The sequence below is a fragment of the Spodoptera frugiperda genome, chromosome 18 (genome assembly GCF_023101765.2).
Source record: "Spodoptera frugiperda isolate SF20-4 chromosome 18, AGI-APGP_CSIRO_Sfru_2.0, whole genome shotgun sequence".
Classification (NCBI taxonomy): Eukaryota; Metazoa; Arthropoda; class Insecta; order Lepidoptera; family Noctuidae; genus Spodoptera; species Spodoptera frugiperda.
This window is the reverse complement of record NC_064229.1, coordinates 1348268-1632151: the sequence shown is the minus strand read 5'-3', so window position 1 is coordinate 1632151 and position 283884 is coordinate 1348268. Positions and strand designations below refer to the sequence as shown.

Genomic DNA, 283884 nt, shown 5'->3' with positions numbered 1-283884 from the left:
ACAATCAACTTGAATGCCTCGCTGCGGAGACTGGATCTGTGATCTGCTTTTTGTTAGTTTAGCTTTATAATGTAGTTTTTTAACTTTTTTTATATTTCATGGGTCGACGTTTGGCCGCTATCTCGCTTGGTGGTAAGTGATGATACGATTTACGATGGAGCACGTCTGACCATGAGCAACCTGTTTACTTGGGCCTTGAAAACACCCAGGTTATACCCATCAGGAAAGTTTTGTAAGGTTAGGTGGGAGTAATTGAGGGGTAATTCACTTGAGAAGATTTCTGTTATTAGTGTTAAAGTTGAAGGATGATTTCGACGTGTGGTCTTGCGTTCGGTTTAGGGTGGAACTGCATCCAACGACTTCTCCCGCCTTGGGTGAAGTAAGAGGGAGTGTCAGACTCTTACTGACTAAAACCACCCCTTTCCTACTCCTGGTTTTCAAGCCGGAGTCTCGGTAACCTGCTAAGTAGTCTGCAGCTCCGGGTCGACGTCAGCCCTACTAGGCCCCATCTGTGGTGGTCTGATGGCTCATTGAGACGCGCGCGGAACGCGGCGCGATGTACGCACGGGTCTGATTCTGGTCGGGCGGTGAGCTACCCGTGCTCACCGTCCACAGGCCCGTGTTTACAGTGGCCGGAGATCATCTCGCGATTCCCGACGTTTGGAGTATCTTTCGCGACTGGTTTATCGAGTGTATTTATTAAATTTTGCTGTGTTAACAATAAAATAAACTTTCACATAGAAAACGGCTAACGTTTCAGGTTTCAGCATAGAACAACGAAATAATATTTTCAATAAAATAAACAATTCTTTGGATAAACAAATAAAGTACAATCGGAATTGTAATCATTCATATTGAAAACAACAGATCAAATGGATTGGCTCTAGCTGGGTTACTGTCTAGTGATGTGACATGGGACATAGGAAAATCTATCGATAATTATGTAAAATAGATGTCGATGTCGATATTGTTGTATTCTGATAAAGGGTGTCCCAACAAGAACGCAAGATTTAAATTTTAAATAAAACGCAGATATTTTTAAAAAAATCGTGAAAGCTTTATAATATCGTAAAGTAGAGAGTATGAGGTTATCTATGGAACAATACATCGGGCAGATGGCTGCCGCTGGTTTGCTGAAACATACGCGATCTTTCAATGAAATTTTCAATGACCGTTTTACATTAATGCTGCGGTATTTCATTAATACAGCGTCCAATTTCCTTTTAAGGCTTGAGTCGTCGTCGGCTTATTCGCATAAACCATCGAGTTTAAAAAACCCCAAAGAAAAACTAATTGTGATAAATCACATGATCTAGGCGACGAGAACGTTAACACCACCGGGATTTTTAGTTTTAAGTTAGTTTTTATTCCTTTGACAGGTATTTTTGAAGTACATGTAAATATTTCTTCAAGTAATGTGTAATCATAATAAAATATACAGACTACATTTCCTCTCAACTAATTTCTTTCTGAATCACTAGTAATCATTTCTTTAAAGCTGGCAGTGAAATATTTTGACTGCTTCCACAGCTAGTATTACAGTACTAAAGTATTCAAGCTCGAGTTCATTGGCCGTATATTTTTCATTTTCAGTACTAAAAAGTGTAAAAACCTCAACGCAAATTATTACTTTTCTGTTCAAATACAAGTTTTATAACCTCAACCAAAATGATATTTGGAGTTTTCATAAATAAATAAACTATGAATTTTAATTAATATGATTAAAAGTAAAGTCTAAAATGTGGTTGGAAATACCGCAAAATGGCAAAGCTGACAAAAATATTTTTATTACTGAAGGTATTTAAATAACAACATAAAATCTTTTATTGCTAAAGTAATCTGCTGATAGACAAAATACTATTTGGTCTAAACCGGGCTTTGTGTTGTTTGAGAGTCTGAGACTATTTGTGTATCAACAAATACAAACTCATTCATTGTAGGTTTGTATTTTACTAGCCATTTGTTTTATTGAACAAAATCATATTTAAGGTTTCTTTACTTATCCGGAGCTGCGGACAACGTAGCAGGTTACCGGGGCTCCGTCAAAGCAGGAGAAGGAACGAGGTGGTTTTTAGTCAGACACTCTCTCCCGCCTCACCTAAGGCGGAAGAAGTCATCGGATGATTTTCCCCCATTAAAAAGCCATTTGGTTCCTACTCCTATTTTTCGAGTCGTAGCCCCGGTAAACCCGCTAGGTAGTCCGTAGCTCCGGATCTGAGTCAACCCTACTAGGCCCCATCTGTGTTGGTCTGATGGTTTTCCGCCGTCGAAAAAGGCTTCTTTTCTCTAATTACACCGTTCCAGAATTCAAGAGCAATTACCAGTTTACATATATCATCTCAAAAATCGATTACCTACCAATAAATATCGATACATTTCCCATCACTAATGTCATGTGATCGTCGTACGGTTCGACTACAATAATTTGTCTTCGTTGACAAATATTTAAATGTTCACCGATAGCTATCCATCACAGGCCCAAGAGACGTTGACAACTTTGGAAAAAAAATTGAAATACGATACCTAGGGACTGTGGGCTTAAAAAAATAGAAATACCCTTCGATTTTAGACCCAGAATAATTTATTATGCGTATTGAATCTAAGCCATGTTTCTTTTAAATCATATTTGATATAAGTTTTTGATAACATGTTAATATAAAGTTGTATTATTAATAGCTGCTATTATTCTTTTTATAGATGTTATGATAACGGCTATTTTTTTTAAAGATAGCCAGTGATTCAATCATGCATGCATAATGTGTAGAGTGTGGATTTATGAGCACTCATATTTTTTTAACGATAGATATCAGAATCATTTATTTTGGTTATCAAGAATTTGCATTGATTTTTCGAAGTGTAATGCAGACGTAGTGTTTTTAGATTACAGGTCATTTAACGGTGCCTAATGTGACAATGATAATATTTCTTTTTTTATGGTATAATAAAACGTAAATCAGCAGACTACCTGATGGTAGACACCCGAAACACCAGAGGTGTTACAAGTGCGTTGCCGGCCTATTGGTGGTTAGGAATCTAAGGGTTGTTGCATAATGAGGGATTGTGAAGATTAGAAAGGTGGTAATTGGGTCTCCTCACGCTCAAACTCATTTAACGAAATACAACGCAAGCCTTGTTTCACGTCGGTTTTCTGTGAGGCCGTGGTATCACCCGGTCGAACCGGCTCATTCGTGCCGAAGCATGGCTCTCCCACACTTAATAAGGTTTCAGATAGAACTTAGAACCTCGTAACGTACATCAATGAGGTACTAACGAAGTAAAACAACATTTCAAGTCCACTACCACGTTCCAATATAATTATCTTCTCTAATATCTTATTAAATTTTTAAAAGGTACTTATGAACATCGCTTTGGAATAATAATATTAATAGCATTATTTTGTTTTTAAAAAAAGTATTAATGTACAATGAAGAGTTTCTAAAATAGAAGTATAATATTAGGTAATTAACCCATGTTTTGTGGTTTAATAGAGTTGATGAAAATAAATATCTTATTAGATCGCAGTTAAAAAACTCGACAGGAGCATGAATTCTAACCACATAGGCGACATCTTTTCATAAGGGCCACAATTCGGCTCTGAGGGTCCAAATAACGTACGTATAAAATGTAAGGGCCCGTCTATACGGGGTCCCACGGGCCCGCTGACACCATTAATGTGTAGGAAGACTCACATTTTTTGGTGGTTTTTAGGACATAAATTGTTTGAGTTAATTCTGAAGAAATTGTGGAACTTTAAGAAGTGAGAAATAACTTTTCATCGCTAAATAACTGGTCACCTTGTGATTGAGTTGAGAGTTACCGAAGAGAGATTCACTCCCCAAAGCCCGGCGACGCACTTGTAACTCCTTTGGTGTGGCAGGTGTCCATAATAGGTTTTTCATTCGACATCCAGGAGCAGGTAAAATACATACATACATAACCTCACGTCTGTCTTCCATGGAGGCGGAAACAATGGAACGTCAATTACTACGAATCTTACAAACTTCTTTCGCTTCATCAACGGTCATCACTCTTTTCCTATATGCTTGTCGGTTAAGGGCACTTTTAATTTGGCCCTTCTTTAATATATCGCCAATCTGGTCTCTATATGTCCGTTTAGGGCGCCTTCTACCGACGGCCTCATTCATATCCGCAGGTAAAATGTCACTATATTTTATGAATTTTAATTTTGCATCAATAGCATTGGAACGAGCAAATAGCTTCACTAGAGGACTGACCGAAAGACAGACGTTATTAATATTATTATATTTGCTTTGACGTTCAAAAGTGCTTTCCTGGTCTATTTGAAATAAATGATTTTGACTTTGACTTGACTTTTGATGCAGTCAAGTCATTCAGTGCTAGATCCCTTAACAAAGTATCATTACGTGCGACTTACTAACTTACTGGCGACAATCTTCATCAATCTACTATGTACTCTAGATGCAAGTCTGCAACTAGTATTCAAAGTTTGCCTCCATCCATTAGCGCAACAGGAAACGGCTCTCGCGACATCTCTGCGGGTCGGAACTTCGCCATCGGAACATTGAACTTTGATTGTTACTGGAACTCAATAAAGCAGTTTGCTTTAGGAGTCTCTATGGTAAGTAGTCAAGGCCATTCTGCTTGGTAAGGTAACTAGACTAGTTTCTTGTTTGAATGGTTTTAAAATAAGATTTTTTATAAGGTACATAAACAGAGGCTTTCTTGTTCGGTTTCTATCTCATTTATGCATATGTATGACATATAACGACGCTTGAAATGCTAATTAATCTAAGCGACATATTTTTTCATACATCATTGCTAGATTTCACAGAAAAACGGACTTTTTGGCTTACCTAATAGGTTTATTTCGCTTATTTTTCGTGTATTGTCAGCCAAGAAGATAACAGATATATATGTAGTTTAAATGAAATCTTAAAAGGTTTCCCCATTCGGTATACATCCATCTTTTAATAAATTCCTTACGTAATCCAAATGTTCAACAAATAATCAGGAATATCCTCAAAATTGTAATAACATGGTCACAATATTTATGGCCCACAAATCCTAAGATATATCCCGTATCTTATACACCCATCGCAGGATTATAAGATGGGCTTACTTTGGTATATTTGTAACGGACGATCTTCGGGAACCCGCGATCTTAAACTCGATATGTGGCCGCTGTAAATAAACAAGACTTTTATATATTTTGACAAAGCCTCGTTAATACCATGTCCAGTTTTTTCAAGGGTAGGGTAGACAGAGGCATTTATTTTTTGTTATCTATTCCATATACATATAACTGTAGAAGTAAAAATTCAGTACATTAAAATATGCAACGTCACGCCTTTTATCCCCGAAGGGGTAGGCAGAGGTGCACGTTACGGCACGTAATGCCGCTATACAATGTACACCCACTTTTCATCATTTGTATTATTAGTCTCATGTAATAGGCGGTGAACCTATTGCCATATACTGGGCACAATTCCACACTCCATGCTATTGCTACTGAATTTCTTTTTGAAAAACCGAAAATAGCTCAGCAGTACTACTTTACACTACCTAATAATAAATTGTTTAAACGGAAAAATTATATCCGAGTTTTTACTGTTTAAGTGAAGCTCTATAAAACTAGAGCATCATACTTAGTCATTTTAATTAGCATAAAAACGTAATACCTAAGCAATTTACTTTCATTACTGATCCCTCATTTAACACTGTCACAAAATAATCTTAGACCTATAATTTCACAATTAAAGAAGATCATTTGTCTAGAGTCATTTAGCTACCTTATAAAGTTGAATTTTTTACTCTCCATCCCGACCACTAAGCGAGGATTGTCAAACCCCTCTTTTGTAGAGGAGGCCCATTGGCCCATATTTCAGTAGAGTGGACTGTTTATCTATTTGCAGTTCCGTGACTGAGTAATTGACTGACGGTTAGCCAAAACTACTGGACCTAGGAAGCTGAAACTTGGCATATACTCCTTGAGAAGTGTACAGTACACCACATCACAAGAGGATTTTCCTAAATTGCTACGGGGACGGGAATAATGGGAATTATCTATCTATTTATGAAGGATCTATCCCCCATAACATTTTCTTTTCTACACAAGCAAACTCAAGTCCCCTTATTTCAAAATCCACTACCAATCCCCTGGACCAAAGAGACAGCGAGACATATTTATAATAATAACAGTATCGCTGCAACATGTATTGTTACGTGCTAACTGCTAATTGGTCCGGACTCCGGTCAGTTATATACCAATAGCAGTCGGTTGTGAGGGCCATTCTAAGTTGTTTGCGGTTGTTCATTCTGTTTTTGGAAAAACTTGATGGTGTGTCCTTGTCACTAGCAAAGGAGAAAGCTGGATAGCTTTGCTTACCTTAGGGGTTGAAGGATGAGACAAGTTATTTATTATATCAACAACTGTTTGCAATCCATTGAAGGATATTTTGTTTTAATACCTATTTAATTTATTATGTTAAACCAAGATTCTTTCGGTACAGACTTCTGCCAGCTTCTGGATCCCGTCACTCAAGTCAACTCATACCCTGTCTTTAAACCAAATTTTATCAACATCCGTTAAGTAATTTCAGCGTGATTGACGTACAAATAAACAAATTTTCACATTTATAATTTTAGTCCGACACTCCAATGCAGATTGACGCTCATTGCACTCAAGCAGACAAGACAAGTTCCTTTTACAATCAAACAAAAGATATCCTACAAAAAATAAACACTATAAAAAACATAATAACAAGAAAACAATCTCTTTGCAATTAACAGATATAAGCTGTCAGCTCGTTTTTTAGCCGCGATCTCATAAATCATGGCGGAGATTAAGCAGCGACCAAGTTTTAATCTCAGTAAATGAAATTACGTGACTATGGAGCAACTTAGCACTTACAAATACTGATGGAAGCCCACGATGATATATTCGTCGCTTTTTTTCAAATTCTCCTAACGACCTTGACGCCATTTTCAAAGATGGCGGAATAACGTTTCTGTTTTGGCGGCCATTTTGCTTTAAGTTAAGTTATTGATGTTGTTTACTTTACTTTGTTATACTAGTACTTTAGGATATTATTAGATTTAAGGATTTGAGTTCAGATTGTAAGTATTTTTCTGATTTATAGAGTTTTTGAATTATTTATAATATTGGTTTTGAAAGCCAAAATTAAATTTCTTTTTTTATTTGTTTTATGATATAAGCCGATAAACTAGCTGACGGATCACCTGATGGTAAACAATCGCCGCCACCCATGGACATCCGAAACACCAGAAGCGTTACAAGTGCGTTGCCGGCCTTTTGGGGGTTAGGAATTTAAGAATTGTTGGGGAATCGGGGATTGGGAAGACTGGGAAAGGGAGTAATTAGCCCTGCAATAATCTCATTTAAATAACGAAATACAATCATATCACTCCGGTCGAGCCGGCCTATACGTGCCGAAGCATGGCTCTTCTACACTTCTGACATACCTTATTGTGTCTTGTTCAATTAATCACAAAGCAACACACGTTATAGTTTTTTAATTGGTTCGATACCTACTACCTAAGATCGTGAGTTTTCTTTTTAGAAAATCTGTAGTGACTCCTAAATCTTTATGAATATTTAGATTATGTGTTCCTTGGTCTTTCACACACGGGATAGTAAAATTTAACTCAAATTTTAAACAATTTTCTACAATTCATATTTCCCTGACTTACACGAATCATTACCTCTATACGACACCGGTGCACAATAGCTCATTTTCATCTATTGAATATTCTCTTTAGCAGTATTCGATAACCGTTTAGAATCGTGTCACATGAGCAGAATAAGTTACAGTAAATTGTAGTTATTACTATGTACACTAAAAAGCAACTTAATTTTCCCCAAGACTTTACTAGTGAAAAAATCGAAAGAAGCCCAGTAATACTTTGCCCCACCCGGGATTTTTTGTTTTGAGTGGGAAAAATCATCCATTGACTTCTCCCGCTTTAGGCGAGGCGACAGGGAGTATCAGACTCTTACTGACTAAAAATCACCCCGTTCCTGCTTCTGGTTTTCGAGCCGGAGCCCCGGTAAACCCGTTTGGTATTCCGCAGCTCCGTGGGAATCGAACCTAACACCTCTTGTCCGGCAGTCACACTCACGGCCACTCGACCAACAAGGCAACCTAAGACCTCTTGTCTGGCAGCCGCACTTACGACCACTCGACAAACGAGGCAATTAAACAATTAAAAATCTAATCTAATTTCGATGTATATCACAATACATGAAAAGCAATTGCGGAAAAACATAAAAAATGAACAAGACATCGAAGCAGGCCACCGATACAATCATCCGAATTGCAATCCATAGATCACGGGACCCTCAATATGGAAATTAATAAAAAATATTACACCAATGGACAGCCCAGTGTACAGGGTTGCCAGCCCAAAAATATTCACCTGTTTGTGGTCGTTTTTATTTTGCTAATGGGAATGATAAAAATAAATGGACGTTTTGTGTGTTGGCTATAATTTGTACAGGTGATTTTGTCGATTTGGAAGGGAGTTATGTAAAATGTAGCTTTATTTTTTTATGGTATAAGTCGGTAAACGAGTACATGTATCACCTGATGGTAAGCAATCGCCGCCGCCTATGGACAGTCGAAACACCAAAGGGGTTCTAAGTGCGTTGCCTGCCTTTTAAGGTTTAGGAATTTAAGAGTTGTTGGGGAATGGGAAGATTCGGAAGGGTATTGGGCTCCCGGTGACTTCACCCACATAACGAAATCGTTGTTTCATGTCGGTTCTACTTCGGTCTAGGCGACCCATTTATACCGAAGCATATATGGCTCTCCTACACTTAAATACTTCTCTTAAACCACAATTATTTTATAAAATTAACCACCTCCAATTAAATAACAACAAACCCGCCAACCATATACATACATCATATCCCATAAAATAATACGGCTGTCGAGATTCCCCCATAAAATTGTATCAAATGCATAGCTAACGTATTAGGCGGGTCCCACACCTGCGCCGGTACTACGTCAGCAAGCAGACACGATTTATGAAATCCATTGTGTAGACCCACCTTTTATACTATTGTCATGTATGAACTGAAAAATTAAAAAAGGATAAAAGGGATACACTGATTTGTTTCTGTATGTATTCGGTTTTGAGGTTATGGTTTTGTAATGTTAAAATGTTTTGGAATGGAAGCGACAAGATCAACACCATAGTGTTTTTCTTTTTTATGGTATAAGTTAGAAGACGAGTAGACGGATCTATTGATGGTACGTAATCGCCGCTGCTTTTGGACATTAGAGGCGTTACAAGTGCGTTGCTGGCCTTTTGGGGGTTAGGACTGCAGAATAGATTTCTCACCAACCCCAAACTCTTTTCACAGTTGTCATAAGAGTCGGATAAGGGAATAGATATATGACAGTGACTGGTAGTTGTGTAAATCGCTAAATCTCATTTGACGTTGTGTAAATCCAATCCGTCAGACAAGCATGGAGGTTATGGCACACCTCTTATATAAGAAAAACGATTCCCCACACAAGGATTTTCTCCTGTGTCGTGGGTGCGTTTATAAACATACAAGTTCACATGCATATGACACCCAGACCCGAAACAACAATTTGTGGATCACACACGGTTGTCGAACCCGCTACACGTTGCAGGGCAGCCAATTGCCCAGTCACCGCGCCAACCGTGCAGTAAAATAATGATGGCGATATTAATTATTTATGTTCTACTGTGCCATTTCTAGCTCATCATATCTTTAAGATCTCACAAAGATTTCATATTCACAAGAATAATATTGAAAAACGTCTACAACACAAACAGCAGAATTATAAAAAAAAAAACACAACGAAATGTTGCCAGACATTAAAAACCTGTCACACGCAACACAGGTGTTGCCATGTGATTTCAATCAATTCCTAATTACTATAAGCTACGTATTGTGTCTTTTGTTGTTCTTTTTCAATACACAATCGGTTGATTATTTTACAAAATATAAAAAAATAATATTCCGTTAGCAATTAATTTGTGTTGCTTTGTGTTTAAAGAAAGGTTGACGATAATCAATATTTTTTTAATAATAACGCGCACACATGGTTTTTTGTTGATTAATAATTCCTAGTAAATTATCACGCGTATTTTTTTCCTAGAAGAGTTTTTTAAGTAATTAGAAGACATTTTTAGACAATCATGTAGTCGTTTTATGGCGTTTCTAAGTTAAATACCATGCATTTTAAAGAAATTTTTTTTTAACTCTACAAGTACGAAATATTTTCCTCTTTTTAAGGGGGAAAATCATCTAAGGACATCTCCCGCCTTTTGCAAGGCGAGCGGGAGTGTTAGACTCTTACAGACTAAAAACCACCTCGTTCCTACTCCTGCTTTTCGAGCCGAAGCCTTGGTAACCCGCTAGGTAGTCCGCAGCTCCAAACGGAATATTTTGCTTAAAGTCATGATACAACAAATTGTGTTCATTAGTCCAATCATCTACTCAATCCAATTACTTATCGAATCAACTTAATATAATTATAAAATGTCATCTAACCCTAACAATCACAATCTAGCTTCAAACAACACGAAAAAAAACACCCAAAATTTGATGAGCACACACTTATAAAAAGCGAAGACTCTTACCCATCCATTTTGAGGACATGAAAACCGATAGCTTTGTGTTGAAGGGTTATCAACGCGATATCGGAATGTTGAGAGTAAAAATCCGTGGGAGCTCGCTTGTTATCGACTTATCTTCAAATTCGTATGGTGAGGGAAGCATTCCGAACCGAAATCTGATGTTAATGCGATCGGCAGTGACGTATTCCGTGTTAGGAAGACATATCGGTTTTTAAAATATTATGGCTTTTCTTGAAGGTTATTCGGTAACTTCATTGTAAATACGATTGGGTATTTCGATTTAAGGTATCAGGGTGATTCAAAATTGTTTATTTGGAAATTCTAATCAGGTTTGGTTATTTTGAAATTGATAATTTTCTGTGGATTTTTGTAGGAGATTGCACGTTGTAAAGTGTTTGTTGTTATTGTAATAATATTTTTTTTAAGGGGGAAAATCGTTCTATTTCTTCTGCCGCCTTGGGCGAGCCGAGAGGGAATTTCAGACTCCTACTAAATAAAAACTAGCCCGTTCCTACTCCTGCTTTTCGATCCGCAGCCCCGGTAACTCGCTAGACACTCCGCAGCTTTGGGTATACCAAGTAATATTATTTGACCATAAAATCTAATCAAAGATCACACTTCGTAGTACTTCTTCAAACGAAAGTTCATGAAGCGGCATAGGACGTATGTACTCGTACCTACATAATTACGCTGACATATTGCTCTAACTTTATTTATTATTAATCGTGCTACTGATAGTTGAGTCTATTTTTCGATTTTCCAAAATTCTTCGAAGTGACACTGGAGCTATTGTTATCGTGTCTGCCAGGTTTACCTTTCAGGGAAAGACGGCTTTAATAACTCATAGAGTTTGAATTAAAAATATTTACAGACAAACAAATCAAAGTTTAGGAGTGGGAACTTCTAAACTTTGATTCGTTGTATCTACGTATTGTTATCTTATATTATGAAAAAAAAAACAAAAATTATCTAATATTTTTTCATTACCTAATTATCCACTATTATCCACACCATTACTTAATACCGGACTAAATAGATTTTTAATTTTCATACCCCGTCATCAACCCTATTCCTACAAACACAATTTATCGTCAGCTAAACGCCATTTTCTTTAACTTCATCTTTCCAATTATTTAACTTATTTTATCTTTCTTTAATTCACTCAATTTATCTCTCTTTCCCACAGACGTTTCATTATTTGTTCCCCGGCACATAATGTGCTGCAGCTGTACCTGTGTGTATCGACGAATGTAGGTGATTACCTGATGTGTCGGTAATCAGCCGATCGATTGCCGTACACCTGCACGCTACTGCGGGGGTTAGACTTTGTGAAATGTTGTATTTGTGGCTGTGTGATGTGGATGTGTGATGCTTTTTTTTTTTTGGTAGAGAATATCTAGAGAGCCGTGGTGTTGTGTGTGTGAAATTGATATAATGAATGTGAAATCTGTAAAATCATTGATGATGCACTTAATATTTCATTTAAAAAGGGTTTTTTATGAAATAGGGGGCATACGAGCAGCCGTGTCACCTGATGGTAAGCTGACAGCGCCACTTATAGACACCCGCTATACCAGAGGAGGCATGGGTGCGTTCCCGGCCTTTTACAAAGGAATGCAATCTTTTCTTTTCTTGAAGGCATGAAGGTCGTTTTTATTTACTCCTAAATTGAAAATATAACGCGAAAATTTCAAGAGACAACTTTTAATTTAGCGTTTCACGACATCACATAACAAACACACATCAAACCGAATGTTTACATAAAAGCGTCTTTTCGGAACGAAAATCGTAAAAACTAAAAATTCCAACACAAAAATTCGCACCACGGCGCCGGTGTCACCAAACGCACTAAAACCGATCAAACTTCAAAAAATCGACTTCATACCCTCGATACCGGCTATCAATTTCGCCTGGCGGTAAAAAACATTAAAAACTATGATCCAATTTGTCGTGGTGGTATACTCCTGCCTGGCAGGTGTACGGTTGTTCATGGTTTATTTATGCCTTGTCGAGCGGCTATCGATAGTCTGACCTACCGAGGTACAACACTAGCTATAGTATTGTGTGTACACATAAATAGTGATGAGCTATGTTTTATTAACGATCCCTGATTTGTCGGCGGTAACCGAGTTTTGTTTTGTTGATGTGTCTGCAAGAATTTTTGGGCTTTGATTAAATTAAGACGTGCGTCGATGTGTGGTTGAAAGGTTATGGTCGAGTTTCAAGCACGATGGTCCGGTTTTAACATGTATCTAATTATGAATGTGAACTTTTCCTCCGTTAAAGAATCGATGAAAACAAAATTATTTATCTGATAATTATGAGAAACTACTTTAACTGGTCGGATGGTGCAGTGCAGTGGCTGGGTAATCGGCTGCCGCGTAAAGTATAGCGGATTCGATTCCCACTCGGAGCAACTTTTTGCGTGATTTACAAATTATTGTTCCGGTTATAAATAGGTGTCACGTGTATGTTTGTGAACGCACCCACGGCACAGAAAAATAATCTAGTTAGGGACAACGTTTAAGTTAAATAAATAAGAGAAAGCTTTTGCTCAGTAGTTTGGAAGTCAATCATTTTGCGATTTTTAAGCAGTTTTTCAAACAATATTAGCGAAAGTTAATAATATTGACAGTGTTTTTAAAGCAGATTTTCAAACGATATCAACAACACAAGTCTAACCCTACCTCTTGTTAAACAACAGCCTCTACACTACATTGTCTAACAAATCTCTCAGTATAATCTCTTATCAATACAACACTTCCTCAGATTACGGACCTAAGCCTACATTGGCTCCTAATCAGGGTAACAATAGACACATTTGCTGGCACCACACACTCGGAACATAGCCTGCATTAGCTCAGTTCACCCATAGAATTCCTTCACACATGAGCGGGTCGCGCGAATTTGTGCCTATATCCGATTAGGTGTGGACACACCCTAAGCGCTTCGGATGTACGTGATACCTGAGTCTGGTATTCGTGTTAGGAGGTACGGTATGTAGGCCTTTGAGTCTTGGGACTTATGAGTAAGGGTACCATGTAGGGTGAAAGTCGAAGTCAGAATGCTTTATTTCAATTAGACCAGTAGGTACTTTTGGACGTCAAACAAAATAATTAGTGTCTGTCAGTTTGTCAGTTAGGCCTCTAATGAAGCTATTTGGTCGTTCTAAAGGAGAACCAGTTTTTTTAATTAATAATATAAGTTTTTTAACGATGATGGCTCTTGTCTGCTTGATTTTGTAAGATGATTTTTTTGAGGGAGAAAATCATCCAATTACTTCTCCTGCCTTGGGCGAGGCGGGAAGGAGTGTCAGACTCTTACTGACTAAAAACTACCGCGCTCCTATTACTGCTTTTGAACCAGAAGCTTGCTGGGCGTTCTTTGTAAGATGATATATGATCTTGAGTATGTACTCTAAAAAAAGTTAACCTATTTATGATGCGTTTTTTGTGTCATTCGTTTTAGATTCATCATCTGGATCCCATACAGTGACTTTTAGAGCAGGTCCGTAGTCTGTCAGTAAGAAAATAAAGATTGATATGAATGGCAATTTTTCTGCAGATAACTTCTGGATTCTCAATATTTCCCTTATGTCTGGTAATAGCGACATACCAAACTTATTGTTTAACTAGCTTTCGCCCGCGACTCCGTCCGCGCGGATGTCGGTCTTCGCGTGGAAGTTTTATTACTCCACACACATTTTGAGTAACTCTGACAGTAACATCCTATAAATATCTATTGGACCCAAATACGGCGAAGTACATAATAATTAAGGAGATCCCTCTATTGAGCTACTGCTGTTGAGCTCGCGTTCTGTAGAATAAAACTGAAACATATTTTTTTTTCTACGTATTTTTCCAGGATAAAAAGTATCCTTTTTCATGCCCAGGATAATAAGGTATAATTATACCAAGTTCCATAGAAACCGTTAGTTTTCACGTGATGCCTGAACACACAGACAGAAAGACAAAAAAAAAATAGTCACATATTTGAGTTTGGTATCGATCCAGTAACACCCCCTGCTATTTGTTCTTTCAATATTTTCAATGTACAGAATTGACCCTTCTACAGATTTATTATAATATGAATGAATGAATTTGACTGCACGGTTGGTGCGGTGGCTGGGCAACTGGCTGCCGCGCAACGGGTAGCGGGTTCGATTCCCGCACGGAGCAACTCTTTGTGTGATCCACAAATTGTTGTTTCGGGTCTGGGTGTCATGTGCATGTGAACTTGTATGTTTGTAAACGCACCCACGACACAGGAGAAAAACATATCGTGGGGAACGCTTTAAAAAAAAATGATAGACAAATATAATCAGAAAGCTCCGAACTGCTAAGCTATCGGGAGTTATACGTGTTATTGTGAGTCAACCATAAAATATAGACATTTGCTGTCGGGGAATATTTTTTAAACAATTTTAAGGAGAATATTACCGCCGTACATGATTTCTGTGTAGCTTTAACCATTAAGGCTGCACACGCGACGGAAGCTTAAATAAAAAATGGAGTAAGTTCTCCTGTTTTCCCAACATTTCCCTTCTCTGCTCTGCTCCTATTGATCGTAGCGTGATGAAAAGTATACTATAACCTGCCCAGGAGTATGAAGAACAATTGTACCAAGTTTCGTTGAAATCTGTCGAGTGGTTTTTATTTCTATAAAGAACATACAGACAGACAGACAGACAAAAAAAATTCTGATTGCATTTTTGGCGTCAGTATCGATCACTAATCACCCGCTGATAGTTATTTTGGAAATATATTTCATGTACAGAATTGACCTCTCTACAGATTTATTATAAGTATAGATTAGTGGAGCGGCTACCAATCTTGTTTTCAAAGTGATAGTAAAATTTGAAACACTATTTATACCACGGAATATACACAGGAAAGTTTGTCAGCAAAATATATCAGTTGGTTTCGATAGGAAAGGAATTTGGGCGACGAACGACCTACGATTTTATGTCCCAATCAAAATCCATGGTCTTGGCTAGAGATTACAAAAGGGTTCGTAAAAATCTAGGTTTTAATATTGGTAGTTCGGTTTTTACCTCATTGCGACTATACGTTTTATGTAGCTTTTTTATGGAATAAGCCAGTAAACGAGCAGATGGATCACCTGATGGTAAGCAATCGCCGCCGCCCATGGATACTTGAAACACCAGAGGCGTTACAAGTGCGTTAGGAATTTAAGGGTTGTTGGGGAATCGGGGATTGGGAAGATTGCTGGTAGCTTCGGAAAAGTTAAATGATGTGTCGTTGTTCGAATTTCAATAGCGCAATAATTACTGTTCATGCAATTAGTTGCAATATATGTAAACCAGCTGCAATCGTGAAGGTTGAATAAGGTTAAAGAGTTGTAAAATTTGGTTTGGTTTTCATGACAGGAAAACATTCAGTTTTTATGGAAAAGGACTACAGCTTAAACCTGTAAACTTAAAATGGTGGTCACCAGCAGTATCTATAAGGTAACTAAACAGACTAGCTACCTACATAATCTTTAAAAGACTACATACCATAATTAGTACCATGCTTCTTCAACTTAACCTACCTCTACCGAATGAAAACTAAGGTACCCACACAAATATCAGACAAAACGCGCCCTGAGAATAAGTTCTTACTTGAGCGCTATGTAAATCTCCTTGGCCCACTTTTCAAATTTCGCTATCAAACAGAAACGGACTAAACGCCCGCATACAACTTCTGTTGGATTACAGTCAGCAGATTCATCAGATAACCGTCTCAATAAGCTGGGTGATACGGGTTATTTTGTAATCACCGCTTTGAGGTTTCCGCGGGGGCTTTTGACTGGAAGATTTTTTTCTTTGTAAAAGAAATTGAGCCTTATTATTGTTTCTTGGTAATGAGTTATGTGCTTTAAGGTGGTGGAACATTACATACGTGTTTTTTATTTTCTTTCGGAAACAAATACTTTCAAAGATATATTGATTTGAAATATCGCGGGACGTCATTTCTAGGTACGTTTTATACGTAGAAATGACGTATTTGCTCCCACTTCTAAACTTTGTTTCGTTTTATCTAAGTATTGTTATCTTTTTAGGACAAAATAAAAAAAACACATGTCTAATATTTTTTCATTACCTAACTAACGGACTACATAGAATTTGAATTTTCATATCCCGTCATCATCCCTATTCCAATTTCACTCTACAAAACTTTCCTGTACCCAGAATTGATCACAAAGCTACCTATCGACAGTTGCATTCACGATCAATGAGGCTTTCAACAAAAAATACAGCAAGTACAAAACTTATAGCAATAACTTTAACTTCAGAAGACGACGACAAAGCACCAATATATTCTATACAAAGCTTTATTCTAAGCTCCGTTGCCTCGCTTCGCTTGGATCGCTTCGATCGCTTCGAACCGCTTCGCTCACTTCGCCTCACTCGAGGCCCAGGTGTGAAACTGTAACATATTTATTGTGTTCTGTAATCAATGCTTGTGCTATACAAGTTGTATTTTGTTTAGTTATTATTTCAGAAGGTTGATGTCAAAATGTATTTTTAGGTTTTTGGTTAGTGTATTGTATTTAGTAGATGGTTGGTTTTGTGTATAGTGATTGATTGGTTTTTGGTTTATTTGCTTGTAATACATTGTACATAACCTCACGCCAGTCTCCCATGGGGGTAGGCAGAGACAATAAACGCCAATTGCTTGAGGTAATCGTAATTTGTATTGCGGATTTAGTAGTTAGAGTCCAACTGTTAGACACTAAGTAGAAAATCAAGCATCATTATAGAGTTAGCTAAAGTGAATATATGAAAATCTCCAAGTTTTTCTCGAACATGATGAGAAATTGAAGCGTTTCAAAATTATTGTGTTTTAATGGCATTTCGTTAGACATGAGAATTTCATTAGGCCTTTTGGGGGTTAGGAATTTAAGGGTTATTAGGGAATCGGCTTTTAGAAAATTGGGAAGGGGGGTAATTTGACCTGCGGTAACCTTACTTACACAAAGACCTTACGCATAACATAACATCTAAGTGAAGAAAAGTGAGCATTTTACATAAAAAAAATAAACAATTAACAGTGTCGACAACACCTCATTCACGAGAATAACGACAACTATTAACACCGAATTGCTACACACATTTGAAATTTACAAAAACCAACACCAAAAATTTAAAAGGGAGCGATTTAATCAAACACTTGTAGGTATATCACCCTTGTGTATCAACATAGTATCGCATTTACGATACAACAACTTGGTGTGTGGACTCCGGCTATTATACAAATTTGCCGGGCCATAAAGAATATTTATGATAGCACCTTTGCACTGTAATTACCCCAGGTTGTAGAAGAACAATTTATATGTAAAGCAGGTATTGTAATGCCTCTTGGTATATAGGTGTAAGTATGGGGTAGTGGTATCGATAGGGGCCAAGATTGCCACGTTGGTTGCCCAGAATACGGGGTGAAGTGTTGGTGATATATGGGTTTTGATTATTGTTTTGTTACTTTTGTTTTGTTGGCGACAATTGGATTTATATTTTGTTTTTTTTTTGTACAAATAATGTATGAGATATACGATTTGAAAAGCAGACGGATCAACTGATGATAAGTGTACAGTGCCGCCCATCGCTTATGGACATCTTTAAACCTAGAGAAATTATAATTCCAAACCATAATCTACCATGTGCATTTTGACATGATATACATTAATATCATTCGTACATATTATTTTTAAAATTGTTACAACTGTTTGAGGACCGTGCGAGAGTTTGCCTAGTCATTTCACTTTTAGTTAATTATATTCTGACAGTGTGAGCATTTGTGTGGCCGACCCAAATGTTCTTTTGGTAGGTATTGTTCGTCGGAAAGTATACTACGTATTATTCTAGACCATAATCTACCCCTGTTCCAAAATTCATCCCGATCTTTACCGGTTTTGACGTGATTGAGTAATAAATATACATTTATAATATTGGCATTTATTTTTTTAAACTAGTCTAACTGATTTCAGCAGTCGTTTTGAAGCTGATTCATAAACTTTCGCATTTATAATATTAGTAAGATATTTTCTATGCCTAATCTAACTGTTGAATTCTGTCAAGTAATTGCCTTTTATTATATTAATTACAAAAGGCGTAATTCATACATTTTTTACACATTATTTCTATACAAAGTGTTGCCTGATCTCTAGCTCCTTAATGATATAAGAAAAAGCAAGATTTCAACTTAAATATCTTTACTAATGAATCAAAATACGATATCCAATACAACATTACAAGTTGTGGCACTAATTTCTCACAGAGTGGCCATTACAATAATTTCGAATATTTAGACTCGGTACAGGTGAGAGCAGTTCTCCGAAAATAATCCTATAATCGGCCTTTATAGTGCCCACGGGACGAAATTGGGCATTTTCGACGTATTTCACAATCGAAATGAACCTTAGCTGTATATATGTATAGTACAAATTAGCTTCGTATGTAATTTATATATGTCATAATATGTTTGTTAAGAATATGAGAGTGTTTCGTTGACCAAGTGGTATCGAGCTAGTGTTTCCAGGTGTGTTTTTTCGGTGTTTCAGTAGTAGCACCCAGGTACAATAGGGATGATGACGGCGTATGAAAATTAATAATCTATTTAGTTCGTCGGTTAGGTAATTAAAAAAATGTGAGACACGTATTTTTTTTTGTCATTAAAGATAACAATACTTAGATAAAACGAATCAAAGTTTCGCAGAAAATGTAACTAGAAGTGTCGTCACACAATATTTCAAATCAATATATCTTCGAAAGTATTTGTTTTATTGCCATTTAGTAATAAAAAGACATATTGCAACGTACAAAATCAAAATAAATCCTAACCACATAAATACACAGTCCAAATTAGCATGGTATATAATTTACACGTCACATTAAGTACACAGTGATCCAATTGTGTGTGTTGACTAGATTAATTAGCGATAATATATGTATTAGCTGTTCGGTTCTGGTAGTGGTATTGTATGAAATTTGTTGGTATAGTAATTAACAATGTCAGATGTAAATAAATAAATAAAGTATTTATGGTAATGTCTTTTAGTTCCCAATAGACTCACCCCCTATTACTGTGATGGGAGGTTTTTTTACAATAACGGAAAATCATCCTATGACTTCTCTCAAAACCACGTTGACGTGTCTTTTAGTCTGCTTTGTGGCTATCATATACGAAAAAAACTACAGATGGCGCCAATAGTTTTAAGGTAAACACATTTTAACCTTTTAGTGTGCTGGTAATTATTTGAGCTCGAAAACGAAATGGTCATAAAATTTTTTCAAACCCAAAGTAATTGGTAGAAAATAAGCGAAAAAATACTATGGCGACACAAACACATGACAAATGACAGATGACAGAAGTCGCACATAGACGATCGACGAATAAATCAACGGATGACGTCATAAATCCTACATCGCACATATGAAGTTTACATGCGAATAAACATAGATAGAAAATCCCGACCAACAGTTGGGCAGAAAGTCCGCTAGGCACGATCACTTCGCCTGATCGGAGGATCCTCCTTATCCGATCTTAGAACTTTACAACTTTACACTCTGTACCCTTAAATGTCTAAAAGAAAATTGACAGGAAGGAAAGAATTATCAAAACATAATTATACTAATCAGTTCACGATTCTTTATACTTTACAATTACAAAATTGTCTTTCCATTTTATTTAGGTGTTCTTTTGTTAATCCGTGGACATTGTTGTGGGTTATATGTTTAACAACATAATCATGTTAAATATAAACATGCAACTGTATACATATAAAAAAAACTTAACATTTTACCCTTAAAACAGTAGTATACCATTTCAAACGGGCAGTAGTGGGATTAAATTATAATTTTCCTACTACTAGCTCAGTCTCATAGTCGAGTTAACCTAATTTCTACGAATGTGTACCTTTATCGAAGCAAGATAATTAACGTGGCTATTTATGCGCCGCTACACAGTAACCGTGTGGCTATAGGCATAGGCGGTAGCGGGAGCGGTGGGCGGTGTGCGAAGTACAAACGGTGAAGTAGAATTATGACCCACCTAAAACTTATTTTTGTGTGGTTAAGTGGCCATCAGCATCTTACTAGATGCTTATATATATAGCTAGATATATTTATCTAGGGCGCGATTTTTAACTCAGGAAAAGCGTTAAGTGATTTCAGTTTTATTTTAAAGTTTTCATACATAGTTGGGGATCGTTCTTATTGTATGGCAATATACTTACCACCTATTATAAATATGGGACTCATAATAACACTAATAAAATAAGGATGTTGCATAAAATAAGTAAACTTTCGATTAAACTTCTGGGGGATAGAACCTATGTTGTTATGTTACATTCAAATAGATCAAGATTGAAACACGTCGATTGTACATAATTTTCTATTCATTGGTTTAGACCGCTTGTCGCTGTTGCTGTTGCGTTTCTGTGATCAAACTGTTTGTACGGTTGTGTGTGCTTACAGTTAATGTGCATAATTGTTTCATTCGCAGCAGATTGCTTTCCAATTATACTGACAACCGTATTGAAAGTTTTGGTAGCGTTTAGTTCGTGGTTTATTAGTGACTCTGTTGCCGTTTCGATTTGGTTAAAGGATAAAGTACAATGTCAATCCAATTATGTGAGAGCTTTGTTGATATTTGGTTTAATGTTACGTTTTTTTTAGATAATTCTCAAATTTTCTAATGGTTGATAACGTGTGAACTATAGGTTACGGTAACAGTTTTCCAACAGGCGGACCATAATATATTTGTCACTAAAGTAGCAAAAATAAATCTTAGCACGCTAGTTTAAAGTCCAAATCCAACTAATAGAACCCACATCGTAAGATTTTTACAACACTTCAGAATACCAAAATCGATACACCTGTACACCTTTGCTTAACCCTTAAAAGCAGCCCCATTACATTGAACCCATTATACCCACATAATCGAAACTCCATCTTTATAGGCGTAACCTTGCAAAATACATCGTTCATCGATCACCCACCTCCTTAGACCCCATAGCCATTCAAAATTCCACGTCAAAATATATCGATTAACGTTTCCACCCCTGTATTTCGTTTCCCCATTTCATTCTTTCACACTGAACGCAGTTTATTGCGGAACTAACTTCTTTGGAATTGATTTAAATTGACGAAGACTGTAAAACTTTATGTGAGGCCCTTGAATACAAATGTAGTTTTAATTTCTGTGCGTGGCCATTAGGTTTGGTGGTGAATTGTGTTGTGTTAATGTTTTAGAAATTAAGGACATGTCTTATATGAGTGTAGACGCATTAAGTTTCAGAGAAGTCAGATTTTTGGTTCAGATAATTTTAATATTGGTTTTTTACAACATTTTGGCATCTCCATTATCACCTGAGGCTAGATCTCTGTTTCATTTAACTACATATTAGGAAAAAAGCACTAATAAAAAAAAAGATAAAAGAAATGATTAAGAACAATTATGATAAATACTAATGAGTACTTAAGGTAGAATGGAACGCATTTTTCACTACACTTGCTCTTCTTGTGGGTAAGAGCCGATTTACACATTTGATAGAGCAGCAAACCCGCATTGTCCAAGAATGGTGATTATGGCTCAAACCGTGCGAGAAGAGGCCTTTGGTCAGCAGTGGCCACTAATAGGCTGTTGATGTGATGTGTAAGCAGCAGCGCTCTCTGATAAACCTGAAGCTTTTAAACTGCGATACCCACTTGAAGCGAAGCATGAAGGTTATGGAAATTACGATGCCCAACCCATTTGCTGGAGCGTGGACATGTGAAAACCCCTCTTCTTTGGGGAAAGGCTCATGGTCCAGCAGTGAGCTTTCACTGGCTGTTGATGCTGTTAATGTGAGAAACATTTTACATGTAAAAATGTAATTTTGTAACGAAATTCATACAAATGCGAGTCAGCGTACTTCGTGGCCGTACCTAAGACTATTTCTGTAGCATTCTGCGAAGTACAAGGTGGAGTTGTTCCTGTCGTGACGAACGACCGCACTTTTGATGCAATTCCACCGTTACGTACCTCCCGCCCGAGCTGATTGTCCTCAAACTATACTTCAGTTCCTTATTGCAGTAGTGTGTACCTTGGTCTTCTAGAAACAGCTTAGGAGTGGACTATTCTCAACTGATATACTCGTATGTATAATTGTATATAGAGGGAGACTGGTAAAATTAGTGAACGATATTTAAACACGTGATTGTACTCATGATTACAAACAACTTTCCCAAAGAAACTTTTTTCTATACTCATTAGTTTTATTTTTATCACAATAACAACACATCAAAATATCGTCCTGATCAGCTGTTAGCAGCGAGGCGCCCGCGTTATCGGAAGGCTAGTAACTAGGTAGGTATTTTGGAACTTTACTTACTTTATACTTTAATTTGTTACCGCTAGGCAGTCCGCAGATAATATTACTATTAGGTTTTCGTTTCTGTAAGAACATACCTACCTGTAACGTCACGCCTTTAATCCCCGGGTAGGTAGGCAGAGGTGGACGTTATGACATTTAATGCCAATGTACACCCACATTTCACAATTTATGTTGTAAGATGTAATAGGTGGTGAGCCTATTGCCATCTACCGTTCACATTTCCAGACTCCGTGCTACCACAGAAATTTTCTCTCGGCCAACGAGGCAGATATAAAAAAATCCTGTATTAGTTTAGTTTTCTCAACAGAATACTAGCTACAGAACCTCTGAAATAAATCAATACACAGCCATCAAAATCAATTCACTTTACTTTAAAGACAACATTGTTACCTATTTTTATGTCTAACACTAACATAGGTCACAGAACGTAGTTTCAAATTAGTGTTTTCTCAGCGCACGGCACTCAGACACAAATTAAACAAATTGACTTGTACAAGCTGTTTGCCAGTGCCACAGCTAAATTGTGCCCGTAATAACGTTTTACGTTAGTTTTTTTAAACTCACTTGAATTGAGAAAACTATAAAAAGATGCTAGTTTGTAGTTGTAGTGTTTTGTAAGTGGTTGCTTTTTGTAGTCTTAGTATGCAGTTGAAAGTAGTTAAATATGTTAGGTAGAAGTAAAAATAATAGGATTATGATGAAGATGATGACCGATATGAAAAATATCTGTCAGTTTAGATAATAACCACTAAGTATAAGTTATTAATCTAAAAATATTTTTGAAGTGATAAAAACCAAGTTTTTTATCCTTTCCTATCTATGACTATCTCGTTGGTCGACTGGTCGCAAGTGCGACTGCCGGACAAGGTGTCTCGGGTTCGATTCTAGGGTCGGGCAAAGTAATACTGAGCTTTTTTCGGTTTTTCGAAAATATCTTAGTAGTACTTAGTACGGAGTCTGAAAATTTGTCAAGTATATGGCAATAAGCTCACCCTCTATAACATGGGACTTATAACACAACTGGTGAAAAGTGGGTGTACATTGTATAGCGGCATTACGTGCCGTAATGTGCACCTCTGCCTACCCCTTCGGGGATAAAAAAGGCGTGAGAACCAACGACGCAGTCTAGTTATGATATAGTAAAGGTTTAACGCATATGTTAAGTAATTTTTGAGACAGTCACTCACAAATAAGTTTATCAATCTTTCTACGAGATAAATAAAATTACCATCCACGCAAGTATTGACTCCACAATATAACGTATTTAGCGAAGAGTCTAGAATATTCCAAAGCAACTAATCCTCGGGCTATGTAGACAAAAGGCTATTGGATTTAGTGCAAGCAATATTGAAGACTTACCGATCACATAGGGCTTTTGGAAATTCAATTACAGATGTCATATTCGGATTTCTATTATATTTATGTGACAATTTTGTTATTAGTGTGCCCAAACTTGTTTTAGCTGCGGCTTTGCTTGTGAATTTATTACTATGGGTATTTGTTAGTAGGAGTTAGAATTGGGAGATGGTTCAGTAGGAGATTCCAGAGGTATGTGTTAAACGTGGAGGTTTGCTGTGACAGAGTTAGCAAGAGTAGCTCGCAAGCGGACCAGAATCAGACCCGTGTGTCGTGTTCCGGTACAAAGAGCCATTAGACCACCACAGATGGGGCCCAATAGGGCTAATGCCGACTCGAAGCTGCGGACTACCTAGCGGGTTATCGGGCCTCCGGCTTGGAAAGGAGCAGTAGGAACGGGATAGTTTTTAGTCAGTAAGCGTCTGACACTTCCTCTCGCTTCATTAAAGACGGGAGAAATCGTTGAATCATATGTCCCGTACACGAGTAGTATACTACTACAACAAACAACGTAACAAACAAAACAAATTAAACTATTCTGTGTATAAGCGACGATAATAAATTGTGAGTTCAATAACAATATGTTTACAATTTCGAAATAAAAAAATGCTTAATTGAACCCGATATAACACGATTAGCAATCATACTTACGACCAACTAGAATTACAAAACAATCAAATTCAAAACCGCAAACTACTACATACAGACAAACCCCTTTTCACATATAATACGAGTAACAAGATATAACTCATATAATTATGTTTATTTAGGTGTGAAATAGGTTATTTGATTTTTCTATTATAAAATGATTGCGTACAGGTCGGAGTAATGTTAAAGGTTTGTTGTGTAGGCCCCGGTCGCCACTCAACATATTTCGACCCATCGTCTGTTCATTCGTTTTGCGAGCAATTTGGCCTTTAGACATATTTTCGTGTACATATTTAGTTTTAGTTTGTAGTATTATGGGTTTTAATTTATGTAGTGAGGGGTTGAGTTCAAATTAAACTACTTTATTTGTAACATAAGTTTATAAAATAGCTCTAGCTTTTGCTAACGGTTTGGTTCACGGTCTCGTGGGATAAAAAGTGCCCTGTTATTCCAGACAATAATATACCTCTGTTCCAAATTTCATCCATCGCCCTTCAGCCATTTTGGCGTGATTGAGTAGGTAACAAACAAACATACACACAAACATTCGCATTTATAATATTAAGTAAGATAAACTGTAAATCGTGTCTTACGTAATATAACAAATCGCATTTAATTTCTGATTGACGTAGGTCGGGTTTTTATATTATATTTCATTGGATATGGGATAGGGGCATAAAATGTTAAGTAAGCAGAGGGTTTATTAAATGTTAAGTGAAAAATACTGCCTATATTTCTTGGTTGTGATTTTTTTATGGAATATTGGGCATCGACGTGTCACCTAATGGTAAGCGATCAGCGTCGCCCATGGACACCAGAGGAGTCACAGGTGCGTACGTTGCATCCCTTTTTAGTATAAACAAGTCACAACAGAAAACTTTGGGCATTATTCTGCTCAATTTGTATCTAACACTCAATTATAGTTTTACCAATAATTTAATTTCAAATTAACAACCAAATCGCATGTCGAATACCGAACATCACGTACGAACAAATACACTTCAGCGATAGAAAATAATAGTTTCTCATCTCCGTGGGCCTTTAGAAAACGTAGATGATTGGCTAACGATAGGATAAAATGGCTGCTCATATCTCATTTATGTATGAGTATGTATGAATGTAGCAATTTTACACATGACATAAGTGTTCCATTATATCCAATGGTTCAACCAAACCAATTCAATATCATACACTGGAAAAAGGAAATTGAAGGTCCTTTGGAGAAGGTGGGGTTCCAATGATAGCTGAGGTCAAATCTCAAGATTGGTTTTAAGGTTAGGTGCTCACATTCTTCTACAGATGCGGCTCAGTAGGGCTGATGCCTAATTCGGAGCTGCAGACTAACCTAGCGGGTTTATCAGGGCTTCGGCTCGACAAGCAGGAGTAGGAACGGGGTGATTTTTAGTCAGTAAGAGTCTGACACTCCCTCTCGCCTTACCCTTACGAGATGAGTCATTGGAAGATTTTCCCCCTTTAAAAAAGAAAAAAGGTGCTCGTATTCTTGGAATAACTGATAGACGTGTTACATGTGTTGTATAAATAAGTTCTTTAAATAGGGTGGCGGTTTGTAGCTATGAAATTGATAACGTTGAAAATTCTGAGATTTTTTTATATGGAATGAATAATGTTATAATCTACATAATATATTGTTTGTTAAATATCAGGTTACAAAGTAATTTCGGAATCAAAAAGCGTTTGATCTATGTTATAAAAATAGATTGGAGTGGCTAAAATTTGGCATAGGTTATGTTAGAATAATTATATAAATTGTTTTCTCGTTTCCAGCGTAAACGAGCAGACGAATCACCTGGTGGTAAGCAATCGCCGCCACCTATGGATACCCAAAACACCAGAGGTGTTGCAAGTGCGTTGCCGGCCTTTTGGGAAATAAGGAATTTAAAGGTTGTTGGGAAAACGGGGATTGGGAAGATTGGAAAGGTAAACTTATTCAAATAATGCAAGCGTTATATCACGTGGGTTTTCTGTGAGGCCGTGGTATCATTCCGGTCGAGCCGGCCCATTCGTGCCGAAGCATGGCTCTCCCACACTTTTTTACATGATTTTCATGGTATGTACAGACGAATCCCCTGATCCTGATGGTATGCAATCAGAACCGCGCACGGACATTTGCAACACCAGAGACGTTACCGGTCTTTGGTTGGGGAATAATGACGTCCAAACATCATCAGATAAAATGCCACCTCAAAAATAAATATGAAAAAGGAACTACAAGACTGGCTACCGTGCCGTGCAACGTGTAGCGGGTTCGATTCCCGCACGGAGCAACTCTTTGTGTAATCCACAAATTGTTGTTTCGGGTCTGAGTGTGATGTGTATGTGAAATTGTATGTTTGTAGACGCACCCACGACACAGGAGAAGATCCTAATGTGGGGCAACGTTTTTGAAAAAAATAAATAAAAAAAGACAAAAGAATTTCTACGCTAACACAGGAACCCCACAAATAAGCATTTGTTTGTATGAGTCGAGAGGAAATGAAACAGACGATGTTGCCGGCCAATCCGGATTGTAGGGGCGGGCATTTAGCGAATCTACATGAGATTGGAATACTTTCACCGATATTTGGGAGAAATGATTGCCTTCATAAATATATCGCGCGGCTGTGGCTTCCACTGACAGGATTGGTACTGTAGATATCTAATGGTGTGTGATTGTGTTTGTTTATCGATGTATTTTTTTTTTGTTAAAAGTGTGTACATGTTCATGGTGTTGTTTTTTTTTAGGTCGGAAAATTATCCAATGACTCCTCTCGCCTTAGTTGAGGTGAGAAGTAGTGTTAGACTCTTACTAAAAACCACTCCTACTCCTGTTCCTACTCCTAGTTTTTGAGTCGGAGCCCCAGTAAACCCGTTAGGTAGTCCGCAGCTCCGGTGTAGTTTATTTAGATTTCCAATGAAAATTTCATTATTAATGTTAATTTCATTGACAGAATCTTTGGAATGTGAGCGAAGTATCACTTTACATTATTATAAATGTGAAAGTTTGTTTCTTTGGATGTTTGTCCGTTAAACATGCTGAAACTACAGAATGGATTTAGATGAAATTTGGTATACAGACAAAGTATGAGCTGACTTGGATGATGGAATACTTTTTATCTCATGGGAGCGAGGGTGAAATGGTTCTGACAGGAGCTAGTATTTAATATAAAAGACTCTTTACAGAACGATCATATAATTAGGGTACCACTTGCAAACATTTTAGAAAAGTCTATTCTCGTTAGTGCTCTAAAATCAAGTAAATTTTTAAACGCTAATTTGATCTAAAACTCAAGCTTCCTAAAGTATCATTCTTACACTTTAATATAATATTACGTTATTTTGTTATACATAATTCTCCGAATTAAGGTATTATAAATTAAAATACCTGATATTAAAATAATACCTGGTCAAGTGAGGATTGGCTGTATCATCGAGGAAGCCGTAGATACTTGTTTAATAAAAAATAATTGATAAAGTAAGCTTAAATGATTAATGGCTACACAATGGTACCCATGGAATAGAAAGAGTAAGAGAGGCAGACCACAAAAAAGATAATCAGACAAGTGGCGGCAATAGTAATAAGGAAGATTTCCTTTGCCAGGTCCAGAAAGCACTGTCAAACGGGCATACAGAAGTGAAGAAAGAACACAATGATAACTTAAAATAGATTTTGTCATGTCCGAATAAAAAGCCTATAAAGAAATATAACAAATAAATTAAATGATAACTTATTAAAGACCGCAAGGAGCTGCTGGATGCAAGCTTCCAACCGGCTAATGTGAAAGTCACTGTCACTGGGGAGAGGATTCCTTTATTCAACAACCATATCTTGTAGCTGATGATGATGAGAAATGATGAAACCTAAATGTTTATGACAATCGATGTGTATAACTCGATATCACATAGTTTATACTTGGAAAAAGTAAACAACACATCGTGTGTTTGCAGTTTTTGTGTAAAGTATGCAACTAAGAAATTGGTCCGTCCTACACGGAATCCTAAAAAAATATGTTTATAAGTGCTTATTTTTATTTAATTTATCTTAAAATTAAGAGTCCTCGGAGAGTTAGTTAATATTAAATTATTATTTATTAAATGAGGAAATAACTTTATCAAAATAAGTTCATTATTTCTTGCCGAGGCTTTTTTTAGAACCTTAGTAGATACGAGTTTGCTTTAAGTTGAACGAAAACGAAATGGGAGATCGTTTGGCGCTCTGATTGACCAGTGCGAATGAACTAACCAAATCTCGTCAAAAATCTCTTGTTTCGATCTCGTTTAACGTAAGACTGTGACTAAATTTCATGAAAAAATATTAAGGGGTACTTTTCTTAGCGTTGATAAGTCTGCGTTTGGCCACAAACCCGCTTACTGCCAGAACGGCGAAGCGAAGATGTGAATGCTTATACGTACATGCTTACTATATTACTATTTAAGGCCGGCAACGCACCTGTGACTCCTCTGGTGTTGCGGGTGTCCATGGGTGGCGCTGATCGCTTACCATCAGGTGACTCGTTTGCTCGTTTGCCACCTATTTCATAAAAAAACCTATCTTAATATCATCAATACAGAAAAAAATGGGTAATATTTTGATTCATCATCATACGTCCACTGCTGAACATAGGCCTCCCCTAATGACTTCCAGATAGGCCGGTTGGAAGCGACCTGCATCTTTGAATAATCATATTTTTTATTAATTAAAATCCACGCTACACATATATGTGCTGCCCCAATTACCCACGCGAGTACATAACGTATTACCTACTGCGTTAATAATGTAATTAACAGTAAAACACCAATTTCCCGGACACAATAGTTTCACAACTAATTGTACAGTCGACGGCAAAATATCTGCATATTTAATGAAGTCTATCTTTAATAGGGTAGTAGATAGAGTATGAAAATAAAATCTAATTAGTCCGTCAGTTAGATCATTGAAAATATTAGATAGGTAAGTATTTTTTATTTGGTAATATACGTAAACAATTGTTAATTACCGAAGTAATTGTTGACCTGATATAGCGTCTAAAAGGGTTGAAATTAAACCACGTATTTAGTGCTTGATTTGCTGGTTCGTATATTTGATCTGTTCCGATCTCAACACAAGAACATATACAACAAAAAGAAATTACACTCTTATGTAACCATAGCTATAGCTCGATTTTAATTGCGGCAACGCCATCTAGTTGTAAAATTTGAACTAAAATTAATTAATATGAATATTATGGTTTCGTTACTTCGTGTTGGGTTTTGGTCATCAACAAGAATACTTTATACAAAAATGAGTTTTGGAATGAGTCGTTGCTTTATGTTACTCTATAAAAATACCCAGTACTCGTCAATCGTGACGTCACACGATATTTTAAATCAATATTTCACTGAAAGTATTGAATTCTATGAGAAAAGAAAAAATACGTGATTAAAAGTCTACATCTGGTAGAGATTTTTACATTAAAAATAATATATTTCCCATACCGTGAAAAAATATATCTTCAATTCTTCGTAAAGGTATCTTCTTGAAGGGTGAGGTAGCTTTCTTTCTGACTTTCGATACTGACTGTACCCTCAAAGGCAAAGGTAAGTGAACCTCGTTTGTTTACCGCTGTTTTTTCAAACACAAAGTTTTACACTCTATGTTGTTTTACATAAAGTATAAAATTAAGCAAATTACACGCTGGACTCCCTTTCTTTGTCTTTTATTTCCAGGATAGTTAAAGTTAAAAAGAACTTGTGTTTGGTACAAAACTATGATTACAGTTCCGACCCCTTTTAATAGTATTTTTAAAGTATGGTGGTAGAAATGGGTTTTGCAGTAGTTATGTTTTTAAGAAGTCGTATGGTAAAGGAGTAGAATACACATTTGACTCTCTTTCTCTTGTGGATATTGTAAGAGTTGACTAAGAAACAGTCGTGGTGGCCCAGAGTGGTGCACAGTCCGAAATCTACCAACGCCAAGTACCAATGTGACTTCTTCCGAGTTATATGTACTTCCTAAGATTATTTACATACTACTGACAAGGAGTAAAAGTAAACGTCGTGAGGAAACTTGGGCTTATAATTTGTATTTATAAGTTTGAAATCACCATTCTGCATTGAGCAAGCGTTAATGTTTAAACCTTTTCTATGTGAGAAGAAACCTTTCATCAGTGGCCACGTACCTAGAGGCTGTTGATGTGTGTGTCTAAGAAACTACACATTTTGACAAAGGTAGGGTAGCAGTGTTCTCTAATAAACCTGAACCGTTTAAACTGTGATCTTTAACCTCCTAAGCGTTAAGATTATGATAAAATATCTTACATACAATTAGTCTGCAGACTAACAAGAACAGCGGACTTTACAACCAGTAAGTAACCTGTAAGGTACCAAATAATATTTTACCAAAAACTAACATCAAAAGTATTGGCTAACGAAAAATTATCACCTCGTTTCCAAAGGTGACTTGGTTAAAATTAAAAAAGGTCCGTATACAGTACAGTATATAGCTGTCCCTGTCACATAGGTACTGGGTTATACTGCCGTCCTTGTCACAAAGCTGAAAGAACATAAGAGCGTTTACATGACACGGTTTTTCATACAAACTCTGAAGTTGAAATTCACGGAAATAATTTACTGATTTTAGTGAAACTTGTGCAATATGTCTAGTGTTATAAAGTTAGTTAAAATGTTTTAATAACCGCTACACATGATTATAAGTTAAAATGGTCTCTCTCTGTCTCTCTAAACTCTTTAAAAAATTTAACTATATTTTTAATAGATCAAGACATATTGTATTGAGCAAGTGTGGTGGATAATGTTCTTTCCTAAGTTGCGAAATACTATGCTGAAAACTACATCAAAATCGGTTCAGCGAAACCCAAGTTGATCGCGCACAAACAAACATACACACATACAGGTCAAACCGTTATTTGAAGTTGTTTAAAAATTGATTTAATACCCTTAGTATGAGTATGCTTTACGTTTTAAGATTACTTAAAACGTAAAGCACTTTTCGATTACGAAACGAGAGTGCGTTTTAACTGGCCGGCACGAATGAACCAACCAATCAGAGCGCCGAACGCGCTCTCATTTCGTTTTCGTTCAACATAAAGCAAACTGGAAAGGGTAAGGTTTTTCAAAAATTTGTACTTGAAAGTTTGTATGGAAACTCTCGCCACGAAAAATAACTTAATTAAAGTCGTTCAGTTGGTTTACTGCGTTTCTACATTACTTTGTTTTGCGTGATATTGGGGAACATTAATTATGAGTTTTTATTTTATTATTCCTGGTGACACCGAGTGTGGTGTTTCGGATTCATGGCTTCATGGGCACATGAAAATGTCATGTGGAATTAATTCATTTAATTTACTCATGTTGGGCAAATGGTTGCAAGCGGGTCTGTTGAATGAAAGAGCTTTCGGTTCATATTAGTCAGTCGATAAGATCATTATTAACTCATAGTGTGCATTTGTAGTGAATTAGCACTACGGGGATTTTCTCTTAAATTTCTAATTTGTTTAGTAGGTAACAGAAAAGTGTCTTTTTTATTATTTTTTTTTAAAGGTGGCAAATCATCCAATAGCTTCTCCCACGGACGAGGCGAGGGGGAGTGTTAGACTCTTGCTGACTAAAAACTACCCCGTTCCTATTCCTGTTTTTCTTGAGCTGGAACTTCGCAACGGATTTGGATGCGGTTCTTTTTAATAGATGGAATGATTCAAGGGGAAAGTTTATATGTATTATACATGCATATTATATCACCATTGCACCCATATGAAGCACATAAAACGACATTATATGCTATGCTTACCCACCTACTTCTTCACGTAGTAAAATAAAAGTTAAGATGTAAGAACTGTTATGTTATGTAAAATAGTTGTACCTAGTTTACAGTATAGCGATCCTATCTAAAAGTCTAGGAAAGTTATCGAAGTATCGAGCGGCTAGGTACAGGGTGTACCATGCATGTAGGTACGAATGGCTATTGTTTATATACAGCGTGTCCCAACTGCATCGTTTGACTACCGGCGCCGACTCTCTGACGCTTGGTTTGATTCATAAGCTTTGTGATATTTTGTTGTGATTGACTTGTGGAGATAAAAATGAAATGTCAACGAATTTATGTTTTTGATTGCTGTTTCTGAAAATGGAATGCAGAGTTGTAGATTAGTAGTCGTAGTAGTTTTTCGTCGCTTATTTACATAATAAGTGCTAATTAAGAGAATATTGGCAATATGAAGTTACTCCACCAGCCGCCAGTCAGTTAATTATTGAAATTGATTATATTAAAACATCACCTGCTTGATTTTGCATATTATATATTACTTATGTCCAGTAATCTACTTACTTAACACATTGCCATAACAGCACTTTTGGTGAGTTATTCTATGAGACATATAAAAATCATAATTATGATAACCACGTGATAATTACCAAAAAAAAAAAAACACAAGAACGCAATTTCACACCAAGACAACTGAAAAAATCGTAATATAACACTAATCATATTTATTAAGCCTGCTTAGCGGTCGAACCTAAACTTATTTAAGTAATATATTCAATCTGTTTACAACTTAGACCACACCCCAACAGCCGTACCGTTATCTCGGCCATCGATCATTTACCATCCCCCTGTGAATACGCTCCGATGTACTGAAAATCATCGCCTAATTGTTTTAATACACATCTATATTATACCAGCGGCCATTTTACATTATTCAATATTGTCCAACGCATTAATATTCGTTGTAAAGTTAATTAAATTATTGGTATTAACGCATTGCCTGGTTTTGTGTTATTTGGCTTAATTATTATTTAAATGTTTTATAATATTTTATGATATTGCTGTTGCTACACGGATACGCTTGTCCGGATTGTGTTTTTAATGATCGCTTCGTAATTCTGTTGAATTATTTATTTGTAGGTTATTGGGTGAATGGGATTTTAAAATGTCATTTGAATTAAATTATTTGTTGTTCTTTTATATGATAATAAAACTAAGCGGGGACTTGTGGATTGCCTAGCTGGTTACCGTGGCTCCGGCTAGAAAAGCAGGAGTAGAAACGGGGTGGTTTTAGTCAGTAAGAGTCTGAGGTTTCCTCTCGCATCGTCCAAGGCGGAAGTAAATATTAATTAATATTCCCCATTTAAAAAGGGTTAAATTAATTAATATAAATTTGATTAGATTACTCACGTATCTGCTTAATGAGGCTGCTTGAATAATTTCAACTCACGCTAATGTCCCATAATCACATGAAAACATGTACTTTCATGCGACTTTCCGTTTATTAGTAAGAGACGCATGCATTAATGAATGATATAGCGTTCTAAGTGTTTGGACAAAAAGCCATACATTATAGTGTTCATATTATCATGACAAAAACAGTTTATCATGATCTTGCTTTGTACAATCTTTCCGTACATTCAACGGTCAATTTATATTGGTTTTGCATAGCTTCATGTGTAGCCACATGTAGCAGTACCAGGTACCACTACTACTGGCAAGTTATAACAAAAATTCCTTCCTTTTATGATCCACCGATCGCCATTTCCACAAGGCGTCACTATCTGCGAAGGCTTTATGAAAGTACGAACAAAACAAAACTGTTCACGAACTTTTGCTTTCAGGCGTTATCTCAATGGTTCTTTTTAACTTATACCGGGAACAATAAATTTTTGGACGTGCCTCGAATCTTAGAACTGCTCCAGTTATTTATACTCTAACGGTGATGGAGGAATTTTGTGAATAAAACAGTTTACTTTGTAACGCTTTTAATGTAAACAAATACAACGGATTTTGGTAATGAAATGTTGTTCTGTGTTTTTGGGTGGTTTTATAACTAGTGGTTTGGTTTAGTTAGGAGGGATTGATATGAAACATGTGTTACGGTTTATTTCGCTTTTTATCTTAGTTTAGGTTAGTAATTGTAATAAGTCGGTAAATGAGGAGACGGATCACCTGATAAGCATCAAGTACCCAAAACACCAGAGGCGTTACAAGTACGTTGCCGGTTTGGGGGTTAGGGATTAAAGGGTTATTGGGGAATCGGGGATTGTGAAGAATGGAGAGGGCAGTAATTGGGCCTCCGGTAACCTCACTCACTCAAAGACTTAAACCAAAAGTGACGCTGTAATTTGAGTCGCAATTGGTGACACAATCACGACACAAGGTACTTGTTACTTACCATAGAATTTCTAAAACACAAAGAAAAGGTGTAAATGCACTAAAACCTCTTTGCCAGTAATATTTATAGCCGGTACTGGGCAATTCTACCAAGTATTACAAAAGCGGAAGTAATTACACAACAATCTAAGTAGCACCAAGTTGTTATTCCTCCACGAATCAGAACAAAACTTTGATCTCTGTAAATCCCCTTGCTAACAAGAGGCGTGATAAACAGGGTTGAAGAAATTAAATGAAACATTACTACTGTGGACTTGAAGAAATATTATCCCAGTTGTATATTAATAGAATGTAAATGTTTGCGTTTCACCCAATGATAATATCGAACAACTGTTGTACTGTTTGCAGCGGAGGGTGATAGTTTACGTTGTATGTCTATTTAGTTTTTTTTTTGAGATTCAAGAGTGAAGTTAAAATGCTGTATGCTGTAGTAATTGTTAGTTAAGATAGTGGCCAAACGTCGACCCATCAAGTATAAAAGAAAAGTTTTGTTAAAAAATGAGGATCACCTTCTATTTTCTTTACCGCCTGCATTTTTTTAATCTGGTAATATCCTTAAAACCTTCTCCTGAGTCTGAAAAATACTATGCAGAGAACCACATCAAAATCAGTTCAGCCAAACGCAAGAAAATCGCGCACAAATATACATACAATAAGGTCAAACTTACCTATTAAAAAGGATACGCCATAAACTCAACGTTTTACAAGTAGGTACAGATTGCAGTTTGAAAGGTTCTGTCTTTAATTATGTGCAGTCTCTTATTCATATAAGAAGAACAGTGGCAGTGGAACAGAGCCGTCATTTTACGACCACTACAAATAAAAAAAGTTACAAGGATTATGAAAATCGATATTATATCAATAGTAACAAGGTTCCTACGAAAATGTCACGTCACAACACTTAAAAACACAATTTGTCATGTGTCGTACGCAGTAGCCATTATTCCATCAAAGAACTGTTTCTTTCTATATCTAAAAATATTTTCGGGCTAATGTCCGAGAACGATCGAAAGTTGAAGAATAATTAAGAAGTCTATATAAGGTGTTCTAAAATTATCTGCCACGGCTTTAATGGGAGGTCGTGTTGTGTTTGAAGATTACAATAGTGAAGAAATTTCGTACCCCGGACCAGGTAATTCAATTTGAGAACATAAAGAAATTTAATAAACTTTTGACTGCACGGTTGGTGCGGTGGCTGGGCAACTGGCTGCCGTGCAAAGGGTAGCAACTCTTTGTATGATCCTTAAATTGTTGTTTCGGGTCTGTGTGTCATGTGCATGTGAACTTGTATGTTTGTAAACGCACCCACGACACAGGAGAAAAACCCAATGTGGGCCAACGTTTAAAAAAATATGACTTTACTCTGCATAAAGTTGACCACAAATACGTATGATACGTGTCACTTGAATGAAAACAATTGTTTTCATTGACGAATCGTATTTTAATTCTTTATTTTCTTAAATTCAATTAACTGGTTAGGAGTACGAAATTTCTTCACTATTGTAATCTTCAAACACAACACTACCTCCCATTAAAGGCATGGCAGATAATTTTAGAACACCCAATATAGAGCCAAATTGGTAAGTTTTAATGGATGTTTTCTTGTAAATATTTAATTTTACTTTTTAGTTTTTGTTTCTTTAAGTGGGTTTACAAATACTCTTTCTTGACTAAGCACTTTAAAAAGTTATTAGGTACATACATCTATACCATCACTGGTGAGTTCGTTCACTCGAGTACTCAGTGACCCTATTTTTTTGAGTAGTGGAAGTAGACTAATACCATACTAGACTAGACTTTTTTTTTTGTGACGTGGGGAACCTTCAAAAGGCGCCTAGCTTTTTGGGGATCCCAGTAGGGCTGATGCCTGATCCGGAGCTGCGGACTACATAGCGGGTTTACCGGGGCTCCGGGTCGAAAAGCAGGAGAAGGAACGGGGTGGTTTTTAGTCAGTAAGAGTCTGACACTCCCTCTCGCCTTAGGCGGGAGAAGTCATTGGATGATTTTACCCCCTCAAAAAAAAAAAAAAAGTTTTTGGGGATAAAAGACTAGAGAGTGTGGGATTTTTACCTCACTAAACCACCCCGGTGGCCACCCTCAACACCTGTAAGGGGCACCGGGTCCTCTTAATAGACCTGCTTCGAAGAGACTAGACTAACAACAACCACAGTTCTAGTAGGTAAGAGTCCGACATAACCTGCTGTCTGACGCAAATCGTAAGACAAAAGGTATCCATGAGGATTTCCACACGTTAAAAGATTCGTCTATATCTGAACTTTTCTGAAATCCCTTTAGCTTTTGACTGTTTATAGCAATCAGCTTCATCATATCAGCCATAAGATCCACCCTTTGCTGAACATAGACCTCCCCCAAGTCCCCAATGACTTCGTAATAGGCCGCTTGAAAGCGACATGTAATCAGTTTGCATCTTACTAATTACTGAATTTTGAAAAGTTAATATACTTTCTATCAGTTTACTCATGGAATAGAAAGAACTAGAGTTTACTTTTGATTACATCTTCAGAGTCAGAAGAAGACTAAGGGGTTTGCCGAGTCCAGCAGTGAACGTCTTCCAGCTGTTGATGATGACGAGAATTTTCAGGGAGAAGTGCATTGAAGATCTGACTGAAACACCTGAAAATACAAAAAAAATACAGAGCTAAAAAACACTAAAAATAAATAACACCAACACATTCTCAAGTACATCAACAGACGCCATTTTATATTCCATCTCTGCGATACCACGGACAATACATAAAAATGTAATAATTCCAGATTTCAACATTCAACGGTCGGATTTATTCGAATAATGACGTTAAGTGTTGCCATAAACGAATTATGAATATAATAAATATTTTATTGGCAACCGCAGATTTTACGAGTATAGGTACCGTATCGGAAAATCAACAAATTCGCAAATATTTAAAATTTTATCATGGCATGATTTTGTAATAAATTCCTGTCATTTTATTGCGGTGCATAAAATATGTCGTTGATTTCATCTGTTCAAGGGATCATTTTATTAATGCCGTGTGCACCTGTGTATTGCCAATTAGCCTTTTTGAAACTAATAAGTTGATTCCAATGTTTCCACTAATACTTATTTAAGCAGAATGAAATAAGTTCTTGGAAAAACTGTTTATTATAATTAGTAGTATCCCATTTTTTACTTTCGTATTTTTTCTTTTCGTACATAATAATTAGCGTTCTTTTTTAATCGATTTTCTTCTCTGAAGTCGATTATTTTATTTTGGAAAAAGGTTTTTATTTAAAAATGGAATGTTTGAATGATACCTAACTCTCAAAAAAATTTTGGAAATTTGAAAAGTGATAAAAAAAATCTGGCGGTATCTCCACTACCCATTTTTTTATGACGGTGGAAAACCTACACACTACGACTAGCTTTTTGGGCATAAAATAAAAAGACTAGGGAGTGTGGGATTTTTAATTCACTAAAAACACCCCGGTGGCTACCATCTTCGCTGATGCCACTGGATTGATACCCAGAGTCTCCACTCTATACACCCGTAGCCCCAAACATATCTCCACTACCGGTCTGACAGCAAATACCACATAAATTGCACTCCATAAATATGCTAAAATTATTCTCTTAGTTACGACGTAGATAAAATGGTAATAGTTTTAAATACGGCCAGAAATAAATACCATCCTAGCTTTAAAATAAAAAAGAAAAACAAAAAACCATCGCTACCCTTACTTCATAACTGTCTATTCTTGGCATATTAAAGAAAAAAAAAAAAACAACCAACGGACGTTTAAAAATTCTATGAATGCAATTCATATTTAATTTTATGCTCGAATAACGTTTTTTGTGCCGACGGTACGTCTATTTACGGTAGCGTCAACAATAAAACTGACTGTAGGAAAATAAACAAAATTCTGTTGTCTCTATACAAGGAAAGCTCGGTGTTGCCAGTTTAGATAAATAAGCTATCTTCGATTATTCTTATTTTGTTATATCGTGCGGCGGGGATCTGTCAGTGGTTTGTGTTATTGGAACTATTTGGTCAAAGAATGCGTTTGTTTAATGCTGGCAACATTAATGGCTTCCGTACAGATCAATCGCATAGCAAAGTAAATAGTGCAGCCGTTGAATATTGAAATAGAGATAGAATGCATTTGTGATTATATAGGAAATATGCATTCTATTTATAATAGGGCGTTATACTCGTAAATGCGTGTTTACATTTTTGGTTGCTTGTTACGCAATTATACCAAACGGCCGAACTAATGTTGATGAAAGTTACTTATCAGATAAATATTGTATGCTAGATTTTAAGTTGTGTTAAGCCGTACTCAGAGACATTTAATGATTACTTAAACTATTTCTTAGTAACGATTTTGTTTGGAAAACAATTGCTAAGCACTGGGTTAAGTAATCATTAAATGACTTTGTATTAAGTATCTTTATTCTCTTATTTATCTTTTTATCTATTATTAAGTGTCTACCGGTTTGTGAAACTGACGTAATTTTACGTTTTTATACAGTAACGAGGGCAGTTATAGTTAAAGTTACTATCGGAAGTTGAGTAAGTCGTAAAAGCCCTGACGAAATACAGACGAAAAATCAGTATTACAATTAGATACTTTTTTGGTAGGTAATATTTTTAAATGTAAATATAGAACAAAAGTTCGAGTCACGACTTTAGAATTGTAGACTAAGGTCTTAAAAGGGCAGGTTTAAAAATAGGACCTAAACATGACCTAGGCAAATCTAAATATATCGGACCAATCCTTTCCCACCTTAGTCATTCTGACACTAGTTTTTTCTTATCAGATTTAAAAACTAAAACAATAAAATAAAACAATTCCTATTAATTGTTTTTATTAACGAAGCGACACATAGTACGTATTTGTGAACCCCTTTATGCAGAGTAGAGTCAATGTCTATTTAACTTCTTTATGTTCTAAAATTGAATTAATCATTCGGGGTACGGGATTTCTTCACTGTTGTAATCTTCAAATATAACACTACCTCCCATTAAAGCCGTGGCAGATTTTTTAAGAACACCTAATATGTATAAGTTGCTATCGGGCAAGTAAATATTATAATTGTGTAACATATTTTCAGTCCAATATGTTTATACCCCTTCTTTATAATAATGTTACGATAGAAAAGACGCACAGACACCCAAAAATAAACTAGAATACCTTTCTAATAATAGTTCTGTGTATACATTACTACTACGGGAAATAAGTCATAAATAAAGGTATGTATCAGATGTTTGCTGTCTTTCGAGTCGTTATAGTAAAAATAGAAGCGCAGACTGTGATGCAATTCATTCAGTTTGACAGTTGAATTAGTACCTAAACCCTTTTGCTTTGATACGTCTTTGATTTAATTTTGAAATGAGTGTTGGTGAGAGACTTGTGTAGAGCGGGAATAATGATTGAATTGTTTTTATGTTTTTACCGATTTCCTTTTGAAAATCACTGTAACTTTTTCATAGTATTTAACACTTTTGACTGAATTCCTAGATTTAAATTTATAAACTCTGCCCGGTAGATGGTACTACAATTAAATTTTGCTACGATAGGGATGATTGCGCTACTGACTGCCGCGCAACGTGTAGCGAGTTCAATTCCCGCACTTAGCAACTTTTTGTGTGATCCACAAATTGTTGTATCAGGTCTGGGTGTCATTTGTAAGTGAACTTGTATGTTTGTAAACGCACACACTACACAGGCGAAAATCCCGTTCGAAAAAAAAAGAAAAATATACAATACGTACAGGATTCCCAGAAATCTAATTTATATTTCATAGAAACTTTACCAATTTGAAACACACCTAAATCCATTTCGTGATCACAAATACAACTGACGAGTCGGGTAAAGTATGTATCGGTTTTTAAATATTATACGTAGCATGGATATTTTAATTGTGCTCATATACGACAATAAACACACAGATGAAAAGTCGCAATGCCATGGTACATTTCCAAAAATCAAATTCAAAAACAACATGTAAAACACCAAAAGCCACAAACGTGTCTATTTCTGTCCATGCGATTACCGCTCCGCCGTGTCAACCCCATGAGGGGACGTGCCTCGGAACTAGTCAACCTGAACGGGTCTCTTAGACCGCACTGCTATGGAATTTTCAATAAAACCTGTCCGATGATTGAAGGTTAGCACACCGGTATGTAGGGACAGTCAAACACACGTTTTATCGTACCGTGTGACACATACCGTCTGTAATATATAGGTATTAGGGACGTTTTTTGTGTGTCAAAATTGGTGATGTGAAAGTGCGATGATTCTTTGAGATTTATATTGTCAGACTTATTAAGCGATAAGTATTATTTCACGCTTCAAAAGCCGCCAATAAGACCAGTAGGTAAACATTATCAACAGCCTATAAGTAGCCACTGTTGACCAAAGGCCTCTCCTCACACGGCGAAGGTTTGAGCATTAATCACCACGCTTGCTCAATGCGATTTGGCGATTTCAAACTTATAATTAGAAATTATAAGCCCAGGTTTCCTCACGATGTTTTCCTTCACTGTTTGTCAGTAGTGTGTAAATAATCTTAGAAAGTACATATAACTCGGAAAAAGTCACATTGTTACTTGCCGTTGGTAGGTTTCGAACTCGCACCCTCATGCATGAGAAGCGAGCGTCTTAAACCTCCAGGCCACCACGACATTAGGTAATACATATACAATATGACTAAATGAATAGATAATAGACACAGCGATATGTTATTTTATCATTTTAATAAACACACAAATGAAAATAAACATATTTGGTTGAATGGTGTGTCTATAAAAATATTGATATAAAGTGATCGTTATACCGTTTGTGTAATGTATTTTGTTTGGTAGCGAGCTATTTTTTTTTAAATCAATAATACATGTTTTACTTTCTTACTAGCTTCTGCCAGCGGTTTCGCCTCGGTCCCATGGGATCAAAAATGTCTTATGTGTTATTCCAGACCATGATCTATCACTGTTTCAAATTGCATTTCGTTGCCGGCCTTTTAGGGGTTAGGAATTTAAGGGTCTATGGGTAATCGGGGATTGGGTAGCTTGGAAAGGGGCCAATTGTAATTGGGAATCTCACTCGCACAACGAAACACAACGTAAGCGTTGTTTCGCGTCGCTTTTCTGTGAGGCCGTGGTATCACTTTCCTAACCTTTTTGTACTTGCTTCATAACCACAAGACAGCAGATCAGAACAGTTAGACATTACAGAAAAACACGACTTCAATCTTCGAAGGTAATCGACAAGAAGTCACCTATCGACAGCCTGACTTACAAAGTAATCAATATATAAAATTTTCTTAGACATTACGTAATTGTCTACGTACTGCACACCTCCGATATTTCATGCCGTGATAAAAAGATTAGGTCCGAAACGTGCCGGCCTGCCGGGCCGTAGGTGTGCCGGACGACCGGACAGCTAACCGTATTGCTCAAAATCTATCTACTAACTAGTTTACCGTTATTCGACTAGACACGTTTTTTTTTTAATATAGCACAGACTTTAACCATGCTAGACGTGTTTGGATACGTTTTACCGACGTATTTAGAGTCTTTTAATGGTTACTTAATCCAGTCCTTAGTTTTTTTTTTGGAACGAAATTGTTATTAAGGAATAATTTAAGTAATCATTAAATTTCTCTGAGTACGGTTGTTAGACGAAAAATGGTTTACGTACTTATGTGTTTCGTTAATATAGATCTGCACTAAAAGGTAAGTCTATTGGCGACACGGCAGACAAAGTAATGGTTATCGCCACGTCTCCTCTTCCCGTGGGTCAGAGAAAAGTCTTCTCACGGGCTGATGATGAAGAAGTCTGCATAAATAATATTGTAACTAGTGTTACTTAATATTTCATTAGGGCTTTTTGTCTGGCATTCGAAAACATGACTTCGTTCACAAAACACATTATTACGGAATAGTACTCGACTAAATTAATGATAATAATTATTAGTCGACAGTAAATAAATTTCTTTACAAACAAATTAATTTGAATCTGATTAACACTCAACATAATATTTTGTTATTTAATTAAAAATTTATTTCGTTTTGTTTCCCAAATAAATTCACTACATCATACCATTTCTAACCATGATTCGAATTTTGAATACTGTTCAGAGATATAGTTATTTTTTCTGCTGTACATATCCATAGATAAAGAAACAACGTTATTTTTTTATAAAATATCTATTATGGCTGCGCTTTCAATTCAAATTTGGAATTACAAATAACAAATATTTTGTGCCAATATTATATTGAATTTCATATTGTTCTATTATTTCAAATTTAATACATCGATACCTTTTTAATGAATAATAATAAAAAAATATTCAGCTGTCAAATCACATAACTAGTGATATTATTGGTTGTTTGTCTAATCCAACCTTTGATAGAATATCTGTTTTTTATACAATACAAATTTTATACATGACATATTTTTGATCAGCCTTATAGAAATAAAAGAAAACTAAAGGACGTTTGTATAAGAATACTGTAAATACAATCACACTATATTATATATATGTACTACATATAATCGTGAAAGTTTATTTATTTGGATGTTTGTCCGTCAATCACGTTGAAACTACTGAACGGATTTTGATGAAATTTGATGTACAGACAGGGTATGAGCTGACTTGGGGATAGAACAATTTTTATCTTACAGGAACGCGAGCAAAGCCGCTGGCTGAAGTTAGTGAAATAATAGTACCAAGAAGATCCTATGAACATAATAAGTACACAGCTCAAAATTCCAAATATCGCAACACTTTCGTCAATTTTCAAAGTTCCTAGAATACCATGGCCGAGTCAGTAATCGATCCTGACTTTGACTGATCCTATTCAATTACATTCAGCCAAGTATTGACATCGATCCTAAGAAAATAACCATGTCATAAAATGATTTTCCCCAAACCTGTGTGGAAAAACGCCGTAGATCTAAAATTCAAGTTAAATTTCCATAGCTGGGCTATACGAGAAAGCCTCATGACAGGCGTTTGACAGACTATATTTTCTTTTAATACCCGTTTTCCCGCGAACCGCGAAACGTGGCGTATTTTTACTGGTATCGGCTCGAACCATACCGGTTTCCGTATTAAATGGCGTATACAGTTAAAATAGTTTGTCTTTTTTTTTGACTGAAATGCATATTATAATTTGAGTAGTTTGTAACTAAAAGATCATGATGTGATGTTATAATTTAAGTGAAGAAGTCAAGTTTGTGTGTAAAAGTGTTATGAGATGTGATGTGATGTTATGTATTAGTACGTATTTCAGTAGATTTTTTTTTCTATCAGCACGCAATGGTTTTTTGTGACCAGTGCGTGTTGAAAATACGATTTAAAATATTCAAGTTTACCATTTTATTATAACATCGTTAACTAATTCGATAATGTGTAGGTGTTTTTTTAATTTGTCTATTTACAGGACTTTTATCTGAAGACATGCCAGTCTTATTGATACAAATCGACAAAGCCCTTAAGATAGTTAAAATTTAAAATAATAATAACGGTAAAAACCCTTAATAAATAACAACAGAACTAAAACTAGACTATCTAGAATAAATTTAACAAAATATTAGTATAGGTAAATGAAGATAGGAATTTGCAAATCGTAAAATATTCAAAGAATGTTTTGGACATAATTTTACCGTAATGTAGATGTGTACCAACATCAATCAATTTTCAACATCTTTCGCAGACTCTAATGACCCTAATTCCACGGCTACCTACCGATCCCAAAACATCAAAAAGGACGATATCACAATCATGCCGTTGCATCTGATTTGCGGCCATCGCTGCGGTTGTTGGCAAATGATCGGTTCTAATGATAGCCCACATTATGGTCACTATCACAGAATCTAATTTCCACCTGTGTGTACTAAACTAGAAAAAATTCAAGCCATGTTTACTTTTCTACCTAACGAGTCTAGGAAAACTTCCATTGCAAACCCACCTATGTGTGTATAACCCAACTTATTTGAAAAGTTCTCGGGCAAAGTTAGAGGGTGCGTTGAATGTGGATTCGTAACTTAGACGGGTAATACTACGGTACAGCATGAAGGTGCAAGCTATTCGAGTATTTTATTTCAGTGCGCAACGGGACGTCGCCGGGGGTGGGCGCTTTGCTCCCGATTTTCCCCGATTTTCCGATCGTGTGTGAACTTTTAGTGATTGCGAATTTTATCTGTGAATGTGTTAAAGTTTATTTGAGTTTTATCAAAGGGATGTGGTTTGCTGATTACAATACTTTTATGTAAGTAGTTACGAACTTTTAATTGTCAATTTGGAAAAGAAGTCCATCGTATTTTTTTAAATTAAGATTATATTATTCAAATTTCGAATTTCAACCGTTTGCGAGTAATATTAATTCTATTGTTATTTATGCGAGAAAAATGACATCTACCTCAACAATTATAACTTTTTTTTTAAATAAAAATAATTCGATACTGATTAGTTCGGTTATTAAGAAAATTACTTCTATCACTAAACTTTTTAATTTCAATACGATTCAAGGTACAACTTCGTAGAGGTTTTAAAAAGCCATATCATAATTGATTTCATCGAATCTCTTTATGATTTCTTTCGAAACCTTACCAGCCAGGCAATTATATAATTTTCCTGAGTGCTGAGTACATTTGTGGAAAGATTGTTATTAAGCAGATTTCATTTGGTTTCGTTACTTAATATTTTTTTATTCAATTGCAGAAACCTTATCGAGTATCTGTAGGCATATCGGTAATTAATTTATGGAGGATTTCATCAGTTCATATTTTGAGATTCGTATTGATAACAATTTTTACCGATAATTTATAGTCAGGGCTGACTTTACGGGGACGATATTGGATTTACACACAATTATTTAATTAGTTTTTTTTTAATTATAACTTTTGTCAGACATAATAAATTGATTATTATGTTACCGGCTTACTCACGTAACTGTTTGACGAGGAACTCTTGCTATCCAACAGTAGCAACGTGACAATCGCCGCATCATGTGTCGCGGCTGCTCATAAATATGAGCTTCTAGTATGGCTTGAAACTAGTCGAGTTCCTCGTCAAACAGTTACATGAGTAAGTCGGTAACATAATAATTAATTAGTTTTTTTTCACTAACAATACTTGATGAATTTTTAGTTTAGTTAGTATTCTACAAACGAAATGAAAACTAAAAATTCATTATATTTCATTCTATTGTTACTATAGCATAGATTTCCGCAAAGTATCGTCTAATCTCTATTCTATATATTGGTTTGTTTTTCAAATTAATTCTCCATATAATCTCTGTATTCATAATAAACCATTATCTCTTTAACTTGCACTTAGACATGTGTGTATAAACATGTCCGTCAGTCTGTCAGTGATAAAACAAAAGTTAAGTGGCTATTTCAAAGTATACATACATTCGAATGGAGACGATTGAGTAAGAATCTATTATAACCCTTCAGTTTAAACTAGGTTTTATTTGCGGGTTTTGCCGCAGTGAAAAGGTACTAGGTAGCCTATACTTTTCTCCGTACTTTCTACTTGATATTAATGTGTAAATCTATACTAATATTATAAAGCTGAAGAGTTCGTTTGTTTGTTTGAACGCGCTAATCTCCGGAACTACTGGTCCGATTTGAATAATTCTTTTTGTGTTGAATAGTGCATTTATCAAGGAAGGCTATAGGCTATAAAACATCACGCTATGACCAATAGGAGCAGAGCGGGTGAAACCGCGTGGATGTAGCTAGTAAATAAAGAATATCGGTCGAGTAGATAAAGCGTAATATATGAAACAAACAGGGTCAGTGGGTCATCTTAGGGTACAGGGTCAGACTTATTATCGTACTAGCTTCTACCAGCGGCTTTGTCCGCGTTTCCTTGGGATAATAAGTATCCTATGACCCAAGTCAGCTAATACCAGATTTCATCTGATTCCGTTCAGTAGTTTTGGCGTTATTGACGAATAAACATACAAAAAAACGATGTAACGATAGTTTTGCATTTATAATATTAACGATAGTTAGAATTTAATTCGAAGTTAGAAGATGTTTGTTATGTGGTATTGTGGTAGACGAATTTGTAAAAAAGGTCTTTTGAACGAAGAATATTTTCAGTGATAGCGTGAACGGTAAAAATAGTAGAAGAATAAAGGTCCCCTTATTATTCTTTTAATTGACTGGTTACTGGCACTTATAGCGAGAATTTATCACCTAAATAAATTCTGATGAATTTTCGACATATTCACGTGTTGCAAGCGCTAAGCGGATGATGTGATCCTGGCATAATTACTATGTTAAATTATCCCGTTATACATTCACTAGATTAGAATATATAAACTTAAGCTCACCTGTATCTAGGTACTCCTTAATATAAATACCTATCTTACTACTATGATATATGTAGAGATTAGTTTCAAAATATCTGATAAGGTTTTTATATCTTCGTAGTATAATGATTATCGTGTGACATACAAAATTAACTGAACGTCACGTAAATATACTAAAAAGCTCTACTTTTTTAAAGTCACAGAGGGACTCTTCCACGTAGCATTTTTATGAGTTCGGTTAATTTGACGTATTTTTAAAAACAAAATGTGTTAAAGAAAATTTAATAAACTTACTGTCGTACTCAGAGTCATTTACATTCACTTAACCCAGTCCTTAGCAATTGTTTTAGATACAAAATCGTTACTAAGGAATAGTTTAAGTAATCATTAAACGTCTCTAAGTGCGGCAGTTAACCAGACATTGTGAAAGACCTAAAAATCTTTCACACTTCACTAGTTTCTCATATAAAATGCACCAAATACTTCATAAGGTCTTCATATTATACCAACCCTCCACCGTTTGAAGTTAGCGGTCCGTACAGCCTATGTTTAACAAATAAACAATTCTGGTTCGCTCCAGCAGTTTGGGGGTTAAACCGTGTCAATGAGCCACCGAAAATACCAATAAATTAAAAAAGAATGGCCCACTGACTGTCGCCTTTGTCATCGTGAATGAAAAAAAGGTTCTTTTTTATTTTAAAAAGTTACGCGTACTATGGATAGGTGTATTTTTTTCAGTGTTGCCAGTGAGTTTGCATTAAACATGGTATAAAAGGTCTTACATACAGAAATTTGCTCAAACATGTTTAGCTTAAAAATAAAGCATGCAAAATTTTAATCACAAGCAAGTACAAGTTGCAAGTGTTGGAGTTGTAACGTTATTATTCTAAGTACTCCCTAATACTGTAAAAATTTTTTTCATTCAACCACTTATACAATTTAAATTTAAATAGTCTACAATTTAATTCTTTTAATGTCTTTGGCAAGTAAACAATACTCGACTAACAACTGCGAATATTGTTATTGTAACTCCTCTATATGTTGGGTTTTAAAAGTGTACTTTTTGTATTTTAGCTCCACAATTCTTTTATTACCTTTTTTCATTTTTGAAAAAGCGTTACGCTACACTAGGATTTTCTTCTATGTGTGCGTTTACAAACATACAAGTTGATACACGCATGACACACAGTCCCGAAACAATAATTTGTGGATCACACAAAAGTTGCTCCGTGTCAATCGAAACCGCTACACGTTAGGCGGCAACCGGTTGCCCAGCCACCGCGCTAAACGTGCAGTTTTTCTTTTAAAAGTAACGAAATATAACAAAATAAATACCCTATATTTACTATAGCACCTCAGTCAGAAGCTTCATGTGCAAACCACACAACTAGACCTCTTCACAAATAGGGGGCTACAGGTTTCGAATTACGAATGTTAGGTCACTCTAGTTTGCGACACTACGACGTCACTAGAAACATTCCTAAGCTAGCTCTTTAGGTTAGGTAGTGTATAGTGAGACACCGCCTTCTCTGTGTCGTACGTAATTGACAAAAAGACTAAGGTTTTAGTTAATTAAATCTTGTGATATGGGTATTAATTTTATTTTGATACTAGCAGTAAGCGTCGCTTCGCCGTCCTGGCAGTAAGCGGGTTGGCGGTCAAACGCAGACTTATCAACGTTAAAAAAAAAGCTGGAGCCCACGACTTCGTCCGCGTAGAATATGACTTCTAACAGAATTTGAGGTTTTGTTTTTTTATAAAATAAAAGTAGCCTTAGTTACTCGTTACCTGCGAATAAAACTCGTCAAAATCGGTCCAGTCATTTCAGAAATAAGCCAAAATAAATAAACACACAGTCAGACAGACAACAATTGTAAAAAAAAGGAAAGTTTCAAAAATAATAAAAATATTAAAAACAATGAAAGGAAGGTTTATTATTATTAATATTTTCGATTTTAAAACGCACGCGAGAAGAGACGCGGGCGAAAGCTATACCACACTAATACACTCAACTAATAAGCTACAACATAACACAACTACATTGAAAAACAAACTGTAATTCAATTTTCCTAAAGCAACAATTCGATTGAACAAGCCAACCATCCAGCCATCTTGAAATGTAGGAAAGGAAATACCAAGTGCATTAGACGATTGTTCGCAGTCAAGAGCCAATCGAGAGTAGCTGGCCACTTGTAAACAATGGGATGGGAGGTCTCTAATCATAATTACGATGCAATTACAATACAGACAGCATCATACTTTCCTCTCTTTCTTTTTTCTGTTTTTTTCTGTAGCTGGGAAGCGAGGTATGTTGTGTTTGTGGGGGTTTTGCTGGGTTGATGATGGTAAAAGGTGATTTAGAGTTGATTTGGGTTATGTGTTATTGGTATTTTGAGATTTATTGGTTCGGTTGTAATTATCATTAATAGGCTGTGTCTACAGCCTATGTCAGACAATCAATCAGCCAGTGTTCTAGTGTCACCGATAATCGGCTATGGGCCTCCTCTTGGTACATAAGAGGGATTTGGCCTGATTTCCAAGCTTCGAGTTGGATTTAGCAGTTTAAAAAATTCAGTCTCCTGTTAGTTGTGTAGCTCCTTAGATGGTTTTTAACCTTACGCCTGTCTCCCATGGGGATAGGCAGAAAATTATGAAACGAATCAAATGCTACGATGCTACTAATCTTAATACTACATACCTTTAATCTTACATATCTCTTTCGCTTCATCAACAGTCATCATGCATGCTCGTCGGTTAAGGGTACTTCTAATTTGGCCTTTCTTTAATATATTGCCAATCTGCTCAATATATGTCCGTCTAGGGCGCCCACTCTATATACTTCTTTCATAAATCTGCTTTCATCCATCCTTTCTAACTACATAATTATGTGTGTATGTATGTATGTAAGTCTATTTAATCCTTGTTAGTCCATAGTCGTGTAGTTCACAGCTGACACAGTCTTATTGCGAATTCTTGACGAGTACTCGGCCATTAGTAGAACGGGACCCTTCGATGTTATACATACAGCTTGTTTTATTAAGGTTAACAGCTGAACATATGTAAACTGGCTAGAAGGCCGAACAGTGGGTATAATGTTTGATATGTACATATTAGTAAGTACATATCCTTAAAGACTGATGTTATGGTTTATGTAGGGTAGATGACTAATTTTCATTCTAATGCCCGTCTTGTTGATTATTTTAAAATATTAGACACGTATTTTTTATTTTCTTTCGGAAACAAATACTTTTAAAGATATATTTATTTGAAATATCGCGTAACGTTACTTCTGTGTACGTTTTTTTACCTAGAAATGATGTATTCGCTCCCACTTCTAAACTTTGATTCCTTTTATCTAAGTATTGTTATCTTAAAAATATTAGACACGTGTCTAATATTTTTTAATTACCTAACGGATGGACTGAATAGATTTTTAATTTTCATACCACGTCATCTTCCCTATTATAGTCACTTTTCGCTAATTGTGCAATATGAATAAGCGATCATCGTGCCAATACCAAAGACTGAATAATTATTTATAGACGTGCTTTTTTAAAAATATATGCATTGTCACGCCTTTTAGGCCAACGTAGGCAGTCCACCTACGCATTATAGCACGTAATACCGCTATACAATATTCACCCACTTTTCACCATTTGTGTTGTAAGTCCCATGCAATAAGGGAAGAGCCTATTGCCATATACTGTGCACAATTCCAGACGTCGTGTTACTACTGAGAAATTGTCGAAAAACCGAGTAAAGCATAGTAATATTTTGCCTGACCCGGGTCAACGAACGAATCAATGAATTGAATCCGAGACCCCTTGCCCGGTAGTCTCACTGTCTCACTTGTCTCACCACTCGACTATTGAGGAAGTTTTTAGCTTTTGTGTACATGTAAAAATATAAAATTTATAATATTTTTATCAAACAGTTCAAACCCAGTAAAATTGTGTATTCCAGCTTAAATAATAACTGAACAAAATATATATTTATATTTTACATTTTCTATGTAATAAAACTGTGTATTAGCTTTTCTCGTTACTAAACTATAAATCGCCCACAAAAAGAAATCTATTTTTAAAGCCCAAAAAACACGAGTCATCTCAAGAATTGAGATCCGCACAAGGGTCGGTGGACCTAAACAGTTTCTTACGGCACGGCTCCATTAAGATAGGCATTTTATTATTTATAGGGGCATTATAATGACAAAAATATTAGCCATTCAATAAGTTCGGTGTATCTTGTAAAAATGGTGGCATTTGGCAACAACTGCATTATTAGTGTCGCCGGCGCCGACTGTGCCAAATAACGCGAGACTCGAAACGGCTACTTGAAACGCAATTTAGATAACTTTTGTATTACCATACTCTAGTTGCACTGAGCTAGGAATGAAAACGAACGTTTTCTGCGTATGTATGTATGTAGTTGATTTTTCATAAAATGTTATCTTGCTTTAGTGGTGCAGAGAAGTTTTGTAAATTGGAAAATACGGTAATGTGTTCTATAAAAAAATTTTGGCTCACACTAAGATTTTCTCCTGTGTCGTGGGTGCGTTTCAAAACATACACATGACACCCAGACCCCAGAACAATAATTTGTGGATTATACAAAGAATTATTCCGTGGGGGAATCGAACCTGCACGGCAGCCAGCTGAATAGCCACCGCGTCAACCATGCAGTCAATTCAGTTTATCAACAATATCAAACGGTTACATTCAATCACAGATCAAAATGAATACAATAAATATAAAATGTAATCCATTAAGCATTAAATATATGTATTTTGAACAAACAAAACAAATAAAAAGTATTATTACAGACCAAAAAAACTGAATCCGCATTCAAAATTAATTCATTTCCTGAACCCAAAACAATCCCCCTTTTTTCGTAAAATACTGGTTTTCACTCAAAAAACTTAAACTGACTAACTAAAAAAGTTGGCCATTTAAAAAGTGAGACCAAACACTATCACAGACAAACTTGTGACGACCATAAAAATATGAGAAGAAAAAAATCGCATATATGCAAAAGTGGAACTAACCTCGATGAATGTACTCATAAAGGATTGCCTGATAAGCGTGTGGCGTCACTGAGAGCGGGGAGCGGGGAGCGGAGCGGGTTGCATATTAATTTATTATATTTTTAATGTCTTTAAAGGTATTTTTAAGTTCTAAATATTTTAGTTATATGTAGTTACTAGTACTAGTTTTATGTAAAATGTACTAGTAGAATGTAAAATGTTTATTTGGATGCTTTTTATTTTGAAAATAAAATAATTTAACCTAACTTTAGTCGGGTCAGTCGGCTATGCGATGTAACATAGGTCATAAACTTGGTCATGCGTTGTTTAAATCGTGAATTCTAATTAATCCTTAAAACCGCAATTATATAAAAATCTGTGACAAGTAAAGTATTTTTAATTTTTGGCAATTAAAATTTTGAAAAGTTGTTATCACCTAAACTGTTATCGCAATTACAAAATGGAGTAAAAATATAAGAAAAATCCTTAAATCCTGCTATCAAAGAAAGCTGATAGAAATATTATAAAACGAAGGAAAGTAATAAAAAAATCAAAAGGAATATACTGATGTGTTTACGTAGGTATCGAAGTTAACGATATTTTATGAGTTTATGTCGTTCAATCAAATATTTTATGGCCAGCTTATAAGCTGAAACTGTTTCTGCTGACACTATCTATATTTTATGACATATAATAAAAATGTGTCTTTCAGAAATACTTAAAGTAGTTTTAGTCGATTTGAAAATGAAACATATACATAACTAGCTTTTGCCCACGGCTTCACTCATGTTCCTGAAGGATAGAAAGTAGCTTATGTGTTATTTTAGAGCACAATATATTCCTGATCTATTTTTTTCCGAATCCTTTCAATTTTGTCGTGATTGAGTCCCAAACATATACATAAACACACAAACTTACGCATTTATAATATTAGTAAAAAATATATGCCTACGTTCAGGTTGGATGTACTTTTCTTTCATTTTCATATTTTATAATTCCGGAAGCCAGAATGAATCATACAAAAATAAAATTAATACTTTCTCAATCACATTTCGTAACTTTTTAGGTTTCCCAATTATTAGGTAATTGATTGATAAAAATACGATTCACGTAGGCAGCAAACCAATGACATTTAACTTAACATCCTACCTTTTGGAGACAACCATAATTTTCATTTCAAACCAATCACCTAACAGAAATATTAACACAACCTACATTTCAAAAAACCACACATCAAAGCTTCAAAAAACACTACCAATTGATTTCACCGTCAAAAAAACAAGATGGCGACCAGTTTACCGCTATCACTAGCACCCCACCCTACGTCCCCCGAGTCCGTAGCGTATTCGATACAATGCAAATAACACTTCGCTGTTGGACAGTGATAGGGGGCATTAACATACATTGGGCTGTGAGTATTTTACCCCAGTTAATCTGACCATGAATGGACTGTCGCAAAAATCTATGAAAACGGGTCAACTGTTTTTACAGCTCACTTCGAATGTTTGTGGTACCAGTTTTTTCTGCACGGCTGTGTAATCGTTTCATTTGTTAGACGTTCCGATTGGTTGTTTAGTGTGATGCGTGGTGGTGCAGGAGTAGTTGGCGCCTTGTAATAGAGTTTTATATTAAATTACGATTTGTTTTTTGTCTAAGACTTTATTAAGACGAATATTTTTTTTATGTAATGTTGGTAAACCTTACGATGTGGTATTTAAGTTAATATAAAAATTATAAGCTTAGGTTTCCTCCTGAAATTTTCCTTCACCGATTGTCACAGGTGTCTTAATAATCTTAGAAAGCACATCATATAACTCGGAAAAATACACATTGGTACTTGCGGTTGGTAGGTTTTGAACGCGCATCCTCATGCATGAAAAGCGGAGCGTCTTTAATTCCCAGGCCCTATGACCTCTACCTATACCCTCAGGGAATGTAAAGCGTAATGATATATTACGTCTATTTGTTTACAAGGATATGGAAATGATTCCAAACTCGTGTAAACTCGACATATCGAGCTAAACAAAACCAATATAAACTGACCGTCCAATGTACGGTAAGGTCTTACAAAGCGAGACCAAGATAAACTGGTCTGTATAGCTTGATGTGTACCCACAGTTAATTTAACTTCCGTTACCTGACTCCGGTTAACTGAACTTAGTTTGTGATTACTTTAATGTTTATTTGGTTGTAATTTTCACGATTGGTTCCGAGATTTTGGTGTTTGATTCTTTTTTAATTTATTCGCTGATTTGTATTAATTAATCTAATTTTTTGGTGAAATCTCATAGATTGTATCGGGTAGTTTTTGGTCGATTGGATAAAAGTCTAAAGGATTAGGCGAAGTATTTATGTTCTATTTGAGTCTTTAAATTATCGATTGTACCTTAGTTCCGTTCACTTATTAAGGGAATAAATAGCGTCTAATCCGGAGCTGCGGACTACGGGCTCCGGCTCGAAAAAGAGTAGGAACGGAGTGGTTTTGGTCAGTAAGCAACTGACATTCTCTCAGTAACTCATTGTTTGATTTAATTAGACCTATATAAGATAATTAAGATTTAATTCATAAAATCATTTTTAAATCACTGGTCTACTTAAAAAACCAAAGCTCAGTTGTTATTAATTTATTACCATTCAATAAATCAAAAACTAAAAAGAAAAATCGATAAAACTCTAAAATAGATACAATCTAAAATAGAACTGAAAAATCTTTAAATAGGACACAATGTTTTTACAGGAACGGAGCCTCAAATATAGCGCTACCCACGGACCTTGTCGGCGGCGTAATGCTCTTAATTCACCACGAAATATTTTCATGTCATGAACAAAATATTCCACGTACAGTCACCTACAGAACGTCCTTGTTACTTCAAATATTGGACGGGAATTAAAAGAGGTTATAACTACTGATGGACAATTAAATTAGGCCACTTCTCATTATGCTTTCTGTCAGTACTGTGATTTATTTAATAGAAATTTAAAATCATGTTTTAAACTTTTGTTACGACATTTAAATTAATTAAAGAAGTTACTAAACGTTATGTATGAATCAAACATGATAAAAAACTTTATGATTTGACGTGTTCAAAATAAATAAAATAAAAAATACTGCATTCTTTGTCTAGTAATCGCAACTGTGGTTGCTGAGGAAAAGATTACAAGCTTAATTTTTAAGTCACCCCCTATTACATGGAACTTATTGCACAAATGGTGAAAAGTGGGTCTAAATTGTATAGCGGCATTACGTGCCATAATGTGCACCTCTGCCTACCACTTCGGCGATAAAGGGTGTGACGTTATACATATTAATTTTTATAACACTAATTTTGATAGTAATAGCACAAAATCATTCAACTCTCCAAAAATTAATCATCTCTAAATTCAATCTCAATTAACCGCAAAACCTCTAAAGAATGAAACAATTTAGTCGTTCACTGTACAATGTCGAAACCGATTAACTTTTTAACCTTGGCTTATTCAGAAACGTAATTAAGAACAAAGTTAACTATGTTACAAAATTATGGCAGTAATGTGTTCGCCTTATTGGGTATATAAAGCTTATTTTATATTGGAGTGCTGAACAGGGGCGGACTAAAACGTGTAGAGGCCCCTAGGCGATAGGAATCGATCGGGTCTTAGTATCAAGTATCGCGTTGCGGACTACCTAGCTAGGTATCGAATAGCAGGAGTAGGAACGGGGTGGTTTATAGTCAGAATCTGACACTCTCTCTCGCCTCATTCTAGGCGAGAGAAGTCTGATCAGGAGCTGCGGAATACTTAGCGGGTATACTGGGGCTCCGGCTATAAAAGCAGGAGTGGGAACGTGGTGGTTTGTAGTCAGTAAGTCTGACACTTCCTCTCGACTCGCCCAGAGCAGGAGAAGCCATTGGATGCTTTCCCCCCCACCTTAAAAAAAGCGGGAGAAGTAATTGAATGATTTTGTCAGCTCTAAAAAAATAAGTATCATGTTAGGAGTAACTTCATAGTTCATAGTCAAAGATTAACATGCCCGATCGTTTTTTCTCTGACTAGCTGACTCGGCAAAACTTCGTACCGCCTCCAAAACTTTTTCTCACCTTTAAAACCTTCCCTGGACTTCCACAAATGATTCAAGACCAAATCGGTTCAGCCGTTTTCAAGTTCGGCCCTGTTTAACCCTTGATTTGACTACAAGGTCATGTCAGAACTAGTTAAATAGGTCTTATCTAGATTTCATATTAGAGCTATGATTTAGTTTTCATTATGATGTTTAACTTATATTAAAACTACGCTTGTTTTAATTGACGGGCGAGGCATTAGTAAGTCTTTATTAACTCTACATTTTTATATTGATATCTTATTTAAATAGATGTAAACAAATAAATGAATGATTATGTGTTTATGTTTGCTGCATTGCAGAATCGTTCGTCTGATTGCGATAAACTTGAGGAAATTATTACTTCTACCAGCGCAAATGTTAGGTCAGTGTGTATTGTTAGAGCGCCTGATATTTTTTTATGTGGTTTTACTATTGACACTGCCCTAGACGGACATATATCGACCAGATTGGCGATATATTAAAGAAGGGCCAAATTAAAAGTACTCTTAACTAACGAGCATGTCTCTTAACTGAAAAGACTGTTGACTGAGTTGATGGAGCGAAAGAAGTATTTAAGAATCGTAGCAATTGGCGTTCCATTGTTTCTGCCTACCTCCATGCAAGACAGGCGTGAGGTTATATATTATGTATGTTAGTACTCAGAAATAAAAGAAGAATGTATGGATCGTATTTGGTGGCATTCTGTAGTTACTTTTTGAGGGGGTAAAATCATCCAATGACTTTTCCCGCCTTGGACGAGGCGAGAGAGAGTGTCAGACTCTTACTGACTAAAAACCACCTCGTTCCTACTCCTGCTTTCCGAGCCGGAGCCCCGGTAAACACGCTAGTTAATACGCAACTCCGGAATTCTGTAGTTACTTAGGTACTGGTTTTCTACCAACAAGGGATCAAGTTGTGAGTTCATGTATTGTGCCAACTTCAAATAATTATACAAATTCTTCAATAACAAGCCAGCAATAGGGAATCACGTGAAACATTTTAATTCGGACTTTTATTTTCTCGCCAACAAATTATTATGGCGGCCAAGGGCGCGTTATTTTTAATTTTATAGTGAAACTAACCTTTATGTAGGTAAGGTTAGGGTGCATGTTAACTAATACTTAAGTCCTTACCTGTGGTTACTGACCTGGCCTGGCGGCCGTAAAACATAATACCTTGCTTTCTCCTTAAAGTGGGCACACTTACATCGATCTTGTAAGTGTTGACGGGATTTCTTGATAAAATAAGCTTACTAATAGTCCTAAAACTAACTAAAAATCACGGTTTACTCACGTAAATTAATGGAGAATAGCTTTTTAGTTTAATTTAGTATGTCTCACGATAGTTAGTGTAAAAATATATGTACTCCTAAATTTCGTACTCTTGAGATGCAACACTAACGAATTGCATCCGTATTGCATGGATGGATATTAAATAAACTAAATGGTATTTGGTTTACTTTCTAGTACTCTTCAGTACTCTGAATTTTAGGTGCTATTTTAATATTTTTTTTGTTTTAGTTCAGCTACGATTGGGGTTGCATATTTTTGATATTGAATAATTATTGACATTTTATAGCTTTGACATTAGTTTCACAGTTTGTATGAACACATATCAGCGCCCCTCAATGGGTAAGGGTCCGGAGAAAGAATGATTCCGTAGACATTTCTGAGATACCAACCAAATTATAAGCAATAAGTTTTGGTCAACAATTTACTTGAATTGAAGTTTACTAAAGTTTAAAGTAACGATTTATTAATAAGTATAAATAAGTTAATATCTGAAAATGTTTTGAGTGCACTTTAACTAATATCTAAACTGAGGGATATATACTTTAGCTTAATAGAACTATAGATAGATTATGAAGAGTTGAAACTAAGTTATTATTTAAGAGAATAGCTTAATTATTTACTTCGAGTTTTGTTTGGAATGAAACGAATGCGTCATAAGACTAGTGGTGATAAATATGACTGTTGTACTCGAGTATCCCCAATACTCGTTTGACAAAATATATTTTGTTATCACACTTATATTATAAATGTGAAAGTTTGTTTGTTTGTCCGTCAATTACGCTGAAAGTACCGTTCAGTACTTTCTTATTTTGATGTTTGGTATACAGACAGGGTATGAGTTGACTTGGGTTATAGGATACTTTTTATCCCATGGGAACGTGGGCGAAGGCGCTGGCAAACGCTAGTATGCTATAATATTTTATCAGTTCAGTGTGCGGCAATGTCTTGCATTTCACTATTGATGATCGGAAAAATCTATAAAAAGACACATTGTAGGTAACAATCGACAGTAGTTTTCTCCTCTTCATTTCTTAAAATAATCTTTTTTTATTTCCAGGTAAAATCCTTCCCAGTGAGACAATAGACAATGTAGAAGAGTGTGTCAAAATGACAGTCCGTCATTGAAAGCAAGATGGCGGGCAGTTTGGGCGGGAAAGTGGCGTGGCGCGCGCTTCTATTTGCAGTGCTGTTGGATAACGTGATCTGTCAAGTCGGCTGGACGGAGACGAATGAAGACTTGGGTGAGTTGGATTGGTTTTTAAACTAGGCTATGAAAGGAGATTTCATTTCTGGCTATTTTTAAAAGTTGATCTAAGAACTTAAGAGAACACGTTGAGCTGTGAGTCTCTTCTGTCATAAAACTTTTTTTAAACGTTGCCTCACTCTAGCATTTTCTTCTGTGTCGTGGGTGCGTTTACAAACATACAAGTTCACATACACATGACACCCAGATCAGAAACAATAATTTGTGGATCACACAAAAAGTTGCTCCGTGCGGGAATCGAACCCGCTACCAGTTGCGCGGCAGCCAGTTGCCCAGCCACTGCATCAATTGTGCAGTAAAAAACTGTCAATGATAATCGTTAGAAATTGGCAAAAGTCTAGAAATCTGTAAACGGGTAACAAAAGTAATCTTGACTTTGAAAACCTTAACATTACTTATCCTATAGCAAAATAATAAAAAGAGATTACAAAGAGTCCGGAACTTACATAATGTATGACAAAGAGTCACCAAGTTCAAGACAAAATGACAGTTAATTTAAAACAAAACCCAAAAATGTCTCAAACTCTTATAATACCTGTTTTATAATTAATCCGTGGTTAATTATGTCCGTGGCAATGGAACTTTTATTTATTTAGATACACCCTGTGTTGAAAGGTTATGTCAAAATTTGTTTAATTTTCTATTATAAGGTGACCTTTATATTTTGACTTTTAAACCTTGTGGATATTGAACACGTGTTAGGTATCTATTTATGTGGTCCAGTTTCTGGGAATTAAAAGGACTAAGGTAAAACTGAAGGGTTAGGCTAGATAGGGATATTTTTAATAATTGAGCTAATTTTGACCGGTACTATATTTTTACTTGAGAGAACCATGCTTCGGCACGAATGGGCCGGCTCGACCGGAGTGATACCACGGCCTCACAGAAAACCGGCGTGTGATAACGGTTGCGTTGTGTTTCGCCATGTCAATGCTGCTATCGGTGGCCCAACCGTGCCTAAAGGAGGTAACACACTTATAATTTCTCTGGTGTTGCGGGTGTGCGCAATCTGTCTCCTCTAAGACATGAGATACAGGTGGATTAAAATATGAGATACGGGCACCTAAAAGGCAAATAACTCTCAATAAAAATATCTACGTCTTCCAATAAAAATTTAGGAAAAAAAGGTAAAATTGTTTTAAGTACCTAATTCGTATATTTGTCTACGTCGAGAGAAGTAACGAAATTATTTGAAACGTTCTCCAAAATAGAATTATTTCGAGTCGTCAGCTACGCAAATTGATAAAGTCTGATTTTATTACTGATTATTTTACAACTAAAATGTTGGAATCCTTTTATTATCGAGGCCTTATTTCAATACTAATTTAGCAGGATTTTGGTTAAGGTAAAAAGATACGGTACTTGTTATTCCTTCTTGGCTTAATTCTTTGGAAGTATTTCTCAAAAGTGGAATTAAGGTTTCACACCTCACCCATGTTTCCATGGGTGTAGAGAGAGTCAACGCCAATTACTACGAATCTTACACACCTCTTCACCTGATGGTGAGCAATCGCCGCCGCACATGGACACCCGATGCACCAAAGACGTTATAAGTGCGCTACCGGCCTTTTGGGGGTTAGTAATTTGAGGGTTATTGGGGAATCGGGGATTAGGAACATTGGACAGGGTAATTGGGTCTCCGGTAACCTCACTCACACAACGAAATCGTTGTTTCACGTCAGTTTTCTGTGAGGCCGTGGTACTAGTATCACTCCGGTCGAGCCGGCCCATTCGTGCCGAAACATGGCTCTTCCACATTTAACTGTTGATGTGATTTGGTATTAAAATTCATAACCATTCTGTAACTACAATAGGTCTATTTATAGTTTATGAATTATGAATAATAAGGGAAATAACAATCTGGAAAGTTCCACGCATAGCTCTGAACTGAGCATTATTAAATCAGTGCTATTAAACATAGTTTATGGACACAATCCGGTACAAATATTTATTTATTGATGCTATGCTAGCATCATGATTATTAACAGCTTTCATTACTTCGTACATATATGCAAGTAAATTGATTATGATTTCCATGTATTGTTTATTTTATTGTTAGCTTTTGTCATGTGTTGATAGCAGGCTAGAATGCATTTTGTTACAAGCTCACTGCCTTTTCCTGCGGGTATTGTAAGTGCCGCCTAAGGGACTAACATTTGACATATTTTTTGAAAAGAGTAACGATGGAGTTTCCTGCTTGTTTTCTCCATTCAAAGCTACACTTTGGAACGAGCACCTAGCTTCACTGACAGACGGACTGACAGACTATTATTTATTTCTTTCTTTGTTGACGTTTCAAAAGTACCTAAGTATATGGTTTAATTGGAATAAATGATTTGACTTTGATTGATTTGTCATTTTACTAAGAATTTGTAGTGACAGAACTATTTAGTGAAACTGCATTAAAATTGAGTGACGTGGTGACATTAAGTATATTTGACCATATCAAAATTTGGCCGTTGTTTTTGACATAAAATTATATTTTTGCACGAGCATTTATTGTCATTTAAGCTGCAAACGTTTTAAAATTACATCGTTGGTTTTGACATAAGCAAGACAAGTATTTAAAGTAAATTTAAAGTTTATACAAGTAATAGCACAGATTTGTAAACTATTCTACTATGTAGCTATTAAATGCCCCGTTTTTACATTTGTCTAATAACATACGTAAACGAAAAAGCGTATAAAAATTATACTACTTACTGTCTTCCACAGGTTTGTATGTATGTAGGTACATTTTTGACACAAAATTCTACACAATTATTTAAAAAAAGTGGTCAAAATACTGTACTGTGATGTTGCGTAATAATAGAAAATGTGACAGCAATTATCTGTCTGTCTGTATGTAAACATTTGTCCGTCCTGTCATCAGAATTAAATGGGCGTGACAATATATTTTATGAAGGTACAAATTGTGGGGCAACCTGTACCGATCTGTCAAACTTATTAAATACAATCTGAACTTTATATAAAATAATAAAACGAGCAGATGAATCACCTGGTTGTAAGCAATCGCCGTTGCCCATGGACACCCGAAACACCAGAGGCATTACAAGTACGTTGCCGGCCTTTTGGGGGTTAGGAATTTAAGGGTTTTTTGAGGAATCGGAGATTGGGAAGATTGGGAAGGGGGTAAGGCAATTAGATTACTGGAGTAACTTCACTCATAAAACGCAAGCGTTGTTATGTTGTGGAATACATGTAGTTACTCGTATATCGTAAGATCGGGTCATAAGGAACTGTTCTCTTAGAACACTGCGATTTCTAACCTTGTAAATAAATGATTTTTCTTTCTTTCATTTAAAAGGTATTAAGTGTGTGACACAATACTTTTATTCTAAGAAGAACAGCAGATTAACTACTATCTGAGCCATTTCTTTAATGAATTCTCAACCTTATGGTTCAGTAGTAAAATCCAGAATCTTTACCAGCAAATCCAGTATAGATAAATATATAATTCGTTGCGTTGTACCCAGTGATGTCCCTTTGAATGATTAACTAACTGCGTGCGTGTTCGTTCACGCAAAAAGTTTTCCATTTTTGTGGGTAAAAAAGTTTTCGGATCAATCTATGTTTGAAAACAGTTTAATTTAATAATGTCCTGTCGGCTATTAATGCGGTTCGGAATACAATGGGGAAATAAATTTAAATAACACGTTATAGGTTTGTTTTTTCCTAAATTATGGCGAGTTTTTTTTATGGGGATGTTTTCCCCATATTATTATTCCATATTTTGACACATACATTAGTAACTGCAAGTTTTGTAATTTAGAATCTAAAGTTATAATCTTTATACATTGGTTATCCTGCTCAAGTATAATGGAATCCCTGCAAAGGTAAGATTCTTGTAGATTCCAGAGCTGCGGACTACCTAGCGGGTTTACCGGAACTCCGGTTCGAAAAGCAGGAGTAGGAACGGAGTGGTTTTTAGGCAGTAAGAGTCTGACACTCCCTCTCGCCTCATTCAAGGCGGGAGAAGTAACTGAATGATTTACCCCTTTCAAAAAATAGATACAAGAAAACAGTGAAATCAAACTTTCAGTGCGTAGAAATCTTCAAACCAGCCACGTTGTGGCCTTGACACAATTTTCACATCTTAACGATAAACCTAAAGAACCAACATTGAACAGAATTCAAGGGAACAAAAAGCCGTCGATACATCTTCTATCAGAATTTTCGCTTACACAACACACCTTCCAGCTGTCCCTTCAACTACCCGTGAATATAAAACAAAATATACTAAAACAACTGTTTGTCTAAAGTAGGATAGAATGGCCGACACTATGTAGGGTCCACTACGTTTAGACACACATCACCGGAGATTGGACAAGCTCCTTTATAAGCCTACTCGATCACTGATCACATAGGTAATGTTGTCAACGGATTTTAGACTTATTACTTGACGGGACAAGGTTGGGTATTTTTTGACACGTTTTTTTAAGGAATACTGCTTATGGTATTTGTTTGAACGTATGTATCTATGTGTTGTTAGCAGGTGTGTAAGACGGTTTTAAAAAAATGATGCATTGTGATTGTTTTTAATTGCTACGCCGTGTACTGGTGCCATAGTAGAATTCTATTCTACACAATTAAACTCTTTCTGTGGGTGATGTAAGATCCCATCACAGATACTAAAAAATAGCATTGATTACTGATAAATCAGATTATCTTCTTAAACGACTATTTTTACCCGCCTACCAAGCATGCATTATGTAATGGAGGTCCATGTATTACTTCACCGTTTGTCAGTGGTGTCTATATGATGAGAAAGCATATACAACTCGGGAAAAGTCTCAGTGGTACTTTGCCGTTGGTAGGTTCCTATCCTGCACCCTCATACATGAGAAGCAGGCGTCTTAAGCCTCTGTACCACCAGGACATCAAGAGTATCATCATTAAACACAAAAGCAATCAACCTTTAGAATGAAGTTATCGATTCAAATTGAATGGAGCCTGTAACCCAAGGTCACGTTCCATGAGCTCAGTCTTGGAATAATTCAATGGCTCAAGATTGGCTAAGTTTAGACCACTGCGGTTTGGACCTCAGAATAGATTCGGTTCTTACCTTCCGGGTCCCGTTAGAGAACGAAATTAATTTTGAAATTGTTACAGGTTGCTATTGGAGGAAATGGTTTAGTAACATTTATTTTTGGATTCGTTCGTTTAGAGGCTTTTAACGTAGCTGGTGATTTAAATTTAGCAGGCGGCGGATCGTAGGTTAAATGGTTCAGGTTTATCAGAGAGCTTTGCTGATTGCTACCCAGTCTCTGATAAGTATTTTAGTTAGCATTTGCCACACCCGTAAGAAGAAATGTCGTGGTTCGGATGACGCCTGCACCTTATGCATGAGGGTGCGGCAAATACCAATGTGATTTTTTCCGAGTTATAGGTACTCTCTAAGATTATTTAGACACCAGTGACAAACGGTGAAGGAAAATCATCGTGAGGAAATGTAGGCCTAAAATTTCTAATTATAAGTTTGAAATCGTCAACCCGCATTGAGCAAGCGTGGTGATTAATTTTCAAACCTTCTTCATGCGAGAAGAGGCTTTGGTCAGCAGTAGCCACCAATAGGCTGTTGATGTGATGTGATGTGAGAAAATTAGGTTTAGTGGTCTTACTGTCTATTCTTGTTTCAACACATGGTAAACAGGTTAGACAAGCCTAAACAAAATGTTTGCTCATAATACCATCCCAAACATTAAAATCCAACTACGGAATTAGGTCGTTCAACCAAATTGGAGTTTTGTTAGTAATATTAAGTTAAGAACTAATTTATATTTAATTACTTGTAGTAACTAATTCTAACATGGCGAAATATATACGGGAAAGTAGTTCAGGGAGGTCGCTTCCCTCACTATTGAGGATAAACGGAGCAAGGAGGTTCTAATTATAATATGTCATTAGAACTGAACTTATTTCTGTCTCTGTGACTTTGTTTACGCGAAAATCATCTCTGAAGTCTCATTTACGTATATTTTTGACAAAATTCATCACAATTGGTTTAGCAGTTTAGGTGTGAAAGTGTAACAAACAATTAGGTTTTGCATTTGTACGTATAGGTGTTTTTGCTCATTTACCTCTGTCCACAGTAAGAGTGGACATGCACAATATAAATGAAATTTTAGAAAATTGTGGATTTTGGGATTGTCTGTTTTAATAATTATCTTAGAAATGCAAGCCATTATGATCAACATTCGTTAATTACTTTATTAGTCATAAAGAATCAAGGAAACAAACATCAAAAAGTTTCGTTGTGTGAGTGAGGTTACCGGAGCCCCAATAACCCCCCTCCTAATCTTTCCAATCCCCGATTCCCCAACAACCCTGAAATTCCTAACACCCAAAAGACCGGCAACGCACTTGTAACGCCTCTGGTGTTTTGCGTGTCCATGGGCGGCGGCGATTGCTTACCACATTAAAAAACCAATTTGGAAATCAAAGGCCCCAAAATAACACAACCCTGGAAAAAATCCGATCAACAAGGTCTGTAGTGATCTTTTTAATTATTTACGTTGACATATAAGAGGTATTTTCTATAAACAATACGTTGAATCTTTCATTGAATTACACCGTACTGAGGTGTGTTGCACGCAATCATATGGAGACACACGATTTTATGCCTTTTGTGAATAACATAACTTTTGTTTTTCAATGAAAATGCTTTTTCGGTATGTATTTGTAGGAAAAATGTGTTTTTAGAATGTTGTTGTGGAATGTAGTGTAGCATAGAGTTATATTTTGAAAATTAGGTAGAATGTGTATGCAGTACAATCTATTTTTCGTCAATTACTTACCTAAATTCCAATTGTTATATAGGACAACTCATAAACCAATCACTACTTCTAATTCGGGTTTCAATCCTAATCCTTTGGTTCCCGATACGGTATCACGGATGACTTAACAAGTTGCCGGAACTTCGGTTCGAAGAACAAGAGTAGAACGAGATATTTTTTAGTTAGAAAGAGCCCGACACTCTCTTTCTCCTCACCTAATTTTTCCATTCAAAGAAAATAAAATCGGTTGGTTTTGACAACCAACTTATATACATACATAACTTCACTACTCCCATGGGGGTATATAGAGACAATGACCCATGGGGAGTAGGCCTCTGCCTACCCCCATGGGTCTCTACAATGGAACGCCAATTGCTACGAATCTTAGCCATCTCTTTCTCTTGATCAACCGTTATTTTTTGTCGTCGTAGTCTTTGTCAATCTTCGTTGATAAACAAAGGTGCTTGCTTACCGAAATTAAAGTAATTTATGTTTTTCTTAGAAATCACTACTATTATGAGTAAAAATCAAAAATAATTAACCACACTTCGCCAAACCCGAAACCCAATACCAAGACTTAGTTATAACAGTCACGCTTCTACTTCAATCAAATACATGGCTGACAAAATACAGAAAAAAAATCCATTTTATATTTTATCCCCTAGGCGGTACAATTTACACAATTTCTCAGAACTTTCTCAAAACTACGATTTGTCTATATTTCGGCCTAACACGTAGGTAGACTGAAAATGTAGCTATAAAACATTTTTATCGCTGTAATTTAGTTTTGTCTGTCCACCTTTTCATCTTGGAAAACATTATTAAACATTTCATTTGTGTTGGTAAATCAATTTAGTTGTACAACTTACTCTGTATTCTTTAGAAACCAGGTCAGACCGTGATGTTGATTGCTGTTGCCATCGGCGATTACCGTAATTATATTTTGATTTGGATTGAAAAGTACTAATGAGATAATTTTGCTATTTCTTTCGTATAAAATAAGTAATTACACATTAGTACTATAACTGTAGGTACTATTGATCTAAGTAAAAACATTGAATTTCATTAAAGTTATTTTTAATGTATGATTTTCATACTTTATTGACACATACACAAAAATACATTTACATTGTAATAGTAATTTGAGTACCATGCGTGGTCTTATCACAATACTTAGAGAAAACGAAACAAACTTTAGAATTCCAGGACCAACCTTTGGAATATCTACGTATAAAATGTATCTAGGAATGACGTAGCGCGATGCACATTATATCGAAATATCTTCGAAAGCACTGATAACACAATCATAAGAAAAATACATACGTGTCTAAAATTTTATAATAGTCTACAAGACGGTCATTAAAACTAAAAATTACCTTTTACAGTTTGTGTTCCGTCACAAGTAAAAAAAAATATATGTTACGCCCAGATTTTTCTAGAATAAAGAGAAACATGTTTAAAATGATACGTTACCAATACTAGGGTCATGTTTTGGATGACCGAGCACGTTGATCCCTGGGGTATGTTCCACCTAATCACTACTCAAGCCCTTTTCAACCCCAGCTCGAGTGGGATGAATTCCTAAAAGAAATACCTGAATACATGTGTCTCTGTTCTGTTAACATTTTATTTCTACGTCATACACCTTTAATGCCAAGTTTAAGGGTCGGTTCACACAGACCGGCTCGAGGAGTAGAGCAGATTTTTGTCACGTTGAAAATGGAGTTTTTAGTATTGATATTAAGGTTTATTTTTTCATGTGCACTGCTTTTGTCATTAAGAATGCTTGAAGGCGCTTGGTGTGTATCATACCAGGAGCTGACCGGCTCCGAACGCGTACTTTTTCTCGATCGTGCAGCCGATTGGTTCAGATTGCGTGCTCTTTCTCGATCGGCCAGCTGATCGCCTCCGAGCGCATCTTCTTTTTTATATGTTAAATGGGCCGACGTTTGGCCGCTATCTCGCCTGATGGTAAGTGATGATGCGGCCTACGATGGAGCACGTCAGCCCATAAGCAACCTATTCACTCGGGCTTTGAAGACACCCAGGTTATACCCATCAGGAAACACATACTCCGGCAAGGAGTTCCACTTCTTCACTTTCAGGTCGCTTCTAGCCAGTCTTTGTGAAATAGTTAGCGACTTCGCTACGACCAACTCCAAGCGTATACGATCAGGTCTATGTAAAAGAAAAATGCGCGCCGATGCTCTCCGACCCGGTATGTGTGACCGGACCCTAATAGTGAATACAAGACCATTTAAGTTTATATTAGTTCCATGTGAATTTATCATCGTCTAAGTGCTTCTTACGACGTATTTAGGGAGGTCAGGTGCCGGACCAATCGTTTATTGTGCTTTTTGCGTTTCAGAATAGAAATGTGTTTTCTCCGAGACAAACTCGTAATTGTAATTATTTGGAGAAAAACACGGATGTCATTTTCTACCATTCTATGGTTCACATATTATTATGTGCACTGTGCTATTAAATAGTTTACAGTAATCAAATAGTCAAAGTATACATTAGATATTGTTAATGTAGATCATCATATTGTAAGTGTGGGAGAGCCATGCTTCGTCACGAATGGGCCGGCTTGATCGGAGTAATACCACGGCCTCACAGAAAACCGACGTGAACCAACGCTAGCGTTGTGTTTCGTTGTGTGAGTGAGGTTACCGGAAGTTCAATTACTCTCCTTCCCAATCCCCGATTCCCCGACAACCCTTAAATTCCTAACCCCCAAAAGGCCGGCAACGTACTTGTAACGCCACTGGTGTTTCGGGTGTCCATGGGCAGCGGCGATTGCTTACCATTAGGCGATCTGTCTGCTCGTTTACAAGCTTTTAACATAAAAATATTTATTACATTAAAATAGAAAAAATAAAACACCCAAACAATACATCATGATAAAAATCCAGATAGATTTGTTATCCAGCAGTGGGCGTTGGGGCGTTGGGCGTAAGTTGCATTTGAGTAATTTGCCGTAAAATCCATTCGGAATGGTTCCCGCCATTAGCTGAATGAGTCAATACCAATAGTAATGAATAAAAACATTAAAGTATATAAAAAAAAGAAACAGTGAAAGCCGTTAATCCATTCGCTTCAGCAATAAATATGGTTGGAAGCTAAAAAAACGACACTTGCATATTAATTAGCTTAAAACGCTTTTCTTTGATTTACATTTTTGTTATTCGTGAGTCGGCTGTTTCGGACTTTTTAATACAATTGGGGATTAGTTGCAGTTTTCAATGTTGTTGTGTAAAAGTATAGAGACATTTTTTTCATCTTATAAGCTGGTAAACGAGCAGACGGATCATCATGGTATGCAATCGCCGCCACCAGAGGCTTTACAAGTGCGTTGCTGGCCTTTTGGGTGTTAGGAATATAAGCGTTGTTGGGTAATTTATCCTCCGATAATCTCACTCACACAATGCAAGCGTTGTTTCACGTTGGTTTTCTGTGAGGTCGTGGTATCACTCCGGTCGAGCCGACCCATTCGTGCCGAAGCATGGCTCTTCCATACATTGACTGCATTATTGGCACAACGGGCTGCTGCGATTTGCACCTTCTTTAAATAATTAAAGAATTGAGAATAATTAAAGAATACATAAGTAATATACAATTGTTTTACGTTGTATTGTAATTTGTGAATTCATGCGTAACGCAAAAAACGCATTCATGTCACAGGAGACGACTCAAGTAAATGTTTTTTTAAAGAATGACAATAACTTTACTGATAAGACTTTAGTTGCGAAAATTCATATCTTCAGGGAGTAATTGACGTTACTTTATGATCACATTTTTGAGTCTAGAATTTTTATTTTACAGTTTCTAGTCTAGAATTTTTATTTTACAGTTTCTAGTCTAGAATTTTGTTTTAGTTATTTTTATGATGACGCAAGTCACAAGATATATCATCCTGATTACTTTTCATGTAGCATTAATAACATAGTTACTAGTGCGACTGCTATGCAAGGGGTCCTGGGTGAGATTCCTAGGTCGAGCTGAACGTTTTTCGGATTTTCGTAATTGGGCCTCCGGTTACCTCATTTACACAACGCAAACGTTGTTTCATGTCGGTTTTCTGTGAGGCCTTGGTACCACTTCGGTCGAGCCGGCACATTCGTGGCGAAGCATGGCTCTCCCACACTAAAATTTAAATGATTTTAAAACTGTAAAACAATAATTCATAGAAATTATTATAAGGGTGATTAGGGCGATTAATCGCACTTGAGAAAAACCATAATGCGGTCTTGGCTTAAATCTTAAAATAAATTGTGTAAAATCAACAAAACCTCCGATAGTTTATTATATCCATTGATAAATTTATTCATAGGTGCCCACGTATCGCCTACAAAGGGTCTATTTCAAGCGATCCGTATTAAAAGTGTGTTAGCAAACATTATTTTGGGCGAACATCAATCTTCCAGCGATTATTGGCTGGAATTATGTACTGTAATGCGCGAATTATGTATTGGTAGTTGTTATGTGTATGTACATAATAATCTGATTACATGAAAAAAAATGGCTTGGCTGCGGAATATACTTTCTTGGTTTGGATTCATGGTTTTTGAAGGTATTATTGGTGTTGGTACATATTTTAATGAATTTTAGTATCTAGTATCAAGAAGTCTGAAATAATACGAATAATTCTCTCTCTGAGCACTTGTAAGTGCACTTGTGCTCAGAGAGAGAAGTATTCTATAATATTCAGTTATACAAACATACATACAGTAGTAGGATGTATTGAAGCATGAACCCATGGCATTTGGATACAATACAGGCAATTCAATAGATTCAGCGCATCCTGCTGTTTGATTTGAAACTCTATAGATATAGAAAGTAAAATTTAAATTGTTTAGTTGTTATTGACTTTATTTTTGGATGCTAAACTTCCAAAATTACTGACAGACTTTGAAAATTCCACCATATCACTATATTTTATTGAATGTTATTATACAGATAGAAGTAAACTCGAATGTAGTATAATTTTCTGTATGTAATTTGTTACGAGTTATTACGTAAGTCGAAAAAAAACAACTATATTCATATGCCAAATATCCTATACTACTTAATACAACCTATAGAACTTAATATATTGGCTACAAAAAAAAAATAGCCACACAAAGCCATACTGCCGCTACTTGAAACTTATTGGAACCAAACACAACAGCTTAATATATCTTTCTCAACCAACACCAACAGCAGTGCCAAACCCAAGATTTTCCGGCACATTCTCACAATAATTTCTCTCAAATTAAAATAGAGTACAGACCTACTTAGCCCGATCGTTGCGTGCTAACTTGCAGGATAATTTGTAGGCTAATGAATGCTCGGCTTTAGCCCGTAAACAGTTTCATATTACTGCGGGAACCAATTATTTCAAAATATTGTTCCCAGCAGGTTAATTTCATGAGGTACGGCGGATTATTTCAACTTAACCGGCTTAAAATAATTAGTGGGTATTGTGTTTTGAGTTATTTTTATTGTTTTAATTGTTAAATTGCGGCAATTAGCGGTGTGTAATCGAATTTATTTAATGTGTTGCGATGATTATGTGTTGGTGTTCCAATAAATTGTTGGTGAAATGCTAATTTTGTTTCGTTTGCTTTCTTTCTCTAGAATGAGTTGTTTTTTTAATGTGGTTACTCTATATTTGAGTTTAAGAAACGCAACCAGATCACATTAGGAAACTAATGCCGAAGTTCTCCTAAATTTAAAAGAACCCTTAAACTAACATAGGTGTCGGTCGTTAAATCGTTAACACGGAAAAAGTGATATCGGTACTTGCCGTTGATAGGCTTAGAACTTGCACCCTCGTGCATGAGAAGCAGGCGTCTTCTCCTCAAACGTCCGGGCCACTACGCCGTATATAGGAACATATAGCTAGTAAATATATAGTTAGCTACGTACCCCAGCCCTTTACACAGGGGAAAACGGCCATAGGCGAGGAGTGTTGATGGCACGACATACTATAAACAGTGCCTTACTTAAAGAACCTTTGTGTTTAGGGTTCGCTGTATTACAACCTTAGGGTGCTTTGGCTATGTAGCTATGTTGCAAAGATGTAATAGCTAAGCTGTGAAACTATGTGACCGTTTCCACTGATACTAAGCGATGTAGTCGTGCGAGTAAGATGTGCTATGAAGATGCGCCGAAGTAGCTGTGTGAGGAAGATACGTTGCTCTACTATACGACGTATTGATAGTAGGGAAGCTATCCATAGCATATATCTATAGCACGCATCCATAACACACATCTTTCCATATAAAAAACCTAGCTTAGCTGAGTCCGTTTCCACCAGTGCTAAGCTATGTATACCAATAAATATGATTGGTGGCAGCCAAACGCATCCACAGCAACGTAGCATAGCACATCTCTGGTGGAAAAAGCACCCTTATACTCGTACCCTTTTGTCGTTATCTTGAGGATCTTAATATTCATTGGTCGAGTGGTAAGAATGTGTGGTAGTATAGGTTGAGGATACTGGTTTGTTCTGTGAGTGACTTTTTTTAAGGGGGAAAATCATCCAATTACTTCTCTCGCCTTGGGCTAGGTGAGAGGGAGTGTCAGACTCTTACTGACTAAAAACCACCCCGTTCCTACTCCTGCTTTTCGAACCGGAGCCCCGGTAAACCCGCTAGGTAGTCCGCAGCTCCGGATCAGGCATCAGCCCTAGTGGGCCTCTGTGAATGATTTAGTTTTAGTTTTTCTTTTGAGTAGTCTTCAAATCCCGAGTGAACCGGTTGCTCATAGGTAGGCGTGCTCCATCGTTGCTTACCACCTAGCGAGATGGTGGCCAAACGCCATAGCGTAGTATAGGTAGGTGCGTAGTGTAGGTTCGGTTCGTAAGTGATTTAATTTTAGTTTTTCTTTTGAGTAGTCTTCAAGTCCCGAGTGAACAGGTTGCTTATAGGTAGGCGTGCTCCATCGTTGCTTACCACCAGGCGAGATGGTGGCCAAACGCCGTCCTATTAAGTACAAAAAAGGGTATTGAAATTCAGGTCTAGTCTAGACAGACATGTATTTTCTTAAAGGGCCAGTCGAATAAATTGAGTCAAGGTAAGCGTCGGGCGGAGCAATATTGGATTTTTTCAGTTTTTCGTAAATTGTTAGTGCTTGTAGTAAACACTGAGTCTAGAATTATATTGTGCCCAGCATGTGGTTAGGCTCTCCCTCTAATACATGAGACTCATAACTTTAATAGTTTTACTGCATAGTTAGCGCTTTGGGTAACGAGTAGCGGGTTCGATTTCCACTCGGAGTTAGCTCTTTGTCTGATCTGCAAAATGTTGTTTCGGGTTTGGGTGTCTGTGAACTTGTATGTTTGAAAACGCACCCACGATACAGAAGAAAATCCTAGTGTTGGGTAACAATTTTCTAAAAAAGATAAAATATAAAAGAAAAAAATGGTTACAAGTGAGAGGTACATTATTCACCTCAACCTATTATACTTATAAACAAGTAACAAACCAATCAACATTCTCAAAAACGAATCTAAAACTTCACAACAAACAAACAAATAAATAAATAAACGAACAACGAAAAAAAAAAACAATAATTTCTAGAAAGTTCCACAAAAGAAAAAGTGTGTGCTAACTAACGTGAGAAACATTGTTACACTTTATTTTACATAATGATACAGGCAGTTTCAAAACACGTAGCGAAACTTCACCACTGATATATATTATACAATATAATATTATTATATAATATATATATTTTATATTATTATCGATATAGAACGTGCAGACATCGGTTTAATCTGTATCGGTATTCTTTGAGTCGATGTTAGTATTCATTGCGGCTAGTGAGAACATACTGTGAATATCTAACGCCTCTAGAGTATTTGTAGACGAGCAACTCTTTTGATAGACGGCAATGAAATTGTTGCCGGCAACTGTTGACTGGAATGTAATTGGTTTTGTTCTGTTTCTATTCGTTTTTAAGAGGCAGTCGGTTTGGTATTGATGAATGTTACCTATTGTATTATAATTTTCGTGAGACATACTAAATTAATTGTTATGGTCACACGAGTAGCTTGTAGTGGAGTTCCTTGTCAAACAGTTACGGCGTATAGTGTATTTAATAAGATTTGAATTTCTTTATTATATTATTGTCTTTTGTCTAGATCTACCTCACACGATGTCAATCTTTCCAAAACAAAAAACATAACGTTGTAAGTCAACGTCATAATCAAAATTATTTATTTCAAAAAGAGGAACTCACTTTTGAACATTAAAGCAAATTGAGTGAGAAATATGAGTCACATTATTCACACATTAAATTATTAACTTTGCCTAAACAATAGGTATCGAAAAAAACTACCTAAATAAAATCCATAAAACAAATATATAAAAAATAAATGATTTTGCAGAAACTGCCTAATTGATAGTTGTAATCCAATAGAAACACTCGATTCCAGAAATCGGATTACAGTTAGCAAAACAATCACAAATAAAATTCCATTTCAAAATAAATTAAAAATAATTTGACTGCCTTGTTGGTGGAGTGGTCGCAATTGTGACTGCCGAGCATGGATTCTCGGGTTTCAGTCCCGGGTTGGACAAAGTATTACGGGGTTATTTTCGGGATTTCTCAGTGGTAGCACGGGTTCTGGAATTGAGCCCAGTGTATGGTATAGGTTCACCCCCTATTACAAGGGACTTATAACACAAATGATGAAAAGTGGGTGTACATTGTATATTGGCACTATGTACCGTAATTTACAGTTGCACCTCTGCCTACCCCTTCGGGGATAAAAGGCGTGACGATACGACGACGAACAATCAAATTTCAAAACGAACAACGGTTCATATTAAACGTAATAATATTTCTGATATTCAATTCAGTTTCATTGAAAAATATTTTCCCGTTCAACTTTTTAATGTTTAAACTGTATTTTGTACTGGAACTGACGTATTTTAATTAAATATGCAGTGTTGCTGAACTTACAGTTTTGTCGTTATATTGAAAGTGGTGCGCAAACAAAGTTTACCCCATATATCGTAATTTTAATAACTAGGTACCGAGTACCTGCTATTAATTTGTTGCCGTAACTTTTGCAAACGAGACAATAACGTTGTATTTTGAATATTTTAAAGTTTCTGATTATTTAGTGTGGGTTAAAATGTTTTGTGATGGTTTTGTTTAGTTGTTTTAGGTGTGCGAACTGCCTAGCGGGTTTACCGGGGCTTCGGCTCGAAAAGCAGGAGTAGAAATGGGGTGGTTTTTAGTCAGTAAGAGTCTGACACTCTCTCTCTCGTCTCGGCCAAAGCGAGAAAAATCATTGGATGATTTTCCGCTTATAATTACATATTTACAACTATACTACAATTTGATAAATACCTTTTTTTACATTTAATGGGTCGACGTTTGAGACGCACGGCTGCCCATAAGCAAACTATTCACTCGGGCCTTGAAGATACCCAGGTTATACCCATCAGGAAACACAGACTCCGGCAAGGAGTTCCACTCCCTAGCAGTTCGCACAAGGAAGCTTGAAGCAAAGCGCTTCGTGCGAGTGGGTGGGATATCTACCATGAAGCGGTGACGTCTCGCCGATTGTCTTGTGGTTCGATGATGAAAAGGACTAGGGGGAATCAAGTTGTGTAATTCCCCCGCACACTCTCCAAAAATGTATCCGGTAAAAAACGGAAAGGCTTTCAACCTTACGCCTGTGTTCGAGGCTTTGAAGTTTGAAACCAATTAACAAAATATTACTAAAAATATTAGGTACTTATAATTTTGTCAGGGAACGTCTCCCCGACCTAAAAGATTACCCCTACAGGCCTACACGTGTATTAGATTGCATGCACATTTTAAAAATACCTAAAATAATAATAATTCAAAATATTTAAAACCAGTGTCTCGTCTACATAGACCCGAAGTCAGAAAAGTGTACAAATAATGCAGTACAGTCGACGTAACAAGTCGCTGACAGCGTTCGAAGATTGGCCAGTAAACGAATCACTTAGTTTGGCTTGTGTTTCGCAATTATTTACTCAATTAATATTTTATTTTATCAGTAAAACTAGTAAGGTGAACTTAATGTCATTAATGTGGTATTTAAATGTTAAAATAAATTTAACTTACACGTTTTAAATGTCGTGATAAAGATTTACTTTTAATTAATTTATCCAAAATCGTTTAAACTTGAAATTGAGTTATTATTTTTAAATCTAAAATTAAAGTCTTGAAATTCGGAATTTCCTTCAAATAGACATGGCGTTAGATACAGTTATAAACTGCGAAGGGGCTTGCTGGAAGTGGTCCAATAATAAAACTCACTTGATTTGGTAAATAAAACCGGTAATAATACATCAACAGCCTCTATGTGGCCACTGCTGACCAAAAGCCTCTTCTCACACACAGGTTTCAGCATTAATCACCACACTTGCTCAATAGGGAACGGCACTTTCAAACCTATAATTACAATTACAAAATATAAGCCCAGGTTGAATCACTATGTTTTCATTTACCATTTGTATATATTCGCTAAATAATAAAAAGACTGCACGGTTATTGCGGTAGCTGGGCTGCCACGCAACGGGTAGCGGGTTCGATTCCCGCACGGAGCAACTCTTTGTGTGATCCACAAATTGTTGTTTCGGGTCTGGGTATCATGTGTATGTGAACTTGTATGTTTGTAAACGCACCCACGACACAGGAGAAAATCCTAATGTGGGGCAACGTTTAAAAAAAAAAAAACATAGAACTTGGAACATGGTGGAGAAGCGAATGTCTTAAGCCCGAAGGCTACCACCACATCACCATCTAGTCATAGTAACAAAAAAACCTCAGTGTTACCACGACACATCAAAGCCATAATAAATAACAAAAGGTAACATAAAAAAAAGCAAAACACATTTTATTTTTCTATCCCTACAAATAGTCCTTTTGTCCACAACTGTATACAAGATGGCGTCGAATTATTCTATTCTTATTCAATGGTTGCGTTGTGGCTCTGGGCACTAAAGAATTTGTCAGACAATTCTCACTAAATGTCCACTTTCTACTATATCTTGTCCCGTGACGAAGGTACAGACGTTTCGTCTCTGATTACAGTTTTTTTTTAGAGATCTTTATACAGGATGACACTGTGAAAAGTTTTTCGTAATGTGTTTAAACTTGTGCGGTATCCTTTTGGCTACGTCTTTGCTTGTGCGTGTGTTATTATCTCCTCTCTAGCTATTTTTAGGTATAGCAAATAAGATATTGACTAATTTTTATTTTAATGTCCGTCTTGTCGTTGATTTAAAAATATTAGACACAAAATTTTTATGAACTAATATTATGAATGTGCAAGTTTTTTTTCAATCACGCTGAAATAAGTGAATGGATTTTGATAAAATTTGGTTTACAGTTAGGGTATGAGCTGATATTTTATGTCACGGAAACGTGGGCAAAGCCGCTGGCAGAAGCTAGTTAAATATGTTTCTCGTAACTATACTATCAGCACAAAAATTTAAGCTATATCAAAATAAACCATAGCAAATTGATATCTTTAACACAATGCCCACATTAAATCTTTCAAAATGGATTCACGCCTAAAGAAAAAAAGGAAAGTCGACATAAATGTGACACTAATATCCTAATCCTCTTTGAACTTTAGTACGGGCCCCTTAAACCGGGAGTAACATAACCTGGTGGGATTTCTCAGTCTACAGGGACCCAGTATTTCCTAATCTCCTGGTGTTTTATCGCGAGGGGGTCGCTCCGGGCCTTTTTGACCCACCCACGTTTTTCCACGTATTAGAAATTGTGATAATGTAAAAAATAGAAATGAAGAAATGTATTATTAGGACATCTCTTTGTGTTTTCTTTATGTGTATTAATATTAAGTAAGGTTACATTTTTCTTTTACGGGCCTTAGAATTTGTTAGAATGGGACAATCCTAAATCAATATATTAGTCTTTGTGAGTAATGATTTCGCTAAGGTCTGTTCCATCTAGAATTTTCTTGGTATTTCTTGTGTAGTGGTTTGTAAGTGTTGCTGGGGGTCACATGTGTTGAATTCTTTTAATTTATTGAGTTTTGTAAGAATTCCACCTTTCTAGATTCCATACCATACAAAAAATATATTTAAAAGAATGGAATTCTTCTCCATTCGAAGCTAGTTTCACTGACGGACAGACTATTATTTATTTATTTATTTGTTGATATTTCAAAAGTACCTATTTATGGTTTAATTGGAATAAATGATTTGACTTTGACTTTTCAAATATGAAGAACACGTTCAACTCAATAGGTCAATTAAGACCTGTAGTCTTAGTACGAGTTTGCTTTATGTTTGAAGTTATCGAAACGAAAGCGCGTTCGGCGCTCTGATTGGTTGGTTTATTTAAGCTGGCCAATCAGAGAGCCAAAGGTACGGGCCAGCAGTAAGTATCAACCGACTCAGTCACTATTACGTCTATTAGTACACTTATTAGTCACTATATAATACAAAACGATAATCTTCACAATCCATTTCTTCCCCCAAACACCAATCTGGAACTAGACACACATCTAAAACAAATCCCTTGAAACCGGTATGAATTAAATGGGAACTCTTGAAATCCGCTAATGAACTGCCAAGAGCCTGTCCGGCGGTACCTTTTACCAACATCCGTGAAGGCTGTATTATGTAAATCGTTCTTTGTTGGACGTCCATTCGCTCGGACGAATATTATCTCTCGTTGTGCGGTGCCGTGTTTGCATAAAGGACCATGCCCATATTAGTATGGAGCTAAAAGTCAGCACTGTCATGCGATGCCCAAATTGCAGCCCTATGTCATATGATAGCCTTTTAATAGTATTTTTATAATATCTAGATTTTATGTCATTTAAAGCACCGATTCACAAGTAATTCTATATTAAACATGATAACTTACTACTGATATTTTATATGCATTGTATCGTTTACGGACAGCAATGCTATTAGTTTTTTATTAGGAACTTCATGATCATCACTTATATTTAAGTATAAAAGGACACTGATCTGGCCTACGTCTACCTACTAGTCTTGTTTCCATAGTATAGTGTCAATATAAATGTGAAAACGATTAGGTTCGATGCAAAACTTGTACTCGAGTAAACAGAACTCAATATGGAAAGAGACTAATGACTCACAACAAATGGGTATTTTTGATGAGATTATAAAAGCATATTGTGATAAAATAGAACGGGTTGTATTAAACTATATTTTTATATTTGACATCAATTAACTGCTTGACTTAAAGGCAAATAAAAATACCAACATTTGTATTAGGTAGGTACTGTCTGATCTGTAAGCATTTACAATAATTATTTTATTAACAGATCTAATACTTAGGTTGTTTCAATTAAATGGGGTAAAATAATGTTCTCTGACTGATAAAATACTGATCTATTGCTGCATTCAAGGTTTGTGGCGATTGAGTACAAGTTTCGAATAAAATAAAAAAGCAGTATAAGTGTTAAATGTTTTATTCTTCAATTACAAGTAATAATATATTGTCTAAGAATGATGCTGGCGGCGATATATTGTCTTGGTGTCTAGCCCAACCCAAATACCATATTATGGCCATAACGTGGCAACAGCATCCCACTGTTCTGTTACCCACGAGACAGTTGCAACAGTAACCTAATATTGCATCTAAGCAATTACTACTCGAGGGCTGAGTGTCAATTAAAATATACGTAAAATATTTACGCCGACCAACATGGCGCGACTGGATTCGACCCCTTAATAAATAAGGTCTATTTCCTCCAACGGCCGCAACCATTTCTTCAGAGTGTTCCAGCTCAGGACATATTTCAATTTCATACAAGCCATTTTGTCGAACATGTTCGCCATAATATGATCGTGCTTGTTTTACCTGATATGGGCCCAATGCGAAAATAATCAATTCTGAGTAACTAAATACGGGAAATATATTTAATTGAGGAAACTTGCCGTCTATGCGTCTAAACATAACCGATCGCCTGTTTAAATTATAATTTGTTACAAATTCTGCTAAGTAATTAGGAGTATGTTGATACCTCAAGGCTCTTTCTATAATAAGAGAAGCATCTGGCCGATCTTGAAGCGTGGGGTGAAATCTGTTAATTAATGAAGCTGCAATTTTAAAATCACTCATTAAATGTGCATGAGCTCTATTAAAAAAATCCTGGCGAAATAATTTAAAGTCCCTTTTAAATCGTCCGTTGACTACTTCCACTACCCATCGACATAATGTCACTAATCGACTTGTGTTTGCCTGAATAGTTGTTAGTTGTCGTTCTCCCTCATTTAACGACTCAGGCTTCTGCACATTATAATTACAGGCCTCCAACAGTGGGATCGCATCTCTGAATCCTCGGTCGAGTATAAATACATCTCCCTCTCTGTAAAATGATCGCATGGGTCCAGATTCATCAGTAAATAAATCTTTCATTATTTCTGCATCGGTTTGAGTGGCAGCATAAGGGCCGATCACATCAATAATGTGCCCGTCTGTACACACACAAAGAAATGGTTTAACGAGGTTCACATATTTGTGTAAACTATAAGTTTCCTTTTGATAGAAATAATTGGAACTCTTTTCAATATATATGTAAGTGCCATCACATATTGTGATTGCAGGTCTGGTTTGATCAGAGCCATTTGGATTGCCAAACAAAGCATTTGGAATACTCAGATTTCTTCTTATGACATCTTTTCTATTAAGATGCTGCAATCCAATATGTAATGGTACAAAATGTTCCATAAAACATAAGCGTACAATGTTCATGTGCCTCTCCATAGTTGATCGAGGTATATTAAATAATGAAGACAATCTCTTGTTACTGTCCCCTGTCCTCATTTTAATTAAAAAGATAGCCAAAGCAGATTTTGGTGATGGTACCTGATTAGCTAAAGGTAACTCATTAAATAAAATAATGAATTCAGACACTTCCAGTCCAGTCCAATAATGGCATATGTGGTTGGGCATTTCTTCAACACATTCAAAATTAAATGTGACAGTTTTTTGTTTTGCCATATTAACTAAATCTTCTATTTGATTTATACTAAAACTTGATATTGAAGATGATTGTTCTGGTAATTCACGCCAAGTATTAGAATACAAATGGTGATGGCAAACACGTGAATACCGGGGCACATAATAGTTGTAATCTACAATTAACATATTTTTAATAAATGTTGGTATTAAATGCATAGGTACATAACCGCAGTCGGAATAAATGCAGTGTCTTGATGTACTAGCAGCTCTCTTGTAATGAGGTAAATTGACCATTCCAACTGATCTCTGGCCCAGCTGAGAGGCAGAAGCAGGTGCAGGTGCCGGGACAGGGGCAGGTGCCGGAGCAGGGGCAGGTGCTGGAGCAGGAGCAGGTACAGGTGGCAATTGTGGTATAGCCATTTCTCGTTGAGAATCTTGTTTAAATTGTCGGCTAGCTCGCCGCCAACAATTATGACAAACAGCATAGCTATCTCTTCCATTCTGAAAATATTTATGATTGTTAAAAATAAAGCAGTGTTAAAAAATATAAAATACACAATCTCTTGATTTACTAAGTTGAATAAACAATATAATGCAAATTAAGAGAGCTCTGACATTTATCATACTTGAATATATTAAAAAAATGCATAAAATGATTGTCATTGTAAAAACTATTACCACTGATATAGTTATAAGGATTATTTTCCAAATTGTTATAATTATGTGTCATTACCATTAATCATATTCAATGTAAGTAGTACTTAATAGGTGTTTAAGGATTTAGATAAATACCTGTACTGATCTAATCCATGGAAAAAAATCATATAATGGTCCATTTTCTTCGAGAGAATGAAGTCTAGCTTCATTCAAAGAACAGCCACAGCCAGCACAGATATTAGTATGACCTAATATTCTAGGTGTGTTTACATCAGCATTTTGTAAGAATACATAACATGCATGACATATTACATCTTCCATAGGGAGCTGAAAACAAAACAGTCGGTGTTAGTAGGTCTCACATAATAATATACGCAAGAAGTGCTTGACACAGACTGACTTTATTCATCTACCACAGATAACATATTACAAGGAAATACTGAGTGGTCTGTATCTATGCTATTAATTTCAATGCATACAATAGTAATTATAACACCACCACTCATTGAAATAAACAAATAATCTAAGTATACAAACCTAAGTCTAACAAAAATTTATAATGTTTAACACTAGGCAAACTTTTTGTAAGGATGTCAGCTGGCATACATGTAGTAGGCAAATATACAATTTTTACTAAATTATTTGCAACAGCTTCTCTTATGAAATGGAAACGAACATCAATATGTTTGCTCCTTTTATAAAACATACAATTTTCAGCTAGCTTTTTTGCACTCTGATTGTCGTTATACAAAACAATAGGGCCTACTTCTTTTCCAGTTAGAAATAACATTACATTTTTAAGAAATATTGCTTCTTTACTAGCTTCACAGACACCCATATACTCAGCCTCAGTGCTGGATAATGCTACTGTCTGTTGCTTTCTACATTCATGCGATATTACAGCTCCTGAAAGCTTGAAGCAAAAGCCAGTATAAGACCGTCTGTCTACTGCATTAGAAGCCCAATCAGCATCCACATAGCCAACAATATCCAAATCATCCTTAGTATAAGTTAAACAATAAGACTTTGTAGTTTTTAAATATTTTAACACTCTCTTGGCATGCTGCCAATGAACTTTATTAAAACAATTATTAAATTGGCTCAAGAAACTAATGCTGAATGAAATATCAGGTCTGGTAAGTATAGACAAGTACATGAGACTACCAATTAATTGCTGGTATGGATATTTCTCATTACAGCTTTCACTTTTATCTAATTTCAAATTAATTTCCATAGGAGTAGTGACTGTTTCATTACAATTTTCTAGACCAATTTTAATTAACAAACTATTAATAAAGTCTTCTTGATCTAACCTCAATTTGTTATTACAAAACTCCACTCTCATTCCTAAGCATTTTCTTACTTGACCTAAATCTTTCAGTTTAAATCTAGTACATAGCTCACATTTAAAATTACCCACTTCTATAGCACAAGTTGAAAAAACAAAAAAGTCATCTACAAACAATGCTATATAAGTTTTCTTAGTTTCACTTACAAACAGGCAAGGTTCATGTTGTGATTTTTTATAATTTAATTTCTGTAAACATTCATCCACCTTCATGTACCAGGCTCGAGCAGATTGTTTTAGCCCATATATAGCCCTTTTCAGCTTTAAAACTTTACCCTTAAGAGACAGGTTTGGAGCCGGCTGCATGTATACAGTTTCTTCCAAATTACCATTTAGAAATGCAGTTGTAACATCATAATGGGTAACTTTCATATCTAATTTTACACTTAAGGCAAATAACAACTTTAAAACAGAATACCTTAGCACTGGAGAGAAGGTTTCTTTAAAGTCTATACCTTCTTTCTGTGTGAATCCCTTCGCTACCAACCGCGCTCGGTATCGCACTTTATTGTCACTATCAAGTTTTTTCTTGTATACCCATTTACACTTCACTATGGTACAATTATCTGGTTTTTCCACTATTTCCCACGCATCACACTCACTGAATGACCGCATCTCGTCCTTCATAGCACTACACCACTCTTTTTGTTCTGGACCACTCATAACATCCGCATATGTCAGATTTTCTTCACCTACACACATAAAACCAAATCTTTCTGGAGCTCTTCTCTGTCTTTTTTCAGAAGTTATGTTCCGTACGTTTAGTTGGTTTGTATCGCTTAGTGTGTTGAAGAATTCATCAGCACTCGAAGAACTTCCTGTGTCATCTGGCACATAGGTCACGTCCAAAGTAGTATCACCTTCAGGTGATGTGCATGTCAGGTCTGATGAGTCTATGGTGGGTTCTGTTTCTTCAAAATTATCACTTTTTTCCACTACTACAGCTTGAGTCATGTCGTTAGTACTCTGAGCATGTTCCATGATAATAACATCTCGACTGGTGATAATTTTATTACTCTTGGGATCGAAGAGCCTGTAACCCTTTACATTATTGTCATATCCCACTAGAATAAGTTTTTCAGCTTTCTTATCCCACTTTGCAGTTTTCATTTTGGGAACATGGGTCATTGCAGTGCTGCCAAAAACTCGAACGTGGCTGACATCTGGCTTTCTGCCTGTCCAGAGTTCATAAGGTGTTTTTGTCAATCCCGATGCTATGGTCCTGTTGCGCAGATACACAGCAGTGTTGACTGCTTCTGCCCAAAACTTCTTAGGCATATTAGCGTCAAATAACAAACACCGAGCTCTTTCCACTACTGTCCGGTTCATTCTTTCACACATCCCATTTTGTTCTGGTGTGTACGGGTTTGTTTTCTGATGTGCAATCCCTGCTTTTTGCATAAAACATTTCATTTCCAAAGAACAAAATTCACCCCCATTATCTGTTCTCAAAACTTTCAATTTCCTGCCAGTTTGTCTTTCAACAAATGCCTTAAACTCTTTAAAGTACTTGTAGACCTCACTCTTGGCTTTAAGGAAATATACAAATGCCATCCGGCTAAAATTATCGACAAAGAGTAAAAAGTAGCGCGAAGATCCAATTGAAACTTGCTCCATCGGTCCACATACATCAGCATGAACCAGCTCAAGCACAGCTTCACTTCTGGTACCCTTGTGAGTGAATGGCAGCCTAGCCTGCTTGCCTTCACAACAAGTTATACACTTGGATTTATCAATCACTGCTCTGTCAGGATAACTAATACCTTCTACTACACCATTCTTCATAGTGTTAAGGTCTTGACTATTGATATGTCCCAATCTTCTATGCCACATCTCACTTGTTGCAACTGCCGCTGAGGCTACAAACAATGTAGGTGACTTGATACATAACCTATAAACGCCATTCACCAATTCGGCTTTACCAACCAGTGCATTCTGTCTATTGCGTATATAGCAAACATCTTCTTCAAAACTAACACTGTTTCCATTTTGAATAAGCTGACTCACTGAGAGTAAATTGGTAGTCAGGTTAGGTATGCACAACACATTTTTCACGGGAATATCAAATTCTGAGTCGTCAATCACTGTTGTTATTCTCGTATTTCCTGCGCACAACACGGGAATTGTTTCTCTGTTTGCGACAACTATATTCTTCACTTCGTGGTAATTATAATTATAACATAATTGTAATTATAGTCTCACATACCATAAGAAATGATTAACTAAGAAAACAAAAAAAAAAATATTTTACACGTCCACGATAAGAGTTGAAGTTCGACTGTATTAAGTAATATATTTTTCTCGCAGTCACGTTTCAAGTTATCGTGCATGCATACTCTATACAAGGTATAGTTTTGAAGTTGCACGATATTTCAGAAGGTAATTATGTTAGTTATTCTGAAAATCAGTTAAAATTAGAAAAATAAAATAACAAGTATTATAAAGTATTATTGATTTTTGACGAAGTATCGTATTTTTACATAATTATTTATGAGTTTTATTACAATCTTCTGATATATTGTAGTTTCAAAACTACACCGTGTATAACCGTCCTGCAGATTCTGAATGTATATAATAATGATACTTACATATTCAATTCTCAGCCAAATAGACAAGATAATTAGCAACTCTTGAGGCAAAGTTGTAACAACATGCCTCTGTATGCGTTGAACGCGTAACCCACAGTTCAAGCAACGCAACATTTTGTGTCACAAACGAAAAGTCCAAATCACAAAACACAACGAAGTCCGTATAAGAAAAGCCGAAGTCACTGAATAAAACGACACTATCAATATCCATAAAACGTAGCCGAAGTAGATTTTAAATTGAACGGAAAAAGCACAATCGGAGTAAACGTAAACACAGCAGCAGACGCAGAGTGAATGAATGAATCAGTGTTGCCAGTCTTAAAAGATGTTAAAAAAAATAACGTTTCATATTTTTTACTAGTAAGATAATTTACATGCGGTTACTTATTATGAAGTTAATCTTACCGATAGTATCATTAATATACAAATAAAACAGCAACACTATAATACTAGTTTATCATTATTCAAAATAATTTGTAAAAACACAACGAGTGAATAAACCGGCCAAAAGACATGATTCCAGACCGTGATAAATGCAAAAAGCATGAATGAAACATTATTCTGTCAAAAGCCCCGATCGGTGGTCAACAAAAAGTCGTATTTTTTTTATTTTTTATCCAGTGCTTCTTAGGACTTAAAATTAACAATTTAATTCAAATTTTTATTTATTACCTCAATCTTGTAATTTACTTTATCTGGGCGTTTCTGGGGCAAAAATGGGCATGGTCCTTTCAACCCTTACTAGATTTGTTGTTTTGTAACTGTTATCAAGTTTTGCTTGGCCTGTTTTTGTGTGGTGCAGCTAACATGAATACTTAGTTAGTGGAAGCGGTTGGCCTTGTCTAGCTATAGATGGAAATAGGTTAACTATACGGTGCGCGTACCATGATTGAGATTTCAAGGTGGTCCCAGTAGAGCTGATGCTGACTCGGAGCTGCGGACTGCCTGTTATGGGGGGTGTGGGGTCTCCGTGTCGAAAAGCAGAAGTAAGAACGGGGTGGTTTTTAGTCAGTAAGAGTCTGACACTCTCTCTCGCCTTGTCCAAGGTGGGATAAAACATTGAATGCTTTTCCCTCTTCAAAAAAAAGGTGACTGTGTGTGTATGCCCAAAATCTCTGTTTCTTTCATAAGGTCTAGATTTCGATTTACTATTATTGTCATCATATTTCGATACATAGACAATTTAATTCTAACACTATTGAATTTGATTAGACGCGACCAATATTACACGAAACGACTACATACAAGTACACAACACATTTCAGATTTCTTTTTCAAAAACCAATTACGTAAACTATTCACAGAAATGAAAATGGCTTCCACAAAATAACTACAGAAGAATAGAAGTACGAAAATCTCGCACGCAATCTACCGACATAACCGAGTAACCTTTTATTATCACACTCACTTTTACGTTTTACCCCTCCAATCATAAGAACAGCGAAAACGATTTTTCGAACAAAAACAAAATCTAGTTTTGTTATACACAAAGGGATTTTTATTTTTAAAACCAATTTCGTTTTTTTTCGCAATCGTTTCGTTTTCAGTACAGGAAACTGTATATTTACATACGACCACAGACATCGTCGTTCAAAAGGCTTTTTCAGCTTAACAGGGATGAAACTGAATGATCATAATCTATGATGAAAGTGGTATCGGCCGATACCAGGAATTATCGGTTTCGGCTATCGTAGATATTTTTGTATGTTTTTCTTTATGATTGATATTTTTGTTTATTTTGATGGTACTCATTATTATTTATTTTATGATAAAATATTTGTTTTAGTGATGGTGAGTTTAGTTTTAAAAACTATGATTAAAATTTATACAAAATCGTCTCATACACATGTTTTTAATTATTTTTTACATTAAAAAAAAAAACTCAACCGAGGTTTAAATTTTCAGAACTTAAAATATAATTTACAACAATAGACGATGAGTGTATACAACCTTCGTTAAATATTTAATTAAATGAAATTAAAATATTATACTTAGAAAATACTCGTATCTCAAAACACGAAAACAATTAAATACCAACATCCAAAAGTCACCAAACAAATCACCACCGAAAACCGAAACCGATACCGAAAATCCGTATTAGCCGAAACCAATATCTTTGGCAGTACATCTCTATTACATACTTATATACTCATGATCCCAAGAATCTAAGGAAATTACTCCGAATAAAATTTCCTGTGAGGTCATTCGCTATCCAATTCCATACTTCAAAAGGCTTGTTGCTTTGACAGTCCATCCTAAGATTAGTTCTCGTACGATATTGACTTGTGAATTTTCATGAGATCACTTAAGTCTTTTTGATAACTTTGATAACGTTTGTCTCGTGGTTCTTTAATTTGTTTATTTTTATGGTATATAAGTCTGTAAATGAACAGACGGATCACTTGGTGGTAAGCAATCGCCGCCGCTCATAGACACCCGAAACACCAGAGGCTTTAGAGTGCGTTGCCGGCCTTTTGGGGTTAGGAATTTAAAGGTTGTTGCTTCCTCCAGTAACCTCAACGAAACACAACGCAAGCGTTGTTTCACGTCGGTTTTCTGTGAGGCCGTGGTATCACTCCGGTCGAGCCGGCCCATTCGTGCCGAAGCATGGTTCTCCCACACTTAAGCAGATAGCGACTTACAAAGTTTTTAGTGTATAATCTGTGTCAAATTATTGGTTAAGTGTTATTTTTAGTTAGGATTTTTTGTGGTATACGGCAGCAAATACGTAGAAGCATCACCCGTTACACAGGCGGAGTTACAAGTGCATTGGCCTTTTGGAGATTAGGAGAATCTACAGCGCAAGCGGCGGTTTTCTGTGGGTTCCTGGTATTTCTCCGTTGGAGCAATCGTACAAAAGAATGGCTCTTATACATTTTCGTTTTCAGAAATTCCAAGAACATATTATAGGAAAAAAGTAGCCCATAAACAGAAGTAAGCAGAAGTTATTGGATGAGAAAAATATCTATCGATAACCGAGAGATTTCTTAGAATCTATAACTTTTTTCGTTGTACAGTTCGGAAGGCAATCACAGGACTATTCGTAAATGATTTCTGGACTAGTGAACTGAAAAATTTGGACTGATAAAAAGACGGATATCTTTGCAAAAGACATTTTGTTTGACGAAAGAAACGATGTTCAATGTTCATGTTTATCGTTCGTTTTAATGGAGTTTGTTGAAAACGAGTTCAGTGAACTTTATTGTTGCCATGGTTATTTTTTTTTCTGAGGCGTAGTTTCTTTTTTTTTCTTTCATGGAATCTAGGCAAGGTGTTGAGTGACTTAAGTGGTTCCAACTTGACGCTTATTAAACTTTTGTATGTCAATGTCTACGTACACAATTATAAATCAAATCTATAATTTTTCTTCTTAAGCACAGACTTTTTACATGAAAAGTTTTAAAAGGAAAACTCATTAAGACTTAGTTAGTTGATTTAAAATAAACATCACGCACAGAAATTACGTTAATACATTTACGTTAACGTTAAATGACGTTATTATGTATAACAACAAAACAAATATTAGCACACTCGATAATCAAAACTAACTATTGTACCAATCCGGTATCAAAGAAAAACATCTCCCACAAAAAGAAGTAGGTACCAAAGTACCAAGTACCAAAGTATCACAATAAAAAGGAAAAATGATAACGTCACACTTCAACCCGTATAATAAAAAGGTAGGGGGTAAAAACCCGTTAAATTAATTTGACCGCGCATTAGAAGGGTTAACTGTCTTGTTATACACTTTACGACTTAATGGATTTCATACGACATTGCTTACTTTATCCTTATTAATATTGTGGCCTGTGGTACACGGTTTTCATATTAAATTCTCTTTTTTTTTTTTGTATTGAACGTACAGAGAATTTTATAGAGGCTTGTCACTTCTTTATTATTTAGTGTTAAGTGTGGGAGAGCCATGATTCGGAGTGATACCACGGCCTCACAGAACACCGACGCGAGATAACGTTTGCGTTGTGTTTTGTTGTGTAGATGAAATTACCGGAGGCCCAATTACCTCCCTTGCCAATCCCCGATTTCCCAACAACCATTAAATTTCGAACCCCCAAAAGCATTTGTAAGGCTTCTGGTGTTTCGGGTGCCCATGGGCGGAGACGATAGCTTACTATCAGGTGATCCGTCTGCTCGTTTACCGGCTTATACATGAAAACATATTTTGTTACTTAAACATTTTCAAATTTATAATCCGTTACTTGGAAAAGGGATGTAGGAACTAATAATACATTTATCTTTAGATTTTTTTAGACGTTGCCCCCTAATAAAATAAGTAAGAAGGCTGAGTTTATTTTGACACAGCAAAGTAAAAATCTTTAAGCTTTCATATTTTAGCGAGCATTTATACATGGTAATCTGATTTAATGAATTTTAAAATTCCACGATATTCCTTCAACGTTTTATTATGTAAATGTTAAATAAATATTTACAGATTAAAACGATGTTTGTATATATGTAAAGGTATACAGTTATATGTATACATAGTGTGTTATTGTATGTTTTTATTGAGCCAAATTGGAATTGCAATATATTTGAGATTGTACATCATATTTAAGTATTTTTATAAAGAAAAAAAATATACACGAGTTTCTTTTTTACCGACTTCAAAAAAGGAGGAGGTGCTACGTTCGGGTGTTTTTTTTTTTTATCATTTATTTAGAACTTATGGCACCTTCAAACCTATCATTGGGTAGGTAATAACCTATCAGTACTTATAATAATATTTTTTTGCTGTTTGGTTTTTTGAACTCGGTTTTAAAAAGCTGTTTTTGTCAGGTTGTCAGCTTAACTACCGATTGAAAGTAAGCTGGTTTCGATGCCAGGTTCAGGCGAAACCAGCAGTCTGGATTTATACCTGACTTATGGCAAATTACAAATCGGTTTTTGTTCCACACATAACACCATGATTTTAAAACTAAACTATTTTCTAAAATAATGCCTAAAACAACGAAAAACAAAAAGACGAAGTTTCAAATATTTTTTTCTCCGACTTTTTTACGCCATAAAGGCGATTATAGAGTTTAATTCGGTCTAGACGCTTGAAATTACCGGCTTGAAGCAATTAAAACCAGATTTAGCCGGATACTTTCGGATTTTTTTCGTTAAAAACCAAAGTTTCTATCTTTTCTTTTTGTTGACGAACTAAAGTTTTTAAATGTTTTCGCTTAAGATTGAGATGTTTTATTGAGTCTTAAAAGTTATTTTATTTGTTCACTTACTCTGTGATTAATTGCACTTTGTAGGACTGTCAAACGTGTCTAATGTTTATTAGAAATTCAAGATTCGAAAACAGATCTCCTTTTTAGAACCTTGGACATTTTAGACCTCAGTTTATTGACTGTATTCTTTTTCTTTATAGGGGGCAAACGAGCAGACGGATCATCGGATGGTAAGTACCTATCACCATCTAAGGACCGCCGCGACAACAGAGGATTTCCAAGTGTGTTGCTAGCCTTTGGATGCTGGGGCTCTGGTAACAAACACTACGCAAGTCTTTTTTATTACAAGTATTGATGTATGAACATGTTATCAGTCCGGTTGCACTAGTCCGTTTGCACCGAAGCTTAGATATTTCGAGGGACCTTGAAACTAATGAACTAATCGTGCATTTATGAAAGAAAGTTTGTTTGCACGGTGCAAGAAATTGAAAAAAATATATTTGAAAAAATAAATAAATCGTCAACACTGCGCAAACAGAAAAGTGATCGGCTAAAATGCAGTAACCTAAGCACGTATGGTTATATTTCGATTTAACATTAAAATTGAAAATACATAATTATATTACAATGCTATTCTATTCCACACACAGAACCCAACTCATTAAAAGAAACGCAGAAGAAACTCTATATACTTAGGTATAATTCGTGAATGAAAATTGAGTTTTGCTTACAGAGACATAGTCAGCATAGTCTAAATATTATTCAGCGAAACAGACAGCGGTACAGCGTATCAGTATTCAGTACGTACGGACACCTAAGTAACGACTGTGTGAGAACGAATAGCCTTATTTATTTTATTAGCGTTCCGTATTGGTATAGGAAAACGAATTTCGCCCAGTTCCCATTCCGAATATCACCACTGGCTAATTTTATTTCGTGTGTGCACGATGTGTTGTGTGTTGTGTCGTGTAGTTTTGTATATAGTTTTATGTTTTGTTGGTGAAGGCTACGTAAGTGATAAGTGCGATAAGTGGAGTGGGAATCTGGTAGGATTATTTTGTCCGTGAACTATTTTGTAATAATTGTCATTATCAGTATATGTGTACTATGTTTCCGTGCACTGCTCGATACAGACATCACTAGGTTTTTAGATTTTAATTATTTCGTTTTTAAGCTTAGTTTGGACTAAGTTTTAGTATCGAGATGTTAACAAAAATAGTAACATTATTTTTTGCAAGTTGTGTAACAACACAACCCAACAGGGTTATAACGATTTAAACTTGTATTTGTAAATGACAATACGTGATCAAAGACGTAGAAGATCTGTATGCACATTTTTACACTAAATCATCTTCTAGTAGACTAGTCTCTCTTGAGATTGGTTACTGTTCCCAAAATCGGTTAGAAAACTTTTATTATAATACTAGTTACTACTGCGTGGTTTTATCTATTGCTTGACTTCTATTGGTCGTGGCGTTATATTGTATAGTTTTAGTCTTCCTCAATAAATGGACTATCCAACACAAAAAGAGATATTTAATTCAAACCAGTAGTTTTGGAGATTAGCACGCTTTTTTGAGATTGGTTAACATTACCGAAATTGGTTCGAAAACCCATCACACTTAATATAATATGATATAGTATTTTACGTGAGGAATGCTTTTGAAGCGAAGTCACGTGTAAGTTTATAGTCTAACTTGCTTTTAATGACTGGCCCATTACATATGCTATGCGGTGGAGCTGTCTTATCAAGGCTCGCAGAATAGGCCATAAAATTATTATTATTCATTAACTCGGGTTACACAAACAGATGAGTGAGGATATCCTTCGTTGATAAATGGAGCAGTGTTAGTAATTAAAATGGTTTAGTTTAAATTTTATTAGAATAATTATAAGGGACGAAAGAATTAAATAATTTTACTACAGTTTTTTTTATGGTATAAGCCGGTAAACGAGCAGACGGATCACCTGTTGGTAAGTAATCGCCGCCGCCTATGGACACCCGTAACACCAGAGGCGTTACAAGTGCTTTGCCGGCCTTTTGGGGGTTAGGAATTTAAGAGTTGTTGGGGAATCGGGGATTGGGAAGGTTAATTGGGCCTCCGGTAACCTCACTCACACAACGCAAGCGTTCTTTCACGTCAGTTTTCTGTGAGGCCGTGGTATCACTCCGGTCGAGCCAGCTTAAACGTGCCGAAGCATAACTCTCCCACACTTAATATAGTTAAGGTAGCCTCATGGTTAAGAAAAACGATAATTTAGGCTTTCAAGATTTTTTCTTTGTAATAGTATGTAGGTAGCCTGGAATGCGGCCTGGGGTATCATAATAGGCTCTTATTACATAACATAACTGGAGGATAGTATATGTTATATTTTAAATGGGTACTTTAGCCACATACCAAGTGAAGAATAGGTGCTATATCTAAATCTCAACTTATCCTTCCACGGATTAGAAGGCGTATCATTTATGAAAGAGATTAGTTTCAGCGCCTCTAACACGACCGAGGTTAAAGCTATATTCTCACTGAAACTGAAAATACCTAAGAGTACTGTAAACAGTGACCATTATTTTGAAAATGTACAAGATATAAAGAGAACGGGTGACATTTAATATATCAGACGGTTTTTCTCTCGAGAATTGCAACAGTTTACCTACTTTGAAAAGTATTGCTATTGTAGTGTTCCTTTGTGAAAATAGTACTTTCGTAAGACCTAAGTCTTAATAGAGAACGCTTACTTTTTTTTCTGAATTTAAATTGCTGACCGTTTTATTTTGGTTTTTGAGGTGGCTTATTTAAGTTTGTTTTATCTAAGGTCATTTAGTTTAGTGCAAGATTGTAATTGTAACTCTGGGATTGATTTTTGCAAAGAGCTAAGTTTATATGGGTACTGTATACCCAGTGTTTTGTTTGTTATTAGTTGGGAGTTTTTTTAGAGTTTTAATGGACTCAGAAAATATTAGTTATTTCAATAAAAATCACGGTTTGATAGAGGTTGAGAGGTATTTTTTATGGCATAAGCCGATAAACGAGCAGACGGATCATCTGATGGTAAGCAATCGCGGCCATCTATGGACATCCGAAACACCATAGGCGTTACAAGTGCGTTACTGGCCTTTTTAGGTTAGGAATTGAAGGGTTGTTGATAAGAATGGGAATTGGGCTAATTGAGCATATAAAATAATAGCAAAATAATAGCAAACACCAATTAAGCATTAACGAAAATCCCCCCAATTTAAATGACCCAAGAACCAACCCCCAGACACCATTAAACCAAAACCGCAATCAACCGCGAGAAATTAAACAAAATTTGTAACGCTGTCAAAGCCCCCCTATGACAGGGTACTCTTCAAACAGTCGGTGCGTGCTATTACATGAACAGGTGTAAATCAGAAGCACAAGTTAACAATACCTGTCTAGATAAGGATGTCACATTATTTATGACCCCGAATTCAGCACGAACCTTTTTCCGCTGTCCTAGCAGAGGTGCAAGTTGTGAGTGACGAGCGGGCGAAAATTTTGTGAACTGCACATCTAAATAGCTACTTAAAGAAAAATTAAAACTAATTTTATAAATACATTAGCTTCTGCTAGCGGCTTCGTCCGCGTTCCCGTAGGATACAAAGATATCCTATCATCCAAGTCAGCTCATACCCTGTCTGTATGCCAAATTTCATCAAAATTCGTTTAGTAGTTGCAGCGTAACGAAATGATAAATTAAAATCATTATCATTATTTAGATTTCGATTTGCCATAGCCAATTTTAAGAAATGAAAAGAAAGAAGCAAAAAACAATTAACATGTGCAGATTATATATGTTTAAACATGTCCCAAGTCTGCGGTGAAATGGGGCCAGTTCAGCATGTGCAAGACAGGGCCTTGCGCTGGTATTCTACTGGCCCCATAAGTAAGCGATCAATTAGTCATTTAACGTCTAAAGTTGATTTAACTTTAGATAACTCACTATGTGCAAAACTGGGTGACCCATAAAAATAATGTAAAATATCATATTTACCACCTAATTCTCGAAAATAGACAGAAAATATTTTCAGCTCAGCATTATCAAATTATGTAAAACGAACTAAATAGAGTTACCGGACACTCGATACTGGCTCAAGCCCACGTTAACCTTTAGTCGGATAGCAAAAGGAAAAATCCTAAAATAGAAAATTAGAACACAATTGTTACTATTTTATTTATTTTTTTATTTTAACAGACAAAACAATCCAGAAAATGGTTGAAGAATTTATATCGTGTTGCTTTTTATTTGGCGATGGACCAAAATAGTACCTGGATATTAAGTTTGACATTTTGACAAATCAAATAACCATTTTAATGTTTATTTGATCTCTATTTATAAATACTTCAACATATAAATAGAACTCCTCATCTTCTTTGCTCCATACGATTTCAAACGAGCATCTAATTTCACTGACGGAAAGATGGGAATCCAATTCTATTTTTGATATGTTTTACTGCCGTACTCAGAGACATTTAGTGATCAACTGATCACATAAACTATTCCTTAGCTAAGACTTACCTCACCTTACTAACGATTTTGTCCCGAAAATAATTGTTAAGACTGGGTTACGTAATCATTAAATGACTCTGAGTGCGGCGGTGTCTCTATGTCAATTATTAGGAATAAGTAGCTAACCTACATGCCTTGATTTAAAAATACACGCACACAACGTCACGCCTTTTATCCCCGAAGGGGTAGGCAGAGGTGCACATTACGGCACGTAATGCCGCTATACAATGTACACCCACTTTTCACCATTTGTGTTATAAGTCCCATGTAATAGGAGGTGAGCCTATTGCCATATCCTGGACACAATTCCAGACTTCGTGCTACTACTGAGAAATTTTCGAAAAACCGAAAAAAGCCCAGTAATACTTTGCCCGACCCGGCAATCGGACCCGAGACCTCTTGTCCGGCTGTTAAAAATACAAATTTGACTATTTATTTGACATTTTGAATAACTATAAAATATTGCATATTTTAAATCCGCTACCGCTCATACCTTGTACCGCGGGCTCCCAAATAAATAATTGCTAACGGCACACAGCGCGCGGCACTTGTTTTATCTTCGCATGATACGTTACATGTAGCATGCTTCGTATGCGCTACCACTTACCGATTCCCTATGAATTCGCTGATTTATACACACAAAAATGTATGTCTGTATATATTTTTGGAGTCAGAATGTTTATTTTGGCTTTATAAGTGTATATGGTTTAGTTGAAGTATGCAGTTATTTTTTATCTATCTGGAGCTGCGGACTACCCAGCGGGTTCACCGGGGCTCTGGCTCGAAAAGTAGGAGTAGGTAGTAAGAGTCTGACACTTCCTTTCGCCTCGTCCAAGGTCTGATTTCAAAACCAAAAAAAGTCTGAGAAGTCATAGGGTGATATTCCCCCTTATAAAAACCGTGTTTAAAAAGCCACCAACCCGCTTACTGCCAGGACGGCGAAGCGAAGATGTGGCCAAAGATGGTTTATGTTACTCAATCACATCAAAACGGCTGAAGAGGTTAAGATGAAATTTGGAGTAACGGTAGATTATGGTCTGCAATAACACATAGACTATTTTTTATGTCACAAGAACGCAGACGAAGCCAATGGCAGAAGCTAGTAGAGGATAATTTTAGACTACGTTCCATAGAATTTAGTCTAGAAATATACCCGTTTAGGTACAGGTTTATCTCCTATGGGTGTCAAGGGAGTATAGACGTAAATGGCAAAACGTGGGTGTATTTACTGAACATCTCTATTCGACTCTTTAGAGATTTTGTGGTATAATGTTATATATTATGTGTTATGATATATGTAGGTTTTAAGTCAATAATACCGTTTTGTTGACATTTAAGGTAAGGTATGGTAACAGTTATGGTTTTTTTATCGTAGGTGATAGCTCCTCTCACAACTTTGATTCTCAAGTAAGTTAAGCTTTTTTTATCTGACTCCTTTGTCGGGCAAGTGTGGTTATTAGGATTCGATGTCCCAGTTGAGTTTCATTATGTTGAAATATTTTTAATTTTTAAAAAAGTATTGCCTCTTATAGTAGATTCTTTACTTCCATCCCTATCATATAGATAGATGGTTAGCAAGCCACAACAGTGCGTTTCTCAAGAAATTTTCTACCTCGTACAGCAATACTGTGGAATGAGCGTAAAGCAAGAAAAGAGCGTACTCCTTCTTAAAAGGTCGGCAACGCACACACCAACTATCTGACTCCTCTGATGTTGCGGGTGTCCATGGGTGTGAACCGTTTGCTCGTCTGCCCCCTATTCCATAAAAATAAATCTACGAAATTTAGTATATGGCAAAAAGGCTTACTGCTGAAAAGTACCCTATTCTGAAATTGTAAATTTACCTCCTCCATTCAATCTGATTATATTCTTCAGTGTGGAATTAGGCCAAATATTATAATGAAGGTTGAGCACTTACTTACATTTTCTTTCCTCGCTATTTTTCCATCGATCCTTATCAACAGAGTGTTCTAATATTAAGTCGAAACAAAGTTTTATTCACCACCACCTCTGCCTACCCCTGTGCGTGTCTACAGGGTGTTACTCATATAGTATTAACTTCCTGCTTCTTGTATCTTTGTCGATTATATAGGGTGTGTGAAAAATGTTTGTTAATCGCCCGCTGAATGGCTTATTTACGGCTATTAGATCCATTTATGGGTAGTTAAGAATTGTTTCTACTTTTAATCTGTTTGAGAGTGTTTTAAAAGAAACGTAGAACTTATAATAGTAATTATTGTTGCTAGATCTAAATCATGCATTTGCATGCATGATCTGTTCAGGTGCTGAGAAGAAATCTTGGGAGGTTGCCTAAGTAGACATGAACTTGAATTTCATACTTAAAAATAAAGCTTGAATTAATAATGTTTTGGTGTTTAACTGTAGATTCTCTCTTAATACATATTTCTAAACCGGATAAGATAACATTAGAAATAACGCAACGCAAAAAGATAAATAGTGACGTATTTATAGCTCACCAAATTTATCTTTCACCCATATTATTTTCACAATTCAGGTACAACATGGCAAATACCGAAAAATAAACTGTACAACATTTTGTTAGGTAGGTACCTACCTCCATAAATATTTATCTAACACAGAAATGGAATTCGCGACCTTTCGCTCGATCAGGATTCATGAAAATTTAATTTACATAAATGTTTACATACTGTATACACGTCAATGGCTTTAGCATAAGTTTTGTGCAAACAGCCTGTATATGGTCGAAGTTAAATTGGTTGAAAGCAATCTTATGTAAGCTAAATAAAATGTTTAATAGTAATAGTTGTTTTAGGATAACGGAGCTCAGTTTGTTTCATTGGTGGTATATTATGACTACAAACTATAACATATAGGCTGCGACAGCCGGGTAAGGTGTTTCGGGTTCGATTCCTGGGTCGGGCGAAGAATTACTATTTTTTTCGGTTTTTTTTCGGTTTTTCGAAATTTTCTCAGTAGTAGCACGGAGTCTGAAATTGTGCCCAGTATATGGCAATAGGCTCACCACCTATTACAGCCATGCTTCAGCACGAATAGGCCAGCTCGACCGGAGTGATACCACAGCCTCACCAAAAACCGACGTCAAACCGGCGTCTTTCATACTTTCTACATCTTTCATAAAAGTAAAAATAGTCAATATATCTTCAAAAGTATTTATTTCCATAAGAAAATGAAAATATATGTCTATGTATTTTAAAATAATCTACAAGACTGACATTCAAATAAAAGTCTCCTACCCTATTCTTACACAACTCAAAAATTGGTCATTTACCCTATTCCTACACCACTTCACCCAAAAAAAGCGTACCCAACAAGCACATTGTACAAACACTAATTCACCAATTTATTACACCGTTCAAAGGGTCGTTGAACCCTATTACAAGGAGGTTATCATTACCATAAACCAACCACATCTTGGGACGGGAAATGAGTGGAAACAATGACATTCCCATCGATTTTCTAACTCAAACATGGGACAAACGAGGTTCCATTCGACCGGAAGGCCATTGGTTCACGCCCGGGTGGTGAATGGAACTCTATCGTATTAGCTGAACGTTCCCTCAGGCTCTCTGCGAATGGTATTTACATTTTATTGGTTTTAAGTACTTGTTTTCTTGTAGTATAAGGTTGTATATTTTAATTTTAAATGGGCTTCAAGTGCTTTTCGAAATTGTTTAGGGATATTGTTATGGGATTATGCCTTTTAATTTCTTATGAGGTGGGCAGAGGTGCATATAAAATGTAACACCTTTACACCAGCTATTGTTATTGTATGACTTTTAAATCTCATGTAATAGAGGGTGAGTTTATTCCCATATATTCGGCACAGTCCCATACACCGTGGTAGGTATTTGTAACTGCGGACTGTCTAGCAGGTTACCGGGGTCAGGTTTAAAAAGCAGGAACAGGAACGGACCGGTTTTTAGTCAGTAAGAGTCTGATACTCCCTCTCACCTCGACCAAGACGGGAGAAGTCATTGGATGATTCCCCCCAGCCCCAAAACTGTGCTATTATCGAGCAATTTAAAAAACATTCATCATTTAAAATACTACAGCTACTGCAATGTAGCGTGTAACAGCATGTCGGTAGGTAGTATATCAAGCAGACTAGACTGGGAAATCCGAGTATTACCTGGTCTAGTTAACATAATTACACTACGTTATTTCCCCAAGGATTAGTTGACTGTGTCAATGGGTACAAGACACTAACTTGTTACCAATTATTTATCAGTGTTTCATTGTAGAACAATATCAACACAACGACAAATCAATCTCTATATATTATGTAAAATTCTTCCGTTACTGACTGTTTTACTGCCTGAAAGACGATGCACAGCTAAAACTACAGGACCTAAGAAGTTGAAACGTGACAATACATGTATGTTCTAAGAAGTATAGGGGAACACTAAGAGAGAATTTCCCTAAATTCCTAAGAGTACCAAGTAGCTGGCTGACGCTAGTTAAGTATAAAGAAATTTTGGTTAAGGTGAAACTAGTGAAAGAAGACTTTCGAGAAAAAAATGTTTCTTCTTTCCTTAGAAACAACCACTCTGAAATTATGAACGACCATACAATAAGAGACTATTAACACCAAACCATTGGCATTCGAATATTTTACCAAACAACCAATTCAAGGAACACTCTCTTTTTCCCCTAATCAAAGAGATATCACCCCTTATACACACGTACAACACACATGCATACATAGGTACAGTCAAACAAAAAAATGTATGTCAAAAAATATCTTTTGTTAAATCCAGCTTGTTATGAAAAAACGTAATAACTTGACAGATATGATGACGCGGCTTTAGTTTTAACGAGCATTGTGACGTACATACTGACATTATAATAGTTTGATACACTGTGTTTTTTATATGACTGTACGGTACGTATATTTTCACAGGAATTGATATTTTTAGAAACCTCAGTTCACTTTACTTGTGTTTATAATTATAAATTAAAAATTATAAATTAAACATTCGACTGCACGGTTGGTGCGGTGGCTGGGCAACTGGCTGCCGCGCAACGGGTAGCGGGTTCGATTCCCGCACGGAGCAACTCTTTGTGTGATCCACAAATTGTTGTTTCGGGTCTGGGTGTGGAGTGTATGTGAACTTGTATGTTTGTAAACGCACCCACGACACAGGAGGAAATCCTAGTGTGGGGCAACGTTTTTTTAAAAAGAAAAAAAAAATCTGAATTCGAAAAAAGAAGGAAGTTCCTTAATGTATCCTGTAAAATCCTGTTCTTTTATTCTCCATTCGAAGCTACACTTTGGACTGAGCACTTAGCTACACTGATGACAACGACTGATTTAATCATTCTTTATTTATTGAAATTTCAAAAGTACCTATTTATGGTTTAATTGGAATAAATTATTTGTCTTTGACTTTGACGTGTATGTAATATGTGGTAATATATTTGTCCACGATCATCTTACGATTGCCCGATTCGATTTTGCTGTGGATTTCAAAATCAAAACCATACCGACAAAGTTCGATTATTAATGACTTTAATTGACTTTATTTGTAGTTTTTAGTTTTAGTTTTAGTAACTATTTTTTCATAAAACCCAATCTTCGAAAGAGCAAATCGTATTTTGTGCGTGGCCATTTTACGACGAATTTATCACATATCCCGGTCTCGTTTTTCCCCACGGAGAAAATTATCATCACACTACTATTTAATGAGTATGTCTCACTCGCACACTTGTTATACTCAAACCTTCTCAGTGTGAGAAGAAACCTTTGATCAGTAATGGCCGCTAGGCTGTTGATGTGTGTGTGTGGGTGTGTGGGTTACACTTATTGGGTGGAAAAGCATGCATATTAGTCACACCGACAAGCAAGTTCAAGCCGCGGATTAGACAGCTTATAATGGTTTACCAGTCATTTTCTGATCTACAAATAAAATCAAACTTCACCCCTCTATCTATAAAGTCCAACTATCAAACTAGCACAGGTTTGAAACTAGAGCAAAATAATCTAAGCCGAAGTTTCACAAAGCCTGGCCGTCCGAGATAACTGCAGTAAACCAATATTACTACAAACTGTCGAGTGTCGGGTAAAAAGGATTAATTTGAATAAGAAAACAGGCTGACTGTGCACCTTGCCTCCTTTTGTGAGCCGCACGTCCACCTACACTGTCAAATACAGCAGCACATCAACCTACTCTATCTTCCACTACTCAATTTTCACCTCTATTTTGTGAGGTATAAAGTTGAAAATCCAATGAAGAATGTTGACAGGTTAGTGTACGTTGACCTGCATGTGTGCCTACTGAGAAAATACTCTTTTCACTGTAAACCTTATTCGTAGTACTACATGTTTAATGCTGGTTATTTTAGTTGCACTAGGTTTGCTTTGAGTTAAATCGCTTTTAGATGTCGTATAAATATTACGGGAACTGGATATTTTCCTGGTTTGTTGAACGAGCTGTTGTAAGTATGACTGTTGAGCTAGGGGTCTGGGCTTTGAGTCTCGGGTTAAGCAAAGTATAGTAGTAGATTATTCATTAGGGTTCCGTAGTCAAATGGCAAAAAACGGAACCCTTATAGATTCGTCATGTCTGTTTGTCCGTCAGTCCGTACGGTACAGCGATTTATTTCCGAAACTGTTGGGCCTACATAGTTGAAACTTTGTCAGTTGGTGTATTCTGGTAAACGCTATTCGAAATTTGAATAAAAATTAATAAATTTAAAAATTAAAGGGGATACTCAATACATGGAACTGATTAAAAACAATTTTTTTTTCAGCTAACATATCTGTGTTGGATGTCTATGGATAGGTCTTTAAAAAAGACATTAGGGTTCCTAAAACCACTTTTCGTCAAAATCAATCGTTTGAAAGTTAGACGCTTCCAAAGTGGAAAAAATAGTGTGTCCCCCCTCTAACTTTTAAAATAAGAGAGTGAGAAAACTGAAAAAAAATATATGCTGTAGATTTCAATAGAAACTAACAACGAAAATTGGTTTGAACAAGATATCACTATTAGTTTTCAAGAAATAAAACATTTTCAAAAACCGCAAATATAACTTTGTCGTTCATACAAACACTATGTAAAACCAAGTTATTTTACAACTTTTATATTATGTCATCGACTTGAAGCTACGGAACCCTTCATGGGTAAGTCCGACTCACACTTGGCCAGTTTTTTTCTTTTGATGTACGCCGTGTAGATGATTTTAAAAAGTATAGACACGTATTTTTTATTTTCTTACGGAAACATATATTTTTCGACCATAATATATCTATTTAAAATATTCCATAACGTCACTTCTATATAAATTTTATAATTAGAAATGACGTAATTAACTCCCACCCTTAAACTTTGGTTCTTTTTATCTAAATATTGTGTGATTATACCACAAAATTAAATCGGTTCAGCCAAACGCGAGATAAACGCACAAACATACTTATGAACCTCCTTTTTGAAGACAGTTAGTAAGTCATTTATAGACTAGACCCTTTCACAACCTATGAAACTAAAAATTTACATTTAAATTCGAAATCTATAAAAACATTACACAAAAGCTAAGTACATATTGATTATATATTGCACAGTAAATACATATTGTAGATTCGAATCTGCCAGTCCTTATAACGAGGCCCCATAACAGCACCTTATTAACCTTATTTCTCCCATAATAGAGTTCAAATTCGTTTGTAGTTGATATTTCTGACAAATAATGAGGAACTAGGGTAGGCAATTTTCCGCTTAAACCGCTGCAAATATGTTTATGTATCCAATCGTTATGTATTAACGGATTTCGAATCTTATTTTGGATATATTTTCGGTTTATTTTTGTTTGTTTATTACGTTATTTTGCTGTGATTGGGGTGGTTGAAGTGTGTTATTTTGGCAATTGACTTTCTTGATAGTATTTTTTTATATGGCTATGTATTTATACTTTTATATAGGTACGGTCTTATCATCTCTATGTAAGAAGTGGATTATAAAAATAAATAATAATTGGAGTGTCCATTTGTGATATTGAAATAACCGCATATAAATAAAATATAAATAAAGTCTTGTTTTTTTATCTGTCTGTCTATTTGTTCCGGCTAATTTCTAATAGCTGGGCCGATTTTAACGGGACTTTTACTGGCAGGTAGCTGACTAAGAAGTAAATTAAGCCAATTTTATTTTGTACAAAACCCGTTTTCCACGCTATTGAAGCCACGCGCATCAGGTAGTAAATAGTAAAGTATATTATTAAACTACTCGTATTAAGCTTAATTAATCTGGAAAAGACATTGAAGTCAAAAGTGCCTTCCTGATCAAACTGAAAACAAAGGATGTTGACTTTGACTTTGATTGTCAATAATCGTAGTTAGTTTTCATTGAATCATATGTTTTTAAATTACCTTTCATATTTTTTTAAATTTTGCATTCTGTTTATCGTATCTTAAATTATTACATTACTCAAGCTTCATTACTTCTTCAATTTAAAAACAAACCCAAAATAACATAACCCTCTCATTTCAAACTACCAGAGATACAACCACATAAACTGCCGGACACAACCCTCGCCTGAGTATTGGGGTTTATATTACCATGCCACACCATGGCCTAATTACACCGTCAAGGACAAATCCACTTCACGCCTAAACAACCCTTCGCAATATCAAATATCGCCACGGCTCGCCACTGTCATATTTCCAACCCCAAACTGAGTATTTTTATTAAAAAGACTTGGTAAAATGAAATTATGAGTGAAGTGTGAGTTCCGTAGTTGAGTGAAAATGTGTGTTGTCTTGTCATCATGACTTTTTGGTGGCTGGGTAGACGGCTGCTACGCAACGTATGGCTGGTTCGATTACCGTATGAAGTCTTTGTGTGATCCACAGATTATTGTTTCGGGTCTGGGTGTGATGTGTATGTGAACTTATATGTTTGTAAATGCACCTACGATGCAGAGGAAAATCCTAGTGTTCATCGTTGCAGTTGTTGTCAATATGGAATTATCCAATAATTTGTTTCCTTCCAAACAAACGTTCGAGTTCGAGTAGTTACCTGGCAAACCTAACGGAGTAGTTAACTGGAAAAAGAGGACACAATAAATCCTTCAATGACTTACTTAAAAGCACACAAGAAGTAATAAAAATAATTCTATCAATAAATATTTCAATATTTTTAACAATAAGGATCTCTAAAAATGAATCGTGAAGGCAAGGTTATAAATCTGACACCCTGTAGCTAGGGGTGGGATTAGCGGAGGACTATTATTAAATAATAAAGTGGTCTGAATCAGGGTTGCCACCGGCGCGTCGGTGTCTGAATAATTCTAACCGGTGACAGCCCTGTCCGGTATTGATGAACTGTTCACAAAATGGCACCGTGAATAGGATGTTTTGAAATAGTGTTTTTTTTATTATGTTGTGATATAAAGTGGGATTTTTATTAGGTTAAGTGAATCTGTATTTTTTGAAGGTATATTTTTGGTTGTATCGATTCAGTGAGGGGGAGGCAGAGGAGCACATTTCCTATGGTATGTTGTGAGTTCCATCTACTATGTGGAGTCTTTTTTTATGGACAAGCCCGCCACAACATCCCAAAACCGCTGCAAATCCTGTAAGCCAGGATCTACAGTAAATACAACCAGGAAACACCGGAACACTGAAGTCTGGGGTGTCTCAGGGACATGAATAAGACAAAATAAATTTGAAGATATTATTAAAGGAGAATAAAAAGAATGAGGTGTGTCTATAGCCAAACAATGTCAGTTGGAGCCTGCTTTGACTTACAAATTTTCGAAGGACAAATAACAATAATATTTTCCCTAAATACTGCAAGGAATTCCAGACTTCTACCTCGGTAGTCGCATTTTTCTCAACTTCAACATGGCTAAAAACTGAAACTAAACTAAAATAAACACAAAACTAAATAAAATCGTGATAGCCATTTATAATGAGAGTGCAACACTTTACAGTATTTTACGTGAAATACAACAGGCGGTCCACGGCCCCAATTGTTATTACACGGCGCGAACAAAACGTCAGTTAATTACCTTTTAATTAAAAGTGTGTTCGCGGATATAATCAATATTGTATATGTGTACAAAATAGAGAACAAAATATATGTTTAATGTATGTAACAAACGCAGTTTTCTCTACCGTCCATGGTATATTGTATACCTAAACAGTAAACAGAAAATGTACCATGATATGGTACATTTTCTATACCATCCACGAAGAGGTCCACGGAGATGCACATTATATGGCACATAATACCACAAATACATGTAGCATTCACACTCACACGGAGCTGCGGACTACCAAGTGGGTTACCGGAGCTCCGGCTCGAAAAGCAGGGGAAAGAACGGAGTGGTTTTTGGTCAGTAAGACTCTGAAACTCCCTCTCGCCTCGCCCAATGCGGAATCATTGGATGATTTGCACCCCAGTCAGTAAGAGTTTGAAATTCTCTCTCACCTCGCCCAAAACGGTAGAAGTCTTTGAATGATTTTCCTCCATCAAAAAAGCCATAATATGAGATATATTATAACACACCATGCCCCATTTTATAGTCAGAATTCAAAAGTTAACCTAAGCGGAAAATTTTATACACCAATACATAAATGACAAAATTAAATGTTCATAAACGAACAGCTTTTCATACATATATATTCAAAGCAAGTGAATCACAAAATTAGTTATTGTTTCCCAATATTATTATCATTTAGGGCATCCCCTAATGTTAAGTGGGGTCAAAAGTATATTCGGTTCACAAATCGGATACAATAAAATAGAATTGGTGTTGAAATTACTGAATTCGGTTCTCGTTTAATTTGTATTCATGTTTCTAATCAATATTTAACTTTAAAAGCATTGATATGTATGTATAAAATGTACATTTGATACTAATTATGGCTGAGTGCACCCAGTGCTTTTTACATGGGACTCATGACATAACTAATAAAACGCTATAAATGGTTTGCAATCAACTGACGTTTTATAATAAACAATATACAAGGAGTTTTACTTATCACATAAGGAGTTTAACAATTGATAGGTCTACATACATATATTATTTTGTTACATATATTTAACACCCTGACCTAACAAAATAATCTAAATTCTCTCTAAAACAATATTATAATCTGTTTTAAAAAACATAATATTATTTAACAAAACTCTGGTAAAACTGGTGAAAAAGTCTCATTAACTGGGTAAATCCCTTAGCCACAAGCCTGGCTCTATAATGTACTTCACCTTCACAAAAGATAGCCCTTGATATTTTCACAATATCCAACTAGGAACTTCTTCTTCGCTTTTTTATCTAATTTTTTATTTTTCTTTTTTACGTGGACCATAACTGAACTGTCAAATATTTGCAAATTTGGCTTTCTGCCCTTCCATAATTCATAAAGAGATGTATTCTCTTTAATACTACTTTTAATACTTGCTGTTGACTGTGTTTACAGACTCTGCCCATAGACATTTCTCAATCTGAGCATCGAATAGGAAAAAAAAACGAGTTTTCTCAACTCAATCTGTTGTACCTTTCACTTACTCCATATTGCTCTGGTGTATAACTTTTCTTTCTGATGAATTATACCACATTTCCTCAAATAATTTTCCATCTCAGAAAATAAGCTGTGTACATCCTGCTAAAGTCTATAAACAATAGGTAATATCTGGCTTTACCTAGTGATATATTCTCCATTGGTTCACATATCAGTGCGAATCAGTTCTAGGACTTCATGACTTTTGCTTACACTTTGAGGGAATGGTAACCTAGTTTGTTTCCTTTCGCAACAAACTGTGCAACTGGCTTTGTTAGAGCCGCACTTCTCATCAAAACTCACACCGAAACGTCTATGCCAAGTATTATTCAATACTTTTACTGCAGCTGTCAACACTTGCTCACTCTTCACAGTCTTAATCTGTATCACCATTCTCCAGTTTTAGCTCGCCAATACAATCATTCTGTGAGTTATAAATCCAACAACCATGTTGAATAAATTCATATTCTACTCACTGATAGTAAATTCCTGGTGAGGTTAGACACATGTTACAAAACATTGTTTAATCTGTAAGAGTCTCCTGAGCATTCAACAATCTCCTTAATCTTGAGTTGATAACAAACATTCTGACAAAAAATTCTTGTTGGAAACCATATGAGTACTTGCGCCGGAATTGTTGTTGTATCACTATGGCTACTACCAGCGCTACCAACACCACCACTGACAGTGCTCGTCAACGAATTTTCGGTTTCCGTTTCCGCTGCTATGATACTGTGATTGATACTGTGATTGATACTGTGATTGTTGAATTCTGTAACCGCCGCCATATGCTTTTTTCAGCGATGAATGCACCTTCCGACTTAACTGCAACACTCATATCCAACACTTTTGTCTTTATAGCGTCCTGAACCACGGATGCCTCACAAACTTCTCCGGTAACTCGACTAACATGAGCGATCCCATCCATTGGTCGTTAATTTCAAAACCAGTTCCTTTCAGTTTCTGTGCCGTTTCAATTGGCTGGCTAACATAGCTGGTCAGTTTAAAATGTCGACTAATTACTTAGTAAACATACCGAAGTTAAAAGTTCGTCAAAATATAATTTTATTTCGTATCTGGGCCCATAACCTAATAAAACGCTATAAATGGTTTGCAATCAACTGACGTTTTATAATAAACAATATACAAGGAGTTTTACTTATCACATAAGGAGTTTAACAATTGATAGGTCTACATACATATATTATTTTGTTACATATATTTAACAATAACTAGTGAAAAGTGGATGTTAAATTGTAAACCTATTATATTATGGTGTAAGCTGGTAATCGAGCCGACGGATCACCTGATGGCAAGCAATCGCCGCTGCCTATACCCGAAACACCAGAGGCATTACAAGAGCGTTTTTGGTCTTTTGGGGGTTAGGAATTGAAGGGTTGTTGGGGAATCGGGGATTGACAAGATTGGGAAGGGGCTTCCGGTAGCCTCACTCATACAAAGAAACACAACACATGCATGCAAACACGTCGGTTTTCTGTATGGTACGGCATCACTACGGTCGAGTCAGTTGATTCGTACCGAAGCATTGTTCTCCATCACCTAAGTATACCGCTATCACCTTCTAGAATCAAAAGAGAAAACGTTATGTTATCTAATAAAAGTCGATCACGATTATGACGAGATTTCTACCATTTCAAAAATACATTTTGGTGAACAGCAGACACGACGCTTTATTTGTCTGTATATACAAATAATTGTGTACAGAATTTAAAAACATTTTTTTTTGCCAAAGAACAAAGTAAACGATACAGTACAAACAGAGAAGGCTTTTATTTTACTTTCAGTGCATAATAATAGTTAAACAGTATTCATGAGATGTAATTTATTTAATTAATTTACGTTCATTAACGCAATTTACATTGTTCGTTTGCCCCGAGTTATTTGATGAGTTAAATTATTGTTTTATTGAAAGAAACACGATGATAAGTACCCAAAAGTAAAATGCAATGTAATTAATTAATAATATCAATATGTAAGGGATAAACGTAAAACATAACATGTTGTAATATACCTTTTTTAAATGGGGAAAATCATCCAAAGACTTCTCTCGCCTTGGGCGAGGCGAGAGGGAGTGTCAGACTCTTATTGACTAAAAACCACCCCGTTCCTACTCCTGCTCTTTGAGCCAGAGCCCCGGTAAACTCGCTAGGTTGTCCCGGATCAGGCATCAGTCCTTCTGGGCCTCATCTGTGGTGATCTGAGCGCTTCTTGCTCGCCATTTACAGGCCCACACTTACGGTGCCCGGAGATCGTCGCACGATTCCCGACGCCTGGAATGTCTCACGCGACGGCTGGGGTGTTCGTTCCCTCATGTACCCCGCCTCCTCCTTAGCTGGCATAACTGCTTCACAAAAAGAGGAAACGGCATCCCAGTCACCCTCTCCGCACTATGGCCTGAACCAATGCCGGACGCGAGAGGTTGCCATCGAAATTGAACGTACGTAATATTAACAACGACAGTTAACAGGAATATCATTATTTTATCTAGTAACTACAGTAATTATAATTATCTATTACTGATTATAATTATGTCATTATATTACATATTACAAGTACATAATAAATCTCATAATTATATTACTACCTACTTTTTTTTTTTTTTTTTTTTTTACATTTAATGGGTCGACGTTTGGCCGCTATCTCACCTGATGGTAAGTGATGATACGGCCTACGGTGGAGCACGTCTGCCCATAAGCAACCTATTCACTCGGGCCTTGAAGACACCCAAGTTATACCCATCAGGAAACACAGACTCCGGCAAGGAGTTCCACTCCCTAGCAGTTCGCACAAGGAAGCTTGAAGCGAAGCGCTTCGTGCGAGTGGGTGGGATATCTACCATGAAGCGGTTACGCCTCGCCGATTGTCTTGTGGTTCGATGATGAAAAGGACTAGGGGGAATCAAGTTGTGCAATTCCCCCGCACACTCTCCGAAATGTATCCGGTAAAAAACGGAAAGGCTTGCGACCTTGCGCCTGTGTTCAAGGCTTTGAAGCCGGGCCTCCACAAGCGCATCGTCATTGATGAGCCTCTTGGCACGCCTTTCAATGTGTTCGAGCGCATCCAGCTGGTATTTGGCCGAGCCGTCCCAAAGGTGAGAACAGTACTCCATACATGACCGAACCTGCGCTTGGTACAGTACTACTAATATGATTCTGAACAAATTATAGCATTTCTATGAAGTGGAAATGTATTTCTTTTCTACGAACCTTTGAAACTAAATGAGTTCTAGATACACTTGTTCTACTTAGAGAGAAATCTTAAAATATCTTCTCTTTTGAAGAAGGTGGCAGTATAATGACAAATGCCAAACTTAGGTTCATTTTCAATTCCAATTTAATAAAATGCAGCGTGAAACTATGCCTGGTATACTACTGCCTATTTTTTGGGTTTGAGTAAAAAGTTTGTGTTTAATTAATTGTATGCATTTCTGCCTACACTTTCACGAAACATACATTAAAGCTATGTATGTTTTACGACGTAAAGTAGCGTATTATATAAACATTTAACATTTTCCTGTAAATCTGTCATTTTATATTCTGTCCCATGAATTTTCCTGTTTATATTTTTATTGAAATTGCATTAGTTGCCTTTTATCCGATGTTCCTTTTCACGTTCAGTTTTCAGAAACGGTAATATGCTTAACATGTCATGTTATTCTTAGAAACATTCGTGATTATTTTATTATTTTCAATATACGATTTTTTTTATATAATATGTGATTTTCTTTAGATGCCTTTTGCTCGGCATAACTCGTGTCATTGAATTACGATTGAAATGATTATATTTTTTTGCAAATAGGCCATATTCTCCGACATCTTTAATTGATTTTGTCTGGACTTTAAAAGAGACTATGACCTCTGAGTTTGTTTCGGCATTTCTTCTCAGAGTAGTCGGATAGGAAATGCCGGCCTCATCTAGTTATTTAAGAGATTGACGTGTAAAAGTGTTATTTTATAACCTATTTGCAAAATAAATATCATTTATCATTTATTTATCATTTATCATAAAAGGGCACTTCTACACGTCAAAAATTATAAAAACAAATCTAGATAATTGTCACTCTAAGGGTGCTTTTCCACCAGATATGTGCTATTCTATGTTGCTGAGGATGCGTTTGGCTTCAATTATATTCATTGGTACACATAGCTTACTGGTGGAAATGGACTCAGCTGACCTATGTTTTTTTAAGGACATATGCGTGTTATGCTTCCCTATTATCGATATATCGCATACTCAAGCTGCAAAACTTCCTCGCACAGCTACATAGCTTAGTATCAGTGGAAACGGTCACATAGTTTCACAGCTTAGCTATTACATCTTCGTTGCATAGCTACATAACACATCTAAAGTGGTAAAGCACTCTAATGGTCAAAAATATCGAAGACTTCAGGTTTGAATGGTAATTTAAAAAAGTATTTTTAACTGTAATGTAAAAGTAATTGAAATAAAATAAGTACAAACATCATCCTACCAATAAGAATTTACGATAAAACTTTGATCAAACTACATGGAATGGAACCCAAAGTCTCTTGCTTCACAGTTGAACTTATCACTACTCGATGAACAAGACAGACACATTATATACATACATATACATACAGTTATATATTTGCTGATCTATTTAGACGAGTTGGCAGAGCTTCAGTGTGTACAGCAGTGGACGAATGTGGCTTCCTGCTGCGTAATATATGGTGGTACATATGTACTGAGATATATTAGGACTGTCGTTCTATTTACTACATAAGTTGAAGCCTGTTCTTCACAGAACAAGTGCTTTGGTCACTTGAGAATGTTAGTGAGTTTTATTCCAAGGTTAGATCATTGGATCCAGTCATAATTTGTTTCGTTTGTGATAAGTATTATTATTTCTATTATTTTGCATTAAGATCACCTTTTACAATTTGAATAATAGCTTTTAGGCTATTATGGTTATTATTAATCTTAATCTTAATCTTAGGTCTCTACTTATTGAAAAATAGCTGTGACATACGGACCGACAGACAGACAGACATGACGAATCTATAAAGCTTCCGGTTTTTGCCATTTGGCTACGAAACCCAAAAAATTAAATGATGTGATTTTTGTTAAAATGACATAATAGTTATAATGCATGACTTACAGATATCTACGATATCAGGGAAAACGTCACGGCAGATTTGATGTAGCACTTCATAAGACAAAAAAATATCTAAAAAAATCCCAAAGTAGGTACAATATTAAAAAAATAACTCTCTCATATGACTAAAATCACTTAGCAGTTTCATCTCATAAGTAAAAACTGAACGACACCCCGTCCGTACCGTAACTAGATAGCGTCCGTTCCATTTCCGATTCGCATACGGCTCATGTTTATTCACACGGTTCGCAAACGGCCGCAAAACGGTTCGGCCGCAAAATTATGAGCAAAGAAACGTGTGCAGACTATAGTCATGGTGATCAGTGATGCATATACATATCTGTCTCATTTCTTTTGAGTGTTTTGTACTGAGTTCGAGTGTTGCTGTCCTTGTCTATGAAAGATTCACACTTATGAATGTGTTTGTGTAGTGGTTGGACTTCTGTTCGTCGCGCTAGTTGGTTATAGGTTTGATTCATTACAATATAAGGCCATATTTTTAACCAACTTTCAAAAAGGAGGTTCTCAGATTCACCTGAATGTATGTCTATCCGCGTTTATCTTGTGTTTGGCGGAACCGATTTTGATGCAGTTTTCAGCATAGTATTTTTTAGACTTAGAAGAAGGCTTTAGGGATATTACCTGACTTAACCTCTCGTATGCCGTATATAAGACAAAAATAGAAAACACATTGTGTCTCGCGTGGATCCACGTTCCAGACATACGAAGGGCTAAATAAGATGTAGGAGGTACAGTAAATTGAAGGAGGTTCCTTTTTATAAGGTAGTTTTATTATTATTAGTGGTAATTTTTTTGCTTCGATAATATTAAAAAATACTTCCGAAATCAGTACAATTCCACTCTTCCTGTATTAGATATAAAAAGCTTAGTCGTACATATATACACCTTTTCAGGCATCAACAAGTAAAACGTAACACATCAGCTTCACAATCAAGCCCATTTACATCCAAATCTCCACTCAAATTAGGCTCAGCAGTTTCTAAGAAAAATCACACAGACATAAAACAAATTTGCGCATCCATTAAAGTGAACATCGTTACCGAGTAACGTGCATATTTTTTTCTTAAAATATATATTAGGGTACATCTACACTGACGTTTTATCGAATGCCAGAAACATTATGAAAGCATTACATTTTACGACGCAAGCAAATGGGCTGCCTTGGTGTATAGGGAGGTTTTTAGTATCGACAACGCTTCCATAGTAGTTTTTGTGATCTGAAAAGTAGTACGTGTGTGATTTTGTAAAAGGGTTTGTAGTTTAAAAAGACTTTTTTAATAAATAGACTGTTTATCGGTCTTTATCGTTAATGCACATTTGTATAGAACTATTTAATAAGTTTATTTTCACTTTCAGACTTTAATTATAAAATTGATAAAATTAAAAAAATATTTGTAAAGAGATTTCATTGATTTAAAGTTCTACGGATAATGCTACGCTTTCGTAGTAACCTGCTACGGCGTAGCTCGTAGCCCACTCTTACAATATATTTATACGGAATTGCAATGAATCTTAACTACATTTGATGGTATATTCGTGTTTTTATAAATCGCTATTACTATATATTAGTTTATGTGTCAAAGAACATTTATGTACTACTTTTATATTTCATTATTTTTCAGTTGTAAAACTATGTAGACACAACACGCTTCAACGTTGGTATTACTAGAAAAAAGAGAGAAAAAATCTTTACATCCAAAGAACACGACAGGCAACAACCATAGAGAATAGACCACGAGTATTATTGGCAGTAGACACGCTAGAGTAAAATAGAAAAAGGTTTTATTTGAACTAGGTATTGCTAGACACATGTAGGCATTATGTTATGGTACTAGGTACTAGATGTGCCTAGATATGTCCTGAAATAAAGGTAAAAGGTGACATCTATTTTCGTGTTATGAGTTCTCTCGCAGTAGAAGTAAACCTGTCGTCTTACACAATTTTAGATTCCTTCCTATTCTAAACCGAGCCTTACTTCTTCTAATGAAATATTTGGTCATCCAAATATGACTAGATAGTGAATGGTTATATCGCACACATATTAGCTATCTTAAAATCTATAAAACATTGCAATAATATTGTTTGAAATAATATTTTTTTTTATGTTTGATGGGTCGACGTTTGGCCTCTATCTCGCCTGATGGTAAGCGATGATGCGGCCTGATGGTAAGCGATGATGCGGCCTACGATGGAGCACGTCTGCCCATAAGCAACCTATTCACTCGGGCTTTGAAGACACTCAGGTTATACCCATCAGGAAAAACTGACTCCGGCAAGGAGTTCCACTCCCTAGTTGTTCGCACAAGGAAGCTTGAAGCGAAGCGCTTCGTGCGAGTGGGTGGGATATCTACCATGAAATGGTGACGCCCCGCCGATTGTCTTGTGGTTCGAGATGTAAAGGACTAGGGGGAATCAAGTTGTGGAATTTCCCCGCACACACTCCGAAGTGTATCCGGTAAAAAACGAAATTATAAATTAAATAAATTATATTTATAGTTTATCTTTATATATATAATTCTTCTGTAAGTGTGTATGTCACTGAACTACTCTTAAACGACTGGACCGATTGTGATGAAATTTTTTGTGTGTATTCAAGGGGATCTGAGAATGGTTTAGATTCACAATTTTATCCGCTGGACAATGTTTTTTTAATTAATTTTGTATTAGTAGTTGTTGGTTTTGGAATGTTTTACATTGGATCCGACAAATTTTCAAATTAAAGACGTGTAGACAGGACAACGTCTGTCGGGTCCGCTAGTATATTTATATAGTATAAGTGAAATAAATTATATTTAACTTATAATTTCTTACCTCCAAAAAGCACTACTATCAGTATCATCCCACTGTCCCCTACACACAGAAATTCATGTCTTAAATAAACCTACCGACATCCTCATATCGTTTTACAAATGATGCCCGTTCATTCGACTTAAGCGACACATTACACCCGCGATAGACCCACAGATGTTCGTAATACCTCTCATCTGCGACGGGAGAAAATGTAAAGGAAAGGAGGGAGGATTTTAAGATACAAGTGGACAATATTGTATGTAAAGCGTTTGAGTCGGTGGACTTTGTGTTCGGAGGCATATCTACAAGGAAATAGGAAGATAAGTTACATATCGATTCTGGATATGTGTCATTTTTCTCGTATAGAATCGATTATGCAGTATGTAAACGGGAGTCTTCCAAAAACCGTAAACAGGTGGTGGAAAAAAATTGAAAAATAAGGAATAAATTCTGTTTATTTTATGTAATAATTGTTGTAATGACACGCATGGCTAGACCGGAGTGATACCACGGCCTCACTGAAATCCGACGTAAAATAACGCTTGCGTTGTGTTTCATTGTGTGAGTGAGGTTACCAGAAACCCAATTATCCCCTTCCCTATTTTATCAATCCCAGATTCCCCAACAACTCTTAAGTTTCTAACCCCCAAAAGGCTACCAACGCACTTGTAACGAAAATCCAATCGAGTATTAAAACCGAACACAAAATGCAGCTCAAGCAACAAAGCAAATTAAAACTTAACGAACAACAAATAAGAAATCAATTCACTCGACTCGACATAATAACTTTTAGTTTAATTGCAGTGCAAATATTTACCTGTATCTAGTACAAATGTGTTGAGTCACGCCGCAGCTTTCCAATCGGTGCAGGCACAAAGAAAATTGCTTCTTTCCCGATTGAGATAACATTACGGGCTGAGATACAGACGAGTAATGCGGCGAATTTGCTCGAAAGCCGCAAAATGTTTGTACAGTCTGGTACTTTTCTTGTGAGAATTTTTCTGTGATTGTCAGACATTAAAAATGCAAGCTGTCCAGAGTTAAGATTTGTAATGGACCCGAATCTATACTAATATTATAAAGCTGAAGAGTTTGTTTGTTTGATTTTTTGTTTGTTTGAACGCGCTAATCTCCAGAACTACTGGTCCGATTAGAATAATTCTATTTGTGTTGGATAGCGCATTTATCGAGGAAGGTTATAGGCTATAAAACATCAAGCTACTATCAATAGGAACCGGGCAGAGCGGGTAAAACCGCGCGGAAGCGGCTATAATTTATATAGGTGGTAGATCCAGCATTGTTTAGTTTTATTGTTCCTATATCTGTTATAGAACAGAGATACTTGTAGTTGTACAGTAACCTTCAGGCGCTCCGATTGGTTGGTTTATTCGAGCCGGCCAATCAGAGTGCCGCATGCGCTCTCGTTTCTATTACTTTAAATGTAAAGAAAACTCATACTGAGGCTACAGTAAGCGGACTTGGACCATACAAAGAGGTCAATAGCATATGGCAGTTGTCCCACCGGCAACGATGAACGAGTAACGAGTAGAGCTAGAACTAGAAACGAGTGAAAACGAGTGAAAACAAAAACAAACAAGTGAAGCGAGCACTCGCCGGCAGTGTGAACAGTCAGCGATCAACTATTTGTATATGCATCTCTTTTGTTTACACGGAAAGTATATCTATTGTACGTTTCTTGAGCGAGAAAATAGCCGATAGTTAGTCGTTCACTCGCCGTTGGTGGGACAACTGCCTATATCTTCCTAGAACCTTATTTATGGACAAAAGCAGGTTTAGCAGAAGAGGCAAGTATCAGGGAATTGGCTCATCAGGTCCCACATAAGGAGCTTAAGCAGATAATGTATAATAGGTGTCGAGATTGATGTTAGTAATCTCCCGCGTGATTCCTGAAATTGACTACCGATTCGTGGCAAAATACTAATTGAGTCTTTGTTTGGCATCGATGCCATTAGCTTAGGATAGATTGATTAACTGATTGACTTAGCTGTGTATAATTATAATGGCTTTTCCAACCAACCATTGTGGGCTTGCTTGTTATTGTTTGAAGACTACATGACGGAAATTAAAGGTTCAAGAATATTAAAAGGGGCTTTATAATTTTTGCTGTCTTTGTAAGTAGAACATAAACTAACTAGAAATCACGGTTTACTTACGTAAATTAATGGAGAAAAGTTCGTATACTAGTTTCGACTCACTCTTCATCATGAGCAGCGTGCGCATACGTGGCGATGATTTCAGATTTTTGTTAATTTAGTATGTTTTACGATAGTTATTAAAACATAAACCCCCAAATGGTTAATACATGTACACATACATACTGATTTTGGTGAGACTCGATCCAATTGATGATCTTTTGTGGAATCGTCATGTCTACCTGTTAGATTTATTGGAAGCTGTTAGCTATTATATTTTATTATTTTTTTAATATTATATCATTACATTACATTAATTTACTTTAGTTGCCAAGTCATAAAACGTTTTAATCTGTCTTTTCAATGCCAGTGCAGCTGCACTTTTACGTGATCATAATTCATGTTAATGATAAGATTATTACCTATAACTTGGTTTCGTTTGACTACCTATTCAGCTGTGAACAGTCGTAAAGCTCTATCTGCCCCACACGACTATAACAAACTAATATAAATTCCGAGTTCACAACTAGACACCCGAAAATTGAACACAGAAACAAGTATGCAACCGAAATTAAATTCAAATGGCTCTCACATAAAATCTAGTTTGCATAAAACGGAATTCAAACGAGGGATTAAAGTTGGTTTTAGTAGTAAAAAAACTGACCGACTCCATATTACATGGTGACTAGCGAAATTAAAAGTCTGTATGTCGCAGCACTTACAAATTGTTCCAACCTACATATTGGCAGGATATCTAGCTGGGAGCAGACAAAGAATATTGTACCTTATAGGTTTGAACTGAAGACTGAATTTTGTTTGAACAGATTGTTAAAATAAATTTGCATCAAAATGTCTGGTAGAATAGAAAGCGCCTGTGGTTCTCCTTCCCAAGATTCCCTCGTTGAAATTTTACCGTGGTAAGATTGTGTAAGGTTTTTACCTTAGTAGAGGTGCGTACGCGGATTTAATTCAAAGGTAGGTGGCGATGAGATAATGGAGGAATTTAGTCTAGAGGTTTCTAGAAAGGAGACAAAGGCTTTGGTTGATAAATTGAAGAAGCGGGTTCCTGGTTTTTGTAAGGAATTATATTAATAGTAAAGGAATGGAATTGCAGTACTTAATTTTTATACTAGTTGTACTCATAACAAAAGATTTCTTATCTAATGAAATACCGTCTTTAACACCAAGGTGATAGCGCTCGTGGTTTCAAAGTCAAAGCATTGATTTGAAATAATCCTTAATTAGGCACTTTTGAAACGTAAAATTGAATTGTCCGTCAGTCTGTCTGCCAGTGAAGCTAGGTGCCCGTTCCAAAGTGTAGCTACAAATGGAGAAGAACGCTCTTTGTAGTTAGTTATCCATTCTCGAAATATCTGAATTATACTTGTGACTAATTTCAAGCAATGTTTGCTCGATAATATGCTTCATTGGTCAGGGTTTTGTCTGATTTGATGTTAACATTATCAATATATCGGCCACAAGGCGGACACTGAATATACGAATGACTTCTATATCATGTCACCTAATATAAAAATTTTTAATTTTTCAACATTTATATATTTTAAAAAATCCCATGTTCTATAATAAATTCAAGTTCAAATAACATACCTACATACATAGGTAAGGTATTAATAGCAACACAGTCTGCGACACTCCCCTGATAACCTCCTAGCCGCAAAATCCTCATGGGATTGATAGTGGCAATCCCATCTTCGATGAGATAACCACAACGCTGCGTTATAAGGGAAAATTCTAAACTAATGATACATTTTCCACCGATTTATTTATTTACAATACAGCTTTATACGTTTAGTCTTGGTTTTGTAACATCCGCTCATTTTCTACTTTTATAAAATGTTAATTTTGATCTCTATTTTGCTTGCGTTATGGGTGTATTTTCTGTGGCGAAATGAATACTATTTGATCCTTTTTTTATGTTACAAGCCAGTAAACGAGCAAACGGATCGCCTGATGGTATGCTGATAGCTTGATACTACGGCCTCACAGAAAAGCGACGTGAAACAACGCTTGCGTTTGTTTCGTTGTATAAGTGAGGTTACCGGAGACCAATTACCCACCTTTTCAATCTTCCTAATCCCCGATTCCCCAACAACCTTTACATTCCTAACTTTCAAAATGCCGGCATCGCAATTGTAACGCCTTTGGTGTTTTGTCGCGTTCATGGACAGCGGAGATTGCTGACCATCAGGTGATCAGTCTGCTTGTTTACCAGCGTATACCATAAAATAGATAAACGGCATTCAAGTAAAAGTGAACATATAGCTTTATATATAAGTAAAAATATATGGCATATTATGTAAGTTTTAAAATACAAACAAAACCTGGATTCGGTTTAATTAATTAAAATATATCTTTAACAATTCTACAACTCACTTTAGTACATTTATTGTGAAACCTTCTAAGTAACATCTAAGTAGTATTTGCTTCAGACAGAATCTGGTCGGATTAGTGGTAGCATACAAACTACGTTACTTCGTTACTGCAACCGCAAACGTTACGCTGTTACACGGTGTAACACAAGGAATCTTCGAAACTGAATTTATTAGAACACTTTGGAAGTAAGTGGTTCCTACAGGTACTCGTAACGAAATTAGGCTATTCATAATTTCGTACCTCGAGTTCCAAATTCGTAAATTATTCTGTTTAAATATGGCGGCTTTTTAGGGGAGAAAAGCGAAATTTTGGATGCCTAAAACGACTTGAGGCGACTTAATTCCAACCTTGAAAGCCAGTTATTTGAGGTTCTTGATGAATACTAGATTTTTGATGATTTGAATTAGTCCTAATCTTGGATTAGCTAATTATAAGAATGAAAAGAGGAACTCAAGATTTACTTGGTGTTTCTTCTCCTTTGAAAATTATGACGACCACGGATTATGACAGATTTAGAAATAGATATTTAATATTTAGTTTCACTTTGCATACTATTTAGAGATGACTACGTATTAGCATTTGCTAATGAATCTACGTTTATAGGATGAGTCTTGTGATGTCATGTCTTAATTTCATTCTAGTAATTTGGACTTCATTTGGTCTGTTTATTCTGGCTAATCTCTAAAATGGCTGTATCGATTTTGACGGGACTTTTATTGGTAGGTAGCTGGTGAACTAAGGAATTATTATTTAGGCTAATTTTGTTTGAGAAAAAAATTAAAACCCAATTTCTGTCAGAAGTCATTCTTCTACGCGAACGAAGTCAAGGGCAACAGCTAGTTTATTATAATAGTTACTTAACCATCATATTAAAAACAAATACATACATAGGTGTTAGGTATGGTCTCCGCTTTTAGTACTTAGCAATATATTCTAAACTTTTCATGGGTCTAATAACCCAATTCTGTCGGGAGTTTCTTATAAATTGCAGTAGATGACAAGTTGTGAGAATTAATCGAGGGGAATGGCATACATGACGCATAGTCGCGCTGTTACAACGAATCAGACAGGAGTTATATGGTGAAAACATGTTTAAAAAGTATGGTGTAAAATGAGTCTTATTTCATATTAGAGACTTTTTAAACTGACATGGTCACTAGTAATAGATACCATTAGAACTAAAAATGGGATTCTATGTGATAAGAAACTCACAGAAACTAATAAACAATATGGTAAATATTCCGTTTTAAGTGCTAATGATATTGTTAGAGACTAGTTTAAGTTGCGTTTTTCTGCTTTTAAATCTATTTTAATTGTGTTGTGGTCAGACTATAAAATATGATGCTATAGTAATCGAAACATTAGAAAGAAATCGTAGATAGATTGTGACTCGGGTGGTTTTTAGTCAGTCTGAGACCCTTGTCTCACTCAAGACCCTATAAAAAAGGGAGATAGTGAAAGCAATTTAAATAAAAAAAAAACTTGCGATCGAAAAATGAAACACTACAGTTACATATTATTTTATTCCTTTGATTAATAAATTTAAGACAACGATAGTGATAATTTTATTTTTAAAACTTCGATTATTTTATCCCCAACAGCTTCATAAAAAGATCAAGTCTATTGAAAGACAGTCGATTTTGTTCCAGTGTCCACCGTGGAGGTTGAAGCCGTGGTGGGGAGGACGGCTTCCCTCCCCTGCGACATTGAACCGGACTCCAACGAGGATCGAGTCTACATGGTGTTGTGGTTCCGGCATTCTGGGGGAAAACCGCTGTACAGGTGAGTAAGGCTTCTATTTATCTATAAAGCTTATAATGATTAGATTTCCACAGCATTTTCTAGCTCCTGGGTATAAATTTGTATGTTTTTTTGATGGTATAAGCCGGTAAACGAGCAGACGGATCACCCGATGGTAAGCAATCGCTGCCGTCTGTGGACACCCGAAACACCAGAGGCGTTACAAGTGCGTTGCCGGCTTTTTGGGGGTTAGGAATTTAAAAGTTATTGGGGAAATCGGGGATTGGGAAGGGGGTAATTAGTATTTAGGTGCTCAGTTTTAAATTATTCTATGTGTAAGATTTTATTAGTAATTATAGTTTTAAGTAAAATATGTATTCTAATATGGAGAGGCAGAGTAGAATACTTTATATACGAGAAGTAAAATGTCAGTTTAATAATAAGCATTACAAATATTGACTAAAATGATGTACTCAACTCGTGTCTGTGTCCCCTCAGGGGTATAGACAAAATGTCATGTTTTATCTCATGTTATCTTTTTAACGACTTATTTTCGGATGTTTACCAATACGATTATTTACTTAGGATATTAGGAAAATAAGAATATAATGTTACACTGACTATGTCAAGGCGTGGGTTTAGTAATTTGAAGTTAGATTGCGACCAAGAAGAAATTGTTACCTTCTTATATTATCATTATATAACGTTACTCTTCTTATGGCGGATCACCTGATGGTAACCAATCCCGTCGCCCATTGACACTTGAAACACCAGAGGCGTTACAAATGTTAGGAATTTAAGGGTTGTTGTGGAATCGGGGATTGGGAAAATGGTAATTGGGAAAACGTTCGGAAACCTCACTCATACAACGAAACACAACGCAAGCGTTGTTTCACGTCGGTTTTCTGTGAGGCCGTGGTATCGCTCCGGTCGAGCCGGAGCATGGCTCTCCAACACTCCTTAAATAAAAATGAGTGTACTGATGACAGTTCCTCAATCTCAATTGGAAAATAAAAGCTAGACGGCTTATTATAATGTTACCGATGACGTAAAATATTTTCAGGCCGTACACATTTCATGTACAGTTTTGTCGAATATTTGTCTTATGTAAGCTGAGTAACAAGATTCATGGTCCGTTTGAACGCCTTCGCATAAACATCAATCAAAATGCTACAACAGGCAGTGGTGACTGACGGACTGACTTACAATGTACAATTGAAACTACTACTCGAATAAAGTGGAAATTCTGGGTGAAAATGCCTTAGGGAAGCTCGACAAATTCCCCGAAATTCCAACAAGAACAGGATAAAACGTGACTTATATTACACAAAGCCGTGGACAAAAGCTAGTATTTTCTAATATCACACCTTATAACAAGAAAACACGAGGTAAGATGACACAAAAATGATAATAAACGAGTAAACTCTGTAGCAAAGGCTTGTGCTAACATATTTATTTACTACTAAGGAAAAATCTCACAAAGGACGTTCTAGTTGAATAAAAAAACAACGACAAGCCTTGTGCTCACTTGCCCAAGATCTGAATTCAATCTAGATGTGTTTTTCCCTTTTGTGATCACCGTATGCCTCATGTAGGTAAAGTTGTAGCCACTTCCAGGTCGCTAGTTCATCGTATAAGGACACTGACCCAATTCTTGAGTCGAGTCGAGTCGTTCATGCAAGTAACTTGACTGAATGTAAACAGAGCACGGTTGCTGTTTTCTTTCAATTTTAAAAGTGTTATTGTGTTATTGCTTTTATATTTGTTTTGCTATTATTGCTATCTTGTTGGGTTCAGTTAATAGTGTGGATGTTCAGTTTTTGGGTGAGGTAAGCAAAATCCTAGTATTGCGGTCAAGAGCTGCGGACAACGTTAAATGTTACCGGGGCTCCGGGTCAAAGCAGGAGAAGGAACGGGGTGGTTTTTAGTCAGTAATTTAAGAGTCTGACACTCCCTCCCGCCTGACCCAAGGCGGGAGAAGTCATTGGATGATTTTTCCACGTCAAAAAAAAAAAGTATTGCGGTCAAATAGTTCGAGGCTTTTTATGATTCTGAATGAAATGATCTTTTTATACCACGATGGTGGCAAGAAATCACACGGCCCACCTGATGGTAGGTAGTTACCGTGACCTATGAACGCTTGCAACACTACCTTAAGAAACCTATTTACTTCCTTCTTGAAGTACCCCACATTGTAACCTATTAATATTCTACTAAGTTTTAGGTATTTTAGATTTTTTGCAAGTAAATTTAAAATTCTGCATTGTTAGTTATTCTTGATTATCAATAAAATAATAAGAAAATCATATTTTTTTTTATTTTTATTCGATTGATTTAATTTGTTAAATAAAACATTATAATATAAAGAAACACTAGCGGACCCGACAGACGTTGTCCTGTCTACACGTCTTTAATTTGAAAATTTTAAACTTTTTTTAATAATCTAAAACATTCTGGACCATATTGATGAAAATTATTATTCAAATGTGACAATATCTAACGTCATTAATATTTGACACTGCGATGATAGCGCCGTCTGTCGGATCCTATGTAAAACATTCCAAAATCAACAACTACTAATAAATTAAAAATTAATTAAAAAAACATTGTCCAGCGAACAAAATTGTGAATCTAAACCATTCTCAGATCCCCTTGAACACACACAAAAAAATTCATCAAAATCGGTCCAGTCGTTTAAGAGAAGTTCAGTGACATACACACTTACTGAAGAATTATATATATAAAGATTATAACGTGTAAAATAAGCGTATTATTTTACACTACTTATGTTATAAGTCCAATCTAATACAGAGTGAATCTATTTCCAACGCATACAATAACGAACCATAAAACCAAAAAAAAAAAAAATTGCTAAATTGAACTATCTCAACTACCTTTCCTCAGTTTAGTTCATGAAAGAAAATCATTTCAGTAAATTCACTGAAGCGGAATTCCAACATGGCGGTTGCTGTAAGTGACGTCACAATACCTTGTGCCCACCGATCAGTAAGGGAGCTTTTCCACCAGAGATGTGCTATGTAGCTATGCTACGAAGATGTAATAGCTAAGCTGTGAAACTATGTTACCGTTTCCACTGATACTAAGTTATAAATCTGTGCGAGTGAGATGCGCAGCTATACTCCGGGTTTCATGTTGAAACTAATGTGCTAATTTGATATCTATGTATTCACATGAATGCAATAAATGATTTGAGTTTGAGTTTGAGCTCGAGTATACGATGTATCGATAGTAGGGAAGCCATCCATAGCATACATCCATAGTAGCAAAAAAAAAAACATAGCTTAGAAATGTATCCGGTTCCACTGATATTAAGGTCGCAGTTTGAATATGCATAGTATCTCTAGTGGAAGCCATCCAAAGCACGCACTGTTCCTTATAAAAAATATAGCTTATGAGTCTGTTTCTACCAGTGCTAATGCTATGTGTGTCGTCCAATGAATATGATTGGAAGCCAAACGCATCCACAGCAACGTAGCATAGCACATCTCTGGTGGAAAAGCACTCTTATCCAGGAAATGACCACAAAATGTTATTTACAACCAGACCAGCTTATAATCTTATTTTAAACGAAGTTTTAATTCTTTTGTGTCGTCCATAGTATTACTTTATTTTTATTATAAAGTAAAACTCACTTTATTGTAGTTTGTGTGTATATCTATTGCTAGACTATGGCGTAATTTGTTAGCGAATGCAGTTCAAAAGATTCACGGTTATCAGGGAGTCAATTGGTAATATTTTATTCGATTTTAATGATATCCGAGAGAAGACTGTCAATGTGTTCTACTCTGCTGTAATCTTTTGAAGTAGTGTCAAAACCTTTTTTTATGATATAAGCCGGTGTAAACGAGCAGACGTATCACCTTATGGTATCTAAGCAATTGCCGACGCCCATAGACACTTGAAACACCAGAGGCGTTACAAGTGCGTTGCCGGTATTTTGAGGGTTAGGAATTTAAGGACTGTTGGGGAATCGGGGATTGGGAACGTTGTGAAAGGGGGTAATTGGGCCTCTGGTAACCACACTTACACAACGCAAGCGTTGTTTCACGTCGATCTTCTGTGAGGCCGTGGTATCACTCCGGTCGAGCCGGCCTATTCGTGTTGAAGCATGGCTCTCCCACACTTAGTTACACACTAAGATTTATATAGACAACGAAGGAATGAGTCGGAGTATTTTTTATCGATTGCCAGGTACTATTAACTAGCTAACATTATATGTTCCAAGTATACACATCTCTGTATCCCCCATATTTCCCCTTACAAAGCAAAAAGACCGGCTTAAGAAAGCGGAACGATTACGAGCAGTATGTGGTAAATGAGCTAATTTTGTATGTTTGTGTGTTTTGTTATTATATATTAAGCGTTGAATGAGATTCACGGTTCATTATCCCGTAATAACACGATCTTATGGAGGAAAATAATGTCTCGTGTTGTTTGTCATACTGAAGAGATACAGTCAGAAGGTTCATATATTTTGTTGTGATATAGTGATGATGATTATGACGTCTCTCGGCTGATGATGATGATGATGATGATAGATCCTAAAAATAAATAAATAAAAAATAAAAAAATAAATAGTGATACAATGGAAGTGTGACTTTCGAATATGTGTAGTCTTAAACTTGATTTTGGGTTAATAAGAAATATTTAAAAAATTTGGAGCGAGTTGTCGGCAGTATTTCTGAACCGATACGACCATCAAACATTTAAGAAAAGAGCGTATTCTTTTTTTTAAAGACCGGCAACGCACCTGTGTCTGCTCTGGTGTTGTGGATGTCCATGGGCGGCGCTAATCGCTTATATTATCATCAGGTGACCCGTCTGCTTGTTTGCTCCCTATTCCAATAAAAATAAAAGAATATTTAAGTTATTTTTTCAACAAACAGCTCACATGATCTATGACCACACATTGTAAAAATGTAATATAATAAAATATCGAATAAGAATACCTTGCCTATACTTAATGGAAGGCATTTTACAAATGTGAACACAATATGTTTGCAATTGTGTAAACTGGTACTTCTTACTTTTTCTTGTAAGTCGGTTATTTACGTGGTATTTGCAGAAATGATAATGGAGTGATCAGTTAGCTTTAAGGAGCCATGTTTTGACGCCCAGTAGAGAGGTTCCCATTGTGGGTGGAATTTTCCAGTTAAATGTTTGGATTTTAGAAAGCATTCAGTACGGTAGCGATATTGCATTGCAACTGATACAATAAGTAATTGTTGTATCGAGTTAATATGTTTTTAGTATAGGTAAGTAAGGTTACCCTGCTTTAATTAATATATTTTATTATGTATTTTTTATTTTCTCACGGAAACAAATATTATGTAAGATTAGAGTTAGATATATTGGTTTGAAATAATGCGTAACGTCACTTCTAGATACGTTTTATACGTAGAAATGTCGTATTTGCTCCCACTTTGATTCGTTTAATCTAAGTATTCTCATCTTATACGACAAATTATACGTGTCTAACATTTATTCATTACCTAACTGACGATCTAAATAGATTTAAAATTTTCATACCCCATCATCATCCCTATTCACACATACATCTAAAACAGCTTACCAAATAAACCCAAATAATCCCACCATAGACCATCTTGGAATCGATGCTAAATGGCTTACACGACTGTCTTGAGTAACACGCAGTGCATTGCGCGGTAACTGTCATCTGTCACAATGTACGATGGTAGCCAGGGTACAGAGCAAGCGATGTACATGATTGACACGTCATTAATCAGCTTAGACGTGTCCGTTTTGGTAGTGGTTTGAGTCATAGGAGTAGGAGAAAGTTGCACTAACTAAAAACAAATCTGTCTCCTGCATTAAATTCATTGAGGGAAGTGGAAACTTACTAAATTCATTCCTGTACTAAATTTATTTGGGGAAGTAAAAACTATCGTTTTTCATCTCCTCTAATAATATCTTCTCTCTCGGTTTATTGTTGCGGGATCAAATCAAATCAAATTAAATTACTTTAATGCATCCATAGTGTTCGGTGTGGTCTACAATTTTAGTACAGTAATATGTTCTCACTATCGATCCAAGACAGTCATTCAAGTCCCTGGAACACACCGGGCTTCAGTGTTCCGGTGTTTTCATGGTTGTATCTACTGAAGATCCAGGCTTACAGGAGTTGCAGGGCAGTTTAGGGAGGATGTGGCTGGCTTGTCACATTAAAAAAACTAAAAATCTAAAAATAACAGTTTACACTGAGGGTCTTCAGTCACAGAGGGACTCTTTAGAGAAGGATGTGTGACATCGCCGCGTCTATGTAGGTACGCTGCTTATGAAACCGTTGTTCTTAGTTAATTTAGTATGTCTCACGATAGTTCTTATAAAAACATGGGTTATTTGATCTACCCATGCTACTCAATTTTGTGTTAATGTTAATAACTTTGTGTTAATTTGTATAATCGTATTTATAAGTCAACTCTTATGGTACCTACCCACATGAAGTGTAGCGGTGCTAACAGAATCAATTCTATACTCTGCTCGCACAACACAATGAAAACACAGCATTATATAACGACCAAACAGTATAAAACAAAATAGTTTCTCAGGGTTGTCCCAATTCTCAATACAGTCAACATTTACGATTCACGCTGGTTATAAATAAAATGCCTCCTTTATCTTCCCTGTTTCTCTTTCAATCTCATTTTTTCTGTTCTTTGTATTAGATAAGACAAATACGACAAAATTTCTAGCTGAAGTACTAAATAAAAGGGCACATATTTCTTTGCTTTTGTATAAATATTTATTGTTTATAAAATTATTATTAAAAATTAATGTTGTATGTTTGTTTTTGTGTGTCTTTGGAAATTTGTTAGGAGTATTGATTTAATTAAAATGATAATATTGATTTATTTAACTATATGATGTAAAGATTATAATTTACAATCATATCAATTGAATTTGTTATCATTTACAACGCAAAAATATATGAAACAAAAAAAAACATACCTAAGAAAAAATAAACAAATAAAAAAATCAAATAAAAACTCAATCAGCCAGTATCAATGTCAACCATAAATACATATTTGTGAATATTTCAAAATTAGAACAGCTAGGGCGGCACCGATTCTCGTTAGTGATGCACCTAACGAGGGCGCGCTCCGCAAAACGGATTATCGATATCCCGCCATATCGGGACGACAATCGATTGACAATCGTTCCGAGCTTACTCCTACATTAAAGCTATGGCGCGATGATAGGTAAATTCTCATCTACCTTTACGACTAGTATTTTGTAGTACCTTCGTAGGTATATCGAGAATTTTAGAGTAGGTCGTATTGAACGAGAGGTATGAATATTTTAATTCTCGAATGTAGGTATAGGCATTCTATTCACTCTGGTTTCTTTTTCATTACATAATATGACGTCACGATTTTTAATGTCCTTAGGCATTTATACTTAACACACACTTTCTACCGGTATTAGGAGGTGAGCCTATTGCTATTCACCAGGTACAATTCCAGACTAGGTGAGAATCTGGAGCTGCGGACTACCTAGCGGGTTTACCGGGGCTACGGCTCGAAGAGCAGGAGTGGAAATGGAGTGGTTTTTAGTCAGTAAGAGTCTGACACTCCTTCTCGCTTCACCCAAGGCGAGAGAAGACATTGGATGATTTTTTTCCCTTAAAAAAAAACTAAGTGAGAATAACTAAAATAATTCTATAAATACTTAACCTGACTTATCTTCCAAAAACAAGTTACCTACATTACCAAATATCACATTAAAATCCGATTACAAACTTTAAAAACGACGTTTCTAGTTTTAACATGAAAAGTTTTCTTTGCACCCGTTTCCCAGGCGTTCAAAGTTGAACACAAACAGTTTATCTGGACCACGGCTTTATTTATTGCCCGTATTTATTTAAAATGTGAAAACGATAGTGTAGTGCAGTGAAAAATGTATCGATATCGATATTATCAGGAGTGGTATGAATTATGACTAAGGGATTGTACGTTTAATAGCGACCGAACAGCACTTTTTGATCTTTTAAATTGCGAGCCTTGACCTGCCTACAAAGTGTGGCGATTGGGGTAAATCTTTCTTATGTAAAAGAGGCCTATAGTTTAGCAGTTTGTGGTTATATTTCATTACTAATTCGTGTTAAATTATGTGAGGACAGGTATATACACGTAGTCTGTTTTCGAAAATTCTTTAATTTGACAGTATTAACATATATTATGTACCTACCTAGGTGAAAAGTGGTTGTTTGTTTACATCTTACACTATTATATAAAGCTTAAGAGTTTGTTTAAACACGATAACCTAGACAACTGGTGATTTGATTTGAAAAAATATTTTTTCGTTGAACAGTAAAACTAGAAAGGCTTTAAAACATCATGCTACGACTAAGAGGAGCCGAGCAGAGCGAGTGAATTCGCGCCGAGTAGTAAGTAATAGGGGGAGGCCTTTGTTCAGCAGTGGGCGTCTCTCGGCTGATGATGATGATGATGAGTAAACAATAAAGTAAAAGAACGTAATTGACCAAAAAATTCAACCAACTTTATACACCAAACTCCTCAAAAAATAAACAACCCACATCCATATACAGCATTTACCAAAACTTCAACTAAAATATTCTTATAATATACGGACAACAGCAACTCAAACTACACTAACCGTCAAAATTCCCCATTACAAATTCAACCCTATTATTTCGCAATAAAGTTTAAACTACACGAGAAAGGCATGTGATAAATTGGACGTGCCAAACTATTCTCAAATTACAACATGCACCTTTCGGCATGCAGTTACTAAGTTTTGCCAAGTATTTTGGCATTGTGTTCCGAGTCTAATGTTCTGACAGTCTGACGTTCTGACGGTCTGACGGTCTGAGGTTCTGACGGTCGACTAAACGTCTTGTTACGCTGACAGTTGAAGCCAGTAACGGTATGGGTGAAGAAATATGGGGATGATTTTTGACGGAATTTCCTTGTGGAAAATATGGGGAGTTAGTTCAGTGTTGTGGCCTAATTTGTGCTATGTGTTATTATTGTATGTGCCTCATTAGATGAGTACGTTTTAGTTGTCAGTTAAAATACCAATTTTATAGTATCTGTAAATTAGTGATTAATTACTTCTGAAATGTAATAACTTTTTGTGTGATCCACAAATTGTTGGTTCGGGTCTGGGTGTCATGTGTATATGAACTTGTATATTTGTAAAACGTACCCAGGACACAGTAGAAAACTTAATGTGGACAAAGTATTTTTCAAAAGTAAACTAATAGATTGTGTATATATTTTTCTATATAAAACTTTTCACGCATAGTGTTATTCAGTGTGGGAATTGAACCTGAATAAACCAAAATCGACTACAAATGATTACAAAAAAAATCCTTATACATAACACAAACAACATGAATCAAATACAAATATTTTTGAAACAAATCCACTCAAAGTAACGTTTAACAACATTTCTTGCTTGCACAAGATCTGAGCTCAACAAACAAATGCGGTACCGGACAAAATGGTACGGTGTCATCCGAGAAAATTGCAAATGGCCGCCGTACTAAACCAGTTTATACCTCCTCGCTTTGTAAGCTCTCTCAGTATATTGACCGGTCAATTTACACTGGTTGTGTATTGCTTGACGAGTACCCATGTATACAATGCTGCAGGACTTTGCATATACACACTTTGTAAACAAGATGTGGACGGTGGACGTGCCTTCACCGAATTATGTTCATACGTGTCTGTTAGCTGCATAACTGGTCCAGTTACGGCCGAGGTGGATTCGTGGGTTGAGCAACGTATACTGAAGATAAACTAAACGAAAGAAAACTCGCCTTAAGTTATAGGGTACGCAAAAATAGGTGTTGCTTCTAAAATGTGTACAAGACTTACTGTATGTACCTTACCTACTCGTGACTGTCTCATTGGTCGAGCGGATAAGGGGTCTCGGGTTCGATTAACGGGTCCGGCAAATTATTAATGGGATTTTTTCGGTATTTCAAAAAGACTCTCATTAGTAGCATGGAGTCTGGGATTGTGCCCAATATATGGCAATGGGCTCACCCCCTATTACATGGGATTTATAACATAAATTGTGAAAAGTGGGTGTACATTGTATAGCGGCAGTGCCATAATATTCACCTCTGTCTACCCCAATCGGGGATAAAAAGCCGTGATGTTGTTGCTATGTGCCTACTTATATGTATAATAATATGTACCAAACGAAACATACCCTCAATATTTTTCCAAACACAATTCCGAACACATTCCCAGGAAAACAAAATCAACTTATTCAACCAACGAACTTATTCAAGTGAAAAGCAAAAACACATTATTATTGACAAAAATCACGTTCTACTAAAACGGTACATTTTTCCGAATAGTTGACGGGGCAACATTTTGCTTTGAAAGCTTTTTCCTACGTTTAAAACTGAACTTTGTGTGTAGTTTCATATGGTGTATTTTGGTCTGTGTTGGGGAGATAGGGTGTATATTGAAATTTCATCGGAGAAATGGTAGACAAGTGACGTATATTTACAGGTCGTTACCTATATATGGGAATGTGTGGTGCAAGTCAGGGGGTGCACCAATATTTGCCCTGTGTTCAGGAAAACGGTGGTGTATCTCGTTTGTGTTGTTCCAACATTTTCGCAAAGGGTTCGTGTAATGAAGATGTTGTTAGGTAATGGTTGGAGATAGTGGATTTTGTTTTAAGTGTGTTTTTTGAGGAGTTTATGTCGTCTTAAGTCTTTTACAGAAGAGACACAAAACAATATTTTTAAGTACCTTTTAGTTTTCGACTAAAATAGGGATAATGACGGGGTATGAAAACTAAAAATCTATTTTAGTTCGTCAGTTAGGTAATGAAAAAATATTAAACACGATTTTTTTTTGTCGTATAGCAATACTTATATATATAAGAATTAAAGTTTAGGAGTGTTTAGGAGTGTTGTTAGAGTTTAGGAGCCAATGCGTCATTTCTACGTATAAAACGTAGGAACGTTTATGAAATATCTTCGAAAGTATTCGTTTCCGTAAGAAAATAAAAAAATACGTGTCTAATATTGTAAAATAATCTACAAGACTGATATTAAAATAAAAAATTGTCAATGGAACGGTTTGCAAGCAAACAGCAATTCCTCGTGAGTTCGTTTGAGTCAATATACAAAGATTAGTTCAACAGATTCAATACAAAAAATAAAGTTAAAAGTTTTAAAAAGTTAAGAGAATTTATCTTCCATTTTTCAATATACGGGATCGGGTACGCCAATTCCAATAGCAATTTGAAAGCATAACAAACAATACGCTTTCGTGTTTGTTTATGTACGAACAATGCTCAAAACGTATTTAATAGTATTACATTTTGGTGAAATAAAAATGGTTTAGGTTAATCTGTAAAGAAGAAAACTAATAAAGTTATAACAGAAAAGTTTCTGGGTTGGAATCACCAGGCAATATGGTGGCCCACCGCCATCCTATTAAGTAGACAAAAAGATGGAGAATGAACTATGTTCTAAGGAAGCTGTTTTTTATAGTATCACCCGGTAAACGAGCAGACGGATCACCCAATGGTGATGGTAAGCAATCATCGCCGCCCATGGAAACCCAAAACATCAGAGGTGTTACAAGTGCTTTGCCTTTCGGGGGTAAGGAATTTAAGGGTCATTGGGTAATCGGGATTGAGAAGATTGGGAAGGGGGGTAATTCAGCCTCCGGTAACCTCGCTCACACAACGAAATACAATGCAAGCGTTGTTTCACGTCGGTTTTCTGTGAGACCGTGGTATCACTCGGTTTGAGCGGGCCCATTCGCGAAAAAACCATGGCTCCCTACACTCAATTAAAGTTTACCTTTAATTATATCATTCCACACTAAGTAAAACCAAGGGAAGAATATATACACACAAAAACACATAAAATTATACTTTTGAAAGAGAGTTTACTTTAGGTACTCTCCTTGCCTGCAGGTGGATCAAGGATTGCAGTTAAATCATAGCTTTTCAATCTCTAATCAATTACGAAATTTGCCAAAAAATACACATAAATACACCTCTACCTATGTGAAATGCTAATTCCATAGCCAGTCTCTCTATACGAGTATCTCTAAACAATGTAATGGTACGCCATTTGCAAATGTAATGTCAAAGGAGGATCTCAACCGTTTGGCGTACGAATGGATTCGCAGTCAGCATCGCTTCAGGCTTCAGGAGACAAACGAGATGCGTTCGTCTCAAGATCGGAATGCTGTGAGCTAGGTCTTATGATGCAATTATATTTGGAAGATCTTGGTATTATGTGGGGTACCTATATTGTGTGGAATGCTGTTCGTGGTGTGTGTTTAACTGCCGTACTTAGAGACGTTTATTGATTACTTAAACTGTTGCTTAGTAATGATTTTGTTCGTAAATCTGAAAGTAATTGTTTAGGACTGGGTTAAGTATACGTTAAATGACTCTGAATATGGCGGTAAGTTAAGTTTTTGTCTAGTGTAGCAGTCGAGTAATTACTGGAAAGATGTAGTTTTCTCACCCCCTATTATATAGGACTTAACCAAAATAGTGAACAGTGAGTGTACATTGTACAGCGGCATTGAGTGCGTAATATGCACCTCTGCCTACCCCTTTGGGGATAAAAGGCGAGACGTTGCGTGTATTTTTCTTTCTAGATTTTATTTTTTCTAGATCACACTACGCACCTATTTCACCTATAACAATATAGTTTACGTAAATACATATGTGTATGTAAAAATATATATTTTAAATATTGTTTCCCCGAAGTAAATATTTCCCTGTACACAGCGAACTGGAAGAACGGTCGCCATTGAATTTGCTGTTTTTGAGATAGTTCGCTCTTTTAACAATCATTTCCGTACGAATGGACAGTGAACAAAAAAATACAAGTAGAATTCACTGGAAAATATTTGCTGACAACGTTATGACATTTTTTTGTGGACTGTACCTACCAAATGAATGTTTTGTGTAGGTTTGGGTTTTTTGACGGATATGGTTTTTTTTTAATAAACGTATGTGTGTTTAGTGTGCAATAGAATGATTTATTGGATAACAATAACAATAAAAAGTTGAGCTGTGGACTGCCTAGCGGGTTATCGAGGATGGTAGTTACTCCGGCTCGAAAAGCAGGAGTAGGAACGGGGTGGCTTTCAATCAGTAAGAGTCTGACATTACCTATCGCCTCGCCTAAGGCGAGAGTAAGCATTGGATAATTTTCATTCCTTAAAAAAATATGTTGAAAGTTAACTTATCTATAGTCTACAAACTTGATTTCTTTTTAGTAATTTAATGGAAAAACGTAGTCAAATTCATGTGGATACGACACAAAACAAAAAAAGGCAGCAAAAATATCACTCTCACGACTTTTCTATGTGACACACACATCTATTATTAAAACATCAACTATTTTTCAGCAACCTGTAGCTTTGTCCAGTTGTCCGTCAGTCAGTCAGTCGGCCCTTTTAATCCAGAAAATATTTAAAAAAATACAAATATCTTTCGTATACCCAAAATGCGACCTGCTTTCTCTACGTTTATGTTGGCTGAATAAAAAAATATCGCAGCTTATTTTTATAAAAGGATATGAGTGACAGGATATGTCAACGTCAGCATAGTTTTTCTTTTTTTTTTTAATAAACGGGATATCATCGATATATGTAGTAAAAAATTAAATGCTGTATGATTTTTTATACGACCAATGTAAAGTTTACTGTAACTTTCCGAATGAAAAACGTTGCGTTTATTCATTACCTAAATTATTATTTTTACGTGTGGGAGAGCCATGCCTCGGTACGAATGAGTTGACACGCAGAAATCGACTTCGCTAACAACCCTTAAATTCCTGAGCCCCAAAAGGCCAACAACGGACTTGTTTCACCTCAGGTGTTTTGAGTGTCCTTGGTGGCGGGGAATGCTTACCATCAAATGACCAATCGTTTACCGGCCTATAAGTACCATAAAAAAATGAAATGATGATTCTTTAAAAAAAATGAAAAAAATATATATTTTTAATATCTCTAATGAAGTCGTCATAATAATAATCACCTAGTACGGTCCTCACCTATCTTGTCTACATAATATTTACAAAATTAACGTCCCGACAACACGCTGACATCTTCAAAATAATTTCCAATTCCGCAAATTAATTTATTTCGAAATAATCTCCTTAGTCCCAAATGAGGACCATAAATAACAATATGCACCCCCTATCACACCGTAGCGCAACAAATTTCACGTGTATCGATATAAATTTTCAATTACTAGACGTGTGTCAGAGCGGGACGCGTCGCACCGTCACGGCTCGTTACCCTCGCTACAACCGTGTTTGGTGTAAGTGCGGGACTGGGAGCGATATTATGTTCGAATTTCAAAAATGTTTTCCCTTTAATTTGTATACCAAGATGGCGGATTTGTAGTAATAATTATTTCATTTCTATAATTAATTTGTTTTTGTAGTTTGATGTTCAAATAATAATTGTTATGAACACTAATTGAATAGTTTTATATTATTATAAAGCTTTTCTTCAAATATTTCTCGTTGATGAAATATTTTTAAACTTATTTAATCGAAACTCTAATTCTGATTAATTGCTACTAAACTATCTTGTTATGAGCGTTAAATTAATAAATTGGTTTTGATACCTCGATTAGTGAACGAATTTTGATAATAAATCTGAGAACGATTGAAAAACCTTATTGAAAAATTACGTGTTGAATTGATCAGTATTAACTTATATATGTATACGAAACAAACTAAATATGTTTTACACTGACCGTAGTTAGTACAGTCTAATATAAAAACAATTAATTAATAGATTTTTCTATAACATTAATTAGTTTTATTAGTAGTTTAAAGTTATTAGTTCTATACGACATTCGTAAATGGACGTAAAATGTCTGCCTCGTAAAATTGCGAAATTGGTAAAATGCAATCACATTTAAGTAGTAGTAATACGATATTTATTCCCCGAAGTGACATTTAGAAGCAACTCACTCTTCTCTTTTTGTCAGTTTTGTTAATAGGCCGATATTTTAGATTATTTTAAGTGTGGGAGAGCCATGCTCCGAAATGAATGGGCTGGCTCCATCGAAGTTATTCCACCGCTTCACAGATAACCAACGTGAAACAACGCTTACGTTGTATTTCGTTGTGTAGGTGAGGTTACAGGAGGTCCAATTACTCCCCTTCCGAATTCCCCAACAACCCTTAAATTCCTAACCCCCAGCAAGGTAACTGTAACGCCTGTGATGCGCCAATGAACACCGAGTAATATCAGAGTTATAAAAGCGCGACACCAGCCGCGGATTAGTAATTTAAAGATTGAGTGATTTAGGGATGGAATGGACGATTGAGCCTCCAGTAATCTCACTCACCGGACAAACACAACTTCGGATTATTCACACCGGTTTTCTGTGAGGCCGTGGTATCACTCCGGTCGAGTTAACCCATTCGTACCGAAGCATGGCTCCCACAGAAAAGAGAAGAAGAGATGGAAATAGTATACCTTGTGTTAGTATCAAAACCAAGGCAAGTCTGTGATGGCTCCCATACATTACAGCTAGTGCACAACGTCTCATGTGGTTACATCCCATGTAATTAAGCCAAGTTATGCCTTCAATAAATTCAATGGTCTTATTGGCCATACCACAGCACTTGGCAAGCTTAGTGGCCTTATTACAAACATCATATTTTATGGCACACGTTGATTTACACGGTGGACCTCATGGATGCCGTCCAAATGTCATTGTTGAGATCGGGAGTGACAGTCCATGTTAAGATATGTGGGATTTTAAAGAAGGGACTTGTTGGCATCGTCGCGCCTTTTATTCCCGAAGGGGTAGACAGATAGTGCCGCTATACAATGTCCATCCACTTGTATCATAAGTCCCATGTAATAGGGGGTGAACCTATTGCCATATACTGGGCACAATTTCAGACTCCATACCACTACTGAGAATTTTTAACCCAGAAAAAAGTGTATAATAAACTCAGACGGACCCGAAATAACAATTTGCAGATAACTTTTGAGTTATTTGCAAACGGTTATTTTGAGTTGTGCCCTGTGGGAATCGAAGTCCCGATACAATTTGTAGTGTAGCAAGCGATTGCCCAGTTACTGCATCAAGCATGGAATGGTGCAAACTTGTTAGTTTAATTAAAAACTACAATAACACATTAGTCTACCTGGAAAATCTACCCAAAATACATACATACATAACCTCACGCCTGTCTCCCATGGGGGTAGACAGAGACTATGGAACGCCTATTCCTACGAATCTTACATACATACTTCTTCCACTTCAGCAACAGTCATCAATCTTACATACTTTAAACGTCATACCTTATACTAACCTGACAAGCAATCATTAGGGTATCGATAAACAATTAACACAACCAATTTCAAGGGAAAAATATTACCCGGAATTGCGAACTGCCTAGCGGGTTACCGGGGCTCCGGCTCGAAAAGCAGGAGTAGGAACGGGGTGGTTTTTAGTCTGTAAGAGTCTGACACTCTCTCTCGCCTCGCCCAAAGCGAAAGAAGTCTTTGAATGATTTTCCCCCTAAAAAAAAATCTATGGGCTACCAGGTGATCCGTCTGCTCATTTGAACTCCATAAAAAAGTAATTTCACCTACTACAGGTACGAAACCAAATCAATAAAATATCAATTTCAAACACATAGCTACGTATATATAACCTTTAATATTAGTATTCAGTAAGCAATGATCATCGTCACGTAGTTCCCGTAATTATACCTGAAAGCCTGAAACTGCATGAATAGTGACTGCGAACGCGTATATTCAGGCACGTAATGATCTTTTAAATCGTATTGTTTCATGTTTCATTTTCGAATTGATATTGTTATTTATTCATAGCTTTTAAACCCTGACTGCCTCGTTGGTCGAGAGGCGACTGCCAAACAAGGGGTCTCGGGTTCGATTCCCGGGTCGGGCAAAGTATTACTGGAGTAGTGCACGGAGTCTGGAATTGTGTCCAGGATATGGCAAAAGGCTCACCCCCTATTCCATGGGCCTTATAACACAAAATGGGTGAAAAGTGGGTGTATATTGTATAGCGGCATTACGTGCCTTAATGTGCATGAGCACCTCTGCCTACCCCTTCGGGGATAAAAGGCGTGACGTTGTGTCTTTTAAACCCTACCAATATATGCGAAAGATTGTATGTTTGTTTGTTACTCCTTTACAAAACGGATGAAGATATCGAGATGAAATTTGGAACAGGGGTAAATTATTATGATCTGGAATAACACATAGACTTGTCGCTGGCAGAAGCTAGCACATAATATAAAGTCATGCTTTTTAATTTTCCAAGGAGATAGGCAGATGAGGAAATAATTATACAAGTTATGTTATGAATCACATAGCATGGTAGTGGGCATCTTGTATTATTTAATTTTTTTGAAATACCGAAAAACTTAAGATCTCTTTATCTGACTTGGACCTCAAGACCAACGCCTCTTGCGTAGCAAAGCAATTAGATAAGAATACACTCACAGAGACTCATTAAATCATTGGTCATCCATTGAATTGTTCAACGATTACGATTCATTTCATTCATTCATTTCTGCTTTCACATTTATATAATAGTACTAGCTTCTGTCCGCGACTTCGTCCGCGGAAAATTAAAAAAATTGGGTTGTACTACCCTTAACATTTAGGGGGATGAAAAATAGATGTTGGCCGATTCTCATAGATAAGCACAAAAAATTCATCAAAATCGGTCAAGCCGTTTCGGAGGAGTATGGCAACGAAAACTGTGACACGAGAATTTTAAATATTTGTGTCTATATACTAAATCAATGTCTATTATAAATTGGCTATTCTCTACATACCTTTATAAGGTCACACCAACTTAACTTACTACTACACTAACTTAGTAACTTACTGTTAGACTTGTGATGCTGAGTGAGGTAACTCAGTATTGTCCTATTAGACCAGCGGTGGTTTGCAGTCTTGTTGCAGGGTTGGTTTATACTGATATATCTTAGAACAAACAGAGGTTCGGTTTCACGGTACAAATTGCTAGGTGCGTGTTGTGTGTATTTAGTGTTATGTATCGATGTATTGGGGTAGGTAGTTGTTTAGAACTTTGCTTTGTCTTAGAGACAAAATCTGGATATCTTCTTTAACTACCACGCCTTCTAATTAAGGTACTGAGGTGGTAAACAGAGGCGCACAAAATTGAAAAATACTAGCTTCTGTGTGTGTGCGACTTCACACACCATATTAATATTATATATTTATTTATAACACTCTAAAATTATATTTTTAAATATTACTTATAAAAATAAAAAACAAAATAACATTTAAAAATATAAAAATAGGAGCCGACCAGTAGCGGGAGCATGGTCCAAGCTACCGGTGGTTAGGGCTCCAAAGACAGAAACCTCCTCACAATACGTGCCGTTTCGAGGAGTACTGCCTTCTGCATCAGGCCCTTGATCCATCCGCCTAACCCCAGCCTCCTAAGGTGGTTGTCGAGGCTGTTGGGTATTAATCCGTTGGCCGACACGACTATCGGCACAACGATAGCCGAATCCACATTCCACATGTCGACAACCTCGTGAGCCAAGTCAAGATATTTTATTTGTTTATCTTTTTCAGCTTTCACGAGGTTCTCGTCATGAGGGATGGTGATATCGATTATCATCGTGCGGCGCGCTTGTCGGTCTATCACCACTATATCAGGTTTATTGGCTACAATAGTCCTGTCAGTGATACATACGATACATAGGTACACCATAATATATTTTTTAAAATTTTTGTCTGTCTGTTTATTTTTATTTATCTCTGAAATGGCTGGTCTGACTTTAACAGGACTTTTATTGGCAGATAGCTGTAAACTAAGGAGTAACTGAGACCACTTTTATTTTAGAAAATAAAGTCACAGAGTCCGTAATCCACGCGAGTGAAGTCGGCGGGCATCAGCTAGTTTATTTTTTATATAATTTGTCTTACAATTTAATGTAGATGTTTCATTGCACGCGGAAAAACACTTTTTTTTTTTTTTTTTTTTTTTTTTTTTTTTTGAGGGGAGAAAATCATCCAATGACTTTTCTCGCCTTGGGTGAGGCGAGAGGGAGTGTCAGACTCTTACTGACTAAAAACCACCCCGTTCCTACTCCTGCTTTTCGAGCCGGAGCCCCGGTAAACCCGCTAGGTAGTCCGCAGCTCCAGGTCAGGCATCAGCCCTACTGGGCCCCATCTGTGGTGGTCTGATAGCTCTTTGAGGCGCGCGCGGAACGCGACGCGCCGCACGCACGGGTCTGGTTCTGTTCGGGCGGTGAGCTACCCTTGCTCGCCGTCCGCAGGCCCGCACTTACGGTGGCCGGAGATCGTCTCGCGATCCCCGACGCCCGGACTGTCTCTCGCGACGGCTGGGGCGTGAGGAGGTTTGTTCTCTCACGCGCCCCGCCTCCTCCTTAGCTAGCATGACTGCTTCGCAGAAGGAGGAGACGGCATCCCAGTCCCTCTCGCTCCGCACCATGGCCTGAACCAGTGCCGGGCGCGAGAGGTTGCCGTCGCCGACCACATCCCTGAGGACTTGGCGGTGCTCAGCCCACGCAGGGCACACCGCCACCGTATGTTCTACCGTGTCCTCCGGGCGGTCCTCACAGTGATGACACCCGGGCGTTTCCTCCCGCCCAATAAGGAACAGGAACCTACCGAAACTACCATGTCCGGTAAGCACCTGCGTCAGGCGGTAGGTGAGGACGCCGTGGCGCCTCTCTAGCCACTCCTCAAAGAGGGGACTTACCGCTGCGATGACAGCGAGCCCAGCCCTCGGTTGCGACAGTCGTTGCTGCCATTCCGCCATGAGATCGCGCCGGAGCTCGTCCCGCCACGCACTGATCTGGCGCGGCAGTGGAGTTTCGCCCCGGCGACACGCGTCGGCGCGCAAACTGAACACGCGCGCGAGCACCTTCGCCTCCAAATCCCACGGCGGTAATCCGGCAAGGAGGTTCGCCGCCTCCCCGGAGATCGTGCGATATCCACGGATCACTCGGATGGCCATGACCCTCTGAGACGTGAGCAGCGTCCGAGCTGGCCGCCGCATCAGGTTCGGCGCCCACACAGGGGCGCCGTAGAGGGCCATGGACCGCACGATCCCACGCGGAAAAACACTGCGTCCATGTTTTTATACCATTTTTACTAACAACAACTGACAATCTCTTTGTAAAATTAAAAACAATTTCTTACCTTTGTATGAGAAGAACAATCTCATTGTGCAGCCTTTTGTAGTTTTCAAGTGTACTTTACGAAGGACTTTGGTCAAAGTTGTATAAAAAATATATTTTTGTATACTTTACAAAGAATTTTATAGCCAAGGACGTGTATTGTTATGTGGTTGACATAATGATTGTAAAGTATTACCATGTCGAGGTCAATCTCTGAATCGTAAGAAAAAATTCTATTGATTTTTAGGGATCTGAGTAAGAGCATAGTTAGGTTTACCTCTAATATTTGGTATTAGGATTTCTTCAGGAGAGTAGAAATAGGTGCTGTATTTTTGGATGAGCATAATTTTTTCCAATCTACACCAAGGGTGATCTTAAACTTGAAAAATCATAAAATCAAACACAGTTGACACTCACTCCCAAAAGAGAACCGCCTTAATTTTTCTTTACCACCTTCATTTTTTGAACTCGAGTAACCTAAAGCTAATGCCATCTCTAAGTCTAAAATATACTATGCTGTAAACCGCATCAAAATCAGCCAAACGAGAGATTACCGCGCACAAAACATAGATTAATATATTTATGTCAAACCGAGATCCACCTTTTTTTAAGTCGGCTAATAACTACAGCCTAGCGAAAAGAAAGTAAAACAAACATAAAGAAAAACACAATAATAACATTCTTTATCGTACTTCGTAAATAGTTTCAATGGAAGACACTTAAGTTCAGTTAAAATAATCACAGAAAGATTAACTGGTTCGCGTGAGTGTCAGGAATGGTTTGCAAGGCGCCGACGTCAACTCCAATTCAATTCACAGAAATTAACGTCTACTGAAATTACAGGCTTTGTTTACTTTTATTGTAAGTTATACTGAAAAATACTAGTGAAATGAAATAAGTATAAAATAAATATAAGCTTGGAAAGTGATGTTATTGTATTTTAGACTGAATTATTTATTTGGAGTATGTTGCGTACAAAATTCGAAAGTTTGAAGTTGCTTTAACTTTGTATGAATCTTTTAAAAAGACTTGAGTGTAATTTACTAACAAATCTTTGATATATTATTTTGTTTAACCTGTTCTGTCAAAAGTACTTTGGACTGATTTTGCTGGTTAAGAGTTTTGACTGGTTAAGGGTGGTTAAGGACAGAACTGACTGAGACTGTTGTTTAGTTTAAGGTTGATCAGGTTGACCTAAGAACTGTGGTGTTTATATCACCCGAAAATTTACTTGTACGAAATGCTAACTTTATTCAGTCCACCGAGTTCGCGAAGTATTCAAATGTTCCTAATACTACGTTTCAAGCCAGAGCCCCGGTAACCAGCTAGGCAGGCAAGTCATGACATAGTTAGGAGTAGAAGAACAGCTAATAAACTCTAAAATACTTTACAAAACGATTACCCACATGCTAAACATGAACTAATAACTACCAGAACATCCACAGCATTACTCCTCGTATTTACTCATTACACTTCTCTACTAAAATGTAATGTATTTTCTATTCCGAGTGCAGCAAAGTGTCGCCATAGGTTTAGACAACGTCTAATTTAATTTGCTGAACGTTGCAAGGAAGGAGACAAGTCACAAGTAGCTTAGTTAGGTTGACTTAGCTTTCGGGGATGAAATCCGAGGATAATTCTATTCTATAAGCACTTCCTGGATGAATTTAATTGTATTAACTTATTATAAGATTAATTTGTAGAAGCAGGTTATTTCACTGAGAAAATAAACCATGAGAAAGGGTTTTCACTGCCTCATTAGTTGAGTGTGGCGACACATAACAAGGGACAGATGATAGAAGTCGCACATAAATAATCGACGAACAAATTAATCGACGAATGAACATGGATATATTTCAATGAGCAACTGTTGTTGCCCGGCAGGCATGATCACCGCGCCAGGTGGGAGTATCCTCCTTTTCCAATCTTAGAGAACTTTTCTCCCTGTTTTTCAAAGCGACTCAAACTTAAGTTGTGCTGTAAGGCAAATTAGGTACTCTATTACATCCAATTATTTAAGTAACAACATCGACGACTTACAAAAGGAAAAATTACGTAAAAAGGTTGTGTTAGTTACAGTCTGCTACCAAGGTTTTGTTACTTAATGCCTGCTCAAACCAAGACATTACTACCTACAAGATAGAATCTACTGTCAGACATCATTCACATAATAATTCATCCAAGTCTACTTCGATCTCCAATACTCGACTTTACTCATTCATAATTCACATAACACATTTATTTATTTATTTATAAAAGGTTTACAGCTTCTGTATAAAGAATATTAAGTAAGTACAGCAAATACATGATAGTTTTGGGCTTATACAGATAACTTTTTTTAAATGGGGCAAATCATCCAATGGCTTTTGTTTTTATCGCCACGGGCGAGGCGAGAGGTGGTTTCAGACTCTTACTGACTAAAAACCACCCCGTTCCTACTCCTGCTTTTCGAGCCGGAGCCCCGGTAAACCCGCTAGGATTAAGTCATAACTTAACACTAAAAGAAACATCAACACACACCATTTCTCCCCCCTAATAAAGTTATTTACTTCAACAATCCCATAATGTGCCACGACATGGCAACCCCAACAAGCAACTAAACTACAACTTGTGTAGTTGTACACTGGTAACACTTGAGCGAACAATGCTTACTAATTATGTTTTTACTGCTGTCACGTGAAGTTAACTTTAACTATTACTTGTTGGTTAACAAGTCATTCTAGTTGCACGTTTGTTTGTTAACTTTTGAGTAAGTACTGTGTCAAATTATATATAATATTTTTTTTATTAAATTAGACCACATATCAATTTTTTTTTGTTTTATATTTTATGCTTATGTCCTATGAAAATTTATGTCAATAAACTCAATGACTGGCCTAGGATTTTCTCTCATATCAAAGGTGCGTTTGTGAACACAATTTATCAAACAAATCTGAATATAGTCATAGTCATAAGAACGTACCTATTTAAAAGAAAGTGATATAGAGTTGATGTGGCTAACATACCTATCTTTGTGTAAAGGATCACCTGATGGTAAGCAATCGCAAATATAACAAAACACAACGCAAGCGTTGTTTCACCTACGTTTTCCATGAGGCCATGGTATCACTCCGGTCGAGCCGGCCCATTCGTACCGAAGCATGGCACACCCACACTTAAACAAAGAATCTTGTTTTTCTATTTATTGATAAAATAAATTAAAGTATTTGGTTGATTTCCAGGATATTTTGCTATCCAACCTCTTTTCTAACGAGAACTCCTCTCCTACCTATTTCCTCCCACATATACTTAGATACAATGTATTCTACCACTAAGTTGGTATCTCTCCAATCAGGAGCAATATAATTTACATAAGTGACTACAAACAAACACACACTACATACATATACTATGTATATATGTATAACTGTGTGTACGTTTGCTTATCTAAACTCAAGTGTAAATTATAAGTTTATTTCTTAAGTGAATTTTGTGTGTAGTGTGCTTCTCTAGTTGTGTCCTGGAAATTTTACTTCAAAATAAACGTGGACAATAGAAATCTGTATAAAATGAAGAAATTAATTTCATGTCTGTTTCACAGGTCAGATAGAAATAAGTATAGATAGATAGACATATGTATTGAATTTTGGTTTCTTTTACCATTTTCAATATTGAAAATTATGTTTATCATCATAATTATCAGCCTGTTTTACTCACTAGTGTACATAGAATTTATTAATTAATATTTCAATCATTCTAATTAAACAATATTACATTTAGACACGTTATATTTCTAAATAACGTTTCAACCAAAATACGGCGCCTTGGTACGGCATCAACGAATTTGTACGGTATACAGCCGAAACTTAATCCACCGTAAATTGAGAACATCCTGTAGAAAGCTCAGAAATTAAAGTATTATTTGCCATACGCTTCATTAATCCTGCTACATTGCTACGGCGTATCACCGTAGCAGCGTTACGCCGCTACGCCGTAGTACAGTACACTGTTACAGTGATTACAGTGGGCTGAAGTGTTTAAATTAAGTTATTTGTACTGAAACTTGATTTTGTAAGATAATATTTAATGTGTGTTCTGCGTTATTTTATGTTTAGTTCCAATTTGCAAATGGATATTAAATATTTGCTACCGAAATTTCATTTGGTAAGCTTTTGGATTATAGCCATCATATTAATTAAAATTGTAGTAATTTTATGTAGCAATACGATTATTTAGTAACATGCATATTTTATATACAAATTAATATTAACATTTTGTAAGATTAAAATGACCAATGACCAACGAAATAATGTAACCGAAAATAGTATTGTGAACCTAATTGAAAATGAGTAACCTATGGAGTTTCTTGCTCATTGCTAAGGACTGAAAGACAGACAGATATTTTGTTGAAAATTATATTTTTTTAAGAGACACGCGTGAGGTTATGTATGTATGTATGTCATTTTGACTTTGACTTGATGACGAAACCCGAGAACCAATTCCAAAAAGATAGAACACAATGAAAACCGACTTCATTTTAATAGCAAAACACTATTACACCAACAAAAAACAATTACAAACCTCATTTTAAATGTCAAAAATAATGATAATACAGTACAAGTATCAAGTAAGTATCAGAATACAAGTAACACAGGACCTTCTTCAAAACTAATTACGTATAATTACAAGAACCGCGTCAAAACAAACCATTTATCATGGATTAGGTCTATTATTTTCCATCACTAATCACCAGCACCGGACGTTGGTGATATAAGTGGTTATTACTGATCTATTATTAGTAGACAAATTACATGACTTCTTGACATGTTACATGTCAAAAATGACTATTAACAATGGGGTATTTTTGATAGACAGGTATGGCCTTGAACCATTTTTGACAGTTGTGTATAATTACTATTTGTTACTTTGAGTAATGATACAGACCAATCTTTGGTCAGTAAACTAAATTAAATGTCTATAGACACAGACAAATTTAATAATATACGTCATTATATTGCTCCATTGGCGCAGCAGTGGCTCGTAGTTGGTGAGATCGTATTGAGGCGAGTGTCGGAACCCCACAATAAATTCCATTACACTGTGCTACGTGCCTTAAGTTTGATTCCTTGATGTAATAACATTACTTGTATTCATAAATTATTCTTCTGGATTAACTGCCCGTTTGGCACGGTGGCTGGGCTGGCTGCCTTTGCTGGTAGTGGGATCGATTCCCGCATGGAGCAATACTTTGTGTAATGGTGTAAGTGAAATTATATATTTGTAAACACACCCACGACACAGAAGAAAATTCGAGTGTTGGGCAAGGTTTTTTAAACAAAAGAAAATAAAAAAAGAAAGATTTAGTAGTGTATATGTGATGCATTTGAAAATGTAATCACATCATAGTCCTAAGGAGAAAATTCTGGTGAGATGAATAAGGACCTTCACCTACTTTCAAAATCAAATCTGTATACTTGTGCCTTTAGACTCACAATACCTCATGAAAATGTGATATTAAAAATATTTTAACAGCGCATTTTATATCATCTCACCCAGAGAGAAGTTAATTAGATTACATAAATTCCAATTAAAACACAATTTTGGTCAATAATGCGTTTCCTTAATAACGTCATCTTTTACACAGGGCGTTTCAAAATGTAATTGAGTTTTAAATTACATGTAAAATATAATTAAAATGGAAAATTTCTGAATTTAATTCAATATTTTACATCGCTCTATACAAAACTGTGACGAATTCGAAATAGAATTCGCAGCTGATTTTCGTTATTAGAATTTTCGTTTTTGAGAGAAATTTTCTGAATTACACGAACAGCATAAAAATCAATTACGTTTCAGTTAATTTTAGTTCTTAATCGAAATACATTTATTTTGAATAACAGTAATTCAAGGCAGCATAACTTAAATACTACTTAAATACTTGCAATTGGAGAAATTAAGATATTATTTTGATAACTTAATTATTATTAATTGGTGAGAGAATTAAGTTTGACCTACAATTACATAATACGTAGTCTATGATTGTTAGTTGGAGGTCAGTTTACAGAAAATATAAATATTCTAGACCGAAATCGAGTTGTTAGAATTACAGGTAATAATAGTTAATCAACATTGATAGTTTACTGCTGGACTAAGGACCTCCTCTTCATACAATTGAGAAGACAGCTGGTTATCAACATTTAATATGGCTGAAGTTTTGTGTTCATCCGGAATTTAAACCGTACTATTACAAAAAATTGCTGCACGGTTGGTGCGGTGGCTGGGAAACTGGCTGCCGTGCAACATGACAACAAAATATGTTTGTAAACGCCTAAAAAAAAGAAGAAACGGTGTTCGAAATCTCACAATCAAAATCTCGATAATCGTACTTCTGACCATTCGATTACAACTTGTAAACAACTAACCTCATTCGAGAAAAACCTAGGTAAAGTATATTCACAAACAAATTAACGAGAGCCACTTACCACTTATTTTATCGATACCAATAAATATACCTACTCTGCTATCAGTTCAAACAAAATGCCTCTTAAGTCTTAACACATAAATAATCCCTACATGAAATTCCAAGTCGTTCGCAATAACTTATTGGGTTTTAAGATAGCAAAAGTTATATTTGCAAGGAACGATAAATCGGTTGAGATTAATCGTAATGGGATCTAAGATTAAAAGGTTCCGCTTAACGGGACGACACGATTTAGTCAAGGAGTTATGTGTGTTCCAGGAAACTCGATCTATTAGGATCTAATGATATTAGTTGAAAATACATTTATAACTTTAACATTAAACTTCTTTTTAACCGACTTCAAAAGAAGGAGGTTTTTAGTTTGGCTTGTTTGTAGGTATTGATTCTTGTAACTCCTCTGGTGTTGCGGGTGTCCATGGGCGGCGCTGATTGCTTACCACCAGGTGACCCGTATCATCGTTTGCCACCTATTCCATAAAAAAAATGTTGTGTTCGGCTTAAGCGATTTGGATGCGGTTTTCTTATTTCTTGATAGTATTTTTCAGACTTAGAAGAAGGTTTTAGGGATATTACCTGACTTAAAAAATGGAGGCGGTAAAGAAAACGGAAGGCATTCAAATTAAATTGTCCGTCTATCTGTCTGTCAGTGAAGCTAAGCTAAAACATAATATTGCTCTGTTGAGAATGTTTTGTATAGTATATTCATTTACAACCTCAGCTATTATTATGGACTTTTAATACGGGTCGACATTCCGTGCGAATGCTGAGCAAGGGGTCTCGGGTTCGATCCCTGCCCTAGTTAAGGTAGGAATAACATTGAGTTTGCGATTTCAAAACTATCAGTAACAGGCACGTACTAGTGCCAATAAATCATGAAACTAGATGTACGAGTTCATTTGAACGAATGCCCAAAAACAAGGTAGATATATTTTGCAGTAAAAATTAAAAAAACTGCTTTAAAAAACTAACTCCCAAAAAGCAAATAATTATTAGTCATAGGCACCAACTTATTACTCATTACGTATGACTAATTATAGTTTTTCGACGAACGAAAAACGAATCTCCTCCTTTTTTAAATCGGTTAAAAATTAAATTCAATACAAAAACTAAGCCTCTGAAAACTATAAGATTTTTATAACCAAACTATACTTAAAGCCATACCTACATATATACATTTCGAAATAAATCGAGAACTATAAAAATGACATAAAATCATAGTAATGACTCCATTTGTCATGGTTTAGCGTTATCTAAGATATTTCCCGTAATGCTCTCTCGACGGTTCCGGGGTCATAAAGAGGTCATTTCGTGAGCAGATGTGAGACTTTTTGCGCCTCTTATTGGGACTTGATAGATATTGATCCAGTCGTTCATTAGGTTGAAGTAATCTTAATGATATTGTCTATTTCACGTAGTTTATATATTTAAAAAAAGTTGCCTTACACTAGAATTTTCTCCTGGGTTGTGGTTGCATTGAAAAACATACTATTTCACATGCACATGACACCCAGAACCACAACAACAATTTTTGCATCACACAAAGAGTAGTTCTGTGCAGGAATCGAACCAGCTACACGTTGGACGGCAGCTAAGTTACTCAGGCTCCGCGCCAACCGAGCATTTTAAAGTTAAATATTGCATTTAAGATGGTTATTTTAATATCAAAATATTATATGTGTAATGTATTATTTGTCTAGTCTAAAAGGCGCTTTTATTTTTAAGAGGGGGAATATCATCGAATGACTTCTCCTGCCTTATATGAGGTGAGAGGGATGGTCAGACTCTTACTGACAAAAAAACCATCCCATTTTTACTACTGCTCTTCGAGTCGGAGCCCCAGTAACCCGCGAGTTAGTCGACCATCTATGGAGATCTGATGGATCTTTGAGTCGCGGGCAAAATGCGACGCGCCATACGCATGGGGTCTAAAAGGCGTACACGTGTTTTTATTGATTTGTACCCAGAATAGTTATCAAGTAAAAATACAAGTAGTAACAGAATTTCAAAATAATCAGATAAAAAGACAGACGACTGTTCAACACAAAAATAACACACAAATACATTCATATGTATGTACGAATACATTAACCATTAAATAAATTGATATTCCTTTTAACACTCCCCGAAAAATCCTCCCATATATTTATATACTACCAATTAACCGTCCGTCTCGGAATTTTTCATCAAACCTTTTCGAACCCGTGTACCATCGAAGACGGTTCGTTAGGCGACTGTTTAACGAAGCGTTCAGTACGTGAGCAATGAAGGTATTTAACAAAATATATAATTCCTGCTCAATTGCTGACTCAGGCTTCGAATGTGGGAATTCTTAATTAAAGGAGACAGTTTTTCTATTTATTTAAGGTTACAAAAGAATTATTTTTCAACGTCACGCCTTTCATCCCCGAAGGGGTAGGCAGAGGAGCACATTTCGGCACGTAATGCTCAAAACCTTCTCCATGTGAGAAGAGATTTTTGGTTAGCAGTGGCTACTTATTGGATGATGATGATGATGTTTGTGTTTAGTTTGTCTTTAGAAACCAAACAATGTGAGAAATGAGTCAAGTCAAAAATTTGGAGTGAGGAAATTCTGCAACTGTCAATTAAATCTGAACCTATCTAAGGAGGATTAAATACAATTTTAGACTTTTAGGAACTGTACAAAAGGGGAATACCTAAATACCTATTTACAAGATAAAATAAGGAATCCTTAAGAGACTGCGTAATACCTACAAGACTAAAAAGAGCCATCACATTTAATATTAAACACAAACAAAAAGCCAAAAATCCTTCAAGCGATAAAATTAAATATACAAACTCTAAATGCGGACTTGGTAATTAAGAAAAAATATTTAAAAATTAACAAACTAATACAATATGCATAATTTCTAGTCGATTTTGTATTCATAAAACAGCTTGCCCGGTTATTTCAAGATCGCTACACCTGTTGATAATGAATAATTTAATTATTTTTACGGTAATTTTCTTGGCAGAATTATTAAAATCTCGAGTCCTGTTTAAGCCTACTCTACCGGCCTATTGTTTTATAGAATTTTTGATAACTTCCAAATAATTAGTGTTGAAGTAAATTATTTCACTTTACTGGATTATCTGACCTGTCTTTTCTTTATGCCTAAGTTATTGAATTAAGTTTAGTATTTAGGTTCCTCTCTCATTATGACTTTTAGGACCAAACATAATTTGTAAGATTAGCTCATTAACGAAGTAAAATCAGAACTTTATATAAGTACTAGTTTTAAGTGTGGGAGAGCCATGCTTCGGCACGAATGGGCCGCAAAAAAAACTTGCGTTGCGTTGATGAGAAAGTGAGGTTCTTGGAGGCCCAATTACCCCTCTTCTTAATCTTCCCAGTTCCTTATTCTCCAATAACTCTTAAATTTCTTACCCGCAAAAGACCGGTAATGCACTTGTAACGCCTCTGGTGTTTCCATGTGCGGTGGCGATTGCTTACCATCAGGTGATCCGTCTGCTTGTTTGCCCCCTGCTCCATATACTATTATTCCACGATGTCGCATTTAGTTTCTAAATTAAATTCACACCATCCCAAAATAACCAGCTAAAAGCACTTTTGATTTTAACACGTTTGCTCTAAACTGCTCAATAACCCCAAGTTACACCCAATCAATTTGATAATACTAATAATATGAGGCAAGCTACATTTACCTAGGTAGTATGGAGCTCAGTAAATTTTGCTGTTAGCTCTAGTACATAATAATAAATCAAGTTATATGTATTATACATCGAATCAGTTATTTATTACCCAGAGATTATCGAGTATCGCCAGGCAGCAGGCTTAGTGCGCTGTAGTCGACTGTTGCTAACGAGCCGTAGCGTGTGCACCAAGCTTTATAATAATGTATAATGCTGTCAATTAGGTGGAGAGTGCACTGACGGGGAATTTAAGTAATGATGCTATCGATTTTGGAATATTTAAGCAGGGTTTTTGTAATTTGGAAGATAGTTTTTTGAAACGTTTGGTTTTTATGAAACACGCCGGTAAACGAGCAGACGTAACACCTGATGGTAAGCAATCGCCGCCGCCCATGGACACTTGAAACACCAAAGGCATTACAAGTGCGTTGCCAGCTTTTTGGGGTTACGTTTGTAGTACCATGCAATTGAGAGTGAGACATAATTCCACACGTATAGTGTATTACTGAAATAATGTAATTTAAAAAACGAAAAAACCCGACTGCGTTTCTTCATAATATGAAAATAAAGAAACGCAGTTTTTTTAAAATTACATTATTTTATTTTATTTTGATAATTATAATTTTATTTTGATAATCTAGTGACACTCTAACAGTAAATACGAATCAAACGACCTCTTGAATTTGCAAACACTCGAAAACAAGACATCATTAAATGATAACAATTTTTCAATATATGTAGATGACAAGATAACACTTTTACACGTAAATCTCTAAAACAACTAGATGAGGCCGGCATCACAGCCTATTTTAAAGTCCAAACAATCAAATAAAGAATAACTAATGAGAGAGAATGTGAGATAATAATGTGAGAGAAATTACAATCATACTCTAAATATACTAGTTGTATCTATCTCATCGGTTGATTTCTCTTGTGGTTAAAACAGATGGTCTACTAGTTTCCAAACCGCGTGATAATGCTGGTGCTCTGACCATGGACGAGTGATGTCTCAGTCGCCAGCTAACGAGACTGATCGTGTGATCTCATGTCTGTTGTGTTGTGTCGTAATTTAGGTTGGGGCCATAACCACAGCGGTTTGAGCTGAGCTAGGTTCTGTAATAAAATTCATAGAATAATATTATTATATTATCGGCTTATTCAATTCCATTCCATAGCACGCACAATACATTCTTATTTTTGGCTGACGGGGAGAACTTTCGAATGCATCTCACCTCATGTTTAGGAGAAAAAATAAGGGTGTATGAAATTTTAAACTCACCATCAAAGTAACCACCCAACCATCACCATCATCTCAAAAGTCACTCAAGAAACAATCTGTACTAAAATATGATTTAGCATCAAAAAACTTATATTGAAACTTTTGCAATGTTTGTTAGAATTTAGTATAAACTAAATTCTAACAAACATTACAAAAGTATGTTCAAGAACAAAAACAAACAAAATTGCAATGCACTTAAACGTAAAACAGTTTTCAACAGAAAAGGGGCATTTTTACAAGACATAGGTATAAAAACGTGGACGGGAAACATTAAGTACTGCTAAAGTAATTTATTTGATACTCTTTCTTCATACATATCACATTGCAAAGGCGTTCGTGCTGCCTTGTAAAAAGATTAACAGTATTTAAGTACTGACAAAAGGTAATAAATAAAAGCTTGTTTAAGTTAGACTTAAGTTAGTGTTAGTTTCTTTGAGAATACTTAATTTTAGGCTATGTGTATGTAAGTGTGAGATAGCTTGGTTTTATGAAGATTTTTATTCATAATTTTATCATAATTTTTGTGAGACATACTAAATTCATTATTGTGTTATCGGCTTACTCACGTATATTTTTGACAAGAAATTCGACTAGTATCAAGGCTCATGCGAAGAGGCTCATATTCATGAGCATGCTGCTCCTTTTTTGTTTACTTTGTAAAGCAGAGTAAACCTTACAGCTTACTTCTGGATCAGAAAAGAAACGACATAAACATAATATATGTCGTTTTACAAATCGTAAAATCTCTCAAAACTTGACATAAAAATGCACTCATATCGAAATAGCAGTGTAGATAGTAGCGTTGTTTGTGAAAAAGCAGGTGCTTGTAGACTAGTAGTGCTTGCAGACAGGTTTCCACGAAATCTGTTACCCCCCTGAAGTAAGACATAAATCGCACAAGACAATGTAATAAACACCAAACAAAAACCGACTGAGTTTTTCTTTTCCTTCTTACACTGGCACAAAAGCGATACTTGTTCAGACAGCCATAAATCTAGGCCCATTGTTCCGGTACACTACAATTACAATCTATGTATCTAGCATCTAGTAATACCTACTCGCAAACTACCGGAAACTTAGCGTGACTACACAAACGGAAAGCGCAAACTGAATCGCTGTCGCCCGCTCAACGCGGGCTTAATGGCCGAACACCCATTGTTTACTATCCCATTCAAATTTCCACCTTACCACGTTATTTGTAAGGTTGTATTCTCGTTCTAATATTTCATGTTACGGTGCAACGTATACAGAATGTTGATAAATACGTAGCGTTTAGATAAGGCGTTTTAAAAAGGGAGGTAGAGGGTGTTTCTTTTGTGTTTTTTGATGAAAAATGTTGCGGTTAAAGGGTGGTGTTTTAGAAGGCATTTTAATTGGGATATCGATCGTTTTGTCCCTCCTTCCTCTAAGAGGGACGGTAGACAAATGATAATTTAATGTCTCGTGTTTATTATGTCTGAGCCCGGAACTGCTGTTGATGATTTGTTTGAATACATTACGGAGATCTGTTTTATTGTCTTGATGTATGACGGTCAGTTATGTTGTGGAAGTACTTTGAAGGTTAACATATTTCTTCTTGGATGTTGAGCAGTGTTGTTTGTAATTGTAACGTACTGTGATAGCAATAAAACATCGCGTAATTCTTTTTTATGCCATGAATCTCACCAATGACGTTGAATGTAGCAGTATTAAGAAAGTGCATTTTTTTTATTTCTAGGTGACGTAATATGTTTGTACTAATTTATTCAAAAGTTATTAAAAAGTAGGCACTTTTGAACAACTTTCGAATACTTTCTATCTCAGTCTATTAGAAATAAATAATTTTGACTTTGACTTTGAAATCTCTCCAACCATCTCAGTAAAACATTTTCCCCACAGTTTCGATGTGCGCGGCCGCAGCTTCAACAAAGCCCTCCATTGGTCAGACCCTCTGGCTTTTGGGAGGAGAGCCTACTTCGTCACCATGTCCAGACCCTCGGCCCTCACAGTGGATGCTGTTCAGCTCGATGATGAGGGCATCTACAGATGCAGGGTGGACTTCAAGAATTCTCCTACTAGGAATTTTCAGATCAAATTAAATGTTGTTGGTGAGTATTTTAAACTATTGCTTAAGTGTTATTTACGAAGTATGTCCTTAGTATTTTACTTCGAGAAACTATAATAACTTTAGCCCTTCAAAGGTATTTTGAAAATTTCACGTGGAATTCAATTGTGAAACAAAATTATCTAATAATAATGAATGGATTCCGCTTGTTTATTAATTTAATATTTTGGTATTTATAGTTTAGGCTTTCAATTAATTCGTAACATTTATGTTTACGAAATTAGAGTTTGTTTTGTAAGTAGTTATTTAACCTACTCCATAAAAGAAGGTTCTCAGTTTGACGTGTATGTATGGTTGTGCGCGATTATCGCACGTTTAGCTAAACCGATTTAGATACGGTTTTCAGCATAGAATTTTTCAGACTTCAGAACTAGGTTTTACGACATTTACATGCCTTAAAAATGAAGGTGGCAAGGTCCTTTTAAAAAAAAAATGTTGTTTTATTATGGTAAACAATCGAAGATATTTATAACAATAGATAAAGTAGCTAAAAATGCGTTGCCAAGGTTTATGAGAGAGGAATTAATTGGCCATCCTTTTATTTTAATATTGTTTATTATTCGGAGTCCTCTTTTAAGAATACTCTCTTACCTGAGTTCTGTTTTCTTCCAGTACCACCGCATCAGCTGCTCCTCTATGACGAGGCTGGGCGTGATGTAGCTGGAGTAGTTGGACCTCTAGAGGAGGGCGGAAACTTCACTCTACTCTGCGAGCTTAGAGGGGGTGAGTGGCAGTAAAAAGTATTTTCTTTGAAGTTTTTTATAGATGGAAAAGTAGATGTTAAATATTTTGTTAATTTAAGTTTCTTTTATGGTATAGCGCTGTAAATGAATAGATCACTTGATGGTTAGGTATTTAAGGATCAAACATAATTATATCTGGGTACTATATGTCGGTCAATTACCATCTGACTTCACGGCTACCGCATAACATGTAGCGGGTTCGATTCCCGCATGGAGCTCTTGAATGATGAGCTCTTTGTGTGATCCACAAATTGTTGGTTCGGGTCTGGGTGTAAATGCACCCACGATATAGGAGAAAATCTTAGTATGGCGTAACGTTATTTAACATAAAAAAAAACTCTTTTATACGCATTCAATGTTTATGTATTAATCAAACTCGTCTAGAAACTAGTAACAATTTTAGTACTAGTGGATTTTGACTTAATTTAATATTGATAGCAGATTCAAGAATTTCGTGAACGCACCTCTCGACTTATGTAACTTATAACCTAATCAATCTTAATCAAATTTCAATCAGTATAGACATTTTTGTCCTAAAAAATATTTTAACGACACAAAAAACCAATTACTAGTAGAAAATAGTATACAAAGTTAGCGTAAACTAAAGCTATGCTGTTCTGTATGCTAGCTGTACAAGATTGGCTCTTCTAAACTCACTGCAGCTTGTTTAGCTCGAAACAGCTTAACTTTTGTCTCAACTCGAGAATTGTCGGCAATGTGTTTAGCTCACTTTAGCTGTTACAAACAGCTGCAAAGATTGTAATAGAAAATAGAGTGGTTTATGAATAAAGTTCATTGTGTGAAGGTTTGAATTGATCTTGTTGAATAACTTATGTGTATACACGGTGTAACAAAAAGGGGGTATACATATCAAGTGCACGGTTTCTTGACAACATAACAAACGATACGGGATGGGCTTTTTAAACTCATGTTTTCATGGAACGAAGTTATGAATTTTTCCAATACATAAAATTCCAGAAACCGAACATCAAAATTAGGTAGATACAGGTACTAGGCGATCAGATTAACAGAAGAAATGTTTCGTAATTAGCGAGTGACCCCTGTAGTGTTGTGATACGTTTGTATGATGATTTAAAATCAAGAACCATGCGACACCAAGTATTTGGTACCAATTTTTTTAAACGTATTTTAAGCTGAAACTTTTTGTAGAGATTCTATTTAACCTGTATTCTTTAGTGCTTCTTGATGTATATGGGTATTTTGTTACACGCTGTATACTGTATATAGGTTTGGTTCTTTTTATGAGGAACTATTTACTCTTTTGTTAGAGTATTTGAATGACGTGACTAGTGAAATGTGGGTGTTACATAATTACGTGGCCACTTTTGCCAATGAAGACATTTTTTAAATAATTATTATGTTAACCGCTTACTCACGTAACTGTTTGACGGGGAACTCGACTAGTTTAGTAGTTTTAGAGTAAACCAATAACATAATAATTAATTTAGTATGTGTCACTTTTATAAAACATAATAATTTTATTACCTTCGGACTTACCTGACTGCTGGGCAATATACACTAATCCGCATCAAACAAAAACAGAATCACGTCTATAAACTTCGACGTAAACGATATACATACATAGAAAAGAAAACATATCGGACGAATTGAGAACCTCTTCCTTTTTGGAAAGTCGGTTAAAAATTGGTTACATTTAAATAGAAATTCCAAAAATATAAATTTTGACTAGTTAAACCAAGCCTTAAATAATTTTCTTTTTAAAAAAATGAATATACATAATATGATATTGTAAATCGAAGAGATGCACATCAGCAGCCCTGCAATGCGGCTGTACTCTGTGCCAACCGGCGTGACCAGCAGACATCGCGATAGCTAAGATTACCTGTGTTTGACTGTGATGGATTGATTATAATGACTTTTTTTGCAACGTCACGCCTTTTATCCCTGAAGGGGTAGGCAAAGGTGCACGTTACGGCACGTAATGCCGCTATAAAATGTACCTACACGCACTTTTCACCATTTGTTTTACAAGTCCCATGTAATCCCTTGCGCGTCGAGTTACTGTTACTGAATAGTTTTTAGTGAAATTTGGTACATGGAGATAGATTATGTTTTGGAATAACACATGAAGCATTTGAACACATAGGGCATTTTTAAACCGAGAACGCGGAAGAAACGGCTGGCAGTATCTGTACCTCATAAGGTCATGCGAATAATCTTCACCTAAAGTAAACAAGTCTGTAACTCACCGAGATAAACATATCGAACATACATATACAGTATGTTAACTAACAAAGGGCGTACCTTTCAATAATAATAAAAATAGCAGCATAGAAAAATAAGCAATAAATTGCAACGTTGCCTTCCTTCTACTACGTGTGCACAGAGTGTTTCTGTTACGTATCGATTAAAATATTTGGTGAATATTTTAATATTAAAAAAAAATAAAATTGCTTTGTTTTTGAACGGTATTTTTTTTTTGTATGTATGGATGTATGGATGCTATACTGTTGCGGGTTAACAGGAATGCCGTCTGTTAGATAACATACTGTATATGTAGGTCCATATGTAGTAGTGTACTTATATATAGTACACTATCTCATTTCAGTTATATAGTCTGATAGTTTGTTGTAGGTAATACAGGGTAAGCCTTATTACATTGAGCACTAATCCAGACTAAGGCAAGTAGACTATCACCGAGTTTTTATATACCCGACCCATCTAATCTAAGGCTACATTTCTGATACATGGTTTGGTTTATAGCTCCTAGACCAATGAGGTTGGTTGGTAAAAATCAGGCTTGAGAGACTTTTGCGTATTTACACCAATCTCTCTCTTAAATTTTAAGCAACCTCTTAGCTGTGATAGGTGACTCTTAACGATATTTTGGTTTAGTCTAACTAGTAAATGACACTTAAAAGTCCTTTGCTCTAAGTAATTCTTAGCTAAGAGATTTTTAAATGTGATCGGAGAAAATAGCTATAAGTTTTATACTTATAATTGTGCACATTTGTGTACGTCAAATATACCCAAGTAACTGCATGGTTGGCGCGGTGGCAAGGCAACTGACTACCGCGCAACGTGTAGCGGTTTGCTGTGTAACTCTTTGTGTGATCCACAAATTTTTGTTTCGGGTCTGGGTGTGATGTAAACTTGTATGTTTGTAAACGCACCTACGATACAGGAGAAAATCCTAGTGCGGAGAAAAAAATATTTATTTTATGTATTTTTTTCTCTGATACGACCCCAGACACTGCTAACCGAAATGCACTCAAAAGTCACCCCACTTAGCAAAGATATCTTTGCCATTTCTCTCACAATCAAAAGAACATTTTTCACATTCAGCGAACCTCATGATTAATTAGTGTCAAAAGTACAAAAGTACAAAAGAAAATTTGGCGAAAAATACCCACAAATGGTACGGCGTTGTTTTTACGAACTCAACTTTTGTAACACCCACTCGCCGAAAAAAAGATACCAACTTAGCAACTTAAGTTTAAGAATAACAAAAGATTAGGGAAACTTTGAGATGGACTCGAGGAAAAATGTTACCCTAAATGGATGGAAAATTTAAACCACTTTTATGATGTACGGCCTTGTTGGCAGAGTGGTGATTAAAACGATTGTAAGGCAAGCAAAAGTCTGTGGTTTTGTTTTTTTGTATGTATTTTTATTTATATGTATGTCTATGGCTAAGCTACGTCTTAAACTGGGCACAAATATCGTGTCGTTACTAAAAATTACGTCAGGGCAAATCCGAATAATACTTTGCAAGAATGTTTTTTTTTATGGTATAAGCCGGTAAACGAGCTGACGGATCACCTGATGGCAAGCAATCGCCGCCGCCCATGGTCACCCGAAATACCGGAGGCGTTACGAGTGCGTTGCCGGCCTTTCGGCGATCACTTTGCGGTTTTAGATTTACAATTCAACATAGTAATAATTAATACAAAATATTTGTCTGTAATAACTTTCAGAGGGCATACTAAATAATAAGTAATATATATTTTTATAAACACATTTTTACACACTAACTATCAACCGAATTTGATATTAAACACAACATCATTGTATCATTCTACGAAATTCAATTTGTTTGTTCAAAATAGATGTGAAAAATCGCAAAAAATATATAATCAATCTACGTCGGCAGCAGGTACGGTACATATCCATCTATATGAGCGTCCGTACGTCTGTTTATACGAGATTTGTTTTCGAAAAACGTTATTCAGGATAAACGTGGAAGAGTTATATTTATTTTCCTTAGTTTTTTGTAAAACTATTATTTATAGTTAGGGGAGGGACGACTGTAGAGATCTTTCAATTCAAAGGGAATATTTTTTTCTTAAATAAAACCATCTTAGATTTTTTTCCTGGGTCGTGGGTGCGTTTAAAAATATACTAATTCACATACACGTGACACTAAGACCCGAAACAATTATTTGTGGATCACAGAGTTATTTCGTCCGGGATCCCGTTACACGTCACATGAGAGCCGTTTGTTCAGCCACCGCACCGACTGAATTACGAAAAAAACCCTAATAAAAATTGAGATTAAAAAAGAAACTGTTCAGTCTTGAGAAGAGATAATAATTTTCGTCGATACAGTCAGAAACTATAAGCCCAGATTTCCGCAGGCTCGGTCTTAGGGCCACCACGACGTTATGAATTAAATGACTCTATGATTATTTTTAGTCTATCAGAAACTAACTACGGAAAATATTCCACACTATTTTCTTTTCCAATTCACGTGTTTTCAATTACAAACAGTGTTCGGTCACGTTTCCTACCTGTAACTTTACCCTCCGTTTAATTATAAGCTTTAATGAGACAATAATTAGTTCCAAATTCTTATGTACTCATTTGTATGCAAAGCTGACGGTGATAATGAGTGCCAATTGTACCTACGTTCGATTCCCGCACGTAGCAGGATTTATACGGCTTATAAATTAGTTGCTACGTTTATAGAGTCGAGAGAATTAGTAATATTATGTGGGAGGTGATTTCAGATTCATTTGGAAAGTTTTGTTAATCATTTATTCATTAGTTTGAGAGTAAAATTAGATTGGTGATATTACCTTTTAAGTATTATAAATTGATGTTTATTAATCTTACTTAATACTATATTAGTCTTATACTTCTTTAGGGAACAGTGAGTAAAGTTCCCTAAGAAAAGGAGGATCCTCCGACCAGGCGAGGTGATCATGCCTGGCAAGCTTTCTGCCCAACTGTTGTTCGTTGGGATTTTCGACTTATTCGTCAACTCGGCCGCAATAAACTCGTCCGCGCGGTCGAGTCGGGAAATTCAAACATTAATTATTTTTTTATTATGCATCTCGACCGAACCACGTGGTCGAGTTGATGAAGCTATTTATTCATATCTTTTATTCGTCAACTCGACCGACATTGAAAATATGAGGCATTATTGTACAGTTATATACAAAAGTGTTTCGTTTCAAATTAAATTTTTGTTCTTCTGGGTATATTATACAATAAAATAACTTAAAATTAGAATTAAGGACAGATAAAAAGATGTTTTTTAATCAGGCATTGTTCAGTTGAGTATTAGGTTCATTTCTTTCCACCGATAAAAAATCCAAGTTGGGAGAGAGAGACAAAACTATTTTAACTAATCAGGATATATGTAAGGTCACGATTAAAATGCTACATTTAACAAAACTAATGAAACATCTACGATGTTTGTGTTAGCACAGCACGCATTTTAATCGGCCTAACAAAATAAATCTTTCCATGATATGCCTTAAACATTTTCTACTCAAATGTACATTTTGTACTCGGTCGAGATGACGAATAAAAAAAAATCACAAAAATTAGCCGGGTCGACTCGACCGCATAGTGAATGTTCCTACGGTCGAGATGCACAATGAAATAATAGGTAAATTTAAATCTTGCCAACTCGACCGCGCGGTCGAGTTTATTGCGGCCGAGTTGACGAATAAGTCGGATTTTCTATCCATGTCTATTCGTATGTAAATTTTTTATGTACGATGTAGGATTTATGACGACATCTGTTGATTTGTTCGTCGATCGTCTAAGTGCGACTTCTGTCATCTGTCACATGTCAAGTGTCACCACACTCAATATTATTCTTCTATAGAGAATAATATTTCAAATATTATATCGCGTTTATAGTGTCTGTTTGGGTAACTTACTTAGCTAATTTATTTTTATAACATAATTTTTTACTAGACCGATTACTGAGAATCCCCAAAACCGAACTCCAAACAACACTTTACCTAACTCAAAAATCGATCCAAATCCCAATGCTAAACAAAACTCCACACTCAGGAAAAAAAAACAAACCCTATCCCAGATAGATTCAAAACAAAACAAAACAAACAACGTTTGTCCAAACAACAATTCAAGACCGTAAACTCTTTAATCTTAAGACAGCACATCTCAGAACAATTGTACTAGTACAGAGACCATTCTCGAAGAATAGTTATGACATCGGTCACGCAGACAAGCGAACAAAGAACATAAGAACCGGGAAATAACTGAGAAAATAACCGCAACCCCCCCAGGGAAAGGGGGGAATCGGAAAACACGAACTATTAGTGATACAAATTACGTTTTCGGTAACAAAGCACAGCCATTTTTCTCTCCCCAGCGCCGACGCAAGTTTTCTCGGCATTCAGATACGAAAATATTAGTTTTTTTTTGCTTTTACGTTATATCGGTTCTGTTTGTAAAAAGTGGTTTTGAGTGAGATTAGTTTCGGTTCGGTTCTGATTTTTTGTTAGTTTCTATCTATAGTCTTCATTTGAATGTATATTAGCTTTTCTATTGGCTGCGGTGAAGATGCCTTTCAAGTAAACATTTTAGTTGAATGTTTTTGATTTCATTTGTTTTGTTTTTTCTAATTGATTGAAAGTGTTTTTTTTTTTACGTTTGCTGTCAGTTGTAGCATTAGTTTACTAGTATATTTAGCCCATTCAAATGTTATATGAGGTTTTCATTTTTCTTATCACGTCGGGGTGTCTGAGATCACCAGTTAGATGTGTAATAGTCGGAGTATTTTATATTGATAAACTTATAATTCGTCGAAAATGTATACATAATTGACATTATCAAAACCCAAAAAAAAACTAAATATTTGACATAATATTTTATGAGAAGAAAAAAAAACACAAATGCAAAAACTTTGTAGCCATTTTTACGAAAATTGCGCGAACGTAGGAGCATAAAATTTGGTACACTTATAGTTTATGTGTAGGAGAAGTCCAGAACGCCAATATTTTTCAAAAATAATCCTTATAAAATACATTAAATCAATAAGTAAAACATTACACACATGCATAGTATCTGATCGTATTTGACAAAACGTCAAAATTGACAGACATTGCGATGATATTCTCACGTCTTATATGCATAGAGTTTTATAAAAGAGTTTGTTTGAGTTTGAGTTAAATAAAAATTATCCTTGAACGTATGTTAAGTGGTATTGTAAATTAAATCGTATATGGTCGAATTTCGACCACTAGGCGACCACTAGTATAGTATAATCAGTGTACATACATAGAAAAAAAAAACAAACTGGCCAAATTGAGAACCTCCTCCTTTTTGGCGAGTCGGTTAATAAATAAATAGGTACAATCAAGTGAAAGAATTGTGAAAATAAATAAAGGAACGAAATAGAAGTAAATACTACAATGAAATGTAATACATAATATATTAACAATAAGATAGGTAAGTAGCCTATTCGCAATTTTATTTTTGAGACATGTGTGGGGGTTAATGGAGGATTAACCTCAGGGGAGTTTTGGGGGTCCACCCTTGTCCCCGGTCGCGATCTAGTGACTAGTTTATCACAATATCGCTTTGTATTTTCTACCGTAGATTTAACACCTTCATACATTTCCTGTCGAATTGTGAGAATTTTGAAAATCTCAATAATTAATTATTATGTTATCGGCTTACTTACGAAACGTTTTGACGAGGAACTCGACTAATTCGAGTAGGAATGCTGCTCATGAATATGAGCCTCTAGCATGGCTTGAAACTAGTCGAGTTCCTCGTCAAAACGTTATGTGCGTAAGCCGATAACATAATAATTAATTTAGATTACATCTCTAATTGATTTTGTCTGGACTTTAAAAGAGACTATGACCTCTGAGTTTGTTTCGGCATTTCTTCTCAGAGTAGTCGGATAGGAAATGCCGGCCTCATCTAGCTATTTGAAATATTGACGTGTAAAAGTGTTATTTTATAATCTATTTACAGAAATAAATATCATTTATCATTTATTTATCATTTAGTATGTCTCACGAAAGTTACAATAACATTATCTCAATAATTATCATGTTGCCCGATCGAAGTTCAACTTTGCAATCACTACACGACTTGACAATAATAATATACCTGCAAATACTACATTAATGAGTAGCAATGGGTTCATCCCGTATTTTTTTAAGGGGGGGGAATACTATTCTTTTTTTAAATACGTCGCCCCACACTAGAATTTTCTCCTGTGTCGTAGGTGCGTTTACAGACATACAAGTTCACATACACATGACACCCAGACCCGAAACAACAATTTGTGGTTCACACACAGAGTTGCACCGTGCGGGAATCGAACCCACTACACATTGCACGGCAACCAGTTGCCCAGCCACGGCATCAACCGTGCAGTCATATACTTACTATTTGGAAATACGAAAAAAAAATCTAGAAATTATTTAGCATCTAATAACCATAGAACCTAAATATCACGTTAAGTACTTCCCAGTAAATAAGGCTGGCAACAATAAATAAAACGGTGAATACGTTTAAAGGGATTGCCAGCCTTAAACAGAATATTTGTGACAACTGTATTAAGATACTCATGATATTGGTTCTTTTATAGCTTTCTATAAATTATTTTGAGACGGCTTTTATGTACGCACAAAGGCAATTTTGTTACTAACACGTTTTTAAGTAAGGAAAACAGTTTATGAAAGCTTTTTTTTAAGGTGGGCTTAATCATCCATTGACTTCTTCCGCCTTGGGAGAGGCGAAAGGGACGGTCAGACTTTTACTAACTATAAATCACCCCGTTCCTACTCCTGCTTTTCAAGCCGGAGCCCCGGTAAACCCACTAGGTAGTCCGCAGCTCCGGATTTCAAGCAAGCTTGAAGTTTCGAATTTGCTTCTGGTTCACGAGTCCTTCCCTCCTAATGTGTAGGACTCAATTTTCTTAGTCTAAGTCTCTTAACCAAATTATCACTATAATAGCCAATGTCTTGACTAGACTGTTGACTGTTGACACTTACAGAAGAGAATTAGACAAAATGTCCATACTTGGTGTGCGGGTTGCAAAATTGAGCCTACAGTAACTTCACTCACACAACAAAACACAACGCAAGCGTTGTTTCACGTCGGTTTTCTGTGAGGCCGTGGTGCCGCTCCGGTCGAACCGGCCCATTTGTGCCGAAGCATGGCTCTCCCACACTGTAAATAGGATGATATTTATTAGCTTTAATTTCAAGTACTTAAATAATTTTACGATTTAAAATAACACTTTATTTAACCTTAATAATACACAATCTCTTGGCTAAATACGACATTTACATTGTAACTAGAACTTGTAACTCGTTTCAGATAACAAAGTCCTGAAAAATATATATCATCCGCGTTTTGTACTGAAAACAGACGAGCCATTTGTCTTCGAAGTTTATTTTGTTAAGATTTCAGGATGGGCACCCGAACAACAAGGAATCTGGGCTGAAACTTTCTGAATGACTGAAAAGATTTTGGAAATCAGTTAGTTGAATACTTTGTTTTTCGAGTTTTTTTTATGGTAAACCTAGTCTTTGTAGATTGGTGTTAGTGGAACTGGCTAGTTGAAGAGATATCGGGTTCGATGTCCGGGTCGGGCAAAGTGTTATTGGGTAATTGAGTCTTCAGTCAACATGAAAAAGAGACTCATTGCCTACTGAATATGTATGAACAGGAGACCTAGCACAATTTAATCAAATATTATAATAAATGGGACTGTAAAGGAAATTTCAATATATCTACCTATCTACTATTCAGTATTATTCACTAGTAACTATTATTATTAAATGAAACTAAAAATAACTTTTACTAACTCTATAATGTCTTTTCATGAGTCGTTGTAGCCCGGAGATGTTCGAAACCTACCAACGGCAAGTAGTGACTTTTTCCGAGTTATACGTACTTCCTAAGATTATTTAGATACCACTGATAAACAGTGAAGGAAAACATTGTGAGGAAAACTGGGCTTATCATTTCTAATTATAGGTTTGAAATCGCCAACTCGCATTGAGCAAGCGTGGTGATTAATGCTCAAACCTTCTGTGTGAGAAGAGGTATTTGGTCAGCAGTGGCCACTTATAGGCTGTTGATGTGTGTGATAGTCGTTTTGAATATTTCCCTACTCTAAAATTAATATACGGCATGAATACCATCAAGTGTGTTCAAGCCCAAATAGAAACTCATATACAGGCTGTTGGAATAATCTTGTTAAGTAAAATATTAATCTAGTTTCCCATCCTAATTGTATGTGATGTATGAAAAACTCATCCATTTTCAGTTTTTAATCCAATTAGTTCTCGTTCGTTCATTTCAATATAAACTTCATTTATTTACTTGCTTTATGAATTGGTTATAAAATTGCTAGCATTAAGAGTCATATGAAACTGCAGTAGGATTAAAAGTTGATATGTATTTTTAAGTATATTTTTTGAAATTATCCTATGTAGATTGTAGTATGAATCATGATATTTGTTGCTATATTTTTTACAAAAATCAACGTACAGAAATAGTTCATTTGATTAAGATAATCCAACAGCATTGTGATCCGAAGCTATGGACTACCTAGCGGTTTTACCGGGGCTCCGGGGCTCCAGTTCAAAAAACAGGAGTAGAAACAGAGTAGTTATCAATCAGTAAGAGTCTGACACTCCCTCTCGCTCGCCTCGCCCAAAGCGGGAGAAGACATTGGATGACTTTCCCTCTTAAAAAAATAGATGGCATTTTATCGTACTACCTACACAGTTCGACAGCACAGTCGAATCGTAAGATGTGTAGCGTACATTACATAGGTTTTCCCTAATCTGAAGATGGATCGCGTTTAAAGGTTAAAGTTTATCAGAGATCGCTTCTAACCTTTCTCCCTTACTCAGGTCTTATGACACCCGCGTGAAGAGTAAAAGAAGCAACAAAAGTTATCTTGAAAAATATAAGGACGGAGACAGCATCCTGCAAATGAATATATATGCGTTTACCAACGGGCGACAATGTATATCACTTTAAACCATTAAATTCACACGTCACTTTGCTTGCTAATCTGAACAAATGACTTTGGAACTTGATAAAAACTCTCACTTTTGACGGAAAAGCTTTTTGGTCCAGTTAATTGCGGTGTGAGTTCACTTGTTTGTTGGTTAAATTGGCTAGAAGAGCAATGATTTGATGACTGGGTTGGGAAAAGTATTATTGGGGTTTTTGGCTTAAGGAAGTTCTTAAATAATAGTTGTATGGAGTTTGGATTTGAGTACTGTAATGAGTAAAAAATAATATAATTTCAGCTTTTCTATACGGTCAACAATCCCATTTGCTTTATTTAAAAATATCGCTATCTTTAATGCGATTGTATTTTTCACTGTGAGTTATGATGATGCAGTGCTATTTTGCATTATATATTTTGTAAATACATATTATGTAGGTGTGACAGAGATTTATCTGTATAAGGATATGTCAAAATTTTTAGATGTTTAGATTTTTTATCCGTCAATCACACTGAAACAACTGTACGAATTTTGATAAAATTTGATAAACACATAGGGTATGTGCTGACTTGGGTTATAAGATTTGTATCCCACGGGAACGCGGGAAGCCGCTAGTAGAAGCTAGTAACTTAATAAGTCTAAAAATCACACTGAAACGGATCTCTCTCTCTCTCTCTCTCTCTCTCTCTCTCTACACTAAATCAGTCAGTCAGTGAATTCGGTTTTTATATATTTGTATATATTGTAGATAATCTAATAGATGTAGAATAGATGTTGATGTAGAATAAATCTACGAGAATATAAAATATTCGTGCCTATACTTGAAATACATAATTACAAAGTTCTACAATAAAATAAAACAAAAAAAGTTCAATTAAGCTAATGCAGAACAAAATAAAGTAAGAAATGCTCAGTTACACATTAAGTTATACAATACCAGTATAAATTGACCGTCGAATATGCGAAGAACTCATACAAAGTGAGACCATTGTAAACTGGCTTTTAAAGCTTCATGTGCCGTACGTATATTCGTAAGAAAGTGTTTAGTTCCTCAGCCCTCCTCTACCCTCTCCTCCGTGCCATTGGGCTCCTTATTACGGCAACGTGTCGATATTTATCGCTCGTTAAAATTTATACAATTTTGCCTTCGACTTTTTCAGAATAGCGACTTGAGAAGTAGGGTGTCTATGTTTGTTTTTGTTAATGAGATAGTCTTGTTTTGTGACGATAATTATGTAAAGAATGTGCACAAAGTTGATACTTTAATTATACATTGAAATTATTAGCAAAAATCAAGTAATGAGTTGGTTTTTTGCAACCAAAACAAATATAGAAAATGAAAATAGTGTAGTGTGTATAAGGTTATACCTATAAGACTATGTTTACCCCAATCACAAAATAAAATAAACAACAATCAACTAGCCACATTTCTCCATACATTACCAGGTTAACCCATCACCCACCATCTTGCCCCCCTCTCCCTCCACAAACTACCCAACAATATCACATACATTATGCAGTCCCTTATTCTAGTTACAAACAAAACTTCGTTCGCTTCCAGTCGCAACTTCTTTCAGCTTTTTCAGCGAAAAAAACCTGAAACTATTATGAGTAACAACGTCCTCACTGAAATAAAAAGTTGTGATTGTCCTGTAAGTTGATTCGATATTCTTTCAGTGTGTCTTTTGTAGTCTTCACTACTTACCTATATAAGTACCTAGGAAAAATATTTTCAGAAAACTTTAAAGTGTAAATATTTTAGTTAAAGTCAATGACCGTAGCTAGAAAAAATATTTTCAGAAAACTTTAAAATGTAACTATTTTATTTCAGTCAATGACCGTTTGTTTTTTATTTATTCTACTTTTTACATAAGTTTTTTTATAGTAAATTTGTTTTGTATTAAACACTTACTTTCATTGGAATCGGTCACTGATACGAACTCCAACTACGGTTGTCAAAACTCGGGTCAAAGATCTAAAATAGAATCTTAAACAATTTAAAACATGTGTGTTATATCTCTGTAATCTGTATCTGTATCTCTGTAAAAATATTTAAGTTAATACTTTCATTCTGTTTACTTCATTTCCACGCATAGCACTAGGAGGCTCACCTATTGCCGTATACTGAGCACAAATCCAGACTTGGTGCTACTAATAAGAAATTTTGGAACAACCGAAAAATGCCCAGGAATCTTTTGAATCGAATCCGAAACCGCTTGCCCAAACTAAAATTGTGGTGTATAAAACTCTTATCATGAAAAAATGTTACTCGTAAAATAGATATAGACAAATAAAATGCAATCACTCAACTTTCACCACTAAACAACAGCCAATAAAAGGCAGATAACATCCCAATAATTTATTCAATACGTTACCAGATCAAAAATATGAACAAACGAAATAAATCTATATTTCATATTTATATGTTTCACACCGACACTTTACGAGATCATATCCCATAAATAACGAAAAAGCTTGGTCACTTTATGGTCTACCATTTCCGCTATTTACGCTTTCGCACCGAATAAAATGGAAACTCAATTAATATTCAGCCATTTTTGTTTTATTTCTGAACTATCCACCTAGTTATTGTGTCACAGAAATCCAAATTTTTTATCAAAAAAACGAATATTTTCGTATGAATATTTTAATACACAATTTTTCTAGCTTGCTGTCATCTGCCCGCGGCGTAGTATTTTTGTTCCGTTTTCCCTGCCAATCCGACGAGAAAATGTTACCTCTGATTATGAAGTGGCTACATTTCACTGAGTTTGTTCTTGTTACTTAGAAAAAAAATATAGAAAATCAGGGTTTTATTGTACGTTTTCGCAACTTTCTTGATGAGGTCACCCTTTTTACGGTGTTCTTTCTTGCTTTCTTTTCGTTGATATTCGTAATTTGGAACGGTTTTCTAGAAACTCGATACTTTTCTGCCAAACACTCCTGATTTTTTTGATCTAACGTTGTTATTATATTTAATAGATATTTTAGATAAAAAAAAAACTAGCCAAATATGTCACTTAAATCCAACAAATATGTCACCGAAAATCTTCCAAATGAATCACTTTGCAAGGGAGGTCAAAGTATCCCCCAGAACATCGCACTATGAACTATATTTCCGCTGGGTGAGCTCTATAACTTGTTAAAGGCAGTTAACATCCCTAGAAGTCACGAAAGGTCAGCGCAGTTAGCTCAGAAGGATCTAAACTCTAGTCAGATAAGAGACGGTTAAAGTTCAAGTAACTCACAGCTCGTAACCTTGTTGGTAGCACCCTACTTGTTTACGCTCAAAACTCGACTGAAAGTTATGCTGCAGCGCAAAATTTGCTGAATTCAGAAACGCCCAAGTTCTTCAGCCCAGCATAATTGTTTAATACCAGTTCCTTTAGAAAGGCTAGACTTTTTGTATGTACTTACCTAAGTTGTATAAAGTGTTTAAAGTTGTAATTTCCGTGGTTGTACTGATAGGACTAAGTTATTGTTTGCTATGAGCTGGTAACTTGGAAGGTTTAACAAGCTACGTTGATTTAGTGGGTGCAAGCTGCTGAGATGATTTTAACTTCTTTATGTAATGAATCAGACACCTAGCGGGTTTACCGGGGCTCCGGCTCGAAAAGTAAGAGTAGGAACGGGGTGATTTTAGTCAGTAAAAGTCTGAGTCTACCTCGCGTCTCACTCAACGCGGGAGAAGTCATTAGATGAGTTCCTCACCACAAAAATAATTTTATAATTTTCTTACTGAGAATGATTTAATTTTAATTTTAACGAAAATATTGTGCATTGAGTTTATTCTGTTGTGAGAATCAACAAATGTAATCGTACGAATCAACTTGATTCAAGTTCTGAACTAAAGCTTGCATAATAACCTCACCTTGTTTTTCCACCAGGTCGTCCGCAGCCCACCCTCACGTGGCTGATCAACAACAAGCAGATAGATGACCACACCATCCTCAAGAATGATGGCAAGGTCATCGTCAGCCGCATCAGCATCGGAGGAGCTGAGAGGAGCTGGTTGAACACCAGCATCAGGTGTCAAGCCACCAACACGCCTTTGCTAAGTCCTCATGAAAGAACTGCTCGCGTGGAAATGCATTGTAAGTAGTAGATTAAAAAGTTATTACAAAGTGTCTTATACGGTCTTCTTTATAAGAACCCACATTTTAGAAGTAATTATCTTTACTGAGTCGTGGTGGCCTGGAAGTTTAAAAACGCCGCTTCTCATGCAAGAAAATAGACGGTGCGTGTTCAAACCCTGCTAACAGCAAGAACCAATGTGACTTTTTCCGAGTTATATGTACTTTCTAAGATTATTTAGATATCAGTGACAAACGGTGAAGGCAAACATCGTGAGGAAAGGTGGATTTGTAATTTCTAGTTATAAGTTTGAAATCGCCAACCCGCATTGAGCAAGCGTGGTAATAAATGCTCAAACCTTCTCTGTGTGAGAAGAGGCCTTTGTTCAGCAGTGGTTGATATGTGATGCAAATATTAAAGACTAGCTTTTGCCCGCGACTTCGTTCGCGTGGAATAGTGACTTCCGGCAAATTTTTGGTTTTAACCACATAGTTCCCATAGCTATAGGCTGATGATGATGATGATGATGATGAGTTCCCGATCTCGCGGGATCTTTTCAAAAATGAGATGTGGAAGATATTCCAGGGAACTCTTCAAAAATCAACATAATGAGCTCTGCGTTTGATTTTAATAGATGTATACTCACTTAGGGCGTTTTAAAAACGGACTTTAACTAAAGAAATGAACTTAAGATTAACTTAAAACTAAAGAAAGCTACGAATTACGAATTTATAACAATAAAAAAGAAATTATATTAGTATCCTTTATGCTATAATAACAAACTAAATAATTTAAAAGAAACGACTTAAATCATCTAATTAATTTATAAATTAGAAAATTTTATTAAAAAAACTAACTACAGTAACTACTAATAATCGATATCAAACTAAACCTACGTTAAAAAGTTCAACCAGAAAACCAGGAAAACCCAACAAATAAACTTATAATACAACGAAACCAATTTAGAATAAGCTAAGACAAATAATCATACGACTGATAATACACATTTTCTACAATAGTACCGAAGCGCTCGGCCGATTAATTGTAACAAAACCATAGCGCAATCTAGATCCCAACGCCATCTATCGAATAAAGACAACTTGGATTATTTATATACTCCGTTCGGGCATTTTCTTTGTACTAAAAGTTTAATTATATTGATATAATTTTTTTCATACTATTTGTTAACTTTTTTCGATGAATTAAAACAATAACATGAACCGAAGTCGTGTAACGAATTTATCTATACTCCGTTAGAGCGTTAACTAAAAGTTGTAATGTTATATTTTTCATTGCTTTTTACTATTTTGTAGTATGAATTAAAACAATAACATGAACTGAACAATTGTTATGCGCGATCAATCTATCTACGGAGTATAGGAACAGCCCGAAGTTCAATTCCGTACTATAAGTACGAAATTGAACTATAGATGGCGCTGTATGTTAAATTTAAGCTTATTTTTTTTATTTTTATTTTATATTTTAGATTTATTTTTATTTAATTTTATTATTTTATTTTTATTTTATTATTATTTTATTTTTATTTTATTTTTATTTTATTTTTATTTTTATTTTTATTTTTATTTATTTTATTTTTATTTTATTTTTATTTTATTTTTATTTTATTTTTATTTTATTTTTATTTTATTTTTATTTTATTTTTATTTTAATTTATTTTATTTTTATTTTATTTTTATTTTATTTTTATTTTATTTTTATTTTATTTTTATTTTATTTTTATTTTATTTTTATTTTATTTTTATTTTATTTTTATTTTATTTTTATTTTCTTTTTATTTTATTTTTATTTTATTTTATTTTTATTTTTATTTTATTTTTATTTTATTTTTATTTTATTTTTATTTAAATAAAATTTTTTGAAATAAAAATATATCTATGTCCTTTCTAGACTAAACTATATCTGTACCAAATTTTCCGTCAAATAAGAAAATACATAGAATACGTGAGTAACTATTTATGAACCGAACATAAGCATCCCACAATATATTCGTGAAAACCGCATCCAACTCGGATCAGCCGTAGATTAGCGCGCACAACGAGTAGACAAACAGAAAACAGACAAACAGACAAACAGACAAAAAAAATTATTACATTTTTGGGTTAGACATGACATAACAATAACCCCTGCTATTTTTTTTATTTTTATTTTCAATGTACAACAAACGATTTTAATATGTATAGATAAACAATTTTTCAAGGCTCAACCAAAATGTATTCCCGTCCCGTATTACATGGGACTAATAACATAACAGGTAAACCGTTGGGATAAAATTGATGCAAAAATAAATTTATCCCAAAAATAATGTGAGTACATGGAAAGTTTTATTCTGGGGTGTCTAGTAAGCTAAGGACATGGAAAGTTTTATTCAAAAGTGTTAGGACCCAATACTGTAAAGGGTGCAAAATACGTTGAGCATAATGTGGCCAATTTTCTTCTTTGCTTAATAAAGTAATCGCAAGTAGTGGCAGACTCGTTATGTTATTCTGCGAAGTGGGTATATTAGTGTGTATGTTATAAGCTATTTTTTATTAGATATACTTGTATTACGTAAAATCTGTCTAGACTACTTTACCTATTTTCCAAAAAAAAAGAAAATACATATAAGTAAATCTTAGTTCGTATAAATGAGTAGAAAAAAATTACTTGAAAAAGATCACGAAATTATTAGTCTCGTTAACGTTGCAAAAACTCGTCAAAATTATAAAATTTGTGCACACCAATTTTTAAAGTACTCGTACAGTGCCAAAATACCTAATACATTAGATGCATTTTCCCTATATTGATACTAATACTTTTGTCTACAGTGCGACCGACATCAGTGATGATAACCAACAAACCTGGGCAGATGTCAGCTGACTCGGAGATCACCATCATCTGCGTCACCCATGGCAGTAGACCGGCAGCCCAGGTCACCTGGTTTAGGGAGAACAGAAGATACACGAAGGGAAAGGTAAGATGAGTGAAGATTATGAGAAATTTTTCATGGAACGACTATGTATTTTTGGAGGTAATATCTATCGTGAGACATACTAAATTAAATAAAAATCACCGTTTACTCACGTAAATTAATGGAATAAAAGAATAGCCTATAGCAGTAGACTGCGCAACGTCGCCGCGTCTGCGCACGCTGTTCCTCTGTGACTCGAAACTAGTAGAGCTTTTCTCCACTAATTTGCGTGAGTTAGCCGTGATTTTTAGTTAAGACCAATTGTATGTTACACTTATTGAATGACTGACCGATTTGGAAGTCTTGGGAGAGATCTATGTTGGACAGTAGACGACTTGTGAGTGATACGACAAAGATGTAGCTATAATGATGACACTATTGAACATAGTTCGAGCATAAACCAATAGATGGCACTATAGCCAAAATAAGCAACCATCCTTATGTAAAAGACCACTAAGTTTCTTACTTAGTCGAATAATCCTTCGCTTAACACAATTTTAATATCTATTACACCTACGTTAATATACCTTTTCCTTTCTCGAATAACTAGTTGCGAAATTCAAACTAAGAACTAGTTAGTATGTAATTCAAAGCACAGAATTTGCATGTAAGTTCTACAAGTGGGTTATCAAACATTTGCCAATGTAATGATGAGTGTGGGATGTTGCAATGATAAGTGTGGGAGAGCCATGCTTCGGCACGAATGGGCCGGCTCGACCGGAGTGATACCACGGCCGAGCAGAAAACCGACGTGAAACAACGCTTTCATTGTGTGAGTGAGGTTACCGGAGGCCCAATCTTCCCAATCCCCGATTCCCCAACAACCCTTAAATCCCTAACCCCCAAAAGGCCGGCAACGCACTTGTAAAGTCTGGTGTTTCAAGTGTTTAGTGCGATTGCTTACCATCGGGTGATTTACCGTCTGCTCATTTACCGGCTTATTCCATAAAAAATGCCTTCGAAGAATAAAGGGTCTGACGCCATTTTGAGAGCCATATTTTTTCTCCGAAGGTAAAAACCACAATCCTTATACATTAAAACATTTTGATTATTACGTAAATTTTAATGAAGGGATAATGAGTTTGTTTGGTGTCTCAGGGAATAGGGAACACAATACGATTAAGTATTTTATATTTAATTAGCAAGCGAAAATGTAACTTGTGGTTTTCTAATACAGTACATTATGTAATAAATAATGAGTTTAAAGAAAATTGTGGTTTAAATGAAACCAGTAATACATATTAATGAGTAGAAGACAGTATTTTGCTTTTTGCTACATTTTTGATGCTAATTAACCTAGTTACCGACTATAAAAACTAAATGTTGTCATCATTATTAACCCAAATACGTCTAAAGAGCTGTCTCTTTGACATAATCGTAACAATTAGTAAATGCTTTAGGTGGCTAGACATCACCTAGTCTGGAGGCCATAGTTGGGATGTAGGCAATGGAATTGTCCCATATTTCATGACACTCATTTGAAAACAGTTGTGCTTAACTCTTAGGTTAAATAAAAGCTTGACATATTTGTGGAATGACGATGTACGCGTTGGAGATCTATGGTTCGACACGAATGATCATGACTTCTGCAATCTCCAACCCCAAAATACGAAATTCCCCATATTTAAATATTTTTATAACAACTATCGTGAGACATAAATTACTGTAGAGTGTTGAGTAGGTTGCGTGACGTCAGCGCACTCTATTCTAATGGTGTAAAAGTCCCTCTGTGACTCGAAACTAGTAGAGCCTTTCTCAATATTTTTACGCATGTAAACCGTATGTTGTATTTAGTTAATAACAACATACGTTGTATTTGGTTCCTTTAGTATAATGAGAGTGCCCACTAGCGGCGATCGATTGCTTACCATCAGGTGATCCGTCTGCCACAAAAAATACTTTAATTTATCTACTTATTTGACTTCTGTTAAACACCACTTAAGTAGTCAAATAACATTCAATTTTACTTCTTTAAAAAAGCAAGAGATAGACTATAATAACATCCGAATCACCAAGTAATGCCCTGTTTATCCAGGTTAAATGGATTAGCGAACATCTAAGTTTACGTATAGAATTAGGTGGATTCCCTCGCAGGGAGACGGCGAAAATTAATGATGCTTAGTTATCATGGCATTTTGGAGCCGAACTTCGTTAGAATTAGAACTTGTTCAGATAACGCGATCTGTGATAGATTTAGCTAAAATTCCTGGAACCTTTTGTCTGGTGTGTTGTGAAGTGCACTCGTATTTTGGAATTAAAATGTGCCGGTTTATTAGTGTGACTATCATGACATTATAGTCGCTAATAAAATGTAATAGTTAAAATGGACATAATTATCATTATCTATAATCAGAGAACGAATTACTTTTAACTAAACTAAACAATCACGGTTTACTCACAAATAAATGGAGAAAAGCTCTTGAAAACGTACGGTATAAGCAGTAAGTTGAGACTGAGTCCCTCTGTGACTCGAAGCAGTAGAGCTTTTCTATGTATACAAGAACGCCAGTAAACAGTGTTTTTTTAGTAATTTAATATGTCTCACGTAGTTATTATAAAAATACACTACATTTTTAATACATTAGACATCATTTTACAACATTTTTTTCAATGTGGCAATGAACCTTTAAATCTCCTACTTTATTCATTTACATCAGGAGATAACAGAAACATGTGTGTACACACAACATCAACGTCAATAAAACCATCAAAACACCTCACAACCAATCACAGCTCTCCATAATTACCGCACACTAATCTACATAAAACGTCTGGCTCTGACCTTATTTTTCCATTCCATCGTCACGTCTGAACAAGCTCTTAGATGTGCAAACTTCTAGTCCCAAGTTGGTCTTAAAGTCTAACGAAGATTACGCAAGAACTTTATCCAGTTATTTTGAGATCTTTTTTCTTTTCTTTTTTCCAAAAGGTGTTGGTGGGTTGAAGTACTAATTGTACTGGGATTAATCTGTAGTTGCAGTGGTGGGGAATTAATCTTTTGTTATATGTATAGCTTCTGGTGTGGTGAGGGAAACTGGTACTTTATGATGAGTGATTAAGGTATCGTTTTGAATATTCCAATTCGAAGTTCATATTGGTTTTCTATAATTATCATCTTCGGTAAGTTTCACCGCGGTACGTCCAATCCAAGCATTTTTTTTAAACGTTGCCTCACTCTAATATTTTCTCCTGCTTCGTGGGTGCGTTTACAAACATACGAGTTCACAAACACACGTTACAATTTCACATAAGTTGTTTCACACTGGTTTCCTATGAGGCCGGAGTGATACTCCGGTCGATACGGTCCATTTGTGTTAAAACATGGCTCTCACGTTAAAAATAAAACCTAGAGAAACTGTCTCAACAAATAATAAGCGTCGTAAGTCTTCAAAATCTTAGGCCTATGTGATGAATGACTTATCTGTGTCAACGTCGAGTCTAGCTAGATTACAAGGGAATCTTCTAAAATGATCAATTTATACCTAAAATTTAATCCATTTCCAATATGTTGTGGTCAGCCCATGCCAAAACCTAGCTTCTAGTCTAGTAAGTAATCCATTTCACTTTAACTTATCCCTAAGATTCAGTAACCATGTACCCATTGTATTATTTATTTTGCAAAGTATTAGAATAAAACAACGTGTCTAGGAAATCAACTTGAACGAACTGAAGAACATTTATTAAACCACAGATAAAATATACATGTTACATACTTAGTACTAGATGGAGCTAGGTGTATTCTTATTTTTATATAAACTAACACCCCCACTATATAAAAATAATACAAGTAACTCATTTTTCTACCAAACCAACAGCATTCACAAAGGCTTTATGCTTAATTGAATTTAAACTTTTAGTAAGCAAATCAGCTGGCATATCAGCTGTACATAGGTACTGAACATTTACCAAATTTTGAGCAATAATCTCTTTACAAAAATGAAACCTTATATCTATATGCTTAGACCTATTATGAAAAACAGGATTCAACAGTAATTTTTGTGCACTTTGGTTATCATTGTACAGAATAATAGTATATGAACTGGCAGTTATTTCACATTGTAAGTTTCGCAAATAAATAGCTTCTTTACAGCATTCAGAGATACCTATATACTCTGCCTCTGTACTAGAGAGTGCAACAACCTTTTGTTTCCTGCTTTCCCAAGATATTGCAGCACCTGATAATTGAAACACAAAACCTGTATATGACCTTCTACTAATGACATCACTGCCCCAATCGGCATCAACATAACCAATAATTTCAGAATTAAGTTTTGAGTCATATTTTAAAGCATAATGTTTTGTTTTCTTTAAATATTTCAAAATTCTTTTTGCATGACACCAATGTTCTTTAGTAAAACAATTGTTAAATTGACTCATGTAACTAACTGAGAATGAAATGTCTGGACGAGTTAAGACAGACAAATACATTAAACTACCTATCAGGCGCTGGTATGGTATGCTAACATCACATTTGTTGCCTGTACTAAGGTTCAATTTACATTCCATTGGTGTATTTGAAATATGACAATCCAACATATTAAATTTACCCAACAACTGGTCTATATAACTCTCTTGGTCTAATGTTACAGAATTTTTATTGCACACAACTCGCATACCCAAACATTGTCTTATAGGTCCTAGGTCTTTAATCTTGAAATTGTCTCCTAATGACCTTTTTAACTTTATTACTTCATTACAATCATTGCTAAATATGAAAAAATCATCGACATACAGAGCAATTACAGTTATATATGTCTTGGTTCTCTTAATAAACAAACAAGGTTCATATTTTGATTTTATATAACCAATGTTACATAAACAGTCTTCAACCTTTCTATACCACATTCTTGAAGATTGCTTAAGCCCATAAATGGCCTTTTTTAACTTTAAGACTTTACCATCATTTAAATCATCAAAACAATCTGGCTTTTGCATAAAAATATCTTCCTCAAGATATCCGTTTAAAAAGGCTGTTTTTACATCTAAGTGTGTTGTTTTAAAATCTAATTTTACAGTCAAAGCAAACAATAATCTTAACGTAGAATATCTAACCACAGGAGAGAATGTTTCATTGTAGTCCACACCGTGTCTCTGAGTGAAACCTTTTGCCACTAGACGCGCACGATACAAAACTTTACCATCCACATCACACTTTTTCTTTAAAACCCATTTACATTGAACCACACAATCACTATTATTTGGAGCTTCAACTAACTCCCAAGCTTGATTCTCCTCAAAACATTGAAGTTCTTCTTTTACTGCTTTTTGCCAATATTCTTTCTCATGTCCAGTCAGAGCCTCCTGCAGGGTTAAAACTCCAGCTTCTTGAAGACAGACATTTTGTTGGCTACTGAAACCATATCTATCAGGTTGTTTTCTGTTTCTAGCTTCCTTTGTGGTAGTTACAGTTTCCTCTAAACTTTCTTCATACTCACTGGGTATATACTCAGAATCAGAATCATTTGTAGACTCTTCTTGGGATGTTAGAGTATCAGACAAGCTTTCTTTCATATCCCCCACTGAAGATGCCTGGTCTGTACCTTTAATAGTTTCATTTACACTCTTCTGTTCTACTACTGCTATAGTAGTGTTTTCTTTCTCGACAACTATTACATCACGGCTGGTTATTATCATATTCTTAACTGGATCATACACTCTGTAACCTTTACTCGCATCAGCATAGCCAACTAGAATACCTTTTTGGGCCTTTTTATCCCACTTTTGTCTCTTTTCTTTAGCTATGTGTGTCATTACCGTGCTGCCAAAAACTCTCAGATGACTTATATCTGGCTTCACACCATGCCACAGCTCATAAGGTGTTTTTCCTTGTAACACTGACAAACCTGTGCGATTTTGTAAATATACAGCCGTGTTTGTAGCTTCAGCCCAGAACTTCTTGCTTAACTGTGCATCAAAAAGCATGCACCTTGCTTTCTCGACTAAAGTTCTGTTCATTCGTTCACTTAGTCCATTCTGTTCGGGAGTATATGGACATGTCGTTTGATGAACAATTCCAGTTTTCTTTAAATAATAATTAAACTCAGCATTACAGAATTCTCTTCCGTTGTCACTTCTTATAATTTTTATCTTCTTATTTGTTTGATTTTCAACTAACGTTTTGTATTCTATGAAGCTTTTTAAGGCTTCGTTCTTATTTTTCAGAAAATAGATAGCTGTCATTCTACTAAAATCATCCACAAATAGAATGAAGTACTTATAACCTCCAATAGAATTGCACTCCATAGGACCACAGATATCTGTATGAATAATATTCAACACCTCTGTACTTCTCTCACTTACATGAGTAAAAGGTAATCTAGTCTGTTTGCCTTCACAGCAAACGGCACAGTTAGATTTTGTGATATCAACTTTTTCTTTCAAGGTTAATCCATCCACTGTATTCTGCATTTTATTTAGACATTCACTGTTTACGTGTCCTAACCTGCGATGCCAGAGCTCACCCGATATAACCGCTGCTGCAAACATGTTTTCTTGAAGTTGCAGCTTATAAACTCCACTTATTAACAATGCGTAAGCCACCAGTGTACCTTTTCGATTATATATTTCACAGGCGTTTGTAGTAAACACAACTTTATTCCCTTTGTGAATTAATTGACTAACTGATAGTAAGTTAGTTGTTAATTTCGGTACACAAAACACATCCTTTATGTCCACATCAAAATTGCAGTCATTAACCTTGGTAGAAATTCTTATATCACCCGAACACTCAATCGGCACTTGTGTTTTGTCAGCAATTGTAATGGTCTGACCTTTCTTTTCATTTGAAATATTCGTGAGCCATTGTTTATTTGCCGTTAAATGCACACTGGCTCCAGAATCAACATACCAATCTTGGTTGTTGAAATTTCCGCTTAGAAAGACGGCACTGAACACATTTGTTTGTTTACGTTCGTTGCCTTTATTATTCGATACTTCAGCCGTGCATTGTGATTTATAATGACCTATTTGTTTGCATCGATAACATTTAATTTCTTTCTTCGTCTTTGTTGACACTGCGCCGCCATTTTGGCCTCCATGATTTTTACTAACCATAGACTTTCTGGCCGTCGATGAGTGTTGCCCACCTTTATAACCGCTAACCAAAGCGCTATTTGATTCATCATTCGTTCCGTTCATTCCGTTTTCCGATTCCATGTCAAGTAACTTACTTTTAATTGCGTCTGTTGTTATTTGAATTCCCGAATGTTCTATGGCCATTATCATGGGGGCATATTTTTCAGGTAGCCCTGCCAATAATAATGAACCAATCCACTCGTCATTTAACTGAAATCCTGTGTTGCACAACTTTTGCCCTGTTTCTATAATTTGTGTCACATAAGCAATCATGGATACACAATTTTCAAGTCTTATAGAAATCAGATTTCGTAGTAAGGTTATTCTTCTTGCAAATCCGGAATCATCAAATAAGGCCTTTAGCTTCTCCCACAAATCCTTTGTAGTAGAAACATTTCTAATGTGCACATATAATGACGAATCAATCGTGAGAATTAGCTTCGCTTTTGTTTTTGCATCATCCTCGGCAAACAATCTTGCATCTTCCTCAGGTTTAATGCATTTCATCATCCCTTCTAGGATCAAGAAGTTTTCCGCTGCAAATTGCCATTCGCTGTAATTTTCTCTTCCTCGTAATTTAGGCACATTGACAATGTAATTTGCCGCCATAATTTTTGCTTCTTGAAAACGAAATGATTTCCTACGCTAGCTACACTAAATATCCTACTGCGAATTATTATCACACTAATTACTGGATAACTTTTAACTTTCGCGATATTTTAGCTAATAAAACTAAGAGCCATATATTTAATTTTCTGGGCCCATAACCTATTAGAATAAAACAACGTGTCTAGGAAATCAACTTGAACGAACTGAAGAACATTTATTAAACCACAGATAAAATATACATGTTACATACTTAGTACTAGATGGAGCTAGGTGTATTCTTATTTTTATATAAACTAACACAAAGAACTCTTTAATGTATTTTTATTTACACGGATAACTAAGTAGTCACTGTAGCCAGATTAAACTTGCAACATAAAAGGTGGTAACCACATAAAATCAAAATCATATATGAAATAAATAATTTTGAACATCAAGCAAATATTACAATATAAAGAAAACAAAATATCTGTCTGTCTGTCGGTCAGTCCTCTAGTGAAGCTATGCTACGAGAACAATCAACAAACCGAGCTGCCGGTTTTTAGTCAGTTAGAGTCTGACACTTGCCTCACCCAAGGCGTGAAAAGTTATTGGATGATTTCACTTAAAGATGCATTGCCGACAACGTAGGTCTGTTTGATTAGAATTTTTTTTAAGGAATCCTTCTCCCCAAAAATATAATGAATCTCGTAGCAGTATGAGCCGATGTGACATCGTGCGGATTACAAGCTACTCGGTTGCTCTTGGTAGAAATTTGAAGGAAAACGAAGAAAATGAGGATTCATCCTCATCTCCATCATGGATAAGGTGGTCGACTGAAACAAATGTAACACTAAAATCGATAGACTAACCATAACAGTGGCCCCACAGGCAGTACCTAGTAATAGCTCGCAACGGATTTTCATCAGATTTTCTCGAATGGCCGCAATTAGTTTTGTAACGTATATACATTGCATCCGCCTGAGTGTACTGCGGTAACAATACTACGAGTAGGAGCAAACAATTTCGTTCGCTATGCCAGTTATATTTTCTTGTTAAATTCTAATGTAAACTGAATTTGGTTGGCTTAGTTAGAGATATTTGTGAACCTCGTTGTATAGTATAGTAAGTGCTTTGAAGGATATTCTCACTTCTTTATTTCCTCTTATCGTTTTATCAGGTTGGAGGAAAAAGTTGCGATTAAAAAAGTCATAATGTCATACGTTAAATACCCTAATTTTTTTGGGACAAACCCGCTACATCCTCCCTTGCCGCTGCAATTCCTGTAAGTTAGGATCTACAGTAGATACAAACATGCAAACACCGGAACCTTGAAGTCCCAGGGAAATGAATGACTCCTCACAAGGCCTGTAACATACTTCGAACTCCTTTGGTATTGGGTGGCGCTAATTGCTTAACATTGGATAATCTGCCTATTCATTTGCATTTCGATCCGCCCTATTCCACAATAACCGCAGCCAAACAGTATCATTGAAAAACCAAAATAAAATCCATACTAATAAAGTACATTTTCCCACAGCACAGCGAGTTCACGAATGAGACGACCACTGTCAGCAAACTGACGATGCTGCCTCAGCCCGAAGATGACGGAGCCATGATCAGGTGTCGCGCTGACAACCCTGTGCTGAGGGTGGCACTGGAAGATGCCTTCAGAATGAGTGTTGTTTGTAAGTATAGAAATATATACTGTTTTTGTTAGGAGCAGAAATACATAGACAATTATTTGCATAGATATCTTGTAATAGGTATTTTTAAAGTGAAATAATTTAGTTTGAAGTGAGTTTAGAAGAGTTGCTTTTAAAGTTACTTCCATTAATGTGATATTTGGTTTACTTAAAACTATTAAGGTTTTTGTTAATTTCCTGATTATTTCATCGATTTGATGCAATTATAAAACAATCATATTTTAAGGAAAGTTTCTAAATAAATATATATAACTCAAAAGTGTGCCTCAGCCCAGACCACTGGACGGGGCATGCAGGTAGATATTATAACGTAGACATGGAGCTACGGACTACCTAGCGGGTTTACCGGGGCTCCAGCTCGACAAGCAGGAGTAGGAACGGGGTCGTTTTTAGTCAGTAAGAGTCTGACACTCCCTCTTGCCTCACCCAAGGCGAAGTCATTGAATGACTTTCCCTCCTTAAAAAAAGTGAATGAAAAGTAGAACTAGTGTCACTATACACACTCAAAACATATAACTGAACAACTCAAAGTTCGATATCAACTTGGAATCGTTGAAAGGTCATTTAAAAAGTACAACAAGCGAACTACGGAACTCTGTGGGATCGGACCGCGACACCGCAACAGTCGGACGGACGAACACAGGGACTTACAGCATTGGATGACACACCGCATGCCTGTAATTAGGCCGGGCTCGCTTCCTATCACGAATTGTTTGTTCAAATCTTGTTAAAGACAGATACTAAATTGGCTTTTGTTTGTAAAGAATTTTATTGAAATAGTTATAGCTCGGATTTTGGATTTTAGCTCGATACAATAGACTTACTCTCTAGTGCAATGGAATTATGACAAAAGTACCTAGTTAGAATTTGATGATACAGTGCAATGTTTGATTAGCCATTTAAGCTGATTGTAAATGAACCAGCATGGTTGGCTTTATGAGTACCTAAAACAAATATGGAAGCTACACTTTTAACGAGCCTACCTTCACTTACGGACAGACTATTATTAATTTCTCTATTTGTTGAAATTTCAAAAGTGCCTTATTTATGATTTAATAATTGGAATAAATTATTTGACTTTTGACTTTGACATTAATCTTTATGTGCCTCTGCAAACTTCTTGTTACTATGTCAATATTATCAATTCAAGGGTAAAAGTACTTAATACAATGCAGAATCTATTTCAGTCCCAGAAAACCGCATTCAGAAAATTCCCTAGAGGAACAAAATGCGACATTTTAATTCCTCAAGTAACTAGAAGTCGTACCGCCAAACTAATGACCTGATGAATCTATCCAAACTTCATTGCAAAGTCGAGCAACTTTGTCGTAACATATCGGTTTGAAAGTAACTCTACTCGTGGCTTTACAAAGTAGGTAATTAGTCAACAGTTTTTGTGATTATTTGTGTAGCTGTTTTTGTTTCGTTACGTGGTTTAAACAAGGGTTTTTTAGACGTTTTTGTGTAGGTTTTATTACCTGTTTTATTACGTATTGTGAAAGTAAATTGCGAGCTTTGAACTAATAGTTAAGAGTGTATGTTTTTCATTAATAATCATGTTACATTTAAAGAATGCAACAACACGGTTTTGATCCTCGAAACGGTAGGCAGAAGTGCACATTACGACACGTAATTTCATTGTACAATGTACAGCCACTTTTCACCACATTTGTAACAAGTCCCATGCAATAGGGAGTGAGTCTATTTCCATATACCGGACACAATTCCAGACATCGTGATGCTACTGAGAAATTTTCAACAAACTGAAAAAAGCTAATAATGCTTTGCCCGATACGGGAATCGAACCCGAGTCAATGCATAAAATGTTCAATATTCAATGACAGCTTTATTACTACTCAAGTATACATAATATCTACATTTTATTAATTTATCCGTTCTTCAACAGACCGTCCAGTCCTGACGATGTCACTGGGCAGCACGCTGAACCCCAACGACATCAAAGAAGGAGACGATGTGTACTTCGAGTGCAACATCAAGGCCAACCCTAAGGAACATCGGATCTCCTGGTATCATAACGTGAGTGAGTTTTTAGGTACAAGCCCTTAGTCTTCTTTATGGCATAGGGGGCAAAGGAGCAGATTGGTCACCTGATGGTAAGCAGCCATGGGCACCCTCAACTCTAGAGGAGTTACCGGTGCGTTGCTGGCCTTAGTAGTCTGTATTTGATTTTGAAGAAGGATTAGTTTAAGTTACAGTATAGATAAGAGGACTTCTGAAAAAAAGAAACGTTATATCAGCTATAAAACGTTCGCTATTGGTTATAAGACTCCCCAATGACTTTCAGGCCAGTCGGTTGTAGAAAATATTTTTTTTTCAAGAGTGATTGTCTTGTTCCAAAATGTAGATTCCTGTAGACTATCTAGGAGTACATATAATTTGTATGTATAAGCCAAAACAGTTTTTTCGTAGTTATGAAGAAACTGTTTATCTTCGAACAACTGCTGGTGGCATTACAGAGGTCTATAACAGAAGAGAGATTGAGACACGGTAAAATTTAAAATATTCAATGCCACAAGTTACCCCTCCCCTCCCTTAAAATAAAAAGCAGCAAGGATCATTAAAAGTACAGTAAAAAACCATATGAGTTCCCTTTAAACCGTGACCTTGATCTACTTAATACGACACAGTAAATCGTAAGTAAATTCCATTCGGCAAAAGAAAAAGTGGAAACCCCTTAAAACTGTTGAGGAGCTCGATTAAGGTAATTTAGGAGCCGAGGCTCCTCCACCAAACCCTTGAAGTGTGTGGGTCAAAGTGAAGCACCCTTTCAGGAAGGCTCAAGTATTTACGTAGCGATTCGCTGAAACGTTCCCTGAAAAGTTTTTCATTCCAACCACCTAGACGACTGAAATGATCTAAAGCAAGTCGAGGGGCTGTTCAATGTATTGTTGCTTTAGTTTTTTGATGTCGCTTTGAAGTTTCAGTTACAGTTTGTGATAGTTAGAAATGTATGCCGTTATTGTATTCTTTGTTCTTTATTCGATATATCAGGATATTGACAATTGAATTTTCTTTGTTGTGAGAAACTTATGTTACGAATATTGGTTAATGCTGGGGCCACACTAATGGAATATGCCATTTGATTATGGCGATAATTGATGTTTGTACGAACATTTAAAGTTCATAATCGTTCATTTGTTTTCAAAATCAATGGCATATTCCATTAGTGTGGCCACAGCATTAGGCAATAGATCTCACGCTAGAATTTGCTGTCTAGTGATATGTATCCATCTCGGTATTCCTTTACACAACGTCACGCCTCTTATCACCAAAGGGCACAATTTCGGATTCCGTGTTACTACTAAGAATTTTTCCAAAATCCGAAAAAAGCCCAGCAATACTTTGCCCGACCCGGGAATCTAACCCAAGACCCCTTGACTGGCAGTCGCGCTTGCGACCACTCGACCAACGAAGCAGTATTCCTTTATCCATACTATTTTTCTTCCTAGGACATACAAGTGAGCCAGAACATGTCTTCGGGAGTGTTCATCAGCACCAAGTCCCTCGTCCTCCAGAGGGTGACCAAGAGGGATGGAGGTCTCTACACTTGTAGGGCAGCCAACCAGATGGGCGAGTCCAGCAGTCAAGCTGTGTATTTAAGAGTGCAGTGTAAGTAAACTTGCGTATTTAAAAAAAACGTTGTCCCACTCTAGAATTTTCTCATGTGCCATGGACGCGTTTATAAACATACAAGTTCACATACACATGACACCCAGACCAGAAACTACACTTTGTGAATCGCACAATGTGTTGCAGTTGCTTCGTGCGGGAATCGAAACCGCAACACGCTATAATCTGTCACTTAACATCAACATTTGCACAAAGTATTTCAACCCAAACAGAATAATTACCAAAATTTTCCCTCCTCCTCACAGACGCGCCAGTATGCGCCCAGCCATCCCCGCTGCTGATTGGCGCGCGCCTTGACGAACAGCTGCGCGTACGCTGCACTGTGAACGCAGACCCTGCTGACGTCACGTTCTACTGGCAGTTCAACAACAGTGGCGAGAGCTTCCAGGTGTCTCCTGCGAGATACGGTAGGTTTATGATGATGAGACCATCACAAAATGTAATGTTTACAGGCTAACTGCCGCACTCAGAGTCATTTAATGGTTACTTAATCCAGTGCTTAGCAATTGTTTTCGAAACAAAATCGTTACTAAAGAATGGTTTAAGTAATAATAAAATGTCTCTGAGTTGCGGCGGTAAGACGGTAAAACGAACAGGATCACCTAATGGTAAGCAATCGACACCACTTACAAACACCCATAACACCAGAGGATTTACAAGTTAATCAAGACGAATTCTTGGTTAAAGACTTTGTAACTCACTCATATTTAGCAATCATGATTGTTAAAATTTTCAACTATTGGTACACCTAGTGGTAAGCAACCGAAACCGCCCAGAAACACCCATAACACCAGAGGATTTACAAGTTAATCAAGACGAATTCTTGGTTAAAGACTTTGTAACTCACTCATATTTAGCAATCATGATTGCTACGATCTTCTCGTTTCCAACTATTGGTACAAATCTAATGATGTACCTGATTTCTTTGCACTACACTATGGTTGACTCTCAGAGAATGCCTTAGGGCAGGGTTTCCTAAACATTGGTGGGTCTTAATCGAATTTTTTGTGGGCCTTGACTGTAGAAAGACATACTGACCAACTGTTCTGCATTAAATTTTTCATATTGGTAACGGCCTAATACCCTAAAGGTAGGTCCTGAGTTTAGGAACTTAATTAACTTTCAAAACCATAATGTGTATTAAGTTCACCATTCACTGTTATTTGTGTACAGAAGAAATAAATAAATAAACACCGTCTTGTGTAGTTTCAACGGGTGGAACATCGAGTGAGCTCCGGTACCGGGCAGCGAGTGAGCGTGACTATGGCGCCTTGCTCTGCCGCGCTACCAACGCAGTGGGTCGACAGAAACGGCCCTGTGTCTTCCAAATAGTACCAGCTGGTGAGTTATTTACAAGTTACTAATTATATAGAATATAGGTAGGTAATATCTTTACATACATACATATCGTTACGCCTTTAATCCCCGAAGGGGTAGGCAGAGGTGCACATTATGGCACGTAATGCCACTGTGTACACCCACTTTTCACAAGTTGTAAGTCCCATGTAATAGGTGGTGAGCCTATTGCCATATACCGGGCACATTTCCAGACTCCGTGCTACTACTGAGAAATTTTCGAAAAACCGAAAAATGCCCGACCCGGGAATCGAACCCGAGACCCCTTGCCCGGCAGTCGCACTTGCAACCACTCGGCCAACGAGGCAGTCATATCTTTAGTGTAGATTAATGCTCAAACCTTCTCCGTGCGAAAATAGGCCTTTGGTTAGCAATGGCCACTTATAGGCTGTTGATGTATGATGTACATATATCTTTAGTTCAATGTTGACAATGGGTTATTTACTCCATTTGACAAAGTGCAAATGTATAATAGAACAGTAAACGTGTGCATTTTATTGTAAATCAGTATTTCGGCCCATTCTATTAATTTAACAGGTAAAGCATACCTAGTACCAAATACTAAACTCTAACAATTCTCAAAACCAATCAAAAATCAAACCTGAAACGTACCATATCGTAGTACGCAACTAACGAGATAGTAAAGGAAAAAACCGACTTTCGTAAACTAAAAACCAAAAAATAACTATTATACATTGTACTGCCTGTGTCTACCCACTGCTAGTTTGCTACCGATATTATAAAGTCGGTGAAAAAAATCTTACCGGCCGAATTGAGAACCTCCTCCTTTTTGGGAAGTCGGTTAAAAAAAAGAAAACAATAACTCTATTATTACACTAAGAAAATGCAAAATAAAAATCCGACCTCTAAAAAAATTCGATTTCATAAAGAAAATGGATACTGGAAAGACTTGTTACTCTGTTAATTGAGGAAACTCTCATTAAATCAACTTGACCTCGCCCTCCCAAGACGGTGCCTCCATAAACCCCATGGTCAGACCCCATCAAAACATCAACCAGCCGAAACATTGGACAACGAGGGTAGAAATGAGATGGATGAGGTAGAAAGAAGTTTTGTTTTAATAATATAATAAAAAGAACGGTGTCCCACACTAGCGTTTTGTCCTGTGTCGTGATTGTGTTTACCGCACTAGGACTTTCTCTTGTGTCGTGGTTGCGCTTACAAACATACAAGTTCACATACACATCACATAATGAACTTTGAATTATTTTACTTAAGGTGCGCTAAGATTTCTTTTACACATATGCAATTGTTATTACATTTGTTTACTAACTTTTACTTATGACATCGTATAATCCTGTTTTTCCATGTCTGTAGGATTTTCGGGAAATCCTTGAATAAAATGTCCTATATCTGTCTCCTGCTTTTAAGCTAGCTCCTCACCAATTTTAAATTTTTTGCTAACTGATTTAGCTGTTCTTGAGTTATAAATAGTATATTTATGGATTACGAAGCAAACAATCACGAACGGATCACCTGGTGGTAAGCAATCGACACCGTTCATAGACACCCGAAACACCGTGCAGAGACGTAACAAGTGCGTTGCCGTCTTTTTGAAGGTTAGGTTAATTAAAGAATTTAAGGGTTGTTGGGGAACTTTTTTAATTTAATATAATTTTATATTTATGCAAATTAAACAACAACCAACAACATAGTAATATCAGCCTACTTAGTTGTCTAGAAAACTGTAACAAATAAAATTTCCCCGTTAATAAAACAAGCCCCCAATCTAACGTTCTACCATTACCTAACTAATTATTAAAAATACAACAATAACCAACCAATATTTTCCACTAGAACAACAACCACTTCGTTCAATAACAACAAACGAGTCGTTTTTCTATGCTCCTTGGCCAACCGGCCTTTTTAATTTTTTTCGCCCATTACCAAGAACAGGGCCTAATAGAATAGCCCTGTTTTTGTAGGAAAAGAATTATCCTAAAATAATATATTGAACTGGAACAGGGTACGGCCTCAGGCGTTGTAAATTAAAAAATAACTCACTAAAATTTCGTATGAAAACAACAGGTTTAATTGGATGAAAACAACGAGTAATTGTTCACTAATCATCCGTATAAATTATGTTTTATTTTTTAAAAAGGGGTTGGTTAAAGTGTGTTCATTTTATTGACGCTTTATTTTGTGGTAACACACATATACATTTGTATTAACAATCTGTAAGTGGCCACTGCTGACCAAAGGCCTTCTCACATAGACGTTTGAGCATTAATTACCACGCTTGCTCAATGCGGGTTGGCGATTTCAAACTTATAATTAGAAATAAGCCCAGGTTTCCGCACAACGTGTTCAGTCACCGTTTGTCAGTGGTGTCTCAATAGTCTAAGAAAGTACATACCTATAACTTAAAAAAACGTCTCATTGGTATTCTTGCCGTTGGTAGTTACCAATGAACCCGCACCCTCATGCATGAGAACCGAGCGTTTCAAACCTCTAGGTCAGCACGACAATAAATTCGAGGTTTAAAAACCTTAATATACAAAATAGGTATTACAGTGGTTTTCATAATCTTAAAATTGTAGATACTTTAAATCAGTGGGGAAATATATTATTTACTGTGTATGCATTTGTTACTGATGAACACTAGATTTGCTGATTTCTGCTTGTTTGACAATATAATTTAACCTACCTTATAACTTAAAAACTAAAGAAAAGTTAAATTACAAAAGGATTTTTTAACAAAAATATTTTCAGAAACATATCTCACAAGTTACTAGTCACACCAGTGGCAAAAATACAGTAATTCCCAACTAAAGCAGCTGACACAAGGGAATAGTGTCCAAAACTAGTGATATCGCACGTACTCGCTCGTAAAACTTGAGAATTTAATCGAATTTATAGCTGGCAAAATTACTAGGGAAATTACTAATTTTATAGTCTATGGAATGTCCGTGCCGTATAGCGCCCCGGGAGGAATTGGATGTTAAAACCTTATTGGTTGGTCGGACTCGACTTTTTGAGGTAATTTCGCAGTAAATACGGACGCTATATGTGTTATTGTCTTGTAGGTTAAGACGTATGGATGAGAAACATCAAAGGGTTCTTCCCACCCTTTTTTATGGAATAGGGGGCAAACGAGTAGATGTGTCACCTGATGGTAAGCGATCAGCGCCGCCCATGGACACCCGCAACACCAGATAATGACAGCGTTGCTGGCGTTTTTAAAAGGAATACGTAATATTAATATAATTTTAATTCTGTGGGAGACAAAAGGGAGTGTCAGAAAATCGCCCATCCAAATCCTATATCACACATTTGAAGTTTCCATGCAAATAAACATGGATGAAAATTCCAACGAACAACTGTTGGTTAAAAAGTCCACCAGACACGATCACCTCGTTCAAGGATCCTCCTTTTCTTAGGGAACTTTTCTCACTGTTCCCTGTTCAGTCAATACCACGATTCCATTCTTATAATGAAAATAGCTTCGTTTAATAACAATCTATTTAAATAAAACCTATTCATAGTTCCAACAAAGCTATTGTTTAATTATCTTAAACTATCCCGTTTTAATTGTGATTTGGTATCAACGTAATAAAATGTAATTAGCCAACAAAATAGCGGAATATTATTCCTAGTATTAGTTTCAAATAGGTCGTTGATTAGAACTGAATTTGATTATTATTTATGTACATTATATATAATGTGGTTTAGTAACTGCTAAATAGTACGTGGTTAGTTCAGTGGTTATGCAATATGTCATAGGTTTGAATGCGCTATGAAATAAATAAGTCAACATCAAGCGTCTCTTACGGATCGGAGTTGCGGACAACTTAAAAGGTTACCGGGGCTCCGGCTCAAAACAGGGGTGGTTTTTAGTCAGTAAGAGTCAACACTTCCCTCGCACTGGGTGAAGCGGGAGAAGTCATTGGAAGATTTTACCCCTCAAAAAAAGCGTCACTTACGGACAGACTGGCAAACTATTATTAATTTATTTCCATAATAATAATTAGTTATTCATTGTTTTGGCTAGTTTCCTCAGTCAAACGAAATTATTTCGTCTAACATACATCCATATACATACATACAATATTCAAAAATAATCACACTTTATCATGAATGATTTTTTTGCTAATTTTCTAAATTAAACCGTAAAGAGGTAACAAACAAACAGATTTCCGTTCACAATCACTATAATATTTGAGAAACAAACCAAGGATCGAACTCTTAGCTTACGCACACACATACGTATGAATATATTTAATGTAAACTTAAGGAACCACGCACAATAGTAGAGAAACGTATTTTCAAAGTGGTTCAGTAATGTAAGACAAACACTGGTTCGGCTTTTCGTCTCGCAAATTGTATAAGTACCTATGTTAACGTAGTGGGTGAAGTTATTGAAGACTAACGTCTTTGTCTGCGAAGAAAAAGTATGATTGTATATTTTAGTTATGTATTTGATAGTAATGTGGGTTTATAAAAGTGATAGAATATTTAAATGTTTTCTTTTCCACCAGAGATATGCTATGCTAAGCTACTGGCCCCTTAGTCTGTTATTACAATTGTGTCAGAATGGTCGATCAAGAGGGAAGGAGCTATACAACCTACATAGCTCCATCCCTCTTGCACTGCTCAATGATCGACCATTCTGACACAATTGTAATAGCAGACTAAGGCCCCTGTGGATGCGTTTAGCTTATACCAATTGCATTCATTGGTGCACATACAGAGTAACGGTCTCCCACTCCCCCTTTTCTTCACCTCAAGACGGCGAGTCTTTTGAAGATATTCTAACAGTCATTAAACTCACATTACATTCATAATTACCGTAGATACTTTATTCTAGCTACATCGATTATTATTTTGCGTTTCCCAGCACCTTTGGAAAACAATAAATGTATCAAAATGATGAATCTTCAAACTTGCTTAACTTCTGCACCTTGGATTCTACAACTGTAGTGTCATATTGACTATTGCTCCAAATAGCTAGTTCTAACGATACGTACCATTATTTTAGTTGGCACTTTAAGAAAAGGCTCAAAAATAATGATCTCTTTTTCCTATTCCCACCAAAATGAAGCCAAAACAATGCCAAACTCGTAAAACATCAAAAAACAAAGTTTACTTACAATAGAATCTTAACATTCCATAATAATATTCGAAACCAAAATTAATAGAAAATCGTTTTCCCAATGAAGCAATTAATCAAAGTTGGAATCGACCAGACTTCGACAGATAATACCTAGAAATTGTACGTAGATTGTGTAAATTAATAATTTTACAAAGTTAATTAAAATCTTCCCGGTTTGCCTCGAGGCTGGTGCAGACGAGAGACTCTTGTGCGATTGAGTTGATTCAACTGCAACACAAGGTAGTCTTTGTGAATTATTCGATATATGTATCTGCACCCTTAGTACGAGTTTGTTTTACTTTTAACAAGACAAAATGGCAGCGCGTTCGGTGCCATGATTTGTTGATTCATTCGCGCCAGCCAATCAGAACGCCTGAGGCACTCTTGTTTCGTTTTCGTTCAACGTAAAGCAAACTCGTACTGAGGGATGATAAGCAATCGCCACCGCCTATAGACATCTGAAACACCTGAGTCATTACAAGTGCGTTGCCGGCCTTTTGGGAGCTAGAAATTGAAGGATTGTTGGGGAATTAAGAATTGCGAAAAATAGGAATAGAAGTAATTGGGCCTCCGGTAACCTCACTCACATAACGCAAGCGTTGTTTCACGTCGGTTTTCTGTGAGGCCGTGGTATCACTCCGGTCGAGCCAGCCCATTCGTGCTGAAGCATGGCTCTCCCACACTTATACATCTTTTTAACAATCCTGTATCCATTATTATGTTTTTAGTCTTATTCGCGTAACTGTTAGACGAGGAACCTCGTATTGTCGTTCGACAAAAGTTGCTCGTCTACACAGCCCCTTAAAGTGCTCGATGACCGGAGTTCGACGGCCATTTTCGAAATACGAGTAAAGTTTTGCAATCGCGATTTCAGTTGTAAAGCCGTAGGTATACGGAGTCAGGTTTGAGTGGAAATCCTACAACTTTCCGTTAAAGTTGAATGTTTTTGCATGCAAACTGTTTATTTTTGTTAAGTTTCTTTATTTTATGGTTGATGTATGGGACTTTAAGTTAGTGTTTGTTGTTAATACAATTGATTTGATTATTTATGTTTATAATTTTTATAATCGGAGCAAATAAACGGTTTTTCTTTCTTTTATTTGTATTCTTTTGCGTCGTTTGTGAGCCCAAGTGCCGATAACATAATAATTAGTAATGACACATTGTTGAAAAAGCTTTACAGAACAGGGCAGATGACTATTTATTATTTTAATGTCCGTCTTGTAGATTATTTTGAAACATTAGACACGTATTTTATATTTTCTTATGGAAACAAATACTTTCGATGATATCTGGATTTAAAATACAAAATCGCGTATCCTCACGTCTAGGTATGTTTTAAGTTTTCAAAAAGCTACACTGACTTAATTTTTACTCCACTCTTTTGCCACCAGCTCGTCCGTCACCACCGCGGAACTGCACAGCCAAGAGGGTGATCATCCACAATGAAGCCCTCCTCTCCGTCAAGTGTGCCGCTGGCTACGACGGAGGCCTCAACCAGCACTTCACTCTGGACATCCTGGGAGAGAACGGGAGGACCCTGGCTAATACTACGGCTAATTTTATTGGTAAGTTTAACCTCATTGTAAAGGTACGCGTCCACAAGCCTGCATCGTACGCATCGTATGCAACGGATTTTAGTTTGTCTTGTATAGAAACTCATACAACAGCGTCCACTGATCCGCATCGTACGGACCGCTCATGGGCAACGCCTACATGCGATGCGTGCTGATGACGTCATACGGAATGCGTACGATGCGTACGATGCGGGCCTGTGGACGCTTACCTTAAGTAGAGATTGAGACGTTAAATTGGGAATGTGATCACCAAATTCTAAACTTTGATATTCAGTCCAAAATGCAACACCGGCGTGGTTTTTAGCCAATAAGAGTCTGAGAGTCCTTTTCGTCCTCCCCAGGCGAGAGGACTCTATGTATTGTCTCCATGAGGATTTTCCATATTCGAGTGGAAAATATGTATATGCTACCCAATTGCACGCCACTATATGTACCTACCTATTTAAATTAATTGTATAAGTATTCCGGGAATGATTTAATTAAAATATTTTGCCGTTTATTGACCATTAGTGTTATTTCAGGCCTGGGATCTGGAATTCATGTGAATGTTATATTTATTGCATAAATGAACTATTTCACTGATTCATCCATTTATTTTACTAATGGAGTCATTTAATTTGGTTTTATCATTTAGATAGGTAGATATCTTTTGTTAAATTATTATTTTAAGAGGGAAAATCTTCTAATGACTTCTCCCGCCTTGGGTGAGACGAGAAGAAATGTCAGACTCTTACTGACTAGAAACCACCCCGTTCCTAATCCTGTTCCAAGCCGGAGCCCCGGTAACCTATAAGTCCGCGACTGCTGTTTGTGAGGTCTTCAGGTCGATTCTTTCATTGAGATTCCAGTGGTATATATTTTCTAAATTCCGATTTCCCAATACAATGAAACTCATTCACACATTCTGTAAAAAAAAAATACATTAGACTTTTCCAAAATGTATAAATGTTTTACTAGATTTTCAACTTTAGCCTAGTAATTATAAAGTTAAAAATCTAATAACAAGGTTATGTACCCATTTGACACAGACAATTTTATCCTAAACAGAAATTGACGTCATTATAAATTATGCATTGCCCGTCAACGATTCAAATTTAGAACATCGTATTCGGAATTCAAAATTATTACGTACCTGTAACAAAACGAACGTTAATAATTTTAAAATGGCGCCGAGTGGTATTAATTGGTTTTGATCATGGATTATAGAAATATGGAGTAACACCTTATAAATGAATAATAAAAAAAAAAACTCATATGGCTTGGGTATACGAATACAATTTTTAAGTAAAAAACTGCCTAGTTAGTCAAGTGGCTGCAAGATTTTTAAGCATCGATAGACTGAAAACCTTTCAATGAATTCGTTCACCTTGGGTTAGGCTTGAGGGAGTGTCAGACTTTTACTGACTAAAATTCACCCCGTTCCTTCTCCTCTCTCTGTTCTTCGAGCCGGAGCCCCGGCAACCCGATAAGTCTTCCGCAGTCTTACATGGGACTGTGTCTCGAAACTGGTAAAAGTTGGCATTACAATAATTAATGTTCCAACTTCTACTTACTTCTAACCAACCTTCTAAGAATAATAGCCATGACGATACGCTTTAATAAAATTCTTAAGTCTTAAGTCTTTGACTGCCAATAGAAAACAACTGAAAGTAAATCCTCCGCTAATGTCGGTCGTCATTTGTTTTTAACACATTGAAATGTGTTAAAAGCAAATGACGACACAGTGTCACTCTCCAAGGATACTAGGTACTCCAGCCCTCTATACTCCATGGTTTACTGACCAAAATCGATATGACATTCGGTTTTAAAGTGTCAGTTTGCAACCGACATTCGGTAATGAGAGTGGACGACACATCCGACAGATATGATGACTTGTATGCTGTCCAATAATATTATATTGTATTTGTATGTTGCCCCTGTTGAAAATAGTTGTGTTATTTCAATCCATTAAAGTAGTGGAAGTTTTAATTTTATTATTTATCGTGTTGTAATGACAGTACCTTTGTAAACTTCACCATTAATTGTCCACGCGTCTTAAGGGGGAAGGGAGAATTATCCAATGACTTGTTCCGCCCTGGGCGAGGCGAAGAGTATCAGTCTCCTACTGACTAAAACCCAATCCTGCATTTGAGCCGTAGCCCCGCCAGGTAGTCCGTAGCTCCGGATCAGGAATCAGCCTTACTGGGCCCCATCTGTGGTAGTCTGATAGCTGTTCGCGCGAGGAATATGACGTGCCAAACGCACAGGTCTGGTTCTGGTTGGGCGGCGAGCTGCCCTTCCTCGCCGTCCGCAGACCTTACCGTTGGCAGGTTTCGAACCCGCACTCTCATGAATGAGAAAAGAGCGTCTTAAACCTCCAGGCCACCACGACCCTCTAAAAACAGCTCATACTGATGATGATATGGTGCAAATAAACTGTTTTTCTTTTTCTTTCTTTCTTTCATAAAGGTCCCTAATAAAATCTTTGTCCGCAGATCTAATAGTATGGTTCAACATCAGCTGGTCAGCGGTGGATTCTTTGGAGGAAGATGAGGATCTTGCCGTGACTGCTCGGAACAGCAAGGGTGCTTCGGATCCTGTACTGCTTAGAGATCTGGTCTTCAGAGACGCTGAGAAAAGAGCAGGTGAGGGAAATAGATTGTTGTATCTTAATAGTTTACATTTTTTTATGTGTCACTCCGTCCAATATTTAATTACGAGGTTTTAATGGCCTTATCTAGTTATTTTAGAGATTGACGTGTAAAAGATAAGTCTTGTAACCTATTTGCCAAAAAAATATAATTTATTATTTGAACTATTTTCAAGGTAAAACGTTGATTATTTTACCAATCTTGAAAACAAAACTATTATTTTACTTAATTACTTAAGTATAAAAACCTGTTCTATTCAGTGGCTCTTTATTATCTTTCTTATCATAAACATAGTTAACCTCTTCCTACAGAGGTACTAGAGCACCTTACAGTTATTAAAAACAAATCAAAAACTAGGAAAAAACTAGTCGAAATCTCCAAAAATCAAGCCAAGACTCTTAACCCAAATATCACTATATCTTTGCACCCACGAAGCAGTGTGAATGTGAGCTCCAGAACATAAATTTAACGATACTATTAAGTTTGGACTGGCTGTCATTATAGTAAAACACCCTGTATACTGTGCTCTGAACACTCTGTTAAACTTTAGAGGAGTATAAAATGATGACTACTGCGGGAGTCATGATTTCCAAATGACTGGTGTTATTTTGGTAACAAATCTGATAATAAGTTTCATTTGATTTGGTCTAGCCGTTTCGGAGATAGTTGGACACATAAAATGTTGAATAGGCAATGATTTATCGCCTCATTAAAAACACGTTGAACAGTTTGAACCATGGAGTAAGTATCTACAAAGAGGATATACCATAATGTGATTGTGTACTGTGTATAAACAAATGGGCTCTGCCCAATGATATTATAAGTAAAAAAGTGTAGATAGGTTACAAGCGCTCAGAAAGTGGCACATTAAAATGTGGGCAATTAGCAACGTGTTTGTAGTAAGGAAGTGCATGTTGAAAAATAGAGAGAGGCATGGTTTACGTCCCACACTCCCCGTAAGTGTCACGCATTATGTTAAAGGGAAATCCAGTTATAACATCTCCGCTGCTTCATAGTTTGAACCGAGAAACAATATTTTCCATTTGCGTGTTCAAAAATACACAAAATACTTGTTTTTAATACTAGGGTTTTTTCCTGTATCGTGTGTGCGTTTTCAAACATAGAACTTCACATAACACCCAGACCCGAAACAACAATTTGTGGATCACACAAAGGATTGTTCCGTGCAGGAATCGAACTCGCTACATGTTGCACGGCAGTCAGGTGTCCAGGCACCACACCAACCGTGCAGTCGACTTTGTACTGCTTTATAATCGAACCTTAAATATCTTGCTACCTTATCTATTTTTAAAGTATTTATTATTTTTAGAACATAATTTCCATTTACCACAAACCTTTGAACGCAAATCTGATATTTTGATAGTTGGCTTTTCTAGTTTTAGTTTTTGAAATAGACAATTGACACTTCCGCGGTTCTTTGTCTGTCCGTTGCAAACTGTGACATCGAAATGCTTTCTGCTTCTATAGAATGGAATAATTGATCGTTTGTATATCTTTCTGTTGAAGCTAAATATGACATAGACGGTTACCCTGTAAATAAAATACACTAGATGATGACAGCGGCTTCTCTCGCGTTGTTTACGGACTTTGTGACTAATTAAAGTAGTCGAAGTTACTTCTTAGTACATCAGCTACCTGCCAATAAAATACCCATCATTTCTTTTAAAGTATAGTATTTTCTCTAGTATTTTCTCCTGTGTCGTGGGTGCATTTACAAAAATACAAGTTCACATACACATGTCACCCAGACCCAAAACAACAGTTTGTAAATCACACAAAAGTTCCTCCAATAATTAAATTATTTTCCTCCCTCAAAAAAGCCAAGTTCTTTCAATGCAATATGATGTTTGTAAGCACAAACAAATATTTTATCTTCACGTATTAGAACGTTTATAAAAAACAATAAAAATAAATCCTAAGTGATGTTAACTGGTTAAAAAAACGAACGCTTTGTGTTTTTTCATGCAGAAAATATATCTAAAATTGGTTTGCAATACATTTTTATTGAATTTGATTTTATTTGCAAACTCTACTCTATTGGATTGGGCATCCATTTATTGAGGTACAGATAAAAAATAAAACAATAAACGACTAATGTTATTAACTATTTTTCTCTTAGACTTATGGATGGTAATTCTGAAATTAGAGACGGCAGTGACCGACAGTCTACAGACAACTGCTGTATAATATTATATCGTCACGCCCTTTATCCCCGAAGGGGTAGGCAGAGGTGCACGTAATGCCACTGTACAATGTACACACACTTTTCACATTTTATGATTAAGGTCCGTGTAATAAATAGGTGGTGAGTCTATTGCCATATATCAGGCACATTTCCCTGTATATTTATTAATTTATTCAAAAAACAATACAAGCTGACAGTAAAAACGAAAACACTTATATATTTAACTAGTATCATTTTACGTAAGCAGGGTGGAAATTATAGCAAAATCCTCTTTGGTAGAGGAAACCCATAGGCCAGCCGTATCGGTTGTTAAATAATGAATATATTCACCGTTAAAGATGATACTAAAAGTTCTACAGACCACAAAATATAAGGTCATAATTCAGATGTTCCAGCAATTGAACTGGCCTTCAGGCATTTGGCGATGAATGGACAATATCGGCGGCTAATCGCAATTGTGCGGCCCATAGCTTCCTCGACTGATATATGACCAATGGTTATAGTTCCCTAAAGCGGTAAGCACAGGTGTCTATATTGCATGCACTTATCGCCAGTTAGGTTATGAAAACCTTTATAATTAAACAATTATCTAATGATGTACAAATGTCTACCGTGGTTTACTTACGTTATATTAATTGAGAAAAACTCTACTAGTTTCAACTCAAAACGGGAATCTTTTTGAGATTCATGAGCCGCGTAGCGAGTGATAATAATAATTATGTAGTTATACAACCATTCATCAGTATAAAGAGTGTTCACATTGTACAGTGGCATTACGTGCCGCAATATGCACCTCGGATAAAAAATCTGTGACGATATAATACAAAAAAAAAAAACAAAAAAATATAATTTATACCATCGCCTTCAGAGCAAAAAAATATTGTTATCATACTAAATATTATATGTATCAATATTATTGCTCTCTTCCCGGAAATAGAATATCATTTTTATCATATATTTTGATATTTCTTTCACATTTTTTCATATGTTTTCTTATAATCATTTCCTGTTCAACCAGTAATGGATGACAAACTATCGAATTCTTGTCGTTGTAAATGGGAAAAATGGGAAAAAGATATGTTTCAGCAAAGGGTTTCGTTATTTCTACTCGATATCGGCGATAGTTAACATAATAGGACATGGAATTATTCATAAATGTATGTGGAGTCAAATATTGTGATGTTTTTTTTGTAGTTAAAGCTTGTCTTAGCTTTGTTGGTTTAGTTTTCTTTCTTGATAGATTTTCTGAATGGGAGAATGCAATAAGGGAATGGATGTATTTCTTCAATAACTTTTAACCGTAAAAAAACAAAATAAGTATCAGTCTAATCTTAATCCAAAATTACGTAATCTTTGACAAATATTCAGTACAGTATTCAATAGAACTAAAATGGTACGGTAAAGATTTCGAATTCGTATTACTTATTTACATCAATATCAACAGCCTATAAGTGGCCATTGGTGACCAAAGGCCTCTTCTCGCACGCAAAAGGCTTGAGCTTTAATCACCACGCTTACTGAATGCGGGTTGACCATTCCAAACTTATAATTAGACATTAAGTCCAGGTTTTCTCACGATGTTTTCCTTCACCGTTTGCCAGTGGTGTCTAAATAATCTTAGAAAGTACTGTACGTATAACTCGGAAAAAATCTCACATTGGTACTTGCCATTGGTAGGTTTCGAACCCTCATGCATGAGAACCAGTCTTAAACCTCCGGGCCATCACGACATATATTGGTTATTAATTTCTAAGAAATAAATACTATAATATTAAATACGTATTCATTACTTTTTATTCAACACAGAGAGTACAACGCGGGCAGAGACGAAGTTCCCGACAGCTGCTGCGTTCGCGGGACTGGCTGCTATACTAACGGCGGCAGGCGCCATTGCAGTGCTCGCCGTGAGAAAGTAAGTACTTCTTGTATTATTCTGCAGTCGTTAAATTAATATTTTATGTCTAAAATGTCCTGATTTATTTACGGAGGCTTGTTATGAGTTATTAAAGTACGTATTTGAAACTTTCTTTACCTGACTTGGCACCAAGAGATACAATATTTAGGAAATAAAAAAACAACTTATTTAAAAGTATAACAAGTTTTTGACCCGACCACTGGTTTATTTGCTGTTGTTGTTATTAAAAAACATATTAGTATTGGACTATGGTTCTTCTGATTCAGGGTGCTTTTCCACTAGAGATGTGCTATGCTACGTTGATGTTGATACGTTTGGCTTCCACCAATGATATTATTGTTGTACTTAGTTTAGCACTGGTGGAAACTCAGCTAAGCTTTGTTTTATATATAGAAAGATGCGTACTATTGATGGTTTCCCTACTATCGATACATCGCATACTCGTGCTGTACATCTCCCTTGCACAGGTACTTTGCGGCGGCGCATCTTCATAGTGGATCATACTCGCTCAGTATCAGTGGAAACGGTCACGTAATTTCACAGCTTAGCTATTACATCTTCGTATCATAACTACGTAGCACATCTCTGATGAAAAGCACCTTAGATCTTAATCACAATGAAGACAAAAAGTTGAAACCATATGTCTACTTAGAACCACACACTTAAACCTACCAACATCTCACTCTAGCTGAAACTGCGAACATATATTAGAATTTGCAATTTAAAACGGTGATATCTCAACTTATATGGTACCAACTGCCAATAGTTCCGTGTAGACTTCCAATGCAACTAAGGTAACACTAACTTTGCAGGTTCGAACCAGAAGTTATTATTTATTGACTGCTATAAGAGGTCTTAGGGGACCTTTGTGTCTGCAAACTGGTTTGCGTCAATAGAACTCAGGAAATACTACCTCGTTTTCACTTCTTGTTCGCTATGATATATTCGAAGTGCACTGTGCTAATTATTTTGTGCTCTTTTGATTGTAGTGAAGTTTAAAAGTTGGGAGTTTTACGTTTTTAGTAAACTATTATAATATTGCACGTTTGCCCTGCATTAGGACGATGACGGCAAAAAAATAAAAATAAAAAAAATAAAAATATTATATTGTGGTAAAGAGATTTCTGTGAAAGGGGTATAGGGAGACCTTTGCCCTGCAGTGGGACGACCGTAACTAAATTGTGATTGGTGGTAAAACATATGAGCAAAGTTTAAAGGAAATGATAATTGCTATAATATTTTTCGTAGGCGCTTTCATTATTAAATTAAATAAAATGTTTCACACAGACAAATTAAAAAAATATTTGCTTTTCACAATTTCTAAGAAACAGCAATTAAAATACGAATCCTAATATTAAAACTTTGCTTGTCTTAAATAAATTATCACAAACTCCTTTTTTCCTCAATAAAGAAACAAATTCAAGAACTAAAGACGCCATTAGTTGGAATGATCTTATTATTAGTAAATTGTTATTTAAGATAAGGTCTGAGGAAATGTAGGCTGGCAGTTAGCCAAACCGAGCCCCAAGTTCTGTGCTAAACATACGTTGATTATAGGGCCCCTGGTTTATGGGGGTTGCAGCCAACTATTGTTTTAAAGACTATTTATGAGGTCCAAAGTAGTTTGCGGGTTCAAGATAGGATGTGAAGACTTGTTTAATTAAAATTTTCTATTTTCTATTCGTTTTCTTGTTAGTTTTTGGTGATAAGTTGTTTAGTGAAACTTGATGTTTTTGTTGTAAGATTTGGTATAGAAACTAGGCATTAGCAAATAAATATTTTTAAAATAGGTTGGTACGTTTTTTAAATTTGCCACACGCTAGGATTTTTCCTATGTCGTGGTTACGTTTACAAATACAAGTTCATGCACATACATCCAGACCCGAAACAACAATTTATGGATCACACAAAGAATTGTTCCGTGCGGGAATCGAACTCGCGACACGTTGCACGGCAAGTATGCCCAACCACTGCGCCAACCGTGCAGTCAAAAAAGAATTTATGACAAAATATCATACGAAAAATTTGTTAACCTAATTATTTTTAATTGAAAGTACGTACGTAATTACGCGTAGCTAAATTATACACCTATGATTTCCGAAACAATCATTACTCGTAAGTTGTAATATTTACATGAAACACAGAATTAGCTGGAGACATCACCTGGAAATATCCCAATCCTAATATTGGTGTGTAAAGCCTAATTTAAAAGAAATGTTTATTTAAAATATTAGGCAAGAATTATCGCGATCTGTTGTCGTAATGTTCAAATTCCAACTGCAACAATTTTGACCTATCCTATTAATGGTATGATTTTTACCAGGCGAGGAGAAACTACCACCACCTCCAAGCGACCTTCGCAGAGCGTGGTGCAGGTGGACGCTCAGGGGAGGCGGTTCCTCATAGCATACCCTGCGCCTGCAGACAAGCTGGAGACCAAACCTGACATATTGAATCCTAAGGCTGGTGAGTAAGATTGTGAAGGGGGAAATTGTTCCTTGTTCTTGCCTAAATTGCGCTTGTTCAGTCAAAGAATAAACAGGTGTACCTAATTATGAAACACAATGCATTTGTTTTATGCCAGTTTTTTATAAGGTCCAGATAGCACTCTGGTCAAATCAAGAATACTTCTCCCACATGAGGCATGGTTCCCCTAAAGTGCTAAAGAAATATACAATGTGATAGGGGTGAGACTTCTAACCCGTTAAGGCTGGGTTCTACATCTAATTTTATTGATAAAAGTCGGGGGTGAAAGGGGTCGAATCCCCTACCTTAAAAATTATAGCTATTTTAATATTTTTTTTACTTTTTTTGATATCAAACGAATACAAATGCGTCGTAGAAACAAAAAAATCGGTAAAGCCGTAGCTAATAACCTTGGCTAACTAATTCATTACTTTTTTCATATGTTTGATAATGTTTTGGTGAGAAAAAATCTTTTCTGAATTATTTTTACCGAAAAAATCACTATTTTCAATATTTTCAATTAGGGGTTCAACCCCCTATTATTTTTTTGTCGATAAAATTAGATGTAGTACTCAGCCTTAACGGGTTAGAAGTCCCACACCTATCACATTGTATAATGGTTTCTGATGTCCAGACAACGAGCCGCCGCGCGTGGTGCTGGAGTCAAGTGACAACAAGAGCTACAGCATCAGGGAGGCGAGCTCCGAGCCACACAAGTCAGCGTACAGCCCACCACCACCACCAGAAAACATGGTGAGAGGATATCTTACCATCTCACCAATTAGACCATCATAATCATTAGTAGAAACAGACTGGTAGCAAAATTTCAAGCCCGAAACTTTTCAGTCAAGTTCTAAACTCATCAGAGATCACCATATCCAAAATTAATTAAGATTTCTTTAAATAAGGAACATGGAGGAATTGTTAAGAAAGTCTTGGAATATAGTAAATTTCGCTGCAAAACATTTTAGATATAGGAATTATATAAATCATGTTTTCAAGTAATATAAAAATCAAATGAGTTGCTGATTTCCTACATTGATACTATAAAAAGTAAAATTAATACGTATTATTTTTTAATAATGTGCCGTAACGTGCACCTCTGCTTACACCTTTAGGGATTAAAGGCGTAACGATACAGATAAAATAGTTTTACCTTCTCAACCTTTTCAGTTTCAGTTAAAAATAGTTACTTGTTAATAGTTTCCGAAACCTCCCAAAAATCTGAGCCGTATTATCCCTATAGCAAACTAGGCAAGTACTTAGGGCGCCAGCGCCAGTTAAAGTTAAAAGAGGGACACTAAGAGATGCACGTGTCCAACTACCCATAGTGGCGCCAAAATGAATTAGGGGCGCCAACGAGCTTACCTAGGGCGCTTCATCTTTTAAATCCGTCTCTGCCAAAAAGGGTCGGTTCCGTGTTAAAATACAAATGATCGAACCAATTGTCGGCGTAAACAATTAAACTGTTAACCAAACAATCTTTGGCTTTGCGAAAATTAACCGCAGTCGGCAGTTCCAATAAATATTTGATGTTATCGACCCTTAGTTACACGGAACCCTCCGGAACTAATACTTTATGTTGTTTAATAAGGTCCAATTGTATTGAATTAACGACCCTTGTTTAATGAAAGATGTTTATGCATATTAATGCTTAACCTAGATCTGATATAAGTTGCTGCATCTAGCGGGTTACCGCGGCTCCAGCTCGAAAAGCAGGAGTAGGAACAGGGTGGTTTTTAGTCAGTAAGAGTCTGACACTCCCTCCCGCCTTACCCAAGGCGGGAGAAGTCATTGAGTGTTTGCCCCTTCCCCAGCCCTCCCAAAGTTCAAATAAAAGTTACATGTATTCAACTTTGTTGTAGAAGTGTCCATACCATAATTGGTGGATGGAACATAATTTGATGCTAATTTTATATTAAAACTATATCTTCGCTTTCTTTCTATCTTTCATCGAAATCTTGATGGATAAAAGTAATTAATAAATATAATTTTGATAAATATTAATACAGAGATAGTTATGACCCCAGAAACAATCACGTTTAACAAAAAAAAAACAAACATCCGAACATAGTACCTCCTCTTTTTTGAAGTCGGTAAAAATGAACACAGAAAGAATAGGTTAATAAATAATAAAAACCTACCTTTGGGTTCAATTTATTGTACTTAGGTACCACAATCTTGAGTTCTACTTAATTTTGTTTATCTTTCTCCAATTCGTTAGTAGTTACTTATATGCATTTCCATTTGTGAAAAAATAATGTTAATTAGACGCAACGTCACGCCTTTTATCCCCGAAGGGTAGGCAGAGGTATCCGGAGCTACGCACAACGTAACAGGTTACCGGGGCTCTAGCTCAAAGCGAAGCAAAGAAAGAACAGGGTGGTCTAGTCAGTAAGAGTCTGACACTCCCTCCCGCCTCACCCAAGGCGGAACGTCATTGGATGATTTTTCCCTCTTAAAAAAAAGCGTAGGCAGAGATGCACATTACGGCACGTAATGCCGCTATACAATGTACACCCACTTTTCACCATTTGTGTTTTAAGTCCCATGTAATAGGGGGTGAGCCTATTGAATGATTAACGTTAATTAATTTTATTTATTTTTGTTTCAGATGCCTGAAAGATAGCATATGGATCAAATCCAGAGTGATATGTAAATATGAAGTTCCAAAGACTATAAAATTGTAAATTCAAAGGATGCCAACAATTATTATTATTAAATAATAGTTAATAAGAAATAATAATAGAATTTATAGACAAACTCTTCCATATCAATTTAAACATATTTGTAAATTTATCGAGATTTCAACTTCTTGAATACGTTTTTAAAAGTAAAAAAAAAACATTTTTTTTGTAAATAATTCACTCAACCTTATCATTACATAACATATCAAAAGCAACCTTATTTCTTTTCTAAATAAAATTGATTTTCAAATGTACCACTTCAAATAAAACGTTTTCAAGAACGCAAAAATCTCAAGAAGTTATTTTTAAGACGAAACTATGTAAAAATTATGTGATTAAATATAATGAGCGTTGGATTATTAAATAAACTTACGGTTTTCATGTTGATTGTATTTATTTACCCTATACACCTATGTACCTCCAGTAATCTCCTACAATCTGTCCGTATGTTGTACATAAATTAATAAATAAATAAAATAAACAGAATGAGTGACAGACAATTGATGGACTGACAGACTTAATGCAATGTTTCTAAAAACAAATAATAGTTGTAAATAAAGAAAGCACACATATCGTCACGCCTTTAATCCCCGAAGGGGTAGGCAGAGGTGCACATTATGGCACGTAATACCACTGTGTGTCACAATTTATGTTGTAAGTCTCATGTAACAGGTAGTGAGCCTATTGCCATATACTGGGCACTTTTCTAGACTACTGAGAGATTTTCGAAAAGCCGAAAAAAGCCCATTAATACTTTGCGCGACCCGGGATTCGAACCCGAGACCCCATGCTCTGCAGTCGCACTTGCAACCACTCGGCTAGCAGGCAGTAAATAAAAAAAGGTACAAACGTAATCGATTAAAAAACGGAGTAAAACCACGAAGCAACCGCTAGTCACACCATCACAGTACTCCGAGCTCTATAGCAAAAGATTTGTGTCCAAATAAAGCTTAAGCTTAATTTATACCCTCCCCCTCCCTCCAGTAAACCCGAGCTTAAAGCTTACTCCTTCTTATTTTCACACAGGAATGAAAAGAAAATTACCAAGTACCACTTATTATTCGAAACGGATCGTAGGATTCAAAGAAAATGTGGATTACTTCTCTAAGACGATAAAATGTATGGCAGGTTTTATTTAGTTTGCGTCTGGTGTGTCCCTAGCCTTACATTTTAGAGTTGTACGGTACATGTACAGTGTGCTTGTAAGGCGGTGCACACATCTACGGATTAATTGAATTCATATTGTTGGAGTAGCTTCTTGTGTCAATTTGGTACTTGTAGTTTTAGTTATCAATCCATTCTTCGTTTTTATGGAATAGGGGACAAAGGAACAGACGGATCACCTGATGGTAAGCGATCAGCGCCGCCCATGGACACCCGCAACACCAGAGGAGTCACAGATGCATTGCTGGCCCAAAGGAATACGCTCTTTGAGGTTCGTCTTGAAGGTTTGAAGGTCGTATCGATTCGGAAATACCTCGGACGACAGTTTATTCCACAGTTTTGCTGTGCGAGCCAGAAAGTTTCGTGAGAAATGCACAGTTGTGGCCTACCAACCATCTATATGATGGGATTAAAGGAAAATCAAATAAGTAACAGATAAGACTACTTCGTTGGCCGAGTGGTTGCAACTGCGACTGCCGGGCAACGAATCTCGGGTTCCCGGGTCGGGCGAAATATTACTGGGTTTTTTCGGTTTTTCGAAAAATTCTCAGTGGTAGCACAGAGTCTAGAAATGTGCCCGGTAATTATGGCAATAGGCGCACCGCCTATTGCATGGGACTTGAATATAAATTGTGAAATGTGGGTTTGCATTGGCATTATGTGCCATAATGTGTACCTCTGCCTACCCCTTCGGGGATTAAAGGCGTGACGTTATAAAAAAAACAAATAAGATAGTTTTATTTAATTTTTCATCTTAACTGCTCTGGTGGTTGCCATTGTTGTTTAGAGATTAAGATAACTTAACATTAGCTAATTAGACAGCACGGAGCTGCGGACTGCCTAGCGGGGTTACCGGGGCTCCGGCTCGAAGAGCAGGAATAAGAACGGGGTGGTTTTTAGTCAGTAAAAGTCTGACACTCCCTCTCGCTTCGCCCAAGACGGGAGAAGTAATTGGATAATTTTTCCCCCTTAAAAAAATGGTAATTAAACCGTGCGTTTACCACTTCTTCCATAAAATAGTAACCTATATCTTATGACTATTTTAATGTATCAAAGCTAAAGTTTATTCTGTATTTTTCCAAATATGTAGTACCTAAAAAAGTATTAAACCTTTGGTAACTATACCGGAACGTAAATCTATTTTCTATTGTATTTCATATACAAACAGACAAGAGGTTAACAGACTATACTTGAAATATAATCCTAAACATCGATAGTTTCCAAACACACTCATACAACTTCATAGCTCCTTTACGACTACGGAACAACCCACAGAATTATACTAGTTTACGTAGCTCTATAAGCCGGCATCCAATCATATACCTTGTCTCGAGGGCATAGAATTCAATTTTATCTACCCAGCTCACGTGCGGCTGTCAGTCGGTAATTTGTATGGGGTTGTTTCCTTTACATATTGCATTGTTATCAGAGCTAGACTATTGTTCTATCGTGTTAGAATGGGAGAAGAAACATTGCTTATAGTTATTAGAATAACTAATATTAAAGTTAATGTCTATATTGAAGGCTTAGAGGGCATTTTTTTTAAGGGGGGAAAATCATCCAATAACTTCTCTCACCAGGGCGAGGCGAGAGGGAGTGTCAGACTCTTACTGACTAAAAACCACCCCGTTCCTACTCCTGCTTGTCGAACCGGAGCCCCAGTAAATCCACTAGGTAGTCCGCAACTCCGGAGAGGCCTTTGCCTAGGAATGGGACAAAAATGTTACCTATTTAACGTTATATATTTTGTTTTATTTTATTTTACACTTTTGGAAAGCTTACAGCTAATATCTTAAAATAATTAAAGATAATAAATTAATGATGGGCAATTACAAGCTCTTACAAATAATACAAGGGATTTATAACACAAATGGTGAAAAGTGAGTATACAGTGTACAGCGGCATTACGTGCTGTAATGTGCAGGTACACTGCCTACCCCTTCGGGGGTAAAAGGCGTGACGTTACTCGTAACTTGTAAGTACACATTGCTACCAAACCCGGAACATAACCCAATATTCTTACTCACTGAATAAGGTAGTTATTAAACACAAACATGAATACATTAAAATTAATTACGTATAACGGCCCCTAAGCAATTACCGCGATATGTATAGGTTATCCGATATTATAAGCTAGAGACCTATAGCAGGGCTCTCTAACTTACTACAGTTAAGTATGAGTTAAGTTAATGTGTATCCTGCCCGTTAAATACGAGCCGAGGGTCGTGAAATTGATATTTGTTGCTCCTATTCTGTATTTTGATGGGCCCGTCATAACTTGTTATGGTATGAAACGAGGTAGTGCGTTAAGAGGTTGGTCTTGAAAGTCGAGGAATTTTCTTTCAACTCAGGTTTATAGGTATTTTTCATTTTTTAGCTGACCCGGCAAACTTAAGTACCGTCTTTAATCTTCTCACCTTTTAAACCTTCCCTGGACCTCGACACAGTATCCAAAACCAAAACTTACTAAATCACTTAAGCCGTTTTCGAATTTTAGCGAGACTAACGAACAGAAATTCATTTAAGAAGATTACAGAAAAAAATTAATTACACAATGCAGAATATTGACAACTTGTTTTCTATACAATTAATTTTAACGCTTCAGATGATCTTGACTTGTTAGTCAAGACTGCAGGAATAATTCCAAATATCCAATGATTAAAAATCCGATAAAAATTTTTCATCAGATCAGAGAGTTTTAGCTTGGAGTTACTAAAGATCCTTCTTACATATTACATACCTCACGCCTGTCTCCAATGGGGACACATGAGACAATGGAACTCCAATTGCTACGAATGATATACAATGTGATAGGCGTGGGACTTCTAACCCGTTAAGGCTGAGTACTACATCTAATTTTATCGACAAAAATAATAATATGGGGAGTTGAACCCCTAATTGAAAATATTGAAAAATAGTGATTTTTTCGGTAAAAATAATTCACAAATGATTTTTTTCTCACCAAAACATTATCAAACATTTGAAAATAGTAGGTAATGAATTAGTTAGCCAAGGTTATTAGCTACCGTTTGTCGTCTTTTTTTTTGTTTCTACGACGCATACAACCTTTAATATCAAAAAAAGTAAAAAAAATATTAAAATAGCCATAACTTTCAGGGGGAGGGGATTCGACCACTTCGACCCCCGACTTTTGTCAATAAAATTAGGTGTAGAACTCAGCCTTAACGGGTTAGAAGTCTCGCCCCTATCACATTGTATACCTCTTTCGCTTCATCAACAGTCATATCTATACTAATATTATAAAGCTGAAGAGTTTGTTTGTTTGTTTGTTTGAACGCGCTAATCTCCGGAACTACTGGTCCGATTTGAATAATTCTTTTTGTGTTGGATAGTCCATTTATCGAGGAAGGCTATAGGCTATAAAACATCACGCTATGACCAATAGGAGCCGAGCAGAGCGGGTGAAACCGCGCGGAAGTAGCTAGTTATATTAAATGAATACAAAATTACCAACACTACTTCCAAAGAAATCAGTTTTGAGAAAAAATTACATCACGATGTTACGAAAATTCTTAACCCAGAATAGAAAATTCTACGCACGTGACGTCATAACATAGTAAACATAAATATACGACATTTTTGATTCCATTATATTTTGATCAAACTGCGTCATTCAAATCCCAGGGCATCGGCAATGGTGATTTATTCCTCCGGCCGTATCGATACGAATCAATTATTCGATTCTCGCTATAAATCGAGAGCTTTACTCGAGTGCTGGTATCGAGTTGCTTACAGATACGTAGGAAACAAAATATTTATTGGTTCACGTGATTTGTTGGTGTAATTATAATGTAATATGAAATCGATTTGTTTATGTATGGCGGTCGTGAAACATGGTCTTGTAACGCATGGACTATTTTGCTTTAGGAATTAAGACAGGCACTTTATTATTTATTGTTAGTTTAAACTTGTGACTGTTTTATTACGTAGTACCTAGTATATTATGGAGATAAGGTTACCTACCATTTATTTATGTTTTTATTGATCTGATTAAATATTTGTATATAGAAAAATAATACAATTTTGATGTCTAGAAGCAATTTTTGGATTACATTGATAGTCTAACTTCTGCCAGTGGCTTCGTCACCATTCCAGTGGGATATCCAGTAATATATGTGTTATTCCAGACCATAATCTATCCTTTTCCAAATTTCATCCTCAATATTCCCAACCCCGATTTCCCAACAACCCTTAAATTCCTAACCCCTAAAAGGCTGGCAACGCACTTGTCGCCTACAGCGCCTCTGGTGATTCGGGTCGGGATAGGCGGCGGCGCTTACCATCAGGTTATCCGTCGGCTCGTTAACCGATTTAAACCATAAAAAAATAAATAATTTACAATTAAATAATGAGATACGAGATACACGTGCAACATTAACGACGGATCGTCAGATACGTACCATATACGTATGAAAAGCACATTACACTCAAATGTCCTTAAACAATCCCTATTCATAGGTGATGAAACGGACCCAAACCCCTAACTGTCCCGTCAAACCGATTGACCATACAACCTCTAAATTCCCCATCCCTTCCACTCGACCGCACCATGGTACATAACCATAAAAACCGTTTTATGCTCCACAGCCAGATGATTTTAGCCATAACACAACTTAAAGACGATTTGCTAGTTCATCCTTCCTACTAGAGCCGGTTATTATACTGAAGTAAATCGGAAGGTTTTTGGAGATAGCAATTTATGAAGCGCAGATAGTTGGGGAGTTTTCGCGTTACGGAACCCTCGCGTGTCGTTTTCGTTTTTAGTGTGTGCGCGCGGATCTCTCGATTTTTTTCGTGTGACGTTATTTTTTTTTCGTATGTTGTGTATGATGTAGAAAAAAAATGTTTTGTTTTTTTAGAAGGCTTTGCTGTTTTATGTTTTTATTTTCACCTAATTATTATACTTTATTGCACACACACAAATACAAACAGATAAATCCATATGGATTGTAGGTAAACATGGTATTAAGTATTTAATCGTTCCTGACATTACAGGGTTCTAAGTGACAAACTTACAGCAGTTTCATGATAAATGTAAAGAAGGTAAAAAAAAATGTTTTTGCATGCTCTTTAACTTACGTATGAAATGGCTTACAGACGGGATTTGTTCGGCTGCCCCATTACAATGGATTTGTTACCTATCAAGTGAAAAGGAGTACTGATTTTAATTATTTTAGTTTTTAAGTAAAATAGATTTATGTTATAATAGTTTCTTACGTTGTCCCGTCAGTTCCCGAATAGTTTCGTTTGTAAAAACGACTGAAGAGATCGAGATGAAATTTGGAACAGAGGTGGGTTATAGTGTGAAGAAGAAGAAGAAAATAATTGGCACAGGCCGCAAAACACACATCATAACAAAAAATTGTAATAAAAAACACCAGGTGTACATGCATAAGAAAAAAGAAATAAAAAACAAAAACAAAAAAAAACCTTTACATTTTTATTGTGTCCCGCGGATGCACCAAATAGGTACAATTCAGCAATAACGTCGGATAGCTGGTGCCCGCGCTGGTTTTCAACTGGCCCTGAGTCAGTGATGTGACAGGCGTAAAACAGCTTAATACATTCTATTGAAAGCGAGTGTATTTAAATAAATAATTGACTGTGTATATTATAAACAGAGAGAACCTCCAATGGAAGAGCTTCTCCTTGTGTAGAATACCACACAGGCTAGGCTTTTTATACTACGGGAAACCGCTGGCAGAAGCTAGCAGTAGTATAAATCGGAGCTGCGGACTACCTAGCGGGTTTACCGGGGCTCCGGTTCGAAAGCAGGAGTAGGAACGGGGTGGTTTTTAGCTAGTAAGAGTTTGATACTCCCTCCCGTCTCGCACAAGGCGGGAGAAGTCATTGGATGAGTTTCCCCGCCAAAAAAAGCAGTAGTATAAAAAATATAAACCTCCATTCTCTTATAACTTGGTCCACAGATATCGAGAGCCATGTAACACGTGGCGGCGAGTCAAAGTAGTTACATGCACTTAAATACAGCGTCGACATCCTGTTCGCCGGCTTTTAATGCAACGCTACATGTTGCAGGGGAAATACATTGTTTCACGTTTCATTAAAAATATGTTTTATGTCAGGTCGTTTGATTCATTGCTCGTCTATTGGAGGTACGAGGTTAGGAGTATAAGGCTATACTGTGTAGGGTTTAAAACAAGAATTTGACAATAAGATTAAGCCGGGGCTTAAACTAGCCCCATTTAGTTTTAAGTAAAATTTCCGTGGTGCTTGGCGACTGGGCTTATCCCAGTTGTGAAGTATCTTTTGTGCCTTTAGGCTTAAGTCATCCTGTCTCCTGCATTAAATTCACCGAGCAAAGTGAAAACTATCGTTTTCTTTTCTTCTCCTCTAATAACATCTTCTGATTTATTTCTTTGCGGGATCCAGAAGAGTCATTCATATCCCTGAGACGTGCTGGACTTCAGGGTTCCGGTGTTTTTATAGTAGTATCTACTGTAAATTCTGGCTTACAGGAGTTGCAGCGGTCTGGGAGGTAGTGGCAGGCTTGTCCCAAAAAAAATAAGATTAAGCTCTATAAAGCTATCTCAATCTTCAATCTCGCAATCTCAATCTTATTTCGGCTTTTTGAACATCTCAGCAGTAGCCCGGAGTCTTTTTTTTTTGAGGGGGAAAATCATCCAAAGACTTCTCCCGCCTTGGGTGAGGCAGGAGGGAGTGTCAGACTCTTACCATGTCGTGAGGTCTTTCTCTGCGGAAGCCGAACTGGCCGTCGAGATCCGGCCAGTAGCCCGGAGTCTGGAATTGTGCCCAGTATATGGCAATAACCTCACTAACTATCACAAGAGACTTATAACACAAATGGCATAATGTGCTCCGTCTGTGCGTCTGTTTAAGTACCCTTTCAGGGATAAAAAGCGTAACGTTTCAGTTTAACACTCTATATTTGAAAGAACTAATAACAACACAAAATTGATAAAAATAGCGTTCATAATACCTGAAAAATAAATAGTTAACTATTTATCAATAAAAAAAATCATGACATCTGAATGAAAACGAAAGAGATATTTTGAAATAGTTTTTCTGTTGTTTTTGCTGTTATTTCTCGTTGATAACAAAAGCTATTGTTGTGAGTTCGATTCATGCGCTGGATTTGTGTTGAATAGCCTAGCTAGTGCAGGTTTCTCTATAGACAACATAACCCCTATTTAGTACAAAGGGTATAAACGTAGATGTTAATGATTTGTAGGTGTATACAGATTACATTTCTTACTTTCAGTCAAGTATGAAAAAATATTAACTGTTTTATTTGCAACATAAACATGTTTAACGAAAATGACAATGGAAATAGTAAAAAACTGTGACACCACCATCAGCGCCCGATGGTTGATCCGACAAATAGTTTCAGCCCTCGGTCTTCAGCCTTCAAAAAGAGGCCTTTGGCTTCACTGGCCACTTATAGGTATTGTTGATGTGATGCAAGTTGACCAATTAAGGGCGATTTGAATTTGAACTTTTATTTTAATCCAGTATACAAGACTTCTTTTCATACAGAGAAGATTTGAGCATTTATTACCAGGCTTGCTCAATGCGGCTTAGCGATTTCAAACTTATAATCAGAAGTTATAAAGCCCAGTTTTCCTCACGCTGTTTTCCTTCACAGTTTGTCAGTGGTGTCTAAATAATCTTAGTAAGTATGTACTTACATATATCGGAAAAAGTCATATTGGTACTTACCGTATACGTATAGTTTTCGAATCCACGCCCTAATGACAGTTAGGTTAGGTGGAAAATGCGCAATGATTTATTTATTAAACCAAATTAGTTACATAAAAGCATCCTGCAAAATCGTTCTATAATTTTCTTTTTGTTCAATGCTTTCAAATGTTCCACTTGCACTAACTTCATAACTTAAAAAGAAAACAATCACTTACAAAGAAAATTTTCCCAGGAAAAACTAACTATGTCAATTGTGCAAGCAATTTTCTAATAGACTGGTAGAAAAAAAAGGCACAAAATCTTAAGAAAAATAGGAATTTTTCTTCGAAGATATTTTACCTTGATAAAATGGTATACTTAGACGCTAGAGTATCTGTGCTGGATTCCAGATAGCTAAGTCGGCATTTTTCCAACCCCCTTGTACTATATCTCATAGATTTTCTTCTATTAAGATACCCCATCGAACCTTGCTTGTTTCACAGAAAAATGAAATTCTTTCCTCCACTTGAACAGGGAAAAAATTCATAATTTAAAAATCTCTGAATAGTTTTTCTTTTTTTTTCAAGTTCCTTAGGTGTTATTAAGTTTTTCTGCTTTGTCTATGAGCTAGGTATTATGTTTTTAGTGTATTTTATCAGTTTAATGTTAGGGTTTACGGATAACTAGCGACCCGCCCAGCTTCGCATGGGTGCAATGGTGATATATTATGCATGTATTATACATATAAACCTTCCTTTTGAGTCATTCTATCTTTTAAACCGCATCAAAATCCGTTGCGTAGTTTTAAGCATATAAAGAAATAGGGACAGAAAGGACTTTGTTTTATACTATGTAGTGGATTAGCAAACATTGCTTTACTTCTTTAAAAAAATATCAAATAAGAGTTGCTATTAACTATCACTTAAAACTTGAAAATTATCTATCTTTATACTCGAATCGCATGTAAAAGCAAGTTAATAACAGTCGAAAGATAAGTAGGTACCTACGAAATTAAGTATCTAGTTAAAAGTTAGTGGCTCTGATCCATTGATATCGTTTTTGTTATTTGTGTTAGGGTATGATGGGACTGACATACGCTGTGCATTATAAAAATCGCTAATAATATAAAGAAATAAAAAAAGTTATTGTCTGATAGTCTTCTTTCGTACTAGAAGTCTCATAATGTAACTGGCCTACTTATGTTTTTAACTTTACCTAAAATTTCCAACAAGCAAGCTAATATGTAGATAAAATTAGCACAAAAGTAAAGTTGTAACAGTGATCCGTGTTCCTAACACTTTCGGCTGAAAAGTTAGGGTCGCGAACAGTTTACAGTAAGTCGAACCTATAGCCGAACTTGGGAAGAAGTGATCAGCCGATGAATAATTTAACAACCTAATTGCTTGGAACAACTTTATTGTTACGATTTGGGGATTATATACGTATCTTTAGCCCTTATGCTGTATGGTCACTGTAAGAGTTATATGCATTTTTTACTACCCCTACTCTTGTTGCGGGTATCGTAAGAGGTGTTTTTTTTTATTGAGCATGCCCGTAACCGGTCGAACGTATCACCTGATGGTAAGCAATCGCCGTCGCCCTTGGACACTTGAAACACCAGAGGTATTACATGTGCGTTGCCGGTCTTTTTGGTGTTGGGAATTTGAGGGTTTTTGGGGAATCAGGGATTGGGAAGATAGATTCTCACAACGAAACACAACGCAAGCGTTGTTTCATTTCGGTTTTCTGTGAGTATCACTCAGGTCCAGCCGGCCCATTCGTGCCGAAGCATGGCTCTCCCACGATGATGATTGAGAGATTGCACACTAAACGAGCCTGAAGTAGTACTCCTAGTACAAGTAATCTATACAATACAAAATTCCAAAATAATAATAATTTTCGAAATTTTCTAGCTAACTTTCTAAATATAAATCTGCTATATGACGTGAAAATTTGATGACGTCGGAACGCACTATTTCATACAAAATATCGGACGATACATTTTTGACGTTTAGAAAAAAAAATGGCTAGTAGGAAACTACTCAATCTCCATAATAGTATGGAGACTAAAATTGTCCTAAACCTTGAAAAACATATTTTTCTTCAATTAAATCAGACTCATACCATAACATAGACATACCATACCACACATTTAGCATTTGCATAACATGCAACCTACCTTTTCCACAAACAGAAACCGTTACCTCTTTCAGAAATCGAAACCCAACCCATGCTCATCCAAAAACAAGCCATACAATAAATTAAGCAGTCTCCCTTACTGTAGCAAGCTTAAGGTCATTGGGGGTCGTTATTTCATACATGTTATTGACAAGTTTATTGAATTTTGGCCCAGCGTGGGGCCTTTGAGGTCCCAAATTGTGGCCAGAAACGGGACCCTTCATAAACTATACGAGTTAATAGCAAATGTCGATCAAATGCTTCTGCGATACTGAATATTATTTTCGTTTGATCTTTCGCTACTGAGATGTAAGATCTTGTGAGTGTTTTGTTCACATGTTGTAAGTAATTTGTTTTGGTATTGATTTCCTGGGTGGGGAAAGTATTATTAGATTTTTAGATATTAGGGACAGTTGCGACTCTGAATTACGTTTGGTGGTGCTATGTTTTACCTCAAAGTCATGGGATTTATAACATAACTGGTAAGTATTTTGACGCCTAATGGAGGGGTTTTTTGTAATTGTTTTTTTTTAGTTTTACTTTTACTTCTTTAAAGCTCAGCCTGACATACGCCTCTTAATAGATACGGTTTCTTGAAGCGCATAATCGAATCGCTCAATTGTGCTGTGTGTGGTGTGATAGAGGACGTGCGTCAAGTCAAGTTATTTAATTATTTAATATTATTCCCATTATTTACAAATAAACTGGTCAATCAATAGAGACTAACATTGAGAACGTTGTCAGGTTTACTAACACATATAAACACACATTTTATATGTAAAATGCGTCAAAGAACTCGATGGAAACAGCCCTTTAATGTGCATCTCTTCCTATCCATTCATGTTACAGATCAATAACATGCAACATCACGCCTTATATCCCCGAAGGGGTAGGCAGAGGCGCACAATACGGCACGTAATGCCGTATATAACATTTTTTCCTAACCAAGTAATCAAAATCGCAACCCTTTCCTTGATAGAAGGAGCTTGCGGCGATTCGTCCAACGAACCAGACGGATCTAATTATCCAAATCCAGTATTACAAGAGAAGTAATACATTTTATGATTCCCTACAAGTAGAAGTACCCAATTCGAAGTAAAATGTAAATGTTCGCATAAACTTTTGTTGAATAGGTCCCAAGGAGCTGGTCAGCCTTTAGCTGCCCAGGGTTATTACTTCCACTAATTTGAAAGGGTTTCACTTAATGTGTTATAGCGACCAGTTTAACTTGACCCCTCTTTGTCTGATAGGCTTTCATATTTCAAGGTCAAGTATTGTAATTTTATTGTTTTAATCTATTTTGTACATAGGAAGAGTGTTGTTGCCTTTGAGGTATTTGATGTTCTCGCTCAATATGAGGTCTCATTCGATCCTGGGTTGAGCATGATAATATTTCGATTTCTATTTTCGAGATTTCGATTTATATTAATACATTAAGTAGCTGTTCGTCCGCGTAGAATTATGTCTATTTGATTAATTTTTAAAACAAAATTTATCTATTTCTAAAGTAAAAGTACAAGTTACTCCTTAATACATCAGCTACCTGCCAGTAAAACTCCTGTCAAAGTCAGTCCTGCCATTTCAATGATTAACCAGAACAAACGGACAGAGATATAAAAATTATAAAAAATATTATTTTGGTGTATATATCGTATAATATTCATTTGCATGCGGTAATATCACAAACAGACACTCCTATTTTTTTATGAGTCTAGGTTTTTATCTGAGTACATTTGTGTGAGTATATTCGTCACCATCCCTATTTAACCTTTTAAAACTCCAATCATAACCAGCCACAATATGGGATACTTCAAGAAGGTAGTAAATTGGTAGAGTAGAAGTTGGCAAAGCGCATGTAATGCCCCAAGAGTTGCAAGCGTTCATAGGCCACGGTAACCACTTACCATCAGGTGGACCGTGTGCTTTCTTGCCACCGTCGTGGTATAACAAAAGCCTGCTAAGCATGGAGAAAACACTCTTGTGTGAGGTGGTTCATAGTCCTGAAGTAGACTGTCACGAGCTATATTGAAGTATTTTCATTATCATAAGTCCTACTTACCCCATCACAGAACAAAAGAGCGTAATACTCTATTTGTATAATATAAAGACAAATACATAAAGTGTTTCGACTTGAAAATAAATTGTTTGGTGCGATTAAATCGTCACGGTGGCGCGGTGGTTCGGCAGCGCGTGATAATCAATGCCGAGACGTGATAAACGAGTGAGTTGCCACTACCGCGGGTTATTCATGAGCGACATCATAAAAACTGTTTAAATGTAAATATGTTATATTTAATAATTATAAAATTCAAGTTGAACGGCATTATGGACAATTAGTTTTGTGCTCACCGCTCAATCAATCATTTCTCTTTTTTTGGTATAAGGCAGTGAACGAGCAGACGAATCACCCGATGGTAAGCCCATGGATACCCGAAACACCAAACGCGCTACAAATGCGTTGCCGAGCTTTTGAGGAATAGGAATTTAAATGTCGTTGGGGATTCGGGGATTGGGGAGATCTCACTCAAGGCGGGAGAAGTTATTGGATGATTTTCCCCCACAAAAAAGGTAGATGATTTACATTTATTATTTAAAACAAAAAGTTATGCGCGAAACTATCATAAAAAGTTAAATAAAAAACCGAAATGAAATATATAAAACAGTTTCCTTCGAGTTTCAATAGTAAGGAAATCCGATAATGCGTTCAGGAGCGTTCTCGTTGCGGGAGCGTTCACCATCCAATTGTTTGGTTGAACTCCGTGATACGATACAGATACATACACGTCATTCGGATTCATTCGGATTTTTCCTCACACGCCTTTTATTTCCATGAGGGGTAGACAGAGGTGTATAAATTTTGATTTCGAGATAGTTTCATGATAGCACAAGTTTAAACCTTAGTGGTTTTTGGTTGCTATTAAGTCTTTGACTGTCAATAGAAAACTGTTGAAGTCAAATCCTCCGCTAACGTCAAGGGGTAGACAGAGGTGTATTAATTTTGATTTCGAGATAGTTTCATGATAGCACAAGTTTAAACCTTAGTGGTTTTTGGTTGCTATTAAGTCTTTGACTGCCAATAGAAAACTGTTGAAGGCAAATCTTTCGCTAACGTCGGTCACCGGTGACCACCACGGCGTTCAATGTGTTAAATATGCATGTATTAATTGTAAAAATGATAAATAAATAAAAAAAAAACAAAGTTTTCATGCACTTTAGACCAGTTATTAATATGTAGGTCTTGATCCTATGACTATATAACAGGTACTATTGCAAAATTCGTGTTATTGCTAAGAATCACTGAAAAATACAATTGTTACAAAGAAATCGAATCCAGCACCCTTCGTGGACAGTTGCAATAAAAACCACACAGTCAACAAAGCAAGTTTTACCCCCATGTTGCACAGTTACCCCAAGATTTAAGGTAATCACATTTTAACCCGCATTCGATTACGAGTTCAGGTAAAATGTTGGATAAATATTGTGAGTGTAAGAACCGAATCCGAAAAATCAGCGGATTTTGTGAGAAAATGTAATGACATGCCTTCTTTTCCCAGAAGGGGTAAGTAAATGCACGCAGTTCACGTAAAGGGTTGATGTTTTCAGTAGAATATTTCGACATTATTATCAGCAATAGTATGGAGTTATAATGTCCTTATCGTGATATTGCTGACAAGATACAGATTTACGAAAGAAATATACAAGACGGATATGAATGGGGCCGTCGATAGAGGGCGCCCTAGACGGACATAAGAGACCAAAAATTAAAAGTAGCTTTAACAGACGAGCATGCATGAAAATATTGATGACTGTTGATGAAACGAAAGAGCTATGTAAGATTCGTAACTTTTGGCGTCCCATTGTCTCTACCTACCTCTATGGAAGACAAACGTGAAGTAATGTATGTATGCCGTCTCTAATTCTCCGACATCTCTAATTGATTTTGTCTGGACTTTTAAAGAGACTATGACCTCTGAGTTTGTTTCGGCATTTCTTCTCAGAGTAGTCCGATAGGAAATGCCGGCCTCATCTAGTTATTTAAGAGATTGACGTGTAAAAGACTTACATTGTAACCTATTTGCAAAATAAATATCATTTATGAAATATATATTATTTTAAAACAGACAAACCAACAAACGATCCTACTGTTAATAGTAAACGAAAACGCAGTAACACATGAAATACAGCTTAAAACAAAAGACTTGCTTTTCGATACATAACGTAGGTATATGATGGTAACCTGCCGAGGCTGGCATCACAGTAAACTGTAGCCTCAAAGGCAAAGAGACAGATCTATTTGAAACACTGATCACAAAGCAATCGGTTCTGATACACAGACAGACTGACAGACGCAAATAATATCTATGTGTATGTGTTGCGAGCTTAGTATTGTCAAAGGAGTAGTAGTACTTATAGTAGGTATAATGTTGTGTTTTGACTGTTTATTCTAGGTAATACATGAATTTCTGGGATTTGTATGTAATGTCTGCCTCGTTGGTCGAGTGGTTCGATTCCCGGGTCAGGCAAAGTATTACTCAGGCTTTTTCGGTTTTTCAAAAATTTCTCAGTACTGGCACGGAGTTTGTTTTATGCCCTGTGTATGGCAATAGGTTCACCCCCTATTACATAAGACCTATAACGGAAATGGTGAAAACATAACCCTCCTTCTGGCGCAGTCGGGTAAAAAGTGGGTGTACATGGTACAGTAGCATTAAGTGCCGTAATGTGCACCTCGTCTACCTCTTCTGATTAAAAGGTGTGACATTGCGTTGCCTCCGACCATATCATTGATGAATAGTGGGCATTTTTTATATTCACTTGTGAACCTACTCTTTCAGGAATAATAAAGCGTGAATTCGTGGAATTTCTAATAGTTCAAAGAATACCGACGTGAAACAACAATCTTTCCTTGTATAAAATGTTGTCTAAACGAAATATTCAACAAATATAAACTAAAAAAAAAATACACTCAAAAATCCCACTCCATTTTCGATTGAAAAACGTTTGGTAAATCCCTCATTACATGGTTCGCACATAACTGGCCAGAATGAATGGACCCCATTATTTTTTGATATTTGTGCCATCAAATACGCTTATATTAAAGCCCGAACTTGATCCGGTATACAGTAACATTAGGAATAGTAATTCAAGTATTAAGTTGATATTTCAAGCTAACATATCTTTAATCAATGTAAAATGATTTAAACGAGCAGACCGATTAACAACAAAAAAATAATATAAATTACACTCAAAAATCCCACTCCATTTTCGATTGAAAAACGTTTGGAATCAAAACGGTTCGCAATACGGCCAGATGAATAGTCCCCAAATATTTTGATATTTGTGCCATCAAATACGCTTATATTAAAGCCCGAACTTGATCCGGTATACAGTAACGTTAGGAAAGTAGTTCAACTTTAAGTTGCGTTTTAAAAATATATTATTTGGTTCATTTGTGGAATAGGAGGCAAGCGAGTAGACCGATCCTTGGCGTAACTAAAGGTGGCAAATCAGTAAAATGCCACGCGCCACCATTTGGACTTTTCTCATTTTAAATTTGGCAGCTGCACATTACAGTTGCTCTGCCTACCCCTTCGGGGACAAAAGGCGTGACGTTGCAAATAATTTGGCAGGTTTCCGCTTCGAAATTTTGCCACGGACCAGCATTGGTATAGTTACACCATTGTACCTGATGGTAGGCGACTTGCGCCGCCCATGGACATCCGCAACACCAGAGACGTCACAAGCGCGTTGACGACCTTTTAAAAAGAAATAGGTATGCTCTTTTTTTGAAGGTTTGAAAGTCGTATCGGTTCGGAAATACAGATCTTTGACAGTTTTTCTGTGCGAGCCAGAAAGTTGCGAGAGAAATTACATACTCGTACATATTTATTTGTGTGTGTGCAATTTACAAATTGAAATTAAAAAGTGAATATGCGTTAGCTTACCACCGATGAAAAATAAATAAAATAAAAAACATTAATAGTAAACAATCTTGTTTATCATACAACTTGTAATCCAGATTTGTGTAAATATAGGTAATGTGAATTTTAATTACGATATTTTATGTTTTTATTTCACAAATACATAGTACGCGGAAACCTTTAAGTTCTCTGAACCAATAGCACTTAACATAAATAATTATATTTTGTATGTATCTGCGAAAACAAAAATAGTAACACAGTTCTTCGAATAAATTAATACAGCATAAATATCATTTCATTCATTCTCGAAATATATCTAGGTAAATGGTTTAAATGGCATGTTTATTTTCCTGATGACGTTTGGCGTAGGCTCGATTACCGAGGAGAACAACCGATCGACCAGAGTGATACCACGGCCTAACAGAAAACCAACACGTGATACAACGCTTGCATTGTGTTTCGTTGTGCGAGTGAGTTATTCTTCTTCGGCAACGCACTTGTAACGCCTCTGGTGTTTCGGGTATCCATGGGTGACAGCGATTGCTTACCATCAGGTGATCCGTCTGCTCGTTTACCGGCTCATACCATAAAAAAGACATATAGATTTAAAAATGTTTTAATTTTTTTTATAAAATCAAACGACAATCCCAACTTGATACACTACTTCACCTATACTACATCTTGACAACTGACAACGAGTGCGAAAATAATAAAAGGTGAAAAAAAAAGTAATTTCTGTCGACAATCTGATGGCTGTCAGGACATTATTAAATACAGTGTAAGTTTGTCAGCGCTCCGTAAATGTAGGGAAGATTAATAATTTCTTTCCTTTACACCCTATGACAATAGCTCCGGGGAATGCTTTTACCTTGACCTGATATCGAAAATATCCTGTGTTGTATGTATTGTATTGTGTTGTGTTGTATAGAAGAATGTTTATTGTTTGTCGTGTGGGCAGTAGTAGTAATTACAATATTCTTTTTCTTGCTTATTATTTTGTGGTAAAAGTAGTTCTGCGTGGTGAGTGCTTATATTGGCTTTTTTTTGTGAGGGGAAAAATCATCCAATGACTTCTCCTGTCTTGAGCGAAGCGAGAGGGAGTGTCAGACTCCTTATGACTAAAAACCACCCCGTTCTTGCTCCTGCCGCTAGGTAACCCTACTGAGCCTTATCTGTAATTATTGACAAACATACGGACAACAAATAACACAATTCTCAACTTCGAACTTTAATACCCGTATGTATTTTAAACCAAATACCTGACTATAGGGTCCAAAATCACGTTGAAAAGTTTATATAGAACTTCATTGTTTTCATTTTGTAATTGTCCGTAATGACAGAGCAATTCAAACCAAACCTGATGAGGAATTACTCCACTTATTAAATAGAGATATAATGATCGCCTTTGTATACCTCGTAAATAATAAATACCTATGACGTCATTTTTATACACTAATGACATTAAATTCAAGTTGACATTGAACCGCTAATGGGCAAGAAACTCGAGGAAGCGAAATAAAGTACGATGTTGTTCACAATATTTAGAAAATTCGAGGGAAAAAAGTAAATAGAAATTTTGGCGAATACTTGATACCTTTTTGTCGGAAACCTGACACGTCTTTCAATGCGAATGGTAAGCGGTATTCCGTTTCACAATTTTATAAAAATAGGTAGTAATGGGATGGGCGTTTGTGTTACTGGACATGAATACACTACAAACAAACAATGCATTGCGATTTTCAAAACTTATTGTCACTAAATAAGTAGGTAGTCTAGTATCTAGCCTTTTTTTGAGGGAAGAAAATCATATAATAACTTCTTCCGCCTTGGGTGAAGTGAGAGGCTTTTTCAACCAATAGGATCGCGGACGAAACATTGGTATTTTTATGGTATAAGCCGGTAAATGAGCGTACGGATCACCTGATGGTAAGCGATCGCCCATGGACACCCGAAACACCAGAGGCGTTTCAAGTGCGTTGCCGGCCTTTTGGAGGTTAGGAATGTAAGGGTTGTTGGGGAATCGGGTATTGGGAAGGTGGGTAATTGGGCCTCTGGTAACCTCACTTACACAACGCAAGCGTTGTTTCACCTGGGTTTTCTGTGAGGCCGTGGTATCACTTCGGTCGACCTGGCCCATTGCGAAAAAAATGACTCTTCCACACTTAAAAAGTAGTAGAAACTAGTAATAATTAAAATGAACCCATTTTAACAACAGCTGTCTACAAAATGTTCTATGAAGCGTCTGTCGGTTGCCTCCTATAAGAGCGTCTCACTTTGGCCCCGTCTTGCTTTGTCTGTTAACTTGTAATTAATCATTTTCACCCTACAGACCCGTCGACTTCCCCAACTCGACTAAATACCTCGTTATTTTCACTTCGGAATAGTAATAATAACCTATTGTTAAAGAAATGTTCTATTAAATAGAAACTGTTTTTTTTTTTCTGGGTGTCATGAAAAACTTTGTCCCACTCTAGGATTTTCTCCTGTGTCTCCACAATTAGAAATTGTAAGTTAATTTCCACACGATGTTTTCCTTCACCATTTGTCAGTGGTGTCTAAATAATCTTAGAAAGTACATATAACTGGGAAAAAATCACATTGGTACTTGCCATTGGTAGATTTCGAATCCGCGCTCTGATGCATGAGAAGCGGGCGTCTTAAACCTTCGGGCCACCATTATCTTATTTACTTTAACATTATATCAATATGTATTGTAGTCACGGTTCATATGCCACACAATTACATAAATAAAATACATAAGGACGTATTAGAAACACGTGTACCTATGTAAACAAATATATACATATGTATATAACAACTGAATAAACTTATCATTAGTTGTGAGCATATGTAAATATAATAGTATTGACTACTGATCACAAGCGCGACTGCCGGACAAGGGGTTCGGTTCTGAAACAATTTTGAAAATGCTTTTCTACCAGAAGTGTGTTATGATACGTTGCTGTTTATGTTTAGCACTGGTAGAAACGGACTCAGCCAAGCTATATTTTTATATGGAAAAATGCGTACCATAGATGGCTGACATACTCGAGCTGCACATCTTACTCGCACAGCTACATAGCTTAGTATCAGTGAAAACGATTATTTAGTTTCATGGTTTAGCTATTACATCTTTGTAGCATAGCTACATAGCACATCTCTTGTGGCAAAGCACAATTAACCAACCATTATCCAATCAGCCTAATTTTATCTTATACTGGACATACAGAAAATGTCACTAAAATGCCATAAAATAATTAAAAACAATAACAGGAAAACTGTTATTTCAAAGCATTATTTATCTGTGGTTAAGTGTTCTAATAAAAAAAAAGAAGCTTACAACTGTCATTATTGCGTTTGACGTCATGAAAGCTAAACGTATTCCATTCAATATGCATTTAATATTAAAAGTAAAAGGAAAAAAATATGGTAAAGTTCTGTTTAAAAGGAAAACCTCAGAATAAGTAAATAACAAATCTTGTTGTTTACGTAGTACTTGTATAGTATTGTTCGAATTTCCCAAAAGCAAGTTCCAAGGAGTTTCTGTACCGGACAGTATAGTGTCGGCTCACAGCAGAATCGATTAAAGAACTAGAACACATATTATTATATTACTAGCGACTCCACCCGCTCTACTCGGCTCCTATTGGTGACAGCGTGAAATTTTACCTATAACCTGCCTAGATTACTGTATTACACGACACAAAAATAATTATTCAAATCGGACCAGAAGTTCCGGAGATTAGTGCGTTTAAACAAACAAACCCGTCAGCTTTATATATTAAGTACAGAAGTAAAGATTTTAACACTTTATTAATAATTTGTCTATTTTTTTCTGGGACTTAATGCATACCTTTAAGTTCAAACGCAAATATGGTCATTTTTGCAGACCATACAAATAAGATAAAAAAGTCAAATCTTTTGTTAACGTCAAATTAAATTGTCCGTCAGTATATCTGTCATTGAACTGCTACTGGTGCTTGTTCCAAAGTGTAGTTTCAAATGGAAAGCAAAGAAACTCCATCGTTACATAAAACATACCTAACTGGTTTAAAGCCTTGGAAAAATAATGTTGTTTCGAATGAATTTTAGTATCAACTCAAATCAAAGCAAAATTATTTAATCATAGACTTATAATATACTCTTACAATCATGTGGGCGTTTAATTGTATGTTATTTTTATACAACAAAAGAGCAATTTTTCCTCAATTCTCTCAACTAGATACATAGACAAATATTTGTGATATGTGTTTGTCCTGTTTGTATATAAATATGGTGTACAAAGGGTAGGGATTAATTCGCGACGTTCTTACTTGAATAGAAAAGGGTTGATGTGAGGGCGTTGACCCCTGCCCTAGGCCTATTGCAAAATGTATGACGAATAATGTTATTTGGTATTTGTGCTCTTATAGTTCTTCATAGTATGGAAAGTTTCTGTATTTGGAAATATTCAGTTGTTGCATGAAAACAGGAATATATGTCCGAACTTTTTTGGTTTAAACTACCTTCTAATGTGTACTGCAACTGCTGTAAGCCAGATCTACAGTAGATACAGCCACGAAAATCACTGGAACAATGAACTCTTCGCGTCTTAGGGAAATGAATGACTTCCTAATCCCGCAACGAAACAAATCAGAAGAAATTATTAGAGGAGAAGAAAGAGAAAGAACTATTAACTCATTGCGTACAAACAGGGACGTATAACATAGTTGAAAAGATTTGTTATTAAAGTGATTCTGTGTCCCTCTTGTCCACTCCCATCAGAGAACGAGATTCTGGCTTTTAATTATAGTCCTTTGAAAGACAGATCCGAGGGCCCAATTACCCCCGTTCCCAATCTCCTCAATCTCTCGATTCCCCAACAACCCTTAAATTCTTAACCCTCCAAAAAGGCTGGTAACGCATTTGATAACGCCTCCAGTGTTTCAAGTGTCCATGGGCGGCGGCGATTGCTTACCATCAGGTAATCCGTCTGCTCGTTTACCCGCTTATATCTTGAAAAGTTCAAAAGGATTCTAATCACAAAATAAAACACAACCATAGAAAAAGTCAATTACAAAATCTATTTATTTAATTAAATTCTCTTCTTTATTTCTCATTCTTCTTCTTTCTTGGGGCACTGGTCAAGGTTCACACATTTGCCGCTCGCTGTGTCCCTGACTGTTGGCGCCTCACAATAGCAGGCTGAGAAGTCGCAGATCAACCCCTCCCCGGCTACGGGGTTAGGCTCGTCACAGGTAGGTTCAGGAACCAAGGGTCCGCAGCCAGTCGTGTAGGCGCGGGTTCCTACCTCACACTCCTTGTAACCTGGAACAATTCAAATGGTGGAAGTTAGGAAACATTTTTGTTACTTTTTCAATAGGGCGGATGGTTATTTTTTATTTTTGCGTCCGTCTTGTAGATTATTTTCAAATATTAGACACGTATTTTTTATTTTCTTATTATATCTTATTATTACATCTGTAGTGGATAAGGGATTTCTGGGTCGATTCCCGGGTTGGGCAAAGTATTACTGAGCTTTCTTCGGTTTTTCTAAAATTTGTCTGTAGTAGCACGAAGTCAGGAATTGTGCCCAGTATATGGCAATAGTCTCACCATCTATTACATGGAACTTATAACACAAATGGTGCAACTGTACATTGTATAGCGGCATTACATGCCGTAATGTGCACCTCAGCCTACCCCTTCGGGGATAAAAGGCGTGACGTCATGTAGTGGTTGTTTTAAAAGATACTAGTTTGTAAAACAAAGTCAACATTACTATTATTTAAACCCAACTAATTAACTATATCTAAATTAAATGTCATGTAATGTTGTCCGTTCGTTCGTTCGTTCAGAATAATAATTGCGATTCACAAATACTCGTAAATGCATTCGCCAAAACGGCTATGTTTAGCATACATTTAAATTTTGTTTTATCTAAAATCGTGTTTATTAGTTTTTGAAATGGTTTCCTAATTTTACGTTCTATTTTGATAATTAGATACGTTAAATGATAGTAATTAGTTTTGTTCTATGAAATACTAACTAATGCCGCGCTGTTTGATGTTATGTTTACTACACACTGTGATTTACACTAGCTGTGTGATGTTTTATAGCCTAAAGCCTTCCTTAAGTCTTAGACTGCCAATAGAAAAGCCTGTTGAAGGCAAATCCTAACGTCGGTCACCGGTGACCATTAACGGCGATCAATGTATAAATAACTCAAATACAAACATGATTATTTAAATCCGACCAGTACCTCTGAAGATTAGCGCGTTCAATATAAGTATAAAAGCATGTTTATAGTAGATAGGTAACTATCACTATTACATTGATGTCATGTTTATAACTACATAACTATGTTATTGAAGTTTGTTTTACGGATGACGGACATGAAATATGTAACATTAATATACCAAAAATCCCATTTGCATCTGTCTGTATGGACAAAATCAAAAACCAGATGTGTAACACGAAAAGATAGTATGATTCCTAAGCAAAGGTAAGGCTCAGATGGAGCCCAGTAAGGCCAGGAGCTGCGGACTACCTAGTGGGTTTACCGGGGCTTCGGCTCGAAGAGCAGGAGTAGGAACGGGGTAGTTTTTAGTCAGTAAGAGTCTTACACTCCATCTCGCCTCACCCAAGGCAGGAAAAGACATTGGATGATCTCCCCCTTCAAAAAGTAATAATAATAATATAGTGTTGTCTACGCGGGTAAAATATTTGTGCACAAAGCTAGCATCAAATAAAATAATATTGTCCATGGACTTATTATTTTAGTAGCTTTACACTCCTCAACGTAACTTAAAATAAAAATCAAATAAGTTATGAAAATAATCCAAATGCTCGGCTAATCGATAAGGATCTCGTTAATGACAAGATAATTAAAAATAATGACATTCGTCATTAAAGACTTTATTTCACTTGTCACGATAAGTCGCCAATTAAGGCAATTCGTTATAAAATGACATTTAAAGAAATTTACATTACTTACATTTAAAAAAATATCGTCTTGTTATTTTAAATTAGTTTTGTTAGAAGTTTTGTAGTTTATTGAATAAATATAGGTACTACAAATGAAATTAATGGATAAAATAATCGAATTGAATAATGGGTCATTATTCCAAATGACCTAAAAAAATATAATTTGACGTGATTCAGAACAAACTGCTACTATTCCATTAAAGATTTTCTTAATGACAAGAAGATTGTTATAGTATAGTGCATAATATTTATAAGTAGAAAATAAGACTAATATTTGTACACCAATTCGGTAGAATGTATGAGACATTAACTAACATAAAACACCTATTGTAACTACATTCTGACATATAAAATGTTTTCTTTCTTTTTTTCTTGCGTGTGAAATTATCGAAACCTATAAATGACTGAGTGCGGCGCTAAATAAGTATTGAAGTTAAAAAAAGTATGGTTCACAAAGTATAATAATTCCAGTTTCAAGCCCTTAACTGACTCACAAAACCAATTAAAGAAAAGTCAGACATACCTAAACTATGTGTATTCAATGTTAATTGGTGTGAGTCAGTATTGTCTTGCGTTCTGCCCTCACGACAAAACAATAACTTCATTTTAATGTTATAAACCTTTTACAAACACGACAATTTTGCGTGACTAAAATCAAAGTCAAAGTCAAAGCATTTATTTCATTTAATCCTAAATTAGGCACTTTTGGAACGTCAAATTGAATTGTCCGTCAGTCTGTCTGTCAGTGAAGCTAGGTGCTCGTTCCAAAGTGTAGCTAACTATCCCAGCTTGGTATAAAAATAATTATTCAATTCGTACCAGTAGTTCTGGAGATTGGCGCATTTTACAAACAAACGCTCTTAAATTTTATGTATATTAGTACAATATTTTTTTGTGCCTTTACCTGTGCCTTTACACTCGATCAACAATGGAAAAACAAGTTGAACATTAAACAAATACCTACAGGGTTCATTATCGTTTATACACGTTTATTTATTGCCGCGGGATTAAAAAAATATTGAACTATCACATTATGTACAAGACAAATTTTCCTTAATATACTTAAAACACCTTTAAAAACAAAACATTATTTTATATGACTAAGTAATACAAGAATTTGTTTGTAATATGAGTCGTAAGGACCATGACTTACTCATGGTGTTTATGTTTAGCCTCCATAACTCGATCTGGTTGGCCATGGAATTCAAGTAATAGCCTATTATTGGGAGTAAAGAAAGGCCATGGAAATCTTTGAGAAAACATAATTATAAGGAGTCAGTGAAAACTTGTTGACTGCATCGTTGGTCGAGTGGTCGGGCAAAGTATTACTGGCTTTTTTCGGTTTTCCGATTTTTTTTTTTTTTTTAAAAAAACGTTGCCCCACATTAGGATTTTCTCCTGTGTCGTGGGTGCGTTTACAAACATACAAGTTCACATGCACAAGACACCCAGACCCGAAACAACAATTAGTGGATCACACAAAGAGTTGCTCCGTGCGGGAATCGAACCCGCTACCCGTTGCGCGGCAGCCAGTTGCCCAGCCACCGCACCAACCGTGCAGTCAAAATTTCTCAGTAGCTGTGGTAGCACGGAGTCAAGTTCTGCCTTGTATATGGCAAGTATAAGACAAATGGTGAAAAGTGGGTATACATTGTATAGCGGCATACATGCCTACATAATACATAATGTGCAACTCTGTCTACCCCTGCGGGAAACCTCACGCATTTCAACCAACATTTTTAATGGTATTGTCAGATGTTATAAACCTTCCTTATATTAAATAAGGCCTCTGATTTGACCACATGGCGTACATTTCAAAAAATATTTTAAATAAATGTGTAAACAGTTGTTTCTTGTGATCACGACAGCCAAGACTCATGTATGAAACGTTTTATTTTACTTTAGTTTACGATATATTTTAGGATTAGTAACCTTGGACTGTAAACCAATTGATGATTAGTTTAATAATTATTAAGTAAAATGAAAACAAAGTAATTTAAACTCACACGAGTAAGTATTTCGATTATAAATACTGTGAGAGCTATATCAGCCGTAATATGACCTTTTTATGATAAACTTTCAAGATTGAGAACATAACAACATAAAATAATTTTATGTATCTTTTATTCCTGGAAAGTACAGGCAGAAATGTGAATATAAAACAATTAGTAAATGGCCATTTTTTTATTGTTTTCTGACTCATGATATTGGGACAATTAAAATAAAGTCTATGCTTTAGATGGGGCCCAGTAGGGCTGATGCCTGATCCGGAGCTGCGGACTACCTAGCGGGTTTACCGGGGCTCCGGCTCGAAAAGTAGGAAAAGGAACGGGGTGGTTTTTAGTCAGTAAGAGTCTGACACTCCCTCTCGCCTCGCCCAAGGCGGGAGAAGTCATTGGATGATTTTCCCCACTTAAAAAAATCAAGTTTAAAGCTAGTTAATAATAATTAAGTATTATTTTTTTAATCAACTCACATAATCCACTGTCATCGTAATAACACTCCCTCGGTTTGCCAGACGAAAATGCAACGTAACTCAGTACACATAGAATCGCAAATAGCTTCATTGTCACTTATATCTTTTTGTATATAAATAAGTATATCAACGAAGTATTTAAACTGTTTAAATGTAATCGTTTCTACGGAAGAAATGAGTAAATAACATGTGGTATCGTTCTTATATAGTTTTTTTACTACAATTTATATCTACATGCTATTGTAATAATTATGTACATAACTATGTACATACGAGTAACTGTGTACATAACATCTGTTCCTTAATCGTTTATTTTTCGTATTAAACTCATTTTTCACTAGTTTTATTACGAGTATGCATACTCCAATCATAAGGAACAAGGTTTTTTTTTTCAAATAGGACAAGCCCGCGCTCCCAAAACCGCTGCAACTCCTGTAAGCCAGAATCTACAGTAGATACCATGAAAACACCGGAACACTAAGGTCCGGCGCGTTTTAGGGACATGAATGGCTGTCTTGGATCCCGCAACGTAATAAATCAGAAGATATTGTTAGAGGAGAAGAAAAAGATAACGATAGTTTAGGGAATAAGGTTATTTACAAATACCTTGGTTTTGACTGCCTCATTGGCCGAGTGGTTGCATGTGAGACTGCCGGGCAAGGGGTCACGGATTCGATTCCCGGGTCGGGCGAAATATTACTGGACTTCTTTCGGTTTTTCGAAAAAAAATCTCAGTACTAGAACGGAGTCTGGAACTGTGCCCAGTACAGGGGAATAGGCTCACCCCCTATTACATGGGATTTACAACATAAATTGTAAAAAGTGGGTGTTCAGTGGCATTAAGTGCCATAATGTGCACCTCTGCCTACCCCTTCGGGGATTAAAGGCGTGACGATATGTATGTATGTACCTTGGTTTTGTTTTTGATAATATTTCAAAATCGAATGAGTCTATAATTTGCTGATCCAGGAAAAAACCTGGGTGTCGGATTCGCACTATTGATATTTCGACCAAGAAGGTAGTCTTAATTTTGCGATTCAACGAAAAACTAAATTTCGGTCGAAATTTCGCAATTTTCCTACCACATTTAAAGTTGTTGAACTAAAAAGGAATGATTTTCTATTTTAACTATTGGTTATAAAGTTGAAATTGGTATACCTACGTCGAATATGATGTGACGTTTAAATTTTCAGAATCAGGTCGTCAATGTCATATGCCATACTTAATCATCAAATATAATCAACAGTGCAGTACGGAACTATACCTATCTATTTTACATAAATAAATTGCTATAATCACCAAGCTTGGCAGACGGTTTGGGGAGCACAATTAGGTCGTCGAAAGTTTAGGGGATATTGCTACAGTTTTAAGGCATACATACTCTGGGACCATAATGTAATCCATACGTTTGTTTATATGTAAATTATCGCATGTCTAATCTGGATAAATTCAAATTAATCGCAAAATGTATTTGTAAGTGCTAATCTCTAGAACGGCAGAACTAAATTAAATTAAAATATATAAAATTCACTAGTAAAAGCACTGGGTTTAACCGCTAGTCTTCAAATAAATAGACCTGAAATAGCACTTTTTTATACGTTCACAAAACTACCAAAAAATCCTATATTATTCGTCTACTTAGGACGGGCTTGCCATAATCACCATGCTTGGCAGGCGGGTTGCAGTTCGTTATAAAAGGTGTAGGTAGAGAGCAATAAATCCAACGGAGCCCAGTAGGGCTGATGCCGACCCGGAACTGCGGACTGCCTAGCAGGTTACCGGGGTTCCGGCTCGAAAAGCAGGAGTAGGAATGGGATGATTTGTAGTCAGTAAGAGTCTGACACTCCCTCTCACCTCGCCTAAGGCGGGAGAAGTGATTGGATGATTTTTCCCCCTCAAAAAAAAATGCAATAAATATTGCCTGCCTAGTCTTTGTTACATCCAAGAGAAGAGGAGGGATGGGAGACAAATGCATTCTAATTTTCTGCCGCCAAATGATAAAAAAAAAAATGTTACTCACATCTTCCCATAATGTAAATACAGCCTCTGGGGTGCAGATTAGTAGAACAAGTAGCCAAAGCGACGAGAGATAAAACACATAATGCTACAATCACCTTCATTTTAACGAAAATTATTATTTTATTCTTCTATTTAATATAGATACGTCCTATTTGTTGCAAGCTATTGGTCGCACTGACCAATCTCCGTAAATAGGTCGATTTATATGTCACCGTATATAATCTGTGATACGATTACATTTTATTCGTTTCTTCACAACGCTGCGGCAACTAGAGATGTGAAAAAACCGGTATTGTTTTGACGTTTACTTTTAAGTAGTTGTGGTCATTCAATAGGTATTTTTTTTTGAAAACCTATAATTATGGATGGTAATAGGTTAAAACTTAAATATACTTAATAATAACTATAAATTCAAAACCTTAGAATAGAATAAGAAGATTGCTATTCATAAGCCTTTTTTTAGGGAGAAAGAAAATTCTCTAAAAATTAAGAGTCCTGTTAAAAAGTATTTTGACTAAACTGGGAATTGAACTCAAATCCCTAGCTCAACAGTCGTGTTTACAAACAATCAACCATCGAAGTAGTGTTTATGTTTCAACCATTGATAGCGTTGATATAATGATTTTGACCTCAAAACTGACTTAAAGATAAAAATAAAAAATCTAAACATTAACACTTTTATATAAAAAAAGAAATAAATACAAGTTTTTACGATTTCTCAAGAACAATCATTAGGTACTTAAGAGCGGTTTAGTCGGCAGCTCGAACTTGCTTGTCGGTGTGGTGCATGCTGTTTCACCCAATAAGTGTGCAGGTGCAGGTGAGACATACTCATTAAATAGCAGTATGTATATAATTTTCTCCGGGGGGGAGACCGGGAAATATGATGAACTAGCTTCTGCCAGCGACTTTTATCCTATCAGTTTGTATTCATTTTATGCTTTATAGTTTTGACTTTTTGTTTAAGTTTTTGGTATTTTGTCGGTTTTTACAAATCTAAACTCGACAAAGTTAATGATTAGACAAAAAGATATCAGGTTTAATTTTGAATGTACGATGCCAAACAGTGGTGGAAAGATGCCCAGAAAGTATGGTAAAAAGAACGACTAGAGCCACATTAAGTACCTGAATTGAATGTGTTGCTATGTGCAAAACTTTTAAACGACTTGACCTACTCCTCTTTCATTTTATTTATCAAAGAATGTCAGGGTGAAGGTATTTATATAAAAGTGGGTAAAATTATAAATATGTAATTGAAGCTAGTACCTAGATAGAAATTAGCATCTAAAGATAAGAATTAGCGTCAAAAGAAGGTTATAATTAATAGATACTAACAAATAGTAGTAATAAAATAATAAAAAAGAATATAAAATAATTAAAAATTGAATTCATCGCTTCAAATATTATACTTTGGAAAGATAAATTCAGTTGATATTCGACTATATTACGAAACACTAAAGTAGAAATTCTCTTGAAAGAATTTGAGGTACCTAGTGACACACGGGTACACAGCTTCTAACGCTGTGTTCATCTGTCATTGATAAACTCAAAAACTACTAAACCTATTTTAATACTGTTGTCATCTAGATATACGGATATTTTTGAGAAACGTTTAAAGACAATCGTGAAGATTTGAGCAATGAGTTAGTTTGTTTTGGTTGTATTTGAGAGATTCAAGGATCTGGGGCCAATATTTGCAATATTTGGCAATGTCTGAGCCAATAGTCGCGGCGTCATTTCCCGCGCGAAACAATTGGCTACTTTCCTACTAGTCAAATTCAATACTTTTTTCGAAACGTCAAAAACGATATTTTCTATGAACTTTGTATGAAATAGTGCATTATGACGTCACAAGTTTTTGACGTCAAATAGCAGACTTATTTCTAGAAATTTAGCTAGAAAAAATCGAAAATTAAATAGTTCATCAAATTTATGAATGAGAGTGTGATTATTTTTTAATATTTTATTGTATTGAAAAGTTGTAATAATTTATTTTTGACCGAGGATAGTACCCAATTATTTGCGTGATCCACAGAGTTCAGATTTTAAGTATGATGTCAATGTTTATTTATCATTAGCGCCATTCAGTTCATCATGGCGCTCGCAACAGTGACGAAATATGATACTCATAAAAATTAATAAACATGGTAAAATATCCCGTTTTAAGTTCTAATGATATTACTAGTGACCAGTTTAAAAACTTATAATGTTTTTTTTATTTATATGTGAATTTATTGTAAACACATGCATAACACAAGATAAAATCCTAGAGGGAGGATAAGCCATTTAAAGAAAGAAATTACAGTAACGAAGTTCAACTTACATCTGCCCAGAATGTACTGACAGCCCCTTGAAGACACTGATGGTGGCTTGGCCATACACGAAGCGACGACACACAAAATCAAAATGGCCGACAATAACTTCATTTTGACAGATTCCTTTTTTAAATAAATTACGTCTGACAAAGAATGGAGCTATATTCTTCCACTGACTGGTTTGTCTAAATAGTCCGTGTTTATATAGGTAGGTGTGTTTTTCTAATAATTAAATATTTATCGTGAATCGTGCGCAACATTGTTGGTCTAGTACAGGGGTGTCCAACTTTGGACCTGACATTTAAAATTAAGTAATTAGATCTATATTTTAAAATTGATTAAACTTGGCATTTAGTTTTTCCCATATATTTTTCCTGTGGTTTTTCCTATCCAAAGGAATATTTGAAATTTTCTATTTTTTAAAGTCTCAGTATCAACGCGGTTCCTGGATTTGTGCCTGATAAGCTTCGCCTTACCCGATAATTCGTCTACTAATTTAAAAACAAATGTTTAACACTTTCTCATATATGGGTTACAAATTCTGAGTGAACAAATCTTACTAAGTTTTTGTGTTTGTGTGTATGGTTGTTACTCACTCACGTCAAAACGGCTGAAGGGATCGGGATAAAATTTGGAACAGGGGTAGATTATGGTCTGGAATAACAAATATGATACTTTATATCGTACCTTTGGGAACGAAACTTGTAGAAGCTAGTTATAAATTATAGGAAAATAATATTAATTAATTATTATCCATAAATAGGTTGATCGCCTCTGGTTTTGTTCTATCAGCTATACGCGAAATATTTGAATCAAGTTTGGGGTCGACCAAAAAGCGACACTATTGTTTTACTGCGATTTTTTATCTCACGACTTAAAAATTCTCAGTAACTAAGTTAACTAACATGGTTAAATATTTTAATTTGTTTATCTTTTGATTCTGTGAAGCAATCTTGTTAAGATCTTCTTACTAGGTTCTAAGTACTGTTGAGTACTGTTAGGCGCTGTGTTGCTTTGACGTTCAAAAATGCCTTCCTGGTCTATTTGAAATAAATATTTGACTTTGACTTTAAGAAGAGAGTGTGAACGTGGATTAAAAATGTGTACCTTCTAAACTATAGGTCAAAGCACATTTAATAAGCGTTGCTTGCGTTGTATGAGTGTGATTACCGGAGGCCCAATTACCTCACTTTCCAATCCCCGATTCCCCAACAACCCTTAAATCCCTAACCCCCAAAAGGCCAGCAACGCACTTGTAACACCTCTGGTGTTTCGGGTGTACATGGGCGGCGGCGATTGCTCACCATGAGGTGATGAGTCGAACCGTCTCGTCTGTACCGGCTTATACCTTAAAAAAAGTTCTTATTTTTGATAGATTCAAATACTTTATCCGCACAACTTATTTTTTTTTTTATGGAATAGTTGGCAAACGAGCCTACGAGGCACCTGATGGTAAGCGATCAGCGCCGCCCATGGACACTCATATTCAATACCAATTTGTTTGAGTATTTAAAAACAGGACAATCGGTTAGGTATTATTATGCAGTATGTTCGCATATCAAAAACAAGTTTTTTTTTAATTAGAAAAATACCTAGAACCGGTATCTTATCCTTGTTATTGACGAACAATGTCTGAATGATATCATTATAAATAATAAATATAGGTATGTATTTATATCAAGAATGTCATTGGCTAATTGGTTTCCGTACAATTGCCGAGCAAGGAATCTGCGGGTCGATTTTTTTAAGTCAGGTACAAAATTACAAATGATGTCTTGAAAAGTGTCTATTAGAATTTAAGCCAATCTAAATATAATTTTAAAATCTTTCGGGCTGACAGAATTCTTGCGGAAATGATAAAAACGGGATACACCTTTTTGTGATGTACATAGCCGCTGGCACAATAATGATATAATATAAATAAATAAAAATGAATCGCCATAATGTATGTACGCGCATAACTTCTGAACGACTGCACCAAATTGAATGGTTTTTTAATGTATTCCTAACTGTCAAGAGAATGTTTGTATAAAAATATATAGAAAAGGCATGCCGTTCGTTAGTCTCACTAAAACTCTAGAACTGCGGGGCCGATTTGGCAGACTTCGATCTTGAATTATTTGTTTAGGTACAGTAAAAAGGTGAGAAAAAAATACAAAGTTTGCCGGGCCTGCTAGTATTTAATATACATCTATGAATAATAGATATTGATTATTTGTTATGAAGACGACTTTAATGCATTTGCATTAGATTATATAGGTAGTGCATCTCAAGGCTGATGACGTAACCTATAACATCTTACATCTTACATACATACACTACTTATTATATGTATAAGGTTGATCAGTTTGTTTATTTGTTTGAACGCGCTAATCTCTAAAAAGACTTTTTGTGTTGGATAGTTCTGATAAATGCTTACCTTTTGGAAGATACTTCAACATTTGAAACAATCATTTTGACTTCACGGTTGGTGCAGTGGCTGGGCAACCGGCTGCCGTGCAACGTGTAGTGGTTTCGATTCCCGCACTGAGCAACTCTTTGTGTGGTTCACAAATTATTGTTTTGGTTCTGGGTGTCGTATGTATGAAAACTTGTATGTTTGTAAATGAAAACCCACGACTCAGGAGAAATATACAAGTGTAAGGCACCGTTTTAAAAAAAAATCATGTAACAATTTATACTATGACAGAATTATTATTGCAAAATTGACATAATAATACTTTACCCTACCCGGAAATCGAACCAGCGACACTGCTCAGCAGTCACGAACACACAACTAACAAAACACTCTTTAATTCGTTAAGTGATAATACACATAAAGCTAATCAAATAAAGCTTGTACAGACGCAGATCAACCAACACCAAACTTTAACACATATTCACACTTAATCTTAAAACTATAAGGTTCGAAATCCACTGATTAAATATAGTATACTTTGACCTGCAGTTTGACAACATTAGCGACAAACTTTTAATAGTACAAAAATACAAATAAGATGCCGTTACTTGGTCCGTTCCGTTGACATACCGGTATGAACGAACTTGTTCGCTGTTGGGCCATGAAACCGGCGGGTTTATGCACCAACGAGGTTTATTGACCTAGAGTCAATATGCAAGATAATTTAGAAGTCAAATCCGTATTGCTTTTGATAAACATGGAGACGTTTCAAAAGAATATTTTTTTGTGTTCCTTTAAAGAGGCGATGCTTTAAGCGAATTTTTTAAGCCAACCGTCAGACACCAGGATCAATTTCAGAAAAAAGCCCATAACAGTCCATTTCTGGGAAATAAATATCTTCTACATGAGAGGTTTTGCTAACATTTCCACACCTTAAGAGCAGTTGATTGGCAAACAATGAACGCTGCAGCCCGGACGCTGTCAAATGTGCTAGTATTGGGGTGCTTTTCCACCAGAGATGTGCTTGTAGCTATGCTACATCGGTGTTATAGCTAAACTGAAATTATGTGACTGTTTCCACTGATACTAAGCTATGTAGCTTTGTGAATAAAATGTGCTATGAAGATGCGCTGCCGTAAAGTAGCTGTGCGAGGAAGATGCGAAGCTCGAGTATATAATGTATAGATAGTCGCTCGAAAAGCAGGAGAAGGAACGGGGTGGTTTTTAGTCAGTAAGAGTCTGACACTCCTCTCGCCTCGCCCAGGGCGAGATAAGTAATTGGATGATTCCCCCCCCCCAAAATGTATAGATAGTAGGGAAGCCATCCATAGCACTCATCCATAGCACGCATCCATAACACGCATCCATAGCATGCATCTTTCCATATAAAAAAATTGCTTAGCTGAGTTCTTTTCCATCAGTGCTATATTATGCTATAGCCAAACATCACATCAACACATCCACAGCAACATAGCATAGCACATCTCTGGTGGAAAAGCACACTTATAATTAGTTCCTATGACACTGGTTCTTTTTAACCGACTTCCCAAAAAGAGTTCCCAAAAAATACCATTAATGTATTTTTTGCAAACTTACCCTTCTGTAATCGTTTTCTCAGTGGCTAAACGCAACAGATTACAGGACCCACTCGGATGCTTCTCACCGTATTATCAACGTCTTGTGCCCGATATTGGGTGATCACATAAATACGTACCTTGGTTAAGTGCCCAATGTTACTTCGGATGCCGTTATACTGATTACCCGATACATGTAAGGTAATATCCACCAATTTGCAAATACGGGAGCGATAAAAATGTTTTGGGGACATGATTTTTTTGGATTTTTATTTTAGTACTCCGTTTTTTGAGCTTTTGTGGTGATATTATAATATTGAATGCTCATTAGTACATTGCAGTAAGTTTGGTTTAATGGTTAGTAAGTGTTTCATTATTTTATTTCCACACTTTTATTAGGTCGACCTTTTTATGGAATGAGCCGGTAAACGAGCAGACGGATCACCTGATGATAAGCAATCGCCGCTGCCTATAAAAACCCTAAACACGAGAAGCGTTACAAATGCGTTGCCGGCTTCTGAGTGATCGGGGATATGAAAGAAAGGGGTAATTGGACTTCAGGTAACCTCATTTACACAACGAAATACAACGCAAGCGTTGTTTCACGTCGGTTTTCTGTGAGACCGTGGTATCACTCCGATCGAGCCGTCCCATTCGTGCCGAAGCACATATTCTTAATCATGAATTTATTTTTTGTTCTAAATTCTTCTCAATAATATCCGCGTGTTTTCTAGCCCCAACTATTTCATTGTCATAGCTAAGCATCAGCTATTTATAAGCATACCCACTGACATAGTTTACTATGCTGATTAACGTATGTATATGTCGCCTTTTGATATATTATGTGTTTATTTAATCTCCTTTTTTATAGTGAAAGTTTATACATTTAAATTATTTATTATAGTTTTGTTGAAGTCATTAAAACTGTAGTCTGCTTAAATATATACAGGTATTTTAAAGTGGTTGATCTGCTTAAATATTAAGTACAAGTGTGGGAGAGCCATACTTGGGCATCAATGGGCTGGCTCAACCGAAGTGATACCACGGCCTCACAGAAAACCGACGTGAAACAAACGTTGCGTTGCGTTGTGTTTTATTGTGTAAGTGAGGTTAACGGAGGCCCAATTATCCCCATCCCGATTCCCCAACAACCTTTAAATTCTAGACCTTCCTTCACTGAGGCTTCCATCACTCTCATTGTTAATAGACAAATATCTTCTATCTGAATTAATAATTAATGTCACAAAAATATACCATGAGGTTTATGTTTCTGGCGTCGGGGTAGAACACTTACGTAAGAAATACTATATTCACTTTTGGCCAAATCTAACCTCTATTTTGTAGTCATAACAATACTTACTCGGCTATCGACTCTAATCATTATTATTACTGATCCGGTGCTATGGACTATCTAGCAGGTTACCGGGGCACTGGTTTAAATAGCAGGAGTAGGAACGGGGTGGTTTTAATCAGTAAGAGTCTGACACTCCCTCTCGTCTCGCCCAAGGTGGGAGAAGATATTGGATCATTTTCCCCCCTAAATACGGGCGTTATTATTAGAATCTCTTATTTCAATAGATATCTTTATCAACAACTAAATATACTAAATAAGCACATCTTGTAAACATAAATTTATTTAAATGTATGCATTCTATAAATGCCGTACAATCTTAGATTCCCGATAGCTCTCTAAGGCTAAAACAGTAGTTTGGCCTTCAATAGGTAACTTGTAGATATATGAGGTGATAACCAAACTAGCTTTGGGCCCGGTTTCGTTCGGTAGTTATAGGCCTTCTTTATGTTGATTTCCTTAATTTTTCTTTTAAATTCTGGAGTTTTCGATAATTATGACATTTTTATTGCTTGTATACGTAAAGTGTCACTCGAGCTTCAACTAAATGACATTTACTACCAATAATACCAATTTCAATAACATATTATCTATCTGAAAGAAAAGAAAGAAAGAATGCTGCCACCCATGAACACACGAAACACCAGAGGCGTTACAAGTGCATTGCTGGCCTTTTGGGAGTTAGGAATTTAAGGGTTGTTGGGGAATCGGGGATTGGAAAAGGGGGTAATTGGCCCTCCGGTAACTTCACTCATACAATGAAACAAACCGCAAGCGTTGTTTGACGTCGTTGTTTTTCGTGGTTTTTTGTGCAGCATTTTCTTTGTATTACGTTTATTATTGATTTATTAACAGGCAATATTTTGTATTATTATAAATTCAACATCAGTTACAATGAAAACTTTGTATGTGACACTCAATAAAACAATATTATACATGACGGGAATCGAACCCACAATACAATGACATACAAAAAGATCTGATTACATAAAAACAGAAGTTATTATGTTACGATAGTCTATTGTTTCCATAATTCGCACTTATTATTGTAATACCAAATTAAATTTGCAGTTGTTTATGTCGCTAGTGTCTTTGCAGATTCAGTTTTATATTGTTATTTTGTATAGGTTAATTTTAGTTCCAATTTTCACCACCTGCATATGTAACTTGGTAGGTTTTTATCTAGCTGTTTTGTGTTGTGTATTTCCTTAAGAAATGCTTTCTGCATTCTTTTGTTGGTATTGTCTGTGAGAATGCATTTTGAATAAGTATATAACCACACAAGGCAAGAATGATCGCTAGTTGTCTCAGATTTGATTCTCAAATCGGTTTAAGTTTAAAGGTAACACAGCGAGAAAATGCCTAAAGAATTATAGCCGCCTATTTACGTTTTAGAAGGGATAGACAGAGATGCACATTACGTTAAAAAGCCCAGTAGCAATTTACCCGACCCGGGAATTGAACCCGAGCCCCTTATCCGGCAGACGCACTTGCGACCATTCGGCCAACGAGGTAGTCGACATCGAGGCAGCAGATGAAAAATTATAATTTTTATTATGGAAAATTTCTCCTTAAATGGAATTTATAACTTACCTAGTATAAAATAGGTATCATACTTAACACGTTAAGTATAAAAAAAACACGTTTACCGCCACGTCGGTCACTGGTGACCGATGCTTAGCGGAGGATTTGCCTTCAACAGTTTCCTTTCGGTAGTTAATACTTTAATATACTTTCCTTTACCTTTTCATTGGAACAGCCAAAACATTACTAACCAACGAACCAATTAGGTACTTATCTCCAATAAATTTTCAACCTAATAACTAACCACAATAAAGTTCACATTACCTAAAACAACACCAAAACAATTACCATTGAAAACTTTTTAAATATTATAATTCATACAAGACAACCCATTGAAATGATTCGGCGAAAGAATTGACTTGTGTCGAAGATTATTCAAATTAAATCGATGCATCATCGAGTCCCGTAATAAAACACAATAGAATTGCTTATGTATGTACTTACTTGATATGTACAGATAATCTAGTTACCTAGTAACCTATTGTATTGTATCTTCATCAACGGCAGTCAACTGGTAGACTATGAGCGTCCTCTACAGTTTTTATGGGTTGGTATTGTAATCTTCAAGTTCAAGTTTGTCTGAGAGCGCTGGTACTGCTATCTGGAATTAGATTCAAGAGTAAATCGCCTGGTCTCTGTCAAAAGTGAAACGAAAAAACCTCAATAACACTTTGCCTGATTTGGGAATCGAATCCCTTTATAGGCTAACGGTTAGCGCTTATGTCAGATGCAGAAATTCATAACTGTGTAATGGTGCTTTTCCGACAGAGATAATAATTGTTTTCAATCCAAAATTAATATCTATTCGATTGATATCGATTTTTGACATTAGTTGTACAAAGTTGTAATAAAATAAATCGGTTTGGATCTGGATCTAAAATCTAAAATTCCAAGGGAAAATTTCATATTTTGTAGGCACCTTAATCTACCATTCGGGGAAAATGAGCGTGGAGTTGCGTAGATAACCTTTATAATAAACTTTAGACATTATACCTACTTACATTACAATAAAATTAAGTACAGACCTACCAAATCTTTTATTGTTACAATTTAACGGTAGATATTAAAAACAAATCAAGAGAAAAGTTGTATGAAAGTATAATTCGAATCAAACCTTTGATTACTAAACTTATTTATTACTTAAAGTTATGACATGTGTAATAACTTACATGAATACCACCTTCATTAAATTTGTTACTTCTTGAATTATAATTCTGTAATACCAAATTTTATACTCTCATTGTTCTTAATTTTAAATATATTTATAAAAGACCTGCTTCTGTCAGCGACTTCACCCGCATTCCTATAATATTTTTTATTTAAAAAAAAAACGTTGCCCCACTCTAGGATTTTCTCCTACGTCGTGGGTCGTCGTCGTCGTTTACAAACATACAAGTTCACTTACACATGACACCTAGACCTGAAACAATAATTTGTGGATCAGACAAAGAGTTGTAATCCGTGTGGGAATCTGAAACCGCAACTACGTTACGGCGGCAGACGTTTGCCTAGCCACCGCGCCAACCATGCAGTCTTAATAAAAAATAGAAAATGAATTAAGATGTAAACTAAAATTCGTTTTATTCCTTAATGATCTTCACTTAATTTTTGCTTAACACTAGCACTGTGTCAGTTATCTAAAGTATTTTCTAATTAATTTTACATCTACCATTATACAATAGCACATACAAAAAAATACCCATTGAACGCAAAATGTAATACTAAATAGACAATATTTTTAACAAAGTGAAGTAATAAAGTGGAAAGTACTTACTTAGGTGTCCCCTTTTTGCCGTTATTCCAAGACACTTTTACGGTTTCACGGTGTAGACTGCAAACCGAAGTGAGCTCGACTACATACCGAAAGAGAAACCCAGCGTGAAACCACGCTTGTGTTGTGTTTCGCTATGCAAGAGGAGCTACCAGGGGCCTTAGTCTGCTAGTGTCAGAATGGTCAATCATTGATCAGTGCAAGAGGGACGGAGCTATACAACCTACATAGCTCCGACCTCAAGACCAGATGTTGTAAGTGTCCACAGACGGCGCCGATTGCGATAACATCAGGTGATCCATCTTCTTATATTCCGCCTAACCCGTAAAAACAGTGTTATTCCCTTACACAATCGGTCCATCTGCCTCGTTGAAAAACACAAAGGGTCTCGGGTTCGATTCCCTTGTATTACTGAGCTTTTTTCGGTATTTCGAATATTTTTCAGTAGTAGCACGGAGTCTAGAATTGTGTTCAGTATATGGCAACATATAACACAAATGGTGAAAAGTGGGTGTACATTGTATAGCGGCATTTCGTGCCGTAATGAGCACCTCTGCCTACCCCTTCGGGGATAAAAGGCGTGACGTTGCTACAATCAGTCCATCTTTTTATTAAGAAGGCCTATATACAACAATCTTAAAATGTAAACGAGAAACATTTCAAACAAGCTTCTTTGCCAAAACAAGATTACATACAACGGGTCACAAGTACTCGGCAATGAACTTGGGGCACATACATATGTGATCGCTATATGTCAAGGATTGTATACATATAGTATCAGTGCGTTGACCTCTAACAACGTGTAGCTCTCGCGTTAAATATTATGTAAGGGAAAGGCTAAAATTGGCTTTGGTTCAGTGTACATTATTGTGACTGGTGATAATGTGGTTTCGGATTCGAATTCGTTGTGAATAGTTTGGGTTTTTGATTTCAAAGTTCTTAATAATAGAATTCAGTTAGGGATTGTGTCTGGGTAGAAACTGGCCCCCTATTGCACGGGGTCTTAAGTGAAGAATGCAATATCTATATATTATGTAGTTATTCAGTCAATGTCACATTGAAATCTTTCTTAGGTTCATTGGTATGCTTAATAAACAAGGTAAAGAAAACAACTAAAATAAGATTTAAACATTTTTTTTTTTCATATTAACTTACAATTACACAGATTCAGTCGTTCAACAATTTTTGTAAATAAAAATTTGAGACATTCAGCCTAAACCTAAACTTAGTATTACGATCACAATTTACACACAACACTCGCACCAGTTTGACTTCACGCATTATTACCGAGACCCATGTTCATGGCATTTAATATGTCACCATTGTCCGCATCCACCTCCCAAGCGAACAATCCACCTAACTTATTGTTCCTCACATATTTAGCCTTCTCAATGGTCGATCTCGCGTCATCATACGTAATAAGGTCCCCAGTCTCCTTCCTGAACACGTATGGTGCCTGAGCCACCTTGTCATAATGGTACTCCCATTTGCCCTGAGCAATTTCATTGGCAATCTCCCTGTAGTCCACCACACCATCCTGCCAAGTTCCTTTAACGGGACCAGTCGCTACACCAGTGAAGGGATTGCCATCTTTGTAACCGTTGACTCCAGTCCAGCCTCGTCCATACATAGCAACACCAACGACAATCTTCTTGGGGCTTACACCTTGAGCCAACAGGAATTTGACACCGAAGTCAGTTGTGTAAGTCTCCTTGGGGTTCCACGCTGGGGCGTACAAACCAGCCTGGTGGCCAAGAGTGTCGTTAGACCAAGCGCCCTTGAAGTCATAACTCATCAAGAAGATGTGATCCATGTACTGCTGAGCTTCTTTGTAGTCCACAACCTGGATCTTGTCCCAACCGGAGCTGATAGCAGAAGTCAATTCGTACTTCTTACCAGTCTTAGCAGAAAGCTCGTTCAACATCTGTCTGAGTTCCTTCATCAGCTGGACGTAGATGTGACCGTCTTCAGGGGCACCGAGATCAGGGTTGGCTCCTTTACCACCAGGGAATTCCCAATCAATGTCAACACCATCGAAGAACTTCCAGGTTTCGAGGAAGTCCTTGACTGAAGCAACGAAGCGGTGTCTCTTCACTTCGTCAGTGAAGAAGAAGAACGGGTCAGCCAGGGTCCATCCACCAACAGAAGGCAAGATCTTCAGGTCTGGTCTCGCTTGTTTCAACATCATCAATTGGCCGAAGTTACCCTTGTAAGGCTCGTTCCAGGATGACAAACCCTTTTGAGGTTTCTGGAGAGCAGCCCAAGGATCGTGGATGGATACTTTGAAATCTTCCCTGCCGCTGCATGACCTCTGCAGAGCTTGGAAACTGCCTTCGATCTCCTTCAAACTGTCGTTGATGCCATCTCCACCACAGATTGGGATGAAACCGTACAGCAGATGAGTAAGATTGGGGATGGGCACACGGTCAACGGGGAACTTCCTTGGGTAGACACCCCATTCAACAAAGTAGGCGCCAACAACCTTTCCTGAAGTCTGCTTGAAGGGCTTGTTCCTTTCACCAATAGAATAGTCCAAAGGTGGGAGATGGCTTCCATCAGTATCGGCAACAACAATCTCGGTTGATTCACTGTAGCTGCATCCCGCAGAGTTGCAGAGTTCCACCTTCATTTGGTATCTACCACCCTTCTTAACTTTGAAAGTGGCTGAGGTGGCTGATCCGGATCCAGACCAGAACTCCTTGTCGTTGAGCAGTACCCTGGATTTTTCAGCTGGGTCACCAGACCAGACGTTCCACGTGACAGTAACATCGGCGGCATCTTTCTTTGTTACCAGCTGGTTGTAAGCTGTGGCGGCTTGGTTGACTTCGACGATGGCGAATGTTCTTTCACCCCATCCCAAGGACGGCTTGCCAGGAGGGCCGCACGCGACGACGGCGAGGAGCCCCGCGCCGATGACTAACGCCAACATCGGACGTCCCATAACCGGTTCTAAAAAAATAAATACGAAAAAGTTGGACACAAACTTCTCATTAAAGAGCCAACTCGGAACTGGAGTTGCATCTGAGTGGTATCTTTTATATATGGCTGGTATAGTAGGCCAACCGCTAACATGTTGGGCCCGCATTGTATCGGATGCCGATACCGCGGTGATTTTGTGATACGTAATAATAATCGTTAGCACACTTCTCTATCCCGGTCACGTTAGTGGGTCGGTCAAGGTGACCAATGTTTTTAATTGTTCGTCTTATTGTCTGTCCGCCCTTTATGACTCAACTAAAGGAAAATGTATCATCTTTTCATCTTGTACCGTTCTTTGTTACTGGAGTTTGGAAGGTGACATATTGAAAAAAACTTGATCCTATGCAATTATTAGTAGTTCTAATATAAGTCGATTAAACATTATTAACTACATATTTATAATATACTCATACTTGTAAAATGCAAATAAAAAGAGTACCTACAGCAGTACGTAATCTTTTTTTACTAACTCAAGTTTTTAAGTCAATCGACCAAGAAAATAGTTTGTAGTATTCAGTCATAGTCATAGAAAAACGCAATTACATTTTGCTTACATTATTTTACTGACGTTCTTTACTTCTAAAGTTTTTCGTGTTATACTAACATGAGTCTTCATCGCATTTCCCTATATAAAAATAGCACTAGATACGTATGAAATAATGTCATTGTTCCTCGAAGGTTGGTACTAGAAAACTCTTTAAAAAGCAATTACTTTTCTATAAGTCTTTTACTGGATACATGTCATCCCAATTTCGAAATAAACAAGAACATTCTAAACTACTAGGTATACAAGAAAAAAATATCTAAACAAATAAATATTCCAAGCAAAGTCTAGTACCACGCTAGTATAAAAATATGTTAATATTTTAAAAATCAGTGTCATTACCATTTCTTAATGACTCATTATGATTTGAGTCGTAGATTCTAAATCAAATTGCGTTTTAAATATATTAAAAGTAAGTATATTTCTGATTGGGATTCTATTTTTTATATGTTAGTTAAAAATATGGGCTGTGGACTAATTATTTTGGTCTTGTTTTATATTTTAATAACTAAAATTAATCTGGCCCTCTTTCTAACTTTGCATGGGTTATTACATTTTTCTATAACACTAAACCTTATACTAAAAAAAAGAAATAATCTAATCCAATTATGTAGAGTCGTTTAAAAGTTAAGAGCATAAATTAAAGTGATTTTGTTATAGAATATTGATTATCACTTTTAGTTCCTTAATTAATTACACAATGAGATTAATTATATGCTGTATACTGTGTATACTACAAAAAGACTAAGTAACAATTTAAAAGCAAAAAATGTAAATAGGAACCAAACCGTAGAGCATAGACCTCCCCTAATGACTTCGAAATATATTAAATAATCAAAACTCCATTTCTAATCAATATTTCAATTATAAAAAAGTTATTAATACCTAGTACTTCACATTATAATCGAATACATACCTAATACAAAGTAAGTTCAATTAAAATAAACACATTTCAGGTCAATCCCCTTTGCCGAAACCTGGAAGACAGGTTTTACTTTTATTAAAAAACGTAAGCGTATCCCTTGATTTTTAAGATTTTTAGATGTTTATTGATAATGAGATTTTTATTTACACAGTCCTTTTTTATATTACATACGTAACATCATGCCCTTTACTCCCAAAGAGGTAGGCAAAGGAACATATTTTTACCAATTGGGCGGGAGTCCCGTGCAACTAATGTATAAAGTATGATGAGTGTATATTTTTGATTTTGAAATATACATTTACAAAAACATTATTTACCAAAACGTTATGTGCTTTATAAGCATCCCTACTTAGGTACCCTATCGAAAACCTAGAAAATATATTTACTTATGCAAATTCAGACCTTATAACCTACAAAAAACAATATATAACCGCATAAACAACACGCCCCTTAAATAATTTGCCCGCATACGAAAACTGCATTCGGGCATCCAAAGTATTCGAAACTATTGCACTTAAACTGTCAATTTAATGTGTCAGTGTTATGATTCTAGAATTTAAAAAGATAAGGTGTGTAATAATTTTGTAATACAAGCTACACGACCTGGTTTCGCTCAGCTACTTGCATTTTAATAAAAGATTCTTCATCACTATGGTCATCACTAGCCTATTCTATGAGTGCTCATTGGTAAGCAAAGACCTCTTCTCACACAGAGAAAGGTTTGAGTATTAATTATCAAGTACGCTTGCTCAATGACGGGTTAGCGATTTGGAAGTCATAGTTAGAAATTATAAGTCCAGATTTCCTCTAAATTTCTAGATGTTTTTCGTCCCTCTGACGTTAGAAGTATCTAAATATATTAAAGGTTTTTTTCGATAAAATAGCAATAGAAATGCATGGATGAAAGAGAAAGGAGTTTGTAAGACAAAAAACAAGATCGATTAATTTTAATGTTAATTGAGGCTTTTGCCCTGCAGTGTGACGATCATGGCTGAAATCTAATCAATAAAAGTATTAGTATTAAGCCAACAATAACATTTAAGATAGACATTTCCATTCGAACAGACAGACGAAACGTGTTGCTTTCCTATATTACATGCAGCGATAAGTCTAAATAGCACAGTTATTGCAATAATTTGCATGAAAATGAACCTTATCTCGTGAAATAGAAGACTCAAACTCGACTGGCTTTTTAAGTCGGGCAAAGCATTATTAAGGTTTTAGAAATTCTAGATAGTTCTACATATTGTTTATAGTGTCCTAAATCTATGTTCTATATAATAGTAGATTTATGGCCTGTTTAAAGAAGAAATAATTACATTGGACTCATAACTAGTGAAAAATTGGTGAGTGGTGTTTTTTTTTGAAGGGGGAAAATCATCAAATGACTTTTCCCGGCTTGGGCGAGGCGAGAGGGAGTGTCAGACTCTTACTGACTAAAAACCACCCCGTTCGTACTCCTGCTTTTCGAGCCGGTGCCCCAGTAAATACGCTAGGCAGTCCGCAGCTCCGTCCTTTTTATTAGTACTGTCTACGTTGTATTAGTAAACTATTAAGATACAGATAAAGAAAATACAGCAATAATAATATTTATTATTATTTCCTTATGACTAATAATAATAAGACCATGTCCCACATGCGTCACTGCGGTTGATAACGAAATGAATAGAAAATTTTGACCTGATTTAATAAATGACTAAGTTAGTGTTTTTATAATTTATTAAATGTATTAATTTTATTCGCATTAATAAAAGTATTTTGTGGTCAAATACAATTGAGTTTTTAATAAATAAAAATACAATACTTTTTATATTAAAAGGGAAAACGTATTCAATTTTTCAATTGTTTTAATGATTAATGAAAACTAACTCATCCAATACTTTAATACCTTTTTGTATTATAGTGATACAACAGACTTTTTTATAATGTGTGATAGACATATACAACTAGATAGAAATAAAATAATTAGAGCATTATGTAGGTAACACGGGATAATGGAAAATGCATATTGACAGTTTTTAACAAAAATCTAGAATCTAAAATCGATTATAATTGTTTTTTTTTTAGAGTAACGATGGTAGTTTTTCTCGTTCGAAGCTACACTTTGGAACAAGCACCTAGCTTCATTGACAAACAGACTGACGGACAATTCAATTTGACGTTTCAAAAGTGCCTAATTAAGGATTAATTTAAATATATGCCTTGACTTTGACTTCAGTTGTAAGTCTCGGTTGTTGTCTCTTTGATAGTTGTGGTATATTATAGATTATAATATAAAATATTATTGCAATTAATAAACAGTTAAAAACTAGTTCACATCTCTAAAGGTCACACTATCACAATCATCACCAAACATTATTAGAACTCACAAATAAAAAAAAATCTACCCCACTAAACCAGATCCATACAAAACAATACCTACAACAAAAAAATTAAATTAACAAAAAAAAACTGTGACATTTTTTTCGCTGGCAACATTAGCATACAATGCGAGACTGTGATAATCTGTGGTCGTATTTCGAGGTCGTTGACCCTGTAAAAGGTTCGATGTGACCAGTGTGTGAGTGCAAGGCTAATTCTGATCTTCGCATGCAGAGTGAATGCTTTCGCATGCTGTGCTGTTGCATAAGATATATCTTTGTTCACCGTGATTTGAATTTTCAAGTAAAGAACAATGTCAATGCCTTTTTGCTATATAGAAAACAAGTGAGCATGGAAAAATACCTATGTATAATGGAATATTTGTAACTTCAAAAGAGCTAGTTTTGGGACTAGCCCGCCACATCCTCCCATACCGCTGCAACTCCTGTAAGCCAGGATCTACAGTAGATACTACCATGAAAACACCGGAACACTGAAGTCCAGCGCGTCTCAAGGACATGAATGACTGTCTTGAATCCCGTAACGAAATAAATCAGAAGGTATTGTTAGAGGAGAAGAAAAAGATCTCCGAGAGAGGTAAACATATTATTACATGGATCTTACAATACATAGTGAAATGTGCCTCTGCCTACCCCTTCAGGGATAAAGCCGTGACGAAAAAGAACCTCAGAAAAGCTAAAGGCACACTAGCATACAGACAGTTAGCATTCTCCTGAGTCGGTTATTAAACAAACAAATTCACATACACATCACACCCAGACCTAAAACAACAAATAGAAACACAAAGAGTTGTTCCGTGCGGATATCGAACTTGTGACATTGCATAGCAGCCTAGGGTAGATGACTAATTTTAATTTTAATGTCCGTCTTGTAGATTATTTAAAAACATTAGACACGTATTTTTTATTTTCTCTCGGAAACAAATACTTTCGAAGATATATTGATTTTAAATATCGGATAACGTCACTTCTAGGTGCGTTTTATACGTTAGAAATGATAACAGTAGTATTTGCTCCCACGCTTGATTCGTTTTATGTAAGTATTGTTATCAATATGACAAAATAAAAAAAATACGTGTCTAATATTTTTTCATTATCTGACTGATGACAAAATAGATTTTAAAATTTGAAGATGATTTTTTTTCGGCATGGAATAGGAGACAAATGAGTAAAGGGATTCGCTTATGTGCCAATTATTGGCTTCGAATCCCTTTACATAGTACCACCCATGAACACCTACAACAAGAGAAGACAGACAAAATACACTAGTGTCCTTTTTCAAGGACAGAGGTAAAGAGGTATGTCAGTGTTATTGCCATTCGGGTACCACGTGAGTAACACAATAATCAAAAATACAATAATACAAGTGTTTCCTTAAATGCACTCATTTAAGGAAATTGGGTTAAAATCACAGAAATGGGGTATTTGAAAAATATGTTAGGTATATTAATAATATCCCATTTGTGTTTACCAGAAGCAAATTAGGTAGTAGTGTACACAATAACAACATACCACTTTCCTTCTCCCCCTTTGTTATTTGTGAACAAAACAAGCGAAAATTGGGTATTTTTGTTTAATATATCAATCATTTCAATGACAAAATGGTGTCCTGTTATGTTGATTTTTGCGGTTAGTTCAGTGACTGGGGATAGGATGCTGTTTTTGTATGTATTTAAAAAAAAACATTGCCCCTCACTTGGATTTTCTCCTGTGTCGTGCGTTTAAAAACATACAAGTTCACATGCACATGACGCCCAGACCCGAAACAACAATTTGTGGATCACACAAAGAGTTGCTCCGTGCTGAAATCAAACACACTACACGTTGCGCGGCAGCCGGTTGCCCAGCCAGCTTTGTGTGATTTACAAATGTTTTGGGTTCTCGAAAAGAATAACCTATGGAGTTTCTTGCTCAGACTTCTCCATGGAAATCTATACTTTGGAATGAGCAAATAACTTCACTAGAGGACTGACTGACAGACAAACATTTTTAATATTATTATATTTGCTTTGACGTTCAAAAGTGCCTTTCTGGTCTATTTGAAATAAATAATTTTGACTTTGACATTGACTAAGTCTGTTTCGACCCAATTTCTTTCGAAGTAAAATTGCCAATCCACGGTATATGTGAGTGAAAATATTCATTTGAACGATACCCACATGAAAAAAGTCCAATCAAGAACAACGTAACAAGAATTGAAACGACAGAGTAGAAGAAATGATCTAGGACCTTAGGACCTATAGACCAACAATCATCACATTAGCTATTATCGATAAACGTTTTCATTAAAATACCACAAAACTAAACACTAAACTAGATTGACTAGACTATCAAACTAAAGTTGTTTATTTAAAAACATATTAAAAACACATAAATAAATTTAATCTAGAAACAACTTTCCATTTTAAAAGCTATCTAGTTGTTGATTACCATGAAACACTAATAAATAAAATTATAATTTCTTTTTTATTTATTTATAAATTCTATGGTCTATTTCTTAAGAATTAAGCCATTTTGAACTACTTTCCATTTAATGATGTGTGAAATGAAATGAATAGGTTTATTTTTAGTTTTTATACCATAATCATTTTTTGTAACATACTCAAAAATATGGTGCGCATTTAACTTAATGTAACACATAAAGTTTTCTCCATTCTTCTTTAATTATAAATCATCAAACCGCATCAAAATCGGTTCAGCCAAACGCGAGATAATCGCGCACAAACACACACATACATACATATAAGTCAAACTGAGAACCTCCTTTTTTTGAAGTCAGTTAAAGACGATGTTGAGAAAAATCATAATTTTATAACCAATAATCTAGATTTTGTATATTTTTACATATTTATAGTACAAAACAAAGCACAATTAGAAATCTAAAACACGGATACCAGCAGTGTGTTAGTGGTACATTAATAATTCCAGCTGTAAATGGAATGTAGCGGCAGGATTAAGTCTGCTAACCTTTACACTGCGAAATGTAAGCAATGCATTGTTTTCCACATTAGTTGTTTCCTAGGGCTGCGAACTAACGAACTAAGTCGTAAATAACAATATGCTTAAGTTCAATATGAGTAGATTTCAATAATTTACAAATCATATAAATAGAGTGTTCTCTTAAAATCAATGTACCCTGTGTTCACAAAATTAATGATTTTGAATTAGTGCTTAATTTAAGACACATGTTATAAAATACTTTTAATAGGCCACTGATCCGGTGCTGCGGACTACCTAGCGGGTTTACCGAGGCTCCAAGTAGGAACGGGGTGGTTTTTAGTCAGTAAGAGTCTGACTCTCGCCTCGCCCAAGGCGGGAGAAGGCATTGGATGATTTTCCCCCTTAAAAAAACTTAGGCCACTCCTATACACCCTCACATCTAAACATTGCCAGCCATAATATTTACACGCGAGTGTATTGCCCTAAGACAAAAATAACCCACCCATAAAAGATTTAATGCCAATCCAAAAATAAATTTCAAGTATGGCAACCCTAATTATTTGGAGCCGAGTTAGAGATTACAATTTGTATTCAAGAATTTACGTGCATTTTAAGGATTATTTATGGCGCGTCACTAACCTTTGAATAAGTGCGCATGCGCCGATATTATGTTAATTCCTAATCTCTTTAGTTTTATATTATGTATTACATGTACTGGGTGGAAGATTTATTAAATTATGTGATAAAATAATTAAATACACGCTGTGTATTGTATGGTTCAAACTAAATTTCTTTTATTTTTTATTTGGTATGTAGTTGTTTGGTTTATGTGTACTTGTGTCATTTATTTATGAATTATATAAATTTTATGAAACATAATGTATTAGGGAGGTACAATCACGCGTAAAATTAAATTATAATAACTGAAGAATGTGTTTGTTTAAATGTGATAGTCTTGGAAAAACAGTTTTGGTTGGTACTGGAATCAATGGATATGGAAAGATCTGGAAGTCTATTTAATGGGACAAGCCCGCCACAACCTCCCATACCGCTGCAACTCCTGTAAGCCAGGATCTACAGTAGATACAACCATGAAAACACCGGAACATTGAAGTCCGGCGCGTCCCAGGGACATGAATGACTGTCTTGGATCCCGCAACGAAATAAATCAGAAGATATTATTAGAGGAGAAGAAAAGAAGATCTGGAAGTCTATGTACAGCTGACAGCAGTGGATGTATTGATTGATCATGATGATGATGATAGTTGGACTTGATTAGCTAGCTCTCTCAAACCTCTAGCTACCCCCTTTCTGATGGGCCGGGACTCCGGCTCGAAAAGCAGGAGTAGGAACGGGGTGGTTATTAGTCAGTAAGAGTCTGACACTCCCTCTCGCCTCGCCCAAAGCGAGAGAAACCATTGGATGATTTTCCACCCTTAAAAAAAACTACCCCCTTTTTGGAACAAAAGGCGAAACTATATGACTAACATAAACCGGAACACTATATTTATCCGACTCGGGAACGAGAAAATATTGTGTGTGCACAACTACACATGAAGTCATACAAGACCAGTTTATCATGACCTCGCTTCGTATGATCTTTCCACACAACCAACGGTCAGGTTATACTGGTTTGTATAGCTTGATGTGAAGTCTACAAATAAACTTTTTATTTTACAAAATGTTAGATATTGTTGGGACTTATTTATGTCGTTGTGTTCCCAGCATTTTTGTTGTTCTACGTAGATACTAAAAGTCGCTACAATGTATTTTGTACTTTATGCTAGATTTAAATAAGTTTGAATTTTATTTTTGTTAGTTTTTTTTATGTATTCAAGTAAGTTAGACTGCGACCAACTACCGAAGCATCTTATAAACTTTCGGTGATCTGAGGGCGTAGTAGGTACGAGTTTGTATTACGTTTAACAAGATCGAAACGAGAGTCTGATCGGCACATTAATTAGTTGATTAATTCGCGCCGGCGAAGGAATTATCTTATTAAAATTATAAATGCGGTTGGAAAGTTTGTGAGTTTTTTTTTTATTCGACAAGAACTAATGCTTGACTACATCCCACCTGATGGTAAGTAGTGATGTAATCGTTGATGGTGAGGCGCACTAGTTTCTTAAGAGCCTATGAGTTAGAGTTTATGTGTTTGTGTGTATGTTTGTTAACGATATTTAATTTAGAACAGGGGTAAACTATGGTCCGGTATAACACTTAAGATACTTTTTATCCCACGGGAAAGCGGGCGAAGCCGCTGACAGAAGCTAGTATTATACAAATGTAGTACATAATTATATGAAGTGTATATCAACGTACCTTTTATTTATTTACCTCTCTTTGTATTAAAACTTTCATTTTACATTCACCAACACTGATATTTATAACACTGCAATATTTATTTTATAGTAAAAAAATATATTGAATAAAAATATCCAATAAATAATTTCGTAATCGAATCTAAGACCCTACACTCACCAATCACTTCCGTATGACAAATGGTTCACAGAAAAATATTTCTCTCATGACGTTATAATGACTTAATACATTTTACTGATAAAATGTGAATCAATTTCAATGATAAGAAACCAGAATATTGGAAAATGATAAAAATTGCATTTAAATTGAACAACCTATTAGTCAACATTACGTTATCATAATAATGTAAAAACAGTATATTCAGTTTATTTACGTTACATTAAACATATATAAAAGAAATGTATATAAGATGTTCTAAACGTATCTGCCACGGCTTTAATGGCAGGTAGTGTTGTGTTTGAAGTTTACAATAGTGAAGAATTTTCGTACCCCGGACCAGTTTATTCAATTTAAAAAAATAGAGAAGTAAACATTGAGTACTGCATAGAGTGATTCACAAATACGCATGATGCATCGCTTCGTCAATAAAAACGATTGATAGCAATTGTTTTCATTGACGAAACGCCATAACAAACGCATACATAGACTTTGAATTAAAAAAAAATACTCATAATCAATGATCTTCAAACACAACACTATCTCCCATTAAAGCCGTGGCAAATACATTAAGAACACCTTATATACTTATAAACACACAAACAGAAAAAAATCTTAATACATTACGTTCTTTATTTCACAGAAGAGTAAATAGTGCAAAATGCATACATAAATAATTATGCATCTTGTACCATGCATAAATACGTTATTTATTTATTTTATACTTGGGTCAAAGAAACCCCTTTTTTTATTAGGGGGTCAAATCATCCAATGACTTTCCCGCCTTGGACGAGGCGGAAGGGAGTGTCAGATTCTTACTGACTAAAAACTACCCCGTTCCTACTCCTGCTTTTCGAGCCGGAGCCCCGGAAAACCCGCTAAGTGGACTACTTAGCAGCTCCGGATCAAAATTACCCCTAGGATCAAAGAAACCTGATCTTACCATATTAATGGTCACAGATCATCTAAAATTATTCAATTCGAACCAGTAATTTCAGATATTAGCGCGTTCAAACAAACAAACAAACTCTTCAGCTTTATATACTAAGTATAGTATATAGATTAACAATCGTGGCTAATAAATACTTAGTTAACGGCTTTAACTGGCAGTTACTATCTAAACGTGCTAAGATACAAAGATTTATCAATTAAACTTTTCAACTCCTAACCTGTAAAACAATAGAAGATAATATTACGCCTTTTTAACCGACTTCAAAAAGAAGGAGGTTCTGTGTTTGGTTTGTATGTATGTATGTATGTATGTATGTTTGTGCGCGATTATCTCACGATTGACCGAACCGATTTTGATGTGGTTTTCAGAAAAGTGTTTGTTACATTTAAGAGCAGGTTTTAGTATATTAACTGACTTCAAAAAGAGGAGGTTGAAGTTGATTTTTTTAATCGCAGTTTACTGAAACTTATTTCACTTCAAGAGACAAGCAGTAGTGTCTTTACAGGATACTCAATTTTAGATTTTTTTTATCTAAATCTGTTTCTAATGTAGCTTAGCTAGAAAACACGGGACTCTAGTTTAGATTTTTTTTTAATGAAAATCACCGTATTGTTTTTTCAACTTAAGAATTGAAATCGACACCTTCTGTTTTTAAGTTATCTTAATTATTCTTACTCATTCTAAAAACACTGAAATAAGTATTTAAAAATAAACTAAAATAAATATAACAAAACATACAAATAACGCAACGTGAAATGGATTTATTAACAAAACCGTATTTTTAAATTTTAATTAGCACTCTGTATGTAAACAAACAAAATTTTGAGGTCAATGGCCATATTTATCAGACATCTTATAATGCACTTGGACAAACATACTAACAAAACCGTAAAAACCTACTATAGAGTCTTAACTTCAACAGAATAAGGTTCAAAATCGCATAGCAATTTAGTTAAAAGTATACACAAAGGAGTATCCATGCTCTCGATTTGCGAAGGGACACGTAACGGTACAAAATAACGGTTAAAACAATAAACGAAGTTCCAATTTTGAATCCTGCTTCGGAACAATTCGGATGGCGATCTCGCCCGATTCGAAACGACTGCGCCAAGATTGGTATTGTAGACAAAGATTTTATTTCAAATTCGAATTTAGAAAGAAACAATTTTAAAAATGTTGTTTTACCTTTGATTGGTAGATTCTTTTATAAAAAACACTATATTTTTAATAAAAAAAATAATACTACATCAATAAAATACACTGTTGAAGCAACTAAAATTAATTTATAATCGTAATAACAATAATCAGATTCTAGATAAAACGATATCTCGCTATCGATACCGTTCGGCTAACCTCGTGTGTCTTCGGTCAAGTTCGGCACGCATTGTTTCACATTCAAAATAAGTAGGTATTGAATCATAAAGGGGCAACACTTTCTTTGTGAAATTCTTTGTTTTTAAATGGCGAAGAAAGTGAAAATAAATATTTCTAAATGTTTTGTGTGCATAACAATAAGTAATAGACTACTTATTTGGTCTGTTTATGTTACAAAATAGTAGTAAATATTGTTATTTTTGCTTCTAATTATAAGGAACTATACTTTGGAATGAATAATTTCACTAAAGGACGGACAAACGGACATTTTTAACGTTTAAAAGTGTCTTCTAAATCCTTAATTAATCCAAATAATAAGGTAAAAACACCAATTACCAGTAAAAAGAACTCCGAAAAAAAAATTTGCAATTTTCGGAAAAAATCCACAGCTTCGTAATTTTCACACACTTTTTAAATACACTTTTATTGTATTTCACGTGTGTTGGACTATGTTTGACTGTGTATCGGCACAGCTGCGCCGGCGCACGCCCTCCCGATACTAATGCTAGTACACAATAGTATTGTCCAGGAAAGCACTGCAAGGGCTCGATTAGTATTGCAAACGCGATTCGATGCCCGTCGTATGCATTGTACGTACTTCACTGTTCGTCACACGAATTGTGGCTACATGTTTCGGGTTTGTAATATATATACACAAAATACTTTGGATATATTGTTCATTAGGAAAAGGAAAATGTATTTTAAGTTCCTGTTTTGTCACAGAACTGCCTAATTTCCTTATATTGGGTAAATTCTAATCCAATTAGGTACTGTTATTGTAATAATTGGATTTCCAAACTTCAAATGTTTATGGGTTAACCGTCTTTAGTCCAACTACTTTTTTCCTCCTCTCATCCTCTGCTCCTTTAAGCCACGGAATACTACTATTCCATGCTTCACATGGATCCAACTTCGTGGCCCCCATGGGCATGTCACAGCCCCTATTCAAAAATTGTAACCGGTAAAATCTTACTTGCACGGTCTATTTGATCTCGAAAAGCAGGAGTAAGAAAGGGGTGGGTTTTAGTCATTAAGAGTCTAACACTCCCTCTCGCCTCACCCAAGGCGAGAGAAGTCATTAGATGATTTCCTCCCCTAAAAAAACGGTCTATTGAGACATAAATTTGAAATAGAGAGCGTAGAGCTCAAAATTTTTCTTGAAGGTTTTTGCCCTACAACTCCGCTCCTTGCGTTAAATTTTCGTACAGCAGTCTTTTTATAAATAAAACCAAAAAAAATAGGTTTTTTAAGGAGACAAAATCATCCAATTACTTCTCCGCCTTGGGCGGGGCGAGACGGAATGTCAGACTACTATTGACTAAAAACCACCCGAGCCGAAGCTTCGATAACCCGCTAGGCAGTTTGCAGCTCCGAAAAAGAAGTAGGTGTAGAAAAAGGTTTGATAACCATCAGCATATTCCTTAAACATATCAACAAAGAAGATATTAAACGCAATGTTTGAATGACTGATGACCTTCAAGTATCCTTCAAGGATAATTAAAGATTAAGGATAGTCCAAAACAGTGATCCAGTCAAAACTTTCATGAAGATATACATTACAACTATTACATTCGGACTATATATTAGACCTATGTTGTCTGATAAGCCATTAACATTTGTAAACAGAGACAAAAGTGCCTTTTAAAGTTCAGCTAGGTGATGCAGTAATTGTCAATTCGAAACATTCGAAATGAGCTCAATCGCGGTCCGCCATGTTATTGGTTGTGAGAATAATCTCGACCAATGACGGGCGAGAATGCGATCGATCTCAATCCCTTCAGCAACCGTTAGTCGTTGCCACTTTCGCATCACACTAATATTATAAATATGACAGTTTGTTTGTTTGTTCGTCAATAATGCTGAAACTACTGAACGAATTTTGATGACATTTGCTATACAGATAAAGCTGAACTTAGGTAATAGGACCCACGGGATGTTAACCCACGGGAATGCAGGCAAAGCCGCTGGCAGATACTAGTTTATAATATTAATAAAATAACCAACAAAAATTGCTTGTGCTCTCATTACGATCTCGTTAAACGTAAAGCAAACTCGTACTAAGAGTACTTACTAGTTATGTTCCCAAATAGCGGTTATCTTTCTAAAAAAATGAATCAAAATATGTGTCAGTTAAACTAACTGAAACCAATTCGTCAGTCGTAAAACAAGTTGCAAGCAAAACAAACCGTTTGACAAACCACATATATATTTATTTATTTTAATAAAAAACAGAATAGGTAACAGTTTCATAATTTCATTCGTTCCAAGTGAACGGGTTCACGCGATCACTACGTAATGTTCATTCTTTCATACAATGATTTTAATAGATGTTCATATACGAGTATCTACACATGAAGTTATACAAAACCAGTATATCTTGGTCTTGCTTTGTACGATCTTTCCCAACATTCAGGGGTCAGCTTAAACTGGTTCATTGTAGCTTGAAATGTAATTGTGTGCACCATCAGTTATAAATATTCTGATGTATGGAATACAGTTATATATGTAAGTGTCATATAAAAATAATCAGAGCATAATGTTTCCGATAGTTGGACTATTTATTAATTTGTTAACAGTTTTATTACTTGTCAAAACGGTAAATTATTGGACTGCTTGTTATTTATTAAACATGTGTCTAAATTAACATAATATATTACAGACCAGGGCTGCCTCGTTGGTCAAGTAGTTGCAGGAGCGACTGATGGGCTAGGGGTTCGATTCCCGGGTCGGGCAAAGTTGTACTGGGCTTTATTCGGTATTTCTAAAATTTCTCAGGAGTCTGGAAATGATCGGATCGGAATCTGGCATGATCTTACGATTACGCACTTTTATTTTTTTTCAAATAAATAACTAGTATTTAGTTGCTAGGACCATAGTCTTTTAAAAACGCTCCGATTATTCGAACAGTTTTGACAAGCCTGTCTTCTATGGGGGTATTCAGAGACAATAGATTTTTTTTCAATATATCCGTGATCATGGCGCTTGCAACAGTGCCGAAATATCGGAAACTCATCGAAATAAATAAACATGGTAAATATCCCGTCTTAAGTTCTAATAATAGAATAAAAATTGCTACGAATCTTACATACTTCTTTCGCTTCATCAAAAGTCATCAGTCTTTTCATGCATACTCTGTAATAGCCACATAAGTAAATTCAATAAATATTTTTACATAATTTCAGCTCGATTCCTATTACTGAATCACTTGAAATATTTACGGGTATTGTAAAAGATTATCCAACACATTTGTTTATTACCTTTAACCACATGAAAAATTGCTTCCTGAAACTAAAACACGAATTAACCGCTTCATTTAACCAAGTCTGTTGTAGTATAGTAGCAATTCTTTACTTCAAATCCCTGGTTGAGTAATATTGGCTGTAATATTGTTGATATTTCGCGTTGATACGTCTATATTGTACCCTAAAAAGAAACTCGTACTAAGCCCTCTGAGCGCCGAACGCGCTCTCGTTTCGATTACTTTAAACGTAAAGCAAACTTGTACTAAGGGTACAGAAATATGTAAAGTTTTACTTTTATATTATCATTTATTTATTTAAAATCCTCTAAAATTACATTTTTAAATACTACAAAATACAAAATAAAATAATATTTAAAAATATAAAAATAGGAGCCGACCAGTAGCGGGAGCATGGTCCAAGCTACCGGTAGTTAGGGCTCCAGAGACAGAAACCTCCTCACAATACGTGCCGTTTCGAGGAGTACTACCTTCTGCATCAGGCCCTTTATCCAACCCAACCCCAGCCTCCTAAGGTGGATATTATCATTATTTATATTGTGCAGAATTTTTTATTTCTCCGATTTTTATAAAAAAATGATGCTAATTAAATCATTTTTCTTCCTTTCTTATCAGGAGCTCGGATTGTTTCTCAAGTACCTAAGTAACAAAGATGCCAGACTCCAAAGGCTATTAAATATACGTATAATTATAAAACATAAAAATTTCAAAAACAGCCATATTCCAAGGCATGACTAAACCGAGACTGTTGGCTAGCAAATACATATTAGAACTGTAATTGCAAAAAAATAAGCTAATTTTAAAAACTTCAAATTCTATTTTATATCTCTTCTACCATCAATCTAAACAATAAATATTTAGGCAAGCTTTAGTTCCTCAATTCGTGAACCTCACAGCATGAGGTGTTTGCCCCCAACAATGAGTCTTTGTCCGTCCGTCAGTAGTTAGCATTCTGGACGCGGAGCAAGGCCGCGATGCGCTAACTACCGCCCAGTGTTGCCAGCACTCCCGTCTAAATTACCCTAGAGATTTTATATTTATTTTTTGGCAATACTACCGATTTGGAACGATTGATTTGTTGCTTTTTCGGGTTGTTAGGTGTGAAGGTTAAAATACAGATTTTGTTTTTAAATTTTTTAGATAAATATTATAAAAAAGGAATGCACATACTTTTTAAACTGAATTATCAAAAAAAAACTTAAAACCTATCTGTAAAACAGAATAATTAATGTAATCATTTAATATAGATAGGTACATTCATATCTAGCTCTGGTGTAATACTGATATTGTTTTAATAGTGGTTAAATCGACAACATGGTTTATCCAATATACATAATAATATGACTAATAAACGGTGTGAGCTTACGCGTAAATAATACAATTACATTCAGTTCTAATTAATTAATTGCATAATTGAGTGAATGGACACTCAATAATAATGGATTTTAATTTAACATGCTTTTATTTTATATATAACACACGATAAATATAATAAGCCACAAATTAAAGAGAGAATTCAACTTGTGTAACTTGTAACTATAAATTAATATTAACACAAGTCTTTTGAATAGATTTTATACACTACTGCGATAACAATGTACTTTTCACAATTTCTATTATAAGTCTTTTGTAATACACATTTCCAGACTTCGTAGCTCGGAGTGAGAGTACTGAGAAATTTTCGAAGTACCGAAAAAAGTTTAGTAATATTTTTCCCGACCCGGGAATCGAACTCGAGACTCTTTTCCCGGCAATTGAACTTGTGACCACTCGGCCATCGAACCAGTCATAATGTGCACCTCTGCCTACCCCTTCGGGGGTAAAAGACGTGACGATATTTATAACTTACGACTTAAACTTATACATAAAGTTTTGAAATCGGCAAAACCAAATATAATGTTATTTGATTTTGTTGGAAATAATTAACGCGGGATAAAGTTTAACAACGTTTATTGAGCGGTAAAAAGTTTACAGTACAGGTAATTGACACACTAGCGCCACACGTAAGAGTGACGAACTAAAAGTTACGTTTTGAAACTGGAAGTGATTGGATTGATGTTTATACTATTTCAACATCCTCCCTTAAACTCAAATCAATCCCATCTTGGAAGTGCAGTATGCCAGTTTTGCATGTGGTGTCGCTTTGGTGAGTGCGTCTGCTGTCATCAAGTCCGTTTGTATATATTGCACATCAATGGCCCCTTCAACAACTTTATCACGTACATAATGATGCCTCACATCTATATGCTTGGTCCTGGAATGATAGCCATCAGATTCTGAAAGTTTAATAGAACTTTGATTATCACTGTAGACAATCATTGCCTCATTCTTCAGTAGAGGCCAAAATGTTTCTTGAAGTTGCTTTAGCCACATAGCCTCTTGAACACAGGATGACAAAGACATATACTCTGCCTCGGTTGTTGACAGAGCAACAGTCGGCTGGCGTTTAGAATTCCAGCTAATTGCTCCTCCCTGAAACAAGAAAATGTACCCAGTACATGAGCGCCGGTCATCTTCTGAGCTTGCCCAGTCTGCATCACAGTAGCCATGAGTCATGTTTTCTTCTGAGTTTTGTTTATAACTCAATCTATATTCTTCAGTACCTTTCAAATACCGCATAACTCGCTTCAATGCTAGCCAATGTGACATTTCAGGTTTCTGATTATATTTACTCAACAAATTTATGACAAAACTTATATCTGGTCTAGTAATTTGTGAAATATACAATAAGCATCCAATAATCTCTTGATAAGGAATTCCTTTCAAGGTATCTGTCTCCTCAGATATACTTTTTAACTTTGTATTAACATCCATTGGAATCTTAACACTTTTGCAATCAGACATGCCATATTTATTTAGTACTTCTCTTATGTATTTTTTCTGATCTAAATAAATGACTCCTTTCTCTCTGTCTCTTTCTACATGTATACCAATACAATAATTGATATCTCCCAAATCCTTTATTTTAAATTGTTTTCTTAACTCCTCCTTAATCTGATTTTTAGACTCCATATCGAGGGGTAACGGGCTATTTGGTTTAAGCGACATTTTTGCAACTTTACAGGAGAGCCTTTTAAAGTTTGAAATTTCGAAATAAAATTCATAACAAAAAAACTTCTGCAGTTATTTAAACGGGGTAAACTGCATTGAAATTTAATTAAAAATATCTAGTTGTTGATGCTAATACCAAATAAAGCGGACCTTTATTTACAAAGATAAATGTCGCTTAATACAACGTGCCCTTTTTAGAGACAGGAAAAACGATTTAAGTGACTTCATAACTACAACTGGCTACAGGGGAAAAAGTTAAGCGACAACGCATTCTATTTACGGAGTAAGCCAAAAGGTGTGAAGTAACGAAACCCAAAATTAGTAGAAGCAAGCTATTTATCTTAACTACCAATTTAGATTCAAATGACTGTCAGGCTAAATTACTTATGTGACATATAATGGCTGATAAAACAACCAGGATATTTTGCAATCACCGAAAATTTCAGGTGCTTACATTGAATAAATGAATAAATAAACACACAACATAAATAATCAATCAAAGTATTTATTTAGAGTAATTATTATTACAACAGTCTCACTAGGAACATCAATTATACTAATTTACTTTTCAGTCTTAATCAGCAAAATTAGGTACATTAGTATTTTGTATGATAATTAAGTAAAATCAGCCTCAATGTAGGAACTTCAACTATAATTATTTATTAGCTATTCATTCTGAACAAAAACGAGTATTTGATTCAAGTAGTACCCGGCGTGGAAAATAGATGCAGCTAAAAGAGTTTAAGCGACGACCCGTATCGTATTTAGGTGACGGACAAATGGTTTAAGCGACATCACACCGTGTGATTAGGGAAGACAAAATGATTCAAGTTACTTCTTAACAAAATTTAGTAACAGGAAAAACGCTTTAACTCTTATTTACTTATTTATGAGAGATAGGGTGACTGGTTTATGTCACAGTTATTTATATGATGGTATAGTTCAAGTACATGATTTAATAAAAAATGCAAAATCCACGTCGTTTAATACACTGCCACTTTGGAAACGACACGAAAATAGTATTGTTTGAAACGCCAAAAAAGTGCTCCGATTTTAATGAAACCGGCATCATTCGACGGAGAAAAATTCGCTGATTCCAAATATGTATATAACTCAATATCACCCAAAATGTCGCTTAAACCAAATAGCCCGTTACCCCTCGATATTATTTGTAAATATAATTATGTCATCGACATAAGTAGCCAGAAAAATCATATTATTGCTGTCTACAATTTTATAATATAAACAAGGATCTAACTTGTTTTGTGATAGTCCAATTCTTTTAAGTGTAGAACTAAGCTTCTTATTCCATTGCCGGCTTGCCTGTTTTAATCCATATAATGATTTCTTTAAACGACATACTTGTTTACCATTCTCATACATTGGTGGTTGCATCATATAAATCTCCTCCTCTATATCGCCTTGTAAAAAGGCTGATACAGCATCCATTTGACAGATGTCTAAATCAAATTTAACTGCCAATGCAAATAAATATCTCAAGGAAGCATACCTTATCACTGGTGAAAATACTTCTGTGTAATCCACACCAGGTCTTTGTGAACAACCTTTAATCACAAGCCGTGCTTTAAACTTTATTACCTCTCCATTTTCATTAGTCTTCCTTTTGAAGACCCATTTGCATGGTATGGGACGTTTGTTGTCTGGAAGGGTAGTAATGTCCCAGGTATTATTCTCTAATAATGACTGATACTCCTCATCCATTGCTGCTTTCCAATGTTCAGCATCAGAGCCCGACAATGCTTCTTCAACAGTTAGTGGATCTGAAATCTGTTGCACACACATGAAATTATTGTGTCTCTGATGAGATCTAAGAGTGATATTTCTTGAAATACTATCAACACTACTATCATCATTGGAGCTAGGATAATATGTTTCATCATCAGTCATCCTAGATGTATCAGTACTTGAGTGTGACGACGCATCATCATAGGTTTCACTCTCTAGTGTATTATCAACAGATATCACCTCATCATTTTGACTTATAGGTATATTAACAAGCTCTTTGGTAAGTACAGGTTGCTGTGTCTGATTATCACTATGAAATGTTTTCTCAATAAATATGACATCTCTACTAACTACAACCTTTTTATTTACAGGATCATACAGCCTATATCCTTTGGTATTATCACAATATCCCACAAAAATTAATTCTCTTGACTTGCGATCCCATTTTAATCGATTTTGTTTAGGAATATGTACCATAGTCGTAGAACCAAAAATCTTTAAATTTGAGAGGTTTGGTTTCTTACCAGTCCACTTTTCATAGGGAGTTACCTCAGCCAAAACCCGTGATGGTGATCTGTTTATGACGTAGGCAGCAGTAGTGACCGCCTCTGCCCACAACTGTTTTTGCAGCTTTGCTTCAAATAACATGCTCTTTGCCCGTTCCACTAATGACCGATTCATCCGCTCCGCTAGCCCATTGTGCTCAGGCGTGTAGGGAGTACTGGTCTGATGTTTGATGCCGGAAGCTGCTAGAAAAACAGAAAATTCGTTATTACAGTATTCTTTGCCATTGTCACTTCTTACTATTTTTATTTTCCTTTCTAATTCATTTTCAACTTCTTCTTTGAATTTCTGAAATACTGACTTAATATCCATTTTGTTCTTGAGAAAATATACATATACTTTACGTGAATAGTCATCTATAAAGGTTATGAAGTACTTTGCACCACCTGCAGATGGTGTCTCCATCGGACCACATAGATCAGTGTGTACTATTTCAAGTAATGCTTTTGCTCTTGAACCGGAATGTGGAAAAGGTAATCGTGTTTGTTTAGCTTCACAACATGGTATACAAACAGTATCAACATCTTTATTTGTGATAGTTATACCCTCAGCACATGATTCTAACCTCTTTACATCAGCCAAGTTTAAATGACCCATCCTCTTATGCCATGTCATAATATCAGTCTTACTTTCACAAGCTACAGCATAAGCATTCACAGAAGCAGTGTTAAGTTTATACATGTTATTTAATAGTCTTGCATTAGCTATAAGAATCTTATTGGCATTAAATATATTACAGCCTGTGTCAGTAAATTCCACTTTACAACCATTCTTGGTTAATTGACTAACTGATAACAAATTAACACTCAGCTCAGGAATATATAAGACATTTCTTACCTGGATTGGGCATTCATCTTTGCAAAAAATGGTCTTTATATTTACTTTACCCATATTTTGCACGGAGACAACATCATCATTAGCCACTTTAATTTGGTGAATCGGAGATGCTTGCATGTCATACATCCAGTCTGAACGTCGCGTCATGTGCATTGTGGCACCTGAGTCAATGTACCACTCATCTTTATCCACATTGCTGTAAGCTGAAAAAACTGCTGAAAAACTGTTTTGATTAGATTTCTTCTCTTGGCACTGATTTTTAAAATGACCATATTTGTTGCAATTATAACAACGAGGGCCTTTCCCTTTTTGCTTGGCATTGGTTTTAGAGGTATTCTTGTGCTTTGTAAATAACGCTGAAGACTCGGAAACTTTAACTTCCTGTAAAAGTTTTGTCTTGACGAAGTCTGATGAAATTTTAATGCCGGAACTTTCCAGACCCATGATCATCGGTTTATAATTGTCCGGTAAACCCGCCAACATGAGTGTTCCCAACCATTCGTCATCGACTTGAAAACCGATATTTCGTAATTTATATGCGGTACTCATAATTTTATTCACGTATTCTTCGACGGTTGCGCAGTTATCTAGTGTTGTGTTGATTAAATCCCGCAATAAGCCGACTTTTCTTGATAACCCGGAGTCCTCGAAAGCATTTTGCAGGTTCGTCCATACTTCTCTAGATGACTGTGCATTTTCAATATGGACGTAATTTATTGGTTCTACCAACAAAATAATTTTGGACTTGGCCTTTACATCTTTCTTAAAATCGACTTCGGTGCCGGGATCGACACATTCCCACAAATCTTCGTGTTGTAGATATGATTTTACCGCAAACTTCCATGTAGAATAATTTTCCCGCCCGGCTAACTTCTCAATTTGTAGGTTAGACATTGCCATTTTTCTCGGGGCGATTTTTGATAAAACTACGAAATATTCACTACTGTACGATACTTTTATCACAATAAATGTTAAACTTTGAGTTAATTAGATATATGGACTGGGCCCATAACCTGTTGGAAATAATTAACGCGGGATAAAGTTTAACAACGTTTATTGAGCGGTAAAAAGTTTACAGACAGAACAGATAAAAAAAATTGACACACTAGCGCCACACGTAAGAGTGACGAACTAAAAGTTACGTTTTGAAACTGGAAGTGATTGGATTGATGTTTATACTATTTCAACAGATTTTATTGTAACTTTCGTCAGACATACTAAATTAATTATTATAACGAGCCAATATCGTCAGGCGCGCCGGATAGTACGCGCGATTCCAGACAGAGGGCGCGATGGGCGCGAAACTCGAGTCGCCAGTAGCAGTGCGACAATCGCCGCGTCGTGTGTCGCGTAATGCTGCTCATGAATATGAGCCTCTAGCATGGCTTGAAACTAGTCGAGTTCCTCGTCAAAACATTACGTGAGTAAGCCGATAACATAATAATTAATAATGTTATTTTTTTTCTTATCTAAACCATTTACTATCATTTTTAATAAACACCCTGTCAATACCCTTATAAAAAATAAAAACCAATTTAATCCACAAACATTAATACAAAATTCAAACTAAATAAGAATTACCCCCAATTAGAGGTAAGTACGAACGTCTGGCAACACCGCCTCACCTCATTATTGCAGTTCCGTATTATTGTTGAGCCGGCTGGCTTCAGGAAATATAATAATTTTTATATCACCCCGCACTATTTAATTGAGGAAAACCTGTTACATACACCAGAATAAAAAGTTACGCGAAAACATTGTTACCTAATAAAATTGTAGTTTTTTACTATCATAGTAACAATAGCGTGATCTATTTTATAATAATTATGCCATGTAGTTGCGCTCCGTATAATTTTATATTAAATTGCGTCTCATTTTTGTATTATGTGTTAGCCTAAGGAAGACTGAAACGCGCAATTTTGGGCACTTTTTTTCTAGATATATAAAACATATAGTTTTTAACATTTAGTTAAATGTCAAATTTGATTTTCCATCAAAATTCTTTCAATTTATATCAAACTAGCTTCTTCCAGCGACTTCGCCCGTATTCCCGTGGGATAAAAAGTACTATCATCTAAGTCATCCGTTCAGTAGTTTCAGCGTGATTGATGGACAAACATTCAAACAACCAAACTTTCACATTTACAACATTAGTGTGATGTACGTACCAAATAATAAAAAAACAACTATATCATAATATTTAATTATTGCCAAACTTCTAACTATGGCTACGAACACAACGAACGGACAGGGCAATTTAAACTTCTACCAGACCTGCAAAATATTGGTACTAGCCACAAGCCATTTTGAAGTCCGTGATCATAAAGTGCTGTGTAATATCTACTACAAATCTAAACTGTTAAGTCTAACTTGTAACTGGACTAAATATATTATAATATGTTCTACATATAGTCTAAAGTTTGCTCAAGAAGACGTAGTCACGTACGCGTGCGGCAGTCGACGCGTGTGTCCATTGCCCATTGTTCTACGATACGAGAATTCTAGACTTGTATCTGTTTTGCCGCCCATGGACACCTGAAACACCAGAGGCGTTACAAGTGCGTTGCCGGCCTTTTAGGGGTTAGGAATTTAAGGGTTTTTGGGAAATCGGGAATTGGGAAGGGGGATAATTGGGCCTCTGGTAATCTCACTCACACAACGAAACACAACGCAAGCGTTGTTTCACGTCGGTTTTCTGTGAGGCCGTGGTATCACTCCGGTCGAAACGGCCCATTCGTGCCGAAGCATGGCTCTCCCACACTTTAGCTGTTCCTCCTCCAGTGTTACTTATGACCATGATCTGACATAATGATTACCACCTGTCACACACCTACCCACCCGTCCAGTTAATAGTTTCAGGCTGATGTTGACCAGTTTTTTTAGATTTTTTTTTTAGGGATTTGCAATCAAAGCCGCCAATTTGCACTAGTTACATCAGAGGATTTACAAATACATATGTTGCCTGCTTATGGTGATAGACTGTTAGGTATTATGTATCCTCAATCCTATATAGCGAAACACATATAAAGTTTTGATATGAGGCCCAAATGAACCTACCTATTCGTGTCAAAGCAAAACCTCGTTGTATCTTTTGTTATCCGATTGATAGTCAGCCCACAGCCGACAACTAACAATGAATAAAACGAGACAAACAAACAAATAAAAAGACAATAAATATAAAATTATCCTTACAACGATAATTTCAATCACAAAGACTTATCTTACTGGTTAAGGAACAAGGAAGATGGGACCGGATAATACGTGAGATTCATACGAGAATTTATTGACAAAGTGACTCAGTGGTTGCTTTATGGAGCTTCGAAGGTGGTACGCAAATAATGGGTTCGTGTTTATTGTGGTTTATTATTAACATGACCTTGGAATAATAGCAGTAATTGTAAACAATGAGTTATAAATATAAAGTCTAGAATGGAGTCAGGCGTTCTTTTTCTTCTCCTCTAATAGTATCTTCTGATTTATTTCGTTGCGGGATCCAAGACAGTCATTCATGTCCTTGGGACGCGCCGGACTTCAGTGTTCCGGTGTTTTCATTGTTGTATCTGCTGTAGATCCTGGCTTACAGGAGTTGCAGTTCCATAAAAAAATTGAGTCAGGCCTTACTTTGGCTCGGCGGCTCCTCTTGAATATGCTCCATGGAGGAACGAAACATAATATGTAGAGTGTTTTGTTGCATGTCGTATGTGTGTTTTTGTGTTGCACCTCTGCTGCGTGAGCATTAATTGCGGGCGGGGGGACGGTAATGCTGCACACCGTATACTGAAAATACATCTACAAGCGGATTAAAAACTAAAAAAATATTGTATTGTTAAAAAAGTCTAGAGCCTAAAACTCTGACCAAATATCAGTTATGATTGACTATTTAGAAACTTAAATGTATTGTTTGTAAACTCGGTGTAGTTACTGTGCATATTTCGATCAGGTTATTTTTAGTCAAATTACATTTATATTTAATTTATTTAATGGAATATAAAAATCATTTGCTGTTCATTAATCTCGATAAAACTTGACAACGGCTGTATCGATTTCACAATTTTTGGCCCTGAATTATTTGTGGAAGTTCAGGGAAGGTTTAAAAGGTGAGAAAAAATGTTTGAGGTGGTACGAAGTTTGTCGGGCCAGCTAGTAATAATATAAAATAAGACAAATATATTCTCAATTAACCGTACCTCACGTCGCAACTCGTCGTATTATTTTTTATAAATTCGAAAAGTAACAAATATGTGAAACAAATAAGAACACTTCTGTCTACCTCTCTATTTAATAGCAGGGAAGGTATATAATGGTATGCTAACAATGGGAACACACACGAACACAGAATAGCAAATAACGTATCGCCGTAAGTAGCGACACACTCAAATTATACTGTAATTATATTGTACTGTTCACAATGTAGCTCAACTCGATCACGGAGTATGCACGACACAGAGACTCAATCATAAACTAGTGTTTTCTAAATGGAAAGAAATTTTTAAACGTGGCTTTTTAGATTTTTCGGTATTTTGAACATTTCTCAGTAGTAACACGGAGTCTAGAATTGTACCCAGTATATACTGGGTCATATTATTATAGCAATATGCTTATTACATGGGACTTATAACATAAATGGCAAAAAGGAGGTGTACATTGTATAGCGTAATATGCACCTCTGCCTACCCCTTCGGGGATAAAAGGCGCGATGACGTTGCTTTTTAGCTAGACGGTATCTGCTGCACTGCAGAGACATTTAATTATTTATTAAACTATTCCTTAGTTATGATTTTGTTTCGACTAGTTTGAAATCTACTTACGTTCTACTTACGTATACATACATTTTCTTTCCTGGTATTTTACGTAAACAAATAACAAACTTAAAAAAACATGGATTTACATAACTTATGTCTGTTTATCTCTAAGGGAATAACAAGTATGCCACATATTATTTATGTCAATCAGTATGTATAGCATAGGAACTGCGATAACTGAAGTATTACATTATTATTAATGTAACAGTAAATTAAGTTCTTCAAGCTTTACTCTCTGTATCACACGTACTCCATGTCCCTTCATATGAGCTATTTGCATAACAACTAAATCGACTACTTGTCTGATCTTATAATGTCTTGATGATCAGCTAAAGGCGTTGCTAGGCAACCAGATAGAGTTTCTACTTCCTATAATTCTGTTTTCTTTGTTTGTTTATATTGTGGTATTTATTATAAATTTTTACGAGTAATTTTATCATGTTTCGGCAGAAATGGGCCGGCTCGACCGAAGTGATGCCACAGCTACGTGAGTTTTATTTTATTTTTTTTTTTAAAAACGTTGCCCCACGTTATGATTTTCTCCTGTGTCGTAGGTGCGTTTTACAAACATACAAGTTCACATACACATGACACCCAGACCCAGAACAACAATTTGTGGACCACACAAAGAGTTGCTCCGTGCGGGAATCGAACCCGCGACACGTTGCGCGGCAGCCAGTTGCCCAGCCACCGCGCCAACCGTGCAGTCAAAGGTGTGTAACATGAGTGATACCACAGCAACAGAAAACCGATGTGAAACAACGCTAGCGTAATGCTTCGTCGTGTGAGTGAGGTTACCGGAGGCCCAATTATCCCCCACCCCCAGTCACCAATCACCGACAATCCTAAAATTATTTAACCCGCAAAAGGCAACGCACTTGTAACACCTCTGATGTTTTCGATATCCGTAGGTGTCGCCGATTCCTTACCATCCATGATCGGCCCATTTTACATTGTGCATCTGGTATTTGATGCATCGTGCCCGTTACTGAATAAATACTTTTTCTTTCTTTCTCTTTCTTTCTTTACCGGCTTATCTAATACTAGCTACTTCCGCGCGGTTTCACCCACTCTATTTGTCATAGCGTGATGTTTTATAGCCTATATAGCCTTCCTCGATAAATATACTATCCAACACAAAAATAATTATTCAAATCGCACCAGTAGTTCCGGAGCACGTTTAAACAAGCAAACAAACTCTTCAGCTTTATATATTAATATAGATTTTTATTATTTTGACGTGTAAAAGTGCCCTTTTGTAGCCTATTTACAAAAAATAAAACCCTTACACCCAAAATGGACACCAAAACAAACACAAGCCACCAACCAATCTTCCCAAACAAATATCAAACAACTGTCAAGTGTCCCATAAATTAACAAAATTGCAACCAGCTTTAACACCCATAGATATGGTTCACAATCGATCATCATTAAAATAAAATAGTTGGGGAGTACAAACACTAGGCCGGTCTTATCTGGTGTAATATATCCGGGGGCGTATTACCAAAAACTTTGCAAGCAAACGGCTCAACTTGTCAAATGAGCAGGCGGGTGTAACGAGAAAAGTTTTTTGATCATCTACCCCCTGATACTCTGAGTAATCATAAGTTGGATCGGCGAATTGAGTTATGTGGCTGATACTTCAAGTAGGAAGGTCACTAGTTTGCAGTTTTAAACTTAGTTTTGCTTAGGCAAGTAGTTGGGGGTTACCTGGGTTTAGTTTAATAGATATGTTTACTAAGAATATTTTCTGTAATTACTATTGGTAATATGTAGTCTTGTATAGGTAAGTAAAAGAACGTCAAGACTTCACGGTGTTTCCTTTAGTTTTAATATAAAGTGTGTGCATTTACATAGTGCCAAACTTGTATTATTATTTTGGCATGAAAAATCTATCTAGTTCGTCATTTACGTAAAGAAAAACATTAGACACGTATTTTTATTTTGTCATATAAGATAACAAGACTTAGATAAAACGAATCGAAGAGGGAGCAAATACATCATTTTACATATAAAACGTACCTAGAAGTGACATCAATATATCTTGGAAAGTATTAGTTTCCGTAAAAGAAATAAAAAAAAACATGACACAAATAATGTGCAAGACGGTCATTAAAATAAAAATTAGTCATCTACCCTATTTAAGAACAATTCCAACATCTTAAACACCCAAATATTCGAGAAACTTACCAAAACCTGAATCCAATTACGAAAATCACCATTTTTCCCAACATTCCATTAGCCCAAATACCTAGTTCCTAAACCGAATATCTAGATTGTATTTACTAGAGCCTTCTTACGTTATTATGTTAAAACATTTCAGACGGCCACTAATGGTTTGATTCCTACTAATTTATTGTTCCACGTAACATTTTGCTAATTCTTTTACCGACCACCCGTGTAACTCGGGTACTTTAATTGCAGCTCTCGTACTGGGAAAACTGTAGATATTTTTTTACCTCTACTGTGTTAAATTTTAGTTTTGTATTGTATGGTTCAGTTTTGTTGGGAATTAGGAATGGGGAAATTTAATGAAAATGTATTGTTAACTTTTGTAATAATTTATGATAGCCTATGAAGCTTCTCTGCATGACATCACATCAACAGCCTATAAGTGACCACTGCTGACCAAAATCCTCTTCTCACACGAAGACGGTTTGAGCATTAATCACCACGTTTGCTCAATACGGGATGGCGATTTCAGTCTTATAATCAGAAATTGTAAGCCCAGGTTTCCTCACGATGTTTTCCTTCATCGTTTATCAGTGGTGTCCAAATAATTTTAGAAAGTACATATAACTCGGAAAAAGTGCCATTGGTACTTTGCCATTGGTAAGTTTCACACCCTCATGAATGAGAAGCGGGCATCTTAAACCTAAGGGCCATTATGTCACTCTGCATGACATGCCTTTATCTCCACACTTGGTAGGTGTGGTTGGAGATCACAGTTTAAAAGGTTAAGGCTTATCAAAGAACGTAGCTGTTCGATCTCTATTTAAATGTACTATTACTTAGTCAACTCTTACGATACCCACTGGGAGAGCTATGCTAGTAACATGTATGTATTCTACTCTGTTGGTATTACACGGTAAACACAGTTTACTGCAGAACATAGGGCTTCCCCAATGATTTCCAGATCGACCAATTGAGAGTGATCTGCATTCATCGGCTCCCAGTACCCTTTATTATGTCGGCTGTCCACATTGTGGGTGGACGTTTTATAATCTGTTACTTCAATGAAATAATTTCAACAAAAGATTTATTCGCAAACCTATGACCTAAGGCAATCAGATTTGTATTAATTATTTCAAATAAATAAAGTTATTAGGCATTACAGAAATTCTAAAATGTTTTAACAATACCTAGGGCTATTGCGTCATACTTCATTGTTCTTAAATAGATTTCCATTGTATTCAAAGTGTAGCACTATATGTGTATAAATAATTTTACTGAATTCCTAAATAAAACAAATGTTCTACCTGAACCCTTAACGGTTCTCTGTTTGACTATGGATCACGTCTACTTACCATAACTTTCACATTTTTTTAAGGAGGTATTCATAGAATGTCTTCTTGCGCCTTGAGCGAGGCGAGAGGGAGGGTCAGACTCTTATTCACTTAAAACCACCACGTTCCTATTCCTGCTTTTCGAGCCGGGGCCCCGGTAAGCCCGGTAGGCAGTCCGCAGCTCCGGGAACTTTCACACATAGCACCAAGTAACTGATACACAGTTACTCCGAACGGGAATCGAACCCGCTACTCGTTACATGGCAGGAAGTTGCCCAACCACCGCGTCAGCCGTGCAGTCAAATATTGTGAACAGTATATATGTATAATCAAAGAAAATCCACCGAAGTAAAATCCTCAGAGCGCCCAAACTGAAGTGGTAGCACAATAGCTCTCACCCTGTACATATCGTAATAGAATCGGCGCGGCCTATCTCTGTACAATTTATTGCTCAACACGTATCGGCCTATTAACACGGACCCTATTAACGGGAGTCCTATTAAAATAACACGATCTAATCTGCGGATACACTGGCGGGGATGGGGAAATTAGTTTTTCTTCAAGATCTTACTTTTTGTAAACTTTCTATGGTCTAAATTGATTATGTTTTAAGATGTATTTTGATAGCTGTTTTACAAGGTAACTTGACTAGTTTCAAGCTACGCTAGGGGCTCATAGTCAGCTTCTTAGATCTTGTTACTTACGCAGTAACGCTTAAAAAAACGTATAAAGCTTCCCAGTAGTAGCACGGGGTCTGGAATTGTATCCAATATATTATGGCAATAGGTTCACACCCTATTACATGGGACTTATAACACAAATGGTGAAAAGTAGGTATACATTGTATAGCGGCATTCCATGCCGTAATGTGCACCTCTGTCTACCCCTTCAGGCATAAAAACCGTGACGTTGCGTAATAATAACAAAAATAAACGAAACCCAGTGCAGACCCGACTTAGTTATTTACACCGAAAGAATCAAACACAATAGAAATGTTTGGGCGAGATAATCAGAAATTAAAGCTTATGTGCTGCTCTTGATAAGAAAATAAAAGGAAACCTACAAGAGGAACACCTCAGGTACTTACCAACGGAATTTATGAACGTGCTAAGGTGGGGAGGGAGAGGTAAAAGGGTCCTTATTAATTAACTAATCTAAACGCCCGAATCTAAAATGTTGAGGTAGGAATCTTAAGAGTATATTATGGAGTGAGAGTAGATAATAAATATAGGCAGGTTATCGTTTGTATAGATAAGGTTTTTGCTTTGTTTTTGTAACTTCATAATACATCTAAGTACCTATTATAATGTTAGTAGTAGGGAGCTTTTCTACCAGAGATGTGCTATGCTACGTTACTGTGAATGCGTTTGGCTTAGCACTGGTGGAAACGGACACGTGCTTTTACACCAGAGACGTGTTATGTAGCTATGGCACGACGATGTAATAGCTAAGCTGTGAAACTATCTGTCCGTTTCCGCTAATACCAAGCTATGCAGCTGTGCAAGGAAGATACGAAACAGCATAGTTTAGCCGAGTCTGTTTCCGTCCTATGCTATGTGTATTTGTAATAATGAATATGATTGGTGGAAGCCAACTACAACTCATGTACATAGCAATACAATGTTGCATAGCATATCTCTGGTGGAAAAGCTCCCAAAGTAGGAACTATACTACTTTTACACGAGCATAATTATGTATATCATAGGAACTGTCCAAAAAGTATAATTTCGATTCTAATTTTATTCCATTAGATGATATTTTTCTACAGCAATTGCTGGTCGGTGCTTCATTTTTATTCCTATGCGGCTTCTGCAGGCTGTGTATTGAAACCACTTAGAAAATATTGGTAATACTTAATGCACAGACTGTAACATAAAAATTTGTAGATTTGAACAGTTTTAAAAGAAGTATCTTCTATCAATTGACTCACTTAGCTTAATTTGTTAAAGATACGATGTAAATTGAATAATAATATTGTTTCAATAACATTCTACAGGTGCGGAAAACAAAGACACCACTTCTAGTAATTTGAACTATTACTGTCTAATATATGTTTTATGAAACACCCATCTAATTTTTTTCCAAACCACGAACATATTTTGAGAAACGCTCTGCAGCTTAAATAAAATCAAATGCGCTTAAATAAAAAGAAAATAAAATAAAGACAAATGCGTTTACTTAAAAAGAAAATTAAATAGAATCAAATGAAACCGTAACAATGAAAAAATTTAGATTACAAAAACGCTAAAATTTTCCTCTATATTTACATTTACATATAACCTATCTAAACTACGTAATACAATTTTAAATTCCTTTCAAAACAAAAACTAGAAAGCAGATAAGCTGACACAAAAACTGTAACATATAAGATTAATACTTAGAGTCTCATTAAGAGCTTAGAGCCTTTCTTTCAGACGATGTTACAGCTCGGTGTTAGCAACAATTGGTAACATTCAGTATAAACACGTAGTGTCATTGTGTCGCTAAAATCTTCTTAAATAGTCACTTGGAAATTTGGAATATAAGTGGGATAATTTTGAACGTGGCAGACGCATTTTTAACCATTTATTAATGGCCCAATTACCCTCCTCCCCAATCTTCCCCATCCCCGATTCCATAACAAACTTCAAATACTTAAATCTTAAAAGGCTGGCAACGCACTTGTAACGCCTCTGGTATTTCGGGTGTCCATCAGGTGATCCGTCTGCTCGTTTATCGGCTTATACCAAAAATGTCGTGGTACTACCAACGGCAAAGTACCAATGGGACTTTTTCCGACTTATATATAATTTCTTAGATTATTTAGACACCACTGATAAACGGTGAAGGAAAACATCGTAAGGAAACCTGGGCTTATGATTTCTGACTACAAGTTTGATGAGCAAGCGTGGTGAATAATGCTCAAACCTCTTCTGTGCGAGAACCCCCACTCTCATGCATGAGAAGCGAGCGGTTTTTACCTCCATGCAACCATGACGACCTTTCTATAATATAAAAATTACTCGGGTTTTCCTTCCTGACGCTATAACTCCAGAACGCACGAATCGATTTGCACGGTTTTGCATTCGTTGGAAAAGTCTTGAACTCCGTGAGGTTTATAGCAAAGAACACAACAGGGTAAATCATTAGTGGACCGAAACGGAGTTAGCGGGATTTGCTAGTTATTATTATATATTTATTATTTCACCTACATGTTAAAGGAACAGAGGGTCCGTTTGAAACAACTCCCCGTATATTTGTATGAGAAGCGCTAGAAATTGGTGGGAACCCGTAAACGCTAAAGCGGCGCCTACACTGTTCAACATAACGACGGCATTAACGAGAATTTGCGCTAACTACATACTATGCACTTTAATGACACCATCGTTTCAGAGTTTAGGGAGACATTCCGTGTATATTTTTTATTCAAAACTAGCTTCTGTCCGCGATTTAGCTCACGTTCCCGTAGGATAAAAAGTAGCCTATGTGTTAATACAGGCGATAATTTATTCCTGTTTCAAATTTCATCCCGAGCCTTTCAGCCGTTGTGTTTGTAACAAACATACACACAATTTCACAAATTATAATATTAGTAAGATTTAAAAAAGTGACCTCTAACTTCATTTTTGTTGAAGAACTAGTTGCTAGTCGTGCAAAATATTACAAGGATTTTCTATTTCTAAAATGTCTCTAAGAAAACCTAGTGCATAATCAAATCATAACTACAAGATGATTATACCAATCAGTACGATTCTTTTATAATAGAAATATGCCTAATGACAAAACCTAAACATCGGATAAAGCTTTGGGCTCAAACTTTCAATAAGGTTTTACCCTATTATATGTAGTTCCTACTATACTACTCTATGTTTTTATTCAACCTAATATAGTAGGGTAAAAAGTTATATAGACCGAATATAATATAAACCGAAATATATCAGGACTTATCCGTCTAAACTACAAAATGAGAGTCACAGTACTGAATAGTAATACTGACGGAAGCGTTACACTAGTAGTTGTTAATATACAGTGGATGTAAGCAGCTATATATATAGGTACGCTTATATACAATACATACATGTATGTACTACAGGTGCATATAATTATCTAAACTATTTTATTCCCATCGTATTATGGATAAAAAGGGGTTTAATACGAGCATTCAAGCTTTTTTTTTCTATTGGGGCAAGCCTGCCACAACCCCCAAACCGCTGGATCACTGTAAGTAACACTGAAGTTCGCGTTCCAGGAACATGAATGACAGTCATCCTGTAACGACATAAAGCAGAAGATGTTATTAGAGAAGACGAATAAGAACGCAAGAGAATAATACGTTAAAGAGAAATCATTGTCAACGGATATGTACATTTTAAAAGTCGACTTTACGGGTCACCTGATGGTAAGCGATCAGCGCCGCGCATGGACACCCAAGCATCACCAGGATGAGTCACAGGTAAGGTAATGGTAATGTCAATTTCATATAATAAACGAACTTCAAAACCTCATCGCCAACTATTGACAAAATCCAATAAAAAATACGTAAAAACCAAACAACATCAGTTCAACTTAAAACGAACAAAAACAAAAACGAGCAAGGAAACTATCCAAGTTTAAAAAACAAAAACAAGAAATTCAAACAAAAATGGCGTATTTTAGTCATGAAAGTTTCATACAATTATATTAGCGCTCCTAAGTAATTGCACTGCGCAGCTTAAGAGGACCCAAGTATAAAATTGCTCTACCCAGAACGAAATCTAATTATAAGAACACAAGACGGTTTTTAATAGGACTGCTAATGCAGACGAAGGCGGGGTAATAAGTTGTGTAACTAAGTTTATGAGAAGAAAATATTCAGGCTTGTACTGCTATTTGTTTATCGTTTTTTTTAAACGTTGCCCCACACTAGGATTTTCTCCTATGTCGTGGGTGCGTTTACAAACATACAAGTTCACATACACATGACACTCAGACCCGAAACAACAATTTGTGGATCAAACAAAGAGTTGTTCCATGTGGAAAAGGAACCCGCTACACGTTGCGCGGAAGGCGGTTACTTAGTCACCGTACTAACCGTAAATATTAGAGACGTTTTTTTTTTCTTACGAAAACAAATACTTTCGAAGATATATCGATTTGAAATATCGCGTGACGGATGTCACTTCTAGGTACATTTTATACGTAGAAATAACGTATTTGCTCCCACTTTGTCGCAGTGTCTACTAATGAATAAGAATCCCGTTATGACACGAAACTGGTAGAGCTTCTCAATTATTTCAAATGAGTAAACCGTTGATTTTAAATAATTTTGACTTAATCTATTGTAGCTTATTTTCAAAGTAATTATTTATTTTGGGTATATTTTTCAATATGTTTACTGAAACAAATACCACTTCCATGATGTAATAAAGTTGCATTCACTCCAACAAATCGTGGTCATCGCCTCCTAAAATTGTTAACTCGACTTTTTTAATTAACTGAAAAGCGTTTCTTTTTAAATTTTCCTTAAGGTTCCGTTCGCTGATAAATCAGGGGGTCACGTACTACGCAAATTTTGGGCACCAGAGGTCGCATGTCAATTTGATTAGAC

The 283884-nt window shown here is 36.0% G+C and overlaps 4 protein-coding genes across 8 annotated transcripts; 1 reads left to right on the top strand and 3 right to left on the bottom strand.

Annotated features, from left to right (window-relative positions):
- Positions 1–45259: 45259 nt before the first annotated feature.
- Positions 45260–206964, top strand: LOC118278130 (hemicentin-2). The gene is made up of 19 exons (XM_050700260.1): positions 45260–45411; positions 58920–59103; positions 90816–90845; positions 120778–120925; positions 154373–154581; positions 155211–155321; positions 170463–170669; positions 173475–173620; positions 182817–182964; positions 184889–185019; positions 186453–186612; positions 186879–187040; positions 187840–187974; positions 194497–194670; positions 197154–197303; positions 201322–201427; positions 203754–203896; positions 204531–204649; positions 206511–206964. The coding sequence occupies exons 2-19, from the start codon at positions 58995–58997 to the stop codon at positions 206523–206525; spliced, it is 2403 nt and encodes an 800-aa protein (XP_050556217.1). The 5' UTR covers positions 45260–45411; positions 58920–58994; the 3' UTR covers positions 206526–206964.
- On the bottom strand, positions 79332–86169 carry LOC126910614 (uncharacterized). Its single transcript, XM_050700261.1, has 3 exons — positions 85439–86169; positions 81638–81829; positions 79332–81346 (listed from the first exon to the last, which is right to left on the bottom strand). Exons 1-3 carry the CDS (start codon positions 85550–85552, stop codon positions 79349–79351), a joined length of 2304 nt encoding a protein of 767 aa, XP_050556218.1. The 5' UTR covers positions 85553–86169; the 3' UTR covers positions 79332–79348.
- A 21605-nt stretch (positions 206965–228569) lies between the features above and the next one.
- On the bottom strand, positions 228570–237479 carry LOC118277799 (uncharacterized). Of its 3 annotated transcripts, none has more exons than XM_050700268.1 (2): positions 237311–237479; positions 228570–228833 (listed from the first exon to the last, which is right to left on the bottom strand). In XM_050700268.1, the coding sequence occupies exons 1-2, from the start codon at positions 237411–237413 to the stop codon at positions 228622–228624; spliced, it is 315 nt and encodes a 104-aa protein (XP_050556225.1). In that variant the 5' UTR covers positions 237414–237479; the 3' UTR covers positions 228570–228621. The 3 variants fall into 3 exon arrangements, with proteins under 3 accessions (XP_050556225.1, XP_035452630.2, XP_035452632.2); XM_035596737.2 differs by lacking the exon at positions 237311–237479 and adding an exon at positions 234989–235197; XM_035596739.2 differs by lacking the exon at positions 237311–237479 and adding an exon at positions 232969–233149.
- Positions 237480–247098: 9619 nt separating this feature from the next.
- On the bottom strand, positions 247099–261178 carry LOC118282002 (chitinase A). 3 transcript variants are annotated; one of them, XM_035602860.2, is made up of 2 exons: positions 260890–261178; positions 247099–248929 (listed from the first exon to the last, which is right to left on the bottom strand). In XM_035602860.2, exon 2 carries the CDS (start codon positions 248919–248921, stop codon positions 247254–247256), a length of 1668 nt encoding a protein of 555 aa, XP_035458753.2. In that variant the 5' UTR covers positions 248922–248929; positions 260890–261178; the 3' UTR covers positions 247099–247253. The 3 variants fall into 3 exon arrangements, with proteins under 3 accessions (XP_035458753.2, XP_035458754.2, XP_035458755.2); XM_035602861.2 differs by lacking the exon at positions 260890–261178 and adding an exon at positions 260365–260383; XM_035602862.2 differs by lacking the exon at positions 260890–261178 and adding an exon at positions 258072–258131.
- Positions 261179–283884: the final 22706 nt, after the last annotated feature.

What these genes read in the sequence shown, in the direction of transcription:
- LOC126910614 (XM_050700261.1), bottom strand. Translation starts at nt 85,552, where the DNA reads ATGTTGCGTTGCTTGAACTGTGGGTTACGCGTTCAACGCATACAGAGG. An exon ending in TTTGGCTGAGAATTGAATAT is followed by an intron (nt 81,830 to 85,438) that starts GTAAGTATCATT and finishes TTTTGTTTTCAG; the next exon opens with CTCCCTATGGAAGATGTAAT. An exon ending in CATGGATTAGATCAGTACAG is followed by an intron (nt 81,347 to 81,637) that starts GTATTTATCTAA and finishes AAATATTTTCAG; the next exon opens with AATGGAAGAGATAGCTATGC.
- LOC118278130 (XM_050700260.1), top strand. Translation starts at nt 58,995, where the DNA reads ATGGCGGGCAGTTTGGGCGGGAAAGTGGCGTGGCGCGCGCTTCTATTT. An exon ending in GGTGTCTCCTGCGAGATACG is followed by an intron (nt 187,041 to 187,839) that starts GTAGGTTTATGA and finishes CGTCTTGTGTAG; the next exon opens with TTTCAACGGGTGGAACATCG. An exon ending in GCAGTGCTCGCCGTGAGAAA is followed by an intron (nt 201,428 to 203,753) that starts GTAAGTACTTCT and finishes GATTTTTACCAG; the next exon opens with GCGAGGAGAAACTACCACCA.
- LOC118282002 (XM_035602860.2), bottom strand. Translation starts at nt 248,921, where the DNA reads ATGGGACGTCCGATGTTGGCGTTAGTCATCGGCGCGGGGCTCCTCGCC.
- LOC118277799 (XM_050700268.1), bottom strand. Translation starts at nt 237,413, where the DNA reads ATGAAGTTATTGTCGGCCATTTTGATTTTGTGTGTCGTCGCTTCGTGT. An exon ending in TCAGTACATTCTGGGCAGAT is followed by an intron (nt 228,834 to 237,310) that starts GTAAGTTGAACT and finishes GAATTGTTCCAG; the next exon opens with GTTACAAGGAGTGTGAGGTA.